Source organism: Salvelinus fontinalis, chromosome 26 (genome assembly GCF_029448725.1).
Source record: "Salvelinus fontinalis isolate EN_2023a chromosome 26, ASM2944872v1, whole genome shotgun sequence".
Taxonomy (NCBI): Eukaryota; Metazoa; Chordata; class Actinopteri; order Salmoniformes; family Salmonidae; genus Salvelinus; species Salvelinus fontinalis.
The window spans coordinates 31193211-31432395 of NC_074690.1; the positions used below are offsets into that span (position 1 = coordinate 31193211).

At 43.6% G+C, this 239185-nt stretch overlaps 2 protein-coding genes across 9 annotated transcripts; both read left to right on the forward strand.

Moving 5' to 3' along the window:
• The first annotated feature begins 21345 nt into the window (after positions 1-21345).
• Positions 21346-152786, forward strand: LOC129824108 (histone-lysine N-methyltransferase 2C-like). Of its 6 annotated transcripts, none has more exons than XM_055883452.1 (60): positions 21346-22382; positions 26130-26339; positions 36424-36545; positions 39811-39976; positions 42324-42554; positions 44132-44360; positions 50343-50505; positions 50696-50867; positions 51245-51359; positions 54865-55040; positions 55163-55599; positions 72758-72838; positions 73581-74320; positions 76726-76860; positions 86858-86974; positions 88151-88255; positions 88389-88493; positions 88908-89089; positions 91126-91290; positions 91400-91506; positions 91633-91707; positions 92814-93026; positions 98586-98708; positions 99354-99479; positions 99644-99774; positions 103605-103818; positions 103934-104026; positions 105593-105640; positions 106454-106588; positions 106710-106742; positions 106900-107031; positions 109421-109571; positions 109805-110058; positions 110205-110278; positions 110656-110889; positions 111142-113130; positions 113373-113659; positions 114062-115689; positions 115890-116068; positions 116180-116243; positions 116422-116654; positions 116972-118708; positions 119238-119441; positions 125225-125386; positions 126227-126356; positions 126585-126732; positions 127338-127525; positions 127745-127884; positions 128216-128555; positions 130679-130818; positions 132076-132201; positions 132379-132921; positions 133132-133741; positions 134063-134199; positions 138382-138524; positions 138629-138803; positions 139802-139918; positions 140062-140135; positions 150792-150900; positions 150993-152786. In XM_055883452.1, exons 2-60 carry the CDS (start codon positions 26131-26133, stop codon positions 151083-151085), a joined length of 15489 nt encoding a protein of 5162 aa, XP_055739427.1. In that variant the 5' UTR covers positions 21346-22382; position 26130; the 3' UTR covers positions 151086-152786. The 6 variants fall into 6 exon arrangements, with proteins under 6 accessions (XP_055739427.1, XP_055739429.1, XP_055739425.1 ...); XM_055883454.1 differs by having other exon boundaries at positions 110656-110790; positions 125222-125386; XM_055883450.1 differs by having other exon boundaries at positions 21347-22382; positions 125222-125386.
• A 2485-nt stretch (positions 152787-155271) lies between these two features.
• LOC129824109 (5'-AMP-activated protein kinase subunit gamma-2-like) lies at positions 155272-236834 on the forward strand. 3 transcript variants are annotated; one of them, XM_055883458.1, is made up of 16 exons: positions 155272-155539; positions 172030-172101; positions 176563-176842; positions 217969-218207; positions 226088-226148; positions 226660-226766; positions 227419-227500; positions 232295-232353; positions 232474-232519; positions 232603-232657; positions 232807-232933; positions 233123-233288; positions 233418-233455; positions 233592-233738; positions 233812-233905; positions 235852-236834. In XM_055883458.1, the coding sequence occupies exons 1-16, from the start codon at positions 155453-155455 to the stop codon at positions 235881-235883; spliced, it is 1692 nt and encodes a 563-aa protein (XP_055739433.1). In that variant the 5' UTR covers positions 155272-155452; the 3' UTR covers positions 235884-236834. The 3 variants fall into 3 exon arrangements, with proteins under 3 accessions (XP_055739433.1, XP_055739431.1, XP_055739432.1); XM_055883456.1 differs by lacking the exons at positions 155272-155539; positions 172030-172101; positions 176563-176842 and adding an exon at positions 193862-194854; XM_055883457.1 differs by lacking the exons at positions 155272-155539; positions 172030-172101; positions 176563-176842; positions 217969-218207 and adding an exon at positions 225334-225825.
• The last annotated feature ends 2351 nt before the right edge of the window (positions 236835-239185 follow it).

The following is a 239185-nucleotide window of genomic DNA, read 5'->3' on the forward strand; positions in this document are numbered from 1 at the left end:
CCTCAACGAGGAGGAGAACAATCGTTACAACAGGCTATGACACTGCCCACAAAATGAGGTGGAAACTGAGATGCACTTCCTAACCTCCTGCTCAATGTATGACCATAATAGAGACAAATATTTCCCTCAGATTACACAGATCCACAAAGAATTTGAAAACAAACCCGATATTGATAAACTCCCATATCTACTGGGTGATATACCACAGTGTGCCATCACATCAGCAACATTTGTGACCTGTTGCCACAAGAAAAGGTCAACCAGTGAAGAACAAACACTATTGTAAATACAACCCATATTAATGGTTGTTTATTTTCCCTTTTGTACTTTAACCATTTGTACATCGTTACAACACTGTATATATACATATGACATTTGTAATGTCTTTATTAATTTGGAACTTCTGTGAGTGTAATGTTTACTGTTCATTTTTATTGTTTATTTAACTTTTGTATATTATGTAATCCACTTGCTTTGGCAATGTTAACATATGTTTCCCATGCTAATAAAGGCCCTTGAATTGAATTGATAGACAGAGAGAGAGACAGAGACAGATACAGAGACAGAGGGAGAACCTTGGTTTTAATGAGGTCTCCAGGGTGAGGCGTCACATCCTCTGTCTGGGGAAGGCTAACACCAGGTGGAAGAGTGGTAGTATTAGCGGATGGGAGAAGAAAGAAGGGCAACTTTGGCTTGAACAGAGCCAAGAGGCAATCACGTCAAGAGTCATCCCAATTAGCATCTCAATTTAGAGGGGAGATGGAGAAGGCTGGAGAAGTGCCCTCACCTCGTATCATCGTGTCTGTTTTGACTTACGAAGGACAATATTTTTCACATTCAGGCAACGGATTGTCTGTTTTTACCCTGTCTTGTTAGTGGAAAAACTCTGCCCCTCTCTGCTCCGTTGATGTGACAGCGAATTAAAAGGCTTTACACTGATAGAATATCATAATTACTAAAAACATCTAACCTTGACCCTTTTATCTTATTGCTGCTTTCAAAATATTGTTGTTTCACAACACTCAAATAAATATGACTCTGAGTGGAGCGGTAGGGAGAGCATGGGCTGTGTTAGTCGAACCAATGCGACATAGAACACTGCTACTGATGAGGGATAATTGAACTACTGAGTATCGACCCCAGGCTTATTTTCATGTCCTGTTGCTGTATTGCAGTGCATACGATTGAGTGTTTTAGTGCTTCACGACAGCACGTCCAGGGAGGCCCATTAGTGCTTATCTGTGAATGGATGATGGTTGGCTCTGCTATGATGAGCTCATTTGAGTGCACCTAGATGTGTCACTTAATTATGGAGACATGCATCGATTGCTAATCGGTCAATCATTCACCTGGAATCGTCACGGTCTGCTCGCGTACAAAGAGTAACTTCAGTATTTAACCTCACCTCGCTTCTCACGTGTTGTAGCTAGATAAGTGATAGTGCACTGACGTATTATATTATTATGAAGTAATTTTTATGCATATCAACCATGAGCACTGATTTTAGCTATGACCCCTAAAATTCAGATAGTGCACTCTGTGCCTTCGTTTGATCTTAAACAACTATATTGGTAATGCAAAGGCAAGTGCAGTATCTACCATCTAAATGTGTTCATCCAACGTTCTTGTTGTTTTACTATTTGACTTTGTATGGTCATTTATTTGACTTGGGGTCATAGGTCAAATCAGTGGTCATGGACGATATGCATAAAAAATTACATCAGTGTGTTATCACTTATCTACCTAGAACATATTTGTCTGGACACTAAATAAAACTTTAAAGCCATTTTTCTAAGTTTCCCTGTTTGCCAATTACTGCTCTTCACCTTTGACTGGCAGAGCGGGTAACTGCAGTCAAAACACAGAGGAACTTCAGTTCTGCTGTTTGCCTTGATTTTTACTTAGATTTTGTAGTTGCTGCAAATTTCACACTCCATTTTCTCTGAAACAGAACATAATTGAACCAGGACACTTTGTCACAAGATAAAACAGATACTACAAAGCTTGATTTCAGTCATAACTCAATTTTAAACAAAAGTGTAGTTAATGTGTTTTGCCTTTGTAGGGCAGAAATTGGTCCGTAACATAAAAGACCCCTACTACATTACATGGTCTATTGATGACTATCAATACAGCTTAATGAGGTGCTTTCATATCTATCCACCATGAGTACGTCTCAGGTCTGATTTCCCTGGGACCTACAAAAAACCCATGAGATCGCTCATCTCTTCTCCTTCTCCCAGAGGAAGACTTGTCTCCAAGCATTTATTGGGGGAAATGCTCATAAAATGTTACCTTCGAGAAAGAATTAGGTGAGAGGGGGAGGAAGACACAAACAGACAGACTCATGCTAGATCACTGTGATGCACAAACATGGTATACTAGACAACTTAAATGCCAAGGAGAGACTGTACAATAAGTATATAGGCTGGCCTTGGAGTATCTTATGGCAAGCCAGGTCAAGCCTTAGGCTTTTTTTGTATAATTTATAATATTTATTAGCCTACCATTTGAGGGAGGTTAATAATGTTTTAACAGTAGTTAGATGCTTTTGTATTCCACACTGGCATTCCTATTGCAAAATTGATTTGATTGATTTACAGTTGAAACAGCAGAAGAGGATTCTTATCACTATTATGTAAATGTACAAAATATATTCTCCCTTAACAGAGACATGAACACACATGCTTACACTGCCAGGGAGAGTTCTAAATCAACTCCTTGAAAGAGTTTAAGTTATTTACAGTCAAAAGGAATCGTCACAAGGAGTGGGTGGGTGGGTCTCTGTGGAACATCATAGCTAAGTTCGCAATTTCCAAAATAATCACATTCATTAATATTTCCCTTGAAATTATCAAAAATGTTCCAGAGGCAGGTGATACTGTACAGTGTACTCTCCGAGAATTAATAAAATTATTTTGTGAAATCTGGAAACTTTACCAGAGGTTGGTTGGAAATGTTGGAGTTGGTTGGCTATTCTTGCTGCCTGTAGCATGAAAATGCATTCATATTTGATCAAAGAGTTGTTTGTTTACATTGCATGAACTTGCTTATAGGGAAGACCCTAAACCTCAAAATCTTGTACTAAAATTAACACATTGAATTATTATACAGTGTACAAAACATTAGGAACACCTGCTCTTCGTCTCTCCATGACACTAACCGTATTTCTATCCGACCTGTTTATGTGAGTAAAGTACTGTAAGGGCTGTCGCTCTCCTCATCCTCGGACGAGGAGAGGAGAGAAGGATCATCAGACCAAAATGCAGCATTCGGGAAATAAGCCATCTTTTATTTAAACGACACGATGGCAACACGAAAAAACAAAACACTTTCAAAATTACAAAACAAGAAAACACGACGTAGACGAAAACCACGAACATGAACTTAACTAACTAACGTAAAACTCACGGACAGGAACAGACTACATCGAAACGAACATCCAAACAGTCCCGTATGGTGCAAACATAACACAGATACGGAAGACAATCACCCACAAACAAACAGTGAGAACACCCTACCTAAATATGACTCTTAATTAGAGGAGAACGCAAAACACCTGCCTCTAATTAAGAGCCATACCAGGCAACCAAAACCAACATAGAAACAGATAACATAGACTGCCCACCCAAAACACATGCCCTGACCTAAACACATACAAAAACAACATAAAACAGGTCAGGACCGTTACAAGTACATGTCGGATAAAACATATCATGACAGGCCAGATGGAAACAGAACATTTTTCAGTAAACTTTCGACAAAAAATGTCGACAAAACAAAATACTCTAGACAAGGTGGGATCTTTTTGTGTCGGTAAAATGAATTTTGCGAGAAATGTGGACATTCTTTCAAATATTGAAATCGTAACCATCATATGACGTGTGGTTCTCCCACTACGACTCGTCGGGAAAGCATGCTGTTTATTAAATTACAGATTAAATAAATGATGATGAACTTCACAGGGTGGTGAAAGTGCATGGTGATCTTGATGCTCCTTTCCAGTAAATATTGAGGGTCTTATTCTGGTAACATGATGATCAATGCCTGGCTGGCGTTTGACAAGTTTGTCCATAATAATCTCATCATGTAGATTATGGTCTACCTGCGCTCTAGCCAACGGTATCTCTTCATAGGCTATACATGTGCTCTAGCCAACAGCATCTCATCATGTGGGTAGGCTATTCATGGCACACTCGCTATATAACACAAACATTTTTGTGAGAAAACCATCAGTAGTGTTGAAAATGAAATGGAAACCCATTTAAGCTTGTATTCTTTATTCTGTACATGGGAATTTAACCGCCAAAGGTATGTCACAATGCACAGCCTTTTATCTGCGACAAGTCAATTTGATGGAAACACATCTCTGGTGCATATTGTTTTTATGCTGATTTTAGAATAGTCGCATAAAAATCTGTCGCCAATTGAATGGAAACCCAGCTATAGACTGACCAGGGGAAAGCTATGATCCCTTATTGATGTCCAATGCTAAATCCACTTCAGTCAGTGTAGATGAAGGGGAGGAGACAGGTTAAAGAAGGAGTTTTAAGTCTTGAGACAATTGCGACATGGATTGTGCATGTGTGCCATTCAGAGGGAGAATGAGCAAGCCAAAATATTTAAATGTAAGTAACACCACCCCCACCCTACCCCCACCCCCCAAAAAAGAAAACATTTGTTACAGAAATGTTCTGCATCCGATTCCCAACAGACATATGAACACATTTTCCTCTGTCAGTCTATTCACTCTGCCATGGGCCCTGCTGTCAGGATGGTGTATTGGAGGCGAAGTCAAGTGCAGGAGAACAGATACTAATGAACAGGCGCACTATATTATAGTTCCAAAAAACCGAGAGCACTACACGCTCAAAAAACGGAACATAAAAGTAGAGCGTGTAAACTAACACCACCTAACATGAAAACAATTACACACAACACATGATGGGAAACAGAGGGTTAAATACAAGTAGCTTAATTGGGGAAATGAAAACCAGGTGTGTATGGAAACAAGACAATACAAATGGATATACGAAAAATGGAGCGTCGATAGAAAGCCGGTGACGTCGATCGCCGAACGCCGCCCAAACAAGGAGAGGGGCTGACTTCGGCAGAAGTCATGACAGTGCCGACACCGGCCTCGAGGACGACCCGGAGGATGAGGCGCAGGGCAATCCGGCCGGCGACGGTGAAACTCACACAGTAGTTCAGGATCTAAAACATCTGCAACTGGAACCCAGCACCTCTCCTCCGGCCCGTACCCCTCCCACTCCACAAGATACTGAAGGCCCCTCACCCGACGCCTCAAATCCAGGATGGAACGAACGATGTACGCCGGGGCCCCCTCGATGTCCAAAGGGGGCGGAGGGACCTCCCACACCTCAGATTCATGGAGCGGACCAGCCACCACCGGCCTGAGGAGAGACACATGGAACGAGGGGTTAATACGATAATCAGAGGGACGCTGTAATCTATAACATACCTCGTTCACCCTCCTCAGGACTTTAAATGGCCCCACAAACCGCGGACCCAGCTTCCGGCAGGGCAGGCGGAGGGGCAGGTTACGGGTCGAGATGCAGACCCGGTCCCCCGGTGTCTCACTGCGGTGACGGTCCGTGCTGGCTTTCTGGTGACGTGCGGCTTGCTGGCGATGGACACGGGTGGCCTCCCATGTCTCCTCCGCGCGCCTAAACCAGTCGTCCATCCCAGGAGTCTCGGTCTGACCCTGATGCCACGGTGCCAGAACCAGCTGGTATTCCAATACGCACTGAAATGGGGAGAGGTTAGTGGAGGAGTGGCGAAGCGAGTTCTGTGCCATCTCTGCCCAGGGCACAAACACTGCCCACTCCCCCGGCCGGTCCTGGCAATAGGACCGCAGAAACCTGCCCACATCCTGGTTGACTCTCTCTACCTGCCCATAACTCTCAAGGTGAAAACCCGAGGTAAGGCTAATCGAGGCCCCCAGACGTTCCATGAACGCCTTCTAAACTCTCGACGTGAACTGGGGACCCCGATCAGACACTATATCCTCAGGCACCCAGTATTGCCGGAAGACGTGTGTAAACTGGGCCTCCGCAATCTGTAGGGCCGTAGGGAGACCAGGCAGAGGGAGGAGACGACAGGACTTAGAAAAACAATCCACAACGACCAGGATCGTGGTATCAGTTAGGAAATCCACTGACAGATGTGACCAAGGTCGTTGTGGAACGGGTAAGGGATGTAACCTACCTCTGGGCAGGTGTCTCGGAGCCTTACACTGGGCACACACCGAGCAGGAGGAGACATAAACCCTCACGTCCTTAGCCAAAGTGGGCCACCAGTACTTCCCAGTCAGACAGCGCACCGTCCGACCGATCCCCGGATGACCAGAGGGAGACGTGTGGGCCCAAGAGATCAACTGGTCACGGACAGCATACGGAACGTACACATGCCCAACGGGACACTGGAAGGGAGCGGGCTCTGTATGCAACGCCTGCTCAATGTCCGCATCTAGATCCCACATGACCGGCGCTACCAGGCAGAAGGCCGGGAGTATGGGAGTTTGATCCATGGGCTGCTCCTCTGCGTCATACAGCCGGGACAGTGCGTATGCCTTCTTATTCTGGGAACCTGGTCTGTAAGACAGGGTAAACACAAAACGGATAAAAAGAACATGGCCCACCTTGCCTGACGAGGATTCAGTCTCCTCGCTGCCTGGATGTACTCCAGGTTGTGGTGGTCAGTCCAGATGAGAAAAGGGTGTTTAGCCCCCTCAAGCCAATGTCTCCATGCTTTCAATGCTTTAACCACAGCCATCAACTCCCGGTCTCCCACATCATAGTTACGCTCCGCTGGGCTGAGCTTTTTCGAGAAGAAAGCACAGGGGTGGAGTTTCGGTGGCGTGCCCGAGCGCTATGAGAGCATGGCTCCTATCCCAGACTCGGATGCGTCCACCTCCACTATGAAGTCCAAAGAGGGATCCGGATGGGCCAGCACTGGAGCCGAAGTAAACAGAGCTCTTAGTTGCCCAAAAGCCCTGTCCGCCTCAGCCGACCACCGCAACCTTACAGGACCCCCCTTCAGCAGTGAGGTAATGGGCGCAGCAACCTGGTCAAAACCCCGGATAAATCTCCGGTAGTAATTGGCAAACCCTAAAAATCGCTGCACCTCCTTAACTCTGGTGGGAGTCAGCCAATTACGCACGGCAGCAATGCGGTCACTCTCCATCTCCACCCCTGATGTGGAAATGCGATACCCTAGGAAGGAGACGACCTGCTGAAAGAACAGGCATTTCTCAGCCTTGACGTACAGATCATGCTCCAACAGTCGTCCAAGTGCCTTGCGCACCAAGGACACATGCTCGGCGCGTGTAGCGGAGTAAATCAGAATGTCATCGATATACACACTACACCCTGCCCGTGCAGGTCCCTGAAAATCTCGTCTACAAAGGATTGGAAAACTGGTGGAGCATTCATCAACCCGTACGGCATGACTAGGTACTCATAATGCCCTGTGGTGGTACTAAACGCTGTCTTCCACTCGTCTCCCTCCCGGATACGCAGGTTATACGCACTCCTGAGATCCAGTTTCATGAAGAAGCGCGCCCCATGCATTGACTCAATTGCCGTGGCAATAAGAGGTAGCGGGTAACTATACTTCACCGTGATTTTATTGAGACCTCTATAGTCAATGCACGGGCGTAAACCTCCATCCTTCTTCTTCACAAAAAAGAAACTTGAGGAGGCCGACCGGTGAAGTAGAGGGCCGAATGTACCCCTGACGCAGAGATTCAGAGACATATGGATCCATAGCCACTGTCTCCGCCTGCGAAAGGGGATACACGTGACTCCTGGGAAGCGCAGCGTCTGCCAGGAGATTTATCGCACAATCCCCCCGTCGATGAGGTGGTAATTTAGTCGCCTTCCTTTTACAGAAGGCGAGAGCCAAATCGGCATATTCTGGGGGGATGTGCACGGTGGAGGCCTGGTCTGGACTTTCCACCGTGGTAGCACCAACGGAAACCCCTACACACCTCCCTGAGCACTCTCGCGACCACCTCGTGAGAGCCCTCTGTTGCCAGGAAATAGTGGGGTTATGTAGAGCCAACCAAGGAAGGCCTAGTACCACAGGAAACGCAGGAGAGTCAATGAGAAAGAGACTGATTCTCTCCTCATGATTCCCCTGCATAACCATGGCCAAGGAGATGATGGCCTCCTTGATTAGCCCGGATCCTAATGGTCGACTATCTAGAGCGTGTACCGGGAAGGGTCTAACTATGGGAAAAATGGGGATCCCTAACCTAATGGCTAATGCTCAGTCAATAAAATTCCAGCTGCGCCTGAATTCCAGCTGCGCCTGAATCGACGAGCGCCTTATGCTGAGAATGTGGGGAAACTCAGGGAAACAAACAGGCACTAACAGTTGATCAACAGAGGACTCTGGATGAGTGTGTTGCAAACTCACCTGAGGTGATGCCAGAGGGCCCTGCCTGTTGCCTCGACTCCCAGAGGAACCAACATGGCACCGACCGGCAGTGTGTCCTCTGCGGCCACAGATGGCGCACGTGATGGTTCCTCCTCCAGTCTCCCTATGAGCAGCCCCTCCTAACTCCATGGGCACCGGAGCAGGAGTGCTGGATGATGGAAGCAGAGCCCCCTCTGACAGAGTCCCCTCTGAACGTCCGTGGGTGACCAGCAGGTTATCCAACCGGATGGACAAATCCACCAGTTGGTCGAAGAAAATGGTGGCATCCCTGCAGGCCAGTTCACGCCGGATGTCCTCTCGTAGGCTGCATCGATAATGGTCGATGAGGGCCCTGTCGTTCCAGCCTGCTCCGGTGGCCAAGTTCCGGAATTCCAGGGTGAAGTCCTGGGCGCTCCTCGTCCCCTGTCTCAGATGGAAGAGCCTCTCCCCCGCCGCTCTGCCCTCAGGTGGATGGTCGAAGACGGCCCTGAAGCGACGGGTGAACTCCTCGAAGTGGTCTGGCGCCACGTCTCTTTCTCTCCACACGTCGTTTGCCAACTCCAGCGCTCTTCCTGTGATCCATCATGGAACAAAGATGTTGTAACAAGGCCGAATGATCCTGGACGCGCTCCTCGACTCCTCTAACCGGGGTACCTGCTCCTGCTGACTCCATTGAAGGTGTGTAAGTTCTAAGCTGCCTCTGGAAGCAACGTCAGCACAAGACCTGTTCGTCTGGAGCTTCATGAAATGGGTTTCCATGGCCGAGCTGCCAAACACAAGCCAGTGGAAAATAGTTATTTGTAGTGATCAATAACGTTTCACCATCTGGCAGTCCGACAGATGAATCTGGGGTTGGCGGATGCCAGGAGAACGCTACCTGCCCAAATGCATAGTGCCAACTGTAAAGTTTGGTGGAGGAGGAATAATGTTCTGACCTCAACCCCATCGAACACCTTTGGGCTGAATGGAAGGAAGTCCCCGCAGCAATGTTCCAACATCTAGCGGAAAGCCTTCCAGAAGAGTGGAGGCTGTTTATAGCAGCAAAGGGGGACCAACTCCATATTAATGCCCATGATTTTGGAATGAGACGTCTGACGAGTGTAGTGTATGCAGGTAGTGTATGCATTAATTTGTGGTTGTCCATCATCCATTTTGTATAGTATGTTACAATTCTTATGATATGTTACGAATTTGCAAAATGTACAATGTTACGAATTCCAATTTAGTGGCTAAAGTTAGCTAGGTGGCTAATGCTAACGTTAGCTAGCTGTTAACGTTAGCTAGGGTAAAGGGTTAGGAGTTAGGTTAAAGGGTTAAGGTTCGGGGAAGGGTTAGCTAAAAGGGTTATGGGAAGAGTTAGCTATCATGCTAAGTAGTTGCAAAGTGTTGTAGCTAAAAAGTAGCTGATAAGTTGCTAAAATGCTAAAGTTGTCCTTGATGAGAATCGAACATGCATCCTTTGGGTTGCTAGACATTCATGGTATACACCCACCCATCCCTCATTTTGGGTTACTCTACGTTCACATTATACACTCACCCATCCACCCCTCGTTTTTACCTTTAGTATCCTTATCTTATGTAACCCTACCAAACTTAACATATCATACTAATTTGAGTGTCCCGAATTTCCGTTTACTATGTTACACCTAGTCTGAGTCCCGGCTGAAAATTAGGCTACCTGCACATGTTTGTCCACTCCAAAATAATTCCAGCATCTAAACAGTTGCACTGTGCACCAGCTCCATTTGATGAATGGAAAGAGACATCTGTTACAAAACACCAAAAAGTGTAATGACATGCGGTGATTGTCATTGGGTCTACACTCTTGTAGCCTGAATGAATTGATGCGTCTTGCTGACAAAATGACATTTTTTGTAGAAAGAAAAGTTGGGACACCAAAAAAGGGGCTGAAATACAGGACATTCCAGGGATGACAAGTGCAGCAACAGGGGCAAAAATTGTTTAAACTAGTCCTTGCATGCATAGCTCTGTCTATGAATTTGAGAGTGGTTACACTTCTCCAGCCCCATGGTCTAGATACAAAGAGGAAGTGTCTACCCTAAATGCTGTTACCCTGTATGGTCTTCAGCTCACTTAATGTTGTACATGGTGTCATACTGCCCCCTACCTCAAACGAAGAGGTCATACAAGCAGGAGTATATTATGCAGTATGTTGTATGTAAAGAGGAACATATGAGCACTGTATCAAAGGTAATTAGTACAATAGTGGTGTTTAGCTGCGAAAATGTATTCTGACCTGAGGGCTGTAAAAAGCTACACCCAGCACTGCAGGTCCCTCTCACTTTACTACCATGCTGCTCTACAACTGTTGATCTCAACTGCCAGTTCTGTTCAAATGAGTGTCATTACCACAGAGATCTAATTATATGGTCGTTACCTACTTTCCTAGTACAGACTGAGATATGTCCCGGGATTCATCCGATAGCATTGAGGAGTTTACCACAAGAGTCACGGGCTTCATCAATAAGTGCACATCTCCACATTGACTATATGTATCCAAACCAAAAACCATGGATTACAGGCAATATCCATGCTGGGCTAAAGGCTAGAGCTACCACTTACAAGGAACGGGACATGCTCATGGACACATACAAGAAAGCCCGCTAGGACCTCCGACGAGACATCGAACATGCAAAAGGACAATATAGGAGGAAGGTGATATCCTATTACACCGACTTCAAAGCTCTTTGTATGTGGCAGGGCTTGTCACATACTACAACGGATTAAAAAAGGAAACCCAGTCGTGAGCTGCCCAGTGACACAAAACTCCCATACCAGCTAACTGCCTTTTATGCTCGCTTCGAGGAATACAACACGTCTTGCGTGAAAGCCCTTATCTTTTAATATCTCCTTGTCCCAGTCTGTAATCACAACATGTTTCAAGCTGACCATCATTGTCCCTGTTTCCAAGAGCTCCAAGGAAATCTGCCTAAATCTCTATTTCCCTGTAGCACTTACATCTGTAATTATTAAGTGCTTTGAAAGGCTGGTCATGAAACACATCAACACCATCCTCTCAGACACGCAATCTCAATTGCACTTCACACTACCCTCTCCCACCTGGACAAGAGGGGAAATGACTAATGTATGTGAGAATGCTGTTCATAGACTAGAGCTCCACTGTCACGATCGTCATGGGAAGAAGTGGACCAAAGCGCAGCGTGGTACGTGTTCATTCTATTTATTTAATTAATGAACACCGACAAACAACAAAACAAAATACGAACGTGACATTCTGCAGGGCAAAATAACAACCAATGCAAAAATAAGAACCAACAAATGAAAGAGGGAAAAATGACTGCCTAAGTATGATTCCCAATCAGAGACAACGATAGACAGCTGCCTCTGATTGGGAACCACACTCGGCCAAAAACAAAGAAATAGAAAACATAGAAATAAAGAAACTAGAATGCCCACTCTAGTCACACCCTGGCCTAACCAAAATAGAGAATAAAAGCCTCTCTATGGCCAGGGCGTGACATCTGCATTCAACAGCATAGTCCCCTCCAAGTTTGCCGATGACACAACGGTGGTAGGCTTGATCACCGGCGGCAACAAGAAAGCCTACAGGGAAGAGTTTCAGAGATTTAGCACTGTGGTGCCAGGACAACAACCTCTCCCTCAACGTCAGTAAGACCAAGGAGCTGATCGTTGACTATAGGAGGGGAGAGAAAATCGACATCCACATTACAGGGCTGTAGTGGAGCGGGTCGAGAGCTTCAAGTTCCTTGGCGTCCACGTCACGATGGACTTTTTTTTATATATACACATCTTTTTAAAATGTATTTTCCACTAACCCTACCACCCCTCTCATAATTGGAGTAAACTAATGAATAACAACACTTAGGCTTCTACTTCCAGCTTATACATACTATATATATATTTTACAGACACATCTATTTTACAATAGTTATCTTTTGTTTGTTTTTACTCCTATCCTTCCGCTACCCTCAACCCCTGAAGATCATCCAGTTTGATTTCTATTTGCCATATATTTTTCAACTGTGCTGTTTCACAAAAGTTCTGAACCTAATATACATTTTAAGGAAACAGTATATTTTACATTAGTTATCGTGTTATTAGTCCCACACTTCAGCTCCACTCAACCCCTCCCATCTATCACCTAACAGCATCCATATTGGATTTCTATTTGCCATACATTTTTCAACTGTGCTGTAATGTTTCACAAAGGTTCTGAACCTTTCTACTCTCATAGTTTCTACAGATTGTAAATTAAAGATACATGTTATTGCTAAAGGTATTATTATATTATTGATCAATTGACTTCTTCCCCCAAGCCATAAGACTTTGAAACAGTTGTGTAAAAAGTAAAGATACAGTACCTTAATAGAAAATGACTCAAGTAAAAGTGAAAGTCACCCATTAAAATACTACTTGAGTAAAAGTCTAAAAGTATTTGGTTTTAAATATACTAAAGTATGAAAAGTACATGGAATTCCTAAAATATACTTAAGTGTCATTTCAAATTCCTTCTATTAAGCATACCAGACGGAAAAGCAGACAGATAGCCAGGGGCACACTCCAACACAAATGAAGCATTTGTTTAGTGAGTCCCCCAGATCAGAAGCGGTAGGGATGACAAGGGATGTTCTCTTGATAAGTATGTGAATTAGACAATGTTCCTGTCCTGTAAGTATTCAAAATGTAACAAGTACTTTTGGGTGTCAGGGAAAATGTATAGATTAAAAAGTATTTTATTTTCTTTAGGAATATAGAGAAGTAAAAGTTGTACCAAATATAAATAGTATAGTAAAGTACAGATACCCCAAAAAACTACTTAAGTAGTACTTTCAAGTATTTTCACATAAGTACTTTACACCACTACTTTCAAATAGCTACTAGACTGATAAATAGTCCGGGTAACCATTAATTTACTATCTTGCACTGACCCTTTACACAAACCCTCACTAGATTATACATGCTATATACACTATATACAAAAGCATGTGGACTCCGTTTCAAATTAAGTGGAAACGTCCAGGAGCAACAACGGCTCAGGCCCAAAGTGGTAGGCCACACAAGCTCACAGAACGGGACCACCGAGTGCTGAAGCGTGTAGCACGTAAAAATAATTTGTCCTCGGTTGCAATACTCACTACCGAGTTCTAAACTGCCTCTGGAAGCAACATCAGCACAATAACTGTTTGTCGGGAGCTTCATGAAATGGGTTTCCATGGCCGAGCAGCTGCACACAAGTTTACGATCACCATGCGCAATGTGTTAGGCTTACCGCCATTGTACTCTGGAGCAGTGGAAGCACGTTCTCTGGAGTGATCAATCAAGCTTCACCATCTGGCAGTCCGACGGATGAATCTGGGTTTGGCTGATGCCAGGAGAACGCTACCTGCCTGAATGCATAGTGCCAACTGTAAAGTTTGGTGGAGGAGGAATTATGGTCTGGGCTCTATTTCATGGTTCGGGCTAGGCTCCTTAGTTCCAGTGAAGGGAATTCTTAATGCTACAGCATACAATGACATTCTAGACGATTCTGTGCTTTCAAATTTGTGGCAACAGTTTGGGGAAGGCCCTTTCCTGTTTCAGCATGACAATACCCCTGTGCAGAAAGCGAGGTCCATACATAAATTATTTGTCGAGATCGTTGTAGAAGAACTTGACTGGCATGCACAGAGCCCTGACCTCATCCCCATCGAACAGTTTTGGGGTGAATTGGAACGCCAACTTCGAGTCGGGCTTAATCGCCCAACATCATTGCCCGACCTCACTAATGCTCTTGTGGAGGAATGGAAGCAAGTCCCTGCGGCAATGTTCCAACATCTATTGGAAATCTGTCCCAGAAGAGTGGAGGCTGTTATGACAGCAAAGGGGGGACCAACTCCGTATTAATGCCTATGATTTTGGAATTAGATGTTCGGCGAGCGGGTGTCCAAATATTTTTGGTCGTGTAGTGTATGTACACACTCACACAGACCACTTTGGCACTCCCACACAACCCCCCCCCCCCCCCACACACACACACACACACCACGTACAGTACCAGTCAAAAGTTTGGACACATCTACTCATTCAAGAGTTTTTCTTTATTTTCACTATTTTATACATTGTAGAACAATAGTAAATAACACATATGGAATGATGTAGTTACCAAAAAAGTGTTCAACAAATCAAAATATATTTTAGATTTTAGTTTCTTCAAAGTAGCATTTCATTGTAAAGTCTACACCAGTTGTATTCGGCACATGTGACATAAAATGTGATACTTTTTTACCATACATCTAAAATGTTGTAAAATCAGACGCAGCCATCATCTGTTTTAGCTTTGATCTCTCTGTAGGCTATGTCTGTGTCCTGACTGCAGACCTCTCGTGTCAAACTGATACATCCTGATAGCTGGTTATATTTATGAATGATAACAGCTTTAGATTTCACATTTCTATCTATACTCTATACTGAGGCTATAGGACTGAGACTAACAGAGTAGACCATACTTGTACAACCACATGGTGGCAATATTTATCTATTTAACTGTTATCACAAAGTCAAAAGAACTGAATCCATCCTTATACTATTGACCAGACATTGCCTATGGGCAACAAATTTGGAACACACAGGGTGTGCAGGCTTTTTCAGCCAAGTATTATATCAACACACCTGATTACACTAACTAAGCAATAACTTTCATGCTTGACTCCGGTATGGTAGTGCTAGTGTAACATCTATTCAAACCACAGGTTCTAGGCCCATTAAAACAGGCCTATAGGGAACAGTCTGAGGCAGATATAAAAAATTAAAAAAATATATATTTTTTTTTATTCAGGTATATGATTAGCTTTTTTGAAATAGGATCTTACTGGTTCTGAAGGTCTGATTCAATAGTATATGCCTGTTTGGACCCCCATCTGATGTTCTCAAAACACATTTTCAACACTACTTGAGTAAAAGTCTAAAAGTATTTGGTTTTAAATATACTTAAGTATCAAAGGTAAATGTAATTGCTCAAATATACTTAAGTATCAAAAGTAAAAGTGAAGGTATAAATGGGGCAGGGGTAGGTTGACCTCAGGTCTCCCCACTGGAAGCCCAAGGTAGAGGGAGTCTATCAAATAGCACTCCTCTAACTTTGTACAGTACTAATGCAATTAATAAAATCAGTCACACTACGAAATACTACCAAATAAACCACAATTCATTCATAATACTCTTAATATATAGTTTCACCGACATATTGTTGCATTTTTTTCTGGTTTGTGCGAAATCTTTAAGAATAATATAAAACCAGTCTGCACACCACCAAGGTGAATTGGTTTAGTCTTGACTCTTGGTTGACAGTGTTGTGGGATTGGTAATGTATTGATGCTGGAGTGTCAAATCAAGACATTTGATTCTACTTGTCTTTGTTACTTTTTAAAAATATTTTTGAGTCTTATTTTTGTAAGTATTATTTATATATATATATATATATATATATATATATAGTTTTAAATGTTATGATTATTTATTTGTGTTGTTCCAAATGTATGAATAAAAATGACGATTTGTCACCTCAAACTGGAGGAAGAGTTCTTCAGTGAGTTGGACAGGAGGGATATAATACAGACAGGCCCAGATCCCCGTTATTCGCTGGAGAAGGAAACTGAGATTTCGCAGAAAGAGATCAGGTTACCTTGTGAGGATCAGGCGACGTGTGGCTAATCTGCCATTACCTTCCGTCCTTCTAGCTAACGTTCAATCGCTGGAAAATAAATAGGAAGAACTGAAAGTACGTTTATCCTACCAACGGGACATTCAAAACTGTAATATCTTATGTTTCAACGAGTCGTGGCTAAACGACGACATTAAGAAAATACAGCTGGTGGGTTATACACTATCGGCAGGACAGAAAAACAGCCTCTGGTAAGACACAGGGCAGGGGCCTATGCATTTATGTAAACAACAGCTGGTGCACAATATCTAAGGAAGCGTCACGCCCTGACCTTAGAAATCCTTTTTATGTCTCTATTTTGGTTGGTCAGGGCGTGAGTTGGGGTGGACATTCTATGTTTTTGTTCTATGTTGTCTATTTCTATGTGTTTGGCCGGGTGTGGTTCTCAATCAGAGGCAGCTGTCTATCGTTGTCTCTGATTGAGCCATACTTAGGTAGCCTTTTCCCACCTGTGTTTTTTGGGTAGTTGTTTTCTGTTTTGTGTCTGCGCCAGACAGGGCTGTTTTGTTTGTTCCGTTTTGTTATTTTTTTGTTCGAGTGTTCAGTGTTATTAAAAGTCATGAACACGTACCACGCTGCACCTTGGTCCTCTCCTTCTTCCTCAGACGAACGTCGTTACAGAACTACCCACCACCAAAGGACCAAGCAGCGTGGTGTAATGGACTCCTAGACATGGGAGGAAATCCTGGATGTCAAGGGACCCTGGGCACAGACGGGAGAGTATCGGCGTCCAAAAGAGGAGCTGGAGGCAGCTAAGGCGGAGCGGCAACGCTACGAGGAGTTGGCTCGAGGAGGCGTGCACGAGAGGCAGCCCCATATTTTTTTGGGCGGGGGCACACGGGGAGATTGGCTGAGTCAGGTCATAGACCTGAGCCAACTCCTCGTGTTTGCCGTGGGGAGAGATTGACCGGGCAGGCACCGTGTTATGCGGTGACGCGCAAGGTGTCCCCAGTGTGCACTCATAGCCCGGTGCGCTACATCGCAGCTCCTCGCATCGGCCGGACTAGAGTGGGCATCGAGCCAGGAAGGCTGGTGCCGGCTCAGCACATCTGGCCTCCAGTGCGTCTCCTCGGCCCGGGTTATCCTGCACCTGCCCTACGCACGGTGTCCCCGGTTCGCCAGCACAGCCCAGTGCGGCCTGTTCCAGCTCCCCGCACTTGCCGGGCTACAGGGGGTATCCAGCCAGGACGAGTTGTGCTAGCTCTGCGCTCGAGACCGCCAGTGCGCCTCCACGGCCCAGTGTATCCGGTGCCTCGGCCAAGGAAGAGGCCTCCTGCATGTCTCCCCAGCCTGGTGAGTCCTGTGCCTGTGCTAAGCCCTAACCCTCCTGCATGTCTCCCCAGCCTGGTGAGTCCTGTGCCTTCTCCTGTGTCCCTCCACTCCAGTGATGATCCATGGCACGAAGCCTCCAGTGATGATCCATGGCACGAAGCCTCCAGTGATGATCCATGGCAAGAAGCCTCCAGTGATGATCCATGGCACGAAGCCTCCAGTGATGATCCATGGCACGAAGCCTCCAGTGATGATCCATGGCAAGAAGCCTCCAGTGATGATCCATGGCACGAAGCCTCCTGTGTGTCTCTCCACTCCAGTGACACCCTCCAGTGCGGAGCCGCCAGAGTCGCCCTCCAGTGCGGAGCCGCCAGAGTCGCCCTCCAGTCCGGAGCCGCCAGAGTCGCCCTCCAGTCCGGAGCCGCCAGAGTCGCCCTCCAGTCCGGAGCCGCCAGAGTCGCCCTCCAGTCCGGAGCCGCCAGAGTCGCCCTCCAGTCCGGAGCCGCCAGAGTCGCCCTCCAGTCCGGAGCCGCCAGAGTCGCCCTCCTGTCCGGAGCCGCCAGAGTCGCCCTCCTGTCCGGGGCCCGCTGCGAGGGTCCCCAGTCCGGGGTCGGCGGCGAGGTGCAGCGTGGTACGTCCCGCACCAGACCCGCCACCGCAGATAGATGTCCACCCAGACCCTCTCCTATAGGTTTAGGTTTTGCGGCCGGAGTCCGCACCTTTGGGGGTGGGGGGTACTGTCACGCCCTGACCTTAGAGATCCTTTTTATGTCTCTATTTTGGTTGGTCAGGGTGGGCATTCTATGTTTTTGTTCTATGTTGTCTATTTCTATGTGTTTGGCCGGGTGTGGTTCTCAATCAGAGGCAGCTGTCTCTCGTTATCTCTGATTGAGAACCATACGAAGGTAGCCTTTTCCCACCTGTGTTTTGTGGGTAGTTGTTTTCTGTTTTGTGTCTGCACCAGACAGGACTGTTTTGTTATTTTTTTGTTCTAGTGTTCAGTGTTATTAAAAGTCATGAACTCGTACCACGCTGCACCTTGGTCCTCTCCTTGTTTCTCAGACGAACGTCATTACAGGAAGTCTTGAGGTTTTGCTCGCCTGAGGTAGAGTAACTCATGATAAGCTGTAAACCACACTATCTACCTAGAGTTTTTCATCTGTATTTTTCGTAGCTGTCTACATACCACTACAGACCGATGCTGGCACTAAAACTGCACTCAATGAGCTGTATACCGCCATAAGCAAACAGGAAAACGCTCATCCAGAGGTGGCGCTCCTAATGGCTGGGGACTTAAATGCAGGAAAACTTAAATCAGTTTTACCTAATTTCTATCAGCATGTTAAATGTGCAACCAGAGGGATAACAATTCTAGACCACCTTTACTCCACACACAGAGACGTGTACAAAGCTCTCCCTCGTCCTCCATTTGGCAAATCTGAACATAATTCTATCCTCCTGATTCCTGCTTACAAGCTAAAATTAAAGCTGGAAGCAATAGTGACTAGGTCTATAAAAAAGTGGTCAGATGAAGCAGATGCTAAACTACAGGACTGTTTTGCTAGCATAGACTGGAATATGTTCCAGGATTCTTCAGATGACATTGAGGAGTACACCACATCAGTCACTGGCTTTATCAATAAGTGAATCAATGACGCCGTCCCCACAGTGACTGTACGTACATACCCCAACCAGAAGCCATGGATTATAGGCAACATTCGCACCGAGCTAAAGGGTAGAGCTGCCACATTCAAGGTGTGGGACTCTAACCTAAGTATATTTGAGCAATTACATTTACCTTTGATCCCTCTATGACCTCCGACGAACCATCAAACAGGCAAAGTGTCAATACAGGACTAAGATCAAATCGTACTACACCGGCTCCGATGCTCGTCGGATGTGGCAGGGCCTGCAAACTATTACAGACTACAAAGAGAAGCACAGCTGAGAGCTGCCCAGTGACACGAGCTTAACAGACGAGCTAAATAACTTCTATGCTCGCTTCGAGGCAAGCAACACTGAAACATGCATGAGAGCATCGGGACGACTGTGTGATCACTCTCTCCGCAGCCGATGTGAGTAAGACCTTTAAACAGGTCAACATTCACAAGTCCGCAGGGCCATACGGATAACCAGGACGTGTACTCCGAGCATGCGCCGACCCACTAGCAAGTGTCTTAACTGACATCTTCAACCTCTACCTGTCTGAGTCTGTAGTACCAACATGTTTCAAACAGTCCACCGTAGTCCCTGTGCCCAAGAACACTAAGGTAACATGCCTAAATGACTACCAACCCGTAGCACTCACGTCTGTAGCCATGACATGCTTTGAAAGGCTGGTCATGGCTCACATCAACACCATTATCCCAGAAACCCTAGACCCACTCCAATTTGCATACCACTCAAACAGATCCACAGATGATGCAATCTCTATTGCACGCCACACTGTCCTTTCACACCTGGACAAAAGGAACACCTATGTGAGAATGCTATTCGTTGGCTACAGCTCAGCGTTCAACACCATAGTGCCCTCATAGCTCATCACTAAGCTAAGGACCCTGGGACTAAACACCTCCCTTTGCAACTGGATCCTGGACTTCCTGACGAACCGCCCCCAGGTGGTAATGGTAGGTAGCAACACATCCGCCACGCTGATCCTCAACACAGGGGCCCCTCAGGGTTGCCTGCTCAGTCCTCTAGTGTACTCCCTGTTCACTCATGACTGCACGGCCAGGCACGACTCCAACACCATCGTTAAGTTTGCTGATTACACAACAGTGGTAGGCCTAATCACCGACAACGATGAGACCGCCTATAGGGAGGAGGTCAGAGACGTGACCGTGAGGTGCAAGGATAACAATCTCTCCCTCAACGTGATCAAGACAAAGGAGATGATTTTGGACTACAGGAAAAGGAGGACTGAGCACGCACCCAGTCTCATCGACGGGGCTGTAGTTGAGCAGGTTGAGAGCTTGAAGTTCCTTGGCGTCCACATTACCAACAAACTAACATGGTACAAGGACACCAAGACAGTCGTGAAGAGGGCACGACAAAACCTATTCCCCTCAGGAGACTGAAAAGATTTGGAATGGGTTCTCAGATCCTCAAAAGGTTCTACAGCTGCACCATTGAGCGCATCCTGACTGGTTGCATCACTGCCTGGTATGGCAACTGCTCAGCCTCCGACCGCAAGGTACTACAGAGGATAGTGCGAATGGCCCAGTACATCACTGGGGCCAAGCTTCCTGCTATCCAGGACCTCTATACTAGGCGGTGTCAGAGGAAGGTCCCTAAAAATTGTCAAGGACTCCAACCACCCTAGTCATAGACTGTTCTCTCTGCTACCGCACGGCAAGCAGTACCGGAGCGCCAAGTCTAGGTCCAAGAGGCTCCTAAATGGCTCCTACCCCCAAGCCATAAGACTCCTGAACAGCTAATCAAATGGCTATCTATGCATAGTCACTTTAATAACTCTACCTTCATGTGCATATTACCTCAATTACCTCGACACCGGTGCCCCCACACATGTGCCCCCACACATCCGTACCACCGGTACCCCCTCTATTGTTATTTACTGCTGCTCTTTAATAATTTGTTATTATTATCGCTTACTTTTTGGGGGTGTTTTCTTAGAACTGCATTGTTGGTTAAGGGCTTGTAAGTAAGCATTTCACTGTATGGTCTACACCTGTTGTATTTGGCGCATGTGACAAATACAATTTGATTTGGTTTGAAGTAAAAGTAGTAAAATATAATATAAATATTAAAATAATGTACAGATACTCCAAAAAACGACTTATGAGATGATGAATATGAGGTTGAAAAGTGGCTGAATTGCCCTTTAAACTACAAGGCCCGCTGCAGTCCGTTTCTTCCGAATGCCACATTTTAGAAGTAACCGATACACTTTACCGTATTTATTAAATGCCCATATTCTTCCGCAGGGTCAGGGAGTATTTTGAAGAAATTGTTTTATAAACCTATGGATATTGCATCTAACATCATTTGCGGTTTTGGTTTCTAATACTAGTGAAAATAGTAAAATATTATTAGAAACCATTACATCTCCAAGTGTACCTCTTCGATTTTTACAGCGATATTTTCGACCTATATTTTTGGGAGTCCTACAGTCGGGAGTTATTATTTGGTGTCACTTAAACATGGCCACCGTAAAGAGTACCATACAACTTTAATTTTTTTGACCAGGATAGAACTCGCCATTTCGTGTTTTTTGACATAGTTAGAGTAAAAAAAATGTTTTTGTTCATCTGAACACTCATGTTAGTCTTTCCGGCTAGTCAGCTACGCCAGCTAAGGCATCTTGCTTTCTGTCGCGGCTGAAGAAAATAGAACCAGTTGGCAAAGCGAACGCTCGTGAGCCAGCAAGCTAGCTCGAGGAACTAGCCATTGCATCGTTTATTTTTGTCCAAAGCATTGCTTTTCTTGTGAAGATTTTGTGAAATTTTCTTGAAGAAGACTACTTGGAATTTGTGCCTGTTTTGGATTATGGATATTGGCTACATCTTCACCCTATAATAATAATAGTTAGTAAAGGATTAAGTGTGGCAGTTAGCTGAACATTTTATTTGTGCGACGACAGCTGTCATTTGGAGAAAAGAAAGTGATCCATCATGCGTTTGCAATGAAGCTGATCTCTACTGGATTTACATTTTGCATCCTTTTTTCAAATGGGTGATGTTAAACATCGGATTATTGATGTATGCGTTCATGCTTTTTTTAACAGCGGTGGTATTGCTTTCGTAGCTAACATTGGCGTGGCCACCTAGCTAGTTAGCTACTTATCGTACAGAACAGAAGACTGAGCTAGCTAACTTATCTAACGTTAACTAGCTGAGTGACAGTTGGCGTTATCATTATTCCTCACAAATACACTACAAAGTGATATAACTATATCTCTTACAATTTTGGACATGAAGAAGATAACTTACTATACATAATTTTAAAGGTAAGTTATTTTAGCTACCTAGCTATTTCATGTACTCGCTAGCTTGCTACATAATTTTCGGATTTGCAGCGGCCGTTCGAGCCTAGTGTTTTTTCGCCGCCTTGTTTGGTCCGAACGTTCTTCGACACAGCGAATCAGCCAAACTAGACACATTTTCTGTTAGAAAATACATTTAAACACGTGAATGCCTCAGTTGTAGCTAAATGCAAGGCTAACGTGTGCTTTGAATCACCGCTGTTGATTATGTATACTGTTATGTAGCTAGCGAACCTGTTAGCTAACAGTAAACTAGAAGTTGACCAGCTAAGTTAGCTACGCTCGTTTTGATCTCAGTATATTTATTTTGGAGGTCGTCTCATACCAAACATAATGCTAACTAAACTAGATAGGTATCTAGTTTAGTAGATAACTATCTACATAGTTGGCAAACTTCTGTATTTGGGAAATGTAGCGAGTTGGCTCTAGCTAGTTGATTTGCTAGCCAAAACCTTTTATCCACACGCTAGTTAGCTAACGTTAGCTACCGGGTAGGTAGCTGTGGAATCATGCATGACTTCTAAAGTTACTTCACTTTGAAGTTTAATGGGAGCTAATTGTTAAAACTATCAGACAGCCTTGCATATCAACACTATGTAGATGTTGACTAACGCTAACTCACATTTTCAATGGCTCAGCTAACTTAGCTAATGGTACCTACCTACCGTTACTAGCTAACTAGTCTTTCAGATACTTTTGCTGGCGATATAGGCAGTTGCATCCCATTTATCATTAATCAAATACCTTGATCATCTTATATCTCTGTATCCCACAAAGTGGGAAATCACTAGTCTATTAGTAGGCACATCATATTGTTACTCATTTGCAATGCCATGCAATAGCCAAACAAAGACTACAAAGAACCTAGGATGGCTAGCTAGCTAGTTAGCTTGTTTTGGCTGACTTGAGCATGCATTTGCTTTGTGCTGTACGGTAGTTTAACAAAGGTAGCTAGCTAGCCCAGTGTGTCTGGGGTACCCAACCCACTGCCTTATGAAACCAATGTTCTTCCATTCTAATGTAGTTATCTCTGTAGAAACTAATATGAAACATTAAGATTCACTTTGAAGTGTATATGTTTAGTCTGTTTACTATAATTGATCACTACACTTTATTTTATTCCACTTTTTTTATCCAGTCATTGATCTACTTCACGCCCCAGCTTTTGGCCACCCACTTGTGCCTCCTCCTTATGGTCATAGGCTGAGTTAGGGCTATAGTGAATCTTTGTCTTTCCAGAATCCATACTTTATTTATTTGTTATGTTTCTATCGTGAATCCATACTTTATCTATTTGTTATGTTTCTATCCTGTACTTGTTCAAACTTGCTTTCAAGCCTATTGCTCTATAGGCAGGCAAGTGCACAGAATGTATCGGCCTACTTGCTTGTGTATGACAAAGACCACATTAAGGTCTGCTGTGATTACCTTTGGGAAGAATGGAATATAGACGTTAGGCAATTGGTTTACCAAAGACCATCCAATCAAGGGGGCTCATCTAGGGTCTACATATTTGTCCGCAACCTACACGATTTGGAACAACCCCAAGCTCAATTTGTTGATACTGTGTCATTTGTTGTTGTTTTTTCCCATTGACTACATCTAAACTTCCCACACAAAGACTGGATTGGATGCCACAAGAGGTCAAATATAGGCTCAGTCACAGAATAACATCAAGCTGTGTTTTGGAAAAGACTCAGCTCTCACACAGGTAGCTAGTTGATCACAATCTCAAAATCAGTGCAAGGTCCCCCTGATGACACAGCAGTATACGGTGCAGTGGAGGGATGGATCCTGGTCTTGGGTAGCAGGAATGCAGATCATGTCAAATAAGGCACTTCTTGCATTAGCTGCATCCCGTCTAGTCAACCATGGATCCTGTGTAGTAGGCTAGTACTAGGAAGAGACAGTGTGCCGGAAGAGAGAGTCTCCCATTGGCAGTGTCCCTCAACTGTCTGAGAGAACAGGGTGTCAGACAAGCCCATTAAAAGATTGGGATGACATCATCTTCAACAGACAGTCAGGCTGAGCTGAAAAGTCAATACACTTATGACTTTTTGTTCTCAGTGTTTGTCATAATAAAACAAATATGTCTACTGGTTTACATTGTCCGCTCATACTGTTACAATATGATACTGAACAGAGAACCACAGTGGAGCAAACTAATTAATCCACTGTGGAACAAACAAATAGAGCAGGCTTATTTCAGTGGTAAGTAGAGGAAACTTCAGAGGCTGATAGGAGAGGAATGCAAGAACACAAGCAAGGTATCGAAGGACGAACGATCATCCAGACAGAGACATGAGGTCACAGTGTGGTGGTAGCTAGCTCAGGAAAGGAGAGAGTAGGTATGTGAACTCTTACATTGATAACACTGACGAATAGCTTGAACATTGCTTCAGCTGATAGGTCAGAGGTAAGTTTTAGTAATTTCCTCAAGAGTATCATATCTGGAAAAAGATATGCCACCCCTGTTTTGGTAATAAGCTGAGGGATGGGCCTGGAGAAATGTAACCACTCTCAAATTCAAAGAGCGCTATGGATGCCAGAACTGACTATGACAAAAATGTGTTTTAACCATGTTTTGATACTATAGTGTTTACATTTATACTGAAGGAAACTATAAATGCAAACATTTTAAAGATTTTACTGAATTATAGTTCATATAAGGAAATAAGTACATGGATTTCACATGATTGGGAATACAGATATGCATCATAAAAAAAGTAGGGTGGTGGATCAGAACCAGTCCTCATCTCCTTCATTTAGAGTTGATCAGGATGTTGATTGTGGAATGTTGTACCACTCCTCTTCAATGGCTGTGCGAAGTTGTTGGAACTGGAACATGAGCATCCAGAGCATTCCAAACGTGCACAATGGGTGACATGTCTGGTGATTATGCAGGCCAAGGAAGAACATTTGCGTTATCATGCTGAAACATGAGGTGATGGCGACTGATGAATGGCACGGCAATGGCCCTCAGGATCTCGTCACGGTATTTCTGTGCATTCAAATTGCCATCAATATAATGCAATTGTGCTCGTTGTCCGTAGTTATGCCTACCCATACTGTAATCCCACTGCCACCATGGGGCACTGCTCACAACATTGACATCAGCAAACCGCTCGCGCACACAACGCCATACACGTGGTCTGCGGTTGTGAGGCCAGTTTGACATACTGCCAAATTCTCTAAAATGACATTGGAAGTGGCTTACGGTAGAGAAATTAACATTGAATTCTCTGACAACAGCTCTGGTGGACATTCCTGCAGTCAGCATGCCAATTGCACGCTACCTCAACTTGAGTTATCTGTGGCATTGTGTTGTGACAACTACATGTGCAACACTACATGTTGAGTTTATATTTTTTGTTCAGTGCACTTTGTTTACAAACATTGGAGTAAAATAAGCTTATATTTTGGGTTCTGATGGGGTACGACAGTTGAGGCATTTAAGTTTTGTTCTTCATGGAATCAATGGGTACATTAATTTATGTCTAAAAATGGATGTAGCATCTGCAGATTGCCCCTTTTTTTAATAATCAATCGTGTAGAATATATTCAACATTTGATCAAGGCAATGTGATAACTTGTCTTGCAGACTGGCACATCTTATTCATACACTGATTCCAAAGTACGTCAAGTAATCAAACCACATATTCAAACAGGCATGATTGTGCTCTGATGCCTCTCTCTCCCTCCCACGAGAAGAATGTCATCAGAGGATAAGACTGTGGAGCCCTCTGACCAGGGACCCTCGCTGCTCTCCGGCAGTGTAGGGGCCACGTCCACAGGAAGCCCTGCCCAGACAGACAAGCGCCCCAGGGGCAGGCCACGCAAGGATGCTGCTGCCACCACCACCACAACAACAACAACAACCACCACCACTGCACCCCAGGCACCATCCAAGACCAGGAAGAAGTATGTTGTTTACCCTCCATATCTTCACAATTCTATTGGTAATTTACAATGCACATAGACTTGCCTGAGTCATCAGGGCTTACCCTGGCGTGACTTTTTGATAACCATGTAAATGTCTCTCAGACAAGGGGACACTTTTATCAATATATTTATCTCCATTTACTCTCAGATTTGAAAATGGTAATTAGCATCAAATTAGACGTCATGCAAAACTACAAATCCCTGCAAGCTCCTGCATGTCATCTCTAGCTGACCCCTTTGCTAACAGGTATTGTGTCAATTTAAAACTTAACAAGACCGTTCACGGAATTGTCAATTTAAAGCAATGTAGCCAATCTATTAATTACTACATTTGAATTAACATGAGATAGTCAATCCAAAGATTCGGCAGTCTCGCCCAAATCATCATAGTATTTGTAGTTCTTTATGATATGCTAATTAGCTTCTAATATGGCTTTAATTTTTGGTGTGGTAACACAGGCGAATATATTGATCAAAGTCACCTTGTCCTAGAGAGATTTACACTGTTATCAAAATGTCATGCCAGTGTAAGCCTACACGAAACACAGCTCTTATTGTAAGTGTTTCTAAAATACACTATGGGAAAAATGAATGGTAGAAAGCAGATTGGGAACCATTTCCCGGTTTAACCGCTAGGTTTTATGGGTGTTATGACTCATACTGTGGTGTTCTATTCCCCTTCCCCAAAATGTGTATAAACATTACACAGATACTATCCAAATCCGTTCATCAGGCAAAGAGCTCATTTTGCAGACCGTTATCCAGAGCTACTCTATGCATAGGGGGCTAAACAAATGTAAAAATACAGGTAACTCAAGCACAAACCCTTTCCACGGTTTTATTGTATGCAGCAGTACCAACCTGCCTCATTTGTTATATCCATGGCAACACATAATGCAGCTCAGAGAGCCGGGCTGTTTAATATGATGCCTACAATTTATCCAACTCTGACTAATTTGATCTGGGGTCACCCTATTAGGATATCGAGGAGATGGAGTGTGTGAGCAATCTATTATCAATCAATCATCCAAATTATATGTTTATGCCATGGCTATAAGGACAGCCGAGACAATTCCCTGTCTAGGTCGCATTAGCTGATAGGTTGGTTGGTGGGAGTGGCAAAGCATGGCTGTATTCCTACATGTCATTTGCCCCATTATTTACAGCATGCAAGTGATCCAAGGAATACATAGCCTATGCCTGCTATATGGTTGGGCTGTATTTCCCAGCATGCGCTGACGTCCTCACTTGGTTCTTTCCAAGGTCTCCCTGGTTCCAGAATCAAGCACTGGACGGCTGGTCAGGTTATCAGTGTGTTATTATGGTCAGTTGGGTTTGTATGAGAGACAGTGCATCAGTTTTCTGGGACACTCTTGGTGGTGATAATGCTAAAGACCCATGGGACGGTGGAGGGAAGTATGCATTATTACCGATACTTGCATCTCAGGCAGCACCTTTCATCGAGGGGGAGGGGAAGCTTGCATGTATATATCTCAGATGACTCAATACCAGTATGTTGTTTTTGTAAGAAGAGTAAGATTTGAAGTGTTCATATCAGGAGAATGAACAAATGTAGTCTAGAGCTAGTGATACTGTATTGTCTTTGCAGCGTGTATCAACTGGGCACTATTTTGATGTAAATAGGACACAATAGACTTCTCTTAGAAGTTAGACATTTTGTTGACTGATTGGATACTGCGTTGAATCACCCAGTCATCCACCACTCCAGTCCAGAATAGGGGAATCTGTTCCAGGTTTTCTTGTCGGCTCCCTGAGAGCTGGAACTACTTACCACAGCATTATTTTCACCCTCCTTCTCTTTTTTTCTTTCTCCTGGTGGTGGGATCATGGGGAGAAGTTGGGGAGTTGGATGTTCCAGACCTTTAGGGTTTTTTGCCATTTCAAGAAAAGGCAAAAGAAAAGACTACACTTCAAAGGCTATATGAGAGCATAAGGACACTAGACCTAAATGTCAGATATTCTTATGTACCTGCTGCTCATAAAGTGTATTTATCATTAATACCTTGGTGAATAATCAGAAAACCCTAGTAATTGTGGAGAAAGTGATATTCCATGCCAGTGAAGGTAGGTCAGATCAGATGCATCATCAACTTAATACATGTACTACCAATCTTCTGAAAATGGCTGATATCAGACATTCATTTACGTCAGATGGACTCTACTCAAACAGACGTATCTATCTTTACTCAAACAGACGTATCTATCTGCTGTAGACGTTGGGCTCCAGAGAAGCCCCTTACGGCCTCTCTCCTATCAGACAGTGCCAGAGGGAGAGAGGAGCTGGAGATGTCTGGGAACAGTGATGCATTTTTTGATTTATCCTGGTGTCTGTCTACTCTACACCCCTGTGCCGTCATCACTGGGATTCTGCTGGGCTTTGAGGTCGTGGGTTACTATATTATGGAGCTCTCGTCGCTGTTAGAGCTGGGCTTATTTTGGGCCTTATGGACTTGCTTAAATACGTGTTGCCATGACTAGACCTCATTACAGAAATTAAGATCAGAGCTATCTAGTGTCTATTTCACTAATCATTTATTGATTTGGTACTTTCTGTTAGTATGGCTGTTTTTTTTGCTTCACTTTTTCCTGCCCAATGCAGAGACTTGAACTGTGACATTTAGGCTTCCATCTTGTTGCTTCTTATCTGGAGTGGGAAGTTATTTGGAGGGAGGAGTTGACTTGGCAAACTGGCCGATTTGTGTGTACTTTCTCCAGTGGCATCGAAAATTACCCCCTCCCCCTGCATCCTCCCCACTACCCCCGCAAAATGCTGGCTGCTCTCATTTAGACTGTTTGCTCTTCCCACCTAGTGGGCTCACTGTACGTGGTGCTGTTTAATCTGTATCCATGACAATTATCACCTCGACATGGCCCTCAGATTGGGTTAAGACAGAACTCCTACTGGAGGACACTGACAGATCTCTCTGTGAGTGTGTGTGCGCTGTTTATGCACTCTCCATTGATGTTTGTTTACTTTGCTCTGCAGACTGTTCATTTCAATAAAAAGAGGAAAAGGTAACATCACCTTGTTTGCAGGTCTGAGTTTTGACTGTAGCAACTATCTATGTGTCTTTAACTCTGCCCTAGTGTCACTTACAGCTAAGTTGCCATCATCATCATCAAAGGAGACGTAGCCTAGAGGTGAAGGGTGGGGTAGGCTAGTGATGGTGTGTGAGGTGAAGGGTGGGGTAGGCTAGTGATGGTGTGTGAGGTGAAGGGTGGGGTAGGCTAGTGATGGTGTGTGAGGTGAAGGGTGGGGTAGGCTTGCGATGGTGTGTGTGTGTGATGTGAAGGGTGGGGTAGGCTAGTGATGGTGTGTGAGGTGAAGGGTGGGGTAGGCTAGTGATGGTGTGTGAGGTGAAGGGTGGGGTAGGCTTGCGATGGTGTGTGTGTGATGTGAAGGGTGGGGTAGGCTAGTGATTGTGTGAGACGTGTGGTAAAGTCTCTTGAGCCACTCAACAGGAGGTCGAATGTGATCTGAGTAGGACCAAATTCCATCTATCGTGAGAAGCATAAAATGCCGAATTGTCTTCCGTCCGCCTTCCACTGGTAGTTGGACAAGAGTCATTGACCAGCAGCTTGTTTAGGAGGTGGTAGCTTAATGATTTTAACCTGATTAAGTGAATATATTATCCAAATACATGTTTTGCGTGCTAGTCTAGGTCTGTAGGCCCGTATACACTTCACAAACATACAGGGATGGACAATAACAATAAAACTGACTGGTTCAATGGTCTCCTTCTGATTGTAGTAGCTGAAGTAATATGGCTTTTCTGTTCATTTCCAGCATGTGTCTGTCTGAACCACAACCTCTGGCCATATTACACCTCTCATCATCCAGATTGATCAACGCATGTTTGTGTTTTGTCGTGTTATAAATCACTGGCTTGTTTTTACGTGATGTATTCTCCCATTGGGTTAAAATTTGGCTTGCTTATGTTCAGCAGTTACATTTTGATTAGGCCATAATAATTGTGTCATACCATTTGGGACTGAGAGTAATGGGCTTGGCTTTGGTTCTCATATGCTTCCCTGGTTTGATCTATGATGGGAGAATTTAGTTGGAAAGAAGATATCCCAGTCCTAGGCATTCTCAATAGCATATTTACCTTACAGTTCTTGTTTGGATGATCTCGCTAGCTACTATCAATCTATATTTAAGCAATAAGGCCCGAGATGTGGTATATGGCCAGGCCAATATACCACGGCTAAGGGCTGTTCTTATGCACAACGCAACACGGAGTGCCTGGACGTAGCCCTTAGCCGTGGTATATTGGCCATATATCAAAAACCCTTGGTGCCTTGTTTCTATTATAAACTGGTTACCAATGTAATTAGAGCAGTAAAAATAAATGTTTTGTCATACCCGTGGTATACGGTCTGATATACCACGGCTGTCAGCCAATCAGCATTCAGGGCTCGAACCACTCAGTTTATAATATTAAATGGTTACCAGGTTTATGTCTGATGTTGATGTTTGTACATTCAAGCTCATTGAAAGCAGGGAGGGAGAATCATGCTCATTCTTGCCCTCTCCCGTTGCCCACCACGGTACCAGCAGCTTGTACCCACAATCTACCTCACCACTCCTCCTACTTCGCCTTTCCTTGCCCAGCGGCCTCAGTGCCTCCCTTTTAAAAATCAGTCATGTTTTTTTCCCTGCCGTTGTAATCCTTGGGCGGGCTGCCTAAGCGTTCTTTTCGGGTTGCCCAAGTCCAAACTGTTATAAAAAAAAAATGCTTTCAGTGTTAACTTAAATGACTAAAACCAGATGTGAAGTATGTAGAAACGATAATTGACCTTTGCATATACCAAACATTTGGACTACCTTTCTAATATTGAGTTGCACCCTCCCCGTTTGTCCTCAGAACAGCCTCAATTTGTTGGGGCATGGACTCTACAAGGTGTCAAGTATTCCACAGGGATGCTGGCCCATGTTGACTCCAATGCTTCCCACAGTTGTGTCAAGTTGGCTGGATGTCCTTTGGGTGGTGGAAAATTCTTGATACACACAGGAAACTGTTGTGTGAAGAACCCATCAGGGTTGCAGTTCTTTACGCAGTCCTTTAAAAAAAAAAAAATCTTTGAGAACTAACAATCACCAAAATATAAGCTCAACAGTCAGGGAGAATAGAACATTCTAAATTAATTTAGTGGTACTAATAACATCACATTAGCCATAGCAAAATGCATAGAATTGCAGAATACTAGCTTTAAAACGTCAAATATTTATCTCAGCTACAAAAAAACAATCCCATTACAAAATAATGTTTTTTATAAAACTGGTTGTTTGGATGCTGATTAGACGCGCAGCGTTTCAATCGGTGCTGTGTTGGCTGTCACAACACACCTATGCCTGATAACCGTTACTGTTTGTCCAGATCTGCAATAGGCTAACTAGCAATCACACCACACACAAAATCATTCAAAGTTGCACCAATTTTCAATAAGAATCCACAAGAACAAATAATATTTAGAGTATAGCTGATAGGCAGAGGAGAGGCCAGGTGTGTCATTGCGCATGAAATAACAGTGAGGACGCTGCTCAAAAAGCTCCCCTATTGATCTTGTTTAGGGACAGTACAATCATCCTACCTAGACTAGCCTACAACACCATGAATAATTGCATTATTGTTTAAGTGAGTACAAAATTCTACAATAGGCTGCAGTGAAAATGCTATTTGAATAACTGCGTAAATGCCCTTTCAGTTGTGGATCTACTCTTGACAATTTATTAGGTCTAGAAAGGGTCAGTGGCAGGCAAGCCTGGCTGTATTTTGATTTCTGATACTGAGATGCGCTTTCTGTTGCGGATCATCAATTTCCCAAGTCGTCCTATAATAATGTGGCCACATATCCCCCAAGCAGGCCCAATTAGGCCTATTTAGCAAAGCTTAACGTGCATTCTGCCTCCTCTCCAATCAAATCAAATTGCATTTGTCACATATGCCGAATACAATAGGTGTAGACCTTACTTACAGTTGAAGTCGGAAGTTTACATACACTTAGGTTGGAGTCATTAACTTGTTTTTCAACCACGCCACAAATTTCTTGTTAACAAACTATAGTTTTGGCAAGTCGGTAAATAGTGTGGTCTACAGCTTATCATGACATACTCTACCTCAGGCGAGCAGAACCTCGAGACTTCCTTAGATTTTGTGCACCAGCTGTTTTTTATAAATATACGTAGGCCGCTGCCCCTTGTTTTACTAGAGGCTGCTGTTCTATCCTGTCGAAAAGCTGAAAACCCGCCAGCTGTATATTAATCATGTCGTCGTTCAGCCACGACTCGGTGAAACATAAGATATTACAGTTTTTAATGTCCCGTTGGTAGGATATACGTGCTCGTAGCCAGATTAAAAAAATAGCTATTTGAGGCCTTCCGGGTGGCGCAGTGGTCTAGGGCACTGCATTGCAGTGCTAGCTGCGCCACCAGAGTCTCTGGGTTCGCGCCCAGGCTCTGTCGCAGCTGGCCGCGACCGGGAGGTCCGTGGGGCGACGCACAATTGGGCTAGCGTCGTCCGGGTTAGGGAGGGTTTGGCCGGTAGGGATAACCTTGTCTCATCGCGCTCCAGCGACTCCTGTGGCGGGCCGGGCGCAGTGCGCGCTAACCAAGGGGGCCAGGTGCACGGTGTTTCCTCTGACACATTGGTGCGGCTGGCTTCCGGGTTGGAGGCGCGCTGTGTTAAAGAAGCAGTGCGGCTTGGTTGGGTTGTGCTTCGGAGGACGCATGGCTTTCGCCCTTCGTCTCTCCCGAGCCCGTACGGGAGTTGTAGCGATGAGACAAGATAGTAATTACTAGCGATTGGATACCACGAAAATTGGGGAGAAAAAGGGGGATAAAAAAAAGAAGCTATTTTTATTTCTCAACTGTTAATTGTAGCGCTGCTCTGATTTGAAGGGTGAGGGTTTGCCTGTCCTTGCAATTAATGTTAGCTTGCGCTTGTGAGCATTTAGCTTGTGTCCGCTATGGAAATTAACTAGTATTTTATTTCTGTCTGTCTGTCTGTGTGTGTGTGTGTGTGTGTGTGTGTGTGTGTGTGTGTGTGTGTGTGTGTGTGTGTGTATATATATATATATATCTCAGCAAAAAAAGAAGAGTCCTCTCAATGTCAACTGCGTTTATTTTCAGCAAACTTAACTTCTTGCAACTATAGGGGGTGCTATAGGGGGTGCTACCCCGGACCCGGGGTAGATACTCGTGAAAGGTTAACATGTGTAACTATTTGTATGAACATAACAAGACTCAACAACTGAGACCTAAACTGAACAAGTTCCACAGACATGTGACTAACAGAAATGGAATAATGTGTCCTGGAACAAAGGGGGGGTCAAAATCAAAAGTAACAGTCAGTATCTGGTGTGGCCACCAGCTGCATTAAGTACAGCAGTGCGTCTCCTCATGGACTGCACCAGATTTGTCAGTTCTTGCTGTGAGATGTTACCCCACTCTTCCATCAAGGCACCTGCAAGTTCTCAGGCATTTCTGGGCGGATTGGCCCTAGCCCTCACCCTCCGATCCAACAGGTCCCAGACGTGCTCAATGGGATTGAGATCTGGGCTCTTCGCTGGCCATGGCAGAACACTGACATTCCTGTCTTGCAGGAAATCACACACAGAACGAGCAGTATGGCTGGTGGCATTGTCATGCTGGAGGGTCATTTCAGGATGAGCCTGCAGGAAGGGTACCACATGAGGTAGGAGGATGTCTTCCCTGTAACGCACAGCGTTGAGATTGCCTGCAATGACAACAAGCTCAGTCCGATGATGCGACACACCGCCCCAGACCATGACGGACCCTCCACCTCCAAATCGATCCCTCTCCAGAGTACAGGCCTCGGTGTAACGCTCATTCCTTCGACGATAAACGCAAATCCGACTATCACCCCTGGTGAGACAAAACCATGACTCCTCAGTGAAGAGCATTTTTTGCCAGTCCTGTCTTGGCCAGCGACGATGGGTTTGTGCCCATTGGCGACATTGTTGCCGGTGATGTCTGGTGAGGACCTGCCTTTCAACAGGCCTACAAGCCCTCAGTCCAGCCTCTCTCAGCCAGTTTTCAGCTGTGCTAACATAATTGCAAAAGGGTTTTCTAATGATAAATTTGCCTTTTTAAAATGATAAACTTGGATTAGCTAACACACAACGTGCCATTGGAACACAGGAGTGATGGTTGCTGATAATGGGCCTCGTGTACGCCTATGTAGATACTCCATAAAAAATCAGTTGTTTCCAGCAACAATAGTCATTTACAACATTAACAATGTCTACTCTGTATTTCTGATCAATTTTATGTTATTTTAATGGACAGAAAATTAGCTTTTCTTTCAAAAACAAGGACCTTTCTTAGTGACCCAAAACCTTTGAACGGTAGTGTAAATATTGGACGAAACACACATCATGACAAGAGACAACACTACATAAAGAGAGAATTAAGACAACAACATCGCAAGGCAGCAACACATGACAACACAGCATGGTAGCAACACAACATGGTAGCATTATGGTACAAACATTATTGGGCACAGACAACAGCACAAAGGGCAAGAAGGTAGAGGCAACAATACATCATGAAAAGCAGCCACAACTGTCAGTAAGAGTCTCCATGATTGAGTCTTTGAATGAAGAGATTGAGATAAAATTGTCCAGTTTGAGAGTTTGTTGCAGCTCGTTCCAGTCGCTAGCTGCAGCGAACTGAAAAGACGAGCTACCCAGGTATGTGTGTGCGTTGGGGAGCTTTAACAGAATGTGACTGGCAGAACAAGTGTTGTATGTGGAGGATGAGGGCTGCAGTAGATATCTTAGATAGGAGGGAGTGAGGCCTAAGAGGGTTTTATAAATAAGCATTAACCAGTTGGTCTTGCGACGGGTATATAGACATGACCAGTTTACATAGGAGTATAGAGGTGCTGAAAGAAGGGAGCATGGCAGCACCGACGGCTCGATACTGAGTTACCTGAAGTTCCACGCGGATGGAAGTCATCATGTCGGAGGACTGGAAGAGGGCGGATGGTGAGTTGAAGCGAGGCACGAGGTGCAAACCCGAACCGACCTACGAAATACAAGCAGAGTACTTTGTCCTTTGGGTCAAGTACAGGAGAGAGAAATGCATGGAATACTGCAGACTACCGGGAATTGTTGTTAGCTAGCTAGCCAGGTAACATGGTACACCTTGTCTCTGCACACATTTGGGTGGCACAAGAAAAACAGAGGGATAGATAGTCTACTCAGATGTTTCAAAGGTAGGATGCATATGCCTAATCAATGGAATTTTAAGATGAATCTGGTGTTTGTCAAATTCTGTTTTGGTGGCTAACGTTTGGGAGCAGTGTGTGCGGGAGAGAGAAAGAAGTGTGTGTGTGTAAGGAAGGAAGAGGGTGTAGGCTGTGTAAAGTTGTCTGAAGAGTAGGCTAAAGATGGTTTTCTATAGGCCTATTGTGTTTTCCTCTTACTGTACAATCAAAATGCACATCATTGTCATGGAGATCATTTTGCATTTATATTCTTTTCTACATTCTAACTGGCAAATCACAGGTCGGCCTTTGGATATGAGCAATTCAGCTATTTTCTGTAGTACAGCTTTTTACATTATACTGTGAAAAGTACAGTGTTTACTCTAATTAATAAAAAAATAGATGGGGAGAATCTAAAATTTCAAAAAATGTCATGGCATGGGGCCCACATTGATTTTGTTATGAGTCACTCAGATAGCATAAGAACATGGCATAAGCCATGTCAAAATGGGTAGAATTGCAGGAAATTTGCTTTAAAACAGCAATATTTAGTCTCTGCAGCCAAGAGGGCCTCTAAAACGTGAGGTCAGAGGTCGCTCCATTGACCACAGCTGTGGTATCACGATACTATTTGTGATACTTGGCCTGGTTTTACATTGTTAGTAACATTTAATTATTCTGAAAATAGGGACATTTTATGTAGTTTACACAGATTATTTTGCGGGTTTACGTGCAAACATTTTGCCACCTTTTTGGGCCCTCACCAGTTTGCGTCCTTGTCTTTCTCTCTTTCTCGCTCGCTCTCCCAGGGTGCGTGCAAGAGGGAGAGCGGTTGTGGTGGAGGAGGAGGAGGAGGAGGAGGAGGAGGAGGACAGCAGCATGGACGGGACGGAGGCAGCCACCTCAGAGAGCCCCCCTCATGACGCAACAGGTGAGTCAGTCTTCCTCTCCCTCCCCTATGTGAGACCTATATAGTCTATTTTGAACTCCAACTGAGCTGAGAGCTGACACATCCTGGCTGCTCAAAGTATACGGTGTCTCATAGGAGCTCTCAGAAGGCAGTGGAGTGGTTCCCCCCCAATCCTGGAGAGTGAAGAGAGGGATGGATGAGGGATGAGAGCATGCAGATATCCGAAGACTTCCAGTCATTGTTGTAAAGCTAGTTAGCATTGCCTCACAAAACTGCCTGTAACTTTCTTCTTACTGGACACAGAGACACAGAAATTCATGAGTATATCTGACTCTCCCTCTCTTTACTCTCCCTCTGCCCTCTCCTCTCCGTATTTCCCCATCTCTCCTCTCCCTTCTCTCTCTCTCTCTCTCCCTGCTCTGAGATTGGAATAGAGAGGTGCAGAGCAGGAGGGAGCCCAAGGCTAATGCCCTCTAAAAGCTTTTCAAAATCCCATCACTCTCCCCCAGCCCATTTAGATGCTTCTCTATGTGTGTACATCACGTGACCTGCCCCCAGTTCCCATACAGCTCAGAGCTGTCATGGACTTGGGCTATCTATATACAGAGCATTTGGAAAGTATTTAGACCCCTTCCCTTTTCCACGTTTTGTAACGTTAGACTTTAAAAAAAATATTTCTTATCCCCTCCTAAATCTACACACAATACCCCATCATGACTTTATCTTATTTACATAAGCATTCAGACCCTTTGATCATCCTTGAGATGTTTCTTCAACTTGGAGTCCACTTAAGGTAAATTCAATTGATTGGAAATGACTTGGAAAGGTACACACCTGTTTATATAAGGTCCCATAGTTGTCAGAGCAAAACCCAAGCAATGAGGTTGAAGGAATTGTCCGTAGAGCTCCGAGACAGGATTGTGTCGAGGCACAGATCTGGGAAAGGATACCAAAACATTTCTGCAGCGTTGAATGTCCCCAAGAACACAGTGGCCTCCATCATTCTTAAATGGAAGAAGTTTGGAACTGCCAAGACTGGCCAAACTGAGCAATCGGGGGAGAAGGGCCTTGGTCAGGGAGGTGAACAAGAACCCGATGGTCACTCTGACAGAGCTCTAGAGTTCCTTTGTGGAGATGGGAGAACCTTCCAGAAGGACGACCATCTCTGCAGCACTCCACCAATCAGGCCTTTATGTTAGAGTGCCCAGACGGAAGCCACTCCTCAGTAAAAGGCACATGACAACCCGCTTGGACTTCGCCAAAAGATACCTAAAGGACTCTCAGACCATGAGAAACAAGATTCTCTGGTCTGATGAAACAAAGATCGAACTCTCTGGCCTGAATGCCAAGCGCCACATCTGGAGGAAACCAGGCACCATCCCTACGGTGAAGCGTGGTGGCAGCATCATGTTTTGGGGATGTTTTTCAGTCGCAGGGACTGGGAGACTATTCAGGATCAAGGGAAAGTTGAATGGAACAAAGTACAGATATCCTTAATGAAAACCTGCTCTAGACCGTTCAGGACCTCAGATTGTGGCGAAGGTTCACCTTCCAACAGGACAGCAACCCTAATCACACAGCCAAGACAACGCAGGAGTGGCTTTGGGACAAGTCTCTGAATTTCCTTGAGTGGCCCAGCTAGAGCCCGGACTTGAACCCAATCTAATATCTATGGAGAAACCTGATAATAGCTGTGTAGCGACGCTCCCCATCCGACCTGACCAAGCTTGAGAGGATCTGCAGAGAAGAATGGGAGAACTCCCCAAATACAGGTGTGCCGAGCTTGTATTAACCTACCCAAGAAGACTCGAGGCAGTAATCGCTGACAAAGGTGCTTCAACAAAGTACTGAGTAAAGGGTCTAAATACTTATGTAAGTGTGATATAATTATTTATTTTTTCATATACATTTGCAGACTTTCTAAAAATCTTTTCTTGCATTATGGGGTATTGTGTGTAGGTTGATGAAAAACAAAAAATGTAATCAATTTTAAAATAAGGCTGTAACTTGACAAAATGTGGAAAAGGGTTCTGAATACTTTACGAATGCACTGTTGTTGGACGGTGCTATATAGGTGGAGTGATTTTTCTTCTCTCTGCCCTTGACCTTGTAGGTGTTTCAGAGGGGGTGTGTGCATGCATTTGGGAGTGGGATATGTTATTTTACCTTACTTTAACAATGGGTATAGATTTTTTTGGTCAAAGTTTCCAATTTTTATGAACAAGTTACACAATCACTATTGTTATTTATCTCACCGACTGGCTTCTAGAGCTCCAATAGGGGTGTGCAGGCGAACGGAGTCAGACTGCATTACTGTCTGCTTTCTCTTCAGGCAGTTGGAACTAAAGGGTCTTCACTCACAATGTGTCTTTACAATAGTCTTGGCCCTTGACTTGTGTGCACAACTGAGTTCAAGAACAGAAAAAGTCAACACCGAGGTCGTGACATGACCTTTAGTACCAATCCTTCCTGTGTCTGTCTGACTCTCCTTTCATGACACCATGTGTTTGGGTCACTTTACCTTTCCTTTCATGCTTGTTGCCATAGTAATTGTCTCAATAGGTTATTAATACATTGCTCACCTTCAAACCTAAACAATGAACGACGTACCTTGGAGAAGACCTTTGACCTTTGGGACTAAATACATCTATTTAACCCCTAATGTCAATGCCACTGACAATGTTTGCTAAATGCTCATCAAAATTACAAACCACCAATAGATGGAATGTAACTACAAGTGCAGGCCAGCCACAGACATGTCAAAACTCAACCCAAACCACTCAGAGGTTACTTGTCAGATGTCCAATTATAGTCCAATGTTTAAAGTGTCTGTGTAAAAGGCCATGGCCACTATTCAGGTTTCTAATAACCCTCTGTTCTGTTTGTCTGAAGTGACGTGAGTAATTGGTGTTTTTGTCAACGTTGTTATTGTCGTATGTGACTGGAAAACTGCCTGTGGGCTCCCCTTGGGTTTACTGCAATCAGCGCTCCAGCATATGGTCTCCATATTCCCACCATCATCCCTTTCTCTACCAAAGGGTGTTTCTGTTTCTGACCTGGAGCAAATAGCCTGGAACTGAAGACAACTGTCCAGTCCTCCGTGTCGGTCAGAGACTTAATGCCTGTATTCACATCTGATCTGACATTTGGTAGATGGATGATCACTTCAGGGCACAAATATACATGACTCATAGGAATCTATGGAAACGTACCGGTTAGATTCTATGCCTAGACATTCATGCTTCTCTGCCTCTAAACCCCATCCTCTGTTTCTTTGCACCATCAGATACTCCAGCCCAGCAGCAGGTGAACAGTGTGGAGGTGGTTACCACTGAGGGTCCGGGGGAGGCCGAGGAGAAGCCCCACTCTCCCCACGTCCAGAGCCCTCAGACTGGGGATGCAGCCGAACCCTCCGCCGCTGGCCCTGCTACTACCCGAGGAGCCAAAAGCAGGTCAGTCAGAGGCCTACGTCAAGTCTTCATATGTTTGTATGCTGTCTGTCTGTATGTTTGTATATTTGTTAATGAGATATGTATAGGTCCGTCTGTCAGTATACATGCGTTCGGCAAATGGGCTTCTCTGCTATTCTCATTAATGCACAAACACACACATGCACAGTGCACCCCCCCAGGTGTCACTCTGTTAAAGGTTGTAATCAATCTCCCAGACTGACTGCACTGTCGATGTTGCTGATGGAGGGGCAGTCAGGCCAGACAGGCAGAATCTCTCCAGGGATCGTATTAATCTTATTAACAAGCCTATCTCCTCTAGAAACCAACCTGATAAATATTTGCTGCCTGCGCTGGTCTGATCTGCCTGGCTCACTTTACTTTCCCTCCCTCACTGACTCCCAACCTCTCGGCACATCTCTCTATGGTGGCTCAAGATCCTCTGTTTTGGATCCTCGAATACATGGATGTGGCTTGATCAGTTGATTGAGTATAGGTTGATCAAAGGTCTATGTGTAACTTTCAATTCCGACAGATTTTTGTTGTAATAATATATTGCCTTGTGTGTGTACAGTATGTGTGTACAGTCGTGGCCAAAAGTTTTGAGAATGACACAAATATACATTTTCACAGTCTGCTGCCTCAGTTTGTATGATGGCAATTTGCATATACTCCAGAATGTTATGAAGAGTGATCAGATGAATTGCAATTAATTGCGAAGTCCCTCTTTGCCATGCAAATGAACTGAATCCCCCCAAAAACATTTCCACTGCATTTCAGCCCTGCCACAAAAGGACCAGCTGACATGTCAGTGATTCTCTCGTTAACACAGGTGTGAGTGTTGACGAGGACAAGGCTGGAGATCACTCTGGCATGCTGATTGAGTTCGAATAACAGACTGGAAGCTTCAAAAGGAGGGTGGTGCTTGGAATCATTGTTCTTCCTCTGTCAACCATGGTTATTTACATGGAAACACGTGCCGTCATCATTGCTTTGCACAAAAAGGGCTTCACAAGCAAGGATATTGCTGCCAGTAAGATTGCGCCTAAATCAACCATTTATTGGATCATCAAGAACTTCAAGGAGAGCGATTCAATTGTCGTGAAGAAGGCTTCAGGGCGCCCAAGAAAGTCCAGCAAGCACCAGGACCGTCTCCTAAAGTTGATTCAGCTGCGGGATCGGGGCACCACCAGTACAGAGCTTGCTCAGGAATGGCAGCAGGCAGGTGTGAGTGCATCTGCACGCACAGTGAGGCGAAGACTTTTGGAGGATGGCCTGGTGTCAAGAAGGGCAGCAAAGAAGCCACTTCTCTTCAGGAAAAACATCAGGGACAGACTGATATTTTGCAAAAGGTACAGGGATTGGATTGCTGAGGACTGGGGTAAAGTAATTTTCTCTGATGAATCCCCTTTCTGATTGTTTGGGGCATCCGGAAAAGCTTGTCTGGAGAAGACAAGGTGAGCGCTACCATCAGTCCTGTGTCATGCCAACAGTAAAGCATCCTGAGACCATTCATGTGTGGGGTTGCTTCTCAGCCAAGGGAGTGGGCTCACTCACAATTATGCCTAAGAACACAGCCATGAATAAAGAATGGTACCAACACATCCTCCGAGAGCAACCATCCAGTAACAGTTTTGTGATGAACAATGTCTTTTACAGCATGATGAGGCACCTTGCCATAATGCAAAAGTGATAACTAAGTGGCTCGGGGAACAAAACATCGATATTTTGGGTCCATGGCATGGAAAACCCCCAGATCTTAATCCCATTGAACTTGTGGTCAATCCTCAAGAGGCGGGTGGACAAACAAAACCCCACAAATTCTGACAAACTCCAAGCGTTGATTATGCACTAATGGGCTGCCATCAGTCAGGATGTGGCTCAGAAGTTAATTGACAGCATGCCAGGGCGGATTGCAGAGGTCTTGAAAAAGAAGGGCCAACATTGCAAATATTGATTCTTTGCATCAACTTCATGTAATTGTCAATAATAGCATTTGACACTTATGAAATGCTTGTAATTATACTTCAGTATTCCATAGTAACATCTGACAAAAATATCTAAAGACACTGAAGCAGCAAACTTTGTGGAAATTAATATTTGTGTCTTTCTCAACTTTTGGCCACGACTGTATACTTGCTTTGCTTGCACCTGACCAGGCAATACCAAAGATAATTAATTCACGACCAGCCAGTGACCATTTCCATTTGTCATTTAGCAGACGCGTTTAGCAGATGCTCTTATGCAGAGCGACTTGTAGTGAGTTCATACATTTTCCTACTTTTACGCACTGCATGCATAGCTGAATGTCCCATATATAATTAACCATCTCACTCTCTCTCTCTCTCAGTGAGCAGCTCTGTGCCTTCTGTTACTGTGACGGCCGAAGTCTGCTGGGTCAGGGGGATCTCCGAGTGTTTGACTCCTCACCTGGACACGAGCGCAAAGCGACAGGCGGAGTAGGCCACTCCAGCGACCACAGGAAGGCCAGCAAAGGCGGCGCCGACAGCGGTGGTGACAGAACAACTAAGCCCAGTGACTCGGCCGGAGAGGTCAGCTCAGGACAGAGGGACACACAGAAGTAAGTAGAGCTGGCTGGCAAAGGGTTTGGCCAGCGGAGCTGGTCTGGCTGAGCGGGGACGGTGAAATCTGTGATGGCCTCTGTAGCCGGTTAATGAGCTGGGTGAAAACGAGAGCAGGGCTCTGCTGCTGCTGTCCAATACAGACGCACAGTTTTTGAGTGAGAAACATGACATATGAGCATAAAAACAAAGGAACACGAAAACAGTATCAAACGAAGATGTGTGTGCAGCATCGTTATATGACGTGATTTAGCTGGCAGCTGAGATCTGTAATCTCAGAGTTGATGTGTGGAATAAGTGCTTTGTGTATTTCAGAGGAAGGGTCTGAGTGCGTATATGAATGCTAGCACTCTGCTCTTGAAGGCTAAATTGGTGCCGCTCTGCTCCACCTTAGCAAGCCTTTTCTGCCTACTGTGGTCACCAGGGGCCCTACGATGCCACGTAGAGTAACACTAACACGTGAGCGTTTGCAGTGTGTGTGTGTGTGTGTGCTTGCGCTCTGTACATTTGTGTGCGCGCGTACTGTGCACTATGCCAACAAAGGTTTTGGACAGCTGCCTAATTTGTTTTGGCTCTTTTGGAGCCAATAGAGCATCTCCCTGGGGTTCCTGTGACGTAATGTGCAGAGAGAGCAGAGCACTAACACACACACACCGCAACTCCCCTGGCAGCGGGCTAATGCCAGCCAAGCATTGTTGTGTTGGAGCAGTGTGATTGGTCATCGGGTCTCTAGACTTGACTGGTCCATGGAGAGAGAGTGCGGGTGGGGAGAGGGAGAGAAACAGAGGATGAGGGAGGAGGAGGACGATATAAACAAAAGGATGGTGGCATTTGTGTTTATTATGGATCCCATTAGCTGTTGCCAAGGCAGCAGCTACTCTTCCTGGGGTCAAGCAAAATGAAGGCAGTTATACAATTTAAAAAACCTTACAATACGTTCACAACAGATTTCACAACAAGTGTGTAACCTCAGGCCACTTCTCTACTACCACATATCTACAACACATAATCCATGTGTGTATAGTGTTTTTTTTTAATCGTGTGTCTCTTTATAGTCCACACTGTTCCGTAAGGTGCATTGAATACTAAACCTATATTGCACAATATATAAGCTCCTGTCAGAAGAGCCATAACAATGACAAGGCATTATACAGGGAATATGATTCTAACTTCCTCCATCATCATCATCCTAGACCTCAGTCTTTCCATTTTTGGCTGTTTGTGTGTTTACTGTGTACTGAAACCAACTAGGGTCCTTATAAATGCTAATTCCCTCTCGCCACATTTTCCGCATGCTTTGCGGCTCACTAGAGCAAGCCATGGACTCTGGGAACCGCTTCCCTTTCAGCAGATTTTATGAGACTGAACAGCCAGCCTCTTGTGTGTCACAGCCAAATAATACGACCCCCTCCCACCCCCTCTTTCTCCTCTTCTGCTCTCTCACTCCTCTCCTCTCTGCATTAGTTCTTCTCCTTAATCCTTTACGGTCTTCTCCTCCCAGGTTGCCTCACTTTGCTTTATCAACTCTTTCTACCTCTGCCTCATCTCCAGTTGTCTTTGCTCATCTCTCTTCCAGTGGAGCTGAGAGCTATGGGGAGTTACCAGACCCAGACAAGGCCAGCAGGTTCTGGGATGAGCTGGCTCATGTGGGCCTCCCAGGAGACGTGGACATCCAGTCTCTCTTTGAGGAGTCGGGGCAGTGCTGGGCACATCACCGCTGTGCGTTATGGTCGCAGGGTGTGTGCGTGGGCGAGGGACAATCACTGCTCAACGTGGACAGATCCATCGACTCAGGTAGCACAGAGGTGAGCAGCCCACATTCCACTGATGATGAAACATGTCTATAAAGTGAATGGGATTATACACTAGAGCAGTGGTATTCAAACTTTTTCAGTGGGGACCCAATTTTTTTCTGCCAGAGTTTCTGTGGACCCCATTTTCCCCCCCCCAAGAATTTCTTGCAAGCCCACCCTAAATCTAATGACACAACCTTAACCTTAAAGTCTGTAAATATAAGGTTTTTACATAAACAAATGACTTTCAATTCATTTCATTTTCGTCTCTTATCAATATGAAAAGAAACCAATAAATGCATTTACTCAATAAAATTGTATTTTTCAAATTCTCTTTCTCAAAGTTTTTATACTCTGTACTCTTAATTTTGTGTTCCCCGACTTTGAATACCACTGCTCTAGAGAATAGGATTTTAACTGTCTCATGAGTTGTCAGTGTCTACAGTAAATACAGTAGCACTTTGCACTGGCTTATGAATATGCGTTAACTCTTATTCACTATGGACACACTGTTAACATGGTGCCTGAAATGAATGACAGCAGCAGGAAGGGGGTGTTCCAGTGAGAGACTGATAGAGAGAGGACGAGGGAGGGAGACTGGTGAGGTGATGGATCAGGCCGGCTGGTAAAGGTCGCCCCTGGCAGCGCTGCTCTCTCCTCTCTCAGCTGTGAAATGGAAAAGGTCATGCCACTCAACAATGAAGGCTGTATAAAGTCATGGTGGCTTAGCTCGGTGCCTACTGTAGCATTAGCACCAACACAACTCACAGACCCCTGACTGGGTGGCTACGTTCCAAATGGCACCCTATTCCCTATATAGTGCACTACTTTTGACTTGGGCCTACAGGGAATAGGGATCCATTTGGGGCACATCCCATTTGTCTGGCACCCCCCTTGCCTGCTAGACCATCAGCAAATCACCAGCTTCTTTTCAAGTGTCTAAACATTCATCCGCCTTCATCTGCAATGGTTGGAAAAGACTTGAAGAGTGATAGCAATATGGTGGAAGCTCATCAGTAGGCTGGCTTTCGCCTGGTCAGTTTGTTCAGATCATTGCAGATGAGAGAAGGCATGACTCAGTGTGTTTGGGGAATAACTTCTGAGGGAATCTGAAGTACCATTAGCATATGCTATGACACTCTGGAAGGGAAGTGTTAGCATCAATGGGCTAATCATAGTGTGACAAAGGGAACCTTTTTGATCTGGAAGCACTGAGAGCATTGATGGATCGTTTTAAAGGAAGCGTGAAAGGATGGGGTAACCACGGACTTGCATGAGCAATACTGCATTCTGTGGACAATACTTTAGAGAGGTCTTCCTTTGAAATTCTTTGTCCTTTGTTGTAGGAGTTTTTCATTTTGTCTGTAGATGCTGTAAGGGACTGGATTACCATATTGTATCAATTTTAATCTGACTCGGTTTAGAGCATGTTACTGTAAAAGCACTTTGTCCTGGAGGCACATCCAGAACACTCCTTATGATTTTAATGCAGGGAAACTGAAATCCGCTTGACCTCATTTTTACCAGCATGTCACCTGTGCAACTAGAGGCAACAAAACACTTGATCACCTTTTAGTCCACACAAAGAAATCCATACAAAGCTCTCCCTCGCATTCCATTTGGCAAATCTGACCATAACTCTTTTCTCCTGATTCCTGCTAAGAAGCAAAAACTCAAACAGGAAGTACCAGTGATGCGCTCAATACGGAAGTGTTCCAATGAAGTGGATGCTACGCTACAGGACTGTTTCGCTAGCACAGACTGGAATGTGTTGTGGGATTAATCTGATGGCATTGAGGAGTTTACCACCTCAGTCAGCGGCTTAATTAAGAAGTTCATTGACGACGTCATCCCCACAGTGACCGTACGTACATACAGTGGGGAGAACAAGTATTTGATACACTGACGATTTTGCAGGTTTTCCTACTTACAAAGCATGTAGAGGTCTGTAATTTTTATCATAGGTACACTTCAACTGTGAGAGACGGAATCAAAAATCCAGAAAATCACATTGTATGATTTTTAAGTAATTAATTAGCATTTTATTGCAGGACATAAGTATTTGATCACCTACCAACCAATAAGAATTCCGGCTCTCACAGACCTGTTCGTTTTTCTTTAAGAAGCCCTCCTGTTCTCCACTCATTACCTGTATTAACTGCACCTGTTTGAACTCGTTATCTGTATAAAAGACGCCTGTCCACACACTCAAACAGACTCCAACCTCTCCACAATGGCCAAGACCAGAGAGCTGTGTAAGGACATCAGGGATAAAATTGTAGACCTGCACAAGGCTGTGATGGGCTACAGGACAATACGCAAGCAGCTTGGTGAGAAGGCAAGTTCAAGATGACGGTCAATCACCCTCGGTCTGGGGCTCCATGCAAGATCTCACCTCGTGGGGCATCAATGATCATGAGGAAGGTGAGGGATCAGCCCAGAACTACATGGCAGGACCTGTTCAATGACCTGAAGAGAGCTGCGACCACAGTCTCAAAGAAAACCATTAGTAACACACTACGCCGTCATGGATTAAAATCCTGCAGCGCACGCAAGGTCCCCCTGCTCAAGCCAGTCCAGGCCCGTCTGAAGTTTGCCAATGACCATCTGAATGATCCAAATGAGGAATGGGAGAAGGTCATGTGTTCTGATGAGACAAAAATAGAGCTTTTTGGTCTAAACTCCACTCGCCGTGTTTGGAGGAAGAAGAAGGATGAGTACAACCCCAAGAACACCATCCCAACCGTGAAGCATGGAGGTGGAAACATCATTCTTTGGTGATGTTTTTCTGCAAAGGGGACAGGACGACTGCACCGTATTGAGGGGAGGATGGATGGGGCCATGTATCGCGAGATCTTGGCCAACAACCTCCTTCCCTCAGTAAGAGTATTGAAGATGGGTCGTGGCTGGGTCTTCCAGCATGACAACGACCTGAAACACACAGCCAGGGCAACTAAGGAGTGGCTCCGTAAGAAGCATCACAAGGTCCTGGAGTGGACAACCCAATAAATCTTTGGAGGGAGCTGAAAGTCCGTATTGCCCAGCGACAGCCCCGAAACCTGAAGGATCTGAGAAGGTCTGTATGGAGGAGTGGGCCAAAATCCCTGCTGCAGTGTGTGCAAACCTGGTCAAGAACTACAGGAAACATATGATCTCTGTCATTGCAAACAAAGGTCTCTGTACCAAATATTAAGTTCTGCTTTTCTGATGTATCAAATACTTATGTCATGCAATAAAATGCAAATTAATTGCGTAAAAATCATACAATGTGATTTTCTGGATTTTTGTTTTAGATTCTGTCTCTCACAGTTGAAGTGTACCTATGATAAAAAATTACAGACCTCTACATGCTTTGTAAGTAGGAAAACCTGCAAAATCGACAGTGTGTCAAATACTTGTTCTCCCCGCTGTATCTAGAAATCATGGATTATAGTCAACATCCGCACTTAGCTAAAGGCTTCTGCTGCCGCTTTCAAGGAGCGGTGACACTAACCTTGACACTTATAAGAAATCCAGCTACAACCTCTGATGAGCCATCAAACAGTCAAAACGTCAATACAGGATGTGGCAGGGCTTGCAAACTATCATGGATTACACAGGGAAAGCCAGCCGCAAGCTGCCCAGTGAGTACCGGACGACTGTGTGATCTCGCTCCCCGTAGCCGACGTGAGTAAGACCTTTTAAACAGGTTAACATTCACAAGGCCGCGGGGCCAGACGGATTACCAGGACATCTACTCCGAGCATACGCTGACCAGCTGTCAGGTGTCTACACTAATATTTTCAATCTCTCCCTGACCGTCTGTTATACCTATATGTTTCAAGCAGACCACCATAGACCCTGTGCCCAAGAATGCCAAGATAACCTGTCTAAATGACAATCGCCCTGTAGCCATGAAGTGCTTTGTGGCTGAGGGGCATTGCTGCTGTCAGGTGCTTAAAAAACAAGAAATTGTTTTACAATGCAATATTAAAGAATGGGATGGTTATTCTTCAAATGATTGAATAAATGTGTAATGTTGCCTCTTGTTGTCGCCACAACCCCGAGGGACTCTTTGCACATGAAATGCTTTGAAAGACTGGTCATGACTCACAACACCATCCCAGACACACTGGACCCTCTCAATTTGCATAAAGATCGACGGATGATGCGATATCTATTGCACTCCACACTGCCCACTCCCTGGATAAGAGGAACACCTATGTGAGAATGCTGTTCATTGACTACAGCTCAGCGTTCAACACCATAGTGCCCTCCAAGCTCATCGCTCAGCTCAGGACCCTGGGACTGAACACCTCCCTTTGCAACTGGATCCTGGACTTCCTGACAGGCCACCCCCAGAGAGTGTGAGACAACAACACATCTGCCAAGCTCACCCTCAACACCGGGGCCCATCAGGGGTGCGTGCTTAGCCCTATGGCTGCACGATTTGGACAAAATACAGTATCTAATTGCAATTTTTTGGGACCAGATTGCGATTATGAATGGTGATTTTCAAACAAGTGTCAGGGTAGAGAACATCACTTCTAAAATGAGATCGTATGAATGAATGCACACTGTGCTAACTGAATACAAAACCAAATGAAACAAATTGTTTCCACCATTGTTACTGGCTACATATGATAATAGGATTATTACACCTAATATTAACAAACAAATGTTTTACACGCTCATCAAAATATAGTGTGCTTTAAGAGCCGCACTAATGAATTAATAACATGAGTTCCCATCTCCTATTTTACCATTATGAGTTCTTAAATAACCTAAGTTAATTATTTATGCAGGCAGCAATAGGCTGCAGATGGAATAGGAAGCTTATGATTGTGTAATTATGTATAAGTAGGCTCAATCATTATTATAATTGAAATGATAAGTGTCTTTAACATGTAACACACAGCCTACCGATTGCAAGGTGGCATTAGTGTCTGAAGCATTGAAGTCTGGTCCAGTCATTCAACGCGACATGTTTCAATATCTCCCTTATTTTTGTTATAGTGTTGGGATAGTGGATATGTGCGAGATGGAATCTTGTATCTTCTTGAAGCCACCTTTGCTGACTGTGTAAATAGGAATCTTGGATCTTGAAGCCATCTTTGCTGACTGTGTAAATAGGAACCATGTTTTTGGCTATGTGATAGCTTCCTGTTTCACCCACACAACACCATACATTCTGTCTGCCATTTACCCGGTACAGTTGAAACTGGGATTCATCAGTGAAGAGCACACTTATCCAGCGTACCAGTGGCCATCAAAGGTGAGCATTTTCCCACTGAAGTTAATTACGACGCCGAACGGCAGTTCTGGTCAAGATCCTGGTGAGCACGATGAGCATGCAGATGAGCTTCCCTGAGACTGTTTCGAAAAGTTTCTGCAGAAATTCTTTGGTTGTGGAAACCTACAGTTTCATCAGCTGTCGGGGTGGCTGGTCTCAGACGATCCCACCGGTGAAGAAGCCGGATGTGGAGATCCTGGCCTGGCATAGTTACACATGGTCTACGGTTGTGAGGCCGGTTGGAAGTACTGCCAAATTCTTTAAAGCGCCGTTGGAGGCGGCTTATGGTTGACAAATGAACATTCAATTCTCTGGCAACAGCTCTGGTGGACATTCCTACAGTCAGCATGCCAATTGTCCACGCTCCCTCAACCTGAGACATCTGTAGCATTGTGTTATGTGACACAACTGCAATTTCTATTGTGGCCTTTGATTATCCCCAGCACAACATGCACCTGTGTAATGATCATGCTGTTTTAATCAGCTTCCTGATATGCCACACCTGTCAGGTGGATGGATTATCTTGGCAAAGGAGAAATGCTGACTAACAGGGATGTAAACAAATGTGTGCACAAAATTTGAGATGTTTTTTTTGCGTATCGAAATTTCTGCAATCTTTTATTTCGGCTCATGAAACATGGTGCCAACATTTAGCATGTTGAGTTTTATATTTTTGTTCAGTATAAATACATTTGATTGACTCTTGTCTCCCCCTTCTCTAGCACTGTGCGTACTGTAAGCGCCTTGGAGCCTCCATCAAGTGCTGTGCTGAAGGATGTGCTCGACTGTACCATTTCCCATGTGCGGGGGCGGCAGGGACTTTTCAGGATATCAGGAGTCTCTCCCTCCTCTGTCCAGATCATATAGAACTGGCCATCAGCAGATGTGAGTCCAGCATTCTAATAATTCACTTGAAATAATTGAAGTAATGCTGTCATAAGTAGGACCAAGGAAAAACTCTCTAGACACTAGCTACTCACAATCCCCATTCTATTCTCCATTTCTCTCTCTCCCCCGCTCCCCCCTCCCTCTTACTCTCTCTCCTTTCCTCCCCCTCTTACCTCCCCCCTCTTAGTTCCAGACGACTTCATCTGTGCACTGTGTGACAGCCCTGGGGAGCTCCCTGACCAGCTCTTCTGTACCAGCTGTGGGCAGCACTACCACGGGGCCTGCCTGGACATGGCTGTGACTCCGCTGAGAAGAGCCGGCTGGCAGTGCCCCGAGTGCAAGGTCTGCCAGACATGCAAGTGAGTCACCTTCCAACCGCCCCATCCGTCCACCCACACACCTGACCTGGCCCCTGTATTGAGATTTGCGTGGCCGTCAGGCACGGAGGTGGAAACTGTGATTTTGTTTGTGCTTCCACTGTGTTTTGTGGGTAACGCACCCTCAGGCACTGCTCTTTCGTCTCGTACCTCTAACAGCCTGGTTACTGTTAGCAACCGAGTCCGCGATAAGTTCAGGTCGGCTCTGCAATACAGATTAGACCAACACATTGACCCTTTAGCTGTGACTTTGCAGCAGTCGTTAGTTTCGAGAATTAGGGCACAAGGGGCTACGTATAGAGTCCATAGAGTCAAAGAATATATGTACAATCCTCAAGTGTCCTTCTCCATGTGTGCAGGAACCCAGGGGAGGACGATAAGATGTTGGTGTGTGATATGTGTGACAAAGGCTACCACACCTTCTGCCTGCAACCGGCCATCGACGACATCCCTACCAACGGATGGAGGTGTAAGGTATGTGGAAGACACTACAATACTGTGAAAGATAGACTATATAGTGTAAGGTGCTGTATCAGGGTCGGAATTTAACGAGGACTGGGGGCAGAAATGCCTACTAAAGTTTCTTAAATGCCCCCTAAATTGTCATAACGAGGGCAAATAAATGCCCTTAAATGTATTGTAAGATATCACAAATTAAAACTATACACTGGCTCCAGTAGCGAGATCAAGCCCCTTCCCCCCCCATCTCGCACAGCCTGGGCACCTCGGGTAATAATAACAGGGGAAGAGGAAAAGTGAAGGAGTTCACTCCTGTCAAAATCTGTCCACTGTAAGCAGACCTGCTCCCCTTTCTCAACATTTTTTTTATTGGCATTGAGCGATTTCTAATTTGAAAAACGACGGCGCAAACATCAACGACAGCAGAAGTAGAAAAATATGTTAATAATAATGACCCACCGCCAGCCTCTACCACTGAGCAAGTCAACCGTCAAAACCACAGTAAAAAAAACACTACCATCGAGGGATGGAAGATTGATTGGGTGGGGGTCGAGGCCATTCAACATCCTGCCACTGTAATGTTATGCAAGGCCTGCCACGAAACTTTGGTACAAAAGACATCTAAGAGCTTTCGCGGGGCTATCGCTTTAGATTTTTGTGTGACATGGACTCAGTCTAAAAAAATATGAGAGCCACAGTCACAAAGCAGCGTATGGTCAGTTTAGTTCATTTGTCACTTAAACTAGTTTAAAAACTAGTTTTTTTTTGCTTCAGCCAAGGTGGAATGGGCTTTTTTCACTAATGAGTAGTGTAAAAAGGGACAGGAGAATCGAGCTCAATACCAGCACGCTGACGGACCGAATGATCTTCTCGAAGGCCCACCAGAGGAATAGATCAACCTTGTTCCATAAATTACTTAGTTGTCCTGTAATTATATTTATTTATGTGTTACGAATAGCTGAATTTTAATACTGATCATTGGTGTGTCCAATTGTTAGGCATCACATTTAGGCAACTAACACCACAAATAATGTGAATTTTTACATATGTGATTTTAAATTAATAATAATAATAATATAAAGTATTTTACAATGACATTAATTGAGTAAATGTGTGCTTTTTTGCCAATACACGACTTTAGAAACATTTCCACATTCGTTATTTAAGTTTTTTCTTTTCTTTTTCTCCACAAATGAAAATGTCATAAACGCCTCAAAATGCCCCCTAAAAGTTCATGGGGCAGAACATGCCCTTTAAAAATAAAATAATAATCCTGTCCTCTGCTGTATATTACAGGTAAACTCAGAAAAAAAAGAAACGTCCTTTCACTGTCAACTGCGTTTATTTTCAGCAGACTTAACATGTGTAAATATTTGTATGAACATAAGATTCAACAACTGAGACATGAACTGAACAAGTTCCACAGACATGTGACTAACAGAAATTGAATAATGTGTCCCTGAACAAAGGGGGGATCAAAATCAAAAGTAACAGTCAGTATGTGGTGTGGCCACCAGCTGCATTAAGTACTGCAGTGCATCTCCTCCTCATGGACTGCACAATATTTGCCAGTTCTTGCTGTGAGATGTTACTCCACTCTTCCACCAAGGCACTGCAAGTTCCTGGATATTTCTGGGGGGAATGGCCCCATCCCTCACCCTCTGATCCAACAGGTCCCAGACGTGCTCAGTGGGATTGAGATCCGGGCTCTTCGCTGGCCATGGCAGAACACTGACATTCCTGTCTTGCAGGAAATCACGCACAGAATTAGCAGTATGGCTGGTGGTATTGTCATGCTGGAGGGTCATGTCAGGATGAACCTGCAGGAAGGGTACTACATGAGGGAGGAGGATGTCTTCCCTGTAACGCACAGCGTTGAGATTGCCTGCAATGACAACAAGCTCAGTCCGATGATGCTGTGACACACTGCTGCAGACCATGACGGACCCTCCACCTCCAAATCGATCCCGCTCCAGTGTACAGGCCTCTGTGTAATGCTCATTCCTTCGGCGATAAACGTGAATCCGACCATCACCCCTGGTGAGACAAAACCACTTTTTGCCAGTCCTGTCTGGTCCAGCGACGGTGGGTTTGTGCCCGTTGTTGCCGGTGATGTCTGGTGAGGACCTGCCCCTTACAACAGGCCTACAAGCCCTCAATCCAGCCTCTCTCAGCCTATTGCGGACAGTCTGAGCACTGATGGAGGGATTGTGCGTTCCTGGTGTAACTCGGGCAGTTGTTGCCATCCTGTACCTGTCCCGCAGGTGTGATGTTCGGATGTACTGTTACACGTGATCTGCCACTTTGAGGACGATCAGCTGTCCGTCCTGTCTCCCTGTAGCTCTGTCTTAGGCGTCTCACCGTATGGACATTGCAATATATTGCTCTGGCCACATCTGCAGTCCTCATGCCTCCTTGCAGCATGCCTACGGCAGGTACACGCAGATGAGCAGGGACCCTGGGCATCTTTCTTTTGGTGTTTTTCAGAGTCCGTAGAAAGGCCTCTTTAGTGTCCTAAGTTTTCATAACTGTGACCTTAATTGCCTACCATCTGTAAGCTGTTAGTGTCTTAACGACTGTTCCACAGGTGCATGTACATTAATTGTTTATGGTTCATTGAACAAGCATGGGAAATTAAACCCTTTCCAATGAAGATCTGTGAAGTTATTTTGATTTTTACGAATTATCTTTGAAAGTCAGGGTACTGAAAAAGGGCCATTTCTTTTTTTGCTGAGTTTGTATGGGATGAAAAGCTGTAGATGGCACGGGGGGAAGAAATCTGTATAGAATGAGAAATGAAATAAAAGGGTTGTCTGTTCATACGTATTGACAAATAAAAGGAACAGAGGTTTAAAACTCCCACAGTTCATATTGAGAAATTCAGCTACCTGATGAGAGAATTACATTTTTTCCGTGGTCGTATCTGTGTTTCCTGTGGTTAAGAAATGACTCACACAGGCTGCTCTTTTAAAGGCTGCCGTTTAGTCTCAGACCCTGTATCATTTCAGATAAGGCAGCAGCGCCCGTGTGTGTAGTAGTGTGTGTGCGCGGCGGGGATATCAAACCATATGCGTCATCACCCCCTGCCTGTGGCCCCTTCGGCGGAGCAGGTGGTACGCGCTGCCTGTCTGGGTGGCCTATCAGCTGTGGTGGTGGTGGGTGGAGATCTGACTGGAGACCGCAGCAGCCAGTGAGGCGCCGGCCAGGTGGCGGAACATCTTCACACTCACTTAGCTTTTGCCTCTCAGTCTGACTCGGCAACACAGAAGGAACACAACCCACACAGCACCCAACCCCCTCTTGCTTTTCTTTCTCTTTCACTCTCTTGCTCTGTTCTCGCTCTTTCTCTTGCGCCGTCTAACTCGCTCCTCTCTCTCTCCTCCACTCTTGAAGCTGCTGCGTCTCGCCCAAGCACTTTAGTTCAGACTGAAGCCTCATCTGAGTCTTCTTGGAGATGAATAAAAACAAAACAAAGTATCATTGCTCCAGTTTCAGTTGTCTGTCTCTCTCCCTCCTCCAGAACTGCAGAGTGTGTGTCCAGTGCGGCACCAGGACCAGCGGTCAGTGGCACCACACCAGTCTGCTGTGTGAGACCTGTGTCCAACATCAGGACCCCAGCCTTAGCTGTACGCTATGTGCCTGTATCCTGGACCCAGAGCACCACAAAGACCTGCTGTCCTGCCACAGTTGTAAAAGGTACTAACACACACAGTCCCGTTGTTCATTCTATTTTCTTTCTCCATTGTTTTAGCATGGTCTCTTTTTCCATTGATGTGTGATGTCCTTAATCTTAATTTTTCCTCTCCCCCTGCTCCCAGATGGCTCCACCTGGAGTGTGAGCGCCAGTCGTCAGGCCATGCAGACATCCAGCCCAGCCAGGGCTATGTGTGTTCAAGCTGCAGGCCTACTGGGTCACAACCACAACAGGCCCCACCACAGGTAGAGGAGGAGGAGGAGGAGGTGGTGGTGCCGGAGAAGGACACTGGAGGCCTAGAGCTGAGCCCACAGACTGCTACTCAGAGCCACACAGACTCAGAACCGGTGGTTCTAATGCACACCGATCTAGAACCTGGTCTGAAGCAGCTGAGGTCTCCTCCAGTGCATAATGATCCAGAACCGGAATTACAACCAGTTCCAATGCACACGGATACAGAACCAGAGCCCCAGCCAAAGCCTATCCAAGCCACCGCCGCTGTCTGTGATAACGGCCATGAGGAGAGGCAGCCACAGCAGGGTACATCAGACCATCAGCCCGGTAAGTCCCTCTTTTGTCTGACTGGGTTATTTGTGTCTACACACAGAGGCCAACTGTGTGTTGTGGTTGAACATTATTTCCCCCTATCATTCTCCTTTAATGCTCTCGAGTGGTTTGGCAGGTGGACTCATTAGAGTGTGAGAGATTTGTTTGTCACATGGCTTATTACCTCAGGATTGAAAGGTTGCATGAAAACCGCTAGTCTGGCTTTTTTAGTGTCCAAACTCACAGACCAGGCAGGCTTTCAGGTACAGAATGCCAGACAGTGTAACTCTGTGGGCTAGACACACACACACACACACACACACACACACACACACACACACACACACACACACTCTTCCATGCAGGTGTTAGGTTTGGCCACGGTCGAGCAGCAGTATCACTGATGAAGTTATAAGTCCCTTGTGTGTAGATGAAGGCGGCCTGGATGAAGACCAGAGGGAAGCATTGCTCTGTCTGCTCTCTTTCTTTGCCATGGCTCACATCAGACTGACAGCCATTCATCAGCAAGGGCTTTGTTTCTAAAGGCATCAATAACCAGATGGGCTTACATTATCACAAGATTAAAGCCATGAAAGCATTGTCTTTGTAATTCTTTTGGAGTGAAAAAGCACTTTGTATTCTCCCATTGATGCTCCTGGGGAGATGGTCTCTGTCCTTGTTTTGAGGACTGGGCTAGAGACTAACCTGTGTGAACAGAACACCTACCTACTGGGTGGTGTTCAATATGGCACACCGTAGCAAGATGTTTTGCAATGGAAAACAAAAGTCTGGTGTTATTTGACATAATTAATACATTCTACAATGAGTTCAGAATTAGAAGTAGGCTTTCGGTAGAACTACCCTTGTGTCACTTCCCTGCAGAATGTGTCTTCTCTTGAGCACGACCCTGGCCTAGATTCCTCCTCATCTATTATACCGTAGCAGCAATGCTTTTCTTCGCCACAGTTTCCATGGGCGACAGAGCTTCTTGCTCACATACCGAAGGTATTAGTAGTTTTTGTACCCGATTTCGTGATATTCAATTGCGATCCAATTACGATAAGCTGGACAATAGAACGAGTCAAAATTCACCCAAGGCTGAAAAATGTCAAAAGAATGTTGGCTAAGCTGGAACACTAGCGCGAGCCCATAGCAAATGAATGGAACCGAACGATCGCAGAGCCTCTCACTTCTAAGCATCACTCCAGTGATGCTTAGAATTCCATTTTGCCTAAATGGCAACAAAAAATGTATCTCTTTTTATTTTAACCCTACAATCTGTTCTTAGGACGAAACTGAAAAATAATAACTTGTGTAAAAAGTAAACATCCGCACCTTTGATGGTGCCAAGTGTGCTTATGTCTGCATAACGAGGAAGTAGGGAAATAATTGCAACTTTTTACTATTTCTAGTCTAGCGATTGATGACAGCAGATTGATTGATGACTGCCCAACCTTATGTAATTAGAAAGAGGAGATTATCCTGATTTAAAATGGTGTCCGTCTTGAAAAAATCGAAATATATACATTGCGATATATTTGGCAAAATAGACAGACATACCTGTATTTACCTATAGTAAACAATGGAACAACCTCAGAGTTCCATTTTTTTGTTTACATTTTAACTACAAACAACGTGGGCAGGTCTCATTGCCAACAATAGCAAATCAGGCATTGTGACGTAGAACAATAAACTGGGAATAGAACATTCGAAAGGTGAGTTGGTGCTCAATAGAACTAATAGGACCTGGCAAGGTGAAAAATGCTTTAACCTCTTTAGGCTAGGGGGTGCTGTTGTCACTATTTCTGGAAATCGTGTAATTTTTAAACGGCTTTCTACTAAATTCTTGCTCGTACAATATGCATATTATTATTATTATTATTATTGGATAGAAAACAGTCTCTAGTTTCTATAGCCGTTGAAATTTTGTCTGAGTGGAACAGAACTCATTCTACAGCAATTTCCCTGACATGGAGTCAGATTTCACACATTTTGGCCCCTGATCTGGAGTCAGTTTAAAGGCCACTGTGAATGCTATGAGGATACAGACACTGCTTACGTCTTCCCCTGGATGCCTTTACGTGATGACGCTTTGAATGGTGTCGATTGCGCAATCACAGCCACTATAAAACAAAAAAACGTGTAGGTAGGAACTCTTTTCCAGCTGCGCCGGACGCGCGGTGGACACCGACCTGCTCTTTTTCCAAGCATTAGTGTAGCCAGTAATATTTCTCCGGTCATGTTTTTACTCGTTATAGGAGTTAAAAACATCATAAGGTAGTTAATTTAACAATTTATATCCGTTTAGTGCGATTTTGTGGCATTTATTTCTGAGACACTGTGAATCTCTGGGCACGTTTCCAGTTCATGCCGAACGCAATGGGCATTTCCACATGGCAAGAGGACAGCTTTCGACCAAAAGACGATTAGACCCAAGAAAGGATTCTTTGCCCAAGATTCTGATGGAAGAACAGCTCAAAGTAGGAACAATTTATTATGATAAATCGTGTTTCTGTCGAAAAATGTTAATCGCTTATGACGCCATTTTGTTAGACGTAGCTTCGCTTGGCGCAAACTGTATTGAAAAGTAAGGATAATTAAAAAAATGTAAATCAGCGATTGTATTAAGAATTAAATTGTCTATCAATCCCTGTCCACCCTATATTTTTTAGTCACGTTTATGAGTATTTATGTATACGATTAGATCACTGTCTAATATGGCGCACGACATTGTCTGACCAGCTGGGCAACTTTTGTCATTGTCTAACCATGATTTTGGTGGCTAAATATGCACATTTTCGAACAAACTGTATATGTATGTTGTAATATGATGTTACAGGAGTGTCATCTGAAGAATTCTGAGAAGGTTAGTGAAAAAATTAATATATTTTGGCGAAGTTTACGTTATCGCTCTCTTTGGCTAGAATCAATGCTCTGGTAATGTTTGCACATGTGGTATGCTAATATAACGATTTATTGTGTTTTCGCTGTAAGACACTTAGAAAATCTGAAATTGTCTGTATTCACAGGATCTGTGTCTTTCGATTAGTGTATGCTGTGTATTTTTACGAAATGTTTGATTAGTAATTAGGTAATACACGTTGCTCTATGTATTTATTCTAGTCCATTTGTGACGGTGGGTGCAATTGTAAACTATGATATCTACCTGAAATATGCACATTTTTCTAACAAAACCTATCCTATACCATAAATATGTTATCAGACTGTCATCTGATGAGGTTTTTTCTTGGTTAGTGGCTATCAATATCTTAGTTTAGCCGAATTGGTGATAGCTACTGGTGTTGGTGGACAAAGAAAAGATGGTGTCTTATGCTAATGTGTTTAGCTAATAGATTTACATATTTACATATTGTGTCTTCCCTGTAAAACATTTTAAAAATCGGACATGTTGGCTGGATTCACACGATCTGTGTCTTTCATTAGCTGTATTGGACTTGTTAACTTCAGGCTGCAGGGTGAATATTGAAAAAACTGGAAAATATGTGCACATTTTCAAACGGCCTCTTAAGAAATTTTTTATTTTACAATATGCATATATTTACTACTGTTGGATAGATAACAGTCTATAGTTTCTAAAAAGGTTTGAATTATTTCTCTAAGTCGAACAGAAATATTTTTACAGCCATTTTCCCAGCCGAATTGAGATTTCCAAAATGCGATGTGTCTCTTTAAGACCTTGTCTATAAAAGATCATTACACTTAGGACCGTAGAAACACGTCACACGCTTTCATCAGGGTGTAATGCGGAAGTGAGAATTGAAAGGAGTCGAATATCTCGTCCATGGACTGAATATCACACCTTCTTGTGAGACCTGCGCAGTTAAAAAAAAATTACGGGCGCGAAGCAGAATTTGGTCTCGGCTACTGGAAGAAGGTCGATAACGGTGAATATGATCTCTGACTTCGATATTATTTGATACATGTCACAAAATCATCCTAAAGTATGTTTTTTCAATATACTTTAATTATATTATTGCAATTTATTCTGGACTTTAAACGTGATGTTTTGGAAGAATGTTTTGAAGACAGAAAGTTTAGCGCCGCATAGCCGTGGTGCTTGCTAACCAAAGAGGGAAATATTTCGTTCTGGAACCCAACTAAAGACTGTACTGGACATTGGACCCCGTTACAACATTCTGATGGAATATCAACAAAGATAAGGACCCAATTTGGGATGCTTTTTCATATATCTGTCGAACTGTTGTATGCTAACTTTGCTAACTGTGCTAGGCTAGCGCTTGACTAGAATCAATGCTGCCTTATGCTAGCTTATGTTGTTAGCTAATATAACGATATATTGTGTTTTCGCTGTAAAACACTTCAAAAATCGGAAATATTGGCTTTATTCACACGATATCTGTCTTTCATTAGCTATCCACCATATGTTTTTCTGAAATGTTTTATGAGGTGTAATTAGTAGTCGACGTTGGTGTCTGTATTTTCTCTGGCTACTCCCGTCTGGATTCAGACTGTAGCTATGTGGTAGCATTTATGGTAGCATCAATGTAAAACTGATTTATAGCTAAAATATGCATTTTTAATGAACAAAACATAGATTTATTGTGTAACATGTTATATGACTGTCATCTGAGGTAGTTTTTTCTGGGTTCTTTAGGTTGGTTTTAGTTTATTTCGGTTGGCTTGTGCATGCTACTTGAATCATAATTCATACATCATAATCATACGTGTCTGTCCACTTTTGTATTTGGTGGTGAGCTAACATAAATATATGTGGTGTTTTCTCTGTAAAACATTTAAAAAATCGGACATGTTGGCTGGATTGACAAGATGTTTATCTTTCAAATGCTGTATTGGACTTGTTAATGTGTGAAAGTTAAATATTAAAAAAAAATAGATTTTGAATTTCGCGCCCTGCAGCTGTTGTCATTTTCGTTCCGACGTCGGGCTTGCAGCCCAAACAGGTTTTAATGTGTGAAAGTTAAATATTTAAAAAAATATATTTTTTTTGAATTTCGCGCTTTGCCTTTTCAGTGGGATGTGGGAGGAGTGCCGCTAGCGGCACCCCAGTCCTAGACAGGTTAAAATAATGCCTGTTTTATGTTAACATGTTAACATACTTTTGTGTATGTTCATGTCATTGTCACTCAAAAATAATTTAAATGTAGTTGCTAGTAGACTAACGACAACGTTACAATGGTTAAAGTAGTTTTCATGTCGTTTTGGAAATAGCACCTCCCTGGCACTGCCCTGCTTTAACACCTATTACCATAGTAAGTGTCTTCAGACAGTTTTGTCAACGAGCTGCGGGCGTGGAGGTATGTTTTTGTTTGAAGATGCCATGATGTTGGCATTTTTCCTCTCGCTTGCTTCTCAAAAGTCGCTCACGATGTGTCAGCTGCAAGCCAAGTATCCTAGCTAGCTACTGCCCCCTTGAAGATTTAGACAAATTACTAGACATTCGATCCTCTCAATCCGTACATGAAGTGAGACACATTTGAAAGAAGTACTAAAAGTGACAAAAATTTGAATACTGAAAAGTACAGATGTTTTGGTATACCGTGCAACACTAATAGGTAGGGGTAAAGTGACTAGGCAACAGGATAGATAGTAAACAGTAGCAGCAGCATATGTGATGTGTCAAAATTATTAGTGCAAAGAGGGTCAATGCAGAAAGTCTGGGTAGCTATTTGGTTAACTAAGCTATTTAGTAGTCTTATGGCTTGGGGATAGAAGCTGTTCAGGGTTCTGTTGGTTCCAGACTTGGTACATCAGGACTGCTTGCCGTACAGTAGCAGAGAGAACACTCTGTGACTTGGGTAGCTGGAGTCTTTGACAATTTTTATGGCCTTCTGACACTACCTGGTATAGAGGTCCTGGGTGTCAGGGAGCTTGGCCCCAGTGATTGACTGGGTCGTACTCAGTACTAGGGCCAGGCGGTATACCGTATTTTACTATATTGTACTATGCTGACGCACGGACCGGTTTGGGTTTTTACTTTACCTTCTATAACGGTATTTGAATGTTTGGTTTGTTAAATGTGATACGCTATGTGTAACGTCTGTTTTTATAGGTTACTCCACTACTTGATTCATCCCTCTCCACTCGCTCTCTCTCTCTCCATGACGCTTTTCACACAGACCTAGTCCCACCTGTCACTCAAGGAGCGCATTTGTTGTTGCTTGACCATGAGATACTTTTGTTCAGTCTGCATGGTCAATGCAGCAGATTTTTATAATTTAAATTTAACCTTTTATTTAACTAGCCAAGTCAGTTAAGAACAAATTCGTATTTACAATGACGGCTTACCGTGGAACAGTGGGTTAACTGCCTTGTTCATGGGCAGAACGACAGATTCATACCTTGTCTGCTCAGGGATTCGATCTAGCAACCTTTCGGTTACTGGCCCAACGCTCCAACCAATAGGCTACCTGCCGCCACATGCAACAATGTTGACGACAACGATGTTTCCACTTTGATCTTAGTATAAATCTTCAAGCGTTCTATAATTACAATATTAGTTTGTGTTTCTTAGCAAGTTAAGCTAAATTGTGTTAGCCACTAATGCTAATCGCTAGTTAGCTGTGATTGGCTCAGAATTGAGAGAGCCATGTGAATGAGAGGTGGCTTCGGAGCATGGCGATTGGCAGCCAGGAGAAGGGAATTATAATTATTATATTCAGCCCAAGGGCACAATTATTTTTATGGGGTATTACTGCCACACAAGGGGGCATGCTCGGGCCTCTGTTTGTTGTAGTCCACGAGCAGCTCCTTTGTCTTGGTGATGTTGAGGGAGAGGTTGTTGTCCTGGCACCACACGGCCAGTTCACTGACCAACTCTCTATAGGCGGTCTCATCGTCTGTGATCAGGCCTACCACTTCCCCAAACTGAATGACTGTTTTGGAGTTGTGTGCGGCCACGCAGTCGTGGGTGAACAGGAGGGGACTTACTAGGGCTGCACGAGGAATCGAATTCAGATCGAAATTACGATATTGACGTGCACTATCCATATCGTTATAGTCTGCGATTTTCTTGTTTCTTTGACATTCCATTAATTCAACAAAAAACAGACTAATATACCTCCTCCAATGAGATGTACTAGACTCTGTTAATTCGCACTACATGCACAGAGGATGCTGACCAATCACAAGCGGGCTCTCTCTCTCTGCATGGCACGCACATGCTCCCTGCTTAGAGCACACCGCTAGATGCTGGTCAGGAGAGAAAGGGCTTTATCAAAGACAGTACAGTATAAGGTTTCAGAACTCTGTGGCTTTAGCGCATGTGTGTCGGATACACAAGTGCTCCTAGTTCTAAAGAGAACGATTTGGTGCCAAAGAAGGGCGCATCTTCAGTGGTATGGGAGTATTTTGGCTATAGACAAACCGATATCAACTAAATGCAAGTGTTGTGCAAAAAGTCCCTCAGTTGTGGCGACAACGAGGCAACATTATTATTTATTGAATAAGTTTAAGAATAAACATCCTCTACTTTACGACAATTGCATAGTTACAAAAAAAAAGCGATCGAATGCCCCTCAGCCACAACCGGCATCCTATGTTAAACAGGCATTGATTGCCGATGCCTTTTCAAGTATAACGCCCCATGAAAGAACATCCCGCGCAGGCACATAGAAATCACAGAAACTATCACAGCCAAAGACATGGTTCCTATTTACACAGTCAGAAGACTACTTCATAATGATGATGGGCAAGGTGGACAGGAAATACAAGATTCCGTCTCACACATTCACCATCCCAACACTGTACAACAAAAATAAGGGAGATGTTGAAACATATCGCATTGAGTGACTGGACAGACTCTAATGTTTTGGACACAAGCTGCACCTTGCAATCGTTAAGCTATGTACAGTGAGGAAAAAAAGTATTGGATCCCCTGCTGATTTTGTACGTTTGTCCTCCGACAAAGAAATGGTCAGTCTATAATTTTAATGGTAGGTTTATTTGAACAGTGAGAGACAGAATAACAACAAACCAATCCAGAAAAACGCTTATGAAAAATGTTATGAATTGATTTGCATTTTAATGAGGGAAATAAGTATTTGACCCCTCTGCAAAACATGACTTAGTACTTGGTGGCAAAACCCTTGTTGGCAATCCCAGAGGTCAGACGTTTCTTGTAGTTGGCCACCAGGTTTGCACACATCTCAGGAGGGATTTTGTCCCACTCCTCTTTGCAGATCTTCTCCAAGTCATTAAGGTTTCGAGGCTGACGTTTGGCAAATCGAACCTTCAGCTCCCTCCACAGATTTTCTATGGGATTAAGGTCTGGAGACTGGCTAGGCCACTCCAGGACCTTAATGTGCTTCTTCTTGAGCCACTCCTTTGTTGCCTTGGCCATGTGTTTTGGGTCATTGTCATGCTGGAATACCCATCCACGACCCATTTTCAATGCCCTGGCTGAGGGAAGGAGGTTCTCACCCAATATTTGACGGTACATGGCCCCGTCCATCGTCCCTTTGATGCGGTGAAGTTGTCCCCTTAGCAGAAAAACACCCCCTTAGCATAATGTTTCCACCTCCATGTTTGACGGTGGGGATGGTGTTCTTGGGGTCATAGGCAGCATTCCCCCTCCTCCAAACACGGCGAGTTGAGTTGATGCCAAAGAGCTCCATTTTGGTCTCATCTGACCACAACACTTTCACCCAGTTGTCCTCTGAATCATTCAGATGTTCATTGGCAAACTTCAGACTGGCATGTATATGTGCTTTCTTGAGGAGGGCGACCTTACGGGCGCTGCAGGATTTCAGTCCTTCACGGCGTAGTGTGTTACCAATTGTTTTCTTGGTGATTATGTCCCAGCTGCCTTGAGATCATTGACAAGATCCTCCCGTGTAGTTCTGGTCTGATTCCTCACGGTTCTCATGATTATTGCAACTCCACGAGGTGAAATCTTACATGGATCCCCAGGCCGAGCGAGATTGACAGTTCTTTTGTGTTTCTTCCATTTGCGAATAATCGCACCAACTGTTGTCACCTTCTCATCAAGCTGCTTTGCGATGGTCTTGTAGCCCATTCCAGCCTTGTGTAGGTCTACAATCTTGTCCCTGACATCCTTGGAGAGCTCTTTGGTCTTGGCCATGGTGGAGAGTTTGGAATCTGATTGATTGATTGATTGCTTCTGTGGACAGGTCTTTTTTACAGGCAACAAGCTGAGATTAGGAGCAAATCAATTTAATGCAAATCAATTTATAATATTTTTGACAAGCGTTTTTCTGGATTTCTTTGTTGTTATTCTGTCTCTCACTGTTCAAATAAACCTACAATTAAAATTATAGACTGATCATTTCTTTGTCAGTGGGCAAACATACAAAATCAGCAGGGGATCAAATACTTTTTTCCCTCACTGTATGTTACATGTTTTAAAGGCATTTTGCGTTTAAAAAAAAGTATAAATCACTTTGATTTATAATTTGAATTATAATAACGATTAAGCCTACTTATACATAATTACACAATCATAAGCTTCCTATTCCATCTGCAGCTTATTGCTGCCTGAATAAATAATTAACTTAGGTTATTTAAGAACTCATAATGGGAAAATAGGAGATGGGAACTCATGTTATTAATTCATTAATTACTGCTGCGATTAAAGTCAATATTTTGATTATTTAAAAAATATGTTTGTTAATATATGTAGTTGTAATAATCCTATCTATTATCATATGTAGCCTCTAACAATGTTGTGAAAAATGTTTCATTTGGTCTTGTATTCAGTTAGCACAGTATGTATTAATTCATATGATATCATTTTAGAAGTGAAGTTCTCTACCCTGATACTGGTTTGAAAATTGCAATTCATAATCGCAATAGCAATATCTGGCCAAAAAGTGCATTTTATGCACCCCCAAGGGGCCCCTGTGTTGAGGGTGAGCTTGGCGGATGTGTTGTTGTCTATCCTCACTCTGGGGGCGGCCCATCAGGAAGTCCAGGATCCAGTTGCACAGGGAGGTGTTCAGTCCCAGGGTCTGGAGCTAAGTGATGATCTTGTAGGGCACTATGGTGTTGAACGCTGAGCTGTAGTCAATGAACAGCATTCTCACATAGGTGTTCCTCTTGTCCAGGTGGGAGAGGGCAGAGTGGAGTGCAATCGAGTTTGCGTTATCTATGGATCGGATGGTGTTGATGTGAGCCGTGACCAGCCTTTCAAAGCATTTCATGGCTACAAATCAAATTTTCTTTGTCACATGCGCCGAATACAACATATACCTTACCGTGAAATGCTTACTTACAAGCCCTTAACCAACAACACAGTTCAAGAAATAGAGTTAAGATAATATTTGCTAAATAAACTAAAGTCAAACATTTCTTCATGTGTTTAATGTGTGGGGGTACAGGTTAGTCGAGGTAATTTGTACATGTACAGTGGCAAGAAAGTATGTGAACCCTTTGGAATTCCCTGGATTTCTGCATAAATTGGTCATCACATTTGATCTGATCTTCAACCCAACCCACATGCTTAAACTAATAACACACAAATTATTTTAGTTTTGTCTATATTGAATACATAATTTAAACATTCACAGTGTAGGTTGGGAAAAGTATGTGAACCCCTAGGCTAATGACATTTCCAAAAGCTTATTGGAGTCAGGAGTCAGCTAACCTGGAGTCCAATCAATGAGACGAGATTGGAGATGTTGGTTAGAGTTGCCTTGCCCCTTAAAAAAACTCACAAAATTTGAGTTTGCTATTCACAAGAAGCGTTGCCTGACGTGAACCATGCCTCAAACAAAAGAGATCTTAGAAGACCTAAAGAATTGTTGACTTGCATAAAGCTGTAAAGGGTTACAAAAGTATCTACAAAAGCCTTGATGTTCATCAGTTCACAGTAAGACAAATTGTCTATAAATGGTTCAGCACTGTTTCTACTCTCCCTAGGAATGACTATCCTGCAAAGATGACTGCAAGAGCACAGTGCAGAATGCTCAATGAGGTTATGAAGAATCCTGGAGTGTCATCTAAGACTTACAGAAATCTCTGGAACATGCTAACATCTCTTGACGGGTCTACGATACGTAAAACACTAAACAAGAATGGTGTTCATGGTAGGACACCGGAAGAAGCCAATGCTGTTAAAAAAAAACCATTGCTGCACGTCTGAAGTTTGCACAACTGCACCTGGATGTTCCACAGTGCTACTGGCAAAATATTCCTTGGACAGATGACACTACAGTTGAGTTGTTTGGAAGGAACACACAACACTGTGTGGAGAAAAAAGGTGCAGCACACCAACATCAAAACCTCAACCCAACTGTAAAGTATGTTGCAGGGAGCATCATGGATTGGGGCTGCTTTGCTCCCTCAGCTTGCTATCATTGACGGAAAAATGCATTCCCAAGTTTATCAAGACATGTGCATGTTTTGTACGTTGTGCATGTTTGATCCGCAACCACAGAAAATGTTTGGTTGAGGTTATTGCTGCCAAAGGAGGGTCAACCAGTTATTAAATGCAAGGGTTCACATATTTTCCCCACCCTGCACTGTGAATGTTTACACGGTGTGTTCAATAAAGACATGAAAACGAATAATTGTTTGTGTGTTATTAGTTTAAGCAGACTGTTTTTATCTGTTGTGATCTAGATGAAAGTCAGATCAAATTTTATGACCAATTTATGCAGAAATCCAGGTATTTCCAAAGGGTTCACATACTTTTTCTTGCCACTGTAGGTAGGGGTAAAGTGACTATGCATAGATAATAAACAGTGATTAGCAGCAGTGTAAATACAAAGAGGGTGTCAATGTAAATAGTCTGGTGGCCATTTGATTAATTGTTCAGCAGTCTTATGGCTTGGGGGTAGGAGGTGTTTAGAAGCCTTTTGGACCTAGACTTGGCGCACCGGTACTGCTTTCCTTGCGGTAGCAGAAAGAGCAGTCTTTGACTTGGGTGGCTGGAGCCTTTGACATTTTTTGGACCTTCCTCTGACTTCGCCTAGTATATAGGTCCTGGATGGCAGGAGGGTTGACCACAGTGATGTACTGGGCCGTACGCACTACCCTCTGTAGCGCCTTACGGTCGAATGCCGAGCAGTTGCCATACCAGGCGGCGATAAAACCGGTCAGGATGCTCTCTCTGGTGCAGCTGTACAACTTTTGAGGATCTGGGGACCCATGCCAAATCTTTTCAGTGTCAATAGCATTCCTTTTGTTTGGGTGGGAAAGGGGAGTGTGATTTGAAATTGTGTACTCTGGATCTGGTGGGGCAGTATGTGAGTCTAGGGTTTCTGGGATGTGAGCCATGACGAGTGATTCAAAGCACTTCATGGCTACCGACGTGAGTGCTATGGGGCAGTAGTCATTTAAGCAGGTTACCTTTGCATTCTTGGGCACAGAGTTTATGATGGTCTGCTCAAAACGTAGGTATTACAGACTTGGTCAGGTTGAAAATGTCAGTGAAGACACTTGCCAGTTTGTTCACGCATGCTGTGAATACTCGCCCTGGTAATCCGTCGGGCCCCCGGCCGTGTGAATGTTGACCTGTTTAAAGGTCTTGCTCACATCGGCTACGGAAAGCATGATCACACAGTCGTCCGGAACAGCTGGTGTTTTCATGCCTTGAAGTGAGCATAGAAGTAATAGCGGGATTTTTTTAGTGTCCCGCTCCTTGAAAGCGGCAACTCTAGCCTTTAGCTCGGTGCGGATGTTGCCTGTAATCCATGGCTTCTGGTTGGGATGTGTACGTACGGTCACTGTGGGGACGACATCGTTGATGCACTTATTGATTAAGGCAGTGACTGAGGTAGTATACTACTTAATGCCATTGGATGAAACACTGAACATATTCCAGTCTGTGCTAGCAAAACAGTCCTTTAGCTTAGCATCCGCGTTGTCTGACCACTTCTATATTGAGCGAGTCACTATAACTTCCTGCTTTAGTTTTTGCTTGTAAGCAGGAATCGGGAGGATAGAATTATTGTCAGATTTACTAAATGGATAGCGAGGGAGAGCTTTGTATGCGCCTCTGTCTGTGAAGTAAATGTGGTATAGAGTTTTTTTCCCTCTGGTTGCACATGTGACATGCTGTTAGAAATTGGGTAAAACAGATTTAAGTTTGCCTGCATTATAGTCCCCGGCCACTAGGTGCGCCTTTCTGGATGAGCATGTTCTTGTTTGCTTATGGCCTTATACAGCTTGCTGAGTGCGGTCTTAGTGGTGGTAAATCGGTTTGTGGTGGTAAATTGACAGCTATGAATAATATAGATGAGAACTCTCTTGGTGGATTGTGTGGTCTACAGCTTATCATGAGGTACTCAGGCGAGCAATACCTAGACTTCTTTAATATTAGACATGGCACCAGCTGTTATTGACAAATAGAAACACACCCCCGCCCCTCGTCTTACCAGACGTAGCTGCTCTGTCCTGCCGATGCACGGAAACCCAGCCAGCTCTATATTATCTGTCGTCTTTCAGCCACAACTCTGTGAAACATATGACCATTTTTAATGTCATGTTGGTAGGATAGTCTCGACCGTTTGTTTCATCCAGTTTTCCAGTGATTGCACGTTGGTCAGTAGAACCGATGGAAGTGGTGATTTACTCACTCGCCTACGAATCCTCACAAGGCACACTGACCTTCATCCCCTGTATCTCCATCTTTTCTTCACCCGAATGACTGGGATTTGGTCCTATTGTCCGGGAAGCAGTATATCCTTCGCATCAGACTCATTACAGAAAAAATCTTTGTCCAGTTTGAGGTGAGTAATTGCTGTTCTGATGTCCAGACACTATTTTAGGTCATAAGAGACGGTAGCAGCAACTTTATGTTCAAAATAAGTTATAAACAATGCGAAAACACAAAAGATAGCACAGTTGGTTTGGAGCCCGTAAAACGGCAGCCACCCCCTCCGGCGCCATTTATATAGTAGATGTGAGTGCTACGGGGCAATAGTCATTTAAACAGGTTACCTTGGAGTTCTTGGGCACAGGGACAATGGTGGTCTGCTTGAAACATGTAGGTATTACAGACTGGTTCAGGGAGAGTTTGAAAATGTCAGTAAAGACACCCGCCAGCTGGTCCTCGCATGCTCTGAGTACGCATCCTGGTAATCCATCTGGCCCCGCGGCCTCGAGTGTTGACCTGTTTAAAGGTCTTACTCACATCGGCTACAGAAAGCGAGATCACACAATCGTCCTCAACTGCTGATGCTCTCATGCATGGTTGTGTTGCTTGCCTTGAAGCGAGCATAGAAGGCATTTAGCTCCTCTGGTAGGCTGGAGTCACTGGGCAGCTTGCGGCTAGGTTTCCCTTTGTAATCCATGATAGTTTGCAAGCTCTGCCACATGCGACGAGCGTCAAAAGCGTCAAAATAGGATTCACTCTTAGTCCTGTATTGATGGCTCAACGGAGGTCGTGTCGGGATTTCTTATAAGCGTTCGGATTAGTGTCCCGCTCCTTGAAAGTGCCAGCTCTAGCCTTTAGCTCAGTGTGGATGTTGCCTGTAATCCATGGCTTTTGGTTGAGATATGTATGTACAGTCACTGTGTGGAAGATGTCATCGATGCCCTTATTAATGTAGCAGGTGAAGGAGCTGCAGGGTATATTACTGTGGGTTCTAACCTGGATGTCCACCGTCTGTTGTGGAGGGAGGGGAGCAGTGCTGATGACAGATAACCAGGCAGCGAGTTGTCCAAGATTCTGATCCAGCGCCTATGTGGCTGTTAAAAACACCCCTGAGTTTATTCCCTCTTTCCCACTCACACCCTCTTGCGATTACACACACACACACACACACACACACACACACACACACACACACACACACACACACACACACACACACACACACACACACACACACACACACACACACACACACACACACACACACACAAAGGGGAGCGAACAACTTTGGATTCCTGTATGTCTGTGTGTGGCTCCTGTCCTAAGCAGCAGTGCTTTTGTTTTATTGTGCTGCTGCTGTGTGAGCTGCTGGCTGCGTGGAGAGAGGCTGGTGGCCTGTGTGATGGTAAAGAATCTCTAGGGGCCTTGATCTACTAGCATTTCATCTCCATTGATTGGAGGAGCGGAGCCTCCCTCGAGAGGCCTGAGGCTGAACACCAAGGGCTATAGCACTAGGTCATACTAGATGGTTGGTTTAGCTCTGAATTCAGCCGCCACATGCCTCCTGTCTACGGTCTGGCCCCTACATCCTCTCCTCCATTCACTGCCCCTGCTGTCTTACACCTGTAGAGAGAAACGTCAACTCTACACTCTCTGTTGATTGATCATCCATTCAAATGTCACATTGACAGCTTTTGGCATATGTTTGATGCTCTTGTCTTGTCCTCAGTAGATGAGGGAAGTCATTCACAATGTAGGCTACGTATCCAATCACTGCTCCCAGACAGGTTTACCAAATGTCCTTTCAGGCCTATGCATATGTGTATGTTTGGTGCTGGGCTATATATGCTAGCTGTGGTGTTGCATAGCCTAGCTAAACATTGGCTTTGTTAGATCATTGCACTACAAGCCAATCTCCTCCTGGCCCGCCTGCCACCCAGTGTAAAGTTAATTAAGGTCATTAAAATGAGCTGTGGATACCTGTCCAGATCCTTCTCATCCACTCAGGGCTCAGCAGCAGGCTTATCATGAATCTAATGACAGATATACCGCCTACTGTCAGATCCATGGTGTGTACACAAATTAAATCTGACACGATGATGGCTTATCTGCGTAAAATAGAGCTGTGTGTGTGTGTGTGTGTGTGTGTGTGTGTGTGTGTGTCTACAATCGCTTCCTTCTGCAAGGAGACAAGGGGAATAAGGATTTGATAACAATCTGCAGTAAGGGTTCATGATGACAGTAATCAGCAGTAAGGGTTTGATAATGATAACACAACCCCTCTGTAGTGTTTGTACGAAGGATACAAGGATGCTTGAAATGCTCACTCATCTCGTAATTGACTCTCTGGGTGTTGAGGCCCAGATATGCTTGTGTTGTGAGCTGCACAGTCATCAGAGTTCAGACCTTGATATGCAGGTTGTCATGGTTACTCAAAGTCCTTTCCTAGTGGAGAAATGCTCAGCAGGTGCACGTTGTGTGTTTGTTGGGATGGGATCATCAGAGCGGGGATGTTGTGGGAACTTGTGAAATGTGAGTAACTGTTTGTAGTTTGTCTAAAGCTCTCAGCAGGAATTCTGAGGATAGGCGGGATGAGCTACCGGACTATGTGTGTAAGAATTCATTGATGATGCTTACAAATTTGATTGTAGCTACACGCAGTCCATTGTTTTCTAACGTTGCTTGGATTGCCACGTTTGGGCAACCATTGCTTTCTTTGGGTGAGCACCGCAGGCTCTGTTCTCCAGTTTACTTTTTTTGTGCAGCAGCTGGAGTTGAGAAACCTGAGGTGTTTAACAGCCTGCAGCTCAGGTCTGTTAACCTCAGCCAATATTGAGTTTATAAAATCCTCCTATCTGGTGTTGGCCTAGATGGATGACTGTCTTTTCCATGAGGAAATTAGGGCTTTTTATGTGACAGATTCATGACTTAGTAATGGATTATTGGGTTACTTTGAGGGCACTTGGCTAGGAATCTGCAAGTCTCAGTGGTTCAGTTCTGTGTGTGAGAGGGACAGCCACCGCAATCAAAGACTGCTAGCTAGGATTGACGTTACAAATCAAAGCTATGCGTCTTTGGTTGTTGGAACTAGGAGTGGGATTTGAAATAATGCCCAGTTAAAACTGACTCTGTTCACTGCCAATAAGCCTGCTGGGCATCTAATATTTCTGCCTGTATTAGCCTACTTTTTATTTCTCTCTCTGGCTCTTGCTCGCTCGCTCTCTCTCTCTCGCTCACACATTCAATTTTCATTTGCTTTATTGGCATGACGTAACAATGTACATATTGCGAAAGCGTACTTTGGAAATGATTCATTAGCAACAACAGCATAAAAAAATACAAATCAAAATGTCACTAACAGGACAATCGGTAACAACCGTCTCTCTTTCTCACTCTCACTCCCCCTCTATTTCTCTCTCTCTCCCTCTTTTTGTCTATAATTTTCACTCCATTAATGTTTAATTATGTCCATATCCTGTGATGAAAATTATGACTCCAATCTTTACCCACATAATCTGTCATTTTGTAAGAGGCTGAGTCTGGACAAATGAACAGTTGGTGGTGGTGGGTTTCAGGTTGGTCTCTCACTGCTATAATTCACTGCTTCTCTCCCAGGCGTCTCAGTGGGAGCAGCTGCTGTGGAGCAAGGGACTGATGAGGTCTCTATCAACAAGGACCTGAGCCAGTTACATCCAGGTTAGGTTCATAGGCTGTTTTGCTAGTCCATTAATGTATCAAGAATATTTGTTCTGCTTTTACTCAGCCTATAGTTCTTTCTCTACTTCTACTTTAATGCCCTCACAACATAAAATCGATTGTTTTTGAATGGGCCTTTCACCATCTAAGGCAACTTCTCTTATGTTTTTATTTTTATTTTTATTTTACCGTTATTTTACCAGGTAAGTTGACTGAGAACACGTTCTCATTTGCAGCAACGACCTGGGGAATAGTTACAGGGGAGAGGGATGAATGAGCCAATTGTAAACTGGGGATTATTAGGTGACCATGATGGTTTGAGGGCCAGATTGGGAATTTAGCCAGGACACCGGGGTTAACACCCCTACTCTTACGATAAGTGCCATGGGATCTTTAATGACCTCAGAGAGTCAGGACACCCATTTAACGTCCCATCCGAAAGACGGCACCCTACACAGGGCAGTGTCCCCAATCACTGCCCTGGGGCATTAGGATATGTTTTAGACCAGAGGAAAGAGTGCCTCCTACTGGCCCTCCAACACCACTTCCAGCAGCATCTGGTCTCCCATCCAGGGACTGACCAGGACCAACCCTGCTTAGCTTCAGAAGCAAGCCAGCAGTGGTATGCAGGGTGGTTTAGATTCCAAATGGTACAGCCTTTGTCATCTGTTGGTTTTCATTATGATATTTTACTGACGGTTCGTGTGATGTGATGTCTGTTTATCTCTGTTAATTTCCGTAGAAATGCAACCAGCAGCGGAGACCCATGTTCCTTCAACAAAGAGTCCTGAGTCTCCCAGGCTGACCAAGCAGAAGCCTGAGAAACAACCCCTGCCAGCCCAGGTGTCAAGAGAGCCAGAGCAGCCACATGATATAACAGGACTGACCAAGCCAGTAAAGACGGAACCCTCCTCTGAAAACAGGGCGTTGAAACCCAGCCCAGCGGGCATCATGGCCATGACCCCACCCACCACCATCAAAGAACAAAGTACTGCGTCCGTAATCATCAAGGAAGAACCCATGGAGGTGTCAGCTTCTGATAATTCAGGAGTAGAACAAGTGGAAGGTCCTTCTAGTCTGGAGACAGCAGTGAAGGCTAGGAGGGAGGGGAAAGGGGAACCTATGTCTGAGGTACTGGCTGGTGGGGCTTTGGAGGGGGCCTGCGCCTTGGACGAGATGGACACCACCCCCGAGACTGAGAGCAAGCCTAACCTCTCCCACCTCAGTCCCCCCATCGAGGAGAAGCCCTACAAGACATCCATGGAAAGACTGGCAGAGATGGCTGCCTCTCCTACCCACTCCTCCCCTAGGACCATGGGGCCCTCTCCTAGGGAGCCTCCCCTCCACGCCCACCCAGCCCCGGGGGAACACAGCAGCAGCGTCCCCTCCACCACCCTCATACTTCTCACCCCTAAGATCGGCATGGGCAAGCCAGCCATCTCCAAGAGGAAGTTCTCCCCAGGCAGACCCAGGGTGAAGCAGGTAATGCATGGTGCGGGTGGGTGGTGGGTGCTCTCGTCTTAGATCCAAATCTTGATGTGTTTTTCTTAGGGTTGTATCCAAGGGCTTCAAAATCTGTTTCAGAATCTCTTTTTTTGTGTAATAATTGATGTATTATTTATGTATTACCTAGGTTTATGTCTTTTATTTTCAATGAGCATCTAAAAAATCCCAGGTTGAAATCACCATAATTGTGTGATCCTCTAGGTCGGTCATTCTGTGGTTGAGTGTGTTGAATGATGAGGAGGAGAAGCTTTCTGAGTGCTCTGCCCCAGAGCGGTGGATTGGTTATGATGTTAGTGGTTTGGAATATGATTAAAACGTGTGTTGCTGCTGCAGAGGACACTTAACCCAGAGAACTTGCCAGTTGTGGCAGTTGAGAACCGTTGAGTCCTGTGTGTTTGATGTCGGGTTATTGGCCAAACTGTATCGTCAGCAGAGACCACGGCTGTTCTCACCCGCCCGCCTCAGTTTTCACTTGAGCTGAATCCCAAATAGCCCCTCCCCCTCAATTTTCGCGTTCATGCTCACCTCCACCATATGCAGGAGTGTCCCAAAGTTGAGGGTGTAGGGGCTAATTAGACCCTCAGATAGCCACTGCGGTCTCCAGAGTGAAGTGCTATCCCAACAGGCACCGCGATTGGTTTGGAGTTTGCACAACATCATACAAAATAATTGAGAGGCATGACTAATCATCTGACTCGTGTTTGTTTGTGTCTGATTTTGAGACTTGACAGGTAAAACAAGTGAAATAACCACTTCATTTGGGAGGTAGCCTAACTGTTGCTGAGGTTTATATCTTGTGAAACCGTAGGGGGAATTTCTTCATTAGAATTTCATGCTCGTTTTATATTACATTTGGAACACAAATTGCATCATTCAAGTCGCCAGTGTGTCCCGAAGTTGATGGGTTTATTGATCCCCTCGCCACTTTATATATGTCACCCTCCAACTTTTGTCATCAACACGTGACAACGGGGGGCTCTCCGAACAAGTTGGTAGAGGTGAGAGGGGCTGGTTTGGGATTCACTGGTGGTGAGTCTGAAGAATACTGATGGTGAGTCTGAAGAATAGTTAATTTCCCACACCTCAGAATGAGAATAGAATATTAGTACGGCCTATTCCTTAGGCCATATGCAAACACCGCTTACCAAGAACCTTACACACCATACCCCACCTCTACACTTTGCCTGTTCATTCTGATCCATTCTGCAAACACTCACCACCTTATGTACACACACTGCCCCACTGCCCTATAGGAGCACACTGCCAACATGTATTGACAATACTAACAGGCTACTTTATATACATCCCCATATGCAATCCTACAGTATAACTTCAAGCACGCTGTTTCACCTGTCCTAGACTAGTATCCAATTTCCATGGTATTCCTAGTACATGCTTGATGTGCTGAAGGCAGTCCCTCTCTGATGATGGCTACAAGCCTGTTCTCATTCTCCTTAGAATACCTTCATTAGGGCTTTGTTACCCCCCCCCACACACTTTCATCAAGCTACTAATCAGAGACACAGTATGCGGGTTGGGTCAAATCCTAATTATACTGGGATATGAATCATACACATGGCTATGATATATTATGGATGAGGCTGAGGAGAGTTTAGCATTGCAACGTTGTGTATTTCTCTCCAGATATATCCTATTGCTTAAATAAACGCTGTGTGTAGACAGACTAATTTGTTAGATCAGGCCTGGGGGAGATCAAATGTAGGCTATTTGAATACAGTGGAATCCTGTGTAGTCAGATTTGATTGTCTTCAAGTCTTTATGCTTCTGTCTCGGAAGAGGCATGCACTGTCAGTCGTGCTGTCCGACGCAACCAGGTGTTGTTTTGTCAACAAGCCAGCAATATGAGTGAGGCAGTGACATGCAGTTGCCATGGCAAGAGGATGCTGTGGTCTCTTGCTCCTCCCCGTTCTGCTGCTGTTGCATGGTGCTGTTGCCTTGACGAAGGCTGCGGTGTTGTCTGAATTCAAGGTTGCTGCGCCGACTAACACGATTCTGCTTCACCTTTGCAAGCTCTCTCTGAACGTCTAGCTAGAAACAACATGCCTGAACTCGTATGCATGAAAGATATCTTGGATTGGCTTCAATATAGAAAGTATCATGTGCATCATATCATCCTGGCCTTTTGCCCCAAGAATGTATAACAGCGTCATTATTAGCTCCATATCTCTTACTTGGGGTGTGTTGAATGGTCCCAACAAGCTTCTTCAGCCACCAGCCTTTTAAACTCACTGCATCTGTCTGTTATGTTTTCATCTTTCTCTGGCTTTGTTTTTTAAGTTGCTGCATTTTGTCACCCTCCTTCTCCCCTCAATCCCTCCCTCTCTCACCCACCCAACCCGGCCCCCCTACCTGTACCTTAGGGCGCATGGCATGGGAGCCCCCATAGCAGTGTGAGCTCCCCCTCCTGGTCTCCAGACCAGCCAGAGGGGTGGAACGTCCCAAAGACCAGGCAGCCCTCGTCCGGCTGCGGCAGCCCTGCCTGGAGCATCAGAGTGGTAAATAACGGCTCTCTCTGGGGACCAGACCTCCAGAACCACCACTAGGCCATGCCACAGCAGTCTTCTGCTTACCTTAGGCTATGTGAAGTGCACTGGCAGAGTGATGCTTGATGTCACTATGTTAATGTTGGACTTTCACAATGAATCATTCAACTATCACTGTGTCTCCAGAGGAGAGGAGACTGTGGTGAATTCACATTGACAGGCTAATAAGGGAACGGTGAATGAGAACCTGTAGTAGCCTAATACGACTCATCCTTAATGGCAAAAGGTTTATTTTTATCCACTAGAGAGGATCTCTTGCTAGGCTTTGCACATGCACTTGTAATATTAACCCAATTCACAATGATATATCTTGGCCTTCCTTTGCAGCCTGAGGCACAAGGTTTAACTTGTTTGTTTAATTGTTTGTTTTGTTTGTGTAATACTTTTGTGGTTGAGTTTGGGGCGGGATGGAGATGGGTTTTTTTATTAAGTGGGCTGTGTGGGCACTTAGGCCTGGCCAAGTGGATGCTGCAATCTGTGGCCATGGTGACATTCGTGTTACACACTGGTGCTAAGTGAGGTGGTAATTGCTGGGTCTAGGCATGGATTTTGGGCAGGTTAAGCAGCACCATACTGTGTGTCAATCAGGATGTCAGACCACTGGGGGGTGTGAAGAGACTGGACTGGGGAATCGGGGAGGAGAGATTTGGGGGAAGATTCACAGAAAGTAGCCTTGATTGACAGTAGTGATTAGGCCCCAGCAGCCACCAGCACCGGAAATGTGTTGACAGCATAATGGAGTTCAAATGGCCAGAATAACATTAGAGAGGTCCTCTGTCAACAAACAGTTGTTTCCAAACAGTACATTTATATTTTACAACGGGGCTATACATTTGGGTGAGGTTTTTTTCTCGCCTGAGTAGCCTCGTTTCACTGCCAACAATAAAATTAAACCATCTAGTGTTCAGCGAAATAACACAATGTCAAATACAGGTAGTCTAGTCAAATAATTAACATCCAATCACATGAACTGTTACTCTCTCGCAGGTATTCCACTAACGGTCCGTTTGTAGCCAAGCGTAGCTGCTGCTCATTCCGTTTCCTCAAAAATTGATAAATGGTTAAAACAAGTAAGGCCCGTGTCCATAGAGATGCATACCAGCTCTACTGGTAGTACTGATGCATACCAGCTCTACTGGTTGTACTGATGCATACCAGCTCTACTGGTAGTACTGATGCATACCAGCTCTACTGGTTGTACTGATGCATACCAGCTCTACTGGTAGTACTGATGCGTACCAGCTCTACTGGTAGTACTGATGCGTACCAGCTCTACTGGTAGTACTGATGCGTACCAGCTCTACTGGTAGTACTGATGCGTACCAGCTCTACTGGTTGTACTGATGCATACCAGCTCTACTGGTTGTACTGATGCATACCAGCAGTACTACACTTGCACCTTTCGACGACACAAGTTGTTCTGCTTCAATGAGCACATCCAATGCTAGCATCAGTAATTCTACATTTGTTGCTAGCCCAGCTAGCATGGCCACTGACAGTTGTGAATCTGATGCAGCCGAAGAGCTACTACCCCCTTACCCGGGAAAGCACCGAACAACAGACAGAGACATTGGACCATTGAAGAGGCGCAAATATGATGAGAACTGCATTGATTTGGGGTTCACTTATATTGGGAGTAGTGCCTTTTCGCAGCCACAGTGTGTTATATGTGCAAAAGTACTATCTCACAACTCAATGAAACCTTCACTCTTGCGCAGACGTTTAGAAACAAAACATGCCAATTTGAAAAATAAGCCACGCGTGTTTTTGAGCGACTGTTATATGTCCGTTAAGTTTATGGGGGGTCAATTAAGGAAGACGTCCTCTTCTGCAAACCACTGGAAACCAGGACAACAGGAGAGGATATTTTTAAAGTACTGGACAGCTTTGTGACATCAAATGGACTTTGGTGGTCAAGATGTGTTGGTATCTGTACAATTACGCAGGTACTTTCCCGAAACGGATGACACAAACAACTGGATTCATACCCTGCCTACAGTCCACTTACCGATATCTGAACAAGAGAGCCTCATCGAAATTGCAACAAGCGGTTCTGTGAAAAAGTTTATTTAATCAGAAGCAACTGATTTCTGGATTGGGCTGCGCTCAGAGTATCCTGCCTTGGCAAATCACGCTGTTAAGACACTCATGCCCTTTGCAACCATGTACCTATGTGAGAGTGGATTCTTACCCCTCACTAGCATGAACACTAAATACAGGCACAGACTGTGTGTGGGAAATGATTTAACACTGAGACTCCAATACAACCCAACATTGCAGAGTTATGTGCATCCTTTCAAGCACACTCTTCTCATTAACCGGTGGTGAGTTATTCACAATTTTTGATGAACAAAAGTTTTATATGTAAGATGGCTAAATAAAAAGATCAATTATTAATTATTATTATTTGTGCCCTGGTCCTATAAGAGCTCTTTGTCACTTCCCACGAGCTGGGTTGTGACAACTCACACTCATTCTTATGTTTAATAAATGTATCGTATAGTGTGTGTGTGGCAGGCTTACAATGATGGCAAAAAACAACATTTGAGTGGGCTGACTGTGGTGCTAGAGGAGGTACGCAGCTGGAGGTTGAATGTTTGAAGGGGTACGGGACTATAAAAAGTTGGGGAACCACTGTTCTATACCCATTCAGCACTGTTCACACCCTCTTAAGCCTTAGCCCCACCTTTCTCTTTAAGGGTTGATCTGAGCGTTCTCTACTAACTTGCCAGCTACTTCCAGACATCTAAGAGAGAGAGAACAGCTCATTGAACATTACTCGCACTAGCAGAGCTGGTTAGGCTGCTATGTTATCCAGAGCGTTGGTGACTGCATCTGTGCTGTCAGATTGACCGTTCGTAAATTCAGAGCTTTTTGTGTTGAGGGCACACTGGACGCTCTGGCCAATAAGTAGGGTTGATCAGAAAGCTCTGACCTCACGACATTCAAGCACCCAAGCTAACTAGCTAACATTGGCTAGCCACTTCCAGACACATAATGAGAGAACACCCCACTCTGATCATTTTACTCACCCTAGCAGAGCTGGTTATCCAGAGCATTTGTGACTAGCTGCTGCTGGCAACATTTTAATTACCCTTTGTTGCTGACATTTACAGACACCGGACATATTCAACGGGTGTTGAGTGTTCAAAAATTCATCAGTTATTCTGCGCTCTGGCACACTAAGACAAGTGTCTTTTGTTAAGAAATGTAGCTAGCTAACTAGCTAGGTAAACAATGAATCCCAACGCATGACGTAATGCTAGCTAGCCAGCCAGCCAGCTAACGTTAGCTAGCTATCTAACAATACACTTTAACTTGAAATGAAAATGCTTGGTCTAAATTAGAAACGCGTAATATCTGAAAATGTAGCTTGCTAGACTATCTTACCCTTGGTCTGAAATCGGAGTAGATAGCCAGATCGAATTTACCAGCTAGTACGTCTATCAACAGTTGCAGTGAAATGCTATTGAAATGGATACTTGCATAGTGGAGTCTTTTGCTAAGACATGAAGCTAGCTAAACAATAGACCATAATCACAACTCATGACGTTACTACCCTGCATGAATCTGCAGGTAGCTAACCAACCTGATTCAATGGCTATAACTAGTCAAGCAAATTAGTCTTGAGATACGAAGAATAAGATCATACTCATAACGTTAGCTAGCTACATTTGTACATTTGAAATTAAACCACTTTCTGTCAATTAGAAACATGTCATATCTGAAATTGTAGCTTGCTAGACTTTCTTACCTGTATAGATCATGGTTGGACGCGTCTCCTGCCTGATGCCATGCATGGTTGCCCTTACAAAGATGTAATCCAGACTGGTGTTTTCTCCATCTCCTTAGCTATCATGCTCAAATTCCACTGATTTCAAAACTCGGTCCTCCAGAAAGTGGAGAGCATACACATAACGTTAGCTAGCGAGCCAACCAGCTAACGTTAGCTAGCTAACAATACACTATAACTTGACATTAGGTTTATGCAGTTTTACTACCCGATACATTTCCCCCCCCCCTCGCGTTTCTACGCGATTACCTAAACATTCCGATGAGTTCCTATAGACAGACACGTGCTATATGGCAGACCAATCCAAACTCATCTCTTGGCATATCCAGCCCACTCATTATCTCAGCCAATCATGGCCAGCGTGAAGGTTGTTCACTTTTTCTGTGGCTAAACCAACTAGGCTCGTATTTTAACAATTTTATTCGTATTTACAGATGGCATACAAGTTTGATATTAACTTCTTTGGGCTGCAAGCCTGAAGCCGGGCACAATATGACAACAGCCACTTCAAGTGCAGGGCGCGAAATTCAAAATATATATTTTTTAATTTATTATTTAATTTAATTTAACATTAACAAGTCCAATACAGCATATGAAATATAAACATCTTGTGAATCCAGCCAACATGTCCGATTTTTAAAATGTTTTACAGCGAAAACACCACATATTTATGTTAGCTCACCACCAAATACAAAAAAGGACAGACATTTTTCACAACACAGGTAGCATGCACAAAGCCAACCTAACTAACCAAGAAACAACTTCATCAGATGACAGTCTTATAACATGTTATACAATAAATCTATGTTTTGTTCGAAAAATGTGCATATTTGAGGTATAAATCAGTTTTACATTGCACCTACCATCACAGCTACCGTCACAAATAGGACCGAAGCAGCCAGAGTAATTACAGACACCAACGTCAAATACCTAAATACTCATCAAATAAAATAAAATTTTATTTGTCACATATACATGGTTAGCAGATGTTAATGCGAGTGTAGCGAAATGCTTGTGCTTCTAGTTCCGACAATGCAGTAATAACCAACAAGTAATCTACCCTAACAATTCCACAACTATCATAAAACATTTCTGAAAAATCGATGGTGTATAGCAAATTAAAGACAAACATCTTGTAAATCCAGCCAATATTTCCAATTTTTTTAAGTGTTTTACAGCGAAAACACAATAGCATTATATTAGCTTACTACAATAGCCTACCACACTACCGCATTCAATCAAGGCACGTTAGCGATAGCAATAGGCACGTTAGCGATAGCGAATAAACCAGCAAAAGATATATAATTGTTGACTAACCTTGATAAGCTTCATCAGATGACAGTCCTATAACATCAGGTTATACATACACTTATGTTTTGTTCGAAAATGTGCATATTTAGAGCTGAAATCAGTGGTTATCCATTGTGCTAACGTAGCATCTTTTTCCCAGAATGTGCGGATATTTTTATGGCACTCAACTATTCTGACCAAATAACTATACATAAACGTTACTAAAAAATACATGTTGTATAGGAAATGATAGATACACTAGTTCTTAATGCAATTGCCATGTTAGAATTCTAAAAATAACTTCATTACGACATCCAGCTTAGGTATAGCGAGAGAGTACCCAAAATCTGGGCGCAAACGACTATTTCACATGTTCGACAGATATATGAAATAGCGTCATAAAATGGGTCCTACTTTTGACGATCTTTCATCAGAATGTTGTACATGGGGTCCGTTGTCGGGAACAATCGTTGTTTGGATTTAGAATGTCCTCTTCTCCAGTCAATTAGCACGTAAAGCTAGCAAAGTGGCTCGAAGCTCTCCTTTCTGAACAAAGGCACACAACGCAACACGCCTAACGTCCCGAAAAAATTTCAATAATCTAATAAAACTATATTGAAAAAACATACTTTACAATGATATTGTCACATGTATAAAATCAAAGCCGGAGATATTAGTCGTCTATAACGACAGCTGTACAGAAGGCAAAACCAGGTCCCTTCACGCGCTCTCCAGAAAACAGGAAACTGGTGACACGTCATACAAAGAGCTTTTGTTCAACCCCAGATCAAGTTATTCACTCCATTTCTTCTCTCACTGCCTGTCGACATCTAGTGGAAGACGTATGAAGTGCATGTATTCTAATATATATCAAGGACATTAATAGGCAGGCCCTAGAACAGTGCATCTATTTCAGATTTTCCACTTCCTGTCAGGAAGTTTGCTGCAAAAGGAGTTCTGTTTTACTCACAGATATAATTCAAACGGTTTTAGAAACTAGGGAGTGTTTTCTATCCAATAGTAATAATAATATGCATATTGTACGAGCAAGAATTGAGTACGAGGCCGTTTGAAATGGGCACCTTTTATCCGGCTACTCAATACTGCCCCTGCAGCCCAAACAGGTTAAGGCACATGAAAGTTCACATGTTAGAGAAGGAATTTGTGCCAATAAATGGATTTTGATAAAATATGTTTTACGTTCAAACGGCTCTACTGTGAAGTCGTGACTTGCGACATACGCCTAGTTTCCTGAATCGGGTCACAAATAGTGATTTTTGTCAGACAGCATAGGTAGCAGCTCTACAGAGGTGAGATGACTTGGAATGAAACAATAAAGTCAGCAAATAAAACAGATGTAATATACAGAACTGAAATATTTTATCAAGGTAATGTGAATAAATTATGGTTAATAAGTGATAATCAGTAATGAGCAGTCACTACCATCATGGGACTTTTTAATTGTTTTATTCTGTGTTACGGCATCCAACCCACATTTATATAATCAAACCGAAAACGAACCGACCCCAAAAAGCACTAATCGCTCAGCACTAGTCTCTCAGAATGGTGCAGGAAAGATGATCCTATTACTGAGAAAGATGAACACTTTAAGGTGTCTTATTTGGAGAAATGGGTTTTGTGTTGTCACCGCTGGACTGCCTATGTACTGTTGAGTTGTGGAATGTGGAGACTGAAGGGGTACCCTACAAAGCAGGATCAATGAGTTAGCCAGCTAAATATTCTGAAATAACTTTTTATTTTTAAGATAAGCTTAACTTCTCTAGGGTATGTGGGACGGTGGCGTCCCACCTCGTCAACAGCCACTGAAACTGCAGGGCGCCAAATTCAAAACAACAGAAATCCCATAATTTTAAATTCCTCCAACATACAAGTATTTTACACCATTTTAAAGCTACACTTGTTGTAAATCCAGCCAAAGTGTCCGATTTCAAAAAGGTTTTACGACGAAAGCACACCAAACGATTGTTAGGTATGAGCCAAGTCACAGAAAAAGACAGCTATTTTTCCAGCCAAAGAGAGCAGTAACAAAAAGCAGAAATAGAGATAAAATTAATCACTAACCTTTGATCTTCATCAGATGACACTCATAGGACTTCATGTTACACAATACATGTATGTTTTGTTCGGTAAAGTTCATATTTATATAAAAAAAAATCTGAGTGTCTCACTTGGCAAAAAGCCTGAGAAATGCAGGCTACTATGAAAATTACTATAAAATCAAACTTTCTTTAAATCACACATGAAAGATACCAAATTAAAGCTACACTGGTTGTGAATCCAGCCAACATGTCAGTATTCAAATAGGCTTTTCGGCGAAAGCATACGATGCTATTTTCTGAGGATAGCACCATTGTAAACCAAGAGAGATAAGCATATTCCAACCCTGCAGGCACGACACAAAACGCAGAAATAAAAATATAATTCATGCCTTTGACAGGCTTCTGTTGTTGGCACTCCAACATGTCCCATATGTCCCATAAACATCACAAATGGTCCTTTTGTTCGATTTAATTCCGTCGATATATATCCAAAATGTCCATTTATTTAGCGAGTTTGATCCAGAAAAACACAGGTTCCAACTTGCTCAAACGTTACGACAAAATATCTCAAAGGTTACCTGTAAACTTTGCCAAAAAATGTCAAACTACTTTTGTAATACAACTTTAGGTATTTTTTAACGTTAATAATCGATAAAATTGAAGACGGAATGATCTGTGTTCAATACAGGATTAAAACCAACCGTAGCATGCCTTTTGGTCATGCGCGCTTCTATCTCACAGGACACCTGGAGTGACTCGACTTCAAGATGGCCGTATTTCTTCATTACACAAAGGAATAACCTCAACCAATTTCTCTAGACTGTTGACATCCAGTGGAAGCCGTAGGAACTGCAAGCAAGTCGCTTAGAAATCTGGTTTCCCAATGAAAACTAATTGAAAAGAGTGACCTCCAAAAACAAAACAAAAAATCTGAATGGTTTGTCCTCGGGGTTTCGCCTGCTAAATAAGTTCTGTTATACTCAGACATGATTCAAACAGTTTTATTAACTTCAGAGTGTTTTCTATCCAAATCTACTAATAATATGCATATCTTATTTTCTGCGGATGAGTAGCTGGCAGTTTAATTTGGGTATGCTTTTCATCCAAACGTGAAAATGCTGCCCCCTACCCTAGAGAAGTTAACATGGGCACGTTCTAATTGACTCAACAAACAACACATATACTGAACAAAAATATCAAAGTAACATGTAACAATTTCAACGATTTTACTGAGTTACAGTTCATATAAGGAATTCAGCTGAAATAAATTCATTAGGCCCTAATCTATGGATTTCACATGACTGGGCAGGGGTGCATCCATGGGTGGGCCTGGGAGGGCATAGTCCACCCACAAAAGGGTTTTATTACAGACAGAAATAGTCCTCAGTTTCAACAGCTGTCCAGGTGGCTGGTCTCACACGATCCCGCAGGTGAAGAAGCCAGATGTGGAGGTCCTCGACTGGCGTGGTTACACATGGTCTACAGTTGTGAGGGCAGTTGAGCGTACTGCCAAATTCTCTAAAATGACGTTGTAGGCAGCTGATGGTAGAGAAATGAACATTCACGTCTCTGGCAACAGTGCTGGTGGACATTCCTGCAGTCAGCATGCAATTGCACACACCCTCAACTTGAGACATCTGTAGCATTTTGTTGTCTGATAAAACTGCACATTTTAGAGTTGCCTTTTAATGTCCCCAGCACAAGGTTCACCGGTGTAATGATGATGCTATTTAATCAGCATGTTGATATGCTACTCCTGTCAGGTGGATGGATTATCTTGGCATTGGAGTAATTGTCACTAACAGGGATGTAAACAATTTGTGCAGAAACCAATTTGAGAGAAATATGTTTTTGTGCTTATGGAACATTTCTGGGATGTTTTATTTACGCTAATGAAACATGTGACATTTACATTTACATTTAAGTCATTTAGCAAATTGGTGCATTCACCTTATGATATCCACACATGGTATTGCATTTTTTTAATTTTTAATTTTATTTAACTAGGCAAGTCAGTTAAGAACAAATTCTTATTTTCAATGACGGCCTAGGAACAGTGTGTTAACTGCCTTGTTCAGGGGCAGAACGACAGATTTTTACCTTGTCAGCTCGGGGGTTTGAACTTGCAACCTTTCGGTTACTAGTCCAGCGCTCTAACCACTAGACTACCCTGCCGCCCCCTGTGACCAACACTTCATGTTGCATTTATATTTTTGTTCAGTATAGAAGTTTAGCTATCTTAATGAACCTCAATCAGTTTATTATTATTATTATAATTTTTTAAAATCAAAATTAGCTGACTAACTCATCGATCCTGCTTTGTCGTATGCCTCTAGCTGAATAAAGAAAATAAAAATCAGAAATGGCAGCTTTTTCGCCCTGCATCAACTTGTTTTTTAGCTTGAATTAAGAGCTATTCTAAGATGTGTTAAAAATGACTATGGATATGAAACCATTTCATATCCGTGCGTAGGCTTTGTAATGTTCTACCTACCATCCAAGAAAACACCAATGGATGGGAAAGGACATTACCTCTGTAAAGTAGACCGAGCTGCTGTTCCTGTTACCTCACTAGATACCAGCAGCCTCATAGCTCAACAGTGGGCGGCGGAGAATAAGTCCCCTATGGCCAACTTTTTAATTAAGCTGACTTCATCGATCACAGTCTAGCAAGCGAGGACCTGTGTGTGTGTTTTTCTGTATCTGACTGTGAACACTACTCTTGCGACTGTTTTCGTGTGTGTTTCTGTGTGTGTGATCCGGTGTGTGTTGAGAAGGAGTCCTGAAGTGTGTGTTTCTGTTGCAGGGTCGAGGGTCAGGCTTCCCCGGGAGGAGGCGACCCAGAGGGGCTGGTCTGTCGGGCAGAGGGGGTCGGGGCCGAGCGAGAGGGAAGAATGGAGCCAGTCCCACAGCCAACCCTGGGGTAGGCTATGTCACCTCTCAATCTGATCTCTTTAGTTCACACTCATCCATTACAATTAACTGAAAGACAGTTTTATTACCAGTGTTGGGAGGAAAAATTGACAGTTACATATTGCAATATTATTTTGGATGTTATGTTATTGATACTGGGGCTCCCGAGTGGCGCAGCGCCTAAGGCACTGCAGTCCCTGGTTCAAATCCAGGCTGCATCACATTCGGACATGATTGGGAGTCCCATAGGGCGGCGCACAATTGGCCCAGCGTTGTCCGGGTTTGGCCGGAGTTGGCCGTCAATGTAAATAAGAATTTGTTCCCCAGCACAAGGTGTAATGATGATGCTATTTAATGAGCTTCTTGATATGCTACACCTGTCAGGTGGATAGATTATCTTGGCATTGGAGTAATTGTCACTAACAGGGATGTAACTTACCTAGTTAAATGGAGGTTAAATCAAACATTTTATAAAAATACTTTGGCTCCAAGTATCGTTTTTCTGGGTAGCGTTAGCTAGCGCTAGTCGGCTGTACCTGCGCTAGAACTTCAGTATTTTTCATCCTATAGCTTGTTTGCCATCTTTAAAAAATAATAGTGAGCCAACAGCACTGATCAAAACAAATGTTCTAATGCCCTCTCTTGTCTCTTCTGCAGACATATACTAAGCAATATGTTTCGAACATCAAATTGCAATAAAATTACAATATCCAATCACAATACATATGGAATCGTTTGAATTGCAATACATATCGAATCGGCACCTAAGTATCGTGATAATATCGTATCGTGAGGTCCCTGGCAATTCCAAGCCTTATTTATTACCCATAAACCTCCTAGTTTTCCTGGTGTATTGTAAACAGTAATATGTTGTGGATAGATTATTTTCTGCAGCACAAAAACAGACTCATCCCAGTGGACATGTTACTCTATACCAAAGCGTGACACAACATTCGTGTCAGAGGCAAATGCTAATCAATAATCCTATCCAGTCAGTCTCTTGTAATGCTGACAACTTCACTTGCTGAAAAATAACCTGTAAGAATTTACGCCATAAACAGAGATGCATACCTGTGTAATATTGTTTTAGAGACAGAACAACAATTTACTTTCATGTAGGGAATATCACAGGACTCAATCCTATCTATCTAATGGTGTATTTGTGCTCATGCTTCATAACATACAGGTCAACACCATGGAATCACCATACCAGGTAAAGGAGGAAGAGGAGAATGCCATGCACAACACCGTGGTCATATTCTCCAGCAACGACAGCTTCACATTGAAACAGGTGAGCATCTGTTTGTGTACCATTGATACATTTCCTGTACCTCTATTATTCAATTAGTTTCTCTTACCATATTACAGTTAAACTTTGATTCTCTAGTATCATGTGTAAACTCCATTTGTTTCTCCTCTCTCAGGACATGTGTGTGGTGTGTGGGAGTTTTGGGCTGGGTGCAGAGGGTCGTCTTCTGGCCTGTGCCCAGTGTGGGCAGTGCTACCATCCCTTCTGTGTTGGCATCAAGGTAAGTACCCCGGCATTTACTGTGGCATTTTCTCTGAGATCTTACTGAAGATTCTGATACTACATACGAGTAAAAAATGTGGGAACCCCACAAATGACTGGCCTTAGGGTTAATCATCTATTGATTTCAAAGATTTTAACCTGGCTGTGACTGACTGACTCAATATGTGAGTGTCAACTGGATTAAACGGGCCATATAAACTCTGGAATCACAGGAAGCTCCGCTCAAGTTGGTTCCATCCTTATCTCTTAATGCTGCTAATTACTGCAAACAAAACTCTTTAGTGTAGCTCGGCAGCACAGGGATATATCAATGTCCTTTACTATAGGACCTTCTTAAAGAGATAAGCGCACACAATTTGGACTTTTGCCAATATACTCACACAACACATCTGACCCTGTCCTCTCCTCCCAGATCACCAAGGTGGTGTTGAATAAAGGCTGGCGCTGTCTGGAGTGTACAGTGTGCGAGGCGTGTGGCCAGGCCACCGACCCGGGCCGTCTGCTGCTGTGTGACGACTGTGACATCAGCTATCACACCTACTGCCTGGACCCTCCGCTGCAGAACGTTCCCAAGGACAGCTGGAAGTGCAAATGGTGTGTAGCTGACTCATCTGTCCATCCCCTCAAACTCTTCCTATTATGATAACGTGGCTGTGTCCCAAATGCCCCCCTATTCCCTATATGGTATAACGTCAGTATTTGATGTATCTAAGCAAGAAGTCAAAGTACCAACTAGAGGTCGACCGATTAATCGGAATGACCGATTAATTAGGGCCGATTTCAAGTTTTCTTAACAATCGGTAATCGCCATTTTTGGAGACCGATCATGGCCGATTACATTGCACTCCGCGAGGAGACTGCGTGGCAGGCTGTGACTACCTGTTATGCGAGTACAGCAAGGAGCCAAGGTAAGGTGCTAGCTAGCATTAAACGTATCTTATAAAAAACAATCTTAACATAATCACTAGTTAACTACACATGGTTGATGATATTACAAGTTTATCTAGCTTGTCCTGCGTTGCATATAATCGATGCGGTGCCTGTTAATTTATCATTGAATCACAGGCTACTTCACCGAACGGTTGATTTAACAAGCGCATTCGTGAAAAAAGCACTGTCGTTGCACCAATGTGTACCTAACCATAAACATCAATGCCTTTCTAAAAATCAATACACAAGTATATATTTTTAAACCTGCATATTTAGTTAATATTGCCTGCTAACATGATTGTCACTTCTCTTGCGTTCGGTGCAACAGAGTCAGTGTATATGCAGCCGTTTGAGCCACCTGGCTCTTTGCGAACTGTGCGTCTTCCTAACAAAGACAGCCAACTTCTCCAAACGGGGGATGATTTAACAAAAGCGCATTTGCAATTGTTGCACAAATGTACCTAACCATAAACATCAATGCCTTTCTTAAAATCAATACACAGAAGTATATTTTTTTAAACCTGTATATTTAGTTAAAAGAAATTCATGTTAGCAGGCAATATTAAACTAGGGAAATTGTGTCACTTCTCTTGCATTCATTACACGCAGAGTCAGGGTATATGCAACAGTTTGGGCCGCCTGGCTCGTTGCGAACTAATTTGCCAGAACTTTACGTAATTATGACATAACATTGAAGGTTGTGCAATGTAACAGCAATATTTAGACTTATGGATGCCACCCGTTAGATAAAATACGTAACGGTTCTGTATTTCACTGAAAGAATAAACCTTTTTCCCCCGAAAGGATAGTTTCCGGATTCGACCATATTAATGACCTAAGGCTCGTATTCCTGTGTGTTATTATAATTAAGTCTATGAATTTATAGAGCAGTCTGACTGAGCGGTGGTAGGCAGCAGCAGGCTCGCAAGCATTCATTCAAACAGCACTTTACTGCGTTTGCCAGCAGCTCTTCACAATGCGTAAAAGCATTGCACTGTTTATGACTTCAAGCCTATCAACTCCCGAGATTAGGCTGGCTATAATAAAGTACCTATTAGAACATCCAATCGTCGAAGTTATATGAAATACAAATGGTATAGAGAGAAATAGTCCTATAATAACTACAACCTAAAACTTCTTAACTGGGAATATTAAAGACTCATGTTAAAAGGAACCACCAGCTTTCTTATGTTCTGAGCAAGGAACTTAAACGTTAGCTTTTTTACATGGCACATATTGCACTTTTACTTTCTTCTCCAACACTTTGTTTTTGCATTATTTAAACCAAATTGAACATGTTCATTATTTATTTGAGACGAAATTGATTTTATTGATGTATTATATTAAGTTAGAATAAGTGTTCATTGTTCATTCAGTATTGTTGTAATTGTCAAATTTGTACAAATATCTATCTATCTATCTATCTATCTATCTATCTCGGCCGATTAATCGGCATCTGCCTTTTTTTGGACCTCCAATAATCGTTATCGGCGTTGAAAAATCAGAATCGTTGACCTCTAGTACCAACAACAACAACTTATTTGCCATCTCACACAAAAAAGCCTATCCCTTTTCTCCATGAATGACCTAGTTCATTATTTCTCAATGTACTGTACTTAATGTACATCCACCTAAATGTACTCGACTGTTCATTGACACCTGTCTTCACTCCTTCTCCCCTCCCCTGTTTCCTCCTGCAGGTGTGTGTCCTGTACCCAGTGTGGTGCCACCTCGCCAGGCCTGAGGTGTGAGTGGCAGAATAATTACACCCAGTGCGCCCCCTGTGGCAGCCTGGCGACGTGCCCCTTCTGTCTCCAGGACTACAGCGAGGGAGAGATCGTGGTGCAGTGCCGCCAATGCGACAGGTGGGCATTGCTACAGTACTAGCTAAGCCTGCCGTAACCTATATTTATTCTCTGTTATTTTGAATCATGGTAACCGAAACCCCAACCCCTTCTCCTTCCTCTCCGATAGGTGGATACATAGTTCCTGCCAGGGTCTCCATTCAGAGGAGGATGTGGAGAAAGCAGCAGACAGCAGCTTTGACTGCACCATGTGCCGAGTCCACAAGGCCTCCAAGGGTAAGTAAGCACTACATACAGTATAGCCTTCTGAGTCCTTGCTACTGTATCGGACCCTCTCAGGTATCTCGTGTATTGCAGCCAATTACTCATTGGCTTTTGTGTGTGTGTTCACTGCATCCACAGCGCCTGTGTCCAAGGCCAGAGAGTCCATTGAACCGGCAGTTATGACGCAGATTCTCACAAAAGCTAAAGACATGGGTAAGAACAATAAGTCTGCTTTTGCTATTTATTTAATAAAACAAATATATACACTACTGTTCAAAAGTTTGGGGTCACTTAGAAATGTCCTTGTACACAGCGTTGTACGAGATCTTCAGTTTCTTGAGAATTTCTTGCCTTCATTTCTCAGAACAAGAGTAGATTGACAAGTTTCAGAAAAAAGTTTTTTGTTTCTGGTCATTTTGAGCCTGTGATCAAACCCACAAATGCTGATGCTCCAGATACTCAACCAGTCTAAACAAGGCCCGTATTTTTGCTTCTTTAATCAGCACACAGTTTTCAGTTGTGCTAACATAATTGCAAAACGGTTTTCTAATGATCAATTAGCCTTTTAATATGATAAACTTGGATTAGCTAACAATGGTTGCTGATAATGGGCCTATGTACACCTCTGTATGCCTTTCCAGCTACAATTGTCATTTACAACATTAACACTAATGTTGTAAATTTGATGTTATTTTAATGGACAAAAAAAGTAGTTTTTTTTCCCCAAAAAGAAGGACCCTAAGTGACCCCAAACTTTTGAACGGTAGTGTATATTTGTTGTGGGTGTATCAACTTTAATATTGCAAATAGATAGTGGCTTCTATCAATGTAATTGTCTGCATTATTTACAGTCCCCCATATATATATTTTATATTTATTATTTTTATTATTTTTAATCTATATATATATATATATACTCCCCCCCCCCCCCTTTTTATTATTTCCCCCTAATCCCACCACCCCTCCCCTAATTGGAGTAAACGAATGGACTACAACACTTAGGCTTCTACTTCCAGCTTATACATACTATATACATTTTAACGGCACAGTATATTTCAGTCCCACCCTTAAGCTCCCCTCAACCCCTCCCATCTATCGCTGAAGACCATCCAGTTTTGATTTCTATTTGCCATATGCTTTTAGTATTTGTTCTGTCTGGAGATCGAGACATTTCTTCTTCTCTGAGATGCATTCTAGCTCTAACTTAATGAAACCTTGTTTTAATCCCATTGAACAGTACTATACATTCCACACATTCCAGTTCATCTAGGATGTTCAAACAGCACCATGACCTTGTGGAGTGTGTGTGTGTCTTTCAGACTTGGTCAGGACGTACACTCAGGATGGCGTGTGTCTTACGGAGTCAGGCTTGTGTCAGCTCAAGAGCCTGACGGCACCTGCGTCGCGGCGTAGGAAACCCAAGCCCAAGCTGAAGCTGAAGATCATCAACCAGAACAGTGTTGCAGTGCTGCAGGCCCCCCTGGACCTGCTGTCAGAACACTCCCGGGATGAGGACATGGAGGACCACAGAGGTGCCTGTCTTTAAATAAGAATGTGTTCTTAACCTCTCTGGGATATGTGGGACGCTTGTATCCCACTTGGCCAATAGCCAGGGAAAATGTAGAGCGCCAAAAAAAAAAAAAAAAGATATAAAATCAAACTTTCATTAAATCACACATATAAGATACCAAATTAAAGCTACATTCGTTGTGAATCCAGCCAACATGTCAGATTTCAAAAAGGCTTTTCGGCGAAAGCATAAGATGCTATTATCTGATGATAGCACAACAGTAAACAAAGAGAGTGTAGCCTATTTCAACCCTGCAGGCGCAACACAAAACGCAGAAATAAAATATAAATCATGTCTTTGACGAATTTCTTTTGTTGGCACTCCAATATGTCCCATAAACATCACAAATGGTCCTTTTGTTCGATTAATTCCGTCCATATATGTCCAAAATGTCAATTTATTTGTCGCGTTTGGTCCAGAAGAAAACAGCTTCCAATTTGCGCAACGTCACTACAAAATATCTCAAAATTTACCTCTAAACTTTGCCAAGACATTTCAAACTACTTTTGTAATACAACCTAAGGTATTTGTAAACGTTAATAATTGATCAAATTGAAGACGGGTCTATCTGTTTTCAATACAGGAGGACAACAAACTAACGATACTTTTCTAGTCTTGCACAACTCTCAAACAGTACACATAACGTTACACTGAATCCAGATGGCCGTTCTTCTTCATTGCACAAAGGAATAACCTCAACCTATTTCCAAAGACTGGTGAGATCCAGTGGAAGCGGTAGGAACTGCAAACAGGTTGATTAGAAATCTAGTATCCCAATGAAAACTAATTGAACAGACGGTGACCTCAAAAAAAAGAATCTGAATGGCTAGTCCTCTGGGTTTTGCCTGCTACATAAGGTCTGTGATACTCACAGACATGATTCAAACAGTTTTAGAAACTTCAGAGTGTTTTCTATCCAAATCTACTAATGATATGCATATCTTATATTCTGGGGAGGAGTAGAAGGAAGTTGAAATTGGGCACTCTTTTTATCCAAAAGTGAAAATGCTGCCCCCTATCCTAGAGAAGTTAACGGACTTCCCTGCTTAAATATAGGTTAACTGACCTAAATACAACAAGCCTGTTAGAAAACACTATGTGATAGTTTCCCAGGACACAGATTAAGACCCTCTGAAACGGCAATTGTCCTTCACGTTCCTAAATTCCCATGGTGCTGACAGCAGACGGTTAGGTGGTGGAGTAGAGTTGTGGGGCTAAATTGCACAAATTGAAAAATCCACAATTTCAATTAGGCTAATCTCTTGAAGTTGACTGGCGTTGAAATGGGATTGACCCTGGGTGCTGTATCTTGGGGGTAGAGGGTCTGTTAGTGCGTTCTGCAGACTGCACTGCCCCTTGGCTATCTCCTTATCACCTCTCTCTGGCTCTCTCTCGGTCTCTCAATTAAATGTAAATTTTAAGAGCTTTAGTAGCAAGGGAAACATTATGTTAACAGTAAATTGACAGTAAACATTACACTCACAAGTTCATATTATGTGCAAAAGTACAAAAGGGAAAATACAAAAATATAAATATGGGTTGTGTTTACAGTGCAGCTCAAGTTTCCACCTCATTTTGTGGGCAGTGTGCACATAGCCTGTCTTCTCTTGAGAGCCAGGTCTGCCTACGGGGGCCTTTCTCAATAGCAAGGCTATGCTCACTGACTCTGTACGTATTCAAAGCTTTCCTTAAGTTTGTGTCAGTCACAGTGGTCAGGTATTCTGCCACTGTGTACTCTCTGTTTAGGGCCAAATAGCATTCTAGTTTGCTCTTTTTTTTGTTAATTCTTTCCAATGTTCAAGTAATTATCTTTTTGTTTTCTGATGAATTGGTTGGGTCTAATTGTGTTGCTTTCCTGGGGTGTGTTTGTGAACAGAGCCCCAGGACCAACTTGCTTAGGGGACTCTTCTCCGGGTTCATCTTTCTGTAGGTGATGGGTTTGCTATGGAAGGTTTGGGAATCGCTTCCTTTTAGGTGGTTGTAGAATTTAACGGCTCTTGTCTGGATTTTGATAATTCGCGGGTATCGGCCTAATTCTGCTCTATGCATTATTTGGTGCTTTACATTATACACTGAGGATATCTTTGCAGAATTCTGCATGCAGTCTCTCAATTTGGTGTTATTATTTGTTGGTGAGCGGATCCCAGACCTCACAACCATAATGGGGAATGGGTTCTATAACTGATTCAAGTATTTTTAGCCAGATCCTAATTGGTATGTTGAATTTTATGTTTCTTTTAATGGCATAGAACGCCATTCTTGCCTTGTCTCTCAGATCGTACACAGCTTTGTGGAAGGTACCTGTGGCGCTGATGTTTAGGCCGAGATATGTGTCGTTTTTTGTGTGCTCTCGGGCAACGGTATCTAGATGGAATTTGTATTCGTGTCCTAGCAACTGGACATTTTTTGGAACACCATTATTTTTTATCTACTGTCTGTGCCCAGGTCTGACAGAATCTATGCAGAAGCTCTAGGTGCTGCTTTAGGCCCTCCTTGGTTGGGGACAGAAGCACCAGATCATCAACAAACAGACATTTGACTTCAGATTCTATTAGGGTGATGCAGACTGTTCTAGTGCCCTCGCCAATTCGTTGATATAGATGTTGAAAAGGGTGGGGTTTAAGCTGCATCACTATATCACTCCCCCCGGCCCTGTAGAAAAATGTGTTTTTTGAAAATTTTAACCGCACACTTGTTGTTTGTGTGCATGGATTTTATAATGTTGGACGTTTTTCTCCCAACACCACTTTCCAACAATTCGTATAGCAGACACGCATGCCAAATTGGAAATCAATTTTTTTGATTTCCAATTTGAAATCAACTTTTTTGGAATCAACAAAGCATGAGAAGACTTTGCCTTTGTTTTGGTTTGTTTGTTTGTCAATTATGGTGTGCAGGGTGAATAATTGGTCTGTCATACAGTAATTTGGTAAAAAGCCAATTTGACATTCGCTCAGTACTTTGTTTTCACTGAGGAAATGTATGCGTCTGTTGTTAATGATAATGCAGAGGATTTTCCCAAGGTTGCTGTTGACGCATATCCCACGGTAGTTATTGGGGTCAAATTTGTCTCCACTTTTGTAGATTGGGGTGATCTTTCCTTGGTTCCAAATATTGGGGAAGATGCCAAAGCCAAGGATGATATTAAAGAGTTTATGAAGTATAGCCAATTGGAATTTGTGGTCAGTATATTTTATAATTTCATGTAGGATACCATCAACACCACAGGCGTTTTTCTGTTGGAGGGTTTGTATTTTGTCCTGTAGTTCATTCAGTGTAATTGGAGAATCCAGTGGGTTCTGGTAGTTTTAATAGTTTATTCTAAGATTTGTATTTGATCATGTATATGTTTTTGCTGTTTGTTCTTTGTTATAGAGCCAAAAAGGTTGGAGAAGTGGTTTACCCATACATCTCCATTTTGGATAGATAACTCTTCGTGTTGTTGTTTAGTGTGCTCCATTTTCCCAGAAGTGGTTAGTCAATGGATTCTTCAATTACATTGAGCTGATTCCTGACGTGCTGTTCCTTCTTTTTTCCGTAGTGTATTTCTGTATTGTTTTAGTGATTCACCATAGTGAAGGCTCAGGTTTTCTGGGTCTGTTTTTTGTTGGATAGGCTTCTCCATTTTGTTTCTTAGGTTTTTGCGTTCCTCATCAAAGCATTTGTCAATGTTGTTCATTTTCTTTGGGTTTTCTGATTGAAATGTTAATGGAAGCTGAGAGGTGAAATATACTGTTTACACCTTCACTCCTACAGTGGAAAGTTTTGTCCAGGAAGTTTTCTAAAAGGGATTGAATTTGTTGTTGCCTAATAGTTTATTGGTAGGTTTCCACACTACATTCCTTCCATCTATAATATTTCTTAATAATATTCAGTTCCTTTGGCTTTGATGCCTCATGATTTGAGTATTGCTCTGTTCAAGTAGACTGTGATTTTACTGTGGTCTGATAGGGGTGTCAGTGGGCTGACTGAACACTGAGAGACTGGGTTAAGGTCAGTGATAAAGTAGTCTACCGTACTACTGCCAAGGGATGAGCTATAGGTGTACCTACCATAGGAGTCCCCTTGAAGCCTACCATTGACTATGTACATACCCAGCGTGTGACAGAGCTGCAGGAGTTGTGACCTGTTTTATTTGGTTATGTTGTGCCTAGGGGGGCATATGGGGGATGGAATGCTGTCACCTCCAAGCAGGTGTTTGTCCCCCTGTGTGCTGAGTGTCAGGTTCTTGTCCAGTTCTGGCATATAGGTCGCCACAGACTAGTACATGTCCCTTGGCCTGGAAATGATTGATTTCCCCCTCCAGGATAGAGAAGCTGTCTTCATTACAGTATGGGGATTCTAGTGGGGAGATATAGGTAGCACACAGACACACTCTGTGTCGCGCTCTCGCTCTGTGTCGCGCTCTCACGCTCTGTCGCACTGTCTCTGTGTTGCTCTCTCTCTCTGTGTTGCGCTCTCTCTCTGTGTCGCGCTCTCTCTCTGTGTCGCGCTCTCTCTCTGTGTCGCGCTCTCTCTCTGTGTCGCGCTCTCTCTCTGTGTCGCGCTCTCTCTCTGTGTCGCGCTCTCTCTCTGTGTCGCGCTCTCTCTCTGTGTCGCGCTCTCTCTCTGTGTCGCGCTCTCTCTCTGTGTCGCGCTCTCTCTCTGTGTCGCGCTCTCTCTCTGTGTCGCGCTCTCTCTCTGTGTCGCGCTCTCTCTCTGTGTCGCGCTCTCTCTCTGTGTCGCGCTCTCTCTCTGTGTCGCGCTCTCTCTCTGTGTCGCGCTCTCTCTCTGTGTCGCGCTCTCTCTCTGTGTCGCGCTCTCTCTCTGTGTCGCGCTCTCTCTCTGTGTCGCGCTCTCTCTCTGTGTCGCGCTCTCTCTCTGTGTCGCGCTCTCTCTCTGTGTCGCGCTCTCTCTCTGTGTCGCGCTCTCTCTCTGTGTCGCGCTCTCTCTCTGTGTCGCGCTCTCTCTCTGTGTCGCGCTCTCTCTCTGTGTCGCGCTCTCTCTCTCTCTGTGGCGCTCTCTCTCTCTCTCTGTGGCGCGCTCTCTCTCTCTCTGTGGCGCGCTCTCTCTCTCTGTGGCGCTCTCTCTCTCTCTCTGTGGCGCGCTCTCTCTCTCTCTGTGGCGCGCTCTCTCTCTCTCTGTGGCGCGCTCTCTCTCTCTCTCTCTGTGGCGCGCTCTCTCTCTCTCTGTGGCGCGCTCTCTCTCTCTCTCTGTGGCGCGCTCTCTCTCTCTCTCTGTGGCGCGCTCTCTCTCTCTCTCTCTCTGTGGCGCGCTCTCTCTCTCTCTCTCTCTGTGGCGCTCTCTCTCTCTCTCTCTGTGGCGCTCTCTCTCTCTCTGTGGCGCTCTCTCTCTCTCTCTCTCTGTGGCGCGCTCTCTCTCTCTCTCTGTGGCGCGCTCTCTCTCTCTCTCTGTGGCGCGCTCTCTCTCTCTCTCTGTGGCGCGCTCTCTCTCTCTCTCTCTGTGGCGCGCTCTCGCCGCTCTCTTTCTGTTTCTCATCTTCTCTCTGTCCCTCCCATTCCTCTCTCTCCCCCACTCACAGATGCGGACCTCTCTCTGGACTGCGAGGGGAAGTCGGACTCGAGCCCAGAGCGAGAGCCAGCAGAAGATGAATCCAAGGGGGCAGACGGCAGCAAAAAGAGGAAGAGGAAGCCATACCGGCCGGGTAGGGCACCTGATTGGAGGAGACAGCTCCTCTGGAGCTTGAAATGGTGCAGTACGTGCCCAGCGCTGTAGCTAGCCATAGCCCTCAACACACAGCCAGCCAAGCTCAGGGATGACAAGACAAGGCCTCAGAAGGAAAGAAAGAAAGAGGGCTTATTCTGGGGGTTATAAATGGTGTTTTCTCAGGCTCCCGAGTGGCGCCACGGTCTAAGGCACTGTATCTCAGTGCTAGAGGCGTCACTACAGACGCCCTTTTTAGAATCCAGGCTGTATCACAACCGGCCGTGATTGGGAGTTCCATAGGGCGGCGCACAATTGGCCCAGCGTCGTCCGGGTTTGGCCGGTGTAAGCCGTCATTGTAAATAACAATTTGTTCTCAACTGATTTGTCTGTTAAATAAAGTTTACATTTAAAAAAAAATAATCTAGATTGAAGATGTTTCCCTCTCATGAAAGCATTGAGGTGTGCTCTATGGAAACACCAAGATAAAACCCCATGTGTTCTCTGTCCTCCCAACAGTCATTTCCTAATAAAACAGATCTAATACAAGTTATATTTTATGACAATTTGGATACTTTGCTTTCTTGGAACCGGCAATCTTACCTTGGCTATGTGTTGGTTCATTGTTGGTTCATCTCCTCCTCAGGCATTGGTGGCTTCATGGTGCGCCAGCGGAGCCGTCCAGGCCAGGGCCCAGGCAAGGCCAAACGATCCCTGAGCAGGAAGGATTCGTCTGGCTCGGTCTCTGAACCCCCCACAGGAAAAGAGGAGGGTGAGTTCCCACACATCTACCGATGCGTGATCAATTGCTTTTGTCTGAATATCCTATTTCTTCCTCGTGAAAATAAGTTGTCGAATAAAATGACCAAGCATGCATATGCAGATTCTATATTTGAAAGGATCAGGTTCTGACCTACTCTTCGGTGCCCACTGCAGGCTGGGGAGAGATGCTGCCTCATAACCCTGTGGATGAGACGCCACCTGGGCCAGATATCCCAGAGAAGATCAAGAAACGATATAGGAAGAAGAAAACCAAGCTAGAGGAGGCCTTTCCCACCTACCTGCAGGTCGGTCCCACATCTACAGTGTCTTCAAAGTATTCGTACCTCTTGACTTGTTTCACATTTTGTGTTACAGCCTGAATTCATAATGGATTAAATCTATAATGACAAAAGTGAAAGCATGTATTTAGAAATGTTTGCACATTTATTGAAAATGAAATACAGATCTCATTTAAGTATTTTCACCCCTGAGTCAATACTTAGAAGCACCTTTGGCAGCGATTACAGCTGTGAGTCTTTTTTGGGTAAGTCTCTAAGAGCTTTGCACACCTGTATTGTACAATAGTTGCCCATTTATTCTTCTTTTAATTCTTCAAGCTCTGTCAAGTTGGTTTTTGATCATTTCCGGAGAGACGTTTTCAGGTCTTGCCATACATTTTCAAGCCAATTTAAGTCAAAACTGTAAATAGACCACTCAGGAACATTCAATGTTGTCTTGGTAAGAAAGTCCAGTGCATATTTGATTTCGTGTTTTAGGTTATTGTCCTGCTCAAAGGTGAATTTGTCTCCCAGTGTCTGTTGGAAAGCCAGGTGAACCAGGTTTTTCTCTGAATTTTGCCTGTGCGTGTAGCTGTATTCCGTTTCCTTTTATCTGAAAAAACTCACTTGTCCTTGCCGATAACAAGCACACCCATAACATTATGCAGCCACCACCATTCTTGAAAATACGAAGAGTGGTACTCTGTGATATGTTTTGGGCAAATCCAACAACACAACACTTTATGTTCAGGTCAAAAAGTGAATTTCTTTACCATAGTATTACTCAAGTGCCTTGTTGCCAGTGGTGGAAAAAGTACTCAATTTTCAAACTTGAGTAAAAGTAAAGATACCTTAAATAGAAAATGACTCAAGTAAAAGTGAGTCACCCAGTAAAATACTACTTGAGTAAAAGTCTAAAAGTATTTGGTTTTACATATACTTAAGTATCAAAAGTAAATATAGTTGACAAAATATACTTAAGTATCAAAAGTAATTACTAATAATTTAAAATTCCTTATATTAAGCAAACCAGATGGCGCAATTAAAAAAAAATTTTTTTTTTATACGGGTAGCCAGGGTCACACCAATACTCAGACATTTTAAAAACAAACATTTGTATCTAGTGAGTCCGCCAGACAAGAGGCAATAGGGATGACCAAGGATGGTGTCTTGATTTGGGCCATTTTCTATGCTGCTAAGCATTCAAAATGTAACAAATACTTTTGGGTGTCAGGGGCAAATGTATGGTATAAAAAATACAGAATTTTCTTTAGGAATGTAGTAAAGTAAAAATTGTCAAAAATAGAAATAGTGAAGTACAGAAAAAAAACTGTCCAAAAACCTACTTAAGAAAAAATGCTTTAAAGTACTACTTAAGTACTTTAAACCACTGCTTGTTGCAAGCAGGATATATGCTTTGGACAGTTTTCCTTCTTTTCACTCTGTCATTTAGGTTAGCATTGTGAAGTAACTACACATTTCTTTATATTTGTTTTACCTTTATGTTATTGAACCATCCTCAGTCTTCTCATATCACAACCTTAACTCTAACTGTTTTAAAATCACCATTGGCCATGTGGTGAAATCCCTGAGTGGTTGGATTTGCCCAAAACATAACTTTTTGTCCAGAATATAAAGTGTTAATTTCTTTACCACAGTATTACTAAAGGATCCGCCCCTTTTTTTCAATTTTCCCCTAAAATGACATACCTAAATCTAACTGCCTGTAACCTGGCCCTGAAGCAAGGATATGCATATTCTTGGTACCATTTGAAAGGAAACACTTTGAAGTTTGGGGAAATGTGAAAGGAATGTAGGAGAATATAACACAATAGGTTTGGTAAAAGATAATACTAAGAAAAAAACAACCAATCACCATTGGCCTCATGGTGAAATCGTTTCCTTTCTCTACGTCAACTGAGTATCTGTGTAGTGACTGGGTGTATTGATACACCATCCAAAGTGTAATTATTACCGTAACTTCACCATGCTCTAAGGGATATTCAATGTCTGCTATTTTAATTTTACCCATCTACCAATACGTGCAAGGCATTGAAAAACCTACTTGGTCTTTGTTGTTGAATATGTACTTAAAATTCACTAATCGATTGAGGGACCTTACATATAATTGTATGTGTGGGATACAGAGATGAGGTTGTCCATAAAAAAAAATCTTATTAACTATTATTGAACACAGAATTAGTCCATGCAATTTATGCGATTTGTTAAGCACGTTTTAAATCCTGAAAATATTTAGGCTTGCCATACATAACAAAGGGGTTATATACTTATTGACTCCATATAATACCACTTTGATCTACACACAATACCCCATAATGTCAATCTCAATTTAATCAATAGAAAATGTAGGCTGTAACACAACAAAATGTGGTAAAATTAAAGGGGTGTGAATACTTTTTGAAGGAACAGTACGTTTCGGCTGACATTTGTCTCAGGGTTTATGGGATTTGGAAGATCTGTCAGTTAGTTTTTGTTATAACTGAGGGAATATATTTAGCCATGATTCCCTGGCATAGTTGTAAGGGTACAATTAGGCAAAAGCACCACTTGGTGCCAGGCACAGTGTTTGGAGTAGAGATCGTCCTGCTGCAACAACAAAAAAACATGTTAAGGACCTCCATATGCAGATAAGTAATTGTCAGAATAAGCTGCCAACCTAAATGTCAACCACTTTCTTTGAGGCAACCATTCATAGATGCAGGAGCACACTGATAGCCTGGAACGTCATATTGCATCTTCATAAAATGTAGTTTTACCTCCCCCAATGAGAGGCCTGAGAATACTCAGCAAAAAAAATATCCCAATGCCCCAGGGCAGTGATTGGGGACACTGCCCTGTGTAGGGTGCCGTCTTTCGGATGGGACGTTAAACGGGTGTCCTGACTCTCTGAGGTCATTAAAGATCCCATGGCACTTATCGTAATAGTAGGGGTGTTAACCCCGGTGTCCTGGCTAAATTCCCAATCTGGCCCTCAAACCATCATGGTCACCTAATAATCCCCAGTTTACAATTGGCTTATTCATCCCCCTCCTCTCCCCTGTAACTATTCCCCAGGTCGTTGCTGCAAATGAGAATGTGTTCTCAGTCAACTTACCTGGTAAAATAAAAATAAAATAAATACAAATTCTGCCTGACAACCACTTAAAGATAGACCATTGGAGATGGCAGAAGCCCCGTTTGTGTGCTCTCGTAAAGTGGGAGGGAAGGCTGCCAGGACTTGTCCTTAAAGGATAGCTAAAATCCTCTACTCTGATCATCCTTTTGTTTTGGGGGTTCAACATATGAACGCTAGACTACCTCGCTCTCTCTCTCTTGCTTGCTCGCACTCCTGCTCTCTCTCGTCTCAAACCCAGAGCCCTGTGTCACCTTGTGTTGGCCAGAACAGATGAGATGTGAGGAGGTGCATTAAGCCATGGGCATCTGTCACTACTGGTCTGTACTCAACAGCAGGAGGGCACAGAGACCGAGGAAAACATAAAGGATCCCGACTCCCAACACAGAGCACATTGGATTAATTATTGAGTTGGTTAGCTAGGCTTTTAATGTCCCAGCATAGTGGGAGGCTGCAGCAGTCACGTGATGTCTGTCCTCTGCGAGATAAGACGTTGCTGATGGGGAGATGGATATGGATCTATCTACACCGGTAGAGAGGGAGAGAGTCCACTGACGCTAGTAAAATAAATATCTATATATATATATGAAATATTTGAAGGGATGGATCATCTCACTGTGCTTGTTGATGAAAGTTCCATGGGGAGGTGGGAGATAAAGGTTGACAGTTATCCTGAAATATGGTGGGTCTATGGAGAAGTGACCCGTGTTGTGTGCCTTTCTAGGAGGCGTTCTTCGGTAAGGACCTGCTGGATAAGAGCAAGCAGAGCAGGCAGCAAGCGGTGGAGTCTGGGCTGCTAGAGGAGGGCCAAGCTGGAGCTGGAACCGGGCCCCAGGGGGACAGGAAGCATCCCACCACCAGCATCCTGGACCCATCCTCAGATCCCTTGCTCAGTGCCGCCTCAGCCTCGTCCAGACCAGACGGACCACCAGGATCACGTATGTACTACACAGATGCAGATGGAGGCACAGACGCACGCACACACCACACACTTGTCCATTGATCCATGCCATGGTTTCTGACTGTCATGTCTGCATGTCTTCTCATCCACAGAGCCCTCTGAGGAACCTCTAGTGGATCTGTCTGAGGTTCTCAACACTGATGCAGACCTCCTGAGGATGCTGGGGAAACAGACTGGTGACTCTGGTATGTCACTGATCTTTTTATTTTTTAAATTTTATTTCACCTTTATTTAACCAGGTAAGCTAGTTGAGAACAAGTTCTCATTTACAACTGCGACCTGGCCAAGATAAAGCAAAGCGATGCGACAGAAACAACAACACAGAGTTACACATGGAATAAACAAGCGTACAGTCAATAACACAATAGAAAAAAAGAAAGTCTATATACAGTGTGTGCAAATGGCATGAGGGGGTAAGGCAATAAATAGGCCATAGTAGCGGAGTAATTACAATTTAGCAATTTAACACTGGAGTGATAGATGAGCAGATGATGGTGTGTAAGTAGTGATACTGGTGTGCAAAAGAGCAGCAAAGTAAATAAAACAATATGGGGATGAGGTAGGTAGATTGGGTGGGCTATTTACAGATGAACAGATAGCTCAGATAGCTGATGTTTAAAGTTAGTGAGGGAAATGTAAGTCTCCAGCTTCAGCGATTTTTGCAATTCGTTCCAGTCATTGGCAGCAGAGAACTGTCAGGAAAGGCGGCCAAATGAGGTGTTGGCTTTGGGGATGACCAGTGAGATATACCTGCTGGAGCACGTGCTACGGGTGGGTGTTGTTATCGTGACCAGTGAGCTGAGATAAGGCAGCGCTTTACCTAGCATAGACTTATAGATGACCTGGAGCCAGTGGGTCTGGCGACGCATATGTAGCGAGGGCCACCCGACTAGAGCATACAGGGTGCAATGGTGGGTGGTATAAGGGGCTTTGGTGACAAAACGGATGGCACTGTGATAGACTACATCCAATTTGGTAAGTAGAGTATTGGAAGCTATTTTGTAGATGACATCGCCGAAGTCGGGATCGGTAGGATAGTCAGTTTTACGAGGGTAAGTTTGGCGGCGTGAGTGAAGGAGGCTTTGTTGCGAAATAGGAAGACGATTATAGATTTGATTTTGGATTGGAGATGTTTGATATGAGTCTGGAAGGAGAGTGTACAGTCTAGCCAGACACCTAGGTATTTGTAGTTATCCACGTATTCTAGGTCAGAACCGTCCAGAGTAGTGATGCTAGTCGGGCGGGCGGGTGTGGGCAGCGAACGGTTGAAAGCATGCATTTGGTTTTGCTAGCGTTTAAGAGCAGTTGGAGGCCACGGAATGAGTGTTGTATGGCATTGAAGCTCTTTGGACAGTGTCCAAAGAAGGGCCAGATGTATACAGAATGGTGTCGTCTGCATAGAGGTGGTTCAGGGAATCACCCGCAGCAAGAGTGACATCGTTGATATATACATCTCTGAGGCTGTCATAGTGGGGAGAGTTTACTGCCAGCCTGGGATGTCTTGCTGTCTGTCTTTTCAAAATGGGATAAATTCTCACCAATTTATCCTTACCTCAAATACATTTTTATTCAGCACATATTTGTCACATACTTTTCCAAATTATTTTATTCCTTTTTTTAGTATTATCTTTATTTGTCATTGTTTCAAGTGTGTTTTATGCATTTATTTCCAGTTTGATTTGCTTGCTCTGTCTCCAGTATTCTGTTCTATTCACTCATCTTGTGTCTTGGTTTCGGTTCCATTCCTGCAGGTCTTGATTTTTGCCCTTTCCAGGTCGACTCCTCACCTCCTCCTTTTGGTAAGGGCTCCATGGCCTTAATAGCAATAGTACATTCTCTTTGAGTTACTGTGTGCGCGTGTCCTCTCTGACCCTCTCACTCTACATTTCACCTGGTCTACAATGGCCTCTCTCACAAAAGGTTTTCCAATCCTTTGTTTGGTTACGGTTCTGTTTGTGAAGTACAAATTCAAGTCTAACTGACAGAACGCTAAACTGATTCAAATTGTCACCGAAACAAATGGTCAAGGACAGAAAAATAGCAATTTAGAGGCAGATTATTTAGAGGGAGTGAGAGGCCTTGGTGAGTGGCCTTCCAATTTGTGGTGACAGCGAATGTCTCCGTCTCTCTCGTCCCTGTTCGGTGATTGGTGAAGAATAGGTTCTTAGCAACTCCACTGAGGCCAATAAAATTCTGCATCCTTGGTTCTTTCTCAGTAATCACTACTTTTATGTAACTTAAAGTGCACTTAGTATTTCTTCACCTCAAAAAAAGCCTTGGTGGCTCACAGTTCGCAGCAGTCGTCCTGACGTTGATGGATGGATGGTTGTAATGTGTTTCTTTGAGAGTAGATTAGATGCGAGTAGATGTATAGTAGATTTAAAGATTCAACTCAAAAGATAGTCATCATGAGTAATTCTGCTAAGCTTGCACCGTTGCTGATTATCTAAATTTAATTTGCACACAATGTAGATATCCCCTTGTTATTCAAATGAGTCGCAAAGCTTATTAGCCAGATAAAGTTCTGATTGCGTCTAGCTTTGAAGTGAGTGTACCATGCATAGTTTTTGATGTATATTTTTGCTCATGTGTCTCTGTGTGTGCTTTCTCAGCTGGTCTGGACATTGGGCCCTTGACAGACCGCTCCCCAGCGCGCGCCCATTCTCAGTCTGGCCGCCGGACTCCCCGTACGCTCCCAGATGAACATCTGGACGGGATCTTCAGCCCAGAGCTGGAGATGGCTGACGGTAGGTTCAACACCTGGTGGTCAACACGTCTGTATTTTAGCCCCTTTATATTCAATTCACTGCTTGGTATAACTCTGATCAGATGAATCATCTGTGTCCTTTCTTTTTCTTCTGGCATCAGAATCGATTCTCAGCAAACTATACAAAATACCAGGTTGGTTATTACGTTTTTCTTATCACTATATATCGTTTCCCTCATTCAGAGAACCAGGGTTATACATAACTGAACATTACTATTGTCTGTCTATCAGTTTTAACTCTACTGTCTGTATTAGTGTTAACTACTGTCTCTATGTTGTTGTGCCCTGTAGAGCTGGAAGGGAAGGACGTGGAGGACCTCTTCACTGCCGTCCTGAGCCCCAGCACCAGCCATCCACCACAGATGCCTCAACCCCACGGCCCACCTGGGGAACCAGGAACCAGCCTGGCACACCCTCACGCAGGTACGACTCTCATCAGGGTCTTGTAGCAGATACTGGCAGTATTTCGCTCTTCTCTGACGTTTTGATAAGACTAGGGCTGTTACGGGGACGTATTACTACCACACCAGCATTCACAAGTCATGACCGCAGTCAAATGCCACGTGACCACGGCTTCTCCAAAACTGTGCTCTGATGCCGCTGATGTTCATTAGTAGCCTACAAAACTTGCTAACTGACAGTCGCTAATGGCCTGGTACTCTGCGCTCTATTTTTCCTCTAATCATTCTGACATCAATGTAAATGTAATCGAAAATCCAATCAAACACTTCATGAGAGCCCATGAGCTCATGTTGCACAACATTTATATAGGCTATGCAAGAACACAGTTTTGATGGCCTCTTAAAAAGAGAAGGATCCCATCAGCTTTCTATAGGTTAGGCCTAGGTCTGGGCGATATATCAATAATTATCGAGGTAATTACTTCCCTCAATAACGATATAAAAACGCTTAGATTCATTTTCGATAATTTTCAATAATGTCGATATGGAATAATTAGGTACAGCAGTCCATTTCACCTCTGACACAGCAGGAACGCGCGGAGAAGTGACCATATGCACGTGGAGAGGTATACTCCTACTAAAAACCACTTAGCACCTCGAGTGATGGAGTAGCCGCTATTAACCACGAAAGATGTGTGATGTAGGTGAAAACAGTGGCAGTGATAGCCATGGAGAAGGAGCAGAAATTACAATGAAGAAATTATTGATAAAAAGGGTTAAACTGTTTCAGTCATTTGGATGTGGTTTGGCTTTTTGAAGTCCGACAAAGAGCAGAGCAATGTTCGGTGCAAATTGTGCCGTAGAAAGATGGCTACGAAGTCTGGTAATACGACAAACCTTTTTCAACATCTGAAGCAAAATCACTCTTTGGAAAATGCAGGAAGTTTGAGTTTGCGCCGCAGTATTGATAAACGCCCCTCAAGCACCAGCCAATCTAGGGATGTTTGCCCGAAGCAGTCAACACTGACAGCGTTTATGCCCTACAAGCAAACATCGAAAAGACAAAGACATCACAAATGCTATTATGCATTGCATTGCTAAGGACATGCTAACAATTAGCACAGTCGAGAAGGAAGGTTTCAAGAGGCTTATCAATTTAATTGACGCAAGGTACATGCTCCCTGGCCACAAACATGGAACAATTTTCATTAAAGTATAATTTTATGTGTAACTCACATAATAAAAGAAAATGTAACTTTTTTTTAACTAGGCAAGTCTGTTAAGAACAACTTCTTATTTACAATGACGGCCTATTGGGAAACAGTGGGTTAACTGCCTTGTTCAGGGGTAGAACGACAGAGTTTTACCTTGTCAGCTCGGGGATTCGATCTAGCAACCTTTCGGTTACTGGCCCAGGCTACCTGCCTAGTGGTTTGTTCAGCCATTAGGCATTCTTGAGTCTGAAGCAGATATGCAACTTTTAAACATTATTTGATTAATATCGTGATAATTATCGTTATCGAATGTAAAAATATATAAATATTGTGGTAATTGATTTGCCATATCGCCCAGCCCTAGCTAGGCCAACTATATTTATTTCTCAACTTTCCTAATATTAGCACATTGCTTCTCTTTACAACAGGAGTATAGTATCAAGGCACAAGGCGAGACTCAGATGCAGACACAGGAGGCAGATGGTTGTGCACTAATTTGTTTACATCCCTGTTAGTGAGCATTTCTCCTTTGCCAAGATAATCCATCCACCTGACAGGTGTGGCATATCAACAAGTTGATTAAACCGCATGATCATTACACAGGTTCACCTTGTGCTGGGGATAATAAAAGGACACTATAAAATGTGCGGTTTTATCACACAACACACTGCTACAGATGCCTTAACTTTTGAGGGAGAGTGTAATTGGCATGCTGACTGCAGGAATGTTCCTCAAAGCTTTTGCCAGAGAATTGAATGTTAATTTCTCTACCATAAGCTGCCTCCAATGTTGTTTTAGAGAATTTGGTCAGTATGTCCAACTGGCCTCACAACCACAGACCACGTGTAGTGGCGCCAGTCCAGGACCTCCACATCCGGCTTCTTCACCTGGACTGTCTGAGAGGAGGGGGGTCGGGGGGCTGACTCACCAGTGGGTGGGCCTATGCCCTCCAAGGCCCATGGCTGCAACCCTGCCCAGTCATGTGAAATCCATTGTTTACGATGTCATTTATTTAAGTAGACTGATTTCCTTATTTTCTGTGTTCCTCAATACTGTTAGCCCGATGAGCTAAAGCCTAGGCATTAGTTCAGAGCGCCAATGCAAGTCTTCATGTTTCAGAAGAGGTTGCTCATCACACGAGCATCGTTTTCCTACAGTAATGCAGTCCCGTTGATATAATCCTGTTTTTGCATACAGGGAATGCCATGTTTCCACGGATGCCAATGATGAACGGGCTGATGGGACCTAACCAACGATTCCCTCTGAATCCGTCCAATCCCGGAGCAGGACCCTGTATCCCAGACAATTTCTCTCCCCTCCACCGCATGCCTTTTACTGACAATCCAAGGTACTAACTGCAAATCTTACCTTGCTGTGGAAAGCACATAATGATCTGACAAACTGTATTGAACGTTAAGTCATCTCCATACAAAATACTCGGTTTAACCAAATCAAATTGCAAACTTTGTTAGTGACTGTAGTTACCGTAGGGAGCTCTAGTTGTCTACAAAACAATGATAATGATGACTACATGTTTTTTTGTATATCACTCAAATCCCTGTACTTGTGTCCTTCCTGCAGGGACAGGACGTTTAATCAGATGGCCAGAGAGGCGGTGAGTCCGTGGCAGGGGGCTCCTGTTCTTGTCCATGGAGGCCCAGGCCTCACCCCTCCTCCTGGGCCTGGGCCTGAGGGGGGTGAGGCAGAGGCCATGTCCAACGCCCAGAGGAGCACACTGAAGTGGGAGAAGGAGGAGACGCTGGGGGAGCTAGCAACTGTAGCCCCTGTCCTTTACACCAACGTCAACTTCCCCAGCCTTAAGGATGAGTTCCCAGGTGTGTGTGTTTCCCAGTTACACCTCTGTGCATATCCAGCAGTTATCATGACTTACATTACAGTGGCAGATGTAATCAGATGTCCTTTTTGAGCTGCAGTCTGTTTTAGTCATATAAAAAAAGTATCTTCCTTCGGCACTCTACAGACTGGTCTACAAGAGTCAAACAGATTGCAAAGCTATGGAGGAAAGCAAGTTCTCAAGACAGGGCCCCATATGTGGTAAGATGCATTTCATTCTGCTTAAATTACTTATTGTCCCCAGTAGACACATGCATTGAACATGTGAGAATGTGAAGATATTGTAATATCTCTGTCTCCCTTAATTAAACTTTATTTTTTTGATGTGGTATTGATTTTATGAGTCAGACTACTACGTATTGCCGCTTTAACAGAAGAACCTCAGTTTTCAGTGTTAACCTCACTACAGAACCTGTCATTTCTGGCAGAGGCCATGTTTTAATGACCTGCACTTGATCAAATAATGACTGGAAGAAAATAAAAAAAAAATTTGTAATCGTCTCCAAAGGTTTCTATGGCACCAGCTGAAATTATTTATTATGTGTGTGTATTTGTCTGCGACTGATTGTTCTCCGCAGCAAAAAGCAAGGGACAACCGGGCTGCTCTGCGCATCAACAAGGTCCAGATGTCCAACGAGAGTCTGAAGAGGCAGCAGTCGCAGCAGATTCCTCTGTCCCAGCAGCCTCCCGTCTCACTGCAACTCCCCGACGAGGTGTTTGACCCCAACATACCTCTAGACACAGACTTGCTCTTTAAGGACCCTTTGAAACCCAAAGAGTCAGAGCATGAGCAAGAGTGGAAGTTTAGACAGGTAAGATTGTATTCAGAGAAGTGAGGTAGTAGTAGTGTGGCCTGTAGTAGTGTGGCCTGCAGGCAGGTTAGTGTGTGTGAGATGCAACCAGGTGAGATGCAGTTTAGGAAGGCCCCCCCAAAAAAATACATTAGTCAAATAGTCTCTTTTTTGTCTTTGTAATTTAGGCTGCAAAGCAAACATGCATTGCTTGTGAAGTCACTATTGAATAAACTGAACATGTTTTGCCTTTTCATCCTGTTCTTACGACAGCAAATGAGACAGAAAAGCAGGCAGCAAGCCAAGATCGAAGCCACCCAGAAGCTGGAGCAGGTGAAGAACGAGCAGCTGCAGCAGCAGCAGCAGCAGTCAGGCAGCCAGTCGGAGGGAGACGGTAACAACAGTGGCAACCAGAGCCCTTCCTCCCAGCACGGCAGCAACGGCAGCATGTCCCCCATGCAGCACAGCACCGGAGGTAAAGAGGGCTTCCTCCGACATCAACTGACAGGGACGCCCACCTCAGGGCCCCCCGAAGACGTGTTTCTGCGGCCCCCTCCTCCCCCTCCCTCAGGGGGTTCCTCTCAGCCCCAGTCCCCCCAGGTGTTCTCCCCTGGCTCCTCCGGCTCCAGACCCTCCTCTCCCTGTGACCCTTACGCTAAGATGGTGGGCACTCCCAGGCCTCCAACTCTAGGATCCGGCGCAAGCCGCAGAATGTCCATGGAGTCTGGCAAGTCTCCCACCTCTCTGATGGATCAGCAGGACAGAGGGAGGCTCACATCTCCCGCTAATGAGGCTTTTGGTTCGCCCACTTCCATGAGTAGGGAGATGGATCCCTATGCCAAGCCCCCTGACACCCCCAGGCCTGTTGCTGCGGACATGGACCCCTTCCTAAAGCCTATGGGCCCACCCAGAGTCAACCAGGGTCCTCAGGGGAGGCCCCCGATGGGCTCTCCAGTGCGGGGAGACCCTTACTCCAGACCCATGATCCGCCAAGAGGCCTACCAACGGATGGCTCAAAACAGGATGATCCTGTCAGACCCTTACTCTAGACCTCTGTTAGCTCCCATCCCAGGAAGCAACGAGCAGGGCTCAGTCCCTCAGTCTCTATTCAAGACCCCCATGCCTCCGCCCCAGGCCCAGGACCCCTTCAACAGACCAATGGGACACCTGTCAGACAGATTCTCTCAGCAGGGAGACCCCTACTCTCAGGCCTCTCATACTCCACGACCCCACGACAGTTTCACCAGTCCACCCAGGATGGCCCAGCACCATCCCCAGGGCCACCCCTTCCCCCAGCCCGGCCCAATAGCACAGTTACCTAACAGAAACCCTTACGCTCATGCTCCCTCTACCCCAAGGCCCGACCACTTCACATATGACCCCTTCACCCAGCCCCCTGGAAACCCAAGACCCTCTTCAGACCCCTATGCTCAGATGTCAGGTACCACTCGACCCATGAATGACCCCAGTTGCCAACTTCCTGGAAACAGACCGTTCTTTGAGTCCAGCTACGCTCGACCTCCAGGAACCCCTCGCCCACACGACAACTACGGTCAGTCTTCGGACCCTTACTCCCAGCAGCCCAACACTCCTGGCCCTGGCATGAACCAGTTCCCTCACCCACACCCCCAAGCACCTGGTCAGAGGATGTCCCCCGGGCACTCCATGGACCCCTACGCCCAGCAACCTGGTACACCTCGGCCCCCCATGGGAGAGAGGTTCTCCAAGTCCCCAGGCAGCCAGAGGCTAGCCCCCATGGATCCCTATGCTAGCCAACCTGGAACCCCCAGGCCTATGAGTGGTGACATGTTCTCCCAGACCCCCAGGCCGATGCTGAGTGACCCGTACGCCCAAGCTCCAGGAACCCCCCGGCCAGGGATGGGGCCTGACGGGCTGGGCAGACTGCAGGGGCAGAGGCCTGGTCCCATGGGGAACCAGCAGGACCCTTTCTCCACTCAAGGCGTTAGGCCCCAAGACGCTCCCTTCCCGCACCCTGGGTCACAGACACCAAAGCATCACGGTGGGATGGCCGATGATGGATTCTCTCCGTCACCGTCCAGACGTCCCAACCAGACGCCTGTCCATGATCCTTATGAGCAGGCACCCATCCCCCCCTGTCCACAGCCAGCAGAAAGACTGGAGATGAAGGAGCAGCAAGGCCAGGACCCTGGAGGACAGCTGCAAAGACCCTCCCAGATGCCTGGAACCTCCTCTGAGGTTCAGAGTGTCTCCCTGGCCGACAGTGAGGAGAGACTCAGACAGGTAGGAGGACTGACACTTGTTTTTAACTGCTCTTATCTTTATTTAAAGCATTATCTTTCAGAGATTCATTTCATCCGCTTCAGTATTCACTTAAATAAAATGTTTTATCCCTTGGCAAGCTGGAAGCCATGGTGATTAATAGCTTATACATTTCTATCACTTTTAATTTTTCAAACAAATATTCAGTAGAGTTCAGTCATGAATTATCTAGTTGGAGGTCTGACTACTCGTGTTTTATTTAGCGTCAACGCATCCGAGAGCTGATCCTGAAGCAGCAGCAGCAGAGGAGTGCCATCCGCCAGGAGAACGCTGGTAACATGGCCCCTGGCACCCCTCGACCCTGGCCCCATGAGGGCCACGGACAGCAGTGCGAGATATTCAGTCGTCCCCCTCCACCCTACCCTGGGCAAGGACCCATGAGGTTCCCTGGACCCTTCCCAGGAGACCAGCGTGGCCCTTTCCCTAATGAGGGCCAGTTCCCCAGAGGACAACATCCTGGGGATCCTAATATCAGACATCAGGGGCCAAGGTTAGTAACTGGAATTACTGTCCTTACAGAGGTTACAGTAAACATGTCGTCCCCCATGAATGATGCAGCGCCAATTGAGATATCGCGTGTAATTACATTTCAGTTCATTACTATAGCTTCCGCCTTGGGCCAAACAGTGTCATTTTGTAAATGCTGGATCTCTATGGCAAGACAAGTCATTCACCCAAGTTTTGACAAAATTGTCCCAGTGCTGTCGGAGATATGGACGGAGACCGATCCACAGTCGTGGTTGACAATAAATAAGACTATCTTTTATATGACTCATGAAATTTGTAATCTAAGAGAAAACAAAATTAGTCTCTCTAGATTGAATGTGGAGAATGTCTGAGAAAATTCAGCACAGGAATATGTATTAAAATATGTTTATTTTCTATCTCTCAGGTTTGCATTTCCACCTGGTGGGCCGGGACCTCACGGAGGACAGGAGTTTTTCCTCAGAGGCCCCCACCCCATGCAGGACATCCACCCGGGGATGAGACGCTCTATGTCCGTGGACATGGCCAAGTCCGTGGGGGGCAACCCCAACCCTTTGGGGCTGCCACAGCATTTCCCTCCTCGCGGCCTGCCAATGCAGCAGCACAACATCATGGGTCAGCCTTTCATCGAGCTGAGACACAGAGCCCCTGACAGCAGACTTCGCCTCCCCTTCGGTCCCAACGCTATGGATCAATGTCCCAACATGGATCCCAACCTCCAGCCCCAAAGACCTTCTGGTTTCATGGGAGTACCTGAGTTCAGGTTCTCTCCAGGTATGAACCAAGATGGCCCCAGGATGATGATGGATTCCATGGTGAACCAGCAGGTTGGCCAGAGCCAGCTGTCCTCTAGCATGGAGAACCTCCACCAGCAGCAGCAGGCTCAGATGCAAGGGGGCACCATGCCCAGGCAAGCCCAGCTGATGAGGTCCATGAGCCAGCCAGCTTCGAACGAGTCCCAGAGTATGTCAGCTTCTTCCATGATGACGCCAGGGCCATCTGTTGGACACACTGATGATCAGGGAGTCTCCATGGCTAACAACCACGATGGAGTGGAGGAGAAACTGGACACCGTCGAATCGGCTGTCAAAGACCTGGAAGACGTGGAGGTAAAGGACCTGGTCGATGCCGATCTGGACAACCTAAACCTGGATCCGGAAGAAGAAGACGGCAAAGACCTGGACCTGGAGACCAACGATTTGCACCTGGATGACTTCCTGACATCAGGGAAGTTCGACATCATCGCGTACACCGACCCTGACCTGAACGATATCAAGAAGGACATGTTCAACGAGGAGTTGGAGCTTAGTGACCCCATGGAAGACCACAGTGATGCCTCAGACTTCCAGAAGGCTTTGTCTGAGAAGAGGAACTTCCACTCTAGCTGTGGTGGTGCTGCATCTTCCTTCTCTAATTTAACATCTGGAATGGGGAAGTCAGAGGGAACGGCCGAGAAGTATTCCTCGTCAGCTGACGTCAAACAGGAAGTGAGCTGTACACAAAGCGCTGCTTCCTCTCTGCCCTCGAAGCAGAAGATCAAAATGGTAGACGGAGACAACCTGTCCCAGACGTCCAATGACAGGACGGCCCAGCAAGCAGACGGAAACACTAACAACCAATCAGGAGTGCTCTCTGACTCCACCCCAGTCCTCTCTAGCTTACTAATCAAACAGCAGCCAGAGGACTCCTCCTCTGACAATCAAGGCAGTGGTAACTCTATGGCACAGCCAAACCAAGATGCTCAGAACAACTCCCAAACCATGGATCCCACTAGCAGGGGAGAAGGAGAAGTAGAGACATCCATGTCTACCTTTGAGATAGACCAGAGTGGGTTGACCCCGGCTCAGCAGGCCCTGTTGGTCCAGACGTTGGGCCAGGTGGGGCCAGGGGGGCACAGACCCCTGCTGCTGGAGGAGCAGCCCCTCCTCCTACAGGACCTGCTGGACCAGGAGAGGCAGGAGCAGCAGCAGCAGAGGCAGATGCAGGCCATGATCCGACAACGCTCCTCCAGTGACTCCTTCTTCCCCAACATCGGTAACTAGATGTTTTTCATTCAGGCTAAATGCTTTTATTCCAGTTCAAACAAGTTATTTACCTTCACATTTTGTATGAGAAATAAATAGTATGAATATAAGTGGTATGTATAGAGTAACTTGTCTATAAAATAAATCATTGAGGACATTTGTCTTTAGTAATGGGCAAGTTGCTGACCGCACATCTTTTTTTGTCTGCAGATTTTGACGCAATCACTGACCCTATTATGAAAGCAAAGATGGTCGCTCTGAAAGGCATCAACAAAGTCATGGTTCAAAACAACATGGGAATGACACCGATGGTCATGAACAGGTTTCCACCTGGTGCTGCAGCACCGTGTCCTGAAATCGCCTCTGCATCTCCACAGGCCGTTGGACAGGTAACTGAACCGCTTATCACCAAATCAGTTCTCTCAAGTCATCTTTCATACACAAACCATACTAGGAAACACAAATTATAACAACAATTTGTTTGTCTCTTTCAAAACCAGGATGGCAAGCTGACACCCGCGGTGGCAAGGCCCAACCCTCCGAGTTTTGGATCAGATTTTGTCAGTAAGTTCCATTTCAAATTGTCAGTAAATTCATCTTTTGATTTACGAGTCAAAGTTCAATAATAATGGCATAAATTAAAATTCTGTCTAAGATATTTTTTTGGCTTAGCCCATAGGGTGTTTTTAAGAAATGCTGTTCAAAATATGTCATTAAACTCACTCTGTTATCTCTCCCTCAGATAAAGCTCAGAAGGCTCAGTACGAGGAGTGGCTCCAGGAGACCCAGCAGCTGCTCCAGATGCAGCAGAAGTTTCTGGAGGAGAAGATCGGAGCCCACAGGAAGGCCAAGAAAGCCCTGTGCGCCAAGCAGCGCACAGCCAAGAAGGCTGGGAGGGAGTTTGCTGAGGAGGACGCAGAGCAGCTCAAACATGTCACAGAGCAGCAGAGTGTAGTCCAGAAACAGCTGGAGCAGGTAAATGCTGCTGAGGGCACTCTTTCGTTCACCTTTTTCCATCAGCACTTCCTCTCACCCTTGCACTATGCTCGCATTTCAACTCTCAAATTGCCCTTGCTTGGAGAGCTATGTTTTGAGCCCCTTGTCAAAAATGTTGATTTTTTTCTACAGTTATTCAGACATAATTTCAATGCTCCTCATAATGATCATGAACATGCATTAAATGATGCCAATGAAAACATTTAATTGTTATTGTCTTTGTTGGGGTTTGAGACATGCATTGTCATGAGTTTGCCTAATTGCTCATGAATTGTGTTTGGTTCTTGTCCTTTCAGATCCGGAAGCAGCAGAAAGAGCATGCCGAACTGATCGAGGAGTATCAAGTGAAGCAGCAGCAGCAGCAGGGTGGCAGTGGCATGCCTCCCACTGTGATGCCAGCGACTGTGCCAGGAATGCCACCAATGCAGGGTGTCCCTGGTGGCAAGGTACCAAGCGGGCCTCCGATGAACCAACAGCCACCTATGAACCCCATGATGCATCAGGTGCCACTACATCCAGGCCAGCCGAACGCCCCTCCACAACACATGCCGATAACCAACCAACCAGGCTGGCATCCTGGAGCTCCCATGCCCATTGGTGGCCCCAATATACCCCCTCAGATTCCCATGGGAAACCCAGCTCAGCAGCCCTCCCAGATCCCCCAGCAGATGCCTCCCCAGATGCCCCAGCAGATCCCCATAGAAAACCAACCTCAGACTCAACCCGGTGGGGTCACAACCCCACAGGGCTCTGGTTTGAAGTTTGACGACAACAACCCGTTCAGCGAGGGCTTCCAGGAGAGAGAGCGCAGGGAGAGGCTGAGAGAGCAGCAGGAGAGGCAGAGGGTCCAGCTGATGCAGGAGGTAGAGCGCCAACGGGCACTGAAACAACGCATGGAGATGGAACAGCAAAGCTTGCTGGGGCCCGACGGTGGGAACATGGCGCCCATCTCACAGATGCCGTTCTTCAATGCCGAGCTGCCCCAGGACTTCATGCAGCCACAGAGGCTACAGCTACCCCAACAGCAGCAGCAGTTGGGACCGATGTTTCCCCAGCAGCAGTCCATGCAGTCAGGGATGGGCTCTCCTCCTGGGGTCTACATGCAAGGCGGTGACCGGAGGGCCATGATGAGTAACGGGATGCTTCCTCAGGACATGGGGCCGGGTGGTTTTGGGCCTGATACCATGGGTCTACAGGGAGCTAACTTCTCCCAGGGTCCACCCAAACCCAGGAGGTTCAGTGGGCCAGGCATGATGCCTCAGATGCCCGGAGAAGGCCCCCCGTTTGGCGGAGACTCCTCCATCACACCCCTGCCTTCCAACTTCCCCGGCTCGGGTCAGTCTCTGATCCAGCTCTACTCCAACATCATCCCGGAAGAGAAGGGGAAGAAGAAGAGGAACAGAAAGAAGAAGAAAGACAACGACGACGCAGATTCCGTTAAAACCCCGTCCACGCCGCACTCTGACCTCACAGCCCCTCTGACACCCTGCCGGTCGGACACATCCTCCACACCCACCAGGAACAACGCCCACCTCTTCGGGGACCAGGACCTCTCCAGGTCCCCCTTACTGGGCTCCTCCACCTCTACCCACAGCCACTCTGAGCTGGAAAGGCAGCTCTCTGGAGGAGGTTTGGGGGTGGGTGGTGGTGGGCAGCCCGGAGGGATGAGCAGCCTCCCATCAGATGTCGCCAGGGCCCAGGCTCTGGAGCAGGAGCGCATCCTCAGCAACATCAAGCTGGAGCAGACTGAGAGCACCGAGTGCGCCTCATCCGACATGTGCTCAGGGATGGGCATGGTAAAGGAGGAGGGTGGACCTGCAGCACAGAGCCCCTCGCACGGTGGGGGAGCCAAGGGGGAGTCTGGGGGTAATAACGAGCTCCTCAAACACCTGTTGAAGAACAAGCAGACACCTCTTAATGGACCAGGGCTTCCACACCAACGGACAGACGAGAGCCTGAGGTTTGAGGAGGAGGACGTGGCTACGGACTGCAAGGCCCTGCTGCTGAGGCAGAGCTCCATGGACAGCAATGGGGTGAGTCTCACTCTGTCTGGCAGATAAGGCATGGCAGTGGAGGCTGGTGGAGGCTAAATTGCAACAGCTGGGATGGATTGAATGGAACAGTTCCTTTCCATTCATTACAGTGAGCCTGTCCTCCAATTTCTCCCTCGACCAGCCTCCATTGAGTCAGTGATCGCTAGCTTGCTATGTAGGTAGATGAGCAGCCAGTGTGAGTCACAGCCAAGCCAAGCAGGCTCAGTGAATCAGTCAGATGGGTCGTGTCTCTCGCTGCCTGCGACAAACTGCTGTGAGTCATAGTAGGACGCAGTATTTTAGGCTGAGTCATGATTGATTAAATGTTTTTTGAAAACACTCAGACATACCCAAAAGGCTTAAGAGTTGACATTTGACTATTTATTTATTGACGGTTATCATCCTTCTTGATGTCATGTTTATTTATTTTTATAGATATTGTTGTGCTTGGTCATGAGAGTGACACTGCTGTCTTATCAGTTCCTCTGTTAAATGGACAATAAAGTCATTTTTATCTACCTTCTCCCAGGCGTATTCAGACGGACAGATGTCTGGCCTGCCAGAGTTCCCAGGACCGCTGCTAGCAGGACAGGAGAAAAAGAAAGGCAGGAACAAGAGGACCCCCAAGGGAGGGGAGAGGACCGCCTCTCGCTACAGGAAGAGGAAGAAAGAGGGGGAGGAGAAGCATCTGGTGCACTGTAGCACAGATGCACTAATGACCCAGCTAAAACAGGTAGGGGATATACCTAAACATCACATAACACTAGGGAGTATGTAGTCCGCGACAGAGAAGAAGCCAATGATGAAATAGTAAAAGGAGCACTGTTGATTCTCTAAACACACTTCAGAATATAGACTACTTCTTACACCGGTAGGCCACATTCAGCATGCAGAAAGGCTACATGCACTCTCATGTATCTCGCATTGAGGGGAGGTGAATTCTCCCTTCAGAGATATTTCTTTACACTACTCAATCTTTAGCAGTGCTGTGATGCATTGACCACAGAGCTAACTAATTACAGATAGGATAGGACGGTGCCCCTGGTGTGTGTATGCTGATACCATTACATGTATCATAGCCAAATACACTACATGACCAAAAGTATGTGGACACCTGCTTGTTGAACATCTCATTCCAAAATCATGGGCATTAATATGGAGTTATGCCCCCCTTTGCTGCTATAACAGCCTCCACTCTTCTGGGAAGGCTTTCCACTAGATGTTGGAACATTGCTGCGGGTACTTGCTTCCATTCAGCAACAAGCATTAGTGAGGTTGGGCCCTGATGTTGGACGATTATGCATTGCTCGCAATCGGCGTTCCAATTCATCCCAAAGATGTTCGATGGGTTTGAGGTCAGGGCTCTGCAAGCCAGTCAAGTTCTTCCACACTGATCTCGACAAAGCATTTATTTTTGGACCTTGCTTTGTGTAAGGGGGCATTGTCATGCTGAAACAGGAAAGGGCCTTCCCCAAACTGTTGCCACAAAGTTGGAAGCACAGAATCGTCTAGGATGTCATTGTATGCTGTAGCCCGAACTATGACAAACAGCCCCAGACCGTTATTCCTCCTCCACCAAACTTGACAGTTGGCACTAGTGTTGGGGTAGGTAGCGTACTCCTGGCATCCGCCAAACCCAGATTAGTCTGTCGGGCTGCCAGATGGTGAAACATGATTCATCACTCCAGAGAATGCGATTCCACTGCTCCAGAGTCCAATGGTGGCGAGCTTTACACCACTCCAGCCGACACTTGGCATTGCACATGGTGATCTTAGGCTTGTGTGCGGCCGCTTGGCCATGGAAACCCATTTAATAAAACTCCCGACAAACAGTTGTTGTGCTGACGTTCCTTTCCAGAGGCAGTTTGGAACTCGTAGTGAGTGTTGCACCCAAGGACAGATGCTTTCTACACGCTTCAGCACTCGGCGGTACCGTTATGTGGGCTGGTGGCTGAGCCATTGTTGCTCCTAGACGTTCCCACTTCATAATAACAGTACTTACAGTTGACCTGGGCAGCTCTAGCAGGGCAGAAATTTGACAAACTGACTTGTTGGAAAGGTGGCGTCCTATGACGGTGCCACATTGAAAGTCACTGAGCTCTTCAGTATGGCCATTCTACTGCCAATGTTTGTCTATGGAGATTGCATGGCTGTGCGCTTGATTTTATACACCTGTCAGCAATGGGTGTGGCTGAAATAGCAGAGTCCACTCATTTGAAGGGGTGTCCACATACTTTTGTGTATATATAGTGATTATGGACTAGCAAATTATGCCCCCCCCCATGGTGCTGTTCATTCATTAAGTCTGATCATATAATGTCTTCATAAATGGCTGTAGTTAAATGGAATAGAAACTACACAGTTTGATTTGCATACTGCTATCCACATTTTGATGGTATAGAACCATATATGAAATGTAGAAAATGATGTTCATTGAAAAAAATTGTCGTTGAATACTGGGTGCTGCTACACCATACTGTGTGCATCTCATTGATAAATGAGACATAAATTATAATGTTCTTCTTACCAAAGGTTATTATAAAACAGTCAACCAGCTCTTTAGAGTTACAATTTACTCGGTGCTTTGTCAAAGTTAAATTACTGTCATTTTGGTAAGTAATTGCTGTCAGTTTTATTCCCGTGTGGGAAGAATAATTGTAGAAAATGAATTTAATGGAAATCTAGGCTTTCAAAACACACTTCAATTAGAAATACCCGATAATCGCTGTAAACCATAAACAAGGACAAATTACACACAGACTTCAACTAAACACATAGCCACCACAGCAGAGTTGAAAATGTGAGTAATACCTCAGGCATGTTAATTGGAGTGGTGCTATTTGTGTTCATATATCTGAGGTAATTATGGAATTTTGCAGGGAGTTTTACACCACTAGAACATTCCTCTCACTTCACAGACAGTGCTTTCATAAAGTATTCATACTCCTCGACTTATTCCACATTTTGTTGTTGCAGCCTGACATTAAAATGTATGAAATCTATTATTATTATTTTTTACCTATCTACACACAATACCCCATAATGAAGAAGTGAAGACATGTTTTTTGACATTATTGCCATTTTATTGAAAATGGAATAATACAGATATCTAATTTACATAAGTATTCACAACCCTGAGTCATTACATGTTGTAATCGCTGCCAAAGGTGATTATAACTGTGAGTCTTTCTGTGTACATCTCTAAGAGCTTTGCAAACCTGGATTGTACAATATTTGCACGTTATTCTTTTTTAAATTCTTCAAGCTCTGTCAAGTTGGTTGTTCATCATTACTAGAAAGCCATTTTCAAGTCTTGTCATAGATTTTCAAGACGATTAGAGTCGAAACTGTAACTAGGCCACTCAGGCACATTCAAAGTCATCTTGGAATATTGGGCTTTGTGTTTTAGGTTATTGTCCTGCTCAAAGGTGAATTTGTCTCCCATTGTCTGTTGGAAAGCAGACTGAACCAGGTTTTACTCTAGGATTTTGCCTGTGCTTAGCTCTAATCCATAAATTTTTATCCTAAAAATCTCCCTAGTCCTTGCCGATTACAATCATACCCATAACATGATACTTGAAAGTGTGAAAAGTGGTACTCTGTGAGGTGTTGTTGGATTTGCCCCAAGCATAACGCTTTGTATTCAGGAGATAAAGTTAATTTCTTTGCCACATTTTGGGCAGATTTACTTTAGTGCCTTATTGCAAACAGAATGCATGTTTTGGAATATTTTTATTATGTACAGGCTTCTTTCACTCTGTCATTTAGGTTAGCATTGTGGAGTAACTAATGTTGATCCATCCTCAGTTTTATCCTTTCACAGCCATTAAACTCTATCTGTTTTAAAGTCACCATTAACCTCATAGTGAAATCTCTCACTGGTTTCCTTCCTCTCCGACAACTGAGTTATGAAGGACACCTACAGTTGAAGTCGGAAGTTTACATACACCTTACCCAAATACATTTAAATTCGTTTTTTCACAATTCCTGACATTTAATCCTAGTAAAAAATGATCTGTCTTAGGTCAGTTAGGATCACCACTTTATTTTAAGAATGTGAAATGTCAGAATAATAGTAGAGAGAATGATTTATTTCAGCTTTTATTTCTTTCATCACATTCCCAGTGGGCCAGAAGTTTACATACGCTCAATTAGTATTTGGGAGCATTGCTTTTAAATTGTTTGACTTGGGTCAAATGTTTCAGGTAGCCTTCCACAAGCTTCCCACAATAAATTGGATGAATTTTGGCCCATTCCTCCTGACAGAGCTGGTGTAACTGAGCCAGGTTTGTAGTTCTCATTGCTCCACACGCTTTTTCAGTTCTGACAACACATTTTTCTATAGGATTGAGGTCAGGGCTTTGTGATGGCCACTCCAGTACCTTGACTTCGTTGTCCTTAAACCATTTTGCCACAACTTTGCCGCCCTTTGCCTTGATGACAGCTTTTCACCCTCTTGGCATTCTCTCAACCAGTTTCACCTGGAATGCTTTTCCAACAGTCTTGAAGGAGTTCCCACATATGCTGAGCATGTGTTGGCTGCTTTTCCTTCACTCTGCCGGTCCGACTCATCCCAAACCATCTCAATTTGGTTGAGGTTGGGGGATTGTGGAGGCCAGGACATCTGATGCAACACTCCATCACTCTCCTTCTTGGTCAAATAGCCCTTACACAGCCTGGAGGTGTGTTGAGACATTGTCCTGTTGAAAAACAAACAAGTCCCATTAAGCCCAAACAAGATGGGATGGTGTATCGCTGCAGAATGCTGTTGTAGCCATGCTGGTTAAGTGTGCCTTGAATTCTAAGTAAATCACAGACAGTGTAACCAGCAAAGAACCCCCACATCATAACACCTCCTCCTCCATGCTTTACGGTGGGAAATACACATGCAGGGATCATCCATTTACACACACGCTTGATGGTTTTTGCAACTGCACTTGAAGAAACTTGAAATGTTCCACATTGAATGACCTTCATGTCTTAAAGTAATGATGGACTGTTGTTTCTCTTTGCTTATTTGAGCTGTTCTTGCCATAATAGAGCTATCTTCTTCTATCTATCTTCTACCTTGTCACAACACAACTGATTGGCTCAAACGCATTAAGAAGGAAAGATATTCCACAAATTAACTTTTAAGAAGGCACACTCATGAAGCTGGTTGAGAGAGTGCCTAGAGTGTGCAAAGCTGCCATTAAGTTAAAGGGTGGTTATTTGAAGAATAGATTTTGATTTAACACTTTTTTGGTTACTACATGATTTCATATGTGTTATTTAATGGTATTGATGTCTCCACTATTATTCTAAAATGTAGAAAAGCATAAAAAGAAAGAAAAATCCTTGAATGAGTAGATTTTCTAAAACCTTTCACCAGTAGTGTACATTGGTTGTCAGGGGGAAGGTTGCCTACCGCTGCAAAGTAGACATGGGCTAGCCAAAAACAGTACAGAATGGGATAGTCTAATGGTCATTTTATGGTCCCTGTAGTCTCGTTTTTACCCAACGCCTAGATCTTGTTAGGTCGCAGCAAGACATTACATTTTTTCCCTAATGCTAGGTACCATGTTATAAATCCAATGTGGTTCTCTGAATGGATCATGACGAGAGGCAGGGAGTGTGTTGTGTACCTCCAGTCAAGTTGATTTGCAAAGTTTCATCGACATTAATGTAATATTTGCTTAGATATGATGGTAGGGAGATATGAATTTAAACTTTAAAATTGAACCAATCCCAACTATTGTCGCGACTATAATCATCATTAGCTCATTCAACCCCTCTCCTTTCCCCTGGCTGAAAGTCTTCCCCAGGTTGTTGCTGTAAATGAAAATGTGTTGTGTTTATTAGGTGTCAAACAGAAAATAGAAAAAACTGAAACAGGGAGGGACTATCTGGATGCATACCACTGCTGGCTTGCTTCTGAAGCTAAGCAGGGTTGGTCCTGGTCAGTCCCTGGATGGGAGACCAGATGCTGCTGGAAGTGGTGTTGGAGGACCAGTAGGAGGCACTCTTTCCTCTGGTCTAAAAAATATCCCAATGCCCCAGGGCACTGCCCTGTATAGGGTGCCGTCTTTCGGATGGGACGTTAAACGGGTGTCCTGACTCTCTGAGGTCATTAAAGATCCCATGGCACTTATCGTAAGAGTAGGGGTGTTAACCCCGGTGTCCTGGCTAAATTCCCAATCTGGCCCTCAAACCATCATGGTCACCTAATATTCCCCAGTTTACAATTGACTCATTCATCCCCCTCCTCTCCCCTGTAACTATTCCCCAGGTCGTTGCTGCAAATGAGAATGTGTTCTCAGTCAACTTACCTGGTAAAATAACAAAACTAAAAAAAAAGTGATCAAATAAAAAATATAAACTTTCATTTTTTGTTTCAAGAAGTTTAGCTACAGTGTGCTCTACTGAACGCAAACTGTGTAAAGTAAGGATTGAGTAAATAAATAGTTACACCTCATGTCTCTTCCTCCTCCCTTTTTCTCCTCTTTCTATTCCTCTCTCTTTTTCCTCCTACAGCAGCTGTCCCTTCTGCCCCTCATAGAGCCCCTGATAGGTGTGAACTTTGCCCACTTCGCCCCTTATGGCAGTGGCCAGCTCAACGGGGAGAACCATCTGTCTGGGACCTTCGGTAGCGCCGCTCTGGACGGAGTCTCCGACTACTATTCCCAGCTAGCCTACAAGGTGAGGCCTCAGCTCCAACCACTAGGCGTAGGCGGTATACCCTATATACTATATACCGGGGTATTTGGAAAAAGCCACTGGCCGTTTTTTCAATACTGTTGAAATTATTACATTTGTAGCTACTTTTTAAGTAAATACCTGCAGTCAACTTGTGCAATATATTAGGCGATAAAGAACATTGCATTCCTCATGTCACCTGTTACATTATTATGAAGCTTACGGTAGTCCCCAGTCACATGTCATGTGGTGTTTGTTTACAAGCAGACAACTAGAGATCGGAACCTTGAGTCTCTCACTCTTGTGCAGCATGCACCAGGTGATCTAATTATAGTATGGAATCCACAACTAAATGTTTGCCAGCTAGATATCTGATAACAATTAAGTTAATTGTCTAAAATGTGCTAAATGCTCTGCATTTGTGCATTTTGTTTGCTAATTTAGTAACTAATTAGCTATCTGACTAAGTGGTTAGCTAGCTTCTTCCAAAATTAAGCATTCTCTTGGTAACAGCATTGAATCCCCTCCTGGCTCAAGAGCCTTGCTGGCTAATATTTGTTTTGAGCATGCAGCGAACTATGAATAGCATTTTTGAGTTACTTGTATACTTTAGGTCATAAACTGTACAAAATGTTCAGTGTGCTCATTAGCATTCTCTATGGGATGGTGGCACTACCCTCTAGACCAGCCCCAGGCACAGGTTTTATTAATATGAAGTTGAAGGATGACTTTGGTGCCTTTTTGAAGCAGTGATTTGTGGTAGCACGAGACCACTCTGCCATATGCCAGATCCCTCCCTGTTGTAGTATGGTGACATGTATACCTTGGGTTATTTATTCAAAGCAGAACAATCTGAGCAACCCCCCCACCCCGCCGGCTTCCCTTCCTCCGACTCCTCCACCTGTGAACCGACAGAAGATGATCAATGGCTTTGCCACTACAGAAGAACTTGCCAGCAAAGCTGCTGCTATGGGTGAGTACTGGGACAGGGGTCAGGGGTGACTAGGGTTTAATGGCATATTCCTGTGTTGTTCATATATAGTGTCATGCTGTTAGGACCTTAGACAAAGCATTCCTAGAGCAGACATTCCCGTAGACATAAAGCCTAACTCCTAGAACAAACATTTACATTCATGTCAAGGGATTCTATTTCTATGGTTAGGACCAATCTGAATGTCTCATTCATATGTTCCTCTTCAAGTGTCTAAAGGTCTGGTCCCCAAGCCACTCCATGTCCCATTCAGGACCGAGGAGGACCTGCTGGCCCGGGCCATCGCTCAGGGACCTAAAACTGTGGATGTGCCTGCCTCCCTCCCCACGCCCCCTCACAACAACCAGGAGGAACTCAGGTAAGGAAGGCCTCTGCTCCCCAGAACAGAGAAATTAGAAGTGATGTCTTTGGTTATGCTTGCATGCTTTACATCAGTCTTAAGGATGCCATATTACCTTATAAACTTGTCATTGTGAGTAGAGTATATTCTGTAAATACTTGGTCACAAAATTATTTTCCCTACTGGGACAACAAAAATTCAATTGAATAGCACTTCATAGACAGTAGACACATTGTATACTGGTATGTATCTAAAAACATGCATTACCCTCTATCTGGGTACTCAGACTAAAGCTGTGGAACATGTATGCGATACAAGCTTTCACAGATTCCACAACAATTTCTACACAATGTTCTCACCTTATGGAAGCCTCAAGACAATTTCAGTTGTTAATGCAATGATATTTTTGTGAAAATAGGCTATTTGTCAAAAAACATGCACTTTCCTTTATCTGGGTATTCCGACTAGGCTGTAGATATACCATACAAGCTTTCAGACTCAAACAATCTCTTCACAATGTTCTCAGTTTAGGAAATCCTGATAAAGACAATTTAGAATTGCGAATGCAATGATTTTTGTGTAAATCCTAACAAATTTAACTCAACCCCCTCCCTCTGTCACAGCAACAGGCTGGGACAAGAGCATTGTAAGGATCGGGACACACCAGACAGTTTCGTCCCGTCCTCGTCTCCTGAAAGTGTGGTTGGCATGGAGATCAGCCGCTACCCAAACCTGTCATTGGTGAAGAAGGAGCCTCGGTCCCCCTGTCTCTCCCCCGTCCTCCCCATTCTCCCAGCACCCTGGGGGAAAGGTAACATGGTGGTCATTTGTTTAAACTGGAAATAAACTGTAAACAGAGAGATGTGCCTTTCTAACTACTATACGTACTCCATCATCAATCAGGTTATTTATAAAGCCCTGTTTACATTACTTTGTCACAAACTGCTTTACAGTATCAATGGCAGGACTAATTATTAATGAAATATCCTTTAAAATATTTTCCCGGGTGTGTCTATTACTTTTCCTGTAGGGTTAGAGGTTAGGCTGAAGACTGAGCTCAAGACGGAGCCTTCTGGGATGTTCTTCAGCTCCCATTTTGGCCCAGCATCTAACGACACTAAGCCAGGCCTGGTGTCTGTAGCCATCACCCTGAGACCAGCTGCCGCAGAGGTGAGGGTTCTGTTCTGTTGGCTTCACTTCCTCCTGCTCTCAGAGAATGTCACCATGGGGGAAATGGTTTAGATCCTTTTATTTTTATTTAAGCGCTTGAACAATGTAGTTCGTGGAGTAGTTTTATTCCCCTTTTTTCCTCTCAAATGCACCTCAGTCCTTTTACTACTGTTTAGATATGTTAGGATTCGAATCTCACCATGCTTAATTGTAGAAGCTGAAGCCAATTCTTTGTCCGCGAGTCATGCACTGCTCTCCATTTCTGCCATTGGCTTTTGAGTGGCAATAGCCGTTACATACATTTTTACGACATTGTTTTCCCCCCTCCCAGAACGTTACTGGTGTGGTAGCAGCCATCTCAGATCTGCTGTGTGTGAAGATCCCCAGCAGCTATGAGGTCAGCAGCCCCCCTGGCCCAGATAGGGGGCCCCTGGCCATGCTCAGCGGCCTGAGGGGGGGCCCCCGGGGAGATCTTGAGCACCGGCGGCCAGGCGCCCAAATGATATACCCGGGCCGTGGTGGTGCTGGGGACATGGGGGGCCCGCACCCTCAAGGAGCCCCAGGCCAGCTCATTAGGTCCCGGGGAGGTGGAGGACCACAGCAGGGGATGATGATGCAACAGCAGCAGGGACATCCGCAGCAGCATATCCGCTTCCATTCTGACGGACCAGGTGAGCGACTGGGCTACATCCCTGCACCTTATCGCCCCTTTGTCCAAATACTGACATAACAGGGAAGATGTTGCTGCTCTTGTGCGCTCGTCTTGAAATGAGACACTGACGGAATTCATGTCCATCCAGACCAGTTTGTTTGTTTTTTAGACTTATTTTTCTGATATGAATAATATAATATCGTTTTTTAAGCACGACGTCACTGCACCTAGAGGTGCACAAGACAACAAATCCATCTCTATCTAATTGTTTTCCCACTCATCGTCCATCGGCATGCTTAGCCTCTTTTAACAATATTTACAAACGGTCCGTTTCTTCGTCCAGTGCATCATTATCCTTCTGTGTCTGGCCCACCAGGAATTGAAGGCTGTCCATGTTGATCTCACACAACGATTCGCACAGCTAATAAAATTGACTAATCATCCTTCCTGGGCCCCGACCTCACTGGTGCGCGTACACACACACACACACACACACACCTGCTTAGCGCTGCTGTCAAAGTGTCAGAACACAGGCATAATGAATGTGGTCAGTTTGCCTAGAGCCATACAAACAGCCAGATGAACAGGAGAGTGGACACCCCTGGTGTTAATTGTCTTGGCAGTCTTATAATTAGGAGTTATATCTCCTGACCAATTGTGTGGTTCATCTAAGACAATTAGCATCATGCCCATCTAAGGTCATAAAGTATGACGAGCTGCCTTCTCAAATGTTATGACGAGCTGCCTTCTCAAATGTTATGACGAGCTGCCTTCTCAAATGTTGTGACGAGCTGCCTTCTCAAATGTTGTGACGTGCTGCCTTCTCAAATGTTGTGACGAGCTGCCTTCTCAAATGTTGTGACGAGCTGCCTTCTCAAATGTTGTGACGAGCTGCCTTCTCAAATGTTGTGACGAGCTGCCTTCTCAAATGTTGTGACGAGCTGCCTTCTCAAATGTTGTGACGAGCTGCCTTCTCAAATGTTGTGACGAGCTGCCTTCTCAAATGTTGTGACGAGCTGCCTTCTCAAATGTTGTGACGAGCTGCCTTCTCAAATGTTGTGACGAGCTGCCTTCTCAAATGTTGTGACGAGCTGCCTTCTCAAATGTTGTGACGAGCTGCCTTCTCAAATGTTGTGACGAGCTGCCTTCTCAAATGTTTGTAAAAAATCAGGCGCTTAAAATGTAAAAAGCTTGTCCAAAACAAGACCGCAGCAGAGCGCCCCTCATTTATTTGACGTAATAAACCTATTCCTTTTGTGCAGTAAGAGAAACAAATATATAAATGCAACAAAATATCCCTGAAATGTTCCATACGTGCAAAAAGCTTATTTCTTTCAAATTTTGAACACAAATTACATCCCTGTTCGTGAGCATTTCTCCTTTGCCAAGATAATCCATCCACTTGACAGGTGTGGCATATCAAGAAGCTGATTCAACAGCGTGATCATTACACAGTTGCACCTTGTGCTGTGGACAATAAAAGGCCACTAAAATGTGCAGTTTTGTCACTTAACACAATGCCACAGATGTCTCAAGTTTTGAGGGAGTGTGCAATTGGCATGCTGACTACAGGAATGTCCATCAGAGCTGTTGCCAGAGAATGTAATGTTTATTTCTCTACCATAAGCTGCCTCCAACTTCGTTTTAGAGAATTTGGCAATACATCCAACTGGCCTCACAACCGCAGACCACGTGCATGGCGTTGTGTGGGTGAGCAGTTTGCCAATGTCAAAGTTGTGAACAGAGTGCCCCAAGGTGGTGGTGGGATTATGGTATAGGCAAGCATAAGCTACGGACAAGCAGCACAATTACATTTTATCGATGGCAATTTGAATGCAAAGAAATACCGTGAACAGATCCATAGCCCATTTGTTTTTAAGGTATATGTGACCAACATATGCATATCTGTATTCCCAGTCATGTGATATCTATAGATTAGGGCCTAATTCATTTATTTCAACTGAATGATTTCCTCATATGAACTGTAACCCAGTAAAATCTTTGAAATTGTTGCATGTTGCGTTTTATGTTTTTATTCAGTATAATAGAGCTGAGCTAAGCCATGCTGTGCTGCGCTGGCCTGTTCTAGCATCTACTGTTGTAGGAGCTGTGTCTTATTTGAGTACTGTTGCTGTGCGTCAGGTCCAGCTGCAGTCAGAGGCACTCATCAGAAAGCCCCCGGCAGCCCAGGCTCCAAGCCCCAGTGGTGCTGCCATTGCAAGGTGGTGGTGCTGGGAAATGGAGTCTGCAAGTCCATCAAAGACCTTCCAGTGCACAAACAGGTAACGTACGGCCAGCGCTTTCATGTGGTCAAGTTGTGCTACGTGTTTATCACGCTGAACTCCATACGTTGCAAAGACGGTTGTCTATTGCGATACATAGAAACAGCAATCTTGTGGCAATCCACATCAGATAATCATCTCTATATCAATCTAATGGTCCACATGATCTATCAAAATAGATAATTTGATCAATTACCTTGTTGGATCTTACCCAACCAAGCTATGAGCTCTATGAATTGGTTAACTATCTTCTTGGCCAACCAGCCAACCCAGTAAAAGCTCTCCTCTCCACCAGTCAGCCATGGATTACTGTTGCGTTAGTCTGTTCCCCCCCAGGGGGCAGGAGAGCACAGACAAGCCATGACTAGAGGCTCAGACCTCACTTCAAACGGTAGATTAATCCACATTATGCCCTTAGGCACACAAGCACACACACACACACACACACACACACACACACAAGCATGAATGCATACACACACACACACACACACATCCAAGAACATTATGTCCATACACACACGTACTGTAGAGCCTCTAATTATGCTAATCCCCCCCCCCCCCCCCCCCCCCCACCCAATTGTAGTGAAATCTATCTCAGTGCAATTAGTGGGTTAAGCGGTAGCATGCCCTTAGACTGCAGTCTGGGTAGTTCACAAATGGTTAAACCCTGATTCATCTGAATATTGGAGCTATTTGGTATGGTATGGGCAAGAATTAATTACCCCTTCTAGTATCGATAATGGTTTATGTATAGGAATTGATTTGACCTTTGATGTCTCACTTTGATTATGAGCTTAAAGGAATAGTTCTGGATTTTGGCAATGAGGTCCTTTATCTACTTCCCCAGTCAGATAAACTCATAGATACCATTTTTATATCTCTGCGTTCAGTTTGAAGGAAGTTGCTAACTAGTGTTAACTGAATGACTGGAAGTTTATGGTAATGGATAGCGTGCTAGTTGTTCCTGTTGACTTCCATTCACTGTGCTAATGCAAGATAACAATTGCTCGTGAAACTACGTCTAATTTCCTTCATACTAGACGCAGATACATAAAAATGATATCCAGAAGTTCATCTGACGCTGGGGAAGTAGGCTAGATAAAGGGTTTCATTGCCAAAATCCCAAATTATCCCTTTCTTTCTACAATTGTAAAGTAGCTTTGTGTCCCTGAAGAGTGGATAAATATAATGTATTATTATTATCTCATTCTCTCTTCCTCACTCCATCTCCTAACATGCCTTTCTTCTCTTCAGGAACAGGAAGGTCTGTTGCGTTCCGAGGGGAACTTGGTATTCTGCAGCCACAGCTGCTTCCTCCTCTACTCTGCCTCCACCTCCTCCTCTTCCTCCTCACAAGCCAGAAATACTACAGATACTAAGGTTTGTGTTTCTATTGATTCCCAGAGGCAATTTATTTTTGACTTTCTTGACCTGTGTAGGTAATCCGTATACAGTACTTGTTGTATTCAGTTTTTCTACCGGTGTGTCAAATATAAATGGTAAACTTTTATTATTTGCTGCAGGACATTAAATTATTGTCATTCATGTCTTCTGCAGGACTCGGTGGCCCTCCTGTCTCCAGACTCAGACCAGAAAGAGAGCCTGTCTAAAGCCCACCACCAGTACAGCAACAACATGTCCTCTCTGGATGTCCACTGTCTGGCTCAGCTCCAGCCCAAGCAGTCCCCTCCCTCTACCCCACCCATTCCCTTCCCCCCAGCCAGTGACACCCCTAAGACCCCTAAGACAGATGCCAAGTCAGACACCATCAAAGTGACTGTGAAACTGAAGGCGCGGGGCCCCAGGGCTCACCAGGAGGGCTGGCACCAGGGGAAGAGACACAAGGGTCTACGCTGGAGGAAGTGGACAGTGCAGGTGGTGGTGCCAAGAGGAAGCTCCCAGCTCCCTGACGAGAACCAGATAGACGAGCTGCTGAGGAAGCTGGGAGCGTCTCTCCGCCCCGGGGCCAGTCTCAGGGACCAGCGCCGCTGCTGCTTCTGTCACCAGCTGGGGGACGGGGTCACCGATGGCCCTGCTCGACTCCTCAACCTGGACCTGGACGTGTGGGTGCACCTCAACTGTGCCCTGTGGTCCACTGAGGTAGGTAACCCAGAAGTTAAGCAAGGTGGTGGACTGGTAACCGCAAGGTTCATGTCCTCGGTCAGGCGTAAATAAATAAGTGGGGGGGACAGAACTGTCTAAAGGGGGGAAGACTGCTGGTTTCAGATCTTAACTGCCATACCAACCACTACAATTGTGACCCTTTTCTTAAAGTTGTGTGTGCAATATTAACATTGTTTTGTTGTGCAGGTGTACGAGACGCAGGCAGGCGCCCTGATCAACGTGGAGCTTGCGCTGCGGCGGGGTTCAGCGGTCCGCTGTGCCTACTGCCAACAGATGGGCGCCACCAGCGGCTGCCACCGCCTGCGCTGCACCAACATCTACCACTTCACCTGCGCCCTGCAGGCACACTGTACCTTCTTCAAGGACAAGACCATGCTGTGCCACGCCCACAGGCCCAGAGGCTCTGGCTCCGCCCACGGTGGTTCTGGCCTCGTCCTGGAGCACGAGCTGCGCTGCTTCGCGGTGTTCCGCCGCGTCTACGTCCAGAGGGACGAGGTGAGGCAGATGGCCAGCGCCGTGCAGCAGCCCGAGCTGGGCTACACCTTCAGAGTGGGCAGCTTGGTGCTCTACGCCGTGGGTCAGCTCACCCCGTCCCAGATGGCCGCCTTCCACTCGACCTCCGCTATCTTCCCCGTGGGCTACGAGGCCTGCCGCATCTACTGGAGCATGCGCCATGGCAACCGTCGCTGCCGCTACCTGTGCTCTGTGGAGGAGAGGGAGGAGCAGCCAGAGTTCTGCGTCCGCGTCATCGAGCAGGGATACAAGGACCTGGTCCTTACTGACTCCACCGCCAAAGGTGGGCTGGGATGGATTTGTGTTCGGGCTCATTTAGATAAGGCTTGTCTATTAAAGGTGGGCTGGGCTAAATGTTTTGTTTTAGGGCTGGTTTAGATTAGGCTTGTCTAGTAAGGTGGGCTAGCTAGATTGGTTTTATGACATGCTTAGATTTAGCCTTGTTTATGGCTGTAGCCTCTGCCATTCATGTATCTGGGTTGGCTTGGACTAAGCTTGTCTTGTTCAGTTTGCTTTTCAGATTCTCTTTTACTATTGTAAATGTGTTCTGTAGGAGTCCCTATAATATTATGATCCATAACCCTGCTGTTCTTTGTCTTATCAGGAGTGTGGGATAAGGTCCTGGGACCTGTTGCTGACAAGAGGACTGAAATAGGAACTCTGAAACTCTTCCCTGTCTATCTGAAGGGAGAGGACCTGTTTGGACTTACAGTCTCTGCAGTCACCAAGATCACTGAATCGGTTTGTATCTGTTCTCTGTTGTATTATATTCAAACAATTCCGATTTATACAAAACTATCAATGCTCAAATGATACTATAGATGTCTAGAGCTACCTATTCAGATGAGCGACTGTTAAAATGCTCACACCATACTACACTGAACAAAAATGTAAACGCCACATGTAAGTGTTGGTCCCATGTTTCATGAGCTGAAATACAATAACTTTACATTCGCACACAAAGCTTATTTCTCTCAAATTTTGTGCTCAAATTTGTTAAAATCCTGTTAGTGAACGTTTCTCCTTTGACCAGATAATCCATCCACCTGACAGGTGTCATTACACAGGTTCACCTTGTGCTGGGGACAATAAAAGGCAACTCTAAAATGTACAGTTTTGTCAATGCCACAGGTGTCTCAAGTTGAGGGAGCGAGCAATTGGTATGCTGACTGCAGGAATGTCCACCAGAGCTGTTGCCAGATAATTGAATGTTCTTTTCTCTACCAAAAGCCCACTCCAACTTCGTTTTAGAGAATTTTGCAGTACGTCCAACCGGCCTTTCAACCGCAGTCCACGTGCATGGTGTCGTGTGGGCGAGCGGTTTGCTGATGTGAACAAAATGCCCCATGGTGGCAGTGGGGTTATTGTATGGGCAGACTATAAGCTACAGGCAACGAACCCAATTGCATTTTATCGATTGCAATTTGAATGCACAGAGACACCGTGACGAGATCCTGAGGCCCATTGTCGTGCCATTCATCCGCCGCCATCACCTCACACGGCCACATGTCACATGGATCTAGCCACAATTCCTGGTAATTTCCAGGTTCTTCCATGGCCTGCATACTCACCAGACATGTTTGGGATGCTCTGGATCGACTTGTACGACAACATGTTCCATTTCCAGCCAATATCCAGCATCTTTGCACAGCCATTGAAGAGGAGTGGGACAACGTTCCACAGGCCACAATCAACAGCCTGATCAACTCTATGCGAAGGAGATGTTGCGCTGCATGAAGCAAATGGTGATTACACCAGATACTGACTGGTGATCGGATCCATGCCCCTACCTTTTTTGTTTAGGTACCTGTGACCAACAGATGCATATATATATTGCCAGTCATATGAAATCCATAGATTAGGGGCTAATAAATGTATTTAAATGTGCTTATTTCCTTAAATGAACTCTAACTCAGTAAAATCTTTGAAATTGTTGCATTTTATATTCTTGTTCAGTATATATTGTAGACTAAAGGTCGACCGATTATGATTGTTCGATGCCGATTATTGGAGGATCAAAAAAAGCCGAAACCGATTAATCGGTCGATTTAAAAAAAATTTTTTTATATATATATATATTTTATAATAATAAATAATCAACCGATTAATCGGTATCGGCTTTTTCTCTATATATATTTGTAATAATGACAGTTACAACAATACTAAATGAACAATGAACACTTTTATTTTAACTTTAAATAGATTTTATGTATTATATTGTCTCAAATAAATAATGAAAGATGTTCAATTTGGTTTAAATAATGCGAAAACACTGTGTTGGAGAAGAAAGTGCAATATGTAACATGTAAAAAAGCTAAAGTTTATGTTCCTTGCTCAGAACATGAGAACATATGAAAGCTGGTGTTTCAATATTCCCAGTTCTTCAATATTCCCAGTTAAGAAGTTTTAGGTTGTAGTTATTATAGGAATTATGGCGCGTTGACCATTTCTCTCTATACCATTTGTTTTTCATATACAGTTGAAGTTGGAAGTTTACATACACTTAGGTTGGATTCATTAACTCGTTTTTCAACCACTCCACAAATTTCTTGTTAACAAACTATAGTTTTGGCAAGTCTGTTAGGACATCTACTTTGCATGACACAAGTAATTTTTCCAACAATTGTTTACAGACAGATTATTTCACAAACAATTTGCTGTGTCATAATTCGAGTGGGTCAGAAGTTTACATACTAAGTTGACTGTGCCTTTAAACAGCTTGGAAAATTCGAGAAAATGTCACGGCGTTAGAAGCTTCTGATAGGCTAATTGACACTATTTGAGTCAATTGGAGGTGAACCTGTGAATATATTTCGAGGCCTACCTTCAAACTCAGTGTCTCTTTGCTTGACATCATGGGAAAATCAAAAGAAATCAGCCAAGACCTCAAAGAAAATTGTAGACCTCCACAAGTCTGGTTCATCCTTGGGAGAAATGCCCAAAAGCCTGAAGGTACCCCGTTCATCTGTACAAACAATAGTACGCAAGTATAAACACCATGGGACAACGCAGCCGTCATATCGCTCAGGAAGGAGACGTGTTCTGTCTCCTAGAGATGAACGTACTTTGGTGCGAAAAGTGCAAATCAATCCCAGAACAACAGCAAAGGACCTTGTGAAGATGCTGGAGGAAACGGGTACGGAAGTATGTGTATCCACAGTAAAATGAGTCCTATATCGACATAACCTGAGAGGCTGCTCAGCAAGGAAGAAGCCACTGCTCCAAAACCGCCATAAGGATGCCAGACTACGGTTTGCAACTGCACATGGGGACAAAGATCGTACTTTTTGGAGAAATATCCTCTGGTCTGATGAAACAAAAATAGAACATAATGACCATCGTTATGTTTGGAGGATAAAAGGGGAGGCTTGCAAGCCGAAGAACATCATCCCAAATGGACAATGACCCCAATCTTACTTCCAAAGTTGTGGCAAAATGGCTTAAGGACAACAAAGTCAAGGTATTGGAGTGGCCATCACAAAGCATTGACCTCAGTCCTATAGAAAATGTGTGGGCAGAACTGAAAAGGCGTGTGTGAGCAAGGAGGCCTACAAACCTGACTCAGTTACACCAGCTCTGTCAGGAGGAATGGGACAAAATTCACCCAACTTATTGTGGGAAGCTTGTGGAAAGCTACCTGAAACGTTTGACCCAAGTTAAACAATTTGAAGCCAATGCTACCAAATACTAATCGAGTGTATGTAAACTTCTGACCCACTGGGAATGTGATGAAAGAAATAAAAGCTGAAATAAATCATTCTCTCTACTATTATTCTGACATTTCACATTCTTAAAATAAAGTGGTGATCCTAACTGACCTATGACAGGGAATTTTTACTCTTGATTAAATGTCAGGAATTGTGAAAAACTGAGTTTAAATGTATTTGGCTAAGGTGTATGTAAACTTCCGACTTCAACTGTACCTTTGACTATTGGATGTTCTTATAGGCACTTTAGTATTGCCAGCCTAATCTCGGGAGTTGATTGCTAAGAGCTGCTGGTAAACGCAGTCAAGTGCTTTTTGAATGAATGCTTATGAGCCTGCTGCTGCCTACCACCGCTCAGTCAGACTTCTCTATCAAATATCAAATCATAGACTTAATTATAATATAATAAACACAGAAATACGAGCCTTTGGTCATTAATATGGTAAAATCCGGAAACTATAATTTCGAAAACAAAACGTTTATTCTTTCAGTGAATTACGGATCCGTTCCGTATTTTATCGAACGGGTGTTAACCCTAAGTCTAAATATTGCTGTTACATTGCACAACCTTATGTCATATACCCTGATTCTACCTGCATTGAACGCAAGAGAAGTGACACAATTTCCCCAGTTAATATTGCCTGCTAACATGCATTTCTTTTAACTAAATATGCAGGTTTAAAAAAAAAAAAAAAAAAATAGACTTCTGTGTAATTTTAAGAAAGGCATTGATGTTTATGGTTAGGTACATTTGTGCAAAGATTGTGCTTTTTTTAGCAATGCGCTTTTGTTAAATCATAGTAGGCTGTGATTTGATGATAAATTAACAGGCACCACATTGATTATATGCGACACAGGACAACCTAGTTAACTTCACATGGGTGATATTACAAGGTTAACTAGTGATTATGTGAAGATTGATTGTTTTTTTATAAGGTAAGTTTAATGCAAGCTAGCAACTTACCTTGGCTCCTTGCAGCCACAAAGTCCTTTTGACGCTGCACTCGCGTAACAGGTGGTCAGCTTGCCACACAGTTTCTTTGTGGATTGCAATGTAATCGGTGTCCAAAAAGGCTGATTTACCGACTGTTATGAAAACTTGATATCGTCCCTAATTAATCGGCCATGCCGATTAATCAGTCGACCTCTGTTGTAGACACTGAAGTGAGGAGGAGTGTTCCAGTCTCATTTCCCTGTGCTGCTGGTTGTGTTCCAGCTCCCAGGGGTGGAGGCCTGTGACAGGTACACCTTCCGTTACGGACGTAACCCTCTGATGGAGCTGCCCCTGATCTTCAACCCTTCTGGCAGCGCCCGTGCCATGCCCAAAACCAGCTCCCCATTCACTGCCGTTGTCATAAGGTATTGTGGATGAATTAACATTGTTTCAAGTCTGTGGATTTAATATACTTTGGTTTAGCACAAGTTATCTTTATAACAGAATATACACACACATTCACTCCTAGGCCCCAGCCAGTATCCAGAAACACCAGTACCACCTCCAGGTGCCAGAACACAGCCCAGGGAGAGGGAGGCGTCCCCTACACCAAGCCCCCCACGGTGCACCACAGGTCCTCTCAGTACCGCTGGATGAAGAGTGAGTGGAGGGCCAACGTCTATCTCGCTGCTTCCAAGATCCAGGTGGGTCTAGGGGACATGATCCTCTAAGTTCAGCACTAGGCCTGGGCTGTGGGGGGGTGCATGCTACGCCACTGCTTATAACTAAGTTAAGAGCTGTGAAAAGTATGTTCCCCCTATCAATTTCTCTTTATGTAATTAGATCTTCAACCAAAACCAAATATGAGATAAAGTGAACCTGAGTGAACAAATAACACAACAGTTACATACTTATTTAATAAACAAAGTTCTGCAACAACCTGTGTCCCCTTAAACTCAGTAACTGGTTGTTCCACCTTTAGCTGCAATGACTCCAACCAAACACTTCCTGTAGTTGTTGATTAGTCTCTCACGTCACCGTGGCGGAATTTTGGCCCACTCTTCCATGCAGAATTGCTTTAACTCAGCGATTATTTGTGGGTTATTTGAAGCATGAAGTGGGGTTAGGTCTGAACTTTGAATAGGCCATTCCAAAATGTGAAATGTGTTACTTTTTTGCCATTTTAGTGTTGCATAACTTTGTTAATTAAATAATAAAATAAGTATCACATTATTTTATTTGAAAACTCAGGTTCCTTCTATCTAATTTTAGGTTTTTGTTGAATATGTGCTTACATAAAGTGTAAAAAATATGCAAAAATTAGAAAGAGGGTAAATACTTTTTCACGGCACTGTAGATGTGCCAAATAAATGATATCCAGCCCAGGCTCCAGCTATGCATTTGTTTTGCTAACGTGTTAGCCAAGTGGCTAGATGGTAAGATCAAGCTTCTTGGTTACAGCAGAGACATTCAATCCCCTCTTGGATCAAGATCCATGTTGGCTTATAGTTTTGTGTGTGAAAACCCCGGTATGGTATAGAAATGTTAAGACAGTATGAAAATCTGGATACCGCCCAACCCTACTCAGCACTCTTGCATTCCTGTTCTTAAGTAGCAGAGTGAAAATAAGACTGAAGTATGAGAGTAAAAGGACTCTTACTGTTGAACGTACTGTAGACACAATTTCTGGTTTTGTCCACAGGGCCTGGGGCTGTATGCAGCCAGGGACATAGAGAAGAACACCATGGTGATTGAATACAATGGAACCATCCTCCGCAATGAGGTGGCCATCAAGAAGCAAAGGACTTACAAGTCTCAGGTGCAAATCTTTTTTTATTTTTTTTTTTACTTAAGGCTCTAGTAACTGTACTTACTGTGTTGTGAAGGCTGAATAATACATATTTGCTGTATTCTCTCATCTGATGACTCAGTTGGTCTAAGTGGTTACTTTTCCCTCTACAGAATCGTGGAGTGTTCATGTTCCGCATCGACAGTGAACGTGTTGTTGATGCCAGTCAGACAGGAGGTCTGGCAAGGTAAGCATAATTCTTTACATAGTCACATTCAACCTGATTTCACATTCTAACCGTACCTGATTTATTTGTCACTCAATGTTAGGATGGTTGTGAAATAATTCACAGGGCTCAGTATGTACAGTGCATTTGGAAAGTATTCAGACCCCTTGACTTTTTCCACATTTTGTTACGTTATTGTTTTTTTCTCATCAATCTACACTATAAAAAAAACTGAACTATCACATTTACATAACTATTCAGACCCTTTACTCTGTACTTTGTTGAAGCACCTTCTTTGTCACCTCCCTGACCAAGGCCCTTCTCCCCTGATTGCGCAGTTAGTTTTTCCCCCTCATCAATCTACACACAATACCACATAATTCATGCTATCCAACATTTTTGAATCAATTAGGTCCACTATGGCTGGTAATGAGTTATATAGCCGTTCACAAAGGTTAATTTAGCAGAGATGTGAACATGGCACTAGTTTAGCTTTTATTTAAAAAAAAGGTAAGGATGCCACCCAGTGTTCTTATTATCGCCCCCTATCTTTTATAAACACAGATATTAAACCGTTGTCATCTTATCTCGATGCTTGCTTACTTACCCAAATTGATCCACACGAACCAAAGCGGGTTTGTTAAAAAAGTGTTTATCCTCGTATAATCTCCATCGACTATTACATATCTTAAATGCTTCATCACAAACAACAGCTCCTTGGGATGTTTTATCTCTTGGTGCAGAAACAGCTTTTGATAAACTAGAAAGCTCATATCTGGTCTATTTTGGAATATATGGGAATTGGCTCAAATGTAATTCATATGATTAAAGTACTTTATACATTGGGTGGGTCTAATGCTGATTTGTTAAAACCACATTCCAGCCGGTGTCTATTTCAAAAGTTACCACCGGCTAAACCTATGATGTTAAAATGTATATTTTCTCTGTTCCATCTGACAGCGCAATCCACTGTTTCATCAGCCAAGCAATCTATAAACTTGATCTTAGCTATAAAAAGCATCTAGACATTATCTCACATTTCTTTTAGACTAACATTTAGTTTTCAACAGCGGATATTTGTATAAACCTTGCTGTCTGTCTCTCCGACATTAGCAACATTGTTTCAATATTTAAATTCGATCTACAGCTGTCCCATAGTAATGAACGAGTCGGGACGAAACAGACAGGCAACGTTTCTCAGCCAGTCAAATCTTGAATCACGTGGCATCATTTTTATGGATATATATACAAAGACATGTCAATTGAAAAAAAAGGTAAGAAGAAACGAAGAGCAGCTACTGTAGTTTGCGGTCTTTCCAGCTTCAATTTGAAATTATTGTGTTACTGTAGCTGTGGTGTTGGCTAGCTCCTCTGAACAAGTGTCTGACGAGTGAGCACATTTTCTATGCCAGGCGAATTCGCACCTCATTAGCTCATCGTTATGGATGTATGCAAATAAATATCACTAGAAAACATCTTAAACAAATGCAAATGCGGCTATTTTGCTCTTATTCTGGCTGCACTATTTGACGTGACTGTAAGTTAGCCGTAGTTGGCTAGCTAGCAAGCAAGGGATAAGAATGTTGCCAGGCAGTATGGCAATGGAACATTTAGAACAAACTACTGGGTCACATCCATAGATACAGAACTAAAAGACTGAAAATACGACTGTCTGTACCAAACTTGAAATTGTATTTCCAGGAATATGAGTGTATATTTTGTGCAAAAATTGACATACAAGGGCAAGGCTATGACATTTTAGACGCATATAGCCATAATCACCAGCAGTGCAGTCCCAGGCCAGGAGGCCAGCTGTGTCTGTATAGCGATAAACACAGCTGTCCATTTACTTTATAAAATGAGCAACACAGATGAAGTCATATAATATACACTGAATGTACAAAACATTAGGAACTCCTTCCTAATATTGAGTTGCACCCCCACCCTCAGAACAACCTCAATTAGTTGGGGCATAGACTTTACAAGGTGTCGAAAGCATTCCACAGGGATGCTGGCCTATGTTGGCTCCAATGCTTCCCACAGTTGTGTCAAGTTGGCTGGATATCCTTTGGGTGGTGGACCATTGTTGATACACACTGGAAACTGTTGAGCGTGAAACTCAGCAGCGTTGTAATTCTTGACACAAACCGTCTGCCACCTACTACCTTACTGCATTTTGAGATCAGATGGCCGTCTAGTAAGTTTTTTCCTCCTACTACCATATCCCGTTCAAAAGGCACATCTTTTGTCTTGCCTATTCACCTTACACAATATTCACATAAACAATCCATGTCTCATTTGTCTCGAGGATTTAAAATCCTAACCTGTAGCCTCCCCTTCATCTACAATGATTGAAGTGGATTTAACAAGTGACATAAGTAAGAGATCATAGCTTTGACCTGGTCAGTCTGGCATGGAAAGAGCAGTTTGTAATGTTTTGTACACTCTGTGTGTGTGTGTGTGTGTGTGTGTGTGTGTATATATATATATATATATATATATATATATATATATATATATATATATATATATATATATACATATACATATATATATACACATATATATATATATTGGTTAAAACATAATTCTTCCGCTCCTTGGCTGGAATATGTTTTCTCCTGGAAGAGTTGGTCTTCACTGATTTAAACAATGTAAGCTATACTTTAGTCCTATTATTGCTCACACAATTTGTATTTGGCACCAAATGTAAAAACAAGGTAACTGGGAATCAAAATGTCATGCCCATAATCCAGCATTTCACAATAATGCCTTGTGATCTGGAGGGCGACCTTTTGCATTCCCCCAATGGTCAATATGTGGACTCCTTACCAATATTTTAGATTAGATTGAGTTTATTAGCAACATGTACAGGGATGCAGACGTAATTGCAGGGAACGTATGTATGTATGTATCTACAGTTGAAGTCGGAAGTTTACATATATCTTACCCAAATACATTTAAACTCAGTTTCTCAATTCCTGACATTTAATCCTAGTAAAAAATCCCTGTCTTAGGTCAGTTAGGATCACCACTTTTATTTTAAGAATGTGAAATGTCAGAATAATAGTGTAAAGTGACTTATTTCAGCTTTTATTTCTTTCATCACATTCCCAGTGGGTCAGAAGTTTACATACACTCAATTCGTATTTGGTAGCATTGTCTTTAAATTGTTTAACTTGGGTCAAACGTTTGGGTAGCCTTCCACACACTTCCCACAACAAGTTGGGAGAATTTAGGCCCATTCCTGCTGACAGAGCTGGTGTAACTGAGTCAGGTTTGTAGGCCTCCTTGCTCGCACATGCTTTTTCAGTTCTCCCCACAAATTATTCTATAGGATTGAGGTCAGGGCTTTGTGATGACCACTCCAATACCTTGAATTGTTAAAATGGAGCCAGAAGAAACGGCAGCAGTTTTACGGGCGCCCAACCATTTGTGTTCTTATGTGGGGTGTTTTCGTGTAATTTTTTACTTATTTTGTGCATAATGTTTCTGCAACCGTATCTTACGGCAAAAAAAGAGCTTCTGGATATCAAGACAGCAATCACTCACCTCGGATTAGACAAAGATTTTTTCTTCAACAAGCAAGACACACAGGGCATTCTCCTAACACCCGACAGGGCCAACATCCCCGTTATTTGTAAGAGGAAGAAACACAGGTACAGAGGATACAGAGCGGGATGCCTCGTGAGGACGGGCAGAAGGCAAGTGGGAAAGCTGCCGTTACCGTCAATATTACTCACCAACGTGCAATCATTGGACAATAAATTAGAAGAGGTACGATCACGAATATCCTACCAACGCAACATCAAAAACTGTAATATCCTATGTTTCACGGAATCGTGGCTGAATGACGACATGGGTATTCAGCTAGCGGGATATACGCTGCACCGGCAAGATAGAACAGCACACTCCGGTAAGACGAGGGAGTGCGGTCTGTGCATATTTGTAAACAGCTGGTGCACGAAATCTAAGTAAGTGTCTAGATTTATTTACCACCACAGACAGATGCTGGCACTAAGACCGCACTCTGTAAAAGGAAATAAGCAAACAGGAAACCACTCACCCAGAGTCGGCGCTCCTAGTGGCCGGATACTTTAATGCAGGGAAACTTAAATCAGTTCTACCTAATTTCTATCAACATGTTAAATGTGCAACCAGAGGGGAAAGAATTCTAGATCACCTTTACTCCACACACAGAGATGCGTACAACGCTCGCCCTCCATTTGGTAAATCTGACCACAACTCTATCCTCCTGATTCCTGCTTGCAAGCAAAAATTAAAGCAGGAAGCACCAGTGACTCGGTCTATAAAAAAGTGGTCAGATGAAGCAGATGCTAAACTACAGGACTGTTTTGCTATCACAGACTGGAACATGTTCCGGGATTCTTCCGATGGCATTGAGGAGTACACCACATCAGTCACTGGCTTTATCAATAAGTGCATCGAGGACATCGTCCCCACAGTGACTGTACATACATACCCCAACCAGAAGCCATGGATTACAGGCAACATTTGCACTGAGCTAAAGGGTAGAGCTGCAGCTTTCAAGGTGCGGGACTCTAACCCGGAAGCTTACAAGAAATCCTGCTATGCCCTGCGACGAACCATCAAACAGGCAAAGCATGAATACAGGGCTAAGATTGAATCATACCACAACGGCTCCGATGTTCGTCTTATGTGGCAGAGCTTGCAAACTATTAGACTACAAAGGGAAGCACAGCCGCGAGCTGCCCAGTGACACGAGCCTACCAGACGAGCTAAATCACTTCTATGCTCGCTTCAAGGCAAGCAACAGTGAGGCATGCATGAGAACGTCAGCTGTTCCGGACGACTGTGTGATGACGCTTTCCGTAGCTGACGTGAGTAAGACCTTTAAACAGGTCAACATACACAAGGCTGCGGGGCCAGACGGATTACCGGAACGTGTGCTCCGGGCATGTGCTGACCAGTTGGCAGGTGTCTTCATTGACATTTTCAACATGTCCCTGATTGAGTCTGTAATACCAACATGTTTCAAGCAGACCAACATAGCCCCTGTGCCCGGGAACACAAAGGCAAACTGCCTAAAGGACTACAGACCCGTAGCACTCACGTCCGTAACTATGAAGTGCTTTGAAAGGCTGGTAATGGCTCACATCAACACCATTATCCCAGAAACCTTTGACCCACTCCAATTTGCATACCGCCCAAACAGATCCACAGATGATGCAATCTCTATTGCACTCCACACTGCCCTTTCCCACCTGGACAAAAGGAACACTTATGTGAGAATGCTATTCATTGACTACAGCTCAGCGTTCAACACCGTAGTGCCCTCAAAGCTCATCACTAAGCTAAGGTCCCTGGAACTAAACACCTCCCTCTGCAACTGGATCCTGGACTTCCTGACTGGCCGCCCCCAGGTGATGAGGATAGGTAGCAACACATCTGCCACGCTGATCCTCAACACTGCAGCCCCCCAGGGGTGCGTGCTCAGTCCCCTCCTGTACTCCCTGTTACCCCACGACTGCATGGCCAGGCACGACTCCAACACCATCACGTTTGCAGACGACACAACAGTGGTAGGCCTGATCACCGACAACGACATGACAACCTATACGGAGGTGGTCAGAGACCTGGCCGGGTGGTGCTAGAATAACAACCTATCCCTCAACGTAACCAAGACTAAGGAGATGATTGTGGACTACAGGAAAAGGAGGACCGAGCACGCCCCCATTCTCATCGACAGGGCTGTAGTGGAGCAGGTTGAGAGCTTCAAGTTCCTTGGTGTCCACATCACCAACAAACTAGAATGGTCCAAACACACCAAGACAGTCGTGAAGAGACAAAGTATATTCCCCCTCAGGAAACTAAAAAGATTTGGCATGGGTCCTGAGATCCTCAAAACGTTCTACAGCTGCAATATCGAGAGCATCCTGACTGGTTGCTGAGGGTAGTGCGTACGGCCCAGTACATCACTGGGGCTAAGCAGCCTGCCATCCAGCCTGCCATGTCAGACCCCAGCCACATTTGCACTTTTCGCACCAAAGTACGTTCATCTCTAGGAGACAGAACGCATCTCCTTCCTGAGTGGTATGACAGCTGTGTGGTCCCATGGTGTTTATACCTGCGTACTATTGTTTTTACAGATGAAAGTGGTACCTTCAGGCGTTTGGAAATTGCTCCCAAGGATGAACCAGACTTGTTGAGGTCTACAATTAATTTATTTTGATTTTTCCATGATGTCATGCAAAGAGGCACTGAGTTTGAAGGTAGGCCTTGAAATACATCCACAGGTAAACCACCAATTGACTCAAATGATGTCAATTAGCCTAATAGAAGCTTCTAAAGCCATGACATCCAAGCTGTTTAAAAGGCACAGTCAACTTTGTGTATGTAACCTTTTTACCCACTAGAATTGTGATACAGTGAATTATAAGTGAAATAATCTGTAAACAATTGTTGGAAAATTACTTGCCAAAACTATAGTTTGTCAACAAGAAATGTGTGGAGTGGTTGAAAAACGAGTTTTAATGACTCCAACCTAAGTGTATGTAAACTTCCGACTTCAACTGTAGGTATTTGTAGGATGACATTTTTTCAAAGGATAAGTCATCAGATGTGACAATGCTACCTTCTCTGGCAAAGTTCGAGCTCTGGTAAAGACCATGAATTAATTTATTTGTACATTCAATACCAGTTTGAGACCTTAAAGGGAGGCCTGCAGTGACTGAAAAGCAGTCTTGAGCTCTTCAACAGCCTGAACCAGAGAAGGAGCACATGATTGTTTGACTTTATCATCTGCATATACAATGCTGTGAAAAAGTATTTGCCCCCTTCATGATTTCTTATTTTTTTGCACATTTGTCACACTTAAATGTTTCAGATCATCAAACGCATTTAAATATTACACAAAGATAACCCAAGTAAACACAAAATGCCGTTTTTAAGTGACTGTTTGGCAATAATGACCATCGTTATGTTAGGTGAAAAACGGGGGAGGCTTGCAAGCCGAAGAACACCATCCCAATCGTGTGTCTCCTAGAGATGAACGTACTCTGGTGCGAAAAGTGCAAATCAATCCCAGAACAGCTAGGACCTTGTGAAGATGCTGGAGGAAACAGGCACAAAAGTATCTATATCCACAGTAAAACGAGTTGTTTATCGACATAACCTGAAAGGACGCTCAGCAAGGAAGAAGCCACTGCTCCAAAACCGCCATAAAAAAAGCCAGACTATGGTTTGCAACTGCACATGGGTACAAAGATCGTACCTTTTGGAGAAATGTCCTCTGGGCTTATGAAACAAAATTAGAACTGTTTGGCAATAATGACCATTGTTATGTTAGGTGAAAAAAAGGGGAGGCTTGCAAGCCGAAGAACACCATCCCAATCGTGAAGCACAGGGGTGGCAGCATCATGTTGTGGGGGTGCTTTGCTGCAAGAGGGACTGGTGCACTTCACAAAATAGATGGCATCATGAGTGAGGAAAATTATATGGATATATTGAAGCAACATCTCAAGACATCAGTCAGGAAGTTAAAGCTTGGTCGCAAATGGGTCTTCCAAATGGACAATGACCCCAAGCATACTTCCAAAGTTGTGGCAAAATGGCTTAAGGACAACAAAGTCAAGGTATTGGAATGGCCATCACAAAGCCCTGACCCTATAGAAAATGTGTGAACAATACTGAAAAAGCGTGTACGAGCAAGGAGGCCTACAAACCTGACTCGGTTACACCAGCTCTGTCAGGAGGAATGGGACAAAATTCACCCAACTTATTGTGGGAAGCTTGTGGAAGGCTACCCGAAAATGTTTGACCCAAGTTAAACAATTTAAATGCAATACACTCAATTAGTATTTGGTAGTATGTAAACTTATGACCCACTGGGAATGTGATGAAATAAATAAATCATTCTCTCTACTTTTATTCTGACATTTCACATTCTTAAAATAAAGTGGTGATCCTAACTGACCTAAGATGGGGAATTTTTACTCTGATTAAATGTCAGGAATTGTGACAAACTGAGTTTAAATGTATTTGGCTAAGGTGTATGTAAACTTCCGACTTCAAATGTATACAGTGGGGAGAACAAGTATTTGATACACTGCCGATTTTGCATGTTTTCCTACTTACAAAGCATGTAGAGGTCTGTCATTTTTATCATAGGTACACTTCAACTGTGAGAGACAATCTAAAACAAAAATCCAGAAAATCACATTTGTATGATTCTTAAGTAATTAATTAGCATTTTATTGCATGACATAAGTATTTTGAAACATCAGAAAAGCAGAACTTAATATTTGGTACAGAAACCTTTGTTTGCAATTACAGAGATCATACGTTTCCTGTAGTTCTTGACCAGGTTTGCACACACTGCAGCAGGGATTTTGGCCCACTCCTGCTTTGTAAGTAGGAAAACCTGCAAAATTGTTCTCCCCACTGTGTGTGTGTGTGTATATAGTTACTTTTACAGCCTTATTCTAAAATGTATTAAATCGTTTTTTTCAATCTAAACACAATATAGCACAATGACAAAGCAAAAATAGGTTTTTAGACATTTCTGCAAATGTATTAAAAACAAAAAACTGATATCACATGTACGTAAGTATTCAGACCCTTTAACTCAGTACTTTGTTGAAGAGCCTTTGGCAGCGATTACAGCCTCGAGTCTTCTTGGGTATGACGCTATAAGCTTGGCACACTTGTATTTGGGGAGTTTCCTCTATTCTCTGCGGATCTTCTCAAGCTCTATCAGGTTGGATGGGGAGCGTCGCTGCACAGCTATTTTCAGGTCTCTCCAGAGATGTTCGATCGGGTTCAAGTCCAGTCAGTGGCCACTCAAGGACATTGAGGACACTTGTCCTGAAGCCACTCCTGCGTTGTCTTGGATCTGTTCTTAGGGTCGTTGTCCTGTTGGAAGGTGAATCTTGGCCCCAGTCTGAGGTGCTGAGCGCTCTGGAGCAGGTTTTAATCAAGGATCTCTCTGTACTTTGCACTGTTCATCTTTCCCTCGATCCTGACTAGTCTCCCAGTCCCTGCCGCTGAAAAACATCCCCACACCATAATGCTACCACCACCATGCTTCACCGTAGGAATGGTGCCTGTTTTCCTCCAAATGTGGCGCTTGGCATTCAGGACAGAGTTCAATCCTGGTTTCATCAGACCAGAGAAACTTTTTTCTCATGGTCTGAGTCCTTTAGGTGCCTTTTGGCAAACTCCAAGCAGACTGTCATGTGCCTTTTCCTGAAGAGTGGCTTCTGTCTGGCCACTCTACCATAAAGGCCTGATTGGTGGAGTGCTGCAGAGATGGTTGTCCCGGGCGCCAAAGACGTGGATGTTAATTAAGGCAGCCCCCTGCACTTTTCTGATTCAGAGGGGTTGGGTTAAATGCGGAAGACACATTTCAGTTGAAGGCATTCAGTTGTACAACTGACTAGGTATCCCCTTTCCCTTTTTGGAAGGTTCTACCATCTACACAGAGGTACTCTGGAGCTCTGTGAGAGTGGCCATCGGGTTCTTTGTCACCTCCCTGACCAAGGCCCTTCTCCCCTGATTGCTCAGTTTGGCAGGGCCGCCAGCTCTAGGAGGTGTCTATGTAGTTCCAATCTTCCATTTAAGAATGATGGAGGCCAATTTGTTCTTGGGGACCTTCAATGCTGCAGAAATATTTTGGTACTCTTCCCCAAATCTGTGCCTTAACACAATCCTGTCTCAGGCTGTAATGTAACAAAATGTGGAAAAGGTCAAGGGGTCTGAATACTTTCTGAATGCACTGTGTGTGTGTGATATATATATATATATATATATATATATATATATATATATATATATTTTTTATTTTTTTTTCTTCTTTTTTACGCTGGAGCAATGATAAATGTCCATGGGGAGGGGGGGGGGGGGGGGTCTGCAAGTGGGATACACATTACCAGGCAACTCTTTTTTTTCTATATTTACAACTTAGGTCAGCTATGCTGGCCTATGGAGTCCCTTGGGAAACCCAACTACCAAACAATCCAATGATGGGATTTATACATAAATTATCTGGGCTCTATAATATAAAAGACTGATCTGTATAATATATAAACAACTTTATATATTACACAGACAATATACAACAATGTGAAAAACTAAGCTTATTCTTTGCTAGCCATTAAAATATGGTCCAGAGATCTAATTTAATCTTAACCATGCTTTTAACTGGAACAGAATATGGAAAAATATGACCTCAGCATCCCGTAATCTGAACTATCGATTTATACATTTTAAATTTGTTCAGACTGTATTTAACACCAAGGAAATGTTGTACGATGAAATTGGCCCCAACTCCCCAACTGTTCATTGTGTCCCCTAAATCAGGTAGGCACATTCCTTCATATAATGTGGTTAAATTGTACTAGGGAAAAGTTCCAAGATTAATTTTGAAGTGCGTGAATTTAAATATTCAATGCTTTCTATCTCTTATGTTACTTAATGATCGCCCCTTGATTCTCTCAATCAAAATATGAAGATTACTGTAGGCAGGCAACACTGATGCCTGATGAACAATTTGGGGGGGGGGTTGTGTCAGGGATTCCTTTTGTATGCTTTTATTTGATTGTTTTTGTACCCTCTGAAAAAGAAAAATGACAAAACTAAACAAAAAGTTGGTCACAAAAACAAATTGCGTCATAATGTGTTTGTTTTCTTATACAGGTACATCAATCACTCTTGTACCCCGAACTGTGTTGCTGAGGTGGTAACCTTTGAAAGAGGTTATAAAATCATCATCACCTCCAACCGCAGAATCGAGAAAGGAGAGGAGGTGTGTTCTTTTTCCTTTCAATTGGAAATCTCCTACTATGCTATGAGTGACGTTTGCATTGTCATCACTATTCTCTCTGCATTATTTTCCAGCTGTGTTTCGACTACCAGTTTGACTGTGTGGACAGCCAACACAAGATTGCCTGTCACTGTGGAACAGCAGACTGCAGGAAAAGGATCAACTGAAAAATGACAACAAATGCATTCCTTTCCATATTATGCAGATGCCCTGATCTCTGTGTAGACAGAGGTGCTTCAGGCTGTCCTTTCTTAGAACGAGTGGAAGACCTGAGCGATGCATGGATGGAGTCCCATGTTTGGAAACAGACTGAAGATGGACAGGAGAGGGCTTGGAAAGAGGCGAGCAGGAAGAAGCAACAGCAGATAGACGTGTGATTTGTGCCATATTACATGAGGCTGGGTTTTATTGCAAGCCCTCTGTCAACGAGTGGATGTGTCTGTGTATTAGTGAGATGATATACAATAGGGCGCAGAAGAGAATCCACCAGCGAATGAGAAGAGAGCACTGTGTGGGTCACGGACCTTATTGGTTGTTAAGGGCAGGCCCTTTTGTTTAAAACTTTAAATGTAAAACAGTTTGACTAAATGTAGAATTCACTGAATGGGGAATGTACAGCAATGACTACAGCGAAGGGAATATTAACTTGCACTAAAAAAAAAGAGACACGTACACACAACTTTAAGATACTTGATTCCATGAGTCAGTTTTATCATAGGTTTCTGTCATGTGATTTGAGTGAAATTCGAGGGGACGTTTTGTATTTATTATTGAGTGAATGAATTTTATTGTCAAAATGACGAGACAGTAAAACGAAGGCTAAACTGATAGTTTTCTGAAGATTGAAGAAATGCTCTTACTTTTGTACAAATGTATATAAAGAAAAATATAGGAATAACTGACCAAATACTACCTTAACCTTCTCAATGTTTGGGTGTTTTTTTTTTTTTTTGTCATTGCAATTTATTTAAGAAGGATGTCATGATATCAGTTTGAGAGTATATATTATGATTATTCTGTACAGAATTTGTAAAATAACCACAATAATTCAAAGTATTTTTGTTTTATTAAAAGTATGGTATTGTAGTGTAGTGTTTTTGTGATTTACACGTACTTTGACCACTCAAAAAGAAATATTTTTGGTGACTAACGAGTGTAGAAAAGAGTCATTGGTTACAGAATTTCAAAATGGGAAAGACATCATTCTGACATCTTTGCTGTTAATCAGGTTTGATTTTATAGAACTGTGAATAAGGTTTTTAAACCACCCAAACACAATTTTAACTTTTTAACCCAAATAGGCATAGGAATACCACCTTGTTTTTGTGTTGTTTTTTTACATAGATATTGTGTACAGACGTCCAATAACATTGCTTACTGCTTCAGGCGATTTGAAATTAAGGTGTACTGGGAAAAAATAATCATGTTTCTTGCAAAGGAAAAGGTTGGGACATTTGGTGGTGCTATATTTTGAAAGGAGAAATGTATCTGATATGTACACTTCACAAGCCACTTACAATAGTTAGAAAATGCAAGATGTTTTGCGTACACAATTTCAAGTCGACTGTAAAATTTGAGACAGTCTTAGAACTTGTAATGTATATGGCATGTATTTTTTTAACTTTCCGAAGACTCAATTGTATATATTTTCTCAATGAATGGTTGTAACAAAATTATTTCTTGGATATTTTTCTTCTCTTGTATAAAATGACATCATCCTGCCAGTGTGTTTGTGCTACATTTTTCTTGGTCCTGTAAAGTAGTCAATGTTTTTTGAAAACAGCCTTTTGAAGTGTACAGAGTAATGAGATTGAGTTTGTGTAATTGAATTTAGAAGCATTTACAAAATAAACTATTTTACATCTTAATTATTTGTTGTGTGCCTTTTAGAAATCACACATCTTACTGACCCATAGGACTGAACCCCCTGGAGTATTGTAGTTCACTGCTCAAGAAAGACACCCACTGGCCAAATATGGTAACTTAATCAAATACAATTTTATTTCGTACATGCTTCATATACGTAAACAACAGGTGTAGACCAACACTGAAATGCTTACTTACAGGTCATTTTGTAATGCAGAGTTAAAGATAAAGAAATAGTGACAAGGAATAAATGCACAATGAGTAACGAGTAAAAATAACATGGCTATGTACAGGGATTACCAGTCCCGAGTCGATGTGCAGGGGTACGAGGTAATTGAGGTAGGTAATGTACAGTGCCTTCGAGGTATTTTCCTGATTCCAAGTGGATAAAAAAAATCTCATCCATCTACACACAATACCCCATAATGACAACGTGAACACGTTTTTAGAAATGTTTGCAAATTTATTGAAAATGAAATAATTTAGATAAGTAATTCACACCCCTAACTTGATATGTGTTAAAATCACATTTGGCAGTGATTAAACTTGAGTCTTTCTAGGTAAGTCTTAATAGCTTTCCAAACCTGGATGGTACAATATTTACCTATTTTTATTTTTTTAATTCTTCATGCTCTGTCAAGTTGGTTGTTGATCATTGCTAGAAAGACATTTAAGTCTTGCCATTTATTTTCAATGCCGTCTTCAACTCCAGTGTATACATGGCATTGTGTTTTAGGTTATTATCCTGCTAAAAGGTTCATTTGTCTCCCAGTGTCTTGAAAACCTGGTTCAGTCTGCATTCCATCTGTGATTTTGCCTGTGCTTAGCTCTAATCCGTTTATTTTTATCCTCCAAAAAACTCCCTAGTCCTTGCCAATGAAAAGCATACACTTAACATGATGCTTGAAATTATGAAGAGTGGAACTCTGAGGTTTTGGATTTTGTATTCAGGACATAAAGTTAATTTCTTTGCAAAAATGTTGTCAGTTTTACTTCAGTGACTTATTGCAAACAGGATGCATGTTTCAAATAATTATATTCTGTACAAGCTTCCTTTTCACTGTGTCATTTAGGTTAGTATTGTGGAGTAACTAGAATGTTGTTGATCCATCCTCCAATCACAGCCATTAAACTCTGTATACACATCCAAAGTGTAATTCATTTAATTAGGCATTTTGCATCTCTGTTAGTAAGCATTTCTCCTTTACCAAGATAATCCATCCATCTAACAGATATGGCTTATCAAGAAGCTGATTAAACAGCATAATCATTACACAAGTACACCTTGTGCTGGGGACAATGAAAGGCCAGTCTAAAATGTGCAGTTTTGTCACAAAGCAATGCCACAGATATCTCAACTTTTGAGGGAGCATGCAAAGTGCTGTTGCCAGATAATGTAATGTTCATTTCTCTGCCATAAACCACCTCCAACATTGTTTTAGAGAATTTGGCAGTATGTCCAACTGGCCTCACAACCGTAGATCACGTGTAACCACGACAGCCCAGGACCTCTACATACGGCTTCTTCAGCTGCGGGGTCGTCTGAGAACAGCCACCCGGACAGCTGATGAAACTGGGTTTGCAAAACTAAAGAATTTCTGCACAAACTGTCAGAAACCGTTTCAGGGAAGCTCATCTGTGTTCTCTCGTCGTCCTCACCAGGGTCTTGACCTGACTGCAGTTCGCCATCGTAACCAACTTCAGTGGGAAAATGCTCACATTTGATGGCCATTGGCACGTTGAAGAATTGTGCTCTTCACGGATGAATTCCAGTTTCAAATACTTTCTATAGAACAAACTTCGTCAGGATTGGCAAAGAGATGTATTTATAGACTAACACACTTGAAACAAATAGCCAAATCGAAAACTGCAGACATTACTAGTGCCTACCCCGCGATAAAACCGCCATCATTGACAGCTACCTTGAAGGACACAAATAAAGAATGATTTCTGCTACTAAAACCAGTGAAATGTAGGCTAAACTGACAACGGGTGAAGAGCAGAAATCTCAACTATCAAGCAAGTCGCAGCAATGAAGAACTGGGTGCGTGCGCGTTCACGCGAAGGGGGGATTCTGTCAGGTGGAGATGTTCGGCACAACACTGGCAATCTGAAGTTTAAACTAGTGCAAACAATATAAGCACAGAGCTCTCATCTGATTGGCCAGTAAGCCATCAATCATAGGCGTAACAAGATAGGGATCTCCACTCATAACAATATCATACGTTTTGCAAATCGGTACATATTGTACGAATTACAGTTCCTAACATATCATATGCATTGTAATTCGTAAGATACCATACAACATGAATGAGGGACATCCACAAATAAATACATACCATACGAAACGTAACATATCATAGCCTACTAATTGGAGTGTTCCAGAGTTACATTTACTATTTTAAGTTTACCCCTGAGTCAAGGTTGTAGCACACCCTATGTTTTATGGTGAAACAGCACGCTCAGTCTTGGTGATGTCAATATAGCCGTAGTTAGGCCTAATGCGTCGGTAGTGCGGTATACTTCCTGGTAAATTAACTAATTTATTTGAAAGAACTTTGACTTAAAACTTCGTTTTCAGATAGAGACGTATGACATATGCCACGCAATTTACCCAAACTCGATCTTCCTCGTTAAAAAGAAAGAAAATATCATTATTAGTCTGAAAATGGGAAGCACGGTGATGGAGTCTAACAAGAAGGATAACTCGAAGAAAACCTCGAAGAAAAAGGGAATCCTACGCATAAACATGCCAGTAAGTTCCTAAATTATATACGTGGTGTGAGATCTATAGGCATTTGTTACTGTGGCATTGTGTCAAGAGCAGACTGTGGGCTTTTATTATAACAGTGAGATTAATGCAGTAGGCTACGTTAGTGTGTTTGGGCCACAATGTTGCAAAAGATATTGCAACTTTAGGTATGCGCGGGTATCAGCGTTGTTACTGTACGTCAATCCACATGGGCATCTTTTCCAATTGACAGCATCTAGTCCTCACATTTGAGGTCATGTTTTTTTTTATAGCCCTTTATGTTTTAATTACATCATAATCAAAAACAACACTGCTGTTTTATTTTATTAATATCTTAACAAACCAGCATTGTTTTTTTCCATTCTTGCATGAACTGGAATATTAGAAACATAATCAAGTCATTAGTTAGCCTACTTTTAACATGGTCAAATGGAAGTCAGGAGTACGATTCGGCTTGTGGGCAATAAGATATCTGATGTTGTTTACAAATGTGAAGAATAAAAAAATATACAAAAATTGTGAGAAAAGGAAGCTAGGCAAACAGCTGGAAGGAAACACTGATCTGGTCTCTGCTCTAAACCACTAAGTCATGATTCATTATGGGTGCCCGCATCTTAACTAGGGCCAACATGGAGAAGAGAGCAGAGGAGTCATGATTAATTGGATTTCAGAGTATTATTCTGGTTTCTCTCACATCATGTTCTCTCTGCTCAAGTTAACGAAGTTACTCGCATTAGCATCATATCAGCCTGGTTTAACCTGAAACAATGCTGAACAGTGAGCACAGGGTTAAATCTTTTTATTTTATTTATTATTATTTATCCAGGAAAAGCCCATTGAGACCCAGAGTCTCTTTTTCAAGGGAGACCTGGCCAAGAAGGCAGCAACAATCAATGCGTTACAGAATTAAAACATACAATAATACAACATGATCCAGCCCCCCCAAAAAAAACATTTACACTCCTCCATAACAAAGTCTCCATCAATATTTTAAATTCATTCAGTGGCACTAACATGTCTAAATGAAGCATAGATTGTAGACTATTCCATGCCTCTGGTGCGCAAGAAGAGAAGGCAGTCTTGCCTAATACTGTGAATGTCCTGGGGACTTTAAGTAGCAACCACCTAGCAGACCGGGTATGGTAACTGCTGGTGGTGACGGAGACCAGACTACAGAGGTAAAGAGGAAGTTTACCCAAAAGGGCTTTGTAGATGAACACATACAAATGTAGCTTTCTGCACATATAAAGTGAGGTTCAACCTACCATTTGATACAAGGTGCAATGGTGGGTGAGTGACTTGGCATTTGTAATAAAGTGCAAGGATGCATGATAAACAGAGTCCAGTCTCTGTAAGACGGAGGAGGTTGCATGATAAACAGAGTTCAGTCTCTGTAAGTCAGAGGAGGTTGCATGATAAACAGAGTCCAGTCTCTGTAAGTCAGAAGAGGTTGCATGATAAACAGAGTCCAGTCTCTGTAAGTCAGAGGAGGTTGCATGATAAACAGAGTCCAGTCTCTGTAAGTCAGAGGAGGTTGCATGATAAACAGAGTCCAGTCTCTGTAAGACAGAGGAGGCTGCATGATAAACAGAGTCCAGTCTCTGTAAGACGGAGGAGGTTGCATGATAAACAGAGTCCAGTCTCTGTAAGACGGAGGAGGTTGCATGATAAACAGAGTCCAGTCTCTGTAAGACAGAGGAGGTTGCATGATAAACAGAGTCCAGTCTCTGTAAGACAGAGGAGGTTGCATGATAAACAGAGTCCAGTCTCTGTAAGACAGAGGAGGTTGCATGATAAACAGAGTCCAGTCTCTGTAAGACAGAGGAGGTTGCATGATAAAGAGTCCAGTCTCTGTAAGACAGAGGAGGTTGCATGATAAACAGAGTCCAGTCTCTGTAAGACGGAGGAGGCTGCATGATAAACAGAGTCCAGTCTCTGTAAGACAGAGGAGGCTGCATGATAAACAGAGTCCAGTCTCTGTAAGACAGAGGAGGTTGCATGATAAACAGAGTCCAGTCTCTGTAAGACAGAGGAGGCTGCATGATAAACAGAGTCCAGTCTCTGTAAGACAGAGGAGGCTGCATGATAAACAGAGTCCAGTCTCTGTAAGACAGAGGAGGCTGCATGATAAACAGAGTCCAGTCTCTGTAAGACAGAGGAGGTTGCATGATAAACATAGTCCAGTCTCTGTAAGACAGAGGAGGCTGCATGATAAACAGAGTCCAGTCTCTGTAAGACAGAGGAGGCTGCATGATAAACAGAGTCCAGTCTCTGTAAGACGGAGGAGGATGCATGATAAACAGAGTCCAGTCTCTGTAAGACAGAGGAGGTTGCATGCATATACAACAAGTCACCATAATCAATGACAGAGAGAAAAGTGGCCTGAACAAGCTTCTTTCTAGCCATAAGCGGGAAGCAAGACTTATTAAGAAAATAAAAACCCAATTTCAATATAAGCTTCGTCACAAGATTGTCCACATGAACTTTAAAGGACAACTTGTCATCAAACCATATACCTACAGTTGGAGTCGGAAGTTTACATACACCTTAGCCAAATACATTTAAACTCAGTTTTTCACAATTCCTGACATTTAATCCTTGTAAACAATCCCTGTCTTAGGTCAGTTAGGATTACTACTTTATTTTAAGAATGTGAAATGTCAGAATAATTGTAGAGAGAATGACTTATTTCAGCTTTTATTTCTTTCATCACATTATCCAATGGGTCAGAAGTTTACATATACTCAATTAGTATTTGGTAGCATTGCCTGAGTCAGGTTTGTAGGCCTCCTTGCTCGTACACGCTTTTTCAGTATTGCTTACACATTTTCTATAGGATTAAGGTCAGGGCTTTGTGATGGCCTCTCCAATACCTTGACTTTGTTGTCCTTAAGCCATTTTTCCACAACTTCGGAAGTATGCTTGGGTTCATTGTCCATTTGCGACCAAGCTTTAACTTCCTGACTGATGTCTTGAGATTTTGCTTCAAAATATCCACATAATTTTCCTCCGTCATGATGCCATCTATTTTGTGAAGTGCACCAGAACCTCCTGCAGCAAAGCACCCCCACAACATGATGCTGCCACCCCTGTGCTTCACGATTGGAATGGTGTTCTTCAGCTTGCAAGCCTCCCCCTTTTTCACCAAACATAATGATGGTGATTATGGCCAAACAGTTCTGTTTTTGTTTCATCAGCCCAGAGGACATTTCTCCAAAAGGTACGATCTTTGTCCCCATGTGCAGTTGCAAACCGTAGCCTGGCTTTTTTTATGGAGGTTTTGGAGCAGTGGCTTCTTCCTTGCTGAGGGGCTTTTCAGGTTATGTCGATATAGGACTTGTTTTACTGTGGATATAGATACTTTTGTACCTGTTTCCTCCAGCATGTTCACAAGGTCCTTTGCTGTTGTTCTGGTATTGATTTGCATTTTTCGCACCAAAGTACGTTCATCTCTAGGAGACAGAACGCGTCTCCTTCCTGACCGGTATGACGGCTGTGTGGTCCCATGGTGTTTATACCTCTGTACTATTATTTGTACAGATGAACGTGGTACCTTCAGGCGTTTGGAAATTGCTCCCAAGGATGAACCAGACTTGTGGAGGTCTACAATTGATTTAATTTGATTTTCCCATGATGTCATGCAAAGAGGCACTGAGTTTGAAGGTAGGCCTTGAAATACATCCACAGGTAAACCACCAATTGACTCAAATGATATCAATTAGCCTAATAGAAGCTTCTAAAGCCATGACAGTATTTTCTGGAATTTTCCAAGCTGTTTAAAAGGCACAGTCAACTTAGTGTATGCCAAACAAGGGCTGACCATATGCTGACACATGCACATTTGTGGCCTGCTGGAGGTCATTTTGCAGGGCTCTAGCAGTGCTCCTCCTGCTCAAAGGCGGAGGTAGCGGTCCTGCTGCTGGGTTGTTGCCCTCCTACGGCCTCCTCCACGTCTCCTGATGTACTGGCCTGTCTCCTGGTAGCGCCTCCATGCTCTGGACACTACGCTGACAGACACAGCAAACCTTCTTGCCACAGCTCGCATTGACGTGCCATCCTGGATGAGCTGCACTACCTGAGCCACTTGTGTGGGTTGTAGACTCCGTCTCATGCTACCACTAGAGTGAGAGCACCGCCAGCATTCAAAAGTGACCAGAACATCAGCCAGGAAGCATAGGAACTGAGAAGTGGTCTGTGGTCACCACCTGCAGAATCACTCCTTTATTGAGGGTGTCTTGCTAATTGCCTATAATTTCCACCTTTTGTCTATTCCATTTGCACAACAGCATGTGAAATTTATTGTCAATCAGTGTTGCTTCCTAAGTGGACAGTTTGATTTCACAGAAGTGTGATTGACTTGGAGTTACATTGTTTTGTTTAAGTGTTCCCTTTATTTTTTTCAGCAGTGTATTACACAAGATAACCCAAGTAAACACAAAATGCAGTTAAGTGATGATTTTATTTATTAAGGGAAGAAAGCTATCCAAACCTTCATGACCCTATGTCAAAAGGTAATTGCCCCATAAACCTAATAACTGGTTGTGCCACCCTCAGCAGCAATGAGTCTTTCACATCGCTGTGGAGGAATTTTGGCCCACTCTTCTTTGCAGAATTGTTTTAATCCAGCCACATTGGAGGGTTTTCGAGCATGAACCGCCTTTTTAAGGTCACGCCACAGCATCTCAATCGGATTCCAGTCCAGACTTTGACTAGGCCACTCCAAAACCTTCATTTTGTCTTTTTAAGCCATTCAGAGGTGGACTTGCTGGTGTGTTTTGGATCATTGTCCGGCTGCAGAACCCAAGTGCTCTTCAGCTTGAGGTCATGAACTGATGGCCAGACATTCTCCTTCAGGATTTTTTGGTAGAGAGCAGAATTCATGGTTCCATCAATCACAGCAAGTTGTCCAGGTCCTGATGCAGCAAAGCAGCCCCAGACCATCACACTACCACCACCATATTTGACTGTTGGTATGATGTTCTTTTTCCTGAACTGCTGTTACTTTTACGCCAGATGTAACGGGACGCACACCTTCCAAAAAGTTCAACTTTTGTCTTGTCAGTCCACCGAATATTTTCCCAAAAGTCTTGGGGATCATCAAGATGTGTTTTGCCAAAAGTGAGACGAGCCTTTATGTTATTTTTGGTCAGCAGTGGTTTTCGCCTTGGAACTCTGCCATGGATGCTATTTTTGCCCAGTCTCTTTCTTATGGTTGAGTCATGAACACTGACCTTAACTGAGGCAAGTGATGCCTGCAGTTCTTTAGATGTTGTTGAGGGTTCTTTTGTGACCACTTGGATGAGTCGTCACTGCTCTCTTGGGGTAATTTTGGTCGGCCGGCCACTCCTGGGAAAGTTCACCACTGTTCCAAATTTTCTCAATTTGTGGATAATGGCTCTCACGTGGTTCGCTGGAGTCCCAAAGCTTGAGAAATGGCTTTGTAACCCTTTCCAGACTGATAGATGTCAATTACTTTGTTTGTCATCTGTTCCTGAATTTCTTTGGATCGCGGCATGATGTCTTGCTTTTTGAGATCTTTTGGCCTACTTCACTTTGTCAGACAGGTTCTATTTAAGTGATTTCTTGATTCAACAGGTCTGGCAGTAATCAGACCTGGGTGTGGCTAGTGAAATTGAACTCAGCTTTCCAAAAAATGTGATTAACCACAGTAAATGCATGATTTAACAAGGGGGGCAATTACTTTGTCACATAGGACCATGACGGTTCGGATAGGTTTTTTCCCTTAATAAATAAAAAGATCACTTAACTGCATTTTGTGTTTACTTGGGTTATCTTTGTGAAACATTTAAGTGTGACAAATGTGCAAAAAGTCAAAGGTGGCAAATACTTTTTCACAGCACTGTAGATGTAACTTTGCTGGTTGCATCCCATTTCCCAAATCATTAATAAAAATTGAGAACAACACAGGAGCTAAAATGGAACCCTGGGGCACACCTCTATTAATCTCAAGAAAGCTAGACTTGTAATTGTTAGTATATACACACTGTGTTCTGTCATAAAAATAATTCCTAAACCAATTTACTGCCCCTTCACTGAGACCAATGTTGGTGAGTCTAGCTAGCAACAATTCATGGTCAACTGAATCAAATGCCTTTGATAAATCCACAAACATAGCATCACAATTAAGGTGCTGGCAGGCTAGCATCATATGGGTTGTCTTTGGGTGTGTTCGTAATTTCACTCTGGAGTGCCAGAGCGCACTCAGAGTGCACTCTGGGCTTTTGTGAATTCAGAGAGTTGTCAGATTGTCAATTCGTAAATTCAGAGCGGTGCGTTCTCGGAGTGTTCAGAGTGCACACTGGAAGCTCTGTCAGAGGAGTAGGGTTGATACAAGCTTTCTGACCTCGCAATGGCAGTCAAGGACTAAAGCTAACTGGCTAAAGTTGGTGAGCTTGCTAGCTACAGTGGGGAGAACAAGTATTTGATACACTGCCGATTTTGCAGGTTTTCCTACTTACAAAGCATGTAGAGGTCTGTAATTTTTTATCATAGGTACACTTCAACTGTGAGAGACGGAATCTAAAACAAAAATCCAGAAAATCACATTTGTATGATTTTTAAGTAATTAATTTGCATTTTATTGCATGACATAAGTATTTGATAACCTACCAACCAGTAAGAATTCCGGCTCACAGACCTGTTAGTTTTTCTTTAAGAAGCCCTCCTGTTCTCCACTCATTACCTGTATTAACTGCACCTGTTTGAACTCGTTACCTGTATAAAAGACACCTGTCCACACACTCAATCAAACAGACTCCAACCTCTCCACAATGGTCAAGACCAGAGAGCTGTGTAAGGACATCAGGGATAAAATTGTAGACCTGCACAAGGCTGGGATGGGCTACAGGACAATAGGCAAGCAGCTTGGTGAGAAGGCAACAACTGTTGGCGCAATTATTAGAAAATGGAAGAAGTTCAAGATGACGGTCAATCACCCTCGGTCTGGGTCTCCGTGCAAGATCTCACCTCGTGGGACATCAATGATCATGAGGAAGGTGAGGGATTAGCCCAGAACTACACGGCAGGACCTGGTCAATGACCTGAAGAGAGCCGGGACCACAGTCTCAAAGAAAACCATGAGTAACACACTACGCCGTCATGGATTAAAATCCTGCAGCGCACGCAAGGTCCCCCTGCTCAAGCCAGCGCATGTCCAGGCCCGTCTGAAGTTTGCCAATGACCATCTGGATGATCCAGAGGAGGAATGGGAGAAGGTCACGTGTTCTGATGAGACAAAAATAGAGTTTTTTGATCTAAACTCCACTCGCCGTGTTTGGAGGAAGAAGAAGGATGAAAATAACCCCAAGAACACCATCTCAACTGTGAAGCATGGAGGTGGAAACATCATTCTTTGGGGATGCTTTTCTGCAAAGGGGACAGGACGACTGCACCGTATTGAGGGGAGGATGGATGGGGCCATGTATCGCGAGATCTTGGCCAACAACCTCCTTCCCTCAGTAAGAGCATTGAAGATGGGTCGTGGCTGGGTCTTCCAGCATGACAACGACCTGAAACACACAGCCAGGGCAACTAAGGAGTGGCTCCGTAAGAAGCATCACAAGGTCCTGTAGTGGCCTAGCCAGTCTCCAGACCTGAACCCAAAAGAAAATCTTTGGAGGGAGCTGAAAGTCCGTATTGCCCAGCGACAGCCCCGAAACCTGAAGGATCTGGAGAAGGTCTGTATGGAGGAGTGGGCCAAAATCCCTGCTGCAGTGTGTGCAAACCTGGTCAAGAACTACAGGAAACGTATGATCTCTGTAATTGCAAACAAAGGTTTATGTACCAAATATTAAGTTCTGCTTTTCTGATGTATCAAATACTTATGTCATGCAATAAAATGCAAATTAATTACTTAAAAATCATACAATGTGATTTTCTGGATTTTTGTTTTAGATTCCGTCTCTCACAGTTGAAGTGTACCTATGATACAAATGACAGACCTCTACATGCTTTGTAAGTAGGAAAACCTGCAAAATCGGCAGTGTATTAAATACTTGTTCTCCCCACTGTACTTCCAGACACAAATGAGAGAACACCTCACTCTGACCATTTTCCTCACCCTAGCAGAGGTGGTTAAGCTGTTTACGTGTTATCTAGAGCGTTTGTGACTGTAACTGCTGTTGGAAACAATGAATTTACGAATGAGAGTGCTCTGAAATCGGAGTAGATAACCAAAGTGAATTTAGGAACGCACCCTTTGATTCCTCAGAGACAAAATTGATTACTTCAATAGCTGACCATGATGATACATTGATGAACTATACTGAACAAAAATATAAACGCAACATGTAAAGTGTTGGTCCCATGTATCATGAGCTAAAATAAAAGATCCCGGAAATGTTCCATATGCACAAAAAGCTTATCTGAATTTTTTTTGCACAAATTTGTTTACATCCCTTTTAGTGAGCATTTCTCCTTTTCCGATATAATCCATCCACCTGACAGGTAAGGCATATCAAGAAACTGGTTAAACAGCATGATCATTACACAGGTGCACCTTGTGCTTGGGGTCAATAAAAGGCCACTCTAAAATGTGCAGTTGAGTTACACAACACAATGCCACAGATGTCTCAATTGGCATGCTGACTCCAGGAATATCCACCAGAATTGTTGCCAGAGAATTTTATGTTCCTTTCTCTACCATAAACCGCCTCCAATGCCATTTTAGAGAATTTGGCAGTGCATCCAACCGGCCTCACAACCGCAAATAACGTGTAACCATGCCAGCCCAGGAACTCCATATCAGGCTTCTTCACCTGCGGGATCGTCTGAGACCAGCCACCCGGACAGCTGATGAAACTGTGGGTTTGCACAACTTAAGAATTTCCACACAAACTGTCAGAAACAGTTTCAGGGAAGCTCATCTACGTGCTTGTTGTCCTCACCAGGGTCTTTACCTGACTGCAGTTCAGCATCGTAACTGACTTCAGTGGCAGATGGCAGGTGGGTGAGCGATTTGCTGATGTAAACATTGTGAACAGAGTGCCCCATGGTGGCGGTGGGTTTATGGTATGGGCAGTCATTAGCTACGGACAGTGAACACAATTGCATTTTATCGATGGCAATTTGAATGCACAGAGATAACGTGACGGAATACTGAGGCCGATTGTCGTGCCATTCATCCGCCGCCATCACCTCATGTTTCAGCTGTTGTGGTGACCATATTACTGCCACACCGGCAGTCACGAGTCATAAAGGCAGTCAAATACCACATGACGTTTATTCACTGTAATTAGGCTTCTCCAAGCTCTGATGCAGCTGCTGGTCATTAGTAGCCTACCAAACTTGCTAACTGCCTGGTACTCAGCACTCTATTGTCCCTCTAATCACTCTGACATCAATGCAAATGTAATTGAAAATCGAATCAAAAACTTAATGAGAGCCCATGACCTCATGTTGCGCATCATTTCTATATCAATCAATCAAATTGATTTATAAAGCCCTTTTTACATCAGCCGATGTTACAAAGTGCTTTACAGAAACCCAGCCTAAAACCCCAAACAGCAAGCAATGCAGATGTAGAAGCACAGTGGCTAGGGAAAACTCCCTAGAAAGGCCAGAACCTAGGAAGAAACCTAAAGAGGAACCAGGCTATGAGGGGTGGCCAGTCCTCTTCTGGCTGTGCCGGGTGGAGATTATAACAGAACATGGCCAAGATGTTCAAACGTTCATAGATGACCAGTAGGGTCAGATAATAATAATCACAGTGGCAACAGATCAGCACCTCCGGAGTAAATGTCAGTTGGCTTTTCATAGTCGATCATTCAGAGTTAGAGACAGCAGGTGCGGTACAGAGAGAGTCCAGGGTCAGGTCAGGGTTCCATAGCCGCAGGCAGAACAGTTGAAACTGTAGCAGCAACATGACCAGGTGGACTGGGGACAGCAACGAGTCATCAGGCCAGGTAGTCCTGAGGCATGGTCCTAGGGCTCAGGGCCACCGAGAGAGAGAGAGAAAAGAAAAATAAAGATTTAAATTCATGCAGGACACCGGATAAGACAGGAGAAAGACTCCAGATATAACAAACTGACCCTAGCCCCCCGACACAAACTATTGCAGCATAAATACTGGAGGCTGAGACAGGAGGGGTCAGGAGACACTGTGGCCCTGTCCGACGATACCCTCGAACAGGGCCAAACAGACAGGATATAAGACCACTCACTTTGCCAAAGCACAGCCTCCACACCACTAGAGGGATATCTTCAACCACCAACGTACTATCCTGAGACAAGGCCGAGTATAGCCCACGAAGATCTCCCCCACGGCACGAACACGAGGGGGGCGCCAACCCGGACAGGAAGATCACGTCAGTGACTCAACCCACTCAAGTGACGCACCCCTCCTAGGGACAGCATGGAAGAGCACCAGTAAGCCAGTGACTCAGCCCCTGTAATAGGGTTAGAGGCAGAGAATCCGAGTGGAGAGAGGGGAACCTGCCAGGCAGAGACAGCAAGGGTGGTTCGTCGCTCCAGTGCCTTTCCGTTCAGCTGCATACCCCTGGGCCAGACTACACTCAATCATAGGACCTACTGAAGAGATGAGTCTTCAATAAAGACTTAAAGGTCGAGACCGAGTCTGCGTCTCTCACATGGATATGGCAGACCATTCCATGAAAATGGAGCTCTATAGGAGAAAGCCCTGCCTCCAGCTGTTTGCTTAGAAACTCTAGGGACAATAAGGAGGCCTGCTTCTTGTGACCGTAGCGTACGTGTACGGCATGCGCAAATCGGAAAGATAGGTAGGAGCAAGCTCATGTAATGCTTTGTAGGTTAGCAGTAAAACCTTGAAATCAGCCCTAGCTTTAACAGGAAGCCAGTGTAGAGAGGCTAGCACTGGATTAATATGATACATTTTTTGGTTCTAGTCAAGATTTTAGCAGCTGTGTTTAGCACTAACTGAAGTTTATTTAGTGCTTTATCCGGGTAGCCAGAAAGTTGAGCATTGCAGTAGTCTAATCTAGAAGTGACAAGCATGGATACATTTTTCTGCATCATTTTTGTACAGAAAGTTTATGATTTTTGCAATGTTACGAAGATGGAAAAAAAGCTGTCCTTGAAATATTCTTGATATGTTCGTCAAAAGAGAGATCAGGGTCCAGAGTAACGAGGTCCTTCACAGTTTTATTTGAGATGACTGTCAAGATTAATTGTCAGATCCAACAGAAGATTTCTTTAATTCTTGGGACCTAGAACTAGCATCTCTGTTTTGTCCGAGTTTAAAAGTAAAACATTTGCCGCCATCCACTTCCTTATGTCTGAAACACAGGCTTCCAGGGAGGGCAATTTTGGGGCTTCACAATGTTTCATCGAAATGTACAGCTGTGTATCGTCCGTATAGCAGTGAAAGTTAACATTATGTTTCCAAATGACATCACCAAGAGGTAAAATATATAGTGACAACAATAGTGGTCCTAAAATGGAACCTTGAGGAACACCGAAATGTACAGTTGATTTGTCAGAATATTGCGCAAGAGTGATGGCCTCTACTAAAAAGAGGAGGATCCCATCAGCTTTCTATAGGCTAGCCCTACTATATTTATTTCTCAACTTTCCTAATATTAAGCACATTGCTTATATTTACAACAGGAATATAGCCTACCTGGCTGGCATGAAAATTAACCACGGGAAGAGCGTCCTCCATTCGTTATTTAAGTGCATAGATTACATGTATTTTTTGGTGCATGATAATGGTCCATTCTAAATCCAAACAAATTTCACACATACACTAAATAATATATGTAAAGATTAAATCAAGAATTGTCTGTTGGGAGGCTATTAGCCTATCACTTGTGAATGATATATTATCACTTGTGAATGATGCCCAGTTTAAGAAACAATGCCTTGTTTTGCCACTTTTTAGAATCATAGTCATTAACCTCATGTAGCCTAGCCCATAGGCCTATTTGTTTTGATAAGGTTTGTATCACAACTAAACTGTCCAAATGAAATTAAGTGCAGTCGGGAAATTCTAGGCATTATCAAGTGCTTGTAAAATTGTGAATGAGTAACTGATATAGTTTGTACGTCCTGCGCAAAAATACAAAGCAGAGCTCATGCCTTTCAAGCTACTTTTTTCAAATCATTATTAGAGTCGCATGATGCAGCCTTACAATGTATAAACATCTAAACATATAGCCCAACGTTTGTAGAACAACTAAAGTTACATTAATAACTCAAAATGAAGCATAGAGGAATGAATACCTATTTCTTTGTTAACCACTCAACACAGAATATCCGCATGTGCGCACTCCCTCATTGTTTGGTAAAAATATATTTTCTATTTTATTCAGCTTTGTTCAATTGTATTCTTCATACTATAAAATAATGCCACAGAATTCTAAGAAAATCTTGTCTGATAAATTAACTAGTGTAGCCCACAGTCAATTGGCATAGCCAGATCAGGACCTAACATAAAGACAACTCACAGTATGCTATTCTGTTCATCTGAAATAGACTACATTTTCCTCATATCATGATTTTTTATTTTTTAGACCTGTCTAAAATGAATAAGGGATTTATTGTGATGGTGTAGGCTATATTACATGGATTTATTAGACTTTTTAAAATGTAGATATTCCAAAGGTCTGCATCAGTGGGCTAGCTAGGAGATGCTAAATGTGTTTATGTTAATTAACAGTCAATTACCATGAGACCGACAGTTATTTGCTTGACAATCACTGGCTGACGAAATTTCATGACCGCCACAGCCCTATCCACACCCCTACATGTTTAAAAGGTATATGCGACCAACGGATGCATATCAGTATTCCCAGTCATGTGAAATCCATAGATGAGGACTTTATTTATTTAAATTGACTGATTTCCTTATGAACTGTAACTCAGTAGAATCTTTGGAATTGTTGCATGCTGCAATTACAGTGCATTCGGAAAGTATTCAGACCCCTTGACCTTTTCCACATTTTGTTACATTACAGCCTTATTCTAAAATGGATTACATACATTTTTTTCCTCATCAATCTAAACACAATACCTCATAATAACCCCAGAAGCGAAAACAGGTTTTTAGACATTTTTGCAAATCTATATAAAAATCTATATTTACATAAGTATTCAGATCCTTTGCAATGAGACTCGAAATTGAGCTCAGGTGCATTCTGTTTCCATTGATCATCCTTGGAGTCCACCTGTGGTAAATTCAAATGATTGGACATGATTTGGAAAGGCACACACTTGTCTATATAAGGTTCCACAGTTGACAGTGCATGTCAGGGCAAAAACCAAGCCATGAGGTCGAAGGAATTGTCTGTAGAGCTCCGAGACAGGATTGCGAGGCACAGACTTTGGAAAACTGGGGAAGTGTATCCAAACATTTCTGCAGCATTGAAGGTCCCCAAGGACACAGTGGCCTCCATCGTTCTTAAATGGAAGAAGTTTAGAACCACCAAGACTCTATGTAGAGCTGGCCGCCCGGCCAAACTGTGCAATCGGGGCAGAATGGTCACTCTGACAGAGCTCCAGAGTTCCTCTGTGGAGACGGGAGAACCTTCCACAAGGACAACCATCTCTGCAGCACTCCATCAATCGGACCTTTATGGTAGAATGGCCAGATGGAAAAGGCACATGACAGTCCGCTTGGAGTTTGCCAAAAGTCACCTAAAGATTCTCAGACCATGAGAAACAAGATTCTCTGGTCTGATGACACCAAGATTGAACTTGTTGGTCTAAATGCCAAGCATCACGTCTGGAGGAAAACCTGGCACCATCCCTACGGTGAAGCATGGTGGTGGCAGTATCATGCTGTGGGGATATTTTTCAGTGGCATGAACTGGGAGACTATTCAGGATCGAGCGAACGATGAACAGAGCAAAAAGAGATCCTTGATGAAAACCTGCTCCAGAGCGCTCAGGACCATGGACTGGGGCGGAGGTTCACCTTTCAGCAGGACAACGACCCTAAGCACACAGATAAGACAATGCAGGAGTGGCTTAGGGACAAGTCTCTGAATGTCCTTGAGTGGCCCAGCTAGAGCCCGGACTTGAACCCGATCTAATATCTGTGGAGAAACCTGATAATAGCTGTGTAGCGACGCTCCCCATCCAACCTGACCGAGCTTGAGAGGATCTGTAGAGAAGAATGGGAGAAACTCCTTAAATACAGGTGTGCCAAGCTTGTAACGTCATACCCAAGAAGACTCGAGGCTGTGATCTCTGCCAAAGGTGCTTCATCAAAGTACTGAGTAAACGGTCTGAATTATTTAAGCTTGCATTTTCTGTGTAACGGCAATGTCACCCAACATCTGCAGCTCATGTTATTGTGGGTGCTGGTGCATGTTGCTGCAGCTCATGTAGGTATTCTTTGGATGAGATCCATCGTTGGAGCAGTCCTGTGCCCTTCCAGGAGTAATGTATGGATTAAAAAATACCTCTAGACATGTATATACACATCTGCTTTTCCATGAAATTATATTGGTTTATTGCTACGAAATATTTCCTTTTCACCTTTGAAACCTGACGATTGGCATGCACTACTTGAATGCTCTACACTGATATACAATTATCAAAATCTCCCTACCATCATATCTAAACCAATATGACACCAAAACAACTTGATTGGAGCTACACAACACACTCCCTGCCTCTCGTCATGAGCTGTTAGTCCATTACTGAGAACCACATACCGGATTTTTAACAGGGTCGTTAGCATTAGGGTCGTAAGACATTTTTTTTGCCTAGAATTAGCTCAATATCTAGGCACCGGATAAGAACGAGACTGCAGCATCCATAAAGTGACCTTTAGACTTGCCACCTTTCAGACTGAATACGTTTGTAGGGGCAACAGTTTTGATTACATTTAGAATTGATCATTCTCACATGCTAATTTCTGTCCAATAAGAACCAACAATGTGCTACCTTTCTGTAGCAATTTTGACCATGCTTACTTCTTTTTTTTAGCTGAAGCTCAGAGTTCTAAACACCAGTCGGTTGCTCGGCAACAACGCCGCTGTTTGCACCAGGTTGCCAGTCATAAGAAGTGTATGCTAATAAACCTAGGCTACTGTAAATAGCTAGGTAGTTATATGGTGGTATTCAAACTGAGGTTAATAAAAAAAAACGCATACAGATATTTTGATTCGCTAGGTAGCTAGTCAACGTTAGCTAACATTCTAGAGGGTTAACACAGTGTCCGGTTACTTTTCACTGTGTTCCCAGATAATCTGAAATTGCCATCCACAAATAAAAAGTAGTCACAGTGCATCCAGGAAAAACAAAATCAGAATCACTGAGGTTCAGTTAATCTCGCCCGGGCGCCTGTGTAGGCGTGTTTGCACCAGTTGTAAATCGATTGCATTCGATTTGGAACAGGGCTGCCTCCCAGGCGTGAGCCAGGTACCCCGCTCTGTCCGACGATGAAGTTGGCTCAAAACAAGGGATGTAATTAAGCACGTGCAGTAATGAGTAGGATTTGTGTTTATACATGCAAAATATATTGCTTTTGATAAAAACGCATTATCTGCCTTCCCTTCTCGCTTTCGCCCGAAGACGTGACTGGCCATGGCCCGGTGTACCCCGGGACAGATGAATCGAATCCGCTCTCTGCTTGCTTAAATTGTGTGCGATGCTATGCACAGTCAAAAGAAAATGACATGCTTGCTAACTTGGTTAGCTATGTAATTAAATTTGTATTTTTCAACAAGTCAACTGTTTTAGACTATTATATTGTAGCGACCCGCACAGACAGCTGTGTGTTATGTGTTAGGTTAGTAGGTGGTTGTGTTGTACTGACCAGTACACAGTGTTCGCGGGGTCCGACATGTCAATCAACCTGCTATCTGCCAATCACGGGAATGCCTGGAATGTTCTGATGCCGGGCATCCTGGCGGTTGGCGGAGTGGCACCCAGTTTGCACCCAATTGCACCCAGTACACATGGTACTTCACACACTATCAATACTTAAAATGTACTGTAGCTACTGTAGTAGGTCAAAGTTGTGTGCTGGAAAACACATTAGCATTGTGATGCTAATGTGAGTTTCCTTTCTTTTTTGGCTTCAGACCAATGCCTACTTCTCACTTAAAACAGTTTTTTGTTGTTGTTTTTAATACAGTACTGTATGAGGAGATCCAATCCTTGCTATGAGGAAGAATATAGGGTAAATATATTCCCTGGTTATGTCATGCCCCAGTAGTGGTTTAACATGTTTAACCTCTTTTAGAGGTTAACGTGTCTTGGCGAAAGCAAATTTTTAAGTGTTCTTAGATTGAACCTAAACCTGTAAATTACAGTAAATGGGCCAATCAATCAGGTCTGGGCGTAGCAAAGATAGTCAAAATTGGCAAAAATGTTGACTACACTTAACTTGTTGACAAAACGTATTGATGATGGTGTTGAGAAAGAAATGCTGCATGTCATAACATGCCAGTTTGTTTTTCTGAGGCATGTCCTGAATGTTAAGTGATCAGCCTTTAGTATTATCTCATTGAGAGTTTGACACAAGCCTTCCCTGTCTTTCTGTAGGACCTTAGGGCTTTTACCTCCCCCATACTGAATGCAGAGTCTGGTGGCTCGGAAAAGGATGGCTCTCCTAAGGTAAATTGTCTTCTCTTCATACTCATGTTTACACACAATGAAGGTACTCTTGACTAACAGCGTTGTGATTCTCACCTTTTACCTTTCATTTTTCTAGTTTTAAGTTATCTGAGCATAGTGTTTGGACACAGGCAGTGAGACAGTCAGACAATCATTGTTCCCGGAGCCCTCTGCTGTAATGAAAAGGGCTGAGGGGAGGGAGTGTCGCGGTACTGCTAAAGAAGGGGGTGGACGTCTGACAATCACCTGTGAAGATAGATCTCACATGACAGTGGGTTTGTAGATGTCATGGTAGAGGTCCTTCTGGACATATGAAGGTTGCTCTGCAGAAGCTCAGGGTTATACTGACAGATCAAACCAAACAGGATGAATGCAAGGTAATCTTCAAATTGAATTCGATCAAATCACATTTTATTCATCACATGCTTTGTAAACAACAGGTTTAGACTAACCGTGAAATGCTTACTTACAGGCCCTTCCCAACAATGCAGAGAGAATGAAAATAGAGAAATAATAGAAAAAAGTAATGACATGTAATAATAAATACACAATGAGTAACGATAACTTGCCTATATACACGGGGTACCAGTACTAAGTCAATTTGCAGGGGTACGAGGTAATTGTGGTAGATACAGTGCATTCGCAAAGTATTCAGACCCCTTTACCTTTTCCACATTTTGTTACGTTACAGCCTTATTCTAAAATGGATTAAAACTTCTTGTGAATAGGGGGCGCTGTTTTCACTTTGGGAAAAAATCGTGCCCAATTTAAACGGCCTCGTACTCTATTCTAGATCGTACAATATGCATATTATTATTACTATTGGATAGAAAACACTCTCAAGTTTCTAAAACTGTTTGAATTATATCTGTGAGTAAAACAGAACTTATTTGGCAGCAAACTTCCAGACAGGAAGTGAAAAATCTGAAAACGATGCTCTGTTCCAGGGCCTGCCTATTCAATTGCTTAATATTTATGGATTTGCATGCACTGCATACGCCTTCCACTAGATGTCAACAGGCAGTGGAAAGTGGAATGGGGTGTCTAGCTTGATCTGAGGTCGAACAAGAGCTCTTGGAATGACGTGACCAGAATTTCCTTTCTCTACCTAGGCACGGGAAGGACATCAAAATTGGCTTCTGAAAAGCGTTCGGTATACACGGTGGATATCTCCGGCTCTGAATGTATTTGATAGATGTGATAAAAACATCATAAAGTCGTTTTTTTCAACCGAGTTGTATCAGTTTCTTCAACGTTTATTGCGACTTTTGGAATTGTCCTTTCTTTGCGTCAGGAGAAGATAGGCATGTTCACGCCACATGGCTAGCTAAGGTTGCTAATTCGACAGGAGAAAAGGACATTCTAAAACCAAACAACGATTTATTCTGGACCTAGGACTCCTTGTACAAGATTATGATGGAAGCTCAGCAAAAGTAAGAACAATTTATGATGTTATTTCTGTGGAAAATGTTGAGTCCTATTTTCCTCCCTTTTTGCGGGCGCTGTCTCGCTATAACGTAAACTGTTTGTTATGGTAAAGTTATTTTTTTAAATCTAGCACGGAGGTTGCATTAAGAACTGGTGTATCTTTCATTTGCTGCCCAACATGTATTTTTTAGTAAGGTTTATGATGAGTTCTTTGGTCAGATTAGGTGAGTGTCCAAAATATCTCCGGACAATTTGGTGAATCGATGCTACATATTCACAATGTATAACTACGGTTTGCAGCTCAAAATATGCACATTTTCAAACAAAACATAAGTGTATTGTATAACCTGATGTTATAGGACTGTCATCTGATGAAGTTGGTCAAGGTTAGTGATTAATCTTATATCTTTTGCTGGTTTTTGCGATCGCTACCTTTTGGTGCTGATAAATGCATTTGTGTGTTTGGCTATTGTGGTAAGCTAATATAATGCTATATTGTGTTTTCGCTGTAAAACACTTAAAAAATCTGAAAAATTGGCTGGATTCACAAGATGTTTATCTTTCATTTGCTGTACACCATGTATTTTTCATATATGTTTTATGATGAGTATTTAGGTATTTCACGTTGCTCTCTGTAATTATTCTGGCTGCTTTGGTGATATTTTTGATGGTAGCTGCAATGTAAAACTATGATTTATACCTCAAATATGCAAATTTTCGAACAAAACATAAATGTATTGTATAACATGTTATAAGACTGTCATCTGATGAAGTTGTTTCTTGGTTAGTGGTGACTAAGTATATCTCTATTTGGTCGGTTTTGTGATAGCTACCTATGCGGTAGAAAAATTGTGAAAATATGCGGTTGAGTCTTGCTATTGTGGTTAGCTAAATAGAAATACATATTGTGTTTTCGCTGTAAAACATTTTAAAAATCGGAAATGATGGCTGGATTCACAAGATGTTTATCTTTCATTTGCTGTATTGGACTTGTGATTTCATGAAAATTATATTATATGATTTAAATTAACGTTTTTCCTCATCTTTCTATACACAATACCCCATAATGACAAAGTGAAAACAGGTTTTTATACATTTTAGCAAATGTATAAAAAAAATGAAATACCTTATTTACATAAAGATTCAGACCATTTGCTACCTGACTCTAAATTGAGCTCAGGTGGATCCTGTTTCCATTGATCATCCTTGAGATGTTTCTACACCTTGATTGGAGTCCACTTGTGGTAAATTCAATTAATTGGACATGATTTGGAAAGGTACACACCTGTCTATATAAGGTCCCACAGTTGACAGTGCATGTCAGAGCAAAAACCAAGCCATTAGGTCGACGGAATTGTCCGTAGAGCTCTGAGACAGGATTGTGTCGAGGCATTGATCTGGGGAATGGTAACACAAACTTTCTGCAGCATTGAAGATCCCCAAAAACACAGTGGCCTCCATCATTCCTATATGAAATAAGTTTGGAACCACCAACAGCTCTTCCTAGAGCTGGCTAGATTAAACCAAGATTTAAATCTTCGGCCTGAATGCCAAGGAGGAAACCTGACACCATCCCTAAACCATCTCTGGGGATATTTTTCATCAGCAGGGACAGGGAGAATAGTCAGGATTGAGGGAAAGCTGAACAGAGCAAAGTACAGAGAAATCCTTGATGAAAACCTGCTCCAGAGCGCTCAGGACCTCAGAAGAAGACTTGAGGCTCTAATCGCTGTCGAAAGTGCAGAGTAAAGGGTCTGAATACTTATGTCAATGTGATATTTCAGTTTTTTATTTTTAATACATTTACAAAAATGTCTAAACTGTTTTTGCTTTGTCATTATGGGGTATTATATGGGTTGATGAGGGGGAAAAACTATTTAATACATTTTAGAATAAGGCTGTAACAAAATGTGGAAAAAGTCAAGGGGTCTGAATACTCTCTGAATGCACTATATGTGCATATAACCGAATAGGCAACAGGATATGTAATGAACAGTAGCAGCAGCGTATGTGATGATTAAAACAAAAGTTTGTGCGAAAAGGGTCAATGCATATAGCCAGGGTAGCTATTTGGTTAACGTTTTAAGCTGTTCAGGGTCCTGTTGGTTCCAGACTTGGTTTATCGGTGCCGTGCGGTAGAAGAGAGAACAGTCTATGACAGGGTGTTTGACTTATTTATAGTAGAAAGTATGCTAAGTGTCAAAGACTGTCAGAGATGTTTAGACAACTTCTTGGTTGTGCAAGCTCTGGCTAGATGTGGCTCCTTTGGTTGTGAGTTTGGCAGTGATTTGGTTTTACCTCGTTCTTTTTCTATCATGTTTTTTTCTACCAACTCCTTAGACTGCCTCCTTGCACTTCCCCACCCACAGTCTCCAGACATGGTCGGATCAAAAACAGGAAATTGATCCCTGCAAAGCAAGCTTCCTCTTTCCTCACTGTCTTTACATGGTCTGAGTCAGTCTTTTCGTCCTTTCACTTTTTTCTTTTCCCAACAACCTCAGTCTTTTCTACGAATTCTTAGGATTTGATTGTTCTCTTTTTTTCAACTGTCCAGAGTATACTGTATGTAGTGAATGAACCACCTGTCTTTCCTCGTGTTTTGAATGATCTGCTGATAAAACTCTCCAAGGTGACTCGCTTGCCTAAACACGTTCTTTCGCAAGAAGTCGCTGCTAAATGAATAAAGGGGAAACACTGTAATGTGATAGCACTGACTACATATGGTTTCATATCTCACACAAAGAGAAGTGGCTTCACCCAAGCCCTGAACATCTCTCCTACAGATGCTGATATCAAGCCTTAGAAATTCCACTCAGGCTCTAATGCAAAATACATCCAGCAGAGACATTTTGGGAATCATTTTATGCTGATGATGAACTTTGGTTTCTTTGACTGTAGTCCATAAAGCCTCTGTCATAGTATTTCCAGGTGTCATCCGCCTGGCTGTATAGTGACACATTGTACACAAATAAACCAGGTATTTGCTTGAGTGTATGTAAATGAAATTCCCTCATCTCCTTTCTTCTATCTCAGGGAGAGGTCTGCTGCCACTCTGCCAGCCTAACTAAAGGACTCTTAGTGAGGGGTGGTGCTGCTGGTGTCAGCCAACCATCTAGTCCCATGTTTTCCCCTACCCACTCCCAGTCTCGGACCAGTCCGGGCTCATCTAGAACCATCTTCCCCTACCCCTCCACCCACCAGGACCGCTCACCGCCCAAGTCGCCCTGCCGCCTCAACTTCAGTGGTATCTTCCGCTCTTCATCCAACTCATCATCCAACTCTAGCATCAAGCTCTTCTCTAGGACAAGGAAAGGTAATACAAATAAATGTATTTCACAGAGCCGACTGTGGTTTCCAGTATTTACATGCGGAAAAACCTCAAGACAGGAAGTTATCAGCATTATTTTGATCTTAGAATTTGATTCTGACAGAATTATCTATTGCTGAATTATGTGCAGATGCACTGTTGTAATAATATGGAATAAATAGCATGGCAAACACAGGTAGCTCTTCAAAAGAAAATGGTCACAACACTAAAACCCTATACAGTCACAGCACATTAGTGCTAAAAAGCCCTGCAAGAGCTGTATGGGGCAGCAGTCCCCTCCTGGAAAGCAAACAATGCAAACATAATCTCATTGCCTTGTCCTGAGAGTATTCTTGGTCTTTAGTTTAGAGAGGGCCATACCATATTATTAGAGGACTAGACAGATGGGCTTCCTTCCTCGTTTAGACTCGTATCATCAGTGTCGCTGTCACCAACTTCTTGGGGTAAAAATATAGAAAGTGACAGAAACAAATAGAAACTCTAAAGCAAGCATGTCAGATTGTGTTAATGTATTGTGCTGCTGGCCTCTGGGATTCATTGAACTAGAGTCCAAGCATAAGGACAAAATTATATTGTTATAATTACATAGTCAAGAACACAAAACAATGGTAGTAATTTTGTAAGGGCTATTTTACCAAGAAGGAGAGTGGACTCCAGAGTGAAGGAAAGCAGGCAGCAAGTGCTCAGCATATGTGGGAATTCCTGGATGAGATAATGCCATGTGGATGACGGATCACCACCTCAAGCTGAACCTCGGCAAGACGGAGCTGCTCTTCCTCCCGGGGAAGGACTGCCCGTTCCATGATCTCGCCATCACGGTTGACAACTCCATTGTGTCCTCCTCCCAGAGCGCTAAGAACCTTGGCGTGATCCTGGACAACACCCTGTCGTTCTCAACTAACATCAAGGCGGTGGCCCGTTCCTGTAGGTTCATGCTCTACAACATCCGCAGAGTACGACCCTGCCTCACACAGGAAGCGGCGCAGGTCCTAATCCAGGCACTTGTCATCTCCCGTCTGGATTACTGCAACTCGCTTTTGGCTGGGCTTCCTGCCTGTGCCATTAAACCCCTACAACTCATCCAGAACGCCGCAGCCCGTCTGGTGTTCAACCTTCCCAAGTTCTCCCACGTCACCCCGCTCCTCCGCTCTCTCCACTGGCTTCCAGTTGAAGCTCGCATCCGCTACAAGACCATGGTGCTTGCCTACGGAGCTGATCATTAAGAGTTGAAAAACAACAGGTCTGGGACAGGTGGCGGTTCCATAACCGCAGGCAGAACAGCTGAAACTGGAATAGCAGCAAGGCCAGGCGGACTGCGGACAGCAAGGAGTCACCACGGGCGGCAGTCCCGACGCATGGTCCCAGGGCCCAGGTCCTCCGAGAGAAAGAAAGAGAGAAGGAGAAAATTAGAGAGAGCCAAGATTTTCAAAATGTTCATAAATGACAAGCATGGTCAAATAATAATCAGGAATAAATCTCAGTTGGCTTTTCATAGCCGATCATTAAGAGTTGAAAACAGCAGGTCTGGGACAGGTAGGGGTTTCGTAACCGCAGGCAGAACAGTTGAAACTGGAATAGCAGCAAGGCCAGGCGGACTGGGGACAGCAAGGTGTCAGCATGCCCGGTAGTCCTGACGTATGGTCCTAGGGCTCAGGTTCTCAGAGAGAACGAGAGAATTAGAGAGAGCATACTTAAATTCACACAGGACACTGGATAAGACAGGAGAAGTACTCCAGGTATAACCAACTGACCCTAGCCCCCCGACACATAAACTACTGCAGCATAAATACTGGAGGCTGAGACAGGAGCGGTCAGGAGACACTGTGGCCCCATCCGAAGAAACCCCCGGACAGGGCCAAACAGGAAGGATATAACCCCACCCACTTTGCCAAAGCACAGCCCCCGCACCACTAGAGGGAAATCCTCAACCACCAACTTACAATCCTGAGACAAGGCCGAGTAAAGCCCACAAAGGTCTCCACCACAGCACAAACCAAGGGGGGGCGCCAACCCAGACAGGAAGATCACGTCAGTAACTCAACCCACTCAAGTGACGCACCCCTCCTAGGGACGTCATGAAAGAGCACCAGCAAGCCAGTGACTCAGCCCCTGTAACAGGTTTAGAGGCAGAGAATCCCAGTGGAGAGAGGGGAACCGGCCTGGCAGAGACAGCAAGGGTGGTTCGTTGCTCCAGAGCCTTTCCGTTCACCTTCACACTCCTGGGCCAGACTACACTCAATCATATGACCTACTGAAGAGATAAGTCTTCAGTAAAGACTTAAAGGTTGAGACCGAGTCTGCGTCTCTCACATGGGTAGGCAGACTGTTCCATAAAAATGGAGATCTATAGGAGAAAGCCCTGCCTCCCGCTGTTTGCTTAGAAATTCTAGGGACAATTAGGAGGCCTGCGTCTTGTGACCGTAGCGTACGTATTGGTATGTACGGCAGGACCAACTCGGAAAGATAGGTAGGAGCAAGCCCATGTAACGCTTTATAGGTTAACAGTAAAACCTTGAAATCAGCCCTTGCCTTAACAGGAAGCCAGTGTAGGGAAGCTAGCACTGGAGTAATATGATCAAATTTATTGGTTCTAGTCAGGATTCTAGCAGCCGTATTTAGCACTAACTGAAGTTTATTTAGTGCTTTATCCGGGTAGCCGGAAAGTAGAGCATTGCAGTAGTCTAACCTAGAAGTAACAAATACATGGATTAATTTTTCTGCACCATTTTTGGACAGAAAATTTCTGTTTTTTGCAATGTTACGTAGATGGAAAAAAGCTGTCCCTGAAACAGTCTTGATATGTTCGTCAAAAGAGAGATCAGGGTCAAGAGTAACGCCGAGGTCCTTCACAGTTTTATTTGAGACGACTTTACAACCATCAAGATGAATTGTCAGATTTAACAGAAGATCTCTTTGTTTCTTGGGACCTAGAACAAGCATCTCTGTTTTGTCCGAGTTTAAAAGTAGAACGTTTTCAGCCATCCACTTCCTTATGTCTGAAACACAGGCTTCTAGCGAGGGCAATTTTGGGGCTTCACCATGTTTCATTGAAATGTACAGCTGTGTGTCATCCGCATAGCAGTGAAAGTTAACATTATGTTTTCGAATAACATCCCCAAGAGGTAAAATATATAGTGAAAACAATAGTGGTCCTAAAACGGAACCTTGAGGAACACCGAAATGTACAGTTGATTTGTCAGAGGACAGACCATTCACAGAGACAAACTGATATCTTTCCGACAGGTAAGATCTAAACCAGGCCAGAACTTGTCCGTGTAGACCAATTTGGGTTTCCAGTCTCTCCAAAAGAATGTGGTGATCGATGGTGTCAAAGGCAGCACTAAGGTCTAGTAGCACGAGGACAGATGCAGAGCCTCGGTCTGACGCCATTAAAAGGTCATTTACCACCTTCACAAGTGCAGTCTCAGTGCTATGATGGGGTCTAAAACCAGACTGAAGCATTTCGTATACATTGTTTGTCTTCAGAAAGGCAGTGAGTTGCTGCGCAGCAGCTTTTTCTAAAATTTTTGAGAGGAATGGAAGATTCGATATAGGCCGATAGTTTTTTATATTTTCCGGGTCAAGGTTTGGCTTTTTCAAGAGAGGCTTTATCACTGCCACTTTTAGTGAGTTTGGTACACATCCGGTGGATAGAGAGCTGTTTATTATGTTCAACATAGGAGGGCCAAGCACAGGAAGCAGCTCCTTCAGCAGTTTAGTAGGAATAGGATCCAGTATGCAGCTTGAAGGTTTAGAGGCCATGATTATTTTCATCATTGTGTCAAGAGATATAGTACTAAAACACTTAAGTGTCTCTCCCGATCCCAGGCCCTCGCAGAGCTGTGCAGATCCAGGACAGCTAAGCCCTGGAGGAATACGCAGATTCAAAGAGGAGTCCGTAATTTGCTTTCTAATGGTCATGATCTTTTCCTCAAAGAAGTTCATGAATTTATTACTGCTGAAGTGAAAGCCATCCTCTCTTGGGGGATGCTGCTTTTTAGTTAGCTTTGCAACAGTATCAAAAAGAAATTTGGGATTGTTCTTATTTTCCTTGATAAAGTTGGAAAAGTAGGATGATCGAGCAGCAGTGAGGGCTCTTCGGTACTGCACGGTACTGTCTTTCCAAGCTAGTCGGAAGACTTCCAGTTTGGTGTGGCGCCATTTCCGTTCCAATTTCCTGGAAGCTTGCTTCAAAGCTCGGGTATTTTCTGTATACCAGGGAGCTAGTTTCTTATGACAAATGTTTTTCGTTTTTAGGGGTGCAACTGCATCTAGGGTATTGCGCAAGGTTAAATTGAGTTCCTCAGTTAAGTGGTTAACTGATTTTTGTCCTCTGACGTCCTTGGGTAGGCAGAAGGAGTCTGGAAGGGCATCAAGGAATTTTTGTGTTGTCTGAGAATTTATAGCACGACTTTTGATGCTCCTTGGTTGGGGTCTGAGCAGATTATTTGTTGCGATTGCAAACGTAATAAAATGGTGGTCCGATAGTCCAGGATTATGTGGAAAAACATTAAGATCTACAACATTTATTCCATGGGACAAAACTAGGTCCAGAGTATGACTGTGGCAGTGAGTAGGTCCAGAGACATGTTGGACAAAACCCACTGAGTCGATGATGGCTCCGAAAGACTTTTGGAGTGGGTCTGTGGACTTCTCCATGTGAATATTAAAATCACCAAAAATTAGAATATGATCTGCTATGACTACAAGGTCTGATAGGAATTCAGGAAACTCAGAGAGGAACGCTGTATATGGCCCAGGAGGCCTGTAAACAGTAGCTATAAAAAGTGATTGAGTAGGCTGCATAGATTTCATGACTAGAAGCTCAAAAGACGAAAACGGCATTTTTTTTTTTTGGAAATTGAAATTTGCTATCGTAAATGTTAGCAACACCTCCGCCTTTGCGGGATGCATGGGGGATATGGTCACTAGTGTAACCAGGAGGTGAGGCCTCATTTAACACAGTAAATTCATCAGGCTTAAGCCATGTTTCAGTCAGGCCAATCACATCAAGATTATGATCAGTGATTAGTTCATTGACTATGATTGCCTTTGAAGTGAGGGATCTAACATTAAGTAACCCTATTTTGAGATGTGAGGTATCACGATCTCTTTCAATAATGGCAGGAATGGAGGAGGTCTTTATCCTAATAAGATTGCTAAGGCGAACACCGCCATGTTTAGTTTTGCCCAACCTAGGTCGAGGCACAGACACAGTCTCAATGGGTATGGCTGAGCTGACTACACTGACTGTGCTATTGGCAGACTCCACTAAGCTGGCAGGTTGGCTAACAGCCTGCTGCCTGGCCTGCACCCTATTTCATTGTGGGGCTAGAGGAGTTAGAGCCCTATCTATGTTGGTAGATAAGATGAGAGCACCCCTCCAGCTAGGATGGAGTCCGTCACTCCTCAGCAGGTCAGGCTTGGTCCTGTTTGTGGGTGAGTCCCAGAAAGAGGGCCAATTATCTACAAATTCTATCTTTTGGGAGGGGCAGAAAACAGTTTTCAACCAGCGATTGAGTGCTGAGACTCTGCTGTAAAGCTCGTCACTCCCCCTAACTGGGAGGGGGCCAGAGACAATTACTCGATGCCGACACATCTTTCTAGCTGATTTACACGCTGAAGCTATGTTGCACTTGGTGACCTCTGACTGTTTCATCCTAACATCGTTGGTGCCGACGTGGATAACAATATCTCTATACTCTCTACACTCGCCAGATTTAGCTTTAGCCAGCACCATCTTTAGATTAGCCTTAACGTCGGTAGCCCTGCCCCCTGGTAAACAGTGTATGATCGCTGGGTGATTCGTTTTAAGTCTAATACTGCGGGTAATGGAGTCGCCAATGACTAGGGTTTTCAATTTGTCAGAGCTAATGGTGGGAGCCTTCGGCGTCTCAGACCCCGTAACGGGAGGAGTAGAGACAAGAGAAGACTCAGACTCCGACTCGCTACATAATGGGGAAAACCGGTTGAAAGTTTCTGTCGGCTGAATGAGCGACACCGGTTGAGCATTCCAACAGCATTTCCCTCCAGAAGCCATGAGAAAGTTGTCCGGCTGCGGGGACTGTGCGGGGGGATTTATACTAACGTTACTATCTGTACTTACTGGTGGCACAGACGCTGTTTCATCCTTTCCTACACTGAAATTACCCTTGCCTAACGATTGCGTCTGAAGCTGGGCTTGCAGCACAGCTATTCTCGCCGTAAGGCGATCGTTCTCCTGTATATTATGAGTACAGCGACTGCAATTAGAAGACATCATGTTAATGTTACTACTTAGCTTCGGCTGTTGAAGGTGTTGACGAACCATGTCCAGATAAAGCGTCCGGAGTGAAAAAGTTGAATGAGGGAAAAAAGTTGCGATGGAAAAACTAAAATTATAAACGGTAATTAAAAACAAAAACAAAACAAAAAACGTAAAGTTGTCAGCTAGCAAAGTAAAGTAAATGCGCCATTTCCACATATGTATACACTGGTAAAGTGCTGGAGATCAGATATTCCAATCTGGGGTACGCGTACCCCCAGGGGGTATGCGTACCCTTGCTGGGAATGCCTGACAGCACAATACCATCGGGGGTACGCCAAATAAAAATGTGATTCACATCAACAACAAAAAATACAAAATAAATTATATTTTAAAATAAATAAAACGGTACATTTATATTTTCCAACGGGGCTATACATTTTTGAAGTTTTTTTCCGCCTCGCCCGAGTAGACTCGTTTCACTGCCAAAAATTAAATCAAACCATCTAGTGTTCAGCGAAATAACACAATGTCAAATACAGGTAGAGCGAGATTAAAGACGACCTTCGAGTAGTAAAACATGTATAAAAGTAACAGATACCATTAATAAGAAGTGGCTGAAAGCATCTTATATGGTGAGCTACCGATACTATTGGAGAGGGGACTTAATTCTTCCTTCTGCCGCAGATATGGCTGGGACAAAAGGCCCAAAAAACTATACAGACAATGCCTTCATCAAACACTGTTTCACGACGCATCAGTGACATGACAGGAGATGTTTTGAAACAATTACTGCTTCACATACAAGCCAGTGAATTATATGTGTTACAGCTGGATGAGACAGATGTTGCGGGCCTGGCACAGCTCCTGGTATATGTTACGTTTATGGGGGGTCAATTAAGGAAGACATCTTCTGGAAACCAGGACAACATAAAATAATATTTTTAAAGTACTGGACAGCTTTGTGACATCAAATGGAGTTTGGTGGTCCAGATTAGAGGTCGACCGATTATGATTTTTTAATACCGATACCGATTATTGGAGGACAAAAAAAGCCGATTACCGATTAATCAGCCGATTTTTATTTTTTATTTTATTTATTTATTTTTATACATTTTTTATATATATATATATATATCATACACACACACACACACACACACACATTTTTGTAATAATGACAATTGCAACAATACTGAATGAACAATGAACACTTTTATTTTAACTTAATATAATACATAAATACACACACGCACACAGCTCTGAAGTGACAATGATACTGAAGAGTCTGCTTAGGAGACAAATACTCTCAACTGTTTGAATAAAAATAGAGTTTAAGTTACCTGTGATTAATGTTGAAAACAAAAACTTTAATTTCTATATGCAGGAAATCCTATTTTAATAATGGGCATGGTAAGAATTGACAACCAAAGTGCGAGTCATAATTCCCATGACACCTAGCAAAATCTGAAAAGCGGTTCCTTCATTTATTCCATAGGATATTTTTAGATTCACTTAAAATAAGGTCTGTGTTTCGTGTAGGCTTACATCACCGTGCCAATTTTATAACTGTGTAGATATCCATAGGACAAGGTAACTCTGATCAATATTGGCTAAATATAAGCGAAGATAAAAAAAATTGTAGAGTGGATTTATGAAAATATGTTGACAAACGTTACCTTATCCTAGTGAGATTTACACGGGTATCAAAACGTCGAGGCGGTTTAAGCCTGCACGAAACACAGACCTTATTTGAAGTAGATCAAGACATTCTCTATGGAAGACATGAACGGTAAAATAACGAAGGAACCCCTTTCAAATTCAGCCGCAAGTTTATTACAGGAATTATAACGCGTCGACTATTTCTCTCTAAACCATATACCTTTGACTAATCCGGAAACTATCACCTCGAAAACAAAACGTTTATTCCGTTCCGTATTTTATCTAACGGGTGGCATCCATGAGTCTAAATATTCCTGTTATATTGCACAACCTTCAATGTTGTCATAATTACGTAAAGTTCTGGCAAATTAGTTCGCAAAGAGCCAGGCGGCCCAAACTGTTGCATATACCCTGACTCTGCGTGCAATGAACGCAAGAGAAATGGCACAATTTCACCTGGTTAATATTGCCTGCTAACCTGGATTTCTTTTAGCTAAATATGCAGGTTTAAAAATATATACTTGTGTATTGATTTTAAGAAAGTCATTGATGTTTATGGTTAAGTACGCATTGGAGCAATGACAGTCATTGATTGATTGTTTTTTATAAGATAAGTTAATACTAGCTAGCAACTTACCTTAGCTTACTGCATTCCCGGGTGGCGCAGTGGTCTAGGGCACTGCATCGCAGTGCTAGCTGCGCCACCAGATTCTCTGGGTTCGCGCCCAGGCTCTGTCGCAGCCGGCCGCAACCGGGAGGTCCGTGGGGCGACGCACAATTGGCATAGCGTCGTCCGGGTTAGGGAGGGTTTGGCCGGTAGGGATATCCTTGTCTCAGTATGTAAAATGTAATGAAATGTAAAAAAAATAATAATAAATGTAATAAAAAATGTATGCACTCTACTGTAAGTCGCTCTGGATAAGAGCGTCTGCTAAATGACTAAAATGTAAATGTAAATGCATCCGCTAACAGGCAGCCTCCTCGTGGAGTGCAATGTAATCAATGCAAGATTGGATCCCCCGAGCTGACAAGGTTAAAAATCTGTCGTTCTGCCTCGTTTAGGCCGTCATTGAAAATAAGAATGTGTTCTTAACTGACTTGCCTAGTTAAATAAAGATTAAATAAAGGTGTAAAAAAAAAAAAAAAAAAAATTTAAACCGGCGACCAAAAATACCGATCTCCGATTGTTATGAAAACTTGAAATCGTCCCGATTTAATTGGACAGATTTCAAGTTTTCATAACAATCGGAAATTGGTATTTTTGGGTGGCGATTAAAAATAAAATAAAAATAAATATATATATATATATATATATATATATATATATAAATATATTACACCTTTATTTAATCTTTATTTAACTAGGCAACATACAGAAATGCGCTGGTTATCAAGGGGCAAAGTATTGACACGTTTTTTTTAAATTGAGAGACTAGCTTAAAGTTCTCTACTGACCATCATTTTCACTTGTCTGACCACTTGCATGATGACGAGTTTCTCACATGACTGGCCTATCTGGGTGATGTTTTTTCTCGCCTGAATGATCTGAATCTAGGATTACAGGGACTCTCCGCAACTATATTCAATGTGCGGGACAAAATTGAGGCTGTCTCATGAACACGAAGAGAGACCGAGAGCTGGTTTCAAGCGCAGGGCGCAGCAGGTGTTTATTGCAAAGGACCATAGGAGGAGGCAGGTAGCTGAGTCCAGGGGCAGGCAGAAGGTCATACACAGGGGGTCCAAAAGGGCAACAGTACAGGCAGAGAAAAGGCTAGTAACGTATTCCGGGAGGTCAGGCAATAGGTAAATAGGCTAAAGTACAGGCAGGGAATAGGCAAAGGGCCTCGTTAGTGAGGCAGGCAAAAACTATCATACACAGGAAAAACAGAGCTCCGAAAGACAAGTCACAATACCTCACAGTGATGGGGTGCAAAGAACTGAACTAAATAGTGTGTGATAATGACATACAGGTGTGTCAAAAGGTGATTAGAGTTCAGGTGATTGGGATCTGGAGAGTGAGCTGCGTTCAGGGGATCTATGTGTTTGAGGGTGTGACTTGGAAAGAGGGCTGGAAGGTGATCTGCGTTCGGGGGATCTACGTGTTTGAGGGTGTAAGTTGGAAGCAGACGTTGCACTATGATTAAGAAGTTGGAGCTCTTTTCTTTCTGCATTAACAAGGACAACACACAGGTCTTTCTATCATTGTATGATTTTATTTGTATGAAAATTAACTCAAGCTTACGGACAATGTCAAATGTGATATAGCGAAGCACCTGAGTGAGTTGGGTGCACAATTACGCAGGTACTTTCCCGAAACGGATGACACAAACAACTGGATTCTTTATCCCTTTCATGCCCTGCCTTAACCAATCGCGCTGTTAAGACACTGATGCCCTTTGCAACCATGTACCTATGTGAGAGTGGATTCTCAGCCCTCCCTAGCATGAACACTAAATACAGGCACTTTATTTAGTGTTCACAGACTGTGTGTGGAAAATGATTTAAGACCGAGACTCTCTCCAATACAACCCAACATTGCAGGGTTATGTGCATCCTTTCAAGCACACCCTTCTCATTAACCTGTGGTGAGTTATTCACAATTTTCGATGAACAAATAACATTTTATATGTAAGATGGTTAAATAAAGATTACAATTATTGATAATTATTATTTGTGCCCTGGTCCTTTAAGAGCTCTTTGTGACAACTCACACTCATTCTTATGTTTAATAAATGTATCGTATAGTGTGTGTGTGGCAGGCTTACGATGATGGCAAAAAACAACATTTGAGAGTGCGCTGACCCTGGTGCTAGAGGAGGCACGCAGCTGGAGGTTGAATGTTTGAAGGGGTACGGGACTATAAAAGGTTTGGGAACCAATGCTGTAGATAATGAATATGAGGTTGAAAAGTGGCGGAATTGCCCTTATTAAGCTCTTCATTGACAGTACTGGTATAGTTGATTGTCTAATGCAAACTAGTCTGTTGTGCATAGAAATACTTTGGTTAAAAGGTTAATCATTTTCCCTGGCTGGGATTCACCCATTCTTCCCAGCTCCTATCGCTAATAAACTAAATTAAAAGTAAAACAATAAAATAACAATAAAGAGGCTAAATACAGGGGGTACCGAGTCAATGTGCGGGGGTACAGGTTAGTCAGGTGATTTGTACATGTAGGTAGAGGTAAAGTGACTATGCAAAAAAAAAAAGCCTCTGAAGTGGCTTGTTTGGCAGTTTATAGTGAAATGCTTAATCTGGGGCCTTAGCTTGGGGCAAGCTCTGTTTCTTCATGAAGATTGATATGGGTCACCAACCACATTGAAACTCATATTCTGACTGTAGACACTACTCTTCAAGGTTCATGGCAACCATTTGCCACAAGGGTGTGCTATATCCCCTGTTCTTTCCTTGCTCTGTTCCATCCCTCACATTATGAGAAGTTGTTTGGAGCTGGAACCATGAATGTGTTTTGGATGTCAAGAATAATATATTTTCTCTAAGGGTCCATATGCCTGGCATACATTGGATTTTTGGTTTTATGCTATAATATAGTAAGCTATTTGTTGTTCAAGGTCATTTAAAAATGATTTATGTTTTCATTGAATCAGGTTGATGCCTGTTTGTTCCAATGCCATCCTGGCTGCATTTGTCTTCCACAAATATAATCAGAATGTCCCTCAGTTTTATAGTGTTTTTTACATGTGTTGTTTACCATAGTCTGGACATTGTCACTCCCTCCCCGTGGCAGACAACTGTAGCTCTTTCATGCCCTTATCTGGTAATGCCCAAACAGACTTGTTTCAAGTTCTTCAGGCAGGCAGGCAGTCTGCATCTTTCTTTCCCAAGTTCTGTCACTGTCTCCCCTTCCCCTGCGTACTGTATAATATGGTCAGTAAATTAAGGAAGTGGGTAGTTTTTATAAATTGCCCTCAATTCACTGAGACCCATGACAATATAGTATAAAATGAAAGAGACTACATTGAAAGTGAAGAGAAGTCTAGAGAAAGAAGAAGAAATGCTCATGAAGTATTTCTCTCCCTAGTTTATGCAAGCCAAGCGTAAAATCAATGGCGGTGTCATAGGTAAACAGAGGAACAGGAAGTCAAAGGTAACACCCTGACTGCATCTCCTCATTCATGCTCTGCTGAACTGTTTATTGACTTGTTTGGGCTGATCAGTTGCATAACCGTTTTGAATGGATCTGGGGTAGTGGCGAAGGCAGTCAATAGTGTCATAACTAACTGGGTCATCGCAGGGCGTTGTGGGGGGTGTTAGTGTATTGAGTGGAACCCGTCTGATCAGATAAATCTACAGCTGCCAGCCCAGGGAGAGACCATGGGGCCTACCTTTAGTCAGCTGAGGATGGTTGAGGGAATTTGTGACTTGGCTCAGCACTCTTTAAAGGTCAGTCTTAATGAGTTAGCTACAGTACTGGGACAGTGATCTGACCTAGCTGTCTCTCTGTTAGGCAGTTGACGTGGTCTGGGGAGTTGACAGATCTTACACAACCTCCATGAGTCACGACAGGTAGGGCTGTGACTGTCATGGAATTTGAGGTTATGGCAGGGTTTCCCAAACTCGGTCCCCGGAACCCCAGGGGGTACACGTTTTTTTTTTTGCCCTAGCACTATACAGCTGATTTTAAAATAATCAACTAATCATCAAGCTTTGATCATTTGAATCAGATGTGTAGTGTCCGACCGAGTTTGGGAATCTCTGGGATGCAGTAATTGGCCAGGCCAATCTACACGGTCACCGACATAACCGTTGGGGGGAGGATTGGCGCGTATCACACTCAAAAGAAGCACGTGGCTTTTCTCTGCAACTTCACTATTACCAGTAGCAATTCATTATTTTTAATCAAGTTATTACCTTGAAATATTATTAGTCTAGTATATTAATTAAGAAATGTCAGATTGGAGAGGAATTCTGAAAAAATACATATTCCGATTTTGACGCACTAAACTATTCACACCAAGTCCAAAGCATTTATCTCCAATTTACAGAACAATTAACAGAACAAAAACTAAGAAGGCCTACACGCAACATGTCCACAGCCTATTTATCAGCGTTGATTAGGCCATAAACTATGAAAAGATTCCGTAACTAATTATACCATGCCAGGTTGAACAGGATTTTTTATTTATTTAACCCCCCCACTACACCCCCCCCCCCCCCCCCCCCCTTCAGAGGACAAATATCTTTTAGTGTTTTTTGTTCAGATTTTTTGCTACATATACACTACGTTTCAAAAAGAAAAAGTTTGGGGTCACTTAGACATTTCCTTGTTTTTTGAAAGAAAAGCTTTTTTTTTGTTGGTCCATTTAAAATAACATCAAATTGATCAAATCAACGTTTAGTTGTCACGTGCGCCGAATACAGCTCACTTACAGTCTCTAACCAATAGTGCAAAAAAGCTATTAGGTGAACAATAGGTAAGTAAAGAAATAAAAACAACAGTAAAAAGACAGTGAAAAACAGTAGCGAGGCTACATACAGACAGTGGTTAGTCAGGCTGATTGAGGTAGTATGTACATGTAGATATGGTTAAAGTGACTATGCAAATATGATGAACAGAGAGTAGCAGCAGCGTAAAAGAGGGGTTGGAGGGTGGCGGGACACAATGCAGATAGCCCGGTTAGCCAATGTGCGGGAGCACTGGTTGGTCAGGCCAATTGAGGTAGTATGTACATGAATGTATAGTTAAAGTGACTATGCATATATGATAACCAGAGAGTAGCAGCAGCGTAAAAGAGGGGCCGGGGGGGGGGGGGGGGGGGGCACACAATGCAAATAGTCCGGGTAGCCATTTGATTACCTGTTCAGGAGTCTTATGGCTTGGGGGTAAAATACAGTGTAGACATTTTTAATGTTGTAAATGACTATTGTCGCTGGAAACGGCTGATTAAAAAAATATATATATATGTTTATGGAATATCTACAGAGGCCCATTATCAGCAACCATCACTCCTGTCTTCCAATGGCACGTTGTGTTAGCTAATCCACGTTTCATTTTAAAAGACTAATTGATTAGAGGCTCAAAATGTCCAGAAACAAAGAACTTTCTTCTGAAACTCGTCAGTCTATTCTTGTTCTGAGAAATGAAGGCTATTCCATGCGAGAAATTGCCAAGAAACTGAAGATCTCATACAACGCTGTGTACTACTCCCTTCACAGAACAGTGCAAACTGTCTCTAACCAGAATAGAAAGATTATTGGGAGGCCCCGGTGCACAACTGAGAAAGTGGAGAAGTACATTAGAGTGTCTAGTTTGAGAAACAGACACCTCACAAGTCCTCAACTGGCAGCTTCATTAAATAGTACCCGCAAAACATCAGTCTCAACGTCAACAGTGAAGAGGCGACTCCAGGATGCTGGCCTTCTCGGCAGAGTTCCTCTGTCCAGTGTGTGTTCTTTTGTCCATCTTAATCTTTTATTTTTATTGGAGAGTCTGCGATATGTCTTTTTCTTTGCAACTCTGCCTAGAAAGCCAGCATCCCGGAGTCGCCTCTTCACTGTTGATTTTGAGACTGGTGTTTTGTGGGTACTATTTAATGAAGCTCCCAGTTGAGGACTTGTGAGGCGTCTGTTGTAGAATTTTATATAATAATTTAAAGTGTTGAGTCAAGTGTTGTTTTTTTGTACCAGTTCATCAACCATGTGCCATGGAATCGGTACATCAAAAAAATCTCTTCCCATTTATTTTTGTCAACATTTTTGTCCTCAAATTAAACTGGTATATTTTTCTATTTATGCCCGGTTGAATAGGATTGGCACATTGTCCATTTGACACAACATTAACACATTTTAGGCCTCAGAGCCAGAACAACCTTGCCGATTGCTGTTGAATAATTAATGAAGTCAGACACATCCAACCTGTTGTATAAGAAGACCAATTTATTTATTTACTGGCAAGCAATGAAAATGTACATTGTATAAATGAAAGTCCACACATCAAAGATGTTTTACTAAAGAGCAATAGCCTATAGGCTAGCAATTCTACACCCCCACATATCTAGCAGATTAGCTGCTCAACATCAAATGACAGTTGGAAAGAGGAAGCGATGTAGACAGACTAAGTTAGCAAAACAATTGCTTATAATCATTAGTAAACACACCCGCTATTAGGTTATGTATATACACTGCTCAAAAAAATAAAGGGAACACTTAAACAACACAATGTAACTCCAAGTCAATCACACTTCTGTGAAATCAAACTGTCCACTTAGGAAGCAACACTGATTGACAATAAATGTCCCATGCTGTTGTGCAAATGGAATAGACAAAAGGTGGAAATTATAGGCAATTAGCAAGACACCCCCCAAAACAGGAGTGATTCTGCAGGTGGTGACCACAGACCACTTCTCAGTTCCTATGCTTCCTGGCTGATGTTTTGGTCACTTTTGAATGCTGGCGGTGCTCTCACTAGTGGTAGCATGAGACGGAGTCTACAACCCACACAAGTGTCTCAGGTAGTGCAGTTCATCCAGAATGACACATCAATGCGAGCTGTGGCAAAAAGGTTTGCTGTGTCTGTCAGCGTAGTGTCCAGAGCATGGAGGCGCTACCAGGAGACAGGCCAGTACATCAGGAGACGTGGAGGAGGCCGTAGGAGGGCAACAACCCAGCAGCAGGACCGCTACCTCCGCCTTTGTGCAAGGAGGAGCAGGTGGAGCACTGCCAGAGCCCTGCAAAATGACCTCCAGCAGGCCACAAATGTGCATGTGTCTGCTCAAACGGTCAGAAACAGAATCCATGAGGGTGGTATGAGGGCCCGACGTCCACAGTTGGGGGTTGTGCTTACAGCCCAACACCGTGCAGGACGTTTGGCATTTGCCAGAGAACACCAAGATTGGCAAATTCGCCACTGGCGCCCTGTGCTCTTCACAGATGAAAGCAGGTTCACACTGAGCACATGAGCACGTGACAGACGTGACAGAGTCTGGAGACGCCGTGGAGAACGTTCTGCTACCTGCAACATCCTCCAGCATGACCGGTTTGGCGATGGGTCAGTCATGGTGTGGGGTGGCATTTCTTTGTGGGGCCGCACAGCCCTCCATGTGCTCGCCAGAGGTAGCCTGACTGCCAATAGGTACCGAGATGAGATCCTCAGACCCCTTGTGAGACCATATGCTGACACATGCACATTTGTGGCCTGCTGGAGGTCATTTTGCAGGGCTCTGGCAGTGCACCTCCTTGCACAAAGGCGGAGGTAGCGGTTCTGCTGCTGGGTTGTTGCCCTCCTACGGCCTCCTCCACGTCTCCTGATGTACTGGCCTGTCTCCTGGTAGCGCCTCCATGCTCTGGACACTACGCTGACAGACACAGCAAACCTTTTTGCCACAGCTCGCATTGATGTGTCATCCTGGATGAACTGCACTACCTGAGACACTTGTGTGGGTTGTAGACTCCGTATCATGCTACCACTAGAGTGAGAGCACCGCCAGCATTCAAAAGTGACCAAAACATCAGCCAGGAAGCATAGGAACTGAGAAGTGGTCTGTGGTCACCACCTGCAGAATCACTCCTGTTTTGGGGGGTGTCTTGCTAATTGCCTATAATTTCCACCTTTTGTCTATTCCATTTGCACAACAGCATGTGAAATTTATTGTCAATCAGTGTTGCTTCCTAAGTGGACAGTTTGATTTCACAGAAGTGTGATTTACTTGGAGTTACATTGTGTTGTTTAAGTGTTCCCTTTATTTTTTTGAGCAGTGTATATATATATATATGAATGAATGTAGGACTATTTAAATGTATTTGACGGTTATTTTATTTTCATGGCGGTTCCAGTTATTCAATTACCGTCACAGCCCTAACAATCTTTCATGTCTTTCTCAGGGTGTTCCACTATAAGTAGATGGGGATTTGAATTCTTATGTCACCTTACTGTCTTTAGTTGGATTGAGATATATAGTGTGAGTGTGTATATGAAGACAGAGTGAGACAGATGTGGGTATGGTGATTTGAATGTGTTGGGGAGCGAGAAGCAGACTCTTAGCCAATCACTTTGTGTGGCCCTCCCGGGCAGGCCTCCTTTTACAGTCTGCTGACACCCGTGCTATATTAGAGACACCACCCACAGCTGCACCTGACAATTTACAGCAACCAACGCCACTACTAGGGCTCTGCAGAGAGAGAGAGGGAGAGCAAAATAGAGCAGGGAGAGCAAGAGGAGGAGTGAAATTCAGCAGAGAGATAGGAGACCAGAGAGATATTGAGTGAGCTGAAGGGGAGGCAGAGAGATTCTGCCTGTGTGCGCTGTGCTACACTGTGCATCATCACTTGGGAGTGTTGGACTTCGTCTCACAGAGGACGTGTGGAATTTCCAGCTTTCTTTCCCTTCGTGTTCTCCAGCAAAGGTGTGAGTTGCCACAGACATCAATTCCCTGAGAGGGGAGCCTACTTCGCCTGCAGCCTCTGCTGGGCTCTGTGGACTCGATGAGACATTTTCTCGATGAGGTAACAGAAAGAACAGATCCTTAACTTACCGAGAAATACAAGCATGAAGGACGGCCGTGTCGAAATAACAGATAACACATCAATTGAACGGAGAAGAGGCATCTCTTAACCAGGAGAGGAGATCTGCTCATGAGAATAAAGACAATCCTTCATCTAAGAGCCTATCGACTGAAGAGGGCCCTCCACTTCTTCCTTGGAAAGGTCCAGCTCTTTCCAGAAACTAACACAAGGCCATCCAGAGCTGGAAGAGTAGCCTCGCTCAAACGACTGATTCAATAAGCACCTGACTGGTTAGGAAAAACCCTTCTCCGATCAGATCTTCAGTTTCATTCTGGCACAGATTTTGTCATCTTTGACACAGATCTTTAACTTTATTGTATTTACAAACATGCATCAGGCGGAGTAGCAGAAGTAGCTCTCTCGCCACTCTTCTGGGGAGTGGTGGTGGTGCCCAATAGTTGTGACCGGTCCCTATCCTGGATGGTCATGGTCCATATTGGGTGCTGAACCCATCGCTTGAACCAGCTTGTGTCCATGAAGAGGTTTGGCAGCCTGAGGAGGAGTAAGAAGCGGAAGGAGCAGGACCTGCTAGCGGAAGGAAGACGACAGTCAGAGCCACCATGTCTGCCTGGTAATGTCTTGTGCTGTTCACATGATCACACCACTTCAATTGTCTATAAAAGTGTCTAACTGCGTAGTATAGACTGAGTGTACAAAACATTAGGAACACCTTCCTAGTATTGAGTTGCACCCCCTTTTCCCCTCAGAACAGCTTCAATTAGTTGGGGCATGGACTCTACAATGTGCTAAAAGCGCTCCACAGGGATGCTGGCCCATGTTGACTCCAATGGTTCCCACAGTTGTGTCATGTTGGCTGGATGTCCTTTGGGTGGTGGACCATTCTTGATACACACAGGAAGCTGTTGAGCGTGAAATAACCAGCAGCAATTGCAGTTCTTGACACACTCAAACCGGTGCGCATGGCACCTACTGTACTACCATACCCCATTCAAAGGCACTTAAATCTGTTGTCTTGTCCATTCATCCTCTGAATGGCACTCATGCACACTCCATATTTCGATCCATGTCTCTTTAACATGTCTTCCCCACTTCATCTACACTGATTTTAGTGGATTTAACAGGTGACATCCAGAAGGGATCATAGCTTTCACCAGGATTGACCTGGTCAGTCTATGTCATAGAAAAGGCAGGTGTTCCTAATGTTTTGTACACTCAGTGTATGACGGGCCACAAGACTGAAGACAGTATATGTTGAATATATTATCCTTCCCTCAAGGTCTCTTTAGATTCTAACCATTCCACTGCAAAATGGCGTAGTGTTACCAGATACACAAGTATACTCACAAGATGTCATGACTACACTGTATCTGTATAGTTGTTGGCTAACTTTTAATTGTAATTGAAGACGGCGACAGAACATGATGTCTAGTCTGACGTATCCGACAGCCATCATGGATTAACAATCACAATCGGAATAAATGTTTATTATCGGAGCAGTTAATGGATCCTCTATTGATACAGTAGTAGTACAGTATAAACAGCATCCATTTTGTAACAAGTACAGTAAGGTAGACATCACCCGGACCCCCTGCTGATCCAGACAGTAAAAACAGAGCATCCATTTTGTAATTGGCACTGCAGCTACATATAGGGGCTGCTGACAGCTCGGAGGTCTTTATGGCCGGTGTCCCTGAAAAACATTTGTGAAATTGTACGTTGTACAGTGAGGATATGAGACGGTAAACTAACATGTATGCATGTTTTTTCATTCAATCTAATTCATCGTGATTTAAGAGTACTCTCGTGCTACATAGAATGGTAATTGATAGTCCTGCTGCTTGAGCTGGGTGATAATACGACGCTGTTATTTTTGACCCACATCTGTTAGTCTCTGTAATCATCGCTGCTCTGATTTGGAACGTTAAACTTTATGAAAATGACGGTGTCTCTCCTTCAGGAGTGTCAGGGACAGGGTCATCACACTGGATACATGGGGTTTTAGGAATGTTACCTTTGGGACATCTCACTGGATGCTTGGGGCGTACGGACGGTGGCCCTGAGTGACACTGCCATGAACTCCACAGCTCCTAATTTTAGCCCTAGTCTGACCTGGGATCAGTGGAGGAAGAGGTCAAGGCCCAACTGTCATTATGATGTGAACCTGTATGTGTAAACCCATATGTGGTGCTCAGTTTTTTTTGGTCTGGCCCCATACTGTATGTGCTGTTGCCAAGTCTTCTATGGTTACGACATGACAATAATAGAAGAGTTTGACATGTCAACAATAGAAGAGTTGTCTACACTACAGCACGTACAGTATGGGACCAGGCTAGAAGAGTTGTCTACACTACAGCACGTACAGTATGGCACCATACTGTAGATTGAGGATTTTTTTGATTTATTCAATTTGTGGAAAAAGTGGATGTGGAAAAATGTGGAAAAAGTCATGGGGTCTTTATACTTTCCGAATGCACTGTACATCAGACAGCCAGGTCAGATCATATTGCTGATACACTCAAAACCAGTCTCATAACCCAACATGGCTGACAGCCCAGTCACCCCTTTCAAACTCCTAAGGGAAATCTGCCACTCACCACTGCAGATCAGAAACACTGATTGCTTAATGTTGAGGCCCAGCAGTATTGTGACACCTGCCTTCCTCCTTAGACTTAATGGAAAGAACATTGGCCAATATGATGCCGTCACAGTCTTAGTTCACCATTGCCCTTTTATACACAAAGCTTTTCAGTGTTTTCAAAATGTAGTGCGACACAATCTGACATGCTGAATTAGATCTCGATTGTTGGGTGTTTCAGTTAACCAACTGAGGGGCCAGTCTGCAAAATCCAATGTGCTAGTGCTGGTCCATGGACTAGACGCAGGGGTGGGCAACTCCAGTCCTCGAGGGCCTGATTGGTGTCACACTTTTTCTCCATCCCTAGCAAACACAGCTGATTAAGCAAATTGCATTCTAAACTGAAGATCATGATTAGGTGATTATTGGAGTCAGGTGTGTTAGCTGGGGCAAAGCTGTGACCCCAATCAGGCCCTGGAGGACTGGAATTGCCCACCTCTGGAGAGGTTAAGAAACACTGGTATAGATGACTCCAGTACCCCATGTGGTGTATTCCCCCTCCCCTCCCTTTGTGTTTGGTGAGGAGGGCCCCCCTCCCTGCTGTCCCCCTGTGTTATCTTCTCCTGCGGAATGTGCCACAACAGCGTAGCTAAAATAAGACACCAAAACGACTGAAGAGAGGGCTGGTATTAGCCAGCTAAATGTCAGGAGATAGTGGAGATAGCTGGACTGGGCAGGTGTGTTTTTGTGACACGATGAATGCCTGTGCAGATTTATCCTCTTCAATGAAGTTGAGCTTTCCTTAGATGGTATATAGGTTTACTATTTACTGTTGAATGTAACTGCCATTTAGTATTCAGTCCCTTTTCTTTGAACGCAGTAGAAGCAGAAGTCAGTGTGTGTGCTGTATGGTTTACTAGAGGGTTCTATACACAGCCATAAAATTAGAATTACATTTAAGTCATTTAGCAGACGCTCTTATCCAGAGCGACTTACAAATTGGTGCATTCACCTTATGATATCCAGTGGAACAACCACTTTACAATAGTGCATCTAACTCTTTTAAGGGGGGGGGGGGGGTTAGAAGGATTACTTTATCCTATCCTAGGTATTCCTTAAAGAGGTGGGGTTTCAGGTGTCTCCGGAAGGTGGTGATTGACTCCGCTGACCTGGCGTCGTGAGGGAGTTTGTTCCACCATTGGGGTGCCAGAGCAGCGAACAGTTTTGACTGGGCTGAGCGGGAACTGTACTTCCTCAGAGGTAGGGAGGCGAGCAGGCCAGAGGTGGATGAACGCAGTGCCCTTGTTTGGGTGTAGGGCCTGATCAGAGCCTGAAGGTACGGAGGTGCCGTTCCCCTCACAGCTCCGTAGGCAAGCACCATGGTCTTGTAGCGGATGCGAGCTTCAACTGGAAGCCAGTGGAGAGAGCGGAGGAGCGGGGTGACGTGAGAGAACTTGGGAAAGTTGAACACCAGACGGTCTGCGGCGTTCTGGATGAGTTGTAGGGGTTTAATGGCACAGGCAGGGAGCCCAGCCAACAGCGAGTTGCAGTAATCCAGACGGGAGATGACAAGTGCCTGGATTAGGACCTGCGCCGCTTCCTGCGTGAGGCAGGGTCGTACTCTGCGAATGTTGTAGAGCATGAACCTACAGGAACGGGTCACCGCCTTGATGTTAGTTGAGAACAACAGGGTGTTGTCCAGGATCACGCCAAGATTCTTAGCACTCTGGGAGGAGGACACAATGGAGTTGTCAACCGTGATGGCGAGATCATGGAACGGGCAGTCCTTCCCCGGGAGGAAGAGCAGCTCCGTCTTGCCGAGGTTCAGCTTGAGGTGGTGATCCGTCATCCACACTGATATGTCTGCCAGACATGCAGAGATGCGATTCACCACCTGGTTATCAGAGGGGGGAAAGGATAAGATTAATTGTGTGTCGTCTGCATAGCAATGATAGGAGAGACCATGTGAGGATATGACAGAGCCAAGTGACTTGGTGTATAGCGAGAATAGGAGAGGGCCTAGAACAGAGCCCTGGGGGACACCAGTGGTGAGAGCACGTGGTGCGGAGACAGATTCTCGCCACGCCACCTGGTAGGAGCGACCTGTCAGGTAGGACGCAATCCAAGCGTGGGCCGCGCCGGAAATTAGAATTACTCAAAAGAGAAGGTAGTGAATTAGTTTGTATGCCGCCAATCCAAAACCATGCATGGCTTAAAATGACTAGTATAAATCGTAAAATGTATCAGTTTCACTTAAGATCGAGAGGTTTGACAACTATACCGCATAAAATTCAAGATAGTTGGGAACATTTTTGTTGTCCCAATACCATGACATCGGGATTATGAACCGATGTACAAAACAACATTTGACGCATCGATCCATTCTTTTCAATATAAATTATTACATATATATTCGCTACAAAAATACCTCTCAATATATTGGGCATTGAACAGTCAGCCCTGTGCAGACTCTGCCACGAGGAAACAGAATCAATGGAACATCTCTTTTCGTCCAGAAGGGGTTAAGTCATGTCTGTGTTCAGATGGACCTACAACAGTACTATAAGGAGATCTGAAAAACCATGCTCAATCAATTGGGAAATATGATTATACTCTTAAAAGTAAAGTATTTATTTTTAGGGCAATCTCTGTAGAAATGGTACGAGTAGAGAGGTTCAAGACCCCCGTAAGACAGTAAAATATAAGGATGTATTGCAAAATAAAATGGGGAAAATGGTAATATACTGGGGAAAATGTGTTCGTCTGTGGATATCTGTGGGGGGAATTAAGATTAGAGGGATTGGTTGATTTGACGACGTACTTGGAGTCCTGTAGAAATAGGAGGCTATATGTACACTGAACAAAAATATGAAAGCAACATGTAAAGTGTTGGTCACATGTTTCATGAGCTGAAATAAAAGATCCCAGAAATGTTACATTCGCACAAAAAGCTTATTTCTCTCAAATTTTGTGCACAAATTTGTTTACATCCTTGTTAGTGAGCATTTTCTCCTTTGCCAAAATAATCCTTCCACCGGACAGGTGTGGCATATCAAGAAGCTGATTAAACAGCATGATCATTACACAGGTTCACCTTGTGCTGGGGACAATAAAAGGCAACTCTAAAATGTACAGTTTTGTCACACAACACAATCCCACAGATGTCTCAAGTTTTGAGAGAGCGTGCAATTGGCATGCTGACTGCAGGAATGTCCACCAGAGCTGTTGCCAGAGAATTTAATGTTCATTTCTCTACCATAAGCTGCCTCCAATGTCATTTTTGGAGAGAATTTGGCAGTATGTCCAACTGGCCTCACAACCGCAGACCATGTGTATGGTGTCGTGTGGGCGAGTGGTTTGCTAATGTCAATGTTGTGAACAGAGTGCCCCATGGTGGCGGTGGGGTTATGGTATGTGCAGGCATAATCTGCAGACAGCGAACACAATTGCATTTTATCGATGGCAATATTGTGAAGCGATCCTGAGGTCCATTGTAAGTGTCACGTTGTATAATGATTGGTGACAGGCGCAGGAATATGAAATAGTTATTTTATTTCACTATCCAAAATGGCGTACATCATGAACATGAATGGGACGAAGCCCAAAGCAAACACGTGTGTATATATACAGTATATCACAAAAGTGAGTACACCCCTCACATTTTTTTAAATATTTGAGTGTATCTTTTCATGTGACACCACCATGTGACACCACACTGAAGATGACACCCTGCTACAATGTAAAGTAGTGAGTTTACAGCTTGTAACAGTGTAAATTTGCTGTCCCCTCAAAATAACTCAACACACAGCCATTAATGTCTAAACCGCTGGCAACAAAAGTGAGTACACCCCTAAGTGAAAATGTCCAAATTGGGCCCAATTAGCCATTTTCCCTCCCCGGTGTCATGTGACTCGTTGGTGTTACAAGGTCTCAGGTGTGAATGGGGAGCAGGTGTGTTAAATTTGGTGTCATCGCTCTCACACTCCCTCATACTGGCTGGTCACTGGAAGTTCAACATGGCACCTCATGGCAAAGAACTCTCTGAGGATCTGAAAAAAAGAATTGTTTCTCTACATAAAGATGGCCTGGGCTATAAGAAGATTGCTGCAGCACGGTGGCCAAGACCATACAGCCGTTTAACTGGACAGGTTCCACTCAGAACAGGCCTCGCCATGGTCGACCAAAGAAGTTGAGTGCACGTGCTCAGCGTCATATCCAGAGGTTGTCTTTGGGAAATAGACGTATGAGTGCTGCCAGCATTGCTGCAGAGGTTGAAGGGGTGAGGGGTCAGCCTGTCAGTGCTCAGACCATATGCCGTACACTACATCAAATTGGTCTGCATGACTGTCGTCCCAGAAGGAAGCCTCTTCTAAAGATGATGCACAAGAAAGCCCACAAACAGTTTGCTGAAGACAAGCAGACTAAGGACATGGATTACTGGAACCATGTCCTGTGGTATAATGAGACCAAGATAAACTTATTTGGTTCAGATGGTGTCAAGCGTGTGTGGCGACAACCAGGTGAGGAGTACAAAGACAAGGGTGTCTTGCCTACAGTCAAGCATGGTGGTGGGAGTGTCATTGTCTGGGGCTGCATGAGTGCTGCCGGCACTGGGGAGCTACAGTTCATTGAGGGAACCATGAATGCCAACATGTACTGTGACATACTGAAGCAGAGCATGATCACCTCCCTCCGGAGACTGGGCCTCAGGGCAGTATTCCAACATGATAACGACCCCAAACACACCTCCAAGACGACCACTGCCTTGCTAAAGAAGCTGAGGGTAAAGGTGATGGACTGGCCAAGCATGTCTCCAGACCTAAACCCTATTGAGCATCTGTGGGGCATCCTCAAACGGAAGGTGGAGGAGAGCAAGGTCTCTAACATCCACCAGCTCCGTGATGTCGTCATGGAGGAGTGGAAGAGGACTCCAGTGGCAACCTGTGAAGCTCTGGTGAACTCCATGCCCAAGAGGGTTAAGGCAGTGCTGGAAAATGATGGTGGCCACACAAAATATTGACACTTTGGGCCCAATTTGGACATTTTCACTTAGGGGTGTACTCACTTTTGTTACCAGCGGTTTAGACATTAATGGCTGTGTGTTGAGTTATTTTGAGGGGACAGCAAATGTACGCTGTTATACAAGCTGTACACTCACTACTTTACATTGTAGCAGGGTGTCATTTCTTCAGTGTTTTCACATGAAAAGATATACTCAAATTTTTACAAAAATGTGAGGGGTGTACCTACTTTTGTGATATACTGTATATAACACAGGGCTGTGACCCAAACAAAGAGCGAGGTGTAAACCTCTAATAAATACACGGGATGAGACCCGTAATAACAAGCGCACAGTAACACGGTAACACACAAGCTGACGGACATGGAACAATGATCAACAAGGACAATGGGGAACAGAGGGCACATATATACACATACTAATCAGGGGGAATAGGAACCAGGTGTGTGTAATGAGACAAGACAGTCCGGTGTTGGTGGTGATGATCCAGTTCAGTGACGTCTAGAAAGATGGTGACGTAGACCTCAAACTGGTGAATGGAATGAACAGCAGTACCGGGGCAATACGTGACAGTGAGGCACATTTTCTTTTTTAGGTATCTGTGACCAACAGATGCATATCTGTATTTCCAGTCATGTGAAATCCATAGATACATTTTTCAATTGACATTTCCTCATATGAACTGTAACTCAGTAAAATCTTTGAATACAACTTTTACATTTTTGTTCAGTGTGTGTGTGTGTGTGTGTGTATACATACATACATACATACATACATACATACATACATACATACATACATACATACATACATACATACAGTTGAAGTCAGAAGTTTACTTGCACTTACGTTGGAGTCATTAAAACTCGTTTTTCAACCACTCCACAAATTTATTGTTAACAAACTATAGTTTTGGCAAGTCGGTTTGGACATCTACTTTGTGCATGACACAAGTAATTTTTCCAACAATTGTTTACAAACAGATTATTTCATTTATAATTCACTGTATCACAATTCCAGTGGGTCAGAAGTTTACATACACTAAGTTGACTGTGCCTTTACACAGCTTGGAAAATTCCAGAAAATTATGTCATGGCTTTAGAAGCTTCTGATAAGCTAATTGACATCATTTGAGTCAATTGGAGTTGTACCTGTGGATGTATTTCGTTCAAATATTTTTATTGAACACACACAGGAATGGTGTATAGGTATGAAAGGCAGGTATACAATTTTTAACTAAACATAAAAGAGCAGACAGAAATAAAAAGATCCAGAGTTCTGGGTACAAAACAATTATTACAAAACAAGACATACAAAACAAGGACAGGTAGAAAGAAAGAGGGTGGGTGTCACCCCCCCTTATTCCCCCCCTTTATCCCCCCCCCCCCTTATCCCTTCCCCTTATACCCCTCCCCGCTGCTCGGGTGGCGGTGCCAGCACGTGCTGCCCAGAGGTGGATTAAAATATTACAATGGAGAGTGCGTTAAAAAGTACAAATTCACAGCGCCGAATGGTCCAAGTAAGAGAGGAAAGGCTGCCAGATCTGATCAAATGTTAATAATTTATTGTTCAGAATATATCTAATCCTTTCTAAGTGTACAGTGTTTGCCAATTCGCTGAGCCATAATTTGGTAGTGGGCGCTTCCCTCTTTTTCCAGAACAACAAGATTAGTTTTTTTGCCGAAATGAGACTGTAAGAGATGAGTTGTTTTTGGGGGTTGGTTAGTCCGATTAGGGAATCAGACACTCCCAGGATTATCAGAAGCGGGTCTGGGTCAATTGAAGTCTCCAGAACTTCAGAGAGGATCCTAAAAATTCCACACCAGTAACCATGCAAGCTAGAGCATAGGGCAAAGCAGTGGAGAAGTGTACCCTGTGCAGCCTGACATTTATCACACAAAGGGGATGTATCAGGAAATATCCTATGCAGTTTGGTTTTGGAATAGTGTAATCTGTGTAATACCTTGAATTGTATGAGCCGATGTCTGGAGTTAATGGAGCAGGTGTGGATATACTCCAAGCTATCTTCCCAGTCTGCCATCGAAATGTCAGTCCCTAGTTCTTCCTCCCATTTTGCCTTAATGGCCTCTGTAGAGGGTGTGCTAACCGATTGAAAAGAGTCATATAAACGAGATATCAGTTTGTCTGAGGTGGGGGATGTTTTTATGCATCCGTCAAACATGGAAGGCTTAGCGTTCCCAAATGTTGGGAGGTGTTTCCTAACATAGTCTCTGATTTGTAGGTATCTGAAAAAGTTATTTCTGGGAAGATTATAAGTTTCCCTCAGCAACTCAAAGGAAGCAAAGGTCCCTTCTATATATAAATCCCCTATGGTACTTATCCCCAACTCTCCCCATTGCTCAAAGGTGTTATCAAGGTTGGAGGGGGCAAAGGAGGGGTTCCTTGCAACAGGGAGCATGAATGACATTGGTCTAAGCTCAAAGTGGGTTTTAATTTGCTTCCAGATTCGGACTGTGCTATGTATAATAGGATTGTTACGATAAAGTGACCTCTCCAGATTGACAGGCGACAAAATCACAGCACCAATAGAGAAGGGGTGACACTCCTCACGCTCCATACTAAGCCAGGTGGGTGACGGACGTGCGTCATCCAGCAAAAACGTAACCGCACGGAGGTTAGCGGCCCAATAATAAAATATAACATTTGGGAGAGACAGTCCTCCTTCCATCTTGGATTTGCAGAGGTGTTTTTTACCTATCCTGTGTGTTTTATAATCCCAGATGAAAGGATTGATAATTGAGTCCAGTTGTTTATGAAAGGATTTAGGTATGAATACTGAGATGTTCTGGTATAGGTAGAGCAGTTGTGGGAGGAAGACCATTTTAATGGCATTAATTCTTCCGAGCAGAGAAATTGGGAGAGTTCTCCAAAATTGTATGTTTGTTTTTAGTTTTTGCATCAGCGAGGGGAAATTCTCTTTAAATAGTAAGGAATATTGTTTGGTAACTACAATTCCTAGATAGGTAAATTTTTCTGAAGATAACTTAAGTGGAAGATGTTCTAGCCAGGAGGTGTTTTGTAACCGTATGGGCATTAATTCACTCTTGTTCCAATTTATTCTGTATCCCGAGAAGGTACCAAACAAATTAATCACATCAAGAATAGCTGGAATACTAGCTTGGGGTTCTGTTACATAGAGGAGAATGTCATCTGCGTATAGGGAAATCTTATTTAGAGTATCTTTAGTATTATAGCCGTGTATTGCTGCATCAGATCTAATCGTCTGAGCGAGAGGTTCAATGATTAGGGCGAAGAGCATCGGCGACAGCGCACAACCCTGCCTTGTCCCTCTGTAGAGGTTAAATCGGGGCGACAATGATTGGTTAGTGAGTATTCTCGCACAGGGGTTCCTATATAAAAGCTGGATCCAATTTATGAACCCATCTCCAATATTAAATTTATGTAGGACTTTGAATAGATAGGACCACTCAACTTGGTCAAAAGCCTTCTCGGCGTCAAGAGATATAACGGCAAGGTCCATGTTTGGTAACCTCTGAGAATACATAATGTTGAAGAGGCGCCTGAGATTGAAGAATGAGTTTCTGTTCGGGATAAAGCCGGTCTGGTCCGAATGGACCAGTTTGCCAATTAAAGTGCTAAGCCTGTTAGCCAGGGTTTTTGCTAAAATCTTTTGGTCTGTATTGAGGAGGGATATTGGTCTGTATGACCCTACCTCTTCCGGATCTTTACCCTTCTTATGTATAACTGTAATGAATGCTTCCTCCAAAGTAGATGGAAGAGCTCCATCCTCTCTGGACTGAACCAACATTTTGTGCAGGTAGGGAGAGAGCATGTTGCTGAATGTTTTATAGAATTCACCCGGGTATCCATCTGGGCCCGGGGTCTTGCCACTCTTTAGAGTTTTGATTGTTTCTCGAATTTCTTCAAGAGATATTTCCTTATTCAGGAAGTTAGAATCTTCCTGGCTCAGGGCAGGAAGATTACAGTCCTCCAAAAAGTTTTGCATAATTAAGGGGTTAGAATCGGCTTTAGATGTATATAGAGTCTCATAAAACTGACGGAATCTGTCATTGATGTCTTTGGGGGAAGAGAGTAATTCCCCAGATGCAGACTTAACTTTGTGAATCATTCGGTCACTCACAATTTTTCGAAGTTGTCTGGCGAGTAATTTGTGTGGTTTGTCACCAAACTCAAAATATTTTTGCTTGGCGTAGAGAAAAGATTTAGCAATTTTAGCTGAGAGAGTCTGATTATATTCAAATTTTAAAGAGGTAATTTTTTTATGTTTCTCCATAGATGGATGTCTAGCATTCTCCCTATCCAGTAAGTGAATTTGTCCCTCCAGTACTACCAATTTTCCCTTGTTTTGCCTACTCCTGGCAGTCTGATAGGAGATGATACAGCCTCTCAAATAAGCCTTAAGTGTTTCCCACAGTAATGCTGGGGAAGTCTCTGTGTTGTCGTTGGTATCAAAGAAAAATGTTATTTGGTCTTTAAGATGTTCACAGAATGTTGGTTCTGTGAGGAGCTGAGGATTTAACCTCCAGACCCTCTCGTTTGGTACCATGTCACCCAATCTCAGGGAGAAGGTGAGTGGACTGTGGTCCGAGATTATAATATCATGATACTTCACATTACAGGTATAGGGGAGTAGTTTAGCATCAACCAAAAAGTAGTCAATTCGAGTATAAACATTGTGAACATGAGAGTAAAAGGAGTATTCCCTGCCCGTAGGGTTAGTGATCCTCCATATATCAAATAAGTTAGAATTCTTTATGTAGGTATTCAAGAATTCACTTGAATAGGAGGTGGGGGTTCGCCGGGTAGAGGATCTGTCCAAATATTGGTCTAGCACGCAGTTAAGGTCCCCTCCAATGATCAGGTTAGTATGGGAGATATCTGGAATCAGGGCAAGGACTCTTTTGAAAAAAGAGGGGTTATCAATGTTTGGCCCATAGATATTTAGTAGAGTTACAGAAGTAGAGTGGATCTCTCCTATTACGATCACATAACGACCCTCTTTATCCACAATAGTGGTTTTATGTAGAAAGGGAATTCCTTTCCGTACCAGAATCGCTGTGCCTCTCGTTTTGGCAGAGAAGTTAGAGTGATACACTTGCCCCACCCACCTACATTTAAGTCTGCTGTGAGCATTATTTTTCAGATGGGTTTCTTGCAAAAATATAATATCAGACGAGAGTGCTTTCAAGTGGGCTAGGACCTTGCCTCTCTTAATTGGTTCGTTTAAGCCCCTGACATTCCAGGAAGTGAATGTGAGCCCCGCCCCCCTCTCATTTGTAGTTCCTATGGTGGCCTGCATAACTTGTAACTCAATAAAAAGGTAAGAAAGCGCACCAAACCATCACGATCAGCATATGTAGCAGCTACACCCGAGCAGTATCCAACCAGCCCCTCCCCCCCTGCAAGCCCCTTTACTTCCCACCCTGTTCCCCTACTTTCCCCACTATTTACCCCCCCGCCCAACCCACCTTTAACAGGCATACACAAATAGGAGAGAAAATAAAATTAAAATAAAAATAATAAACACATTGTCTGGCCGATGCCAAAAAAGCACGGCGCGACCTCGAACAAGAGGTGAAACAGAAATAAAATCCCAACTGTACGTTCACCTCTCACTATCCTAGAACTTCTACTAACATATGAACTGAGGAGGCTCCCGCGAATAAAGTGTCCAATTAGCATCTAATAAACCTAAAGAGAATAAGTTTCAACCTAAACATATTGCGCACTTAAGCGTCATCTTGGGTCTATCTATCCCTGAGATAAGCAAGATATAGCATCACAAGATTATTTTGCTAAGCACTGCCGGTCTAAACATGAACCATCAGCAACCAACTTAGACAGCCGTACATTTACATATTGTGGGTTAGATCGGAAACAAGAATTTTTCTAAATTAAACGTATCCCCCAGTCAGAAAATAAATAAATAAAAAGGTTATATATATACATGTATACATACACACACATACACATACTTACCCATATACATATATATATATATATATAAATATACATATACATACATACATACATATACACACATATATATACATACATACACATACACACATACAAACACATACACACACACACTGGATGTATTTCAAGGCCTAACTTCCAACTTAGTGCCTCTTTGCTTGACATCATGGGAAAATCAAAAGAAGTCAGCCAAGACCTCAGAAAAAAATGGTAGACTTCCACAAGTCTGGATCATCCCTGGGAGCAATTTTCAAACGTCTGAAAGTACCACGTTCATCTGTACAAACAATAGTACGCAGGTATAAACACCATGGGACCACACAGCCGTCATACCGCTCAGGAAGGAGACGTGTTTTGTCTCCTAGAGATGAATGTACTTTGGTGCAAAAAGTGCAAATCAAAATCAGTTAACAACAGCAAAGGACCTTGTGAACATGCTGGAGGAAACGGGTACAAATGTATCTATATCCACAGTAAAACAAGTCCTATATCGACATAACCTGAAAGGCCGCTCAGCAAGGAAGAAGCCACTGCTCCAAAACCGCCATAATAAAGCCAGACTACGGTTTGCAATTGCACATGGGGACAAAGATTGTACTTTTTGGAGAAATGTTCTCTGGTCTGATGAAACAAAAATAGAACTGTTTAGTAGAGGTCGACCGATTATGATTGTTCAACACCGATACCGATTTATTGGAGGACCCAAAAAAAGCCGATACCGATTACTCGGCCGATTATTTTTATCCATTTGTAATAATGACAATTACAACAATGCTGAATGAAGAACTTATTTTAACTTAATATAATACATCAATAAATTCAATGTAGCCTCAAATAAATAATGAAACATGTTCAATTTGGTTTAAATAATGCAAAAACAAAGTGTTGGAGAAGAAAGTAAAAGTGCAATATGTGCCATGTAAGAAAGCTAACGTTTAAGTTCCTTGCTCAGAACATGAGAACATATGAAAGCTGGTGGTTCCTTTTAACATGAGTCTTCAATATTCCCAGGTAAGAAGTTTTAGGTTGTATTTATTATAGGAATTATAGGACTATTTCTCTCTATACGATTTGTATTTCATATACCTTTGACTATTGGATGTTCTTATAGGCACTTTAGTATTGCCAGTGTAACAGTATAGCTTCCATCCCTCTCCTCACCGCTACCTGGGCTCGAACCAGGAACACATCGACAACAGCCACCCTCGAAGCAGCGTTACCCATGCAGAGCAAGGGGAACAACTACTCCAAGTCTCAGAGCGAGTGACGTTTGAAACGCTATTAGCGCGCACCCCGCTAACTAGCTAGCCATTTCACATCGGTTACACCAGCCTAATCTCGGGAGTTGATAGGCTTGAAGTCATAAACAGCGCAATGCTTGAAGCATTGCAAAGAGCTGCTGACAAAACACAGTAAAGTGCTGTTTGAATGAATGCTTACGAGCCTGCTGGTGCCTACCATCGCTCGTATCCAAGATGGCGTAGCAGTCAGATGTCCTTTGTCCTCGTCTTGTCCCGTGTATATATATTTTATATATTTTTCTTCGCATATCTTTTTATATATATATTCTTTTCTTCTTAAAAACTCAACTTCAAAACACTCTCCTGCAACCCACCTCACCAAATGTGGTGCGGATCTGTTTTTTTTTTTCTTCCTCAAAAGTATTATTCACCTTGTATCCGAAATCTACAACAGAAGCTAACCAGAAGTTAGCCAGCTCACAAGCTAACGTTAGTAGTTCAGCTAACCACAGCTAGCGCTCATCAGCTATCCTTTAGCTCGGAAAACTATTGCCAGTTTTGTACAACGCGACTCAGACCAGAGCATACCAGACCTATTTTCTCTCCATATCCCCGGATTTTTACCTCAAGCTCTGGACATTTACACCTGGATCTTGCAGCTAACTAGCTGCTATCCGAGTGACTATCGGCTAACATCAATTCCGGAGCAAACACCAATTATCCCGGAGCTAGCCAGCTGAAGAGTTCCATCAGCCACTCCTGGGCTACAATCACCTATCCGGACCCGTTTTACTGCCGATGCGGAGCCCCACCGGGCCTTCACGACTGGGATACCGTCGTTATCTGCCCGAGGGAGTATTTCAACTGGCCCCTCCATCGCGACGTAACCTGAACGTCCATATACTAACTGCGGCCCGCTAATCGTTAGCTGTCTTGAGCATATCGGCTGCTATCTGAACAGGTCTATCGAACAATCTTCTTAGGCCACTATAACTATTTTGACAATTGGATTGGTCCCCTCTACCACACGGAACCCCACTAATCTACCGACGGAATTGCACGGCGTGGCTAAAAACAGACCTCCATCTTCTGCTAGCTTGCTACCCATGACTAGCTGTCTGAATCACGAAGCTAGCACCAGTTAGCAAACACAATTCTACAACTCACAACCTCTCTTTCGCCACCGCCATCCGGCTTGGATTCTCTGTCGACACGACCACGTCTGGTCTGCAGACAAATACCCCATCCGCTGTGCCCTCAACCGGCCTCCGTCTGAGCAGACCCCTCTGTCTGAGCAGACCACCCCCCCGGGCTACTAACTTTAAACGCCGCGGGCTAGCTTAGTGGAGGCCTCACTACTCCATCTACGGCTGCCCCCTGGACACTATGATCACTTGGCTACATAGCTGATGCCTGCTTGACTGTCCATTAATTCACGGTACTCTATTCTGTTTATTTGTGTTTTTATCTGTCGGCTCTGTGCCTTAACTCAGGATCTGTGTGTAGTTAATCCGACCCTCTCTGCCCAGTCGTCGCCATTTTTACCTTCTGTTGCTGTGTTAGCTGACTAGCTGCTGTTATCTCACCTTCTGTTTTAGCTAGCTCTCCCAATCATGACCTGCAATCACTTTATGCCTTATTGTATGTCTCTCTCAAATATCAATATGCCTTGCATACTGTTGTTCAGGCTAGTTATCATTGTTTTGGTTTGCAATGGACCCCGTAGTTCCACTCTCCGTACCTCTGATACCTCCTTTGTCCCACCCCCCACACATGCGGTGACCTCACCCATTGAGACCAGCATGTCCAGAGATACAACCTCTCTTATCATCACCCAGTGCCTGGGCTTGCCTCCGCTGTACCCGTGCCCCACCATACCCTGGTCTGCACATTATGCCCAGAATCTATTCTACCACGCCCATAAATCTGCTCCTTTTATTCCTTGTCCCCAACGCTCTAGGCGACCAGTTTTGATAGCCTTTAGCCGCACCCTCATCCTACTACTCCTCTGTTCCTCGGGTGATGTGGAGGTAAACCCAGGCCCTGCATGTCCCCAGTCACCCTCATTTGTTGACTTCTGTGATCGAAAAAGCCTTGGCCTCATGCATGTCAACATCAGAAGCCTCCTCCCTAAGTTTGCCTTACTCACCGCTTTAGCACACTCTGCCAACCCTGATGTCCTTGCCGTGTCTGAATCCTGATTTAGGAAGGCCACCAAAAACTCCGAGATTTCCATACCCAACTATAACACTTTCCGTCAAGATAGAACTGCCAAAGGGGGAGGAGTTGCAATCTACTGCAGAGATAGCCTGCAAAGTTCTGTCATACTTTCCAAGTCTATGCCCAAACAGTTCGAACTTCTAATTTTAAAAATTAATCTCTCCAGAAATAAGTCTCTCACTGTTGCCGCCTGCTACCGACCCCCCTCAGCTCCCAGCTGTGCCCTGGACACCATCTGTGAATTGATCGCTCCCCATCTAGCTTCAGAGTTTGTTCTGTTAGGTGACCTAAACTGGGATATGCTTAACACCCCGGCAGTCCTACAATCTAAGCTTGATGCCCTCAATCTCACACAAATCATCAAGGAACCCACCAGGTACAACCCTAAATCCGTAAACATGGGCACCCTAATAGACATTATCCTGACCAACTTGCCCTCCAAATACACCTCTGCTGTTTTCAATCAAGATCTCAGCGATCACTGCCTCATTGCCTGTATCCGCCACGGGTCCACGGTCAAACGACCACCCCTCATCACTGTCAAACGCTCCCTGAAACACTTCTGCGAGCAGGCCTTTCTAATCGACCTGGCCCGGGTACCCTGGAAGGATATTGACCTCATCCCGTCAGTTGAGGATGCCTGGTCATTCTTTAAAAGTTACTTCCTCACCATATTAGACAAGCATGCTCCGTTCAAAAAATGCAGAACCAAGAACAGATATAGCCCTTGGTTCACTCCAGACCTGACTGCCCTCGACCAGCACAAAAACATCCTGTGGCGAACTGCAATAGCATCGAAGAGCCCCCGTGATATGCAACTGTTCAGGGAAGTCAGGAACCAATACACGCAGTCAGTCAGGAAAGCAAAGGCCAGCTTTTTCAAGCAGAAATTTGCATCCTGTAGCTCTAACTCCAAAAAGTTCTGGGATACTGTAAAGTCCATGGGAAACAAGAGCACCTCCTCCCAGCTGCCCACTGCACTGAGGCTAGATAACACGGTCACCACTGATAAGTCCGTGATAATCGAAAACTTCAACAAACATTTCTCAATGGCTGGGCTCCTGGCGACTCCAACCTTGGCCAACAGCCCCGCCCCCCCCGCTGCTACTCGCCCAAGCCTCCCCAGCTTCTCCTTTACCCATATCCAGATAGCAGATGTTCTGAAAGAGCTGGAAAACCTGGACCCATACAAATCAGCTGGGCTTGACAATCTGGACCCCCTATTTCTGAAACTGTCCGCCGCCATTGTCGCACCCCCTATTACCAGCCTGTTCAACCTCTCCTTCGTATCATCTGAGATCCCCAAGGATTGGAAAGCTGCTGCTGTCATCCCCCTCTTCAAAGGGGGAGACACCCTGGACCCAAACTGTTACAGACCTATATCCATCCTGCCCTGCCTAGCTAAGGTCTTCGAAAGCCAAGTCAACAAACAGATCACTGACCATCTCGAATCCCACCGTACCTTCTCCGCTGTGCAATCCGGTTTCCGAGCCTGTCACGGGTGCACCTCAGCCACGCTCAAGGTACTAAACGATATCATAACCGCCATCGATAAAAGACATTACTGTGCAGCCGTCTTCATCGACCTGGCCAAGGCTTTCGACTCTGTCAATCACCATATTCTTATCGGCAGACTCAATAGCCTCGGTTTTTCTAATGACTGCCTTGCCTGGTTCACCAACTACTTTGCAGACAGAGTTCAGTGTGTCAAATCGGAGGGCATGTTGTCCGGTCCTCTGGCAGTCTCTATGGGGGTACCACAGGGTTCAATTCTCGGGCCGACTCTTTTCTCTGTATACATCAATGATGTTGCTCTTGCTGCGGGCGATTCCCTGATCCACCTCTACGGAGACGACACCATTCTGTATACTTCCGGCCCTTCCCTGGACACTGTGCTATCTAACCTCCAAACGAGCTTCAATGCCATACAACACTCCTTCCGTGGCCTCCAACTGCTCTTAAATGCTAGTAAAACCAAATGCATGCTTTTTAACCGTTCGCTGCCTGCACCCGCACGCCCAACTAGCATCACCACCCTGGACGGTTCCGACCTAGAATATGTGGACATCTATAAGTACCTAGGTGTCTGGCTAGACTGCAAACTCTCCTTCCAGACTCATATCAAACATCTCCAATCCAAAATCAAATCTAGAGTCGGCTTTCTATTCCGGAACAAAGCCTCCTTCACTCACGCGGCCAAACTTACCCTAGTAAAACTGACTATCCTACCGATCCTCGACTTCGGCGATGTCATCTACAAAATAGCTTCCAATACTCTACTCAGCAAACTGGATGCAGTTTATCACAGTGCCATCCGTTTTGTTACTAAAGCACCTTATACGACCCACCACTGCGACCTGTATGCCCTAGTCGGCTGGCCCTCGCTACATGTTCGTCGTCAGACCCACTGGCTCCAGGTCATCTACAAGGCTATGGTAGGTAAAGTGCCGCCTTATCTCAGTTCACTGGTCACGATGGCTACACCCACCCGTAGCACGCGCTCCAACAGGTGTATCTCACTGATCATCCCTAAAGCCAAAACCTCATTTGGACGCCTTTCCTTCCAGTTCTCTGCTGCCTGCGACTGGAACGAATTGCAAAAATCTCTGAAGTTGGAGACTTTTACCTCCCTCAACAACTTTAAAATCTGCTATCCGAGCAGCTAACCGATCGCTGCAGCTGTACATAGTCCATCTGTAAACTACCCACCCAATTTACCTACCTCACCCCCATACTGCTTTTATTTATTTACTTTTCTGCTCTTTTGCACACCAGTATCTCTTCTTGCACATGATCATCTGATGATTTATCACTCCAGTGTTAATCTGCTAAATTGTAATTATTCGATTTATTGCCTACCTCATGCCTTTTGCACACATTGTATATAGATTCTCTTTTTCCTACCATGTTATTGACTTGTTTATTGTTTACTCCATGTGTAACTCTGTGTTGTTGTCTGTTCACACTGCTATGCTTTATCTTGGCCAGGTCGCAGTTGCAAATGAGAACTTGTTCTCAACTAGCCTACCTGGTTAAATAAAGGTGAAATAAAAAATAAAAAAATAAATAAAAAAGTCAGATTGCTCTATCAAATCATAGGCTTAATTATAACATAATAACACACAGAAATACGAGCCTTAGGTCATTAATATGGTCGAATGCGGAAACTATCATCTCGAAAACAAAACGTTTATTCTTTCAGTGAAATACGGAACCGTTCCGTATTTTATCTAACGGGTGGCATCCATAAGTCTAAATATTCCTGTTACATTGCACAACCTTCAATGTTATGTCATAATTACGTAAATTTTGGCAAATTAGTTCGCAACGAGCCAGGCGGCCCAAACTGTTGCATATACCCTGACTCTGCATGCAATGAATGCAAGAGAAGTGACACAATTTCACCTGGTTAATATTGCCTGCTAACCTGGATTTCTTTTAGCTAAATATGCAGGTTTAAAAAATATATACTACTGTGTATTGATATTAAGAAAGGCATTGACGTTTATGGTTAGGTACACATTGGAGCAACGACAGTCCTTTTTCGCGAATGCGCACCGCATCGATTATATGCAATGCAGGACACGCTAGATAAACTAGTAATATCATCAACCATGTGTAGTTATAACTAGTGATTATGATTGATTGATTGATTGATTGTTTTTTATAAGATAAGTTTAATGCTAGCTAGTAACTTACCTTGGCTTCTTACTGCATTCGCGTAACAGGCAGGCTCCTCGTGAGGCAGGTGGTTAGAGCGTTGGACTAGTTAACTGTAAGGTTGCAAGTTTGAATCCCTGAGCTGACAAGGTAAAAATCTGTCGTTCTGCCCCTGAACAAGGCAGTTAACCCACGTTTCTAGGCTGTCATTGAAAATAGGAATGTGTTCTTAACTGACTTGCCTAGTTAAATAAAGATCTGCAAAATCGGCGTCCAAAAATACCGATTTCCGATTGTTATGAAAACTTGAAATTGGCCCTAATTAATCGGCCATTCCGATTAATCTGTCGACCTCTACTGTTTAGCCATAATGGCAATCGTTATGTTTGGAAGAAAAAGAGGGATGCTTGCAAGCCGAAGAACACCATCCCAACCGTGAAGCACGGGGTTGGCAGCATCATGTTGTGGGGGTGCTTTGCTGCAGTTGGGACTGGTGCACTTCACAAAATGGATGGCTTCATGAGGAAGGAAAATTATGTGGATATATTGAAGCAACATCTCAAGACATCAGTCAGGAAGTTAAAGCTTGGTCGCAAGTGGGTCTTCCAAATGGACAATGACCCCATGCATACTTCCAAAGTTGTGGCAAAATGGCTTAAGGACAACAAAGTCAAGGTATTGGAGTGGCCATCACAAAGTCCTGACCTCAAACCTATAGAAAATTTGTGGGCATAACTGAAAAAGCGTATGCGAGCAAGGAGGCCTACAAACCTGACTCAGTTACACCAGCTCTGTCAGGAGGAATGGGCCAAAATCCACCCAACTTATTGTGGGCAGCTTGTGGAAGGCTACCCGAAATGTTTGACCCAAGTTAAACTATTTAAAGGCAATGCTACCAAATACTAATTGAGTGTATGTAAGCTTCTGACCCACTGGGAATGTGATGAAAGAAATAAAAGCTGAAATAAATCATTCTCTCTCCTATTATTCTGACATTTCACATTCTTAAAATAAAGTGTTAATCCTAACTGACCTAAAACAGATAATTTTTACTCTGATTAAATGTCAGGAATTGTGAAAAACTGAGTTTTTAAATGTATTTGGCTAAGGTGTATGTAAACTTCCGAAATCAAGTGTATATTGAATTGCAATGTTTTCCACCAGATCCTCCAACCAGTGGAGGGGTTGGTAAAAAAAAAAGAAAAAGGGTAATCAGAAATAATGCAAGCAAAGTTATTTGATAGATGAATCTGTCATATAGCAAAAAAACAGTTTATTTATGTTTCTGCTGTGTAATGCAACCTGGGAAGTGGTTGTTTTTCAGATCAAACATTTAGTTTGCTTCAACAATTTACATTTGGGTTCAAGTAATCCCTAATCACCTCCGCTGTTACTTGAATGTCAAAGTGAAGTTGTTGATAAGTTACTGGAGATGAGCAGAGTCCCATGGTCTAGAGGAGGAAATGTGAACCACTTGGTACGCATGACCCACGTCACTGGAAGTATGGCCTCAGAAATATGTCAGCAGGGTGGGGCTAGGGCCATGTGTGTGGGTGTCATATGTCAACCCGTTCCCCGTGCAGGGTCGTGACTGCTGAGGGGCATGTGAGGGCTGTCATGTGATCAAGCGGCAGCCTCGACCTGACAGACACTGCCAGAACAGGAGCCTGCTAGCCTCTCAGACAGCTGTCCAATAATACTATAGCCAGGCTGAATGAAATATCACTGTTAGTACTGTATGGTATACTGTACACTAGATACAGATAACTGCCAAAATAAGGGAACACTTGAGTAAATGAGGGATACAAAGTATATTGATCCCATCATGCTTAGGGTCAAGTATAAAAATGTCCAGTTGCCCATTATTTTGGCTACCATAGAAGAAGAGATGTCAGTGACTATGAAAGAGGGGTCTCAAAGGAGAATAGGGGGTTTAAAGGGTGTGTGTGTGTGTGCGTGTCAGTCAGTCACCATATCTCAACTCAATTGAAAACTTCTGGGAGATTCTGGAGCATGCCTAAGACAGCGTTTTCCATCACCATCAACAAAACACCAGATGATAGAATTTCTAGTGGAAGAATGGGGTCACATCCCTCCAATAGAGTTCCAGACACTTGTAGAATCTATAATGTGCATTGAAGCTGTTCTGGGGCTCATGGTGGCCCAACGCCCTATTAAGATGCTTTATGTTGGTGTTTCCTTTATTTTGGCAGTTACATGTATCTCTTCACTGATTTATGATATGATACACATCATCAAGGCTGGGTAATGGCACAGTGGTATTAGTACATGAAGCTATCAAAAAATAGAGGAAGGAAGGACTGATAACTATATTCCACTCTATTGTTAATTGCCAGAATATAGATGTTCTTCACATTGATTTGATTGATTTGTTTGAAATTTGAACCAGCTTTGGAAACATTTTTTAGGTATTCGAAGATGTTCTCTGATACTGTGTTGGTCCAACCCGTTCCTGACAACCTGCAGTACATTCAAATAAGTCTACTGTAGTTGTCATAGGACTCACAAGCTTTGCTTGCACTGCAGTGATCCACTGAAATCAATTGATTGCTGTTCTTTAGGGACAGGGTGGGCTGGATATTTTCATTATTTTCCTGGCAGGTTTCCAGGCCCTGGCAGCACTTAACCACACATGATGTGAATGGAAAATCCCATCAGCAAGCTCAACTCAGATGATTCATCTGGATGAATCAAGTATTATTGACCCATCAGCTTTGCTGATGATAAATGAGGATACTTAATGATATTCCAATCAATATTGTTCTGAAAAGCAAAATATCTTGGGGAGCCACTCCACTATTACAGTATCATGTGACAAGCACATACTCTGTTGAAAGGGTACAGTATAGCCCAATCAGAAAGGCCACAATTGAGTTGAGATCGATTGTGAACATAGCAACAGCATTACAGGAGATGTCTAGGGAAACTCCATGTATAAATGACAGGCCTGTGTAGACTACTGCTAACTGCTAATCCTTTCTCTGGTCCTTGTTTTTCCTCCACAGTCTCCGGCCTCTCGTCTTCCCCCACCCCACCCAGCACCCCCACCCAGGCCCCAAGCCAGTCCATGCTGTTCCCCCAGGAGGTCCACCAGAGTGCCCCTGGACGTCTGGGCCGCTCCCTCTCGTCACCCCCACCAGACACCGGACAGTGCCTCAGCCTGCCCGCCTCTGCCAAGCCCCCCATGCCCTCGTCCTCTCCGATACCGTACGCCTTCCCACTGCCCCAAGCTACCTCACAGCCAGTGAGTGATACCTCTTACTACCTACTACACCAACTGCTGGTTTAGGCTGTTTGTTAGTGGCAGTGATAATTGATTGTGCAGTAAAGCAATATTGCAGGTTTGCCGAGGAAAAGTGGTGTAAGGGAGAAGCTGAGGTGATTTTCTGTGAGTCTCCTAGACCAGGGGTTCCCAACCTTTTTCCCCAGGGCCCCCTTTTTCACATTGTTTTATGCCCCCCCCCTTTTGGATTATTGTTATTAAATACAACACCAGCTTCATTTTTTTTTATTTGAGGGACCTAGGAAAATGTTGTTTTGAAAATAAATTCAACATAGTTTAACAAGACTAATGTCTTTAAGATAAGAGGTAAGATAGTACTTTATTAATCCCCCAGAGGAACATTTTTATTGCACCAGCCAATACATATATTACCAATAAATACACCATAAAAACACAACAAGAAAACACAGACACTAAGAGCAGCACATCATCAATGAATATAAAAACGAAGTGTTCGTGTTAAAAAGCCTCATAGCATATGGTAAAAGGATTTCTGAAAAGTTTTGTTTTGGACCTGGGTAAAAAAAAACGGTCTGCCATCAAACTGCAATGCTCCAGGCAGATACTGTAGAGGTGGGTAGTGTTGGCCTCTATACTGCTGAGCTTTTAGAGGATCCTCTTATCCAGGATTGTCCTGGTGGGTGCTAATGGTAGATCCAGTCTTCTTGATGATTTTGTTTAGCCTGTCTCTAATGATGTTACCCCCCCCGAGCAGATTACGCTGTAAAACAGGACACTAGACACAATGCAATTAACAAAACATTTGGAGCATTTTTGAGCAGACATTAAAGGATCTGAGCTTCCTTAAAAAGAATAGCCTTTACTGAGCTTTTTGAAAAACCATGGAGGTGTTCTCTTTCCACTGCAGCTTATCGTCAATCCCCACCCCCAGGTAGTTCTACGAGTCCACCCTTTCCACTGTGATGATCACAGGAGATGCACTCCTTCCTCCTGAATATCACCAGCTTTTTGGTTTTAGACGCATTAAGCTCCAGGTGGTTTTAGATGCACCATGCCACAAATGAGGATATTTCCTCCCTGTGTAGGGAGTCATCATCCTATGTGATGCTGCCTAAAATTCCTGAATCATCTGAAAACTTTTGTAGGTGAAACGGGGGCATGGGCATGCCGGCTGTCTACTGTGTAAAGGGTGAAGAGGAATGGTGACAGAACCTTCACTTTTGTGGCACCTGTGTTAGTGATGATGGTTTCTGAGACCGAGTGGTTCTGTTGTCTGACCCGTTGCGGCCTGTCAGTGAGGTAGTCCATGAACCAGGTGATGGTGGAAGGATGTAACTGCATAACCTGTGGTTTGCGTGCTAGGAGATCGGCCTGGATATTTGTTGAATGCACTGGAAAACTCTAATAGCATAATGCGGACTGCTCTCTCCAAGTGATCATATGCTTTATGCACCATGCAGTGCATCTTCCACACCTATCTTGGCCTGGTTGGCAAACTGCAGGGAGTCAAGAAACCCCTGCACCTGCTGCTTAAGTTGCGCAAGGACCACTCTGTCAAACACCTTCATCAACTGAGAAGTGAGTGCAACAGGCCTGACGTTGTTTAGGCCCTGTCTCTTGGCGTTTTTGGGAACAGGCACAATGCAGGATGATTTCCACTATGTAGGTACAGTAGAGGTAGACAGTGACTGTATTTGTATTCATTATGGATCCCCATTAGCTGTTGCCAAGGCAGCATCTACTCTTCCTGGGGTCCAGCAAAATTTTAAAAACATTATAATACATTCACAAAAGATTTCACAACACATTAAGTGTGTGCCCTCAGGTCACTACTCTACTACCACATATCTACATCACAAAATCCATGTGTACATGTGTGTATAGTGCGTATGTTATCATGTGTGTGTATGCGTGTGTCTATGCCTGTGTGTGTCTCTTCATTGTCCCCGCTGTTCCACTAAGCCGGGTGGACACTACACGACTTTCAAAATCCTAACATTGCTGAGCCTCTTACTTTAAACGACCGTCTTTCCTCAAATCAAATCAAATTGTATTAATCACACGCGCCGAATACAACAGTGAAATGCTTACTTACGAACCCCTAACCAACAGTGCAGTTTCAAAAAATACGGATAAGAATAAGAGATAAAAGTAACAAGTAATTAAAGAGCAGCAGTAAAAAATTAAATAACAATATATACAGGGAGGTGCCGGTACAGAGTCAATGTGCGGGGGCACCGGTTAGTTGAGGTAGTATGTACATGTAGGTAGAAGGTAGAGTTAATTCAAGTGACTATGCATAGATGACAACAGAGAGTGGCAGTGGTGTGGAGCAATGCGAATAGTCTGGGTAGCCATTTGACTAGATGTTCAGGAGTTTTATGGCTTGGGGGTAGAAGCTGTTTAGGAGCCTCTTGGACCTAGACATGTCAGTCCGGTACCACTTGCTGTGTGGTAGCAGAGAGAACAGTCTATGACTAGGGTGGCTGGAGTCTTTGACAATTGTTAGGGCCTTCCTCTGACACCACCTGGTATAGAGGTCCTGGATGGCAGGAAGCTTGGCCCAGTGATGTACTGGGCCGTACGCACTACCCTCTGTAGCGCCTTGCGGTCAGAGGTTGAGCAGTTGCCATACCAGGCAGTGATGCAACCAGTCAGGATGCTCTCGATCGTGCAGCTGTCGAACATTTTGAGGATCTCAGGACCCATGCCAAATCTTTTTAGTTTCCTGAGGGGGAATAGGCTTTTTCGTTCCCGCTTCACAACTGTCATGGTGTGCTTGGACCATGTTAGTTGTTGGTGATGTGGACATCAAGGAACTTGAAGCTCTCAACCTGCTCCACTGCAGCCCCGTCGATGAGAATGGGGGCGTGCTCGGTCCTCCTTTTCCTGTAGTCCACAATCATCTCCTTTCTCTTGATCACGTTGAGGGAGAGGTTGTTGTCCTGGCACTACATGGCCAGGTCTCTGACCTCCTCCCTATAGGCTGTCTCGTTGTTGTCGGTGATCAGGCCTATCACTGTTGTGTCATCAGCAAATTTAATGATGGTGTTGGAGTCGTGCTTGGCCATGCAGTCATGGGAGTACAGGAGGGAACTGAGCACGCACCCCTGAGGGGCCCCTTCGTTGAGGATCAGCGTGGCGGATGTGTTGTTACCTACCCTTACCACCTGGGGGCGGCCCGTCAGGAAGTCCAGGATCCAGTTGCAGAGGGAGGTGTTTAGTCCCAGGGTCCTTAGCTTATTGATGAGCTTTGAGGGCACTATGGTGTTGAACGCTGAGCTGTAGTCAATGAATAGCATTCTCACATAGGTGTTCCTTTTGTCCAGGTGGGAAAGGGCAGTGTGGAGTGCAATAGAGACTGCATCATCTGTGGGGGCGTTATGCAAATTGGAGTGGGTCTAGGGTTTCTGGGATGATGGTGTTGATGTGAGCCATGACCAACCATTCATAACACTTCATAGCTACAGACGTGAGAGCTACGGGTCGGTAGTCATTTAGGCAGGTTACCTTAGTGTTCTTGGGCAGAGGCACTATGGTGGTCTGCTTAAAACATATTGGTATTATAAACTCGGACAGGGAGAGGTTGAAAATGTCAGTGAAGACACTTGCTAGTTGGTCAGCGCATGCTTGCTGTACACATCCTGGTAATCCGTCTGGTCCTGTGGCCTTGTGAATGTTGACCCGTCTAAAGGTCTTACTCATATTGGCTGCGGAGAGCGTGATTCCTGTAGTTTTTTGTGTGTTGCCTACGTCATGGTGCGCACACTAAACGATCTGGCACAGACGGCGATCACACACTACAAGATTGTTCACTTGGTCGTGAGGATTCTCGATACTATGCTGTCTGGCAAAATCTATGATGTGATTCGATTTACGTAGCTACAAGCTGTTGCTCAAAGCAGCCTCTTAAACATTTAGTCAGATATTCACGCTTGCCATACAGCGTTGAAATATCTAGCCAAACATTTTGAATTGAATAGCATTCCTTGTGAACTTCAGAGTTGTAACGATTTGTCACTTTGGCTTTGTTTGAAGGCAAGTACAAACACATACTAGTAGTAGTCATCACTCCTGCTCGAGAGTCTACACATTCTGGGTGAAGCGAAGCAACGTCATCTCACTGCCTTCTTCTCTGGTGAGCTGTCATTGGCTATTGCTGATTACCGTTCTCAAAACATGTCGTTGCATATCTCACACTACAAGAGCGTTTCAGATTTTGTGCCAATTAAAATCAAACCTGTTTGAAAATATCAGGACGTCTGGGACTGCTCAAAGACGAAATGCGCCTTTGACCCGCTCACATTAAACGAGCGTCGGTGACGCCCGCATGCCCCGAGTTGGCAACGTTAAGGGGATTTTGTCTCCGATCTCACAAACGTGTCTGGGACAGCGAAAATGCCGGCCAAAATCATGTAGTGTACACCCGACTTAAGGTGTATTTTTATCTGTTTTTTACTGCCTACATGAGTTACTTTGTGGAATAGAGGTCCATGTAGTCATGGCACTATGTAGTACTCTGCGCCTCCCATAGTCTGTTCTGGACTTGGGGACTGTGAAGAGACCTCTTGTGGCATGTCTTGTGGGGTATGCATGGGTGTCCGAGCTGTGTGCTAGTAGCTTAAACAGGGGGATTCAACATGTCAATACTTCCTACAAAAAAAAGTAGTGATGAAGTCAAGCTCTCGTCTACTTTGAGCCAGGAGAGATTGACATGAATATTATTAATGTTAGCTCTCCGTGTACATTTAAGTGCCAGCCGGGCTGCTATGTTCTGGGCTAATTGTAATTTCCCTTTTTGTGGCGACAGAACTAGGGCCTGTAGGACCTGCCTTGTTGAAAGTGTTAAGAAGGAAGAGCAGCCCTTTATTATAGACAGACCTATCCCCATTTTAGCAACTTGTCTGCTTTGACCATGACAGTTTTCAATCCTGGCAGTTTAGTCTCCTCAACTTGCTCAATTTCCACATTATTCATTACAAGATTTAGTTGAGGTTTAGGGTTTACTCCTAAATATTTGGGACAAGTCATTCACTAAGTTATTTCTTGCCATCCATTCTAAAACTGACTGCAGCTCTTTGTTAAGTGTTGCAGTGATTTCCCTTGCTGTGGTAGCTGATGTTGGATGGTGTATCAATAATCCCAGTCATTACAAAGATACAGGTGTCCTTCCTAACTCCGTTGCCAGAGAGGAAGGAAACCGCTCAGGGATTTCACCATGAGGCCAATGTTGACTTTAAAACAATTAGTTTGGCTGTGATAGGAGAATAACTGAGGATGGATCAACAACATTGTACTTACTCCACAATCCTAACCCAAATGACAAAGTGAAAATAAGGCCTGTGCAGAATTCAAATATTACAAACCATGCATCCTGTTTGCAATAAGGCACTGAAGTAAAACTGCAAAAAAAATGTGTCAAAGAAATAAACGTAATGTCCTCTATACAAAACATTATGTTTGGGGCAAATCACATCACTGAGTACCACACTTCATATTTCCAAACATGGTGGTGGCTGCATCATGATATGGGTATGCTTGTCATCGGCAAGGACTAGGGAGTTTTTTTAAGATAAAAAGAAACTGAATAGAGCTAAGCACAGGCAAAATCCTAGAGAAAAACCAGGTTCAGTCTGCTTTCCAACTGACAATGGGAAACAAATTCACCTTCAGTAGGACATTAACATTAAACACAAGGCCAAATATACACTGGAGTTGCTTTCCAAGACGACATTGAATGTTCCTGATTGGCCTAGTTACAGTTTTGACTTAAATCATCTTGAAAATCTATGGCAAGATTTGAAAATTGCTGTCTAGCAATCATCAACAACCAACTTGACAGAGCATGAACAATTTAAAAAAGAATAATGTGCAAATATTGTACAATTCACATGTGTAAAGCTCATAAAGACTTACCGGTACCCAGAAAGACTCACAGCTGTAATCGCTGCCAAAGGTGATTCTAACGTGTATTGACTCAGTGGTGTGAATACTTATGCAAATGAGATATTTCTGTATGTCATTTTCAATACATTTGCTAAAATTTCAAAAAAACTATTTTCACTTTGTCATTATGGGGCATTGTGTGTAGATGGGTGAATGTTTTTTTAATACATTTTGAATTCAGGCTGTAACACAACAAAATGTTGGGGGGTATGAATACTTTCAGGAGGCACTGTATTTAATTGATTGAGGATGTGATATATATTTTTAAAACTAATACTTCAAGTAACTGTCTGTGTCTGTCTGGTTGAGCTATAGCACACACTACCCTGACAGTGTAAGTCAATATTTCATCACCATCTTTGGTTTTGTTGTTGCTTCTTACACCCTAACCCTCATGATTATATGAGCCATAAGTATCTCTCTCTATCTCTAATATTGATAATTTGTCACGCTGTCTCTATTCTCCTCTCTCCTAACCTCTCTCTCTGTCTCAACACACACCAGGCTCTCCTCTTACCATAATCAAAGGAATGACTTCTAAGCCACTTCCAATCTGAAAGCGCGTTAATGAAACAGCCCTCCATCTCTAATTTACATCCCCGTGTTTACCTACAGCACGTTCCCTTCCCTGTTCCCTGTGGCAGTACAGCAGCAGCAGATTGCGATGGGATTCATGCCCGTGCTGATGCGGGGTTAGGCTGGTTAGGCTGAAAATTGCTGTCTCACGATGAGGTATAGGGTGACTCTGGGGGGTTGGTTGGACATCCCAGAGGTGATCTTTCAGGGCTGTTTCTTCTACTGCACTGGATTAGGGTCTAATCAAGGGGCTAGGGGAGATGAAGAAAAACATTTTTTCAAAGGATTTTGAATCATCATATGCTACAAATATGCATATGGCTTGGCTCATGGTACATGCCATGATGAAGTGTTTTGTAGGATAGGGAGGAAGGCAACTTACCTCATTGACATTTGCATGTTAGTGCTGTACACAGACTTATTTTGTTATAGGATTATTTTTGCTGCAGCACAGCCTCTGTCTCTGGGCTAATTGTGCAGCAGCCAGCCTACTTCATCCCATTCATCCCTAGCCTTATGGATTTTTTTATGCACTATCCATATACGTAAATAATTCTCTATTGTGCAAATTGTTGCATTTTAATGTCCTGCAAAATAAGTTATGGACATAGAGAAGGACAGGGAATCCTTGGCTTCTGGCTGCTTGGCAACATAAGGGATTTCCTAATATGGTGAAAAGCCTTGGTTGTTGATTCTAGTGCGTGATCATAATAATAAATGAAACTTGAACGAATTCCCCTGTCGTTCACAATCCAGAGAATACGCAGAAAAACATATGCTTCCGAGCAGATACACTGTCACGCGTAGCCTATGTCAGTCTGTTTTTTTTAATCTAAAAATATTTTTGCTTCGGTTTTTATCCGGAAGAGTTGTACACTCCTATGTTTTATTCAGTAGTATGATCCTACTGTAGGCATTGGCTGCATTGATTGCAGCAAAATAGATTTAGGAATGTTCCACAAATACAGAGTTAAGGGGTGTGTAGTCTACTAATAATGTGCCATTACAGTTACTGGCAGGCACAGAGCTCCAGATATGAATTGCCCACAGTCTACAGTAAAAACTTGGACAAGAGCAATTTAATGAGTTGCACGCAGTACGTATTTTGTCATTGTCAGACAGACGGGGCTTGCTTTTCTTAATTTTGGCTTTGCGCAAGGACATTTAGCCTACTGTCAGTCTCTCAAAAAGATAGATGATTCTGTCATGGTGTAAAGTGCCAGCAGTTATTGAATGTATATTGTTATTTTAATCTTAACTTTTCCAAACGGCGAGTAGTTGTGCGCCTGAAAGCGTGCGACTGATGTCATATTGTGGTAGGTTTGGAGCGCGTTCTTGACTGTCTCATATTCTTACAGAATTTCTACGGTTTATTCGAAGGCATGCTGGAGAAACTTGAACTAGACGATGATGGTGTTGGTAAGTGCATTTACTTAGTAGACTAGTCTACATTTTCATTTTACTTGATGGTGTTACATAGCCATTTATTTGACGTTTTTGCAATTGTTTCGCTTATAGTTGAAGACCAGGGCTCAATATGGAACGCAGGATGCTGATTTGTAAAGTGCTGGTGTGAATTGTAATGTGAATATTAATTCCATTACATTGGTGACACCGGTTGCTATTCGCAGAATATGATGCTTCATAAGATAAATTACTCCGGTTTTGCTTATTTCACCAATACAACAAGTGTCATCCTGATTGCAAAATCACAATCCTTCACATTTAAGTCTTATTATGCAGGATGTGTTTTGATCATAACCCAGTTTTTGCCTGTTGATAGCGCAAAGCCTTTTGCAGTCCTGTCAGCGTGCCCTGTTGGAATAAGGGATTCCCCCAGCCCAAGAGGTGGCATCATTGATTCAGTATGAATATTGAGATGATCCGATATACACATTTAGTGTGAATATTTGTGTGTCTGTCTTTACAGCTGCTGAACCAGACAGTGATATTTACATGCGCTTTATGAAGTCCCATAGCTGCTATGACATCGTTCCCACCAGCTCCAAGCTGGTTGTGTTTGACACTGGACTGCAAGTAAGTAAGCCCAGCTCCTACACATGACTACACTTTGACATCACGATGGAGCTATCATGGATAAGGGACCATATTCAAAAAGCGCTTCAAAGTAGAATTGCTGATTGAGGATTATTTTTGTGTTTTAGATCATAATGGATAAGACTACATGGACACGGGGCAACTGATCTTAGATCAGCAATCTGAGACACTTTCTGGCCAGGCCCAGACAGACACACAGGGTTGAGAATTCAGACTATGTATAAATACGTTTGAGTAGGCCTGACTATAACCTAACATTGAGCTACAGTATAGCTTTTGTTTATCTTACTAGGTTTGTCCACTGAGGGACATTCTTATGGCTATTGAAGTGTCTCCTTGGTTTGAAAGGCACTGAGAGCCGTTTGGTTAATGTTCCATGAGGAGAGCAGTGCTATTGCTAGTGCTAATGATTTGCCTCATAAAATGGTTAAACAGTAATCAGCCACTGAATCTATTAAACTCAAGGTTTTAGTTCCCTTATCTGAGTATGAAACCCCTTAAAACCAGAATGCTTTAGTGTTTGATTTGGATTTCAATTGAACACTTCCACATTTGTACAATATGTACAATACCACCTTCAGAACCTTGCCATCCATGTGTTTTTGTGTATGATTGTGGTCTTTTCTCACAGGTGAAGAAGGCTTTCTTTGCCTTAGTGGCCAATGGGGTGCGTGCTGCTCCACTGTGGGACTCAGAGAGGCAGTGTTTTGTGGGTAAGAAACGCCTTTTGTGTATGACACACGTTCACATGAAATGCATTCATGCTTAATGCATTCACTGATGCAAACACCTATATTCACCAATTAATGCATATCAGGGTCGTAGCCAGGGTCTGAGATTTAGTCAGGTCCCGGAAGAAAGTTGAAGCTCGTTTAATGCATTTCTATACAATTAAAAAATTCTTAAAATGCTAATTCAAAGAACAGCAAAAACAATCAAAACCCTAGCCATTATCACATTGGTTGCTGTAGCTTCATTCACCTCAGTCGATCTATAAACACATAGCCTGATAGCTATACAGTTAGCCACTACACATTAACTCACATTAACTCAGCACCGGAATTAAAACCTTTTTTGTTGTTGCAGTTTTACAGCTAATTTCCTACAATTCTACACATATTGCCATGACTTATCTGAGTGAGAGTGACTAACAAAATCAATGGGGTCCCTGCAGGCCCTGTCGGTAATTTGTCCATGATTACTACAAGTTTAGATAGCTGGCTAGACTCACTGGACTAATTTACCAATCTAAAACATGTTAACTGACATGGGCTAATTGAATGACTGTCAGTGAGTGACATAACAAGAGGAAAACTGATGAAAATCCATGTTTTGAAATTGCACCTTGTGTATTCTACTATTCTAACTCTCAAGTTGAGACCCCGACTGAGTTCCTAATTTTATATATATATATACACTGCTCAAAAAAATGTATTATAGGAAATTATAGGCAATTAGCAAGACACCCCCAATAAAGGAGTGGTTCTGCAGGTGGTGACCACAGACCACTTCTCAGTTCCTATGCTTCCTGGCTGATGTTTTGGTCACTTTTGAATGCTGGCGGTGCTCTCACTCTAGTGGTAGCATGAGACGGAGTCTACAACCCACACAAGTGGCTCAGGTAGTGCAGTTCATCCAGGATGGCACATCAATGCGAGCTGTGGCAAGAAGGTTTGCTGTGTCTGTCAGCGTAGTGTCCAGAGCATGGATGCGCTACCACGAGACAGGCCAGTACATCAGGAGACGTGGAGGAGGCCGTAGGAGGGCAACAACCCAGCAGCAGGACCACTACCTCCGCCGTTGTGCAAGGAGGAGCACTGCCAGAGCCCTGCAAAATTACCTCCAGCAGGCCACAAATGTGCATGTGTCTGCTCAAATGGTCAGAAACAGACTCCATGAGGGTGGTATGAGGGCCCGACGTCCACAGGTGGGGGTTGTGCTTACAGCCCAACACCGTGCAGGACGCTTGACATTTGCCAGAGAACACCAAGATTGGCAAATTCGCCACTGGCGCCCTGTGCTCTTCACAGATGAAAGCAGGTTCATACTGAGCACATGTGACAGACGTGACAGAGTCTGGAGACGCCGTGGAGAACGTTCTGCTGCCTGCAACATCCTCCAGCATGACCGGTTTGGCGGTGGGTCAGTCATGGTGTGGGATGGCATTTCTTTGGGGGTCCGCACAGCCCTCCATGTGCTCGCCAGAGGTAGCCTGACTGCCATTAGGTACCGAGATGAGATCCTCAGACCCCTTGTGAGACCATATGCTGGTGCGGTTGGCCCTGGGTTCCTCCTAATGCAAGACAATGCTAGACGTCATGTGGTTGGAGTGTGTCAGCAGTTCCTGCAAGAGGAAGGCATTGATGCTATGGACTGGCCCGCCCGTTCCCCAGACCTGAATCCAATTGAGCACATCTGGGACATCATGTCTCGCTCCATCCACCCAACGCCACGTTGCACCACAGACTGTCCAGGAGTTGGCGGATGCTTTAGTCCAGGTCTGGGAGGAGATCCCTCAGGAGACCATCCGCCACCTCATCAGGAGCATGCCCAGGCGTTGTAGGGAGGTCATACAGGCACGTGGCGGCCACACACACTACTGAGCCTCATTTTGACTTGTTTTAAGGACATTACATCAAAGTTGGATCAGCCTGTAGTGTGGTTTTCCACTTTAATTTTGAGTGTGACTCCAAATCCAATTTCCATTGATAATTTTTGTGTGATTTTGTTGTCAGCACATTCAACTATGTAAAGAAAAAAGTATTTAATAAGAATATTTCATTCATTCAGATCTAGGATGTGTTATTTTAGTGTTCCCTTTATTTTTTTAAGCAGTGTATATATATACACACACAGCACCAGTCAAAAGTTTGGACACACCTACTCATTCAAGGGTTTTTCTTTATTTGTACTATTTTCTACATTGTAGAATAATAGTGAAGACATCAAAACCATGAAATAATTGATATGGAATCATGTAGTAAGCAAAAAGGTGTTAAACAAATCAAAATATATTTTCTATTTGAGATTCTTCAAAGTAGCCACCCTTTGCATTGATGACAGCTTTGCATGCTCTCAACCAGCTTCACGAGGAAGTCACCTGGAATGCATTTCAATTAACAGATGTGCCTTGATAAAAGTTAATTTGTGGAATTTCTTTCCTTAATGCGTTTCAGCCAATCGGTTGTGTTGTGACAAGGTAGGGGTGGTATATAGAAGATAGCCCTATTTGGTAAAAGACCAAATCCATATTATGGCAAGAAACGCTCAAATAAGCAAATAGAAACGACTGTCCATCCTTACTTTAAGACATGAAGGTCAGTCAATCCGGAACATTTCAAGAACTTTGAACGTTTCTTCAAGTGCAGTCGCAAAAACCATTAAGCGCTATGATGAAACTGGCTCTCATGAGGACCACCACAGGAAAGGAAGACCCAAAGTTATCTCAGAGGATACGTTCATTAGAGCTACCAGCCTCAGAAATTGCAGCCCAAATAAAGTTCAAGTATCAGACACATCTCAACATCAACTGTTCAGTGGAGACTGTGTGAATCAGGCCTTCATGGTTGAATTGCTGGGGAAAAAACACTACTAAAGGACACCAATAAGAAGAACAGACTTGCTTGGTCCAAGAAACACGAGCAATGGACATTAGACCGGTGGTAATCTGTCCTTTGGTCTGATGAGTGCAAATTTGACATTTTTGCTTCCAACCGCCATGTCTTTGTGAAACGCGGTGTGGGTGAACAGATGTTCTCCGCATGTGTGGTTCCCACTGTGAAGCATGGAGGAGGATGTGTGATAGTGTGGGGGTGCTTTCACTGTTGTATTCGGCACGTGACAAATAAACTTTGATTTGATTTGACAATGACCCAACACACCCCCAGGCTGTGTAAGGGCTATTTGACCAAGAAGGAGAGTGATGGAGTGCTGCATCAGATGACCTGGCCTCCACAATCACCCGACCTCAACCCAATTGAGATGGTTTGGGATGAGTTGGACCGCAGAGTGAATGAAAAGCAGCCAACAAGTGCTCAGCATATGTGGGAACTCCTTCAAGACTATTGGAAAAGCATTCCTCATGAAGCTGGTTGAGAGAATGCAAAGTGTGTGCATAGCTGTCATCAAGGCAAAGGGTGGCTACTTCAAAGAATCTAAAATATATTTAGATTTGTTTAACACGTTTTTGGGTGCTACATGATTCCATATGTGTTATTTCATAGTTTTGATGTCTTCATTATTATTCTACAATGTAGAAAATAGTAAAAATAGAGAAAAACTCTTGAATGAGTAGGTGTGTCCAAACTTTTGACTGGTACTGTATGTATATATATATATTCCGGACTCTGACATTGCTCTTTCTGATATTTCTTAATTTCTTACATTTTGGGTTATTTGTGTGTATTGTTTTGTATTGTTAGGTACTGTATACTGCATTGTTGGAGCTAGAAACATAAGCATTTCGCTGCACCTGCGATAACATCTGCTAATTATGTGTACGAGACAAATAGTTTTATTTGATTAGATTTATAGACCACATGAATTTAGACCACATAAATAAAATTCAATAAAACTTGCTAAATTGCCAGCATGTCCCTCTGTGCACCCTCTGTGACTTCTATGAAGATTTTTACCCACTTAACCACAACATTTCTCCAACTTGTCACCATCACTCTAAAGCCTTAGTTATTTTGTTGCTTGAAAATGTAATTTCTGAAGATTATTATTATTTATTTCATATGATTAGTGATTGATCTAATCACATGAAATGTCTGTCCCTAATTTTAATGTCAACCCTGTTACGTGAACTGAACTCTCTTTTTTAATATGGTGAAATTATTTATTTTAAAATGTTTTTTTTTCAAAAGAAACATTGAACATCTAATAGTCAAACTATAGTGTAAAAACCGGTGAACTGGTTCTACTCTTTTTGGCCATTTTCTGGTGTTTTGTGGTGTGAAACTGAATGGGTCGAGCATACCACGTCAACTCCCTGTTACCCATAGCTAGACAGGCTACAAATGTTTTATTAATACATTTTTTTGTTAAGTTTGCATTCAATTGCCCATCCCTGTTGCACATAACAAGTTTCCATTCCCCCTGTCACGAGGGAACTCATGGCTGATTTAAGATGAAATTGTCAACCCTGTTACGGTCAACCCGGACAATTTAGCACTTAGGCACTTACTATAGTAATTTTTATTTAACCTGTTGAGATGGGAAAACGTGTTTTTTAATTAAGTTGTACGTGTGCTCTTTATGACAGAATTGGTGAAATATTTATTATTTAGATGAAGCTATATTGCCCAAAAGGTATACTCATTTGGTGGAACCACCCAGATAACAATTATCTCCAGATTTAAATACGACGTTAGTCAGTTTTGTTATGAGTCATAGCCAGTCGAGCGTGATTTGTTGACATGAAGTCCGTTAGCAACCTAATGCTTTATGACAACTTCATGACAACTGTTGGTCATTCTAAAGGCGTACATGTCTTCTCATTTCAGGAATGTTGACAATCACAGACTTCATCATCATACTACACAGATACTACAAGTCACCGTTGGTAAGTTTGAGTGGACAAAACCATTTGCGTTATGTTTGTTCGACATGTGAAACCTATGATGGATTTCTGTACTTCTCTAGTGTGTTTTTTAGATATCAATACAGTTGTGTTGTTTTATAGGTGCAAATATATGAGTTGGAAGATCATAAGCTTGAGACGTGGAGAGGTATGTAACAAGCTCTGGTTTATATTATAACATTACATGACATGTATCGAACATTGAACTCGCATCGTTTTCCCTCTCCACAGAAGTATATTTGCAAGAGACATTCAAACCTTTAGTGAACATATCACCTGAATCAAGGTAAGTTGTTACTGCATAACAATGGCTAGTATACAGTTGTGAATGTGTGTACGACTGTTTGCCGTGTATGTGGTTTGAATATACATACCTGCAAAGAAAACGCCTGCATTTTCTTTTAATGTGCGTTTTATGTATGTCTGTCTTTGAAGCATATTTGATGCAGTGTATTCCCTCATCAAAAACAAGATCCACCGTCTGCCTGTCATCGACCCTGTTACGGGAAACCCACTTTACATCCTCACACACAAGAGGATCCTCAAGTTCCTACAGCTCTTTGTAAGTCTAAAACCATTACTGACAACCTGACGTTAGGTTTTATGATCATACACACTAGTCCCATTGGGACTGTCTTTCTTGAAACAATAAACTGACAATTCTGCTTTTACTTGAACACTGCCCTTGGAGTTGGAGAAGAAGGTGAATAGAAACTGAGTGTGTCTCTCTCGCTATGTTGTGTTGTTCCAGGTGCGCGAGATGCCCAAGCCAGCCTTTATGAAGCAGACCTTGGTGGAGCTGGGCATCGGTACCTACAAGAACATAGCTTTCATCCACCCTGACACACCCATCATCAAGGCCCTGCAGATATTCGTAGAGAGGAGGGTGTCTGCCCTGCCTGTGGTGGACGTATCTGGTACGCGTTACTGTAAAACACTTTGTGACAACTGTTGTTCAAAGATGCTTTAAAGGGTAATTTGATTGATTTAGATTCAGTTTAACTCTCGCGGTGAAGCCTAATGGTTATGTTTCAATATCCTCACAGGGAAAGTGGTGGATATTTACTCCAAATTTGATGTCATAGTAAGTGGTGGTTTACTAAATATTGATGATCTTAATACAGCTTGGTAATCACGTGACTTCCCCCTCAACAATATATTGTGAATATTTTCCTTCAAAAATACATCCATATGAGTGTGTCTATGTATCATGTGTATAGAACCTGGCAGCAGAGAAGACGTATAATAACCTGGACATCACCGTGACCCAGGCTCTGAGGCATCGCTGGCAGTACTTTGAGGGGGTCATGCAGTGCCACAAACAGGACACACTGGAGACCATCGTGGACAGGATTGTCAAAGCAGAGGTGAGTTCTAACACACACGCCTCTCTTCCTCTCTTTTTCTCTTTCTCTCTAACTTTGTGTGCGTGTGTGTCAGGTCCATCGGTTGGTGGTGGTGGATGATCGCTCGGCCATCGAGGGCATCATCTCCTTGTCTGACATCCTGCAGGCCCTGGTGCTCAGCCCAGCAGGTATAGACGCTCAGCATTCCTAACCACCCTCGTCTTACACCTGGACCCTGAGCTCCCTCCCTCCCTCCCCACCCTGTCCTGCCCCGCCCTGTACCTCTCACACAGGTAGGACACAAACACAAACTCTGACCCTTGCTGGTTGGCATCCACATGCGGATGGCACGTGCCTGTGCTCGTGAGCTGTCCTGTATTGCCAACTCGTTATGGTGTAGTATGGGCTTGGCTGTGTGTGTGTCCTGTGTCCTGACTCTGAGCCATGTCCTGTCCTTTCCTCCTACCCTCAGATTAAAATCGAATCGAATCAAGTCAAATTGTATTTGTCACATGCTCCAAATACAACACGTGTAGACCTTACAGGGAAATGCTTACTTACATGCCCTTAACCAATAATGCTGTTTTAAGAAAATACCTTTAAAAAAGTAAGAGATAAGAAAAACAAATAATTAAAGAGCAGCAGTAAACAACAATAGTGGGGCTATGTACAGGGAGTACCAGTACAGAGTCAATGTGGAGGCTATATACAGGGTGTTACGGTACAGAGTCAATGTGGAGTCTATATACAGGGTGTTACGGTACAGAGTCAATGTGGAGGCTATATACAGGGGGTACCGGTACAGAGTCAATGTGGAGGCTATATACAGGGAGTACCAGTACAGAGTCAATGTGGAGGCTATATACAGGGAGTACCAGTACAGAGTCAATGTGGAGGCTATATACAGGGTGTTACGGTACAGAGTCAATGTGGAGGCTATATACAGGGGGTACCGGTACAGAGTCAATGTGGAGGCTATATACAGGGTGTTACAGTACAGAGTCAATGTGGAGGCTATATACAGGGTGTTACGGTACAGAGTCAATGTGGAGGCTATATACAGGGGGTACCGGTACAGAGTCAATGTGGAGGCTATATACAGGGGGTACCGGTACAGAGTCAATGTGGAGGCTATATACAGGGGGTACCGGTACAGAGTCAATGTGGAGGCTATATACAGGGTGTTACAGTACAGAGTCAATGTGGAGGCTATATACAGGGTGTTACGGTACAGAGTCAATGTGGAGGCTATATACAGGGGGTACCGGTACAGAGTCAATGTGGAGGCTATATACAGGGTGTTACAGTACAGAGTCAATGTGGAGGCTATATACAGGGTGTTACGGTACAGAGTCAATGTGGAGGCTATATACAGGGGGTACCGGTACAGAGTCAATGTGGAGGCTATATACAGGGGGTACCGGTACAGAGTCAATGTGGAGGCTATATACAGGGGGTACCGGTACAGAGTCAATGTGGAGGCTATATACAGGGGGTACCGGTACAGAGTCAATGTGGAGGCTATATACAGGGAGTACCGGTACAGAGTCAATGTTTCAATGCGCGGGGGCACCGGTGTCATGGTAATTGAGGTAATTATGTACATGTAGGTAGAGTTTTAGAGTGGCTTTGCATCGATAATAACAGAGAGTAGCAGCAGCGTGGGGGGGGGGGGGGGGGGGGGCTCCTCTGTTGTATTGGTATTTTGTCTGCTTATAGTTTCAAATAATAAAGAAGAATGATAATTGATGTAAGATAAAGTGTTTGCATTTCTGTGCTTTGGAAGGAAATGCATTTGCTGCTGCTGTCATAATGCATTTGGAATTTGCTGGTGCATCAGTTCCCAGAATGAAAAGTACAGTGAGCAAGACTCATCATCAACTCAGATGTGAGACGTGATGAGAAAGAAACATGAAGCATCTTGCACAACTCTCTCCCTAAAGCAAAGAAGCCTACTGTTGTTATGTTGGGCATTAGCCTGGTCCCAGATCTGTTGGTGCTGTATAGGCAACACCTATTGTCATTGCTATGCCATAACAACAACCATAAGAGTTGGCTATACAGCACAATAAGATCAGAGACCGGCCTAGTGGGATGTGTTCTCACCTCACATGTCTGTCCTCTCCTCCCCTAGATGCCTGCAGAGAGGAGGGCCTGCTGGAGTGAGAAGGGAAAAGCTGTGGGGACCACTGAGGTTGAAGGCTGTCATAAAACTTAGTATTCTACTTCTATGGCTTCAGACATGGGGCCCAGAGCCCTTGGTATGGATGCTCTAGAGGTGAGTCTAGACTTTGAAACCAAAAGGCTGGGCTGGACTGATACGGGGATGTAAAGGGCTCTAATGCCTGAGGACCAGCATCTCTCTGTCTAAATGGAACTGGGCTTCATTCACTGTGGGAGGGTTATAGTAGGGTGGAATGATGACGCAGGGTGAAGTTGAGCCCGTCTGTAGACTGTGGCTATGTATATGAGAGCTATGTATATTTTGGTTTTGCTCTCTATCTTGCTGCTCTGTCATTGTTCCAGCAACAGTGCCTAGTCACTCCCAGTAAGTTTTAAACCTTCAAGGAACAAGAAGATTGACAGATATGGTCAAAGCGTCTTAGACTTGATGATACACACTTTAGGATAAATGGCAGGTTTTCATGTTTTACCTTGTAATGGTTGAAGGGTCTGTATTTTTATATGAGTAATATGCTGTGAAGAGAGACGGAACATATAAAAGGCCATATTTTAAGACGTGTTTTGCCTGCTTCATGTACTTGCAAAGGAAAATGGCAGATTCTGAACTGCTCACAACTGGTCTCCTGTGCTGTGGCCAGAGTAACACAACTCGGACAAAACTCATCTCTGTTCTATTACTGTAAATAACAACGTTTTGAAGATAAGTGCCAGAGAAAGCTTTATTTTTTTTTTTAAATCTAAGTTTAAAACAAATTATGTTAAACTGACTACAGTTTAATATTATTTTTGTAAATATAACGTGGCAGTAAAATGTTGTATTCAAAGATGGACTGTACATGTGCAAGCAATAAATGACACTATAACAGTTATAAATGTTGTTCTTTACTTTTCTAAAAGCAGCAAAATAAACAATGACACTGTATTTTTATGTAATGTGTGTTGCTGCATATGTTCTTTTTTATGGTACATTTTCACCACCACATGTTTAACTATATTTTATTGTGTTAGCAAGAAAGCCAAATTAAAAGTGCCTAGGTAAATACATTTGATATAATGATAATCCTGAATACATTGATTGATGTAACATTTTGATAACCGCCATACACATGAATCATGTAATGTCATACAGTATAACACATGTTTTATGCTCTTTGATGGAACTTATTTGACGGTCATGGCTATAATGCCTTCAATGATAATCATCGTGGCATTAAATGTCTGAACACTGCCACCATCTAGTGGTTAGGAGCTGCACTGCAGGCATATCTGCACCTGTTCAATGATTGACCATCACGCGTGTCCTGAGAGTACTCTTAACTTTGATGGCACCATAAGCATATTTAGTCTGTGAGGCTCAGAGGAGACCAATGGCAGTTTGTGTTTTCCCCCTCTTGTCTTCGAAGCTTCATGCTAGAAACTATTGGAGGGCTCCTATGACAAATTGAAATGGAAGCAACTTCCTAATGTGTAAACCATGATTTTAATATTTAAAGTAAACAAAATGTCTTCGGGCCATATACAGATCAGCAAACACCACCAAGGTGCCCCTCAAAAGCTCTTCAGCTTTCAAGCAAAGGATTCTCCCCAAAAATGTCAAAGCATTTATTAAACACCAGCCACAAGATGACAGTGTAATATAAGCAGTATGAGGTGCTAATGTTGCATTCATAACCAAGTTTACCACATACGACTGGGAAAATCCACTTCAACGCCACTCCAAGTCGTAATTACTAGTGGCTAACTCGTCTATATCATCCCTGAGCTTCCACTTCTCTCAAAAAGTGATCTCTGACGTCACCTATTAATTAAATTACCATTGATAACAGCATTTCGGCAGTTAAATGTAACAACAAAACATTATTTATGATAAAAAATCTATTAATATAGTTTATGAACCCTCATTTGTTTACAAGCATAATAGCTGTACTTTCAGTTTATGGTCGACGCAACTTGTTGGCCATTAGCCAATCAGCGTTTCTCGAGTTCAAAGCATGCGAATGCATCCTACTGGTATTTACGACTTCACAACTGGTAATTCAGTGCCTTGACTTTTTCACATTTTGTTAGGTTACAGCCTTATTCTAAAATTGATCAAATAGTTTTTTCGTCATAAATCTACACACAATACCCCATAATGACAAAGAAAAAACTGTTTTTTAGAAATGCTTTATGTATTAAATGTATTAATTTAAAATTGAAATACCTAATTTACATAAGAATTCAGACCCTTCTCATAGTACTTTGTTGAAGCACCTTTGGCAGCGATTACAGCCTCAAGTCTTCTTCGGTATGACGCTATAAGCTTAGCACACCTGTATTTGGGGAGTTTCTCCCATTCTTCTCTGCAGATCCTCTCAAGCTCAGTCAGGTTGGATGAGGAGCGTTGCTGCACAGCTATTTTCCGGTCTCTCCAGAGATATTCAATCAGGTTCAAGTCCGGGCTCTGGCTGGGCCACTCAAGGACTTTCAGAGGCTTGTCCCGAAGCCTGTCCTGCGTTGTCTTGGCTGTGTCCTGTTTGAAGGTGAAACACCCCAGTCTAAGGTCCTGAGTGCTCTGGAGCAGGTTTTCATCAAGGATCTCTCTGTACTTTGCTCCGTTCATCTTTCCCTCGATCCTGACTAGTCTCCCAGTCCCTACAGCTGAAAAACATCCCACAGAATTATGCTGCCACCACCATGCTTCACAGTAGGGGTGGTGCCAGGTTTCCTCCAGACATGACGCTTGGCATTAATGCCAAAGAGTTAAATATTGGTTTCACCAGACCAGAGAATCTTGTTTCTCATGGTCTGAGAGTCTTTACGTGTCTTTTGGCAAACTCCAAGCAGTCTGTCATGTGCCTTTTACTGAGAAGTGGCTTTTGTCTACCCATTCTACCATAAAAGCCTGATTGGTGGAGTGCTACAGAGATGGTTGTCATTCTGGAAGGTTCTCCCATATCCACAGAGGAACTCTAGAGCTCTGTCAGAGTGACCATATGGTTCTTGGTCACCTCTCTGATCAAGGCCCTTCTCCCCCGATTGCTCAGTTTGGCCGGGCGGCCAGCTCTAGGAAGAGTCTTGGTGGTTCCAAACTTCTTCTATTTAAGAATGATGGAGGCCACTGTGTTCTTGGGGACCTTCAATACTGCAGACATTTCTTCCCCAGATCTGTGCCTCGACAAAATCCTGTCTCGGAGCTCTAGGGACAATTCCTTTGACGTCATGGCTTGGTTTTTGCTCTGACATGCACTGTCAACTGTGGGACCTTTTTATAGACAGCTGTGTGCCTTTCCAAATTATGTCCA

Bases quoted from the DNA above. Each gene is read 5' to 3' on its own strand.
- LOC129824108 (XM_055883450.1), top strand. From the start codon at position 26,131: ATGTCATCAGAGGATAAGACTGTGGAGCCCTCTGACCAGGGACCCTCG. The intron at 128,556-130,678 runs GTGAGCGACTGG...GCTGTGCGTCAG, and splicing joins CTTCCATTCTGACGGACCAG to GTCCAGCTGCAGTCAGAGGC. The intron at 130,819-132,075 runs GTAACGTACGGC...TCTTCTCTTCAG, and splicing joins ACCTTCCAGTGCACAAACAG to GAACAGGAAGGTCTGTTGCG.
- LOC129824109 (XM_055883458.1), top strand. From the start codon at position 155,453: ATGGGAAGCACGGTGATGGAGTCTAACAAGAAGGATAACTCGAAGAAA. The intron at 155,540-172,029 runs GTAAGTTCCTAA...GTCTTTCTGTAG, and splicing joins TCCTACGCATAAACATGCCA to GACCTTAGGGCTTTTACCTC. The intron at 233,906-235,851 runs GTATAGACGCTC...CTCCTCCCCTAG, and splicing joins CCTGGTGCTCAGCCCAGCAG to ATGCCTGCAGAGAGGAGGGC.